The following is a 278,500-nucleotide window of genomic DNA, read 5'->3' on the forward strand; positions in this document are numbered from 1 at the left end:
TTTGAGCAGTGTATATACACGCACAGTTGAAATCGGAAGTTTACATACACTTAGGTTGGAGTCATTAAAATTGGTTTTCAACCACTCCACAAATACTTGTTAACAAACTACAGTTTTGGCAAGTCGGTTAGGACATCTACTTTGTGCATGACACAAGTAATTTTTCCAACAATTGTTTACAGACAGATTATTTCACTTACAATTCACTGTATCACAATTCCAGTGGGTCAGAAGTGTACATACACTAAGTTGACTGTGCATTTAAATGGCTTGGAAAATTCCAGAAAATTATGTCATGGCTTTAGAAGCTTCATTTGAGTTAATTGGAGGTGTACCTGTGGATGTTTTTCAAGGCCTACCTTCAAACTCAGTGCCTCTCTGCTCGACATCATGGGAAAATTAAAAGAAATCCGCCAAGACCTCAGAAAAAAATTGTAGACCTCCACAAGTCTAGTTCATCCTTGGGAGCAATTTCCAAGCGCCTTAAGGTACCATGTTCATCTCTATAAACACCATGGGACCACGCAGCCGTCATACCGCTCAGGAAGGAGACGGGTTCAGCGCTCCCCATTCAACCTGACAGAATTTGAGAGGATCTGCAGAAAAAAAATGAGAAAAACTCCCCAAATACAGGTGTGCCAAGCTTGTAACGTCATACCCAAGAAGACTCGAGGCTGTAATCGCTGCCAAAGGTGCTTCAACAAAGTACTGAGTCAAAGTCATGTATATTTACATTTTTTCTAAATGTGGATAAAGTCAAGGGGTCTGAATACTTTCTGAATGCATGACTTACTGACATTCTGGTAGCAGGCCTCAACCTGGATGCAGGAAAATGTCCTGCCTTGTAGTATGGTTGTATCCATCTCTACCAGGCTCTTAGAAATCAAACCTGCATAGATTAACAAAGTAAATTGGTGACTGTACAGTATTTAGTTAATTGAAGTCATGACAGCCATATATTCTTTATACAGGAGTGTAAAGGTTTTTGTTCCAGCACTTCACTAACACCACATTCAATTAATTGTAGTCTAAATTTAACAAATACATACACACAGTTTAGTCCCCTGGGACAGAAATCCCCAAATCTGTATTATTGAATGAGCTTCCCAAGTTACAAGCTTAACTACAATTCTGCATGATATAAACATATCCACACGTTATTCTCTATCTAACATTGAGAATAAACTCAGAGAACAAGATGATGGCTGGGAGTTTCCCAAGTTCTTTAAATCTGTCTAGGTGTTAGGAATGTGCTTCTACCTGAGGAAAAGTGCAGAGGACTATGTAATAACATTTGTAGACACATTTTGAGAGAAATAATGTTTTTGTTTATTTGGAAAATTTGGGGGATTTTGTTTTATTTCAGCTCATGAAAAATTTGACTCTAGGGTGTGAACAAATATAATTAAAAGTTTACCCTATTCATCTATGGCAAAGATACTTATATGTTTGCCCTTTCATTGGTGTCTGGTGTTAGCTAGATACTGGCTATCTAGGTCTTCAGCCAGCATGGAACAAAAGGGGGGGGGGGGGTCGTTCAAAACTCAACACATCGTTTGTGCTGCTGTAAACTGCATCACTAAGAGTCATGCCAAACGGGGGATGTAAAATATTTTTGACGTCATTGGTGCAATTTCAATGTTATTTTGAGTTGCTTTGTGTATCAGTACATTTGCTTGATGTTTTTACTGCAACACTGCTCACTGTATCCGCGTTGCTTGACATAGGCGTTTCAAAGAGCTGTCAGTCAACGCGAGCTCATGAATATAATATTATGGGTGATATTTTAGTAACGCAAAATACTGTTTTACATGGGAATCAGAATGACTGTTAGGGACCTTTTAAATCATATCTAGCACACTTTTAGGACATTGGATCGAACATTGGATCTATCTAGTTATCGAGTAGAAAGTAAATCTGTGACTAGTTGATCCTGAGGGCTGCACACATCTCATCTATATGTATTGCCTAAATGTGACGGCTCTCAGTGCTCTGGGGGTAAGCCCACCTGCTGTCATTCAGCACAACACACTCCAGTTCCTGCTAATACAGTAACACCCTGCTGCGTCTGCCTTGGGTCCATGTTACCATATTTACCTCTGCAGGCAGATAACACTCTTTCAGTGGCCAGAATCCCAGCAGACTAACGGCTCCAGGAGGCTTGGGTGTGTGTGTGTGTGTGTGTGTGCGCGTCTCCCTTAAACTCATGATATCTTTGGCATTAAATGCATGTCAACAGTGCAGATACAACAGTGCCACATCAAAGGACAGTTTTGTTTTATGTTGCCGTCATCTGGCCTTGAACTCAAACGGACAATTTTGTTGCTTATTTGTATCACAAATAATGTTCCATGTTTCAATCACAGTTATTATAAGGCCATGGTCAAATTGGTCCCTTTGGAATGGCTGTTTCTAGTATGAACAGTTGCTGGTAGCTTACCTGTTATTGCCATTAAGAATGTACTGAGCTGCCATGGAAATATGTTGTTGTCTATAACAATTACATGTATATTACTTAGTTCAAGTAATACTGTACATGTTCTCTTGGGTTCTGCCCAGTGACCTATTGTGAAAAGGACTTGGCTAAATCTGTCTAGTTGTATTACTCTAGGCCAGTCAGAATCCCCATTCTGGACATCCTGTTTAACTTGGGAAAATAGCAAACATTTGTAGAACCATTTGCAATCAAATCTAGGAAATTGAGTATGAACATGAATGAATGCACTCAAGCAGCACACATACATACATACAACACACACACAAAAAAAAAAGAAAGGATAAACAGAAGAAATACACTGTCAGAAGAGGAAATGGAATCACTATGGTCGGGGTACAATGTTCCGTCAATAACAGGCAGACTATATGAATCGATATATAGGCCAAATAGAATAATAGCTACCGAGTGCTGCAGACAAAATACACAGGGAATTATCTTGAATTTACTTCAAAAGACTGTTCTGACTTCCTGATGAATACCTAACAGAGATAAGAATTGATGTCATCTTTCACAATGACATGTGCAGTCAGTCATATAACACCACATGTTATTCTCACAGAGGGACCACCCTGTAGCATTCAGTAGCGTGCTATTCAACAGGAACGATTCACCAATGTATTGCTGTTTGATTGTCATGTTATGCCTACACACTATATCAGAATAACCCTGATATATCATAATCTATAAGCATAACGCATTGCACAATATCTATTCCCTAGGCTTTTATAAAGTCATATTATAATGGACAGGCTATTGTCATGTCATCTTAGGTATAGATGGGAAGAAGCACTGAAGGACGGTGGCTTAGACAAGAGGCTACGGACAACAGGCAGGGGAGGAAACATTTCCATCTCATAAATGCAAGCACATAGAGATAACCACAACAATTGGTTAGCGGGTAATTGACATCTTGGTGGCCTTCCATTCAACACTCCTAAGCTCACTCGCTCTCTCTCTCTCATTGCAGTTACCATGACGACCAAGGCCTTCCCTTGATTCTAACCTAAGGAGATTCTCCCCCCCCTCCCCCTCCCCCCTTTCTCTCTATGGTGACCGACACAATATACAGGTCTGGGAGATAGCGTAGGCACACACACACACACACACACACACACACACACACACACACACACACACACACACACACACACACACACACACACACACACACACACACACACACACACACACACACACACACACACACACACACACACACACACACACACACACACACACACATCATGCCCAAGAGTGGGAGGATCTTATCATATGAAACAAGGACCCCTGTGAGGCTGTGACGCATGTTCAGACCTGGAGGGGAAAGTGTGGTTAGAGACTTGGATGGAAGGGACAAGACTGGCATCTATACAGAGCTCACAGGTGGGTTCACTAAAATTCCTTCCTTTGGAATGGTACAGAGGAATGTTTTGTTCTCCTACTCCCACTCTCTACTTTATAATGTAATTGAGCAGATTCTGAATGAACAATCAGCATATGTAACATTAAGTGGGAGTTTTGGATAACTGCACATTGCAGTGGATCATTTCCAAATATCAATTAATTCAGATAGGATATATGAATCACTATTAACTTCACTGAGACCTGAAAAATAACAATCCTGAATAGCTGCCGTGCAATCCATGATCATGAAAAGCTAGAAAGTTGAATACAAAAAGTACTTAGTCCTTGTAAATTTAAGTTGACAGCGTGTTGGAAGTACTCTGGTTGTAAATGTAGGTTTGGACTACCTTGTAAATGTAGGTTTGGATTGGTTTGTTGAGGAGCAGTGCCTTCTACTGACAGACTAAAATCAATGCAAGCACACTTTCTTTCCTGTAGATTTTTACTTTCTTTCCTGTAGATTTTTAGATAGATAGTAGATACTCAATCTGCTGTTTTCTGGTAGTTTCCAGAGAAAATGATCATATTAGTTTCCACTAAAGCAAGTCAAATCTATTTATACTGAAAATATGTTTATTATTTTAATGGGAAAGTCAACCAGTCCATGTGTGTCTCACTGAGGGCCATTGGGGCCAGACGCAGTGCGCAGTGGCAGATGGGTGACTACTGTAAATAGACTCCCTGAAGTATGCAAGTGCAAGACCACGCTGGCCCAGCACAGTGATAATCATCATAGATCTAGATAGATAGTAGATACTCAGTCTGCTCTGTTTTCTAGTGGTTTCCAGAGAAAAGAGAGGGATGGAATGTAGAGGAGGCAGGTGGGAGGAGCTATGAGAGGACAGTCTCATTGTAATGGTTTGAATGGAATGGTATCAAACATCAAGCATATGGAAACCACATACTGTATTTGACTCCATTCCATCCAGGTCACTTAAAATAAGGTTTCCCAAACTCAGTCTTGCACCCCCCCATCTTTTGGCCAAAGTACAGATGCTGCCTTCATTAGTGCAGGATTTAGAACCTGGAGAAAAGCCATTGTAAAATTCATAGCACAACTGCCAAACCCACCGTAACTAACAGCACACCAGCTAAATCCAATCAGTGCCCAGTTATCCAGCGCGTGGGGGAAACAGCGGCAAGGCATTGCTTGATGAAAATTGTTAGTTCGGTGCGACATGTAGCAAGACAGGAACAAGTCTTTAGAGGCCACACGGATGACAATGGGAATTGCAACTGATGTATTGTTGAGGCTCAATTTGCCCATGTCTGGCTTACGTGGGCAGAGTCACTATGGTGCCTCAAACATGGCAGGAAAATACACAGGTGCACAGGCAATTGTGAGGAGGCAGCAGCCATTAGCCCTCCATGTGCATTGTTGAGCACACCTTGTAAATCTGACAACACAGGCTGGCTGCTCAGCCTCCCCACTGATCCGGGATTCCCTTTCCTGGGTCCATCAGTTAGGTGACCTCTATAGCCAGTCAGGAAAGTTTAAGAGCATTTTTGAATCAATTGCCACGTCCGAAGATACACATCTGACTACCCTGAAACCCCTATGTCCAACAAGGTGCTGTGCAGAATACTGCTATTAGAGCTGTGCTAGGGCAGTACGAACGGGTGCTAAGCAACCTAGAGGAGATGGAAAAGACTGCATCCAAGACAGCTTCAACTGCCAGTGGCTTATTTGAGCACTTCAGCAAAGGCAAGACTGTGTTGGGCCTCACACTTGCCTTTGCTGTTCTTGGAGAGCTTGAATGCCTAAACATTTCACTGCAGAAGAAAACTCAGGCTGTCTCTGGTATGCAGGCTGCAGTCGAGTGTGCGGTCATGGCTTAGGGCGCATCTCACAGGTGAGTTGGACGAGTCTCTCGATCAGTACCCTGAGCTAAACATAGATTATCTTTCAGTGCAGTTGCCCCTCATTTGCAACAAATACCCCTGTAGCAGCAGTGGAGAGGTAGCAGAGGTCCTCAGGAGGCTTCCAGTGGAGGTAGGGGGTTGTTTGACCAAGTTGAGGAGCTGATCAGAATTTTGTTTGTGGTGCCAGTGTCTTCATGTAAGGCTGAGAGGCGTTTCAGTGCACTCCACAGGTTGAAGACTTGGCTACGGGCCAGCATGGGCCAAGAGAGACTGAACGGCGTAGTTGTCTGTAATGTACATAAAGACAGGCTGGACAGTCTCAAGAGGGAAAATATCTGCTAGCAATTTGTTTGATCCATTGAAACCCGCAAACATATGTTCGGTTCTTTTGTTCATTAGTTCAGTAGTGTGTATAGCAGTGGTTCTCAACCTTTTTAGGGTACTGGAAGCCCTGCATATTTTGAGGCAAGGCAGGCAAGGTTTTAAGCGGTCCTCAGGGACCCCCACCCCCTCTATAATATATGTAAAGTTACTGGAAACCTTGTCGTACTGAATACGTTCATTACCCTTTTTTATTTCACGGACCCCTTGCAATTACACCAGGGACCCGTAGGGGTCCACGGACCCCTGTTTAAGAACCCCTGATGTATAGTATGATATTTGTTCTTTCTCTTATACCTCTTCCGGTTCCGGTTGGAGCGAGTGGTCGCATCTGCACTTCGCTCCCGCGGGTAGTATAACTTTTTCATTATATTTCATTATAGCACAACGGTTTGATTTGTCTAATCTTAGCAATTTCTTCTCAGCTAGCTACATAGCCGTCTTTGTATCAAAGATAATTGCGTAATTATCGTATTTCGCCGTCCTAACGTAGTCTTCACTAGCCAGCTAGCTAACGTCCACTGATTAGCTGCACTGGAGAAACTATTACACTCAACTGAACGACTTGATTAGTGTAGTGTTAGCTAGCTACATAGCTGTCTTTGCTGTCTTCGTATCATCGTATCCAAGATAATTGTGTTGTTTAGGTTTAGAGTGTGTAGTCTTAGAGTGATTATCTTAATTTACCGAGGTTAGCTAGCCAGCTATTTGTCGTCCTTAACGTAGGTGACTCTGCTAGCTAGCCAACGCTAGCCAACGTCTTCTGTATAGAACTCAACAACCCGGTCGCATTCACAGGTAGTATCACATTTTCACTTCATTTCATTACAGTACAACGGTTTGATTTGTTTGATCGTAGCTAGCTACATAGCTAGCTACATAGCCGTCTTTGTATCAAAGATAATTGTGTAGTCTAGAGCGATTTTCTAGGTTCGCTAGCCAGCTATTGTCGTTCTTTTAACGCAACGTAACGTAAACAACACTGCTAGCTAGCCAGCTAGCCCCCGAATAGCAACACTGCAGAAACTATTACACTCAACGGAACGACTTGATTAGTGTAGTGTCAACAACGCACCCACTGCCAGCTGGCCTACTTCAGCAGTACTGTATCATTTTAATCATTTTAGTCAATAAGATTCTTGCTACGTAGCTTAACTTTCTGAACATTCGAGACGTGTAGTCCACTTGTCATTCCAATCTCCTTTGCATTAGCGTAGCCTCTTCTGTAGCCTGTCAACTATGTGTCTGTTTATCCCTGTTCTCTCCTCTCTGCACAGACCATACAAACGCTCCACACCGCGTGGCCGCGGCCACCCTACTCTGGTGGTCCCAGCGCGCACGACCCACGTGGAGTTCCAGGTCTCCGGTAGCCTCTGGAACTGCCAATCTGCGGTCAACAAGGCAGAGTTCCTCTCAGCCTATGCCTCCCTCCAGTCCCTCGACTTCTTGGCACTGACGGAAACATGGATCACCACAGACAACACTGCTACTCCTACTGCTCTCTCTTCGTCCGCCGACTTTAACCTCCCCACGTCTACCTTTGACTCTTTCCTCTCTGCCTCCTTCTTTCCACTCCTCTCCTCTTTTGACCTCACCCTCTCACCTTCCCCCCCTACTCACAAGGCAGGCAATGCGCTCGACCTCATCTTTACTAGATGCTGTTCTTCCACTAACCTCATTGCAACTCCCCTCCAAGTCTCCGACCACTACCTTGTATCCTTTTCCCTCTCGCTCTCATCCCAACACCTCCCACACTGCCCCTACTCGGATGGTATCGCGCCGTCCCAACCTTCGCTCTCTCTCCCCCGCTACTCTCTCCTCTTCCATCCTATCATCTCTTCCCTCCGCTCAAACCTTCTCCCACCTATCTCCTGATTCTGCCTCCTCAACCCTCCTCTCCTCCCTCTCTGCATCCCTTGACTCTCTATGTCCCCTATCCTCCAGGCCGGCTCGGTCCTCCCCTCCCGCTCTGTGGCTCGATGACTCATTGCGAGCTCACAGAACAGGGCTCCGGGCAGCCGAGCGGAAATGGAGGAAAACTCGCCTCCCTGCGGACCTGGCATCCTTTCACTCCCTCCTCTCTACATTTTCCTCCTCTGTCTCTGCTGCTAAAGCCACTTTCTACCACGCTAAATTCCAAGCATCTGCCTCTAACCCTAGGAAGCTCTTTGCCACCTTCTCCTCCCTCCTGAATCCTCCTCCCCCTCCCCCCTCCCTCTCTGCAGATGACTTCGTCAACCATTTTGAAAAGAAGGTCGACGACATCCGATCCTCGTTTGCTAAGTCAAACGACACCGCTGGTTCTGCTCACACTGCCCTACCCTGTGCTCTGACCTCTTTCTCCCCTCTCTCTCCAGATGAAATCTCGCGTCTTGTGACGGCCCCTCCTCTCTTCTCCAAACCATTTCCGGAGACCTTCTCCCTTACCTCACCTCGCTCATCAACTCATCCCTGACCGCTGGCTACGTCCCTTCCGTCTTCAAGAGAGCGAGAGTTGCACCCCTTCTGAAAAAACCTACACTCGATCCCTCCGATGTCAACAATTACAGACCAGTATCCCTTCTTTCTTTTCTCTCCAAAACTCTTGAACGTGCCGTCCTTGGCCAGCTCTCCCGCTATCTCTCTCTGAATGACCTTCTTGATCCAAATCAGTCAGGTTTCAAGACTAGTCATTCAACTGAGACTGCTCTCCTCTGTATCACGGAGGCGCTCCGCACTGCTAAAGCTAACTCTCTCTCCTCTGCTCTCATCCTTCTAGATCTATCGGCTGCCTTCGATACTGTGAACCATCAGATCCTCCTCTCCACCCTCTCCGAGTTGGGCATCTCCGGCGCGGCCCACGCTTGGATTGCGTCCTACCTGACAGGTCGCTCCTACCAGGTGGCGTGGCGAGAATCTGTCTCCTCACCACGCGCTCTCACCACTGGTGTCCCCCAGGGCTCTGTTCTTGGCCCTCTCCTATTCTCGCTATACACCAAGTCACTTGGCTCTGTCATAACCTCACATGGTCTCTCTTATCATTGCTATGCAGACGACACACAATTAATCTTCTCCTTTCCCCCTTCTGATGACCAGGTGGCGAATCGCATCTCTGCATGTCTGGCAGACATATCAGTGTGGATGACGGATCACCACCTCAAGCTGAACCTCGGCAAGACGGAGCTGCTCTTCCTCCCGGGGAAGGACTGCCCGTTCCATGATCTCGCCATCACGGTTGACAACTCCATTGTGTCCTCCTCCCAGAGCGCCAAGAACCTTGGCGTGATCCTGGACAACACCCTGTCGTTCTCAACCAACATCAAGGCGGTGGCCCGTTCCTGTAGGTTCATGCTCTACAACATCCGCAGAGTACGACCCTGCCTCACACAGGAAGCGGCGCAGGTCCTAATCCAGGCACTTGTCATCTCCCGTCTGGATTACTGCAACTCGCTGTTGGCTGGGCTCCCTGCCTGTGCCATTAAACCCCTTCAACTCATCCAGAACGCCGCAGCCCGTCTGGTGTTCAACCTTCCCAAGTTCTCTCACGTCACCCCGCTCCTCCGTTCTCTCCACTGGCTTCCAGTTGAAGCTCGCATCCGCTACAAGACCATGGTGCTTGCCTACGGAGCTGTGAGGGGAACGGCACCTCAGTACCTCCAGGCTCTGATCAGGCCCTACACCCAAACAAGGGCACTGCGTTCATCCACCTCTGGCCTGCTCGCCTCCCTACCACTGAGGAAGTACAGCTCCCGCTCAGCCCAGTCAAAACTGTTCGCTGCCCTGGCCCCCCCAATGGTGGAACAAACTCCCTCACGACGCCAGGACAGCGGAGTCAATCACCACCTTCCGGAGACACCTGAAACCCCACCTCTTTAAGGAATACCTAGGATAGGATAAGTAATCCCTCTCACCCCCCCCTTAAGTTTTAGATGCACTATTGTAAAGTGACTGTTCCACTGGATGTCATAAGGTGAATGCACCAATTTGTAAGTCGCTCTGGATAAGAGCGTCTGCTAAATGACTTAAATGTAAATGTAAATGTTTTGTTTAGTAGTTTTCAGTACATGAGAGTACACTTACTAATGATTTATTTTATGCCATTTTATTTCAAATGACATACTTTGTGTCACATGCTTGTCTATAGCTGTTTGGAGAGTTGAGGCACTGACTGAACAACAAACACGTATTTTTGAAGGATATTTTGGTTGATTTGTTTGGGTTATTCATTGAAGTAGTTCTTTCGCTTTTAGAACTGTACTTATTTTGAGCGTTTTTTGTTCTTGTAAAGCTATTGTAGTAGACTCATGACTATATAAATGTATCAGAAAAAGTGAAATAAAAAGGTAAATTCAATACGGAGACCAACTTTGTGATGGTTCTCAATGGAGATGATTTGAGATGAGATCGCACCATTGTATTTACCAAAACTGCACCCATACAGTGTACAGTACCATTGTCACCTACTGGCCTTTCTTGGTCTTACTGGTTGTAAATACAACTACCTGCATACATACTGGACTGATAAGGAACACTGCTATAACTTATTATTATTAGTAGTAGTAGTAGTAGTAGAGGTAGTAGTAGAATGATTTAAATATTTAAACAAGTTGGGACAACCCCTCAGTTAACTACCTATCAATTATCCAGTAGTAGTAATTATGGTTCCTCAATATACATTTAACATATTACAACGTAGGCTGTGTGTTACAGCACTACTTTTGGTGTCCACCTCTTGAGAAAATGTCATGTAAATGTCCCCTCCAAAGTTGATATCAGATTTTCGCCCCTGGTAAATTGTATTGTACCTGTGAGGCACGTTCTCAATAAGCAAGGCACTAAAGCCTACCATTGACACGGCGTTACAGGACTGAATCATTTGAATATGTTTGGTGAAGCGCGTCTTTGGTAACCGGACAAGAGGTGCACTTTGGATATTGGGATGGATACAAGCCGAATGCAGTTTGCACTGTAGGTAGGACTATGTGAATTGTGAATATTGCAAAAGCCTCACGAGTAGACCATTTAGAAACATTTTATGCATAGGCTCCTTGTCTCACCCTGCCCATGGTTTGCGTTTTATGTTTCTATGTTTTGTTTGGTCAGGGTGTGATCTGAGTGGGCATTCTATGTTACAGGTCTAGTTTGTCTATTTCTATGTTTGGCCTGATATGGTTCTCAATCAGAGGCAGGTGTTAGTCATTGTCTCTGATTGGGAACCATATTTAGGTAGCCTGTTTGGTGTTGGGTTTTGTGGGTGATTGTTCCTGTCTCTGGGTTTGCACCAGATAGGTCTGTTTTCCACATTTCTTGTTTTGTTAGTTTGTTCATGTGTAGTTGCTTTATTAAAGAACCATGAATAGTAACCACGCTGCATTTTGGTCCTCTCCTTCAGCGCAAGAAAACCGTTACACTCCTTGGCTAATGAATGGCCAGGATAATAAATACACCTGATGCATTGCTGTCGAAACAAATTTAGTTTTCCCACTGAGGGCTTGTTATTTAATCACATGAAACGGATAACAAGCTATTGTTAAAAGGAAAATAACTTCAATGTTTCTCAAATATGGTCTCTGGCATCAGCTAATCTCTCGTCCATATGCCCATTATGGTATATATAACGTACATGAGGCTTTTACGCACATCCAAAATAATAACAGGAGTTGGCTAAAATAATTTAGCTCCGGTAATTAAGATTTCAAAGCGGTTTCATGAGCCAAACCCTTTGTTTAATATGATTAAAAACCAAGCATCCCCTCATTTCAATGAAGCCTGTTTTTTTTGGCCCTGCCAAATGCATTCGCCAATTAGTCAAGGCTATTGTGGAAAAAGTGGAAAAACAGTTTGTGTTTCTAAATACGTGGTTTAGGGCATACAAAAAGCACATCTATATAGTTCCATGTGCATATGGGCACTGTGTGTCACTGCTGGATAGGCGGCGCTTCAGCTGTCAAAATCCATGCCTTAATTAACGGGATACTTTGGGGTTTTGACAACGATACCCTTTATCTACTTCAGAGTCAGTTGAACGCTTGGATACCATTCATATGTCTCTGTGTCCAGAATGAGCCTGGTTCCTCTCGCTTTCTTCCTAGGTTCCTGCCTTTCCAGGAAGATTTCCTAGCCACCATGCCTCTACATCTGCATTACTTGCTGTTTGGGGTTTTAGGCTGGGTTTCTGTATATGCACGTTGTGACATCTGCTGATGTAAAAAGGGCTTTATAAATAAATAAATACATTTGACATTTGAGTTGCAGAGCTGCTGGATAAAACAGAAGATGGAGAACCATTGCAGCATGAAATGTGGGAGGATGATGGCATGGAGGCAATGAATGAGGTGGAAGAAGACTGGAGTTTCTTCAGGAATTGGTGGACACAATCTATGACACTGAGGGGAGCAAACAGCATGGGTTACATAGTAAGTATTGCACAATATAATAACACATTATCAATGTTCCCTCTAAACTGCGCGCAACTCCCCTTCGACTGTCATGCATAAGACATATCAGCGAATGCAGAGAAACAGGAGATTGAACTTGGGCTAAACAGGTTAATGTCGAGCCCTGCATGTTTTTTCAAAAGTCTCATGGAATGTAGGCCTACATTGAACAACACATTTGCTGCTACTGCAGGTTGAACGATCTACTTCCATGTTAAAATGTTCTGGAATGCATTTTTCTATATTGTTTTTGGTGGTCTACTCTGGTAAACGCACATTATGATACAATAGCCACAGTAGCCTAATTCACCATTGTTAAAACTAACAAAGCGGGTACAGCAATTCACAGGGAACATTACACATAACATAAACTTGATGCTAAGATTCAAAGATGGATCAATAAAAACATTGCAAAATACTGTATTTTGTATAATATAAATGCAACAGGCAACAATTTCAAAGGTTTTACAGTTCATATAAAAGGAAATGAGTCATCTTAAATAAAATGATTAGGCCCTAATCTATGAATTTCACATGACTGGAGACCCCAAACGTGCTCAATGGATGACCTGTATGCAGGCCATGGAAGAACTGGGACATTTTCAGCTTCCAGGAATTGTGTACAGATCCTTCCCGAAATGAGGCCGTGCATTATCATGTTGAAACAAAGTGATGGCAGGGGATGAATGTCACGAGAATGAGCCTCAGGATCTCGTCATGGTATCGCTGTGAATTCACATTTTTGAATGCGAAAACCTGAACATGTTGTTGCTGCTGTGGTATCATTTTGGTATCAAGTATTGTTTTTTTCAAATTCTGCCCTCTAGAGGAAACACATGGCACTTCGAAATCGGCAATAAATACACTTTGCACTTTAAAGATTTTTCTTTTCTCTTACAGTTAATTTAACCAAATCCATGTAAGGACGCAAGGGCATGCTACTTCAAAATATGGCTAGTTATTATTAGCCTGGTTCTGTATGGAATGCAGGCACATTATGGAACACAGGCCAGGTCATTATCAATTATTTGGAAAACTATCTAAATTTAAAAAATTGGTGTGACCCAATTGTATGCTGGTGCCACCACTGAAAGAGTTGGTAGCAGTACCAGTGCCACTAGTGGAAAAGTGTAGAACCCTGCACACAGCTATTAATATAACGCATTGTCATCCCTACTGCCTCTGATCAGACGGGCTAACTAAACACAAATACTGTGTTTGTAAACTGTCTGAATGTTGGCGTTTTCCCCTGACTGTCCGTAAATTAAAAACAAGAACATCGTGCGGTCTGCTTTGCTTAATATAAGGAATTTGATTTATAGCATTTACTTCAAGTATGAGTTGAGTATTTTTCAACCACTGTACTTAAGTACATTTAAAACCATATACTTTGACTTTTCCACAAGATGTGTTTTACTAGGTAGCTTTCACTTGAGTAATTTTCTATTAGTATAAGTAACGTTTCTTTACTGTTACTCAAGTATGACAATTGAGTACATTTTTCACCACTGCTTTTACACAAGGGTGAAACTGAAATGTTAGTTTAATGTTGCAGGTGAATAAATAATTACAAGTATTATGTAACAAATCAGGAAATACAGAATATGCCTAGTCTGTGAATTCTACAATATTTTTTCATTACAGGTGAATGCAAAAATCAACATTCCATCAGAGGTATTTTATGAAGAATACTATATACACCTTTAAATATCACTTGCAGAGGCCAGTCAAATAACTCTGTGGCCTTATGTCATCACCTTTAATGACGATGTACTTATGCGTGACATGCACAGGCAGTCCCTTTGTCTACACCCTGGCACCCTAAAACTCAGAATTGGACAGTGAGGATACAGTTATAATTTCTACACATTCCACAACTATGAGGGTGAAACCATGGTATGGGTTCTTTCAGCACCTATATTCATATATGACACCTCACACTAGTCACCTGCACCTGAGGGGCAAGAGGTCATTTTCATTTATGGAGTTTACTGAAATGAGTGCTTTGACTAAAAGGAAAACTCCTTAGAGACAGGCCCTATGTGTAATGTTACTCAGCTGATATGTACATATATGCAAGTTTTTAAACCCGATTTTAATCCTCGTCTTAAATTAACCAAGAGGTCAAAGGAATACTCACCTGAGACTAAATTTAAACACTCACTTACTCACTTCTCAACAGTCCAGATCATAGCAAAGTAAGGAATTCAGAAAACTATTTGTTCTCAAATGGGCCCAGGCCATTGCCAATCTCCTACTCCAGGGATAGGCAACACTGGTCCTGGAGTGCCACAGGCACTATATTTTGTATTTATTTATCCGACCTGGAAACCTAGGCGGGTTTTAATTTAGGCAAATTCTGAACTGGGCCCAGTTTCCCAAAAGCATCTTAAAGCTAAATTCTTTGTTAGAACCATAGGATCAATAAGTAGCTAAGTGCCTAATTGGGATTAAATTTACATTTACATTTAAGTCATTTAGCAGACGCTCTTATCCAGAGCGACTTACAAATTGGTGCATTCACCTTATGACATCCAGTGGGACAGTCACTTAACAATAGTGCATCTAAAACTTAGGGGGGGGGTGGGGTGAGAGGGATTACTTAACCTATCCTAGGTATTCCTTAAAGAGGTGGGGTTTCAGGTGTCTCCGGAAGGTGGTGATTGACTCCGCTGTCCTGGCGTCGTGAGGGAGTTTGTTCCACCATTGGGGGGGCCAGGGCAGCGAACAGTTTTGACTGGGCTGAGCGGGAGCTGTACTTCCTCAGTGGTAGGGAGGCGAGCAGGCCAGAGGTGGATGAACGCAGTGCCCTTGTTTGGGTGTAGGGCCTGATCAGAGCCTGGAGGTACTGAGGTGCCGTTCCCCTCACAGCTCCGTAGGCAAGCACCATGGTCTTGTAGCGGATGCGAGCTTCAACTGGAAGCCAGTGGAGAGAACGGAGGAGCGGGGTGACGTGAGAGAACTTGGGAAGGTTGAACACCAGACGGGCTGCGGCGTTCTGGATGAGTTGAAGGGGTTTAATGGCACAGGCAGGGAGCCCAGCCAACAGCGAGTTGCAGTAATCCAGACGGGAGATGACAAGTGCCTGGATTAGGACCTGCGCCGCTTCCTGTGTGAGGCAGGGTCGTACTCTGCGGATGTTGTAGAGCATGAACCTACAGGAACGGGCCACCGCCTTGATGTTAGTAGAGAACGACAGGGTGTTGTCCAGGATCACGCCAAGGTTCTTGGCGCTCTGGGAGGAGGACACAATGGAGTTGTCGACCGTGATGGCGAGATCATGGAACGGGCAGTCCTTCCCCGGGAGGAAGAGCAGCTCAGTCTTGCCGAGGTTCAGCTTGAGGTGGTGATCCGTCATCCACACTGATATGTCTGCCAGACATGCAGAGATGCGATTCGCCACCTGGTCATCAGAAGGGGGAAAGGAGAAGATTAATTGTGTGTCGTCTGCATAGCAATGATAAGAGAGACCATGTGAGGTTATGACAGAGCCAAGTGACTTGGTGTATAGCGAGAATAGGAGAGGGCCAAGAACAGAGCCCTGGGGGACACCAGTGGTGAGAGCGCGTGGTGAGGAGACAGATTCTCGCCACGCCACCTGGTAGGAGCGACCTGTCAGGTAGGACGCAATCCAAGCGTGGGCCGCGCCGGAGATGCCCAACTCGGAGAGGGTGGAGAGGAGGATCTGATGGTTCACAGTATCGAAGGCAGCCGATAGATCTAGAAGGATGAGAGCAGAGGAGAGAGAGTTAGCTTTAGCAGTGCGGAGCGCCTCCGTGATACAGAGGAGAGCAGTCTCAGTTGAATGACTAGTCTTGAAACCTGACTGATTTGGATCAAGAAGGTCATTCAGAGAGAGATAGCGGGAGAGCTGGCCAAGGACGGCACGTTCAAGAGTTTTGGAGAGAAAAGAAAGAAGGGATACTGGTCTGTAATTGTTGACATCGGAGGGATCGAGTGTAGGTTTTTTCAGAAGGGGTGCAACTCTCGCTCTCTTGAAGACGGAAGGGACGTAGCCAACGGTCAGGGATGAGTTGATGAGCGAGGTGAGGTAAGGGAGAAGGTCTCCGGAAATGGTCTGGAGCACTCAGGAACAGTTTCCTACCCCTGCCCAACTCCTAGACCCAGACCTCACGCCAACTCAAATAAATAACGAATCTGAGTCTAAGGAATTTTGGGATTATCAATAAATATCCTGACAGTTGTGTGCTTTCAAGAGAAGTCAGAGGACTCACTAACAGCCTTAAATGGAGAAGACTTGTCTGTGATCGGACACTCACACTGAAATCTGGGACTTCAGAAACAGAAAGTGGGTTGGTGGTAGTTAACCACACTGCACACTGCCCTAACCCACCTGGACAAGAGGAATACCTATGTGAGAATGCTGTTCATCGACTACAGCTCGGCATTCAACACCATAGTACCCTCCAAGCTCGTCATCAAGCTCGAGACCCTGGGTCTCGACCCCGCCCTGTGCAACTGGGTACTGGACTTCCTGACGGGCCGCCCCCAGGTGGTGAGGGTAGGCAACAACATCTCCTCCCCGCTGATCCTCAACACGGGGGCCCCACAAGGGTGCGTTCTGAGCCCTCTCCTGTACTCCCTGTTCACCCACGACTGCGTGGCCACGCACGCCTCCAACTCAATCATCAAGTTTGCGGACGACACAACAGTGGTAGGCTTGATTACCAACAACGACGAGACGGCCTACAGGGAGGAGGTGAGGGCCCTCGGAGTGTGGTGTCAGGAAAATAACCTCACACTCAACGTCAACAAAACTAAGGAGATGATTGTGGACTTCAGGAAACAGCAGAGGGAACATCCCCTATCCACATCGATGGAACAGTAGTGGAGAGGGTAGCTAGTTTTAAGTTCCTCGGCATACACATCACAGACAAACTGAATTGGTCCACTCACACTGACAGCGTCGTGAAGAAGGCGCAGCAGCGCCTATTCAACCTCAGGAGGCTGAAGAAATTCGGCTTGTCACCAAAAGCACTCACAAACTTCTACAGATGCACAATCGAGAGCATCCTGGCGGGCTGTATCACCGCCTGGTACGGCAACTGCTCCGCCCTCAACCGTAAGGCTCTCCAGAGGGTAGTGAGGACTGCACAACGCATCACCGGGGCAAACTACCTGCCCTCCAGGACACCTACACCACCCGTTGTTACAGGAAGGCCATAAAGATCATCAAGGACATCAACCACCCGAACCACTGCCTGTTCACCCCGCTATCATCCAGAAGGCGAGGTCAGTACAGGTGCATCAAAGCTGGGACCGAGAGACTGAAAAACAGCTTCTATCTCAAGGCCATCAGACTGTTAAACAGCCACCACTAACATTGAGTGGCTGCTGCCAACACACTGTCATTGACACTGACCCAACTCCAGCCATTTTAATAATGGGAATTGATGGGAAATGTAAATATATCACTAGCCACTTTAAACAATGCTACCTTATATAATGTTACTTACCCTACATTATTCATCTCATATGCATATGTATATACTGTACTCTACATCATCGACTGCATCCTTATGTAACACATGTATCACTAGCCACTTTAACTATGCCACTTTGTTTACTTTGTCTACACACTCATCTCATATGTATATACTGTACTCGATACCATCTACTGTATGCTGCTCTGTACCATCACTCATTCATATATCCTTATGTACATGTTCCTTATCCCCTTACACTGTGTATAAGACAGTAGTTTTGGAATTGTTAGTTAGATTACTTGTTGGTTATCACTGCATTGTCGGAACTAGAAGCACAAGCATTGCGCTACACTCGCATTAACATCTGCTAACCATGTGTATGTGACAAATAAAATTAGATTTGATTTGAGTTAATAAAGTTGTATGCTTTAAATGCAAAGTGAGAGACAGTCAGAGAAAATGGAAAGTGCTGATAATTCCAATGTTGCCGTAAATTGATTTGTAGGTACTCGCCTTGTAAATCCTCGGTGTTCTATGAGTTTCACGCCCTAAAGATCCCGTGTCTGGTTATTCCTTATGACAAAGACAACGGGGACATGATGCTATGCATTCTACAGTACCTGAGATGGAGAATGGGATATTACATGGTTGTATAACAATGCTTTGTCAATACGAAAAATAAAAAGACTTACCACTAAGTGTAATAAAATATGTCACTTTTAATAAAAACTGAACAAAATAACAAAACAATGTTAAAATAACTTGCATCTATAACACTACCACACATTATGCATCACACACTTCATACAGTATAAGCAGCCAGACAACAGCAACTATTTACATGACAATATTGTTACACCAGAGGCACACCAGGGGTCAGTTTTCATGCCACACGTATATCAGTAACACACAGGGGGGCACACAATGCCTTCCAGCAGATGCTCATCACAAGAGGATATGTGACAGTAGGTTCTGTTAGATCAGAAAATAAGAGATGAGGACGGCTATTCAACGCTGGTGTAGATGACTTCTGAGCATCTGTGGAATGGCATAGGGCAACCTTTAATAAGCATACATTTTTTAAGGGCTATTGCCGTTAGTTCTCCATTGCAATGACATGTAAATGTAAATCATGATATGAAAACCATGTCATATTCATTTAGTTATTGACCGTAGATAGACTCATTTATGGGTCTATTGCCTTTTACTTACAGGAAATAACTACTTGAGTGACAGTACATCAAATTTACTGTATGAACATTAGGATTAAAATTGTAGGATTACATGCAGACATACAGATTAGGTCAAGTGAAAGCCATTTGTTTTTTTTTTGTCTTAATTCCACCCACTTCAGAGTATTAGTGGTAACTACTATTAGCAGCACAGCTTGCTGGAATTGAGGTAGTTACTAGATGACCTCACCACTCAATTCTGAATTTCTTCAGTGTCTTTAACATTATTTGCTTACTGAAAATGGTCAATTAACAAATGACTAAATAAATCACTATGGATGTGTGGCATTCACAAGCTTACAGCATTATACCTATGTACACCATAAATCAACAATCGTAAAAGCAAAATGATTGAATCGTTAGAAGCGTAACTAACACTCACAGTGATAACGAGTAAACAAAAAAAAACAGATTTTCAGTAAATCATTGTTTTGTTATGGCTTTTCATAGTAGTCGGTACTTTGAATTGTAGAAGCATTTCACATTCAACAGACAAAATAAATCAAACACACAGGTTTTACAATACAAACATATCATTTGGTCCATTTTGATAATAATACCTTACTATGATTGGCATATATGTTTAGGACAATAAATAGTTTGAAAGTGAAAATACAATCTTAACTGTTTAAAAATGCATTTAAATCAAGATGGAGAGAGTTTCATTTCACCCATATTGCTGATCGTGCGACTTGAAGTGCAATTACTAAAGAAAGTATGGGGACAATAATATTCAATCCATGAAATAGAATTGGCATTTTTCATACCAGTCAAAAATGTTACCCTAAAGAACAAACAATCCAGTCATGTGATTGGTCTGTCCTTCTCTATTATAATGAGATGGGGAGGTGGGATAATATGGACACTCAGCTATCAGATAGTGTCGTTAGCGTAGATAGCTACCACATATGCACATATTCTGAGTATTACAAGACGACTGTCTTTTCCTGAAGTGGATACAAGCTATAGACATACCAACACATTGCAAATCATGTCTATTCTTAGGTCGACAACGCTTCAAAACCCAAGGATCAGAAGTAAATGTAATTCTCCCAGGAGTATTTGCAACCTTACGGTATGTACAGAATTAAAAGGTAACTGATCTTATAACCATTGAAGCAAAGACGTCAGCTCTTCTTCTCTGTGTTATGTACATAATTCCCACCTTTCAATACACAGCAAGGGAATAGTAGTGAATCAAATGCCCAATAATAATAATAAATAAAATGTTCATAGTGCTATTTACACTGGATAGTTCATAAATGCTTAGAACTTAGGGAAGAATTGTCTGTGATGGAAGACTTAAGATAATATTTCCACCTCGTATAATTGCAAATTGACAGGTACAGTATATAGCCTAAACTATCTTGACCTAATGCAAGGAATTTTAAATCAAAAATACTTTGTTACTCAAAGGCCAAAGCAAAATCGCAAATCATTATATTGTAATATCAGCCAATCAATATGTATGGGTCTACAAGACATGGCAATCGTATTTCTATGAAATGACACTGGCAAAATGCTAAGCATTGCTGGTAAACCTGGCTCATACACTATTATTGGTCATTTATAAATACTGTAATATTGCCTTTATCTCCCAAAGTATATCAAGATCCTTGAAGTTGATAAAACACAAATATGACCAAAAGAATTAATCAGATGAACAAATTGAATGCAAACCTACATCTCAACTACACCAACCAAGCAGTACTAGATGAACTATAGCCTAATGTAGTATTAAAAAAAAGAAAAAAAAAGACGGATGATTCTGAGAGGTGGACGCTCTCAACCTGCCATTTATGGGTAAGAACAGGAAGTAGGAAGTGGTGGACAGGAAGATCCCGCTCTGTGGGTTGACTGAGCGCGCGCCCTGTAAAATAATGGTATCTTGGACTTCTTCTGGAGGCCAATGGCTGACAGTAGGCGGATGGATATGGGGAGCCTTGAAGTTAGTCGGAGAAGAGGCTGGCGAAGGACTGGCGCAGGCTGCGGATGGTCTCTGCCTTGGCCTCATCGTCCGTGGCGTTCCCCTTCAGGGTCTCAGTGAAGGTGTTGGTGAGCGACTGTGATTTGCTGCAAGGAGCGAAAGTGAGAGTGAGGCTGAGGCCTGAGGGACATGCAACATGGAGAAGGTGGATGTATGTGCGTGCATTCATGCATGCACATGTGTGAAGAGGGTGCGAGGGCATCGTATTCTGCCAACTTCGCCACTGCACAGTTTGATCAACAGAGGCTGGCCAACGACACACACAATAGGGAATAAACTAGTGCACTTTGCTCTCTAAGGCCAACAACATTTTTACAAAGGAGCTTATTAATCTTAGAAGACACATGTTAATGTTTATTATAGCAAAGCCAACGACATGGACAGAAATACAGTCAAACTTTAGAAGTGTATCCGAGCCAGGAGGCAAACTGAGGAATGGTTGTGGAGAAATCTAGTTGCAAATTGCCCAACCGACAACCCCTTTGCCATGTACAGCCAATCCATGTTGAACTAGGGAGGAGTTACGAGAGAATCAAAACTAGAGGTAGTTTCACTCTTATCACATATTATTTTCTGAAGAGGTGTCTGGAGCTGAGCATCCTGGAAATGCAGGCCATTATTAACAGCCATTAAACAGGAACAAAAGTTGGCATGTCAAGAGATTATAGTAGAGTATTTTTGTAAACAAGAAGAGTCGAGCTACAGGAGCATGTTCGGTAAAATCTTTATACAATGTCTCCATCTAGCAGCCGTTTGTGGCATCTGCACAGATCTGCTCTGCAAGTAGATATATTCCTAGTACTCACAGAGAAGGTTTTAATGATCAGACAGTTTAAGGTTTTCACAGAACTTTCACTAGAGATCCTAAGCAATAAGGCCCGAGGAGGTGTGGTATATGGCCAATATAAGACATTATAAACTGGATGGTTCGAGCCCTGAATGCTGATTGGCTGAAAGATGTGGTACATCACATTGTATACCATGAGTATGACAAAATATGAATTTTTACTGTTGTAATTATGTTGGTAACCAGTTTATAATAGTAAAAAGGCACTTTGGGGGTTGATGGTATATGGCCAACATACCACAGCTAAGGGCTGTATCCAGGCACTCCGCGTTGAGTCGTGCGTAAGAACAGGCAGTCATGGTATATTGGCCATATAACACACCCCCTTATGCCATAATTATATTCTTCTGTTGAGTTAGTATTAGTATTACACACCCGTGTAAACATCAGCCTTGATCATGGAAATGAGATTTGAGGCATTTGATCACTTACTTCAGTTGAGGTGGTTGTTTCTGGGAGCCAGGGCCGGTGGCGGCGGGAGGTGGGATGGGTCCTGGCTGGAAGGCCTGGCTGGGAGAGGTGTTAGCTGAGCGGGCTCGCTGAGGAGAACCCTGAGCTGACTGGGAGGGAGAACCAGAGCCAGAGCGATGCCCACCTGCAGTGCGAACACACACTCATGTTTCGTCTGAGACACTCAAGGCACTACTATGTGTATTTCTCAACACATATCATAATATTCATATTCACCACAACAGCAATCAATTGTTGTAGTAATCAAACTGGTGATAAGATGTCGATGGAGGTCTCTTTACCTTGGGCCCTTCTTGGCTGGGTAGTCTGTGGCTGTGAAATGAAAAGCATTGAAAATGGACAGTAATAGTGCATGATGCATGGTTGGTTTGATATACTCCATACACAAGGGCTTATTTGAAGCAATTATTCATTACTTCTGAGATCGAATCTACATAATCAATTCAAATACAAATCCATAGTGTTACACTCTGGAGAAGAGGTGAAAGAGATTTACCTTCACAGCACTGGGCTGTGGTGTGTTGATACCGAGCAGCACGCTACACATCTTATTGATCACTAGATCAGTGATCAGCTGCCTGTCCTCCTCCACGTGCTCACCAATCAGAGGCATGGAACTGTCCATCACCTAGATGACACAGGAGAGGTACAGCAATCAGAATGAAGAACAACACGGACAGTTTAAGCAGGGATTCTGGACTGAGTCAATGCAAGTAAATGGGAAATTCACTGTAAATCCATTTAACATGATTGACTTCATTCTTGCCACTAGAGAGCAGTATTGTACATCTTATTTGAGTAGCTAGGCCTAATGAAGATGATGGTGAGGGGGTGAAACCATTACAGTTTTGATGTTGGAGCACAATGATTAAAGGAGTCTATTGACCGCTGAAATGTGTATACAGTACTATAGGCATAAACATGAGACTTGTGACTTCCCCCATATTATTACGGTCATTATTTTAGTACATTTAGTACTTATTTCATAACTTATGGGTGGACACTGGATGTCAGGACATGACACGGCCACATAGATAATTGACTCAACACCGTAGCATTTCAACTCACAATACATGTGCTTTGTTTGAAACCATCTCCGCAAAGCAGGTGGCTCTCCATCGATCCAACAGCCATGCTTTCCTCCGCATGAGAGGGTTGTGCCAATGCCGCACCAAATGAGAACCAAAACAGACGAAAGTGTGTCTCACAGGCTGAGGGAGAGAACGGAGGGAACACTTTGCCAGCAGAATGCATGTGTTGTGTCCCCAGAGCGGTATCAGGCCGCTGCACGCATTGTGGCCAGAGCACACTGTAAACAGACAGAAGTCCTTTCATCCATGTGCCCCTTGTACACAGGCAAGTGTCTGTGTGTGTGTGTGTGTGTGTGTGTGTGTGTGTGTGTGTGTGTGTGTGTGTGTGTGTGTGTGTGGCTGGGAGATGGGTAGAAGGAAGAGAACTGGGCGGGTGATGTGTCTGTTGGGGTTGCCCCTTTTTCATAACCAGTGGTGTAAACCAGTGGTACTTAAGTAAAAATATTTGAAAGTACTACTTAAGTATTTTTTGAGGTTATCTGTAATTTACTTTACTAATTATATTTTTTACAACTTTTACTTCACCACATTCCTAAAGAAAATTATGTACTTTTTACTCCATACATTTTCCCTGTCACCCAAAAGTATTTGTTACATTTTGGATGCTTAGCGGAATAGGAAAATGGTCTAATTCCCACACTTATCAAGAGAACATCCCTGGTCATCCCCACTGCCTCTGATCTGACAGACTAAACACATGCTTTGTGTGTAAATTATGTCTAAGTGTTGGAGTGTGCCCTTGGCTATCTGTAAACAAAACAAAAACAAGACAATTACGAGGTCTGGTTTACTTTTGATACTTAAGTATATTTAAAACCAAATACTTTTAGACTTTTACTCAAGTATGACAATTGGGTACTTTTTCCACCTCTGGACATAACCATAAGGGACTGGGACTGGGACTGATTGAGCCCTGGAGGACTGGCAGCTGCAGCCGGGACCCACTGCAAGCCAGGAGCCACTTCAAACGTGGTGCAGTGGCAGCCAGAGTACCGGTTACACCCTGGTGATTTATTGGGATATAGACTCATCTAGCAGACGACAAGGCTGCAGTTAGTTGCCCTTTAGTATTAGAACATGGAGAGGTGTTGTTTTTCTCCTCTTTTATTGGGCTGCACAATGTTCTTTCCTGCTGCTGGTCTGGACGCTGTGTTCTGGAATGGAAAGATTAAGGGTTGGAAATGGTGAACTCTTTACTCGGCCGGACAATACAGAAACTCCAAAGAGGCCATTGTTGTTTGTTTACGTTAGCTAAGAGATTTCTATGATAGAGTGCAACATTTTTTTATGTGAAATGGCAAGTGCCAGATGTACACCTAAGTATGTGTGCCAAAATTCTCACACAGATGTTGTTGAACTATCCATGCAAACGATTTTCCGTTGAATACAGCTAGTAATACATGGAACGTATATAGCACGTTAAGGACCCAAAGTCGCTTTACAATTATAAAAACGAAAAACAACAACAAAACAGGAGTCAAATCAAAACATCAGACTAAACATTAATAAATGGATCAGTGTATGAGGAGGGTTGGGATCTGGATATGAAGCAGGTTTGGGTAAGTGGTAGGGTAAGGCCTAGGTACTGCGCAGAATGGTGAAGAGAGGAGTGTCTTAGTAGTGTATTTCTTTGCTTGTATATGTGCTGGGGGGGGGGTCTTAAGGGTAGGCCTTGCCAAAGAGGTGAGGCTTTAGGAGGGCCTGAAAGATAGTGATGGACTCCGAGTCACAGATGGCTGGAGAAGCCCCTGTCGCCAAAGTGCTGTCAGGACTTAGTGTTGGTGAGGAGATGGGCTGCAGAGTTTTTGAACCATTTAGATCTTATGGAGGGAGCTTGATTTGATGCCGGAGGGTAGTGAGATGCAGTAGTTAAGAAGGGAGGAGATGAATGCATGTATGAGGGTTTCAGTGGCAGGACGGGAGAAGAACGACCTGACCGTGGCAATGTTTCAGAGGTGGAAGAATGAGGTCTAAACAGTCTGTCTTATGTGGTATTCAAATGAAAGGGTGGAGTCCAGGATGACGCCAAGGTTTTGTGCATGGAGGGAGAGAGAGACAGTGGTGTCGTCAATGGTGAGGGTGAGGTTGCCAGCTTTGGTGAGGGTGGAGAAGTTCTGTTTTATCACTGTTGAGCCTAAGGAAGTTTTGTTTTTATTGTAGAGAGGCAGGATTCAATGTTCGTCAGAGGTGGGTTGAGGAGGGATTTGGTGCCGAGGTACATCTGGGTGTCATCGGCATAGAAGTGGAAGTCAAGGTTGATGTCACGGTGGATCTGACCATGAGGGAGGATGTAGATGAGGAAGGTACCCAGCACAGAGCCCTTGGGAACACCCTGTATAACTGCAGCTGAGTCTGAGGTGTGGCCATTGAGGGAGATGTTGTAGGTCCGGTTTGCGAGGCATGATTGTAGCCAGGCCCTCCAGCATGGTGAGGAGGATCTGATGGCTCACCGTGTCAAAAGCAGCACTCCAGTCAAGGAGAATCAGGATGTTGAGGGCACCAGCATCAGCAGAGATGAGGTCATTGATAACTTTGAGGAGTGCAGTTTCAATACTGTGGAGGGGCGGAAACCAGACTAGAGAGACTCAAACAGGTTGTTGATTAGCAGGTGGGTTTGTAATTGGGAGGCAACTGTATGTTCTGGAGTCTTGGCAAGAAAGGGGAGGTTGGAAATGGGGTGGAAGCATTTGAGGAGGGTAGTGTCCAGTCCTGGCTTTTTTAAGATTGGGGTGACTGCAGATGTTTTGTAGTTGTAGGGGACAGTTCTGTTAGCGAGGGAGAGGTTGACAATGTGTGTGATATATGGACAGACAACAGGAAGGCAGGATTTGATGAGAACAGTGGGGAGATGATCCATGGAGCAAGTTGTACACTTGGAATACATGAGTTTTGACATGTTTTTAGATATAAGGAGTCAAATAGGGCCAATTTGGAGAGCCAGGTTTCAGGTGTGACTGTTGGGAGGTTGACAGGGAGAGGGGTGGCTGAGGGAGATTGATCAGTCAGTAATGAGTTGATTTTGGTGATCTTGTCCTTGAAAACCTGAAAGAAGGAGTTGCAGAGTTCAGTGGAAGGAGTAGAGAAGGTGTCATCACAGGGCTGAAGTAGTTTGAGAAGTAGATGGCCCTGGCATCACGGAGGGCATCTCTGTAGGTGGAGAGGTGTAGTTTGTAGGCTTCAGCGTGGACAGTGAGGCCAGACTTCCTGCTCAGGCACTCCAGACAGCAGCCAGCTTGCTTGACAGGGCATGAACCTCAGGGGTAAACCAAGGGGAAGAGGAGACCGGTTTAGTTTGGAGGGGGGCCAGAGAGTTGAGGGAGTCAGATAGAGTAGTATTGAATTGGGCAGCTAGTTCATTAGGTGAGTTGGGGGTGTGGTCAAGGGGCAGGGCAGGGCAGATGGCATCAGAGTTGGAGGGGGTCAACAACTTTGATGTTCAGTGTTGTGAGTATGAGGTAAGTGAGAAATTAAGGATTGTGTGGTCAGACAGTGGGAACAGGGAGGGCGAAATAGGAGTTAGGTTGAGGCCAACAGAGCAGACGAGGTCAAGTATGTGTCCATTGATGTGAGTTGGAAAATGTACTTCTTGGATAATATTGAAACAGTCCAGAACAGCAATGAAAACAGAGGCAGGTTTTTAGTTTGATGAGTCCACATGAATATTCATATCACTAAGCAACATTAAGTGTGGGTGGGGGGGGGGTGTAAGCAATGTATTCAAATGAGAGACCGTAGGGCGAGACAGTTCAGTCCTTTACAGATAGTAGGGCGAGACAGTTCAGTCCTTTACAGACAGTAGGGCGAGACAGTTCAGTCCTTTACATACCTTAAGGAAACATTTTGACATTCGCCATATGGTTAGTGAGAAAGTCCACATTGCAAATGTACGGTCCCTTCCTAGACGTCCGACAACGTTTCTAAAGTTCGAGGACGGCGTCGGGCCATGCAGCAGGGCCGGGTCTTCCAGGAAGTCATCAAACGAACTCTCGGACATCCGGTTTCCGTTTTATAACATTTTCCAATTTTGGTCATTTTTCCGCTCTCCCGGTAAATCCCACAAGAGGGCAAATGGAATCATATTGCAAACGTACAACACATCACCAATCACGACGTGTCCTTCTCTCCTAAACGGAAAAGATTTCAAAGACGAAACTTGGTGAGCATAGGTTTGGCATAATGGGCAGTTGGCCCCGAACAAGATGGCGTCTAGGCCTCAACGGTTTTTGAGTTATGGCCATTTTTCTGGGATTAAAGGTAAAAATGTTTCCGCTTCACGTCCAAGTAAATGAACCTATGGTGTCAATAAAAAAGAACCAGCCATTTATCTATCGTAATTTAAGAGAAATCGTACAATGTCAAATTTTTTAAGTTACAGATCCAGTTGCAGCGTGTTCAGACAAATCTTTTTGAATTGTGTTTCCGAGCAATGCAAGATTTCTGTGATTCTGAAATAACACACACTCATTCAACCCTCTGCAAATAAGTCAGTTCTTAACATAAAGACTTAAAACTCGATATTCTATAAGTGCCTACCCCAAGGAGGATATGTGTTCACTTTCAGCTTCCTGTGTAATGGACGGTGACTTGCTGGTTGACTTTTGTCCATTTGAAATATGTTTAAACAGTGAGGTACCATCACCAAAATGACATTCTGAAATCAACACCAATGAGCGATGGAGAGGAACCAGAAACACTGCCCGGCCATCCCGAGTTCATCGGGCCAGTTAATTTCACATTTCTGCATTATTTTTGAGCATGACAAATTCTTGATGATAAATGCCCATTGAAACATGTGGCAAACGCACAGTGCATTTGCCATATGATTCAACAGTGAAAAACATCACCAAATTATGTTTTTCAAAAACTTATCACCCCCTTAAAGTGCTTTCTGGACCGTTTTTTGAAATTCTTTCGATTTCATTTTTAAAATCTTGGGTCTTGACTTGTGTTACATTTGCAATATGAAAAATCACGGTGGAACGCACTCGCCATCTGTTGGATTTTTGGAGTCTACACTTGGCATTTGCCATATGGCATTTGCAATCAACTTTGAATGAAACGACGCTGAATTGAGTGGTATTGGACACCGTGTATGTTTCGTACGGTGCAAATGACTTCCCATTCATTTTTGTCCATTTCAGAGGGGTGTTCCCTTACAGACGAGACAGGGGCGAGACAGTTCAGTCCTTTACAGACAGTAGGGAGAGACAGTTCAGTCCTTTACAGACAGTAGGGAGAGACAGTTCAGTCCTTTACAGACAGTAGGGAGAGACAGTTCAGTCCTTTACAGACAGTAGGGAGAGACAGTTCAGTCCTTTACAGACAGTAGGGAGAGACAGTTCAGTCATTTAGAGACGTTAGGTTATTTCGATTTTAGAGTTGTACAGTACAGCGAGGCCACCACCACGGCCAGTGGAGCGGAGGTGACACAGGTAACCATAACCAGCGGGAGTAGCTTGGTTAAGAGAAAATAAATCACCAGTGTGTTGCCAAGTTTCAGTTAGGAGGAGCTTGTTGTCAGATATAAGTTCACGGAGCAAGGGGACTTTCATTGTTCATTGATCAAGTGTTGAGGAGAGCAAAGTTAGTATTGTTAGGTGAGTTTCTGGATAGTGGTAGGCAGTCATGGTTTACAGTGGCAGATGATGGATTGAAATTCAAATGCTCCCTCAATCTTCTTTTCTTTTTGCATGAAAAGCATAATAACCCATGGTTCCATATGACTCCTATACATTACAGTCAACCGGTCTTCCCAAAGACATCACAATCTAATCTCATACAAAACATATCTGCTATCTGATGTCTGTAATATCACAACACAGGCCAACATAAAGATATGCTATATGGGTCATTCCATAAACAAACAAAAAAAAGAGTGCCGTTTGCGTCCCTTTGATATTTTCAGTAGAAATTTTGTACCAATATTTAAAAGTCTTATATTAAATGAAGTGCCTTTTAATATAAACCACATGGAGAACTCAATAAATCCAATATTTTAATAAAAACTAGTTAAAGTGCCAAAATTTAGTCTTGTCCCTTCGTGCATCCTGTGATTCTAGGAATATTTTAACCCAAAGTATTTACCATTATTGTAAAGCCCTCGTTATTTTGTGGCTTTGACAAAGTCATTTCTGATGATTCATTTAATGTGATTACCGATTAATTTTACGACCATCCCTTATTTTAAGGTCAACCCTGTTACGTGAACTAAACTCTCGCTTTAATATGGTGAAACTATTCCTATTGAAATATTTTTCAAAAGAAACATTTCATATCTAACAGTCAAATCATACTGTAAAAGAAAGTGAGCTGGTTCTACTCTTTTTGGACATTTCTGGTGGAAAACCAGTTAACTATTATTACCCATAGATTAGTCTTGTGTTGTCATACTTCCAAAATCATGTCGTTGTCACCCCTCCCTTGGGAGGTCTGGAGAATTTTCTATTGCAAAAACAGGTTTCAAGAACCCTCCCCCACACGTGCGTAGAAGGGGTGCTGTGTGTTATGTGCATCACTGTTTTCCATCCGGGTAGTTGTTGCCTATGCTAGTTTTAAGTGCTCGTTTTGAAGTTATCAAGTGTGGATTATGATGGTAAAGTCAAACATCACAACACGTTCAAAACCACTCTGGTGACAAACACACTTTTATTCTCGTCTTCATTCGTCCACATGGTTGCGCTTTGCTACCACCGACAATATCGTGAAGGTCGCCTATTATTTTGTAAGGACCCAAAAAACAGAGGCAGTGTGAACTGTATTATTAGCTAGCTTTTGTAAGATTACTAAAAAACTAAATAGAGGTGCTAGCTAACTTTACACACTATTTAGCTAAGTTAGCTAGCTGATGACATTTAATTAACTTTCTAATTGCTAGCTATCTTGATGTAATCATTGTAAATTAAAAACAGTCTCCAAATGCATTAGTAGATAACATCCATGGAAGAGCATGAAGTTGCTGCTCCAGCTATCAGTAAAAGGAGAGTCAGTGTAAGCTGCTGGATAGGGCAGGTCATTTTGTGGGAGGACGTTTAAAGCATTTAAAAAATGTTGGTGAAAATGTATTAAAAATAAAATATACCTTATTTACATAAGTATTCGGACCCTTTGCTATGAGACTCAAAATTCAGCTTAGGTGCATCCTGTTTTCATTGATCATCCTTGAGATGATTCTACAACTTGATTGGAGTCCACCGGTGGTAAATTCAATTGATTGGACATGATTTGGAAAGGTAAACAGCTGTCTATATAAGGTCCCACAGTTGACAGTGCATGTCAGAGCAAAAACAGAGCCATGATGTCGAAGGAATTGTCCCTAGAGCACCGAGGCAGGATTGTGTCAAGGCACAGATATGGGGAAGGGTACCAAAACATTTCTGCAACATTGAAGGCCCCCAAGACCTCCATCATTCTTAAATGGAAGAAGTTTGGAACCACCAAGTCTCTTCCTAGATAGCTGGCCGCCAGGCCAAACTAAACAATCGGGGGAGAAGGGCCTTGGTCAGGGAGGTGTCCAAGAACCCGATGATCACTCTGACAAAGCTCCAGAGTTCCTCTGTGGAAATAGGAGAACCTTCCAGAAGGACAACCATCTCTGCAGTACTACACCAATCAGGACTTTATGGTAGTGGCCAGACAGAAGACACTTCTCAATGAAAGGCACATGTCAGCCCACTTGGAGTTTGCCAAAAGGCACCTAAAGGACTCTCAGACCATGAGAAACAAGATTCTCTGGTCCGATGAAACTAAGATTGAACTTTTTGGCCTGAATGCCAAGCGTCACATTTGGAGGAAACCTGGCACCATTCCTACGGTGAAGCATGGTGGTGGCAGCATCATGCCGTAGGGATGTTTTTCAGCAGCAGGAACTGGGAGACTAGTCAGGATTGAGGGAAAGATGAACGGACCTCAGACTGGGGCGAAGGTTCACCTTCCAACAGGACAACGAACCTAAGCACACAGCCAAGAAAACACAGGAGTGGCCTTGGGACAAGTCTCTGAATGTCCTTGAGCAGGCCCAGCCAGAGTCCGGACTTGAACCCGATCGAACATCTCTGGAGACCTGAAAATAGCTGTGCGGCGACGCTCCCCATCCAACCTGAAAGAGCTTGAGAGGATCTGCAGAGAAGAATGGGAAAAACTCCCCAAATACAGGTGTGCCAAGCTTGTACCGTCATACACACGAATATGCTGTAATCGCTGCCAAAGGTGCTTCAAAATAGTACTGAGTAAAGGGTCTGAATACAGATGTAAATGTGATATACAGTTGAAGTCGGAAGTTTACATACACCTTACACAAATCCATTTAAACTCAGTTTTTCACAATTCCTGACATTTAATCCTAGTAAAAATTCCGTGTCTTAGGATCACCACTTTATTTTAAGAATGTGAAATGTCAGGATAATAGTAGAGAGAATGATTTATTTCAGCTTTTATTTCTTTCATCAGTGGGTCAGAAGTTAAGACACTCAATTAGTATTTTGGTAGCATTGCCTTTAAATTGTTTAACTTGGGTTAAACGTTTTGGGTAGCCTTCCACAAGCCTCCCACAATGAATTGGGTGAATTTTGGCCCATTCCTCCTGACAAAGCTGGTGGAACTGAGTCAGGTTTGTACGCCTCCTTGCTCGCACACGCTTTTTCAGTTCTGCCCACAAATGTTCTATAGGATTGAGGTCAGGGCTTTGTGATGGCCACTCCAATACCTTGACTTTGTTGCCCTTAAGCCATTTTGCCACAACTTTGGAAGTATGCTTGGGGTCATGGTCCATTTGGAAGACCCATTTGCGACCAAGCTTTAACTGACTGATGTCATGAGATTAAATGCTTAAATGTATCCACATAACTTTCCTGCCTCATGATGCCATCTATTTTGTGAAGTGCACCAGTCCCTCCTGCAGCAAAGCATCCCCACAACATGATGCTGCCACCCCCGTGCTTCACGATTGGGACTTTGACTTGCAAGCCTTCCCCTTTTGACAATGGTCATTATGGCCAAACAGTTATATTTTTGTTTCATCAGACCACAGAACATTTCTCCAAAAAGTACCATCTTTGTCCCCATGTGAAGTTGCAAACCACTGTCTGGCTTTTTTATGGTGGTTTTGGAGCAGTGGCTTCTTCCTTGCTGAGCGGCCTTTAAGGTTATGTCCATATAGGACTCGTTTTACTATGGATATAGATACTTTTGTACCCGTTTCCTCCAGCATCTTCAGAAGGTCCTTTGCTGTTGTTCTGGGATTGATTTGCACTTTTCGCACCAAAGTACGTCCATCTCTAGGAGACAGGCTGCGTGGTCCCATGGTGTTCATACTTGCGTACTATTGTTTGTACAGATGAACGTGGTACCTTCAGGCGTTTGGAAATTTCTCCCAAGGATGAACCAGAATTGTGGAGGTCTACAATTTATTTTCTGAAGTCTTGGCTGATTTCTTTTGATTATCCCATAATGTCAAGCAAAGAGGCAAAGAGTTTGAAGGTAGGCCTTGAAATACATCCACAGGTACACATCCAAATGACTCAAATAATGTCAATTAGCCTATCAGAAGCTTCTAAAGCCATGACAATTTTCTGGAATTTTCCAAGTCAACTTACTGTATGTAAACTTCTGACCCACTGGAATTGTGATACAATGAATGATAAGTGAAATAATCTGCCTGTCAACAATTATTGGAAAAATTACTTGTGTCATGCACAAAGTAGATGTCCTAACCAACTTGCCAAAACTATAGTTTGTTAACAAGACATTTGTGGAGTGGTTGAAAAACAAGTTGTAATGACTCCCACATAAGTGTAAACTTCTGACATCAACTATATATATATATATAATAATAATAATAAATGCCATTTAGCAGACGCTTTTATCCAAAGCGACTTACAGTCATGTGTGCATACATTCTACGTATGGGTGGTCCCGGGGATCGAACCCACTACCCTGGCATTACAAGCGCCATGCTCTACCAACTGAGCTACAGAAGGACCATATGTCTTTATACATTTACTAAAATGTCTAATATTCCGTCATTGCTTTGTTATTATGGGGCATTGTGTGTAGATTGAGGGGAAAAACACTGTTTAATACAAAATTTGGAAAAAGTCAAGGGTCTGAATACTTTCCGAATGCACTGTATGTTAGCAAATGTTGTATACAAAAAATACAGTTAAACATCATAGTGTATAAACCTATTACAATTGGATCAGGCCAACCCTGCTGGAGGTCTGCTGGGTGTCCAGGGTTCCGTTTTAGTCCATCAATAACACACCCAATTCAACTTATCAAATCTAATGAGTTGATAATCAAGTGTGCTATTGCTGGGCTGGAATAGACGTCTGCTCACCCAGTAGATCAGAGACCAGTGGTGCAAGGTTGGCCACCGCTGGTATGGAGTTTTTTTTGTTTACCTGATTTGGTAATAATAGCCTACTTGTTACTACTCAATTAAACATACAAGTTAGCTTATTTGTACATTTTGAAGTGATGATTCTTGTTAGTACCCTTCACCATATCTGTGCCTTGACACAATCCTGTCTCAGTGCTCTACGGATAATTCCTTCAACATCATGGCTCTGGTTTCTTTCTGAGCGACTAACAAGAGGGGGTTAATTGCCTTGCTCAAGGGCATAAACAGATTTTTCACCTAGGAGGCTCAGGGATTCAAACAAGCAACCTTTGGGTTACTGGCACAACGCTCTTAACCGTTAGCCTACCTGCCACGGTGTAGTGTTTAAACTTGTTTTAATCATTCAAAATGAATTAGTATCTCTGCTGATTAATCACATTTTACACGCCAGGAATAAAGAGGGGAAGTGGTTCTGTCTCTAATGTGTCTGTTGTAATTCTCAAATGAACATTTCCTTTTTGTCTAATGGTTAGATCGCCAATCTGTTTTATTTGATTGTCACTCTCAGTATATCAGCCATGGAGATAACAAGTAGGTTCCAGGAGATGAGCATTACAGGTAACATTTTATGATATTAATTTTAGCAATGTTGCTTGCAAAATGATTGCAATTGTTCCCATAGCTTTATGTACAGTATCGTTGACCCTGGATAAGCTACAGTAGGGACTGGGCCAACACAGCTAACCTTTCAGGTCAATAATATGCTGTTTTTAGTAACATTTTGTTGGCTTTATAATTGAGAAAGAAAGTGAATTAGATAGTAGCTATCTAGTTAGTTATACCTACGTAGCTTTCAAGGTTAGTTGACTTTTCTCAAAACAAAACCTCATTGTGGCAAGCTACTTCGTGTCCCTCACGCTAGCCTTCAAGGCCAAATACAGTTCAGAAACATCAATATTAAAAATATTGATATGGTCAGCATTGTAGGCCATTTCTCCCATCTTGCTGTAGCTTTAGCTCATCTCAAAATAAGAGAAATACTGTGAAAACCAGTGTGCCACAAATGTTCTAAAATGTTTTGTCACCAGTGGTGGTTTTAATTGGTTTTTGTCCTCGCACACTGTTGCTCCAACGGCACTAATCTGGTGAGCTTCATTGGAGCTCCGCCCAAGCAAGGCATTTGATTGGTTTGATGTGTTACGAGGCATCACTGATTTACAATGGGTTCTGACCTCTCTTTAGCAGGTTTCTGCCATGGAACCTCCCCAGGCTTCCTGGAATACCCATAGATGCAGACTAGAAATATTTTCTTGCCATTCCCTGCCATTCCCTCTTGCACACAACAAGCTTCCATTCCCGTCACAAGGGGATTTATGGCTGATTTAAGATTAAATTGTCAACCCTGTGACTTTATTTGGTACTTAATAGGCTCTTACTATAGTAATTTCTGTATTTAACCTCGAGATCTGAATGCATGTCTTTATGAAATTGTTCTTGCTCCGAGACAAAATGTTAAAAACATGTTTTACACAACTCAAAAGGCACCAAATTAGTGAAATGACCCACATGTTGAGATCAATACCAGTGGATTCTATATGAAGCGAATGTAAACAGCCATTACTTTTCATTAATGGGAGGTGTCACCATGTGTAATGTCTGTCTGGAACATGAACAAGTTTCCACTGCCAGGGACATGCAATATTACTATGTTCCCATTCACACTAATTAAATTCCACCAAGTGGAGGGGTGTGTGTAATTTGGAGGAATTTAATTTGGTGCCATTATCAACAGTGACTGGTGGTTAAGGACCTTGTTCAAGGGCACAGAGAGATTTCACTTTTTTTTGCCTCTGGGATTCAAACTAACTACCTTTCAGTTACTGGCAAAACGCTCTAACCGCCAGGTTACCTGCCGCCACAGTGTGTGTGTGTGTGTGTGTGTGTGTGTGTGTGTGTGTGTGTGTGTGTGTGTGTGTGTGTGTGTGTGTGTGTGTGTGTGTGTGTGTGTGTGTGTGTGTGTGTGTGTGTGTGTGTGTGTGTGTGTGTGAACTCTCCTTGTCAACATCATTACGTGACTGTGTCACTGCTGCGGTCCCTGTCTGTCTCAGACCTTGTGGGCGGTTCAAATAAGAATGCTGTGTCACACACACACAGTCTCAGGAGAGCCTGTGGAGATAGCCACACTGGTTATAAGCCCTTCCTACAATGGGAAGAGAGAAAGAGGATGACAGATTGGTAGGTGGGAGGCTGGCCTCCACCCTAGAAACATCAGGTTAAGAGAGAATGTTGACGCATGTTAGAGAGCAGGCTAAATATGGACATCTCAGAGCACTGGGCCGTATGCGTCAGTATGGATCAAAGACAATGGGATGAGAGGAATTTTAAATCAAACTTCCCACGAGGGGATTGCACATAAACACATCACATTGAAGAGTGCTGTGTGGGATCTGTGATGAGCATGCAGATCGGAGATACAGTTTTCAAAATGGTTGAGAAGGGTATGTGCATGAGTAAAAGCTAAAATGTCAGTAATCTCAAGGTTTAAAAGGTAATTGAAAGCAAAACTGGTTTCGGTATGAAAACATTCCTGTGTCTCATTTTAGCTAACATTCATGAGTGTTCCTAACTTCCATTGCTGCATTAGTACATGGTAATGTGTTTAGAGGAAAAGCACAGAGGAGTCCATTGTATGCGTGTCCTTAATTTCCTCCTTTCAGTGGTACAGTGAGTTTAATGACATATTTAATATGGACCGTTGAAGAATGCCAGAAAATGTGTTTTGGACAAAGTTATACTGTGGTAGATACATAAACAGAACAGCCTATAGTTCACCATATCACAAACAGGCTAGCACTGAAATGATGTCTAATCACCCTCTGCAACTGGAAAAGTCTAATGATTTATGGAATGCTACCAAGAAAAATAATAGGTTAAATTGGCGTTGTATTTTCCATAAGATCAAAAGTATAGGTAACACCTGATATATGAAATAAATTAACACTGGGAACAGAACTATTCATCAAAAACAGTGGCTTACAAACAGGTTCAGCTTGGCCTGCTGCACCAGGGACAGTTACTCACAACAGCTGCCAGTTGCACTGTAAATCAACTGTGCACCACACACACACACACACACACACACACAGGTGCGAGCGAGCACACATACATATATGCACACAGACACATGCGCGAGCGCACACACACCCCTCTGAATTGTCTCTGTTGTCCAATCCACAGCACTGACATACATAAACACATGCCATATGGACACACTCACACAACCAGCTCTTTCCTCTTCCTCCCATCCCTTCCCACCGGTCGTCCATAAGCTGCCCTGTGAGAGGAGATAAACCAGGCTTGTCTGGAGGAAACGATAGTCTGGGCTGGTTGTGCGAGATGGGGCTACCGAAGCACTGAGACGGTTGCACTACGTCATTTTTTTACCAGTCCCAATACAGTACGTCAGGTCACGAACATGCATGTATCTCCGTCTGCTGAAGCTTATTTTTACCCTCTGTGTATGTGTGTGCCTGCGTTTCTTTGCTTGACCAATAACGTCAGGTTAGGACAAAGCAGTTCTCTGTGTGTGTGGCATATGTATTGTGCATGTGTGTAGCTATAGGCCTGGTCTGGAGTCAATGTGAGCTAAGTGGAACAACAGGAAGTGCCTGGTCGGTGTAACGGTGCATCTGCTCCTTTTAAACAGATGTGTTCTACAGCAACAAGTGCTCACCATGCCGTGCTGCCCAGCAGCCCAAAATAAACCCAGACAGAGGTTGTTATGGGGTGATAGGCTGTGATAATGTCTGTTGAACAGATGCACTTACTGGACCACTCTCACTGGGTGGTTCTCCCAAGTCAGTGGCTTGGTAGTGATCGAATTGCAGGTGCTTTAACCCTTGACAATCAAGTGTAAAAAGTTTAAAGTACAACATAGTTCTACTAGCTCCAAAACACAAATGCCTCAAAAGGGTTGAATTTTAATATGATCTATTCATCTATTAAGACATTAAATCAACCTAGCGTTCCTCTTCTCCAAATTATCTTTTAACTAGAAAACACAAAGACTGATGATAATTTGTGACACTTCAGGAAACTAGGCATATATTGCATGTCACTATTTCAAAGGAGAAGCATTTTCATGTAAACATTTATAAATGCCTCCTGGTACGTGAACTTTCATGTGCCTTAATAACAAACGTGTATACAATTGTTAAAATTATGAACCTTGTAGGTTTAGCCACGGAAAAAAGACCGGAACCATCCCGCTAGCCATGATTGGCTGAGATAATGGATGGGCTGGACATGCCGAGATGAGTTTGGATTGGTCTACCATGTAGCACGCTTCGGTCTATAACATGAGCTGCTTAGTACTGTATGTGTAGGTAATCCTTTCTAATGCAGCTAGATATCACCAAGAACTGCAAAAGTGTTGCCCTCCACTTTCTGGAAGACAGAGTTTTGAAATAAGTGGAATGCCCGGTGGAAACAGTGTATGATAGCTAAGGAGATGGAGAAAATTCTGGCCTTTGATTGCAAATATGCAGAGGGAGTCGAAAAGAGAACACGCAGAAGGCTGTTGTATAGAACAACTGTCTCCGGATTACATCTTCAAACAATGGGCAACCATGGCAGAGAGGGAGAAGTGTTCATCCATGGTAAGATTGTCTAGCTACATTTTCAGAAAGTTGTTTTCATTGCAAGTTATAGCGTACTGTTAGCTAGCTAACGTTAGCTGACTGGCTCACTAGATTCATGCACGGTATTAAGGTTATGAGTTGGGATTATGGGTCATTGTTTAGCTAGCTAGCTACATGTCTAATCAAAAGACTCCACTATGCAAGTAATCATTTCACTGTACCGTTTACACCTTCTGTACCCTGTGCATGTGACAAATAAAATTTTATTTTATTTGATATAGTCTGTGTCTACCAGAGACTAATGTGAAAAACAACATGACCTGCACCAAAGTCAATTTAGGATATTATGTTAGGCCAACAAGAAAGTGTCCAAGTTAAAAATGATATGGTAGAATGCCCTGCTTTTATTTGGTCACACTATTTTCTGTAATTAGCTCTCCATTAACTTGTAAATAATGATCTTGACAGTTTATTTTCCTGTAATAATGAACACAAATTAGTTAAAGTTAAGACGTTGTCAGCTATATAATATGTACATTATTTGAACTGGCTAGCTAGCTAACTTAATGTTAGCTAGCTGGCTAACAAGCTAGAAATGAACAAAAACATTGTTTAACAAAGTTTCTTTTAGTTGACTGGTTTGCTAGATTGACATATAGTAAATACATTTTTAAACGGAAGGGTTTATTGGTGTTAAAATACACCAGTTATACTATTTTGGACCACCAGGCATTTTTCATAACGACAAGGACAAGTTGTCGGACGACAATAGAATATTCATGATGTCACTGCGACAACGGTCTACAGACGTGTCGATAGACGTAGAATAAACCAGCCTTTAGTCTTGAAATCTTTGGTTGTTTAGTGCACTACCATACTCACTCTGTTTAGCACATGGCCTCACATGTGAGTCCTTAAAGAGATGGGTGGGGCTAAGGCTGTAGAGGGTGTCAATGATGCTGAATGGGTGTAGACAAAGAAGAGCTCTCCAGTAGGTGGACCAAAACATTCAAGGGCCATTTTTTTTAAAGTGAGTTTGCAAGTTTATCAACTTTCAAAGCAAAATTACTTTCCCCATTGTACCTCAACTGTAGTGTATGATTTACCATTTTCTAGCTCTGAGTCTCTACTTTTATCCAATGTAAAAAATAACATGATTTCATAATTTCACTACATAAGACCAAATCAGTCTGGTCGGTCACATTTAAATACAGTGCCTGTAGAAAGTCCACAAGCCTTTGAAATGTTTCACATTGTGTTGTGTTACAAAGTGGAATGGAAATAGATTTAACTGTAAATGTTGTAATGTCAAAGTGAAAAGAAAATTCTACACATTTTTACAAATTAATAAAAATTCAGTAACTAAAATAGTTGTTGCATAAGTATTCACCCCTTTGTTTAGGAAATAATAAATTAGTGTAGATGTTGCATTTGGCTTAACAAATCACATAGTTATATGTTATATGGACACAAACTGTGAAATATTTTTTTCATGACTACCCTTGTCCTCCATACAGTACATACAATATCTGTAAGTTCCATCAGTCAGTATTGAATTTCAAGCTCTACAAATAACAGGAGCTTTTAGAAAGCCTCATAAAGAAGAGCAGTGATTGGAAGATAGGTAACAATAACAAATCAGACATGGAATATATCTTTAAGCATACAGACATCAAAGATGCAGTCATCCTTCTGAAATGAGCTGCAGGAAGGAAACTGCTTAGGGATGTCACCATGACTCCACAATAATGACATAAATGACAGAGTGAAAGAATAAAAATACTGAATAAAAATATTGGAAAAATATTTCAAAATATGCATATGTATGTGGTAGCAATTTATGTTACAATAACAAACCCCAAAGCAAATCAGGGGGAGGAAAATAGCTTTACTCGCAGAGGACAAATCATACGGGGAGGTAGATTGTCATTCTCCCCTGTCCTCAGTGATGTTCTCTCCAGTGGTTCTCTCTCCCCAGAACAAAGGAACAGCATGTAGTTTTATTACCCAGCGCTAGCCTGTGGTTGACCAATTAGAATTCCTTGCAATAAAACTAGCCAATGGCCAAATAACAAGTATCCTATTTCAGAAGACATATTCCTCTCATATCTCTGAACCATTAATCAATAATTCCCTATTACAGAAAAAAAAACATTTTCATTGATCATTAGTACTCTATTGACTCTCGTCCTCTTGACCGCTCGTACTCTGTCTCTGCGTTGTGTATTTATCTTCGACCTATTCTTACATATGCAACAAGGCACTAAAGTAATACTGCAGAAATATACGGTAAAGGAAATCACTTTTTGGTCTAAATGCATAAGCCTTATGTTTGGGGCAAATCCAACAACACATCACTGGGTAAGTACCTTCTTATTTTCAAGCATGGTGGTTGTTGCATCATGGTATGTGTGTACTTGACATTGGCAAAGACTGGGGAGTTTTTCAGGCTGAAAAGAAAACGCGATGGAGCTAAGAACAAGCAAAATCCTAGAGGAAAACCTGCTTCAGTCTGCTTTCCACCAGACACTGGGAGAGGAATTCACCTTTCATAGGGACAACAACCTACAACATAAAAGCCAAATCTACACTGGAGTTGTTTACCAAGACAACAGTGAATGTGGTCCAGTTACAGTCTTGACTTAAATCTATTGAAAATGTATGGCAAGACTTGAAAATTGCTGAAAAGCCATGATCCCAAAAACAAAACACCGACAGAGCTTGAATAATTTTGAAAAGAATGGGCAAATATTGCAGAATACAGGTGTGCAGAGCTCTTACTAGACATACCCAAAAAGACTCACCAGCTGTAATCATTCGGAAAAGGTGTTTCTAACATGTATTGACTTAGAGGGTGAATACTTATCTAGTCAAGATACATTAGTGTTATTTTTCAATCATCTTTAAAAAACATTTTGTTCTTACTTTGACAGAGTATTTTGTGTAGATCGTTGACGAAAAATAACAATTAAATCAATTCTAGACTCGCACTTTAACACAAAATGTGAAGAAATCCAAGGGGGGTGTAGACTTTCTATAGGCACTGTAAGTGTACCACAACTCATTCCAACGATCTCTGTTTTTCAGTATGTCGGTGTCTGAGCCATCTTGAGTTTCAGGTTTGAATACACACAGTCCTCCCCACAGAATAGAACACTATATTTCATCTCTATGGTCCTCCTTTATATCCTCTCCTCTGTTCTGCCATTTGAACCAGCTGAGGAAATGTTACGAACTTGAGGAAAGCGGTGTTCCTCAAGTATCTATTACTTCATACAAACAGACAGCGTAGGCAGCCAGCTAGCCATGCCTTTGTTTGAATTCAGATCGTTGTGTTTGGCCTAAAGCGTAATTATTCTTTCATTGCTCCGACTCAGACTGATCATGCCTGATCTATCCTCGGCTGCGCCCTCTTTCTCCACCATCGCCCGCCAACTCATCTGTCAATGCAATCTATTACTTGATGACTTTGAAATGTTATCGCCCACCTCAGAAATCTGATTTAAAATCAACATATTTCTGGAATTTACATGATCTTTCATCATCACCCATTGTTACTCACACCCAGTTCAAAGAGTGTATTATAACTCATGCAATTCAAACTGGGTTAGCATACACATTGAACACCACGTTGCCTGAGCATCCTTCAGAATACTACAATGTACTTCTAGCTGTATGTAGGTTGGGACATATTTATTAGGCACACGTACACTGAGCATGATATGGGCTGTTTGTTAGAGATATATATATATATATTTTTTTTTTTACCCTGAAGGAGAAGGCCTAGAGTTAATGTCCCATTTGCTTATACAGTACACAGTGGTGACCCTGTTTTGAGCCCCACATTGGGGGGGGGGGGCATGTTATTTTGGCATTCATACATGTCACATATCAATTTGCAAACAATGTAAAAAAATATATATTTATCATCGAGTTAATAAAGCTGCATACAAACATGTTCTATTTGTTTTGTTGGCCTGTTGGGGGATTTTTATGACCCCCATAAATTACCTTTCCCCTTTTCTCTCTCTACTATATAGAGTTGACACTTGTAAAGCCTTTGTAACAGAGAGTCTGGTAACATCGAAAGGTGGGAAACGGAATCATATTTCGGTAATCCAACCAGTTGAAAATATGCGTTGGTACTTAATGAATGTGATCCCAGATCATTTGTCGTCTGAGACATTACTACTAATGACAGGATGACAACCTATCTTGGAAAGTCGACACATTCTAGTTATCAGATTCACATGGAATTGTTGCACAATTTAAATGTTAAAATATGAAACTATTTGTGAAACAATGAAATGTAATTTTAGCTTCTTAAATGAGAGAACGGTTTGTCATAGAGAAACTCCGCTCACTACCAGGCCCCGCCCAAGTGAACAGACTTTCGTTGTAAACTATGAAACACGTCCTTCTTTCACCACTATATAAACCAGTTGTTGAAAATTAAAAACTTTCTGTTCCGAGGCCGTGAGGACGACGGTCCTACATTAAAAGGGCTCAGAACGAAATTAGCATCATGTTCAATGTGAAGGTGATGATCGACACGCCGAAAGCATGAATTTCGACTATACCAGCCAGAATATAGCACAAGCTTAAAAGTATGGCAACTTGGTATGAACTTTGAACTCTTATTCTTTCCAGAAGTGATACCTCCTCGCTGTTGAGTTACCAGCAGCCGCTGTAAACGTGGGGTAGGAAAGTCTAACACACACAACGATACTACAACGTATCCAGTTTAGCATATCTGCCTATGGCCTGATAGAGACAAAACCCTTTGTTCCTCAATCTTCCCACTATTTCACTCAAACCCCTTGTCTTTGTGTAACCAGCCGTCATATCGGTTCCGTCAGCTAGGGACGTTTTCCTTTATGACAATTTGTAATCAATGTATGATCCATCCTGTGTAGATGTAATTCTGTGTGATTATTTAGGTATTTAGTAAATAAATAAACCACATTTTGTATTGCTGATTCAACTTGTTAGCCAGGGTTCGTGTAGATAACCAAGAATTTACAACTTTCAGATGAGACTGAATAAATTGACGATTAAATATTGACTGCTACTGATGTAAAAGATTACTAGGTCTTTAAGAGTTTATTCGGAAGATAACAACTCTATAAAGATTATTATGTGGTGCCCCAATTTTCTAGTTAATTACATTTACCTGATTAGCTTAATCAGGTAATATTAATTACAGAGAAATGATTTAATAGAATAGCATGTCATATCATATTAATCCGGCATAGCCAAAGACACGACACAGCCTAGCTCGGCACTTTATGTGGTGGTGGGGAAAGTCAGCAGAAAATACGGAGCATTGCACCGTGATTGGCTTAGTGTTCTGTCACTCATGGGGACACTACGTCACCGACAAGTCTAAGGGTAGAGCTAGAAAATTCAAGCCTCTTGGGTGCTGCCATCGGGTTACATTAGAAGTGCCCATCCAAGGTTGCTCAAGGTCATTGTCCACAGATAAAATTACGTCAAATCACATATCTACAGTAGTGTTCAAAATCTTAGCCAGCAGTCATCATCATGAATCAAGTTGACAATTTCCTTGCAAATCCTTTTTAATCCTTGTCATATGAAGAGAAGTAATGAAGAGAAAATATAGATAAAATGTATCGGTGCTAGTCGACCATTAAACAACAAATTGGAAATTGAAAATTCAACAATGAGGGGTTTGGAAAGAATCAGTGGCTAACTGCAAGCATTGCAAAGCAATCATTAGCCTGCTATTTAGTGGCTTGGCTGTGTGGTCCCAAATCTAAGATTAAGGGTCTCTTTCTTTTAAGGGTCTCTTGTTTAAAATGATAAACATTCAATTGGCCATTGCTGACAATGAAGCATGGTTCATCAATCAACAACTCTGAACTGCAAAATATGACTTTAGTGAGTTCAAGACAACTGGGGACTGGAAAAACGAGCTACTTTCATCCAACGCGAAATTGTAAATCTGGAACTCGGGCCATTTTCTAGAGCTACTACCTGAAGATCACTGACCTCATCATGACTCAAACTTTTTTTTCTTTCTCTCGAGTTCCTAGTTATCTTGAAAGCACCATAAATCCAGAGAATGCCAGACTTTTATGACAAAATTTGCCCACGAAGGACTGCCGCGCCACCTTCCTGTTCAAATGAGCAAAGCACAACAAGTTAAGTCCAAAAAAATGTTGGGACTCACCTTGTGCTCACTTGAACAGGTGGGCACATTTAGTCTTGTATGCTGCTGCATAAATGATGTAATATGCCAGGCAGACATGTATACTGTAGCTAAGAAAGTAATACTAAGTGTGTTGTGTTGGTTAGTTAGCTAGCTGTTAGTAGCCCATGTGCCTCACTCCAATAATTTTATATATTTTCACCTCTTAATTTCGCCAACTGTTCTGACTTGTGCATATGTAACCTATAACCTGTTTTTGAGAAATATAATCATTTAATATTGTAAGAGCTTTCATTGTCTGCTTATATACCCCCTTTATTTATCCTACGGCTTTGACTTGGTGTACAGGGAGAACACTGTAAGAAAGGCCCATGTTCTGAATTCTGTTGCTGTACATTTCAAGTGCTGAACAAATAGTTAGACTACATCCGTCCTAGCTCTCTCATTAATGTCTTAATAGAAATTACGCAATGCCTCTCCTCTGCTTGTCATGCCCTTATGCCATAGTTTGTACATCTCAATTGTCAGTAGAAACCACATTTGTTTAAGCAAGTCAGCCATATCAGCTATATATTTTTTATAGTCAGTAAATGAGGCTGAATAAACTTCCGCTGCCAGACAAGGCTCCGCTGATAGCCAGGTGTAGCAGTGGTAAGGTGTTGGGACTGCTGTTGAGACTGCTGTTGGGACAGCTTTATGTAGACCCTAACAGTTTGTGGGCACTGTTTGTCACCATTATAGTACAATTAATGTATTGTTTAGTGTTGTGTAGTGGCTTTGCTGCAATGCATCCCACAATCTTTGGGGGGACTCATTAAGATTTACATGCTAAAATCGCCACTGACAGTACATGCTAAGAATAAACTAACCTCGATAATGTAGTCATTGCCATCTTTTCCGTGGACGGCTTTCACGGCACAGATATCAAGTCCCCCGAACATCTCGGCACAGGAGTCCACCCACAGACGATATCTGGAACACAGCGACATCCACAACTGATCGTCATTGTCAATTACAAAACAGACCGTGGCAGTGAAAAACTAATTCTGGTAACACTTTACTTAAAGCCTGCAGGTATAATGCTTTATAACTTGTTTAACTGTTTGACACATCAGGATATCATTTCCTGTTTGTTTTGTTCTATACATATTTGAAAGGGGGAGGTGTCATACAAGCCCCTCAGGTTTGTTAGTTTTCACCTCTCCTGCACATACACTTTTCGCTCGTCTTCTAAACTCTCATCACATTGTCTTTTATTTACTTGTGTACAAATTAATGAACACAATAATACATCTATAAGCGTTCAGAATTTATAATAATGAAGCTTATCTGTTATATTATGTCTAACAAAGTGTCTATAGGCCAGCTTACCTGTCCGTCATAGCGATCTGTTCCAACATGGCTGAGCCTGTGTTAGCCTTCCAGTTGCCGGAGATGGACGTCCTCCTAGAAAAGGTGAAAATCAAGGAAATTAAATCAGGCATTCAGCTATTCTCTGGACTGGAATGGAAAGCAATGGTCAGCTAGCTTAGTCATTGTGTTTTGTTTTTGTACAGTAGTTCTACAGAAGACCCTGGGGGGGGGGAATGCTATCGCTGAATTCTACATTGATGATTGCAATGTACGCCTACATTATGTTTGTGTCAAGGTCAATTGGAGACGTGCTTTCATGACTGGTGCCGAGAAAATAAATTGAGATAAGGAAGTAAATTCCACTCCTCTTAGTCAAGCAATAATTGTTCGGATTGAGAGACATGAAAGTAGAAAGGGCGTAGATTCACTTTCATTGTTACTGTACATGGTGTTTTACATTTACTGCACGAGGTCTGCTGTATTCAAGAGGGTGCTGTTGAGCATTTGAAATTGAAGTGGCTGGTTACTCAGAAGATTATTTTAGTTCAAGCTAAGCTTGAGACTAAGGCTGAATTTGGCCTGTGGTCACGGTCACGTTGGCCGATGCTGTCACTTCCCTCTGGGAGACAACCTTAGTCGTTTTCCCTTGGTAGAGAAGGAAGTGCTGTGGTGTGGGTGAGCCCTGCACGCCTCCACTGACTGGGAAGGGTGTACCATGGGCCTCTTCCCACACACATTGGCGTGCAGGCTGGACTATTCTAGGGTCTCTCTCTCTATCCATCTCTTTTTTTGTTTCCCTTCATTCATCCATCTCTGTTTCCATGTCTTTCTCCCCCCCCCCTCTCTCTCTCTCTGGTAAAGTCATTCACATGCAAGCCATATAGTTTCATTCTAGTCACAATCATTGCTGACATGTCCAAGTCACAGACAAAACCCAGTGTACACAGCATAGAGACAACATCATACTTACATGTAGGCCTTGTAGTTGTTGCCGATTTTCTGGATCCTGATGTCGTACTTGGACAGGACATATGGCTCAGAGGTGGCATAGGTTCTGGCCAGCGCCACCACACTGGTAATATCCTGGAAGTCAAGTTCGTTCTCCACTTTGATCTGAAACAGGAAGACACCACTAATTAGTTAAATCAGCAGGAAGATATGCATAATTGGTAGTTTGTGATGGTTAATTACCAAACATGCTATAAAAGCTATGAGACAGGAGCTGAAGTAGACCGATAGAATCCCAAAGGAATGTAAATCCAACACAGACAGGATAATGAAAAGCTTCGTCTCTGGAAAATGTTAGAATTTTTGGAGCTGCACGTTTCTCACACCCATGTGAGTTCATCAGGTACGCAGTGACTTTATATACAGACAGTACAGTAATAATTGACTGCATTTATATTACGCATTTCCACTTACAGTAGGTGCTCAAAAGCGCATTACATATTAAGGGAGTAAACTCACCTCTTCCACCACTAATATGCTAGACAACATTTTGATGGAGATGACAAACAATAGCTAAATTCAATCGACCCACAACTTATCCAAAGAGAACAATTCTGTAGATTCCTTTTTGAACAGTAAATGCTAATCTGCTGTATCTTTTATATGTAAACAGGTTTGATTAAATGAAATTCACAGGCACACTAAGCCGAAGACACCCAATTACCAATCAGATATGTGTGTATTGATAAAAAGAGGGAAACTGAAACTGTCTTAGACCATGGGAAAAGGGGTAAAGGAGTAGTAGAAAGCCAAACAGCAACAGCCTGTAATGTATAGCTATCTGAATGTATATCACCCATATGATGTATGATGATAGCAACCAGAGTCCTAGACATTCCCTTCATATTCCCTCCATTGACTCTCATCATCATCCCCTCTGGCTGTTATCGTTGGCACTATGATTCATCCACCATGCGGTGAAAAGTCAGTGGGAACAGTGAGGGGCTGTCGTGGACAGGGACGGACTTTCCCACCCCCACCTCTCTCTCCTTTCAGCTCATCTCTTCTTCTCAAGTGAGATGGAAAAGATCTGGGGGAGGAGTTTGCCCACTTTTTGGATCAGGCATTTCATTCGCTGTCATAACTACTCTTTAAGATAGCATCTTGAGTATGTTTGACAGAGGTGGAGGTAGCTAGACAAGGGGGAAATTGTTATCCTTTGTTCACGAGGAAAGTATTTGTGTACTTGGCTACCCACTGTGGTTCCAAAAGGTGTAACCCAATACCTCTGGAGAGCCAGAGAAAAAGGAGCCAAACCATGGTGTAAATATGAGAAGCCATGCAGAGAATAAGATGAACCATTGAGTAAATAAAGTCAACTATAATACTGGAAGCAGAAACCATAAGGGTAATTAAGAGGGTATGTACTGGCAGTTGTATCAAGAGCTGGGTGAGGTGGAAAGCAATGTGATTCTGGACACTGGCCAGTTTCAAATGGTTGAGAAATATTCTCCAGTGTCAGTTAAATCAGTCTACCCTTTAGTGAGCCATTCGTAACTTCCCCAACCAGGATTAACAATTACATGCAATGGTCAGGCTGTGATGGTCTCTTTCGGAGATCTGATATCATAAAAAAACAAAATGGATTAACGTTAGAAGTAACCAATCATTCACTTGTTTTGCTGTATTCACTTGTTTAAAATATTTTGCTGTAACATTTAATTTAGGCTACAGATCATGAAGAACTGTTTAAGTGAAAACACTGCGCTTTATTACATGTAATCTAATAAGGGCATTAGGTTAAACAAACATAGGATTTTCAGTTGTTTTAACACCATCACTAGCCATCGTCCTAGTCCCAATTTCCACAACTCCAGATACTTGAATTTTAACCAAATGTCTTTTGTCAAGAGTCTCTCAGCTCAACTTAAAAGCCATGTGGAGCACTTGAATGGCCTACATCCAGGCCCTCTTCTACCCCCAGTTCTCAGTCCTCTAAGGTCAGGGGGGTTAAGTGAGGTCCTGGTCTACAATGGGCCTATGCTAAGTGATCCAGAGGACATGTGGGAACATGAGGAAACCCAACCCAGCCCTTTATATGGAAAGGGGGATGAAGTTATAGGAAGTGCTTCCCCGTGTAAACACACTGACTTGGCTCGGGAGGTCCTGTATTATATGTGAGGAGGGCTCCATTTGGGCTAGTAATCACTCGCTTTGGTTGGCTGTTCACTGAACTGCATTGCTGTTGAAATTGTGTGTGTGTGTTTATATATGTATACGTATATACACACACACGCACATATACAGTTGAAGTCATTAAAACGTGTTTTTCAACCACTCCACAAATGTCTTGTTATTAGCAAACTATAGTTTTGACAAGTCAGTTTTGACATCTACTTTGTGCATGACAAGTAATTTTTCCAACAATTTTTAAAGAGATTATTTCACTTAATCACAATTCCAGTGGGTCAGAAGTTTACCTACACTAAATTGACTGTGCCTTTTAACAGCTTGGAAAAATAATCAAAATTAAATCATGGCTTTAGAAGCTTCTGATAGGCTAACTGACATCATTTGAGTCAATTGGAGGTGTACCTGTGGATGTATTTGAAGGTCTACCTTCAAAATCAGTGCCTCTTTGCTTGACATCGTAGGAAACAGGCCAAACAGTAGCATATCCTGGCTTTTATGAGGTAACTAGGAGGTCTTCAGATCCTGACGCTGATCAGCTTGCCGATGCCCATGTCATTCCCACATCTCCCCCCTAACTCCTTATGAACATGTAAACCCCCTGAAAAAGCCCCCAAAGTCCCTTCCTATCAGACACACTGTGAAATCATGGCTTGCAGCTTCACACCCTTCTCCACCTCCTCTCCAAGACTGATAGCCTGCTTATGGAAGGGATGTCATGCCATCATCACACTCAGAGATACACTGAGAAGAGAGAAGAAGCCTGGTCTGTTATGTACAGCTCAACTCCTAACTGTACAGTATGTGATAGGTTAGCATAACAAAGACAAAACAAATCAAGACCAGACATGCAATGGTGAAGTGGAGAGATGGGCAGCCAGGGAGTGCCCAGACCTTAGTTGTGGTGGTGTGCGCGTGCGAATCAACGTCGCAGGGAGGCTTACCTTGCCAATGCCGGCGTGGGCATGACCCATCTTGACCACCACAGGGAACGTTGGTGTCGTCACCTGGGAAAGAATACAAAGTAGAGTGTTATCAAAGTCTGAAAAACCACTGGCAGAGGAGAGAACATGCAGTGTGCATTAATCCTAATACCAACTAAGTGGATGGAGGGTTTCTCTGAAGAGCAACCTTGATATCGTAAATGGGTAGCAGGTTAGGACTGTGAAGCAGGGAAAGCATTTTAGAGCTACACTGAGGTCCAAATAATTATTACATTTACATTTAAGTCATTTAGCAGATGCTCTTATCCAGAGCGACTTACAAATTGGTGCATTCATTGGTGTAATTATCTACCTATACCTAATTTGATTGACAAGGGCTCCAAGACTATGACTTGGCTATGATTGAACTGCGCTGTCCATGTGAGTGACTGACTACTAAAAGCAAAACACAAGTTCCTCCCTAAACGTAATTGCGAGGCATAGCTCAGACCTGACGTATGGTATAGAATCAAAACCTAATTTAAAGTGAAAGACTTCTCGAAGACCATTATCGAACTACCGCATTGAACTTAAAGCCACCCAATTTAGGGAAGCATGAGGTATTTTCTGAAAAATGTTGGTTTATTACACAAAAGAGAAGTTCTGGGAAACGAGAAAGAGCGAGACCAAAGCCAAAGCCAAAGCTTCTTGGGATGGGTTTGGACAACCCAGCCCCACCGCAGGCGTCATGGGCTCTCTCATAGCATGGTGTGCAATGTGAGAGGAGGAGGAAACGTCAACAGACGACTTCAAACGTGTTCTTTAAAAAACATTCTTGCCACTGATAGATCCCCCGATACCATTGTTAGATGGAAATGTAATCTAAAGAGAGGGCTTATCCAGTTTGAAAACTATTTCTAAATCTCCTATTGTTTGAAATGGCACACAGGGATGATATAGACTCACTGGAGAGTTTTAGAGTTTGAGTCTCAATGTAACAGCCCCCTTTAGTTAGATTAGACTGTATCAACGCAATCACATCAGTTACATGCATTCCGACAAACGTACAGTTGAAGTCGGAAGTTCACATACAGAGAATGATTCATTTCAGCTTTTATTTCTTTCATCACATTCCCAGTAGGTCAGACGTTTACATACACTCCATTAGTATTTGGTAGCATTTGCCTTTAAATAGTTTAACTTGGGTCAAACCTTTCAGGTAGCCATCCACAAGCTTCCCACAATAAGTTGGGTGAATTTTGGCCCATTCCTCCTGACAGAGCTCGTGTAATTGAGACAGATTTGTAGCCCTCCTTCCTCGCACACGCCTTTTGCCTCAAATGATGTCAATTAGCCTATCAGAAGCTTCTAAAGCCATGACATTTTCTGGAATTTTCCGAACTGTTTAAAGGCACAGTCAACTTAGTGTATGTAAACTTTTGACCCACTGGAATTGTGATAGTGAATTATAAAGTGAAATAATCTGTCTGTAAACAATTGTTGGAAAAATTACTTGTGTCGTGCACAAAGTAGATGTCCTAACCGACTTGCCAAAACTATAGTTTGTTAACAAGAAATTTGTGGAGTGGTTGAAAAACAAGTTTTAATGACTCCAACCTAAGTGTGTGTAAACTTCCGACTTCAACTGTATATTACACTAGGCAGACACTAGAGAAACCTGGTCAGTTAACAGTGTTATGGTGGTGTTAATAATATGGCATATCAAGTCGTGTTATGGTAAAAACAGTTCATTTGTCTACAGTATTCTTCTGAGTACATTACCTGAACAACACGAATGGGGTGTGTATGTAACATCACTTACATTTTTATTGCAATCTTACAGTACAATATAACATCAGCATTATACGGTGGGCCTGGGTATAAGAACACACTCTTCCTGGCACACTCCGAGAGAAAACATTTAGATAAGCAGATGAGAGATTTTCAGTCAGAGCAGAGGGCACACAGCCAGAGTACGCACACAGCTGTGAGCTCAGGCCTGACAGATCTGCTAGGGCAAAGGCAGCTGCTGCTATCTTTTTATCCACCCCACGTCTGGCTGTCAGTGGACAGGACAGGACTGAACAGAACAGAGAAGCCCCCCCCCCCCCCCCCCCGTCTGGATGTTGTCTGGTTAGTGTTAATCATCGACAGACACAAGGTTGCTAGGACATCAGTGCCAACCGTGTTGAGAGATCGTGAAACTACAGCCCCAAGCTGTACAAGATAACAATCTAACTTGCATCCATAATAGGCTGAAAACAACTTTGTGTGAGTTGGAAGTGTAATTGTGAATGTATAATCTACTTTCAAACTGTGCGTTTTAAATCATGATTACACAATCCATTTATACTAGTGAGTCAACCACTTGAAATCCCTAAAAATTGTACAAAGTGGCTCAGGACCCAGATAATAAGTATCCTCTGTTTAGGTGAAACACATTGGCTCATAGAAAGACAAATGGACTCCTCAATGTACCTCTCAATTCATCATTTAAATTCTGAAGAATAAGCTACCTACCGATCAACAGTTCTCCTGGCCATTTGTGGTTGGTATTTCCATTTTTTAAATGGAAATCTCCATCAATGCCAGAGAAAAGCACATTCACTACGCCTCAGACGCAAGCTGAATTATTTTGTATTCGGCACATGTGAGCTATGTAGCAGGGAGACACCTGATATAACATGTGTATGAGAATGACTGAGGACAGTGGTTTCCCTGTGGGGGCTTGTCCTAAAATGACAGAGGTGGTTTTGGGTGGGCAGATGTGGCCGCCAACTCTGTCTGGATGTGTAATCTGAAAATCTCCCAGTCATTCCCATCAATGTGGCAATGACGGGAGACACGGTGGAGGGAAGAGACCACATCCTATCTAATGAGGTTACACTGGCAGCACGGAACATCAGAAGGAAGATCAAATACGTCTGGGCACTAAACCTGGCACAAAACAGACTGAGACGTGCTTATGAGCTTTCAGACGTGTACATTTTGATTTGTCTCGGCTTTTGTTTTCTTACAGCTGCATGAATTACTGTACTTGCCTTTCCTGTTCCCACCCGAAAACCATTAACAATGGTGTTCAGTATGGTCAAGTAATTGAGAAAACACACACACAATCTAATTATACGGCCAGTGATTTCACCAGTCTAGGTTTGGTTTCACAACATGAGGTTGCCGTCATTTACAGTAACGCACCAGACGACCAGGTCTGGCACATACTTCAGGGAAGCCCATCCTTCAGACCAAAACACTCAGTCATATATATATATATATAAAATAATTTATTTTTTTGTGTGTGAAAGTCAGACAAGTGAATCATTTAGGGCCGAGGGCTGTCATGAATCACACTTCCCTAACCTCCAAACACCTCCATCACATTCTTAAATCCCCCCACCTCACTCAATTATAAAGTTGAGCTCAGTGGAACGTTGGGTCGTCGGCATGTAGACAAAATAGATAAAACATTGAATAATTTGGTTTGCACCAGTCTGTTGGACCCATGGAATTTCCCACAAACTAAAGGGCAGCACGTTGAACAGAGGGGACATCATGTTGGACGAGGCTAATTGTCACGTAACTTTTGTGCCCAAATAACCATCCTTAGTGAATCACCACATTTATAATGGAGGGACCTAAAAAGTTATTTGACCATTATAATTGCCCAAGGATCCTTGTGAAGTCGAGGTCTGGGTCTAATATAATGTACAATGTAACAGTGGTACTGTAAAACATTTATCGTAAAACTTCAGATGTTGGTTGGCAATTAATAAAACAATGAGCGGCTAGACAAAAAGGAGATCTAAGAGGGCAGGTGAAAGGTCAAACAAAACACATTCTCCACCACATTAGCCCATTAGCTAGGAGAGTGGCCAGATGGATAAGTACTTAGATGTACAATTGTAAATAGGTACTTATCAAGCTCTGATTCGAGGGGGTAGAGTCATTCTAAGGGGGCGCATCAATTATCCAACGCAACACATGGTGCATCCATCCCCGCATATGTATGATCTCTTCATTTTTATGATGGCCATTCAAAGCTGCCACATCAAGGAAGCGGACAGCAGTGAAAAGACTTAAGCAGACGAGGAGAGGAGGAGAGCAGGGGGACCCTGACCCAGGCCGCTGTTCAAAAAGATCTCCTGGCATCAAAACCAAAAGACAGCCTGTTCACATAAAACCCCGCTCAAAGATGAACTTGGCCTTCAGAGACGAATGAAGAACACACTAATAACTGACTGTAATCACACACCTGGCCTGAGTGGATTTGATCTGCCCGTTTGAAATCGGCATTGCAAAACCTCAGAACTATTCCCGTACTATATATGTATGTGCCGTAGTAACTTGACACGGTGTTCGGCGGATTGATGAAACTTCTACAAAATCTAGATTAAACCTGGAAGTTGAGGATTAATATTTTCCATAGAAATTTTAACGGGTAAGTGAATGGATGGTTAACTACAGATTCCATACCAGACTGTCAGAACATCCTCTTGTTCATCAGGTTATTCAGTGGTTTCTCTGAGGTCTTTGATTGTGCTTGGTGTGGTAAATGCACAAGAGTTTGGGCATCAAGAAAACACTTAACCTAGAGCCAACCATCTATCATCGCCATCTTCAGACCCACATGTACACTGTGAACTTTTGTAAGCAAACCACTACACTTCATCATAGCCAAGTCACGACACGAGATAAACGTGCCACGGCCTTTGGAGTTGTACTTCCAGAAAGGAACTGAATTAAGTCGTAGACATAACACACATTTCCCAACCAGACAACACACCGTTTAAGTTGCATTTACAGTAATGGTAAGCCTTGTGCTACAGATGAGCCCCCGCAAACTATACATCGGATGCTCAGTGTATGACATCGTAAGTCGTTAGACTGCTAATGGGGCATGATAATTCTTGTCATGGAATTCAGGGTCATCTGGCTTCCATTGGGATCCATCCTGATCGGAGTGCGTTTCCATGAGGGAAACATCTGTCTGGAAAACAGACAGACTTCCATCCCTATGTTCAGGGATGGAAGTTTCCAGAGTGGAAGTTTCCTGAGAATACCTAACACCAGGTTTGTGATGGAGATGCATTTGATGGTGAAGATTCTGAACACTTTGGCCAATGCACCTGCGAATGGTTCATGGGTTTGGAAGAGAGGCAAGGAAGAGGTTAGAAGTATGCAATGTCCATGGCACTTCATCTTCGCACATCTGCACAGTGTTCTGAGGAATACACTGACAAATGTTGAGAAAATATTGTGCAAATGGATATGATTCATACTAAGTCATGATTCAATATGATTTAATAACAGAACATGGCCACAACTTCACTCAGAGGTCATCTATTTTAGGTAAACACATATGCGTGTAGGTTATGTCATAACCCCAATGCATAGCCTAAGTAGAAGAATAGACACTACCACTACCAAAACAGTTGCTATTTCAATCCAACTTTGCTGTGGTGGTTCAGTAAGAGTCATGCAGCAGGGCTATTAGTGCTAATCAATTCACTAACCTAGCTACATTTCAGCTGGCTTCTACATTTGAAAAAAAGTGAGAACCAACATAATTGGGACAGACGGGGCCTTTGGCAGCACCAGTCTTGCAAAAACGATCAGTGCTGCAGGGCATTCCTCTCCATCTAAAAGGGAAAGAGATGTCACATTCCCATTTTCCAGGGTTAGGCTACAATACACTGGGTCTTTGGAACAGTGTCAGCAGAAGTAAGGAGGCAATGTATGCAATTACACCCAGCAAAGTCACTCGATCCTGGGATCAGGAAAGCTGTGAACCTCTGGTCATTGGCCTCTTAGTGGAGGCATACAGAGAAAACATTGTTTGATAGCAGAAGATGTCACTTTTATTGGCGTTCTAGTTCAAAACATTATGTTTCTGCCCGAAAGGTCTTCAACAGATAGTTTGGATGAGGAATTGGCATACAACCAGTTTTCGCATCAGTTTCATGTACACAACTTGACAGTTTATGTAATTACTCATGCCTCTTCTTGTGATGCAGTTGTTGATTTCTCATGTTGTGATTGATTTATGATGTTTAGAAATTGCAGTAAAAGTTTCGGGAAAGTAAAAGTAAAATGTGTTTATGAGCTTTGTCCAGAAGTTGAACAATTTGAACGACTTTCCCAATTTCACGCAAGCCCATAAACACATTACATGACAGATTGCTGGGTGTTTGTCTTTGCACAGCTCCGATGGGTTTTTCATTTATACAATATGCTAATGAGGCGATGGGTAAAAATAAACATTCCAAAAGTCAATTTGGCAACGGGAGTTTGGAGCAGATGGTCGAGGTCCTGGTTGCTGATAGAACAGACGACTGGTATCAAACTTAGTTTACACAATTTAAAGGGGGGGGGTTCAACAGGTAATTTGCACTGAGAGGGTTTAGAAAGTTTCATTGAAAGTCAGAAGTAGGCCTTCAAACAGTTGGTCACAGTAAATGATCCAATTTCGCAAACAGGTTTAAGATGTGATAGGACAGTCAAATTGAAATACTCAAGTATCCCTCCAAAACACTGACCAATGAGGGGACTCTACAGTCACACAACAACAAAACTATTTAGTTGTAGTGGAGCGTAAGAGAACTGGAAAGTGTGTTATAGTGAAGGCCTAAATGAGGAGCAAAGGAAATGGTTTTGAACCCCCCAGACCCTGCCCTTAAAAGCACCATTCCCTCTAGGACTAATACACTGTAAAAGTCAAATCCATATCCAGAGCCAAAGCCCTAAAGTGGCCCAATGGATTAACAAATAAGGAGAGAAGAAAGAAAGTGGGCTAAGCAAATGAAACAAGGCCGGGAACACAGAACAGGTGCTAATACTGTGGAGTTCTATAGGCCTCTGGTAAGTGACGGTTTCCTTCTCTATTAACATCTGTCTGGATGAGGAAGTACAGACCATAGAGTCAAGAATCCCCCAGCTAGAAGGGAAAGGAGAGAGTTGTTCTGACACAGTCAGGAGTCCCAGGACACACAGTGGATGTAGTAGGTCGGTGTTGTAGATCGGTGTTGCCCCAGGACATTTATTGAACAGGAAGAGAAGGGCTGTTGGGAAATCCACCGAGTGGCCACTCTGACGTAGCAGTCCGCCACTCAGAGATAAATGGGAAAGACGAGGACTGAAGACAGACAGTTTCCAGGTTGGGACTCTGCCCGTAGGTCCTCAACTTACTATAATTTAGTAAGTATTGTATTTGCGAGCATAACTACAGTATAAATGGTGTTGGGCTGAATGAAATGAGTTTAGATAATGTAAGACTGAATCGAAAAATAAACATTGTACCAATTGGGTGATTCATGGCATCAATCAACTGCCATAGATTCACTGAGCTGAAAATATTACTGTACATGCGTTGTTGATCATCACTTAAATGTTCAACCTACATTACAGTGTGAATAACATACCCAGCATGATGTAGCCTGATAACATGCAAGGCCCATTACAAGGTTATTAGCACCTAAGGTGGGGTGAGATAAGCCTAAAGGGAAGGGTGAGAGTACTCTCCTGAATTGATGTTGATGTTACCAATCGTGCTAATGCTCACTTTAGGAAGCGTGGGTCAAGTTTTAAAGCTTAAACAAGCATGAAAATATGATTGGATATACAGTGCCTTCAGAAAGTATTCAGACCCGTTGACATTTTCCACATTTTGTTACGCTACAGCCTTATTCTAAAATTTATTTAAATCGTTTTTACTCCTGATCAATCTACACACAATACCCCATAACGACAAAGCAAAATTTATGTAAGTATTCAGACCCTTTACTCAGCACTTTGTTGAAGAACCTTTTAGCAGTGATTACAGCTTAGTTTCTTCTTGGGTATGACACTACAAGCTTGGCACCTGTATTTGGGGAGTTTCTCCCTTTCTTCTCTGCAGATCCTCTCAAGCTCTGTCCGGTTGGATGGGGAGCGTCACTGCACAGCTATTGTCAGGTCTCTCCAGAGATATTCGATTCGGCTTCAAGTCCAGGGTCTTGCTGGGCCACTCAAGGACATTCAGAGTCTTGTCCCTGAAGCCACTCCTGCATTGTCTTGGTTGTATGCTTAGGCTCGTTGTCCTGTTGAAAGGTGAACCTTTGCCCCCAGTCTGATGTCCTGAGCGCTCTGGAACAGGATTTCATCAAGGATCTCTGTACTTTGCCCTGTTCATGTTTGCCTCGATCCTGACTAGTCTTCCAGTCCCTGCTGCTGAAAAACAGCCCATAGCATGATGCTGCCACCACCATGCTTCACCGTAGGGATGGTGCCAGGTTTCCTCCAGATGTAGCGCTTGGCATTCAGGGCAAAGAGTTCAATCTTGGTTTCATCAGACCAGAGAATCTCATTTCTCATGGTCTGGGAGTTTTTAGGTGCCTTTTGGCTAACTCCAAGCGGGCTGTCATGTGCCTTTTACTGAGGAGTGGTTTCTGTCTGGCCACTCTACCATAAAGGCCTGATTGGAAGAGTGCTGCAGAGATTTTAATTTGATTTAACTAGGCAAGTCAGTTCAAAACAAATTCTTATTTACAATGACGGCCTACACCCGCCAAACCCTAACGACGCTGGGCCAATTGTGCTCCGCCCTATGGGACCCTCAATCACGGCCAGTTGTGATACAGCCTGGAATCGAACCAGGGTCTGTAGTGACACCTCTAGCACTGAGATGCAGTGCATTAGACTTCTGCGCCACTTGGGAAACATGGTTGTCCTTCTGGAAGGTCAAGCCATTTCCAAGGAGGAATTCTAGAGCTCTGTCAGAGTGCCCATCAGGTTCTTGGTCACCTCCCTTGCCAAAGCCCTTCTCCCCCGATTGCTCACTGGAGCTTAATTTTGAGTCTCATAGCAAAAGGCTGAATACTTATGTAAATAAGGTATTTATGTTTTTTATTTCTAAAAACCTGTTTTCGCTTTGTCATTATGGAGTAATGTGTATAGATTGCAGAGGATTTTTTTAAATGTAATCCATTTTAGAATAAGGCTATAATGTAACAATGTGGAAAAAGTTGAGGGGTCTGAATACTTTCCAAAAACACTATACATAAGCCATAAAAGGTTGTCATTTCGTGCAATATTAGCTCTACTCTCTGACCTATACTGTATTTCACAAGATTTATTGCCAAGTACATGTGATCATACACAAGGGAGTGCATGCATGTAGTTGTTGGCTCTTACTCTACCGCACACCTGAGGAAAACAATATAGAAGGAACAGGCAGCTCCTTTTGGCAAAAGAGGGGAATCTTCTGCAGACTACACAAAGCCAGAGCCCAAATCTCATCACAGCCACTGCTTTCAATGAGGCCCCAGTACAGAGGAAGAAAGAGAGGGAAGGGAACATCAAGGGGGGGAAAAAATATTTTGGAACAGCTGGATGCGGCACACCCTGGCTCTATTTATACCGGCAGAAGGGAACGAGAGAGCCAACTTCTACCGTAGAACGAGTCCCGGGCAGCTGGCCGCCTCGCTTTTGATGTCTCACTCAAACCAAACCCTGGCCTGGCAGCTCCATCCTCATAGCCCAGGGCTGCTCCATCCTCATACCCCAGGGCTGCTCCACTTCCTCACCTGGAAAAGGGCTCCGTTTAGCATGACGAAGGAAACGGTTTGTCTAGAGAACAACATGAGTAGAAGAGTGGTAAGGGTTCGCCTGGCCTGACCTCTTTTTTTTACCCAGGATGGGCTGGATAGGGCACACTGTGTACGAAGAAGTGACAGGGAGTCACTCAGGGACAATGGGGCGCTACAAGGAATTGCAAGTGTGGCGTGAGGGTTTTGAGTGTGGTTTGAATATATTGCTACATGTCCAGTAAAGCAATAAATTGAGGGAGTCTTCTCAGTGTGCCTATACGCCCTGTCTCTAAAGACAACATTTATCATTATTGGGTTAGGCAAAAGCAATCTCAAGCTGCTTTCTCACGATCTGCACTTTGTATACTGTCCTTTATAGACAACCAAGTATAATACTTTGCTTTAAAACTGAATTTACAGCCACCAATTCCCCAAATATATACAACACTCACAGCCACTTTATGACCAGTTGAAGGAAAACACAAAAACACTGTTCCATTGTAATGGTGAGACAAAACATTTATTGAAACTCTAAAAAGGTCTATGACATATTCTCTTTCTAAAATGGCCTAGTCATCCTCAGTTGCCCAAACATCACTATCAATTTGAGGACATTAGTGTGAAACAGCACAATGTTCCCATGATGCTGTGAATAAATGTTTGTGCAGGTTCTCCTGTGGTGCTGTAAATCTGGATTTGGGATGAGCAGCGGTACCTCACACAGCAGTTTGTCCGGTAACACTGCGGTCCACACACACCCAACGGGCCATGGTCTGGCCTGGCTCACCACTACCAGAGGGGGAGTAGAGGATGAGCCAAGCACAATGACAGCATGCTGATGGATAAAAGGACAATACTCCATAACTCACAGGCCACAGTAAGCCCCACACCCGCTTTGGTTCAATGGTTCAACGCTACCGCAAAAATGAAGTCTGTGTGTTAGGGTTGCGGCATGTAAGCCATGGGTCCTTGTAAATGCAATACATAGAGGATATTGTACGCAATATCACAGACCCTATCTACGCAACATAATGCAGTGAACACATTCAGAGTAATTATAGTAGTGGGCAGATATTAATACCGGTAAGTCATACAGTGCGATATCATAGTGATTACATGCTATGGTATGCGTATATGGAAAACAGCAACTAATAGGGGTATTCCTGTGAAATCATGTCTATATTTAGGTTCCCACAATTCCCTAGGAACATATGGTTGCCTCCACGCAGTGTGACGTCTACATCCGGTGAATCCACGGCCCTCCAACCTCCCTACCCATGAATCACTGGTCTCCAGTCCATCCACCATCCTTCAGCCCCCTCCTCCCACTCACCTTCCTTAACTGTTTCTGGGAAAAACTGCTGGTTAAGTAAGAGGAAACACACGTACTGGCCCATTTTAAGCTGCCAGTGGAATCCTACTAGAACTAGATGCCAATGAATGCATAGGAGCTCAGTGCATTACCAGTACAATAACACACTGGTTGGAGATGGCAGGTAGCCTGGTGATTAAGAGCGTTAAGCCAGTAACCGAAAGGTTGCTGGTTCAAATCCCCATGCTGGCAAGGAGGGGGGGAATCTGCTTTTCTGCCCTTGAGCAAGGAAGTTAACCCACAACAACTGCTCCCCAGGCGCCGACGACGTGAACGTCGATTGAGGCAGCCCCCCCACCTCTCTGATTCAGAGGGTTTGTGTTAAATGCGGAACACACATTTTGGTTGAACGTATCCACTTGTGCAACTGACTAGGTATCCCCTTTAGTGTCCCTGGCATGTTGCAAGGTTAAGAAGGCTAGTCAACAATATAAAAACACCCAATGACAGCGATTCCAGTTACTCATAAAACAGTGTACACTGGGTTACTGGGTTTATCTTCTAGTTTGACAGCACATAGAAATTGGAATGGTAAACCTAAATAATGCCTAACAGCCCAGGCCTTTCAGTGGTCAGTCAATGAGACAGCCTTATATGACCAAAATAAATAGAAAAGTCATTTTTACTGTGCTCAGCATAGGACTGCCCGTTACCGTGACTACCCTGCATTCCCTCAGCCTCCTGGAATTCTAAGGAGCTATTTCCATACTGTCATGCGTCTTGGGTATCCCAACTGCTGTGCGGTGTCTCATGGCGTAAGGCAACAGTCATTTTGGGGGTTTCTCTGACTGATGGTTTGACAGTACACCAAATGTGTACTGTACAGTATGCAAGAGAGGGAAGAGGGACTCTGGCACAGAGCAGTGAAGCACTGTGGTTGTTACTTGGCCCTAATGTGTCGGAAGTCACTGACGGTTCATCATACTTTACCTGCTGGGAGCAGGAGTCCAATGAGTGAGATGGAGAGCACAGGTCAGGGACGCGTTTCCTAGTAGTCAAAGGTCTCCATTGAACATGAACTGATAGCCATAATCTCACTGTTAGCTAATGGGAACAGTGAATGGACAGTGGTTTCACCATAGAGATAGAATGGGTATCACCATCAAAAGCTAAGGAGCTGTCTGTGACATCTTGCTTTGATGATGAAATGTTTTAAAGAGCGGTGTAGATGAATGAGCTGCTGATAAATACGGAGATGAAAACATTTCCGGGTCACGATAATGCTTCCAGGTTTCCTAGTTGACCTCCTAGAGGATAGGAAGTAGATCCAAGGGTAGCTTCACAATCATCTAAACAATGGGCATCACACTGTGCTGACAGATCAGAGATAGAATGCTTTGACTTTATCGCACAAGAAGTGGCTTCCTTTTATACTGCAAAAAACTGATAACGACTCTACCATTTAAGATTATGTAGTCTCTCGTGGCATATCGAGAAGCCCGCCAGCATGACATTTGATTCTGGGTGACAAGATTAAAGATTGAAGCCCAACACCTATTATCTTCACTCACAAATGAAGTCCGATACCAGTTGACTGAATGGGGTGTTTGTTTGACCTGCAGGACCAGACGTCCAGGAAGTTTCAATTAAATCATCTCTCACTTACCCTCTATTAGTCTCACAGGCCTGTTTGGCACACAGTGGAAATGTCTACCAATGTCTAAAGCCACTGTATGTTTGGGTGAGTTAGCCTAAGTGAATTCACTCAGGCCATTGCGTTTGGTTAGGGGGATGGAATGTAGTGTAAACTTGAGCGTTGCCAACCTTCATTGGTTTTACTACCTTACACGATGTACATTGCTCATCTCATGTACTTAAGTATTTTACAGGTTCTTTTAAATTAAACAGCAGTAAAGCAAAAAAGGGGCCATGTCCCACTTAAGCACTATGGCATGTAGGAGAGGGAGTAGCGTAGGAGGACCAACAGGAAGGAACCCCAGTGAGTCATGCATGTTTGGATGTGATCCCCCGGAGATCCTCTCTCGGCGCTGCTATCTTTTCAACTTTCGCCTCTTCCTGTGTCTATTTAACGGCTTGTCAGTCGCATGAAAAGGTATTTCACCGCCTGGTCCCCTTTGTCATTACAGAACCACACAGAGCCTTCAAACACCTTTTAGCACACAATGCCTCCCCAGGCTCCCCGAAGGCTGGCTGGGCAGCTTGCACTAAATAACAGGCACTTTTTCTATACATAGATTTTTAGAGATGAGATTGTGCGCCTGTATTATGCTTACAGTATGTTGGCCTAATTAGGACAACATTTCCAGAAGGTCCAATGGCGTATTTTTGTGTAAAGGACAGATGGGGTCATAAGGAAACGTCATGAGTGATATCACAAAGAGAGCATGCAAGGCTGCGCCTCCCTCCCCATGCCATTATTCTCTTTTGTCACAATCTTTTTATATAAAGTGACTTCAGAAATGTTAGATAATAACTATAAAAAGTTACATTGACAAAGGCTTAAAATCGAGGTCATGGTGAAATAAGCAAAGACGTAATGTGGTTATTGGAGTATTTGTTTGAAGAATCCTCAGGGACATCAGATGGAAATGGTGGACACCACCCTGATAGAGTTGAGAAGCTCAGTTAAAAGAAAATGATAAACTAAACTGTCACCGCTAACTGCCCCCCACCAAGAAAAAACTAATAAGTCTCCAATGTCTGACCCGACAAGGAATGCAACAAATGATGACGACTCAGTCATGTTCCAACCGGACACAATGGCTCAGAGGTTATGTCATTAATGGTTAACAATGGCCTTGCATATCTCCTGTTTCCCTTGGATGCTCACCATGAAGTTCTGACATGCCATCCCATCTGTATATTTAAAAAAATGTATCTTATAGAAACTGGACTTTAGCTGTGGTCATCTGAATCTGTTCCAAAGTTAGTCATGCACTTGTTTATTTATGTCTAGAGCAGGGGTGGGCAAACATTTTGGCTCGAGGGCCATGTCGGGATTTAGAAATTCAATGGAGACACATTTTTGGGGGGCCCAATTGTTTGTTAAAATCAATTTGCGGGGGCCTCCCGAGTGACGCAGAGGTCTAAGGCACTACATTGCAGCGCTTGAGGCGTCACTACAGACACGGATTCAATCCCAGCTGGGAGATGACTGGGAGGCCCATGAGGTGGCGCACAATTGGCCCAGTGTCATCCGGGTTAAGAGAGGGTTTGGCAGGTCGAGATTTCCTTGTCCCATTGCGCTCTAGTGACTCCTGTGGCAGGCCAGGCAAATGCACGCTGACACGGTTGCCAGGTGTACGGTGTTTCCTCCAACACATTGGTGCAGGGGTCACATCAAATTTATCAGAAATATAGTGTAGGCCCATTATCAGCAACCATCACTCCTGTGATCCAATGGCACATTGTGTTAGCTAATCCAAGTTTATAATTTTAAAAGGCTAACTGATCATTAGAAAACCCTTTGGCAATTATGTTAGCACAGCTGAAAACTGTTGTCCTGATGAAAGAAGCAATACAACTGACCTTCTTTAGACTAGTTGAGTATCTGGAGCGTCAGCATTTGTGGGTTTGAATACAGGCTTAAAATGGCCAGAAACAAATAACTTTCTTCTGAAACTCATCACTCTATTCCATGCAACAAATTGCCAAGAAACTGAAGATCTCGTACAACGATATATACTACTCCCATCACAGAACAGCGCAAACTGGCACTAACCAGAATAGAAAGAGTGGGAGGCCCCGGTGCACAACTGAGCAAGAGGACAAGTACATTAGTGTTTAGTTTGAGAAACAGACGCCTCAAGTCCTCACCTGGCAGCTTCTTTAAATAGTACCAGTCTCAACGTCAACAGTGAAGAGGCGACTCTGGGATGCTGGCCTTTTAGGCAGAGTTCCTCTGTCCAGTGTGTGTTCTTTGCACATCTTAATTTTTCCTTTTTATTGGCCAGTCTGAGATATGGCTTTTTCTTTGCAACTCTGCCTAGAAGGCCAGCATCCCGGAGTCGCCTCATCACTGTTGACATTGAGACTGGTGTGTTTTTCTTTCAAAAACAAGGACATTTCTAAGTGACCACAAACTTTTGAACGGTAGTGCATATAGATATGTTTTTTTTTTAGTTAAAAGAAAATGTATGTCTCGCAGGCCAGATTGAAGTGCCCCACCTTGGTTTAGAGGAAGGATACCAAGAATGTCCAGGGTATACATACTGTACATGCCCTCCTGAACAAACACAGGTTGATTATATGGGAAATAGTGATCAGGAAACTGTATAATTCTGAAATAATAAATTAATAGAATATTTATTTGCAGTGTGCCCCTTATTGTACAGTCACAACATGATCTGCGTATGACAGACACACTTTGCCAACAATTACGTCCTTTATTGTTGTTACACGAAACAGACAGACAAAGGCCTACTGCATGCGATACACTGTTGCACACACCACTTGTATGTTTTTATGGGCCACATAAGAAAAACTAAAAAAAGAAACATACTTGACCAGTTCTGGGTTGTTAGCTTATTGTAATGATGTAATTTCCACCAGCTTGCCTGCTGGGCCTGTTCCTATTGAGGTTAACAGAGAGCGTTCTAAAAGGTGATCATGAGAGGGGCTATAGGGTCATAGTTCAGTAGCCTGGGATTACTCTGGCTTCGTTATATAAATCTCTCAACTCTCCACAGATCAGCCTCCACACACAGCGATATCTCCACTCAGGTTCCTGATCCCTTACATAAAAACAGAGGTGAGAAAAAAAACAGATTAAACTTAAATTTGTCTAATTCTAGAGATTGTAGCCAGCGTGAAGGATTTTACCAGCACTCACACTGGGTCACTTGAAAAACACTTCTCTGTCAACTTCAGCATGAGAAGCTTTTGAAAATGAGGCTGGTTGTGAGACTAATGCCAATACGCAGAAGTGATTTTTCAAAAGGTATAAAAAGAGTTCTGTGGTTCTCACAGAGGTGTATTCATAAGCATTCACAGTTTTATACAACAGGTGCAAAACTGTCTAGAGTTTTTTTGAACTACATGAAAAGGTATGGTGTAAACAAATTAAGTTCATTACTGCCTAGAATTGAGCTTTGATCACTGACCAGAAAATGCTACAGAAGTTCACCGAACATAAATGGACATTTAGTGGTGAGCCTGGATAAACCACAAAACCATGTCTTTCTGATACACCCAAAGGAAACCTAATTTGTACATGTTGCTGTTTCACTGTTAACATGAACAAAACATGGTGATAACAACATAAAAACAAGTGGCAAGTCTCCCATTAATTATGATAAATAAATGCTCCTTGTAGGTATGACACATTACACCAGGCTTATACGGGCATCACTACAGTCCCTGGTTCAAATCCAGGCTGTATCACATCCCACTGTGATTGGGAGTCCCATAGGGCGGCGCACAATTGTCCCAGCGTTGTCTGGGTTTGGCCATCATTGTAAATAAGAATTTGTTCTTAACTGACTTGCCTAGTTAAATAAAGTTAAATAAAATATGGTTTTCCATTCAATTAGCAATTTCCAGCGGTTTTTACTCAGACTGAATGTTTCAGGGCTGACAAACGTGAAAAGGGGGAAAATAATATTGTAAAGTCAATTCATTGTCAAGTCAATTCCAATATGTCATGCATCTGTTATTCTTTGCTGACATCATCGACGGCTCGAGTCGTGATTGGCTGTCGTGCCGCGAAATCTGGCGAGGTGGGTGGCGTTCCAGCGTCTCGCGCACTATATGTAATTTGTGACTCGCGCTCGGAGACCCAGTGACAGGCAATACCGGAGAGTACAGTTGGACATACCCACTGAAGCAGACAAGAGCTCAACTCCGGACAGACTTTGAATAACTATTCGGCGACATAACTTTTTTGTTGTAAAGTAAAGACAGCGAGGGAGATTTTACGCACTAAAAATGCAGTCCCTCTGTCACCAACTGCTCAGCTTGCTGTTCGTTTTCAGCAGCCTTCAGATTTATCAACTCACAGAGGCTTGCTCGTGTGCTCTGTCGCACCCGCAAGATGCGTACTGCAACTCTGACATAGGTAAGTCGTATGGTTTGTGGCCACATGTCTGTTATGCCAACTAAAATATTTTCTCTATTGAAATGTATGTTTGCAGTGGTTTTGTGATATTCTGCATACATGGACTATATTTGAATAAGAAACTTAGTATAATGCAACTTTGTGGGACCTACAGTAATGGGTAAATCTCTGCCAAACAAAGTTATGCATAAAATGGAACCATCACCTAAACCTAAACGCCCATTTAAAAACAGACTGTCAGAAAATTCCAGTTTGCAAGTATCAGATGGCTCGTAGGCTAACGGTTTACTACAACAGCACGCTTTCTGAGTAGTCTAAATAAATGCGTCATCTCTCAAATTAGTGAGTCAAGAGAGGCAGCGTTACTTTATTTCCCCTTGCTCCGATGAGAGGGAAGAGTTAAATGGGAACGGTATCCATGGAAACAGGTCCCACTGATCATGTCTTTCAGAGCTAAATGACCACTTGCTGAGCAATAAACCAAAACAGAACAGGCAGACAGTAGCCAGCCAAGGGGTTTTACTGCTGACTGAATATTGCACCCATGTGTGGAGATTACCAATGGCAGATTTGAAGTGGAGACTAGCTACTGTTCTTGGATGCTCTTCTGTTCAGTTGAGCTTTCCATAAGATGTAAGAGCCAAGACTTAGCTAGGAGTGTTAAGCAAGTGCTATTGCAATCAACTTGTTAATTCTACAGTCCCATTGGTATAGCATTGCCCTTCAAGTGTTTGTGCTCTTCTATGAAAGGGGGCTGATTCATTCCATTCACGCATTTGATATTGGTATAATAAGTATTGGTTATTGACTTAGGTGCACTGGTATTTTCTGTGTTGATACCAGGTATATTTTCTTTTGGGGCTGGTCCTCGGACCCACTTGTAGCAGAGATTTCTTTGGCCTCCTGCTCTGAGGGTGGCTTTGTAAAGCTTGTTGTACCTACCACTGGGTCATGCATGCACAGGCTATGCCAGAATAACATTAACTCAGCTGTTGTTATCGAGGAATGCCAGTCCAACCTGAGCAGTGTTATTGGATAACACTTGTTAAGACCAGGTGGGGCCTGGCGCTCCGTTGTTGCTGCAGGAGACTCATTCCTGAAAAGGAGTAAGGGATTATTTGATAAGCCTGAGCAATAATTAGTGTTGTGGGGGTCTAAAGCAGGAGGGAGAAGGTAGAGTTAAAGAGAGGAGTCCACTGCTATATATACGGTCTTAGGACAACTGTGTGCAGCTCTCTTGTATTGTGGAACAGAACTGCTGGCATCAGGCAGAGTGTGGGTTTGACCAGTCATCCACCACACACAAACACACCTTTGTCAGACACAGCCATCAAACGTTAGTTAGGGTAGCAAAGAGTGGTCCAATGCCTCGGGCGGAGGAGAAGTGGACATCAGAGCTGTTCCATGGGCGGAGTCTTCCAACTATGATGTCATGTTTTTTTCTGCAGTGATCCCTAGTCCAGCCAGTGAACTATAACTGAAGCCTAATGAGGACAAGGGGAGAGAAAGCGATGTGTACTTTTCACCATATGGCAACAGTTTTAAAATAATACCCACACACACACACACACACACACACACACACACACACACACACACACACACACGTGGCAGGTTGACCATTCATGTCAAACACCAACATATTTATGCAAACATTTCCTCAGCAATCGATGAGCATCGCCTCTTATTTAATTATAATTATTGTGGCTTATGCTAGTTAGTGACCTGGTTCCATTGTGTTGAAGATGGTATTACAAATGTTAGTGTCACCCTGTCATGTCCCCTAAATTGGCTCATCTCATTGGCAAGAAGTGGAGCCTAGTGGGCCAGAATCTAGGGCTGGCTTTAATGGCTGCAAGTGTTCCAAATTCCATTTCCAAGGTCTTGGTTCAGCCAGAAGTGCGCCACGAATGCCTGTAGCGTGCACAGAACTAGGGATGCCTCTTCCCTCTCATTGCAAGGGACATTTGTCACAGTAGTCCCGATAAAACATAACACTGTAAACATGCCATAATGCCAAAGCCAGGATCACATTTCATCATGTAGATGACAACTGTAGAGCTATTTTTCACAAGTGGGACAATTGGCCATGGAAAAAGCTTGAGATAATTCTATGGGAGTAACATGCACACTTACATTTATTTAACCTTATACCCATCTTCTGCTCATTGAGCAATAATGAAGGCTATTGCATTCAGTTAGACAGTAAATGAAGATAGTGTTGGACTTCTGTTAGGATAGAGCTTTAGTGCAGTTATCATGAACATGTAAGCTTATGACTATTGCATAATTATTATGCAACTGATGACATCTTTAGGCAAGATTTCACATGTAAAATTCCAATAACTCTTGTGTTGTAAGCCAACTGGAAATGGAGTTTGGCATGAACATTATGTTTTTGGATAGTGAAGGATAACAGTTATCTCCTGGCAACACCTAGAGTTAAGATGGATATTCTGATTTGTGTCCCCTGGGCATGTCCAAACAAACATGTGGTGCGGTCTTGTCCAAAAAAGCACAAGTCCATTTTCTGGGACCAAATGCACTTCCAAAAGCGTCATATGGCCTTGCATCAATGGGGTTTGATGAATGTTTTAAGAAAATGTCACCTTTGATAAACCTTAGTTTCAAAATACCCCTAAAACATACCGTATGCAGATCTATACCTACAAAATATTCCTTATGACAGATATGAGTTATAAAATGTGCATTTATACTAATCTTTTTTTATCCTCATCTTTCACCCCCATTTCATATGAATATTACTTTCAACAAAGGCTGTTTATTTCATCAACAACCCATTTTTCCTGACTAAAACTATGATAATGAGACGAGATGCCCTGGGAGGAAAAAACAAACTATTACAAATTACTTTTAATTTTAGTTGACAAATGTGATGAATTCCCTGTGACATTTAATTTGACATGGAGCAAATTTTCATCAGTTTTGTTCAATTCCAAGCATGCATGCAGAATATTTCATGCTATCCTCTCATTGGCAGAATTCACATATTTCAGTTGCGCAGTCTGATTGAGCTCTCCCACACAGCTCCAGGCAATCACTTCAGTCACTCGTCAATCTTCTGAACTGATGCGAATCCTAGACACTTGATTTGTAACTAACTTCAACTAGAAGGTCTGATTGGTGCTGCATAGATCCTTGTCCTTCTGGAAGGTTCTCCCATCTCTACAAAGGAACTCTGTAGCTCTGTCAGAGTGACCATCAGGTTCTTTGTAACCTCCCTGACCAATGCCCTTCTCCCCCGATTGCTCAGTTTGGCCAGGAGGCCATCTCTTGGTGGTTCCAAACTTCTTCAATTTAAGAATGGAGGCTAATGTGTTCTTGGGAACCTTCAATGCCTTCCCCAGATCTGTGCCTTGATACAATCCTGTCTCGGAGCTCTATGGACAATTCCATCGACCTCATTGCTTGATTTTTTTACTCTGACATGCACTGTCAACTGTGGGATTTTACATTGACAGGTGTGTGCCTTTCCAAATCATGTCCAGTGAATTGAATTTACCACAGTTGGACTCCAATCAAGTTGTAGAAACATCTCATGGCTGATCAATGGAAACAGTCTCATATCAAAGGTTCTGAATACTGGGGTATTGTGTGTAGATTGATTAAATAAATAAAAATCCTACATTTTAGAATAAGGCTGTAACGTAACAAAATGTGGAAAAGGTCAAGGGTCTGAGTACTTTCCGAATCCATTGTAAAGTTTGTATGTGAGAACTATTTAGATTTAAACTTTCAGTTTTTCTGAACTCACTTCAGTCGCATTAAAGGGAAGCTTGCACTACCTGGTGCAGGCACATGCACAGATCAAATACACCACTGGAACGCCGATTAAGCTGTTTACATGTCCTTATCATTCAAAATATTGCTCAGAAAACCAGGTGTTTTAATCAGTGTATGCCTACTTCAATTATGGCCTCATGCTGATTAAGACAAGGTGTTTACATGACTAATGCCACACTCAGCCTTTTACTATAATCAGTTTAAAATCAAATTAGTGTGAATGTAAACATACTCAATGTTTACTCTTTTATGTAGGCTATTTTTTTTTCTCTGACATCAGAAGCTCCATCTTCCCATGCGTGCTGTTATTCATTCATCTCTGTTGCCGCTCTCGCACAGTGGTCTGTAAAGGCGAGTTGCGATTGCTTCCCCCCCATGGTAAAAACAAATGCTATTCGTTGAATATTAGGAGTACAGTAATACATCTGGCATTTTTTTTAAAGCTCAAATTCTCCCCTTAAACCACTTATTTATCCCCTTTACGGTTGTGATGGGTAGAAAATCAGAGCTGTAAATTGTTTCACCTGTAGCCAAGGCTTTATTGCCTATATGGTTAATTATGTTCGGCATTGGATACAATCTACCACAATATCAACGTTGCCATCTAAGGTATACCAGGGGATAGAGGCCTAGTTGGCCAAGGCTGAATGTGCACATGATGGAAGTTAGGTAGCTTAAATATTCATTATTTAATAGAGAGAAAAAAAATGCACTGACCTAACTAGACTAAAATTGTCCTGAATTGTAAATCGACTGATAACTAACGAAGGACGAAATGACAAATGTGATTAAGACTTAAAAAGGTATTAAGGACTAAAGCTAAATCTAAAATAGCCCAAGGGTTTTTGGCAGCTAACTTATTTGAGGACTATGGTCAAACGGCTATGGTTAAAACACAGTGAATATCTAGATGTGGATTAAAACACAAATGATGACCTTAAGCTCCCCTCAGGTGTAACGCTGAGTGAGGAGAGGGACTCATTTCCACTATCAACTTCAAAAGGTGACACTGTAGAACATCAATCATCCCAATTTTAAGAGCCAGAGTTGAGTTCAAAGCCTCCCGTTGTTTCGTAGGCCCTGCTCCATAATAACTAGCAGCACCAGCTCTAATAGATGTATCAGATAGACGTTCTGAATTGAGGAAAATTAGGGTACAACAAAGTGGAAAAAACATGTCAAATACCAACTCCAAATAACCCGAGGGTGACTTTGCAATCAACGTAAGGAGTTGAATTAGGTCAGCTGATATACGTTCTCGCAATGAACCCTTCCTTGCATTTCTAGACAACAGTCAACCATTTCCTGACAATGCTTTTCTTGCTGCATACGGACAGAGACAGAGATTACTTTTGGTGCACAGCAGACCTACTGGGCTAAAACAGCCCATTCACATTGCAACAGGGGGAAGGCTGTTTTTCTAAAGCTTTTCATGCAGCAGATTAGCGTTTCGGTCGGCCCTAGCTACACTTTGGCCCTGGTGTTTAATATCCCAAGGAGCTGAGGTGTCAGGAGCAGACCTTTACAATCTCGTACCATGCACCGATTCAATATAGAAGATTACTGCTGTGGGTAAGTGTGACTTGGCCTGGGATAATAACCTTGGAGAAACATGTACAGTAGTTTAGCCTGGTGTAAGCTAGTTCTCAGAGTGGTGAGGAGGGAGGTCCTCAAGTTACCCTGTCCTTTCTCTTGGGAGACCCGGCGAAGGAAGCAATGAGCTACAGTTACTATAGGTTGCAATAATGCAAAAACCAATCTTATTCTCTACTATGCTCTTCCCAACTGGCAGAGGGCATAGATGGTCCCATATTATGATGAACATTACGTCACTTGGGATCAGCTCGGTGCATTCAAAGCAGCTTCATTCCATAAGGCCAGTGTTCCTTCCTGTTAAAACAGGTCAAGAGGTGCAAGATTCCCTGAATGTTTGACATGTACACCCTGTTAGACAGGCATAGAGCGTTTAAGACATCCCTTTTCTACAGACCGCTTAACTTTAAATAAAATCACCAGTGTAGTCAATGACTGCTTCTGAAATAGTACCCTGTTCCCCATATAGTGCATATCTTTTTAAAATCAGACCTACACACGTTGGTTAAGTTGCCTCCATCTCGTCGGTGGACTGGTGCAGACATGACTTTTCTATTCAGGTCAAGTGTAATCCCACTACGGGTGTGGTCAGCTCGAAAAAGAGGAAGAGCACTTGAGAGTGGTTTCTTTTTTGAGTGGAGCACTCAGTGAGTGTGTCATACTAAGTAGCATCGTTTCCCCCCCCACACACTCAGATCATGTTCAGAATCAGTCTCGCTCTCCCTCGCTTATCACCACACACACACTTCACAACTTTGGTTATACACAACCACATTATTTCCCTCGATTCTTCCCCTCTTCATATGACCATCTATTTCAACCTGGTCATGGTGACTTTTCCCTCATCGCGCAATCTGTTTGCTGCAATCACAATTTAGCCTGAGGTGCCTCACAAGATTCACAGGCAAAATGGAAAGCAGGAGGAGGCTTAAACTGCTTGATTGAATTACATTCCCACTCGTGTTGCAATTAGCATTTGAATGCATAGTTTAGTAATCCCATGCGTCGGGGAAGAGATACTGTGCTAAATTAATTCAATTACTTTCTGTCATACCCCAGTTACTTCTCCTTATTAAGAAAAATCCATTTACTTTCCACTGGGAATGTATGTCAAATCCACTGCAAAACATTAATATGCATGCGGCAGAAACAGGAGAATAGCACTCGCCTGTAATTGCTATGTGTGTGTTGCAGCACACACAGAGGGAGGACAGGGGGCACACACTCTAGAGCTGCAAGAGACGTCTAGCTGCAGTGCCGTTTACAGCTAAACAAACCAGTACTGATCAGGTGGATATCTTGTGCAGTGCTTGGGCTTAGAATTAGATTACATAAACACTCACAATTTGGTCATTTCTGACACTGGGGACCAGACCTAGCCTGAAGAGGCATATTGAAAGAACTCTGTGGTCAGGAGTAAATATAGCTAGCATTCTGAGATCTACTCAGGGCCCTTCCCATGGAGGTCAAAAGGGTCGCTGTAGGGAATAACATAAATCCTCGGTCTCACCAGCAGCTGCGGCCTATCACACATTCCACCAGGCAAGGACTTCAGCACCACCCAATTAGTGGTTGCCCGCCCAGTGGCGAGCGTATCCCGCCTCAAAGTGCGTTTGGTGTTACAGTTGGACTCTTGTTCAGCGATATGACCTATGACTCCTACACCTAATAACAGTTGAAGGCTCAACGCAAAGCTCTTTGGAGTTGGAGTCTTATCGTTTTGGGTGGGGAAAGCAGTCTTTGCAATGGAGTTTAGGTTTTAAGGGGAAGGCAGGTTTTTGGCAACTGGCTTCTGAAAACAGTTTGAGGGATCAGAGTAGCATAATGTTTCATATAACACAATCCACAGTAATAGTGCCTTTGCTCCATACAATTACATCAGTGAAAGTACCATCCATTTGACTCTGCATAGCAGAGACTGGTTCGGTAACAATGCTTTGAGGCTCATAATATGCGAGTTGATAGATTAATAGAGCAGATGTCCTTGGGTACATTGGCTCAAAAAAAGTCACCAAGAACACAAGGAGAATAGATAACCCGAATAGGTCAAACATAATCGATGCCTTTTCTACATGGATGTAGAAGCTATCACATTGGATGGCTGATGCTCTAGTCATTCTAAACTGGCAGGTGAAAATGTGAGCTCCATTGAAGGTGTTGATGTCACCTCACCGGCATCTTCTAGGATACTTTTCTATTCATAAACCACCACGATTACTGCTTGTCCTTTAGACTCCCTTTGTGTCTGGGACTTAAGTACATACTATGACGCTATAAGAGATGTTACAGTACATCCCTTCACTCTATCTAGAGTAGTGAGACACGCTTCCCTTTTCTCCCCCCTCACAGCCTCGAGAATGTGAACCTCAAAGGAATGTAGAAAGAACATTCCGGAGAGGAAAGATAAACATCCCCACCATTAGTTATGTCTGTGGCTGTCAGGCTGCGGGGAGCAGGTGAACTTGACTCAAGTCGACTGCGCCTGCATGTGGACTACCCTTTCACTACCCATTCTCCCCCGGGGGGCCCCAGAGCGCTGATACAAGTACTCTGGGGAGGACCCGATTCACTAGCCTAAATGAGGCCTCGCTCGTAAGCCGATTTCCCACTCACAATGGACCCCACTTACTTTAAAAGGAGCGAAAGCAAACAAGGTGATTCCACAGCCAAACTGTGTCCCCTAGCCGCTGTTTACATGAGGGTGAGCAGCACTGATAAGATCTTTTTCCACCCTGTGCTGAATGTAAAGAAAGGAGGTTGTATAAAACAGTGGAGACGCATGGTTTTACGATACAAGGATAAGGCAGAAGGGAGGTAGTAGTAAAGCTGTGGCCACATTTTCACTGTCCTGAAGAACTGCTTTGGCCTCAGTCAAATTCAAATGCTAGACCCTAGCCTTCCGTTTGGACTTGTTTGCCAAGCAGAAGCAATCCATAAAAATAAATTAATAGATTATAAACTGAGCCAAACCCTTCCAAAGTCTTCCATGGGTCTCTCTTCTAGGGGCTGGGTTTTAAATAGGCTTTGGAAAAGCAATGAGCAGCCCAATGCATTCTAGGGTCCTAATCGGGAGGTACTTCAAGCTAAAGCATCTGTAAGGGTGATATGTTGAACATATTGGACTTACTACTCTATTTAGGCTCCTCTTTTTGATGCTCACACAAACATCAGCCTGGCTCCAGGTGTCAGGGACAAGACTTGCTCCGATGTGACCTAATATGTTGGATTTGGCAGCTAGAGGATTTCCAATCTCTGTCCATTGCAAAATTGACTAATTCTGTTCTTCTGTCTACAGTGATCCGTGCCAAAGTGGTGGGCAAGAAGTTACTGAAGGACGGGCCTTTTGGCACCATGCGTTACACGGTCAAACAGATGAAGGTAAGCCGTCGTTGCATCATTCAGCCCGAGTTGTTCATAATCTGGCCCATACCTTGAAGAGCATAACCACACAAGGCTATAAGAATCACTAACAAGTTCATAGGCTTTGAAACTAGGAGACCAGTTTTAACACTGTAGGCCTACTAAAATGATAAGTGTATGACTAGGCAACTGCAGCAGTATCACTTAAGTTATAGTGCAATCCCTAATTCTTATAACCAAAACATGAGTTCACAGATGCTGTGAAATGGCCAAGCTTTTCCATTAAGTGCCACAGGAGTATGTTACAGAGGATTAGACATTGTTTTCAACATCACCTTTAAAGCTTGGCCCTGTGGCAAGAAGGTTTGGCTAATCCAAGTTAAGTGTGTTTGAATATTTGTTTGGCCAAAGGAATCCAACGTAGTCGTAATGGCCTAAAGACAATCGCCTCAGCAAATAAATCATGAAGAGTGGGCTTTGTTGCCCCTAGAAACATTTTCCCAGAAATCCCCCGTTTTAGGTCCCAATGGCTCGCCTCTTTCACGGCTTGTCCTGTTATTTCCAAGAATAGCAGTGTCTAAACAGGGATTTCCTGTTGTTCCCAGACAAATAAATCACGACGGACCAAACACAACAAATCCCAGGGCAAACATTTACTTTGTCCGGCAGCGTTTGTGTTCCCCGCACCTGAACTCAATGGGTGGACCCACGGTTCAACCCCAAAGTCACGTCTTCATTATGTCCTGTAATTATGTTCATTTTCATGTGGTTAAATGATAGCATCAGTGGCCTCTTCCTCTACTACACTGAAATATTGGAAGCAATATCATACTGCGCTTGTTTATTGTTGTGGAATCCTGACAACTTCGAGAACTCAATAAATCCAGTTGCGTCAGAAGCAAGAACAAGTGCCAGAGGAGTGCTCTTCATTCCAGATTATAATCGTTATGACATACTGTTTGTCATGGTCTGTTTTGCAGATGTACAAAGGATTCAACAAAATGCAGCACGTTCAGCACATCTACACAGATGCATCTGAGAGTTTGTGTGGAGTCAAGTTCGACATCAACAAGTACCAGTATCTGATCACAGGTGAGTCAATATGCCACCATACAGTACCACTGATCTGTACTTGGCGGGCTGCACAGTTGTCATGGTGGTGCCAGAAACAATGTCTTTCCATTAAGAGCTATTAATAAGCAATAAAAAACAGCCTCGCGAGCTGCCTCAGGACCACATTACCAAAAACAAATTAGCGAGGCAAGCAAGCACATCAGTGGAGTTGATGCCAGCTTCTTCTCCCAGGCCTATTTCCCTAACTCCCTCTCTGCAGCACGTCCCACAACAATGGCAGCGTTGCTAACAGCAGCCCCAGTTTTTTGTTTTGTTTAAATGCAACCCCCTCCTCCCTGAAGACTTCTTGACTGCTCTGACAAACTTTCCCACTATATATAACCTCGCGTCTGTGAGAGACGATAGAGGCGGGGGACTTATTTTTTGAAGCATTTCCTTCTCCTTCGGGGCGTAAACAGCAGAACTTTCTCTCCTCTCTTATAATGAACAGTTCTAGCGAGAAGGTCTGGCATTTCCAGTGCAGGAAGGCATTTATCAAGTTAAACTTCAATTCATTAGTTGTATGTACAGGTACATCAACGAAATGCTACCTTGCATGAATGCACAGTTGAAGTCGGAAGTTTACATACACTTAGGTTGCCTCATTAAAACCCGTTTTTCAACCACTCTACAAATGTATTGTTAACCAACTATAGGTTTGGCAAGTTGGTTAGGACATCTACTGTGTGCATGACAAGTAATTCTTCCAACAATTGTTTAGACAGATTATTTCACTTATAATTCTAGTGGGTCAGAAGTATACATACACTAAGTTGTCTGTGCCTTTAAATAGCTTGGAAAATTCCAGAAAAAGGTGTTCTGCTTTAGAAGCTAATTGACATTGTTTGAGTCAATTGGTGTACCTGTGGATGTATTTCAAGGCCTATCTTCAAACTCAGTGCCTCTTTGCTTGACATCATGGGAAAATCAAAAGAAATCAGTAAAGACCTCAGAAAAAGTCTGGTTCATCCTTGGGAGAAATTTCCAAACGCCTGAAGGTACCAAGTTCATCTGTACAAACAATAGTACGCAAGTATAAACTGCACGCAGCCTTCATACCGAAGGAGACGTGTTCTGTCTCCTAGAGATGAACGTACTTTGATGCGAAGTGTGCAAATCAATCCCAGAACAGCAGCAAAGGACCTTGAAGATGCTGGAGGAAACAGTTACAAAAGTATCTATATCCACAGTAAAACGAGTCCTATATCGATAACCTGAAAGGTCGCTCAGCAAGGAAGAAGCCACTGCTCCAAAACCTCTAAAAAAGCCAGACTACGGTTTGCAACTACACATGGGGACAAAGATCATACTTTTTGGAGAAATGTCCTCTGGTCTGATGAAACAAAAATATAACTGTTTGGCCATAATGACTATCATTATGTTTGGAAGAAAAAGGGGGAGGCATGCAAGCTGAAGAACACCATCCCAACCGTGAAGCACGGGGGTGGCAGCATCATATTGTGGGGGTGCTTTGCTGCAGGAGGGACTGGTGCAGTTCACAAAATAGATGGCATCACGAGAACAAAATATTAGTTGGTTAGATTGAAGCAACATCTCAAGACAGTCAGGAAGTTAAATCTTGGTCACAAATGGATCTTTACAAATAGACAATGACCCCAAGCATACTTTCAAAGTTGTGGCAACATGGCTAAAGGACAACAATGTCAAGGTATTGGAGTGGCCACCACAAAGCCCTGACCTCAATTCTATAGAAAATCTGTTGGCAGAACTGAAAAGGCGTGTGCGAGCAAGGAGGCCTACAAACCCGACTCAGTTACACCAGCTCTGTCAGGAGGAATGGGCCACAATTTATTGTGGTAAGCTCGTGGAAGGCTACCCAAAACGTTTGACTCAAGTTAAACAATTTAAAAGGCAATGCTACCAAATACTAATTGTGTATGTAAACTTCTGACCCACTGGGAATGTGATGAAAGAAACAAAAGCTGAAATAATTCATTCTCTCTACTATTGTTCTGACATTTCACATTCTTAAAATAAAGTGGTGATCCTAACTGACCTAAGACAGGGAATATTTACTAGGATTAAATGTCAGTAATTGTTAAAAACGGAGTTTAAATGTATGTGGCTAAGCTGTAAGTAAACTTCCGACTTCAATTGTGTGTGTGTGGAGTATGTCAGTGTGGGTGTGTGCTAAGGTGTGGAGAGTCAGCGCAAGTGGTCAGTCCAATTCAAGTGTTTGGCAGTCCGATGGCTTGTAGATAGAAACTGTCTCTGAGCCTATGAGTTGCTATGAAGTTGGAGAGCAGTTTAGTGAGACCTAAGGCCGCCATACTGTTCAGCTGTGTGTTGAATGTTTCCATCACTACGTCCCAAACCTGTAAACATGCCCTACGAAGCCAATGAAACATGAGGAAGGAAATCACCCCGGCAACACAAGTATGTTTATTGTGGCTGGGTGATGACATCACAGTCATCCAGGCCAGGCAGCAGCTCTAGCTCTGGTTTGGGGAGTGAGCCTGTAATTGGGTCTTGGGTCATACTGTATCAGGACTCAATTACAGCCATGTTAAATACGTCAAGGCCTAATAGATTAGCTCCACGGGTTGAGCTTTGATCAACCCAGAGTGAGAGCATGGCCACCTGATTAGCTTTGAAGAGGGATGCCGCACTAGCCTGTTCCCAGATCTGCTTATGCTGTCTTACCAACAATTTAGGAACAGGCTAATGCCACTCTCACCATTGTCTAATAACTTTGCCATAGACGCCAATAATCCATATGGAAGACGTTCTAAGAGTTGTGTGTTTGCCAGCTTTCAGCTCAGTGTGTGATGACAACAGGACAGTATAGCACTGGCAATGGATAGATACGCTGTTACAAACAACCATGCTGTTTGAGTGCTAGCTGGCGGGCTACAGTGTAGGGTGAACCTACCTAACCTAAAAATAGAAGCCTAATAGAAACATAAAAATAGAAGTTAGAAAACCTTTTAGGAATTCTGAAATAGGGGTGTTGGTTTAATATGGGACCTACTGTACAAGATGGTCTTACCATAGTTCAAACGCTTTGGACCACTTGCTTGACTGGTGTATTTATGCTAGGCGAGGTATGGCAATTATACAATTAGCCAAAAATAGGCTAAGAATGACATCTGACTCTTTGGACATCTGACTCTCTCCCATGGCATTTGGGAATATGACATGAATTGTTTTTCAGTCTGTTTTCATGGGGAAACAAACAAACCATTGTAATGAATGTTTTCTAAGTCATGAAAAAAAAAAATTCACGAATGATGTCATGCATAACAAAAGCTGATCTGTAACCAACCCTCTCTCCCCCTCAGGCCGCGTGTTTGACGGCAAGGTCTACACCGGGCTGTGTAATTTCAACCAGCCATGGGAGCGCCTCTCGCTGGCCCAGAAGAAGGGCATCAACCACCGCTACCAGCTGGGCTGCAACTGCAGGGTGAGTGGCAACAACTGCGCTCTCAGGGAGAATATGGATGAAGTGGCTCCCGGGGAGAATATGGATAAGATGGATATGTATAAGGAAGCTAAAGCAACCCAACAGCAGCAGAGCCAGGATGGAGGAGTAGGAGCCAAAAAGAGGGGCAGAGGCAGGCAGAACACCCTGCTTACTGCAAAGCATACCATCCTGCTCTGAGCATCTCGGTTCCTCCATCTAGAAGACATCTTACCACAGAAAATGACAAGGCACTTCATAATCTCCATATGTTATTAGATATCGGAAATTGGTTGTGTTCATTTTATGACCATAATAATTGCTTTAGTGGCCTTGCATATATTGGGTCAAATAGATTATGCTGATAAAACTGCAACCAATTATGAAATCATTGCCAAACCATTTAAAATGTTTCCCTCTATCCTTAAGTGTAGTACAATACAATAATGACTATCAAAATATATACCAAATCATTTCTGATTGTAGGGACATACTTTTAAATTCCTGACAGTGGCTGACTGATATAATGTAAGCTTTTAGCTGTCCCCTTTCCATTTTGGCATCAGAACGGATAATACACATCCATGAATGGAAGTGAAGAGAGAAGGAAAGACCAGGAGAGAAAAGAGATTTATAATCATCTTTGAGTTATTACATTTAACTACACCGGAATCACTTTCCCTGTTATTCCAAAGCCTGAATTCCGCACTGGGACGGATCCCCTTTATGTGGAACCTGCTCCTGTGCAGCTCCAATCCAGGCTCATAAATATCCTACTGTACTGCATGGCTCCAGACACACCATCTGGTCTGCCCATCACCGACTACTCCCGTCACCAGCAATAAGTGCATTGCCAGACAGGAGACCGGAGTAGCTACACAGTCCAAATGCCGGCTAACACCTTTCAAACTGCTCACACCTAAACTGCAAAAAGGGTTGTAATGTTAAGACACGTTAGACGTACAGTGAGTCTGAGGCCAACGCAGAACAGTGGAGGGGAATGTATGACCGTGACCAAACATGGCAAGTCAGCATCAGAAACAAACTTGGACAGAACTCGCCATGGTAGAAGCGTTTTTCTATTAGTTTATTGCCCATTTCAGTTCAACCGTAATCTTTAAAAATCGGGGGAAAAAACAAAAACACTTGTGTAGCAGCATCCTATAGCTAGAACACAACACCTCATTGTGTGAACCCCTATGAATCAGCATGCTTACTGTCTGAGAAGACAAGTCAGACACAGGCAGTGCAGACAGCCATCTGTGGTTTTATATCAAGTGCAAGAATCTCCTAGAGTGCGAACGTCACACTTCACCGACGCTCCCGCCAAAATCATTAAAACCAGTTTGTCATCCTTTGCATTCTTCAACAAAAGATGATTTACAGCTAAGGAATGCAGGAAGCATGTGAAAATACACTGCAGTGCATAAATAAACCATTGGCGTCAGTAAATGATTAAAAAGCCAACTGTCCATAACAGCCCTATGAACACCAGAACCAGATAAACTTCACAGAAAATGCTTGCACCATAAAGAATGCGTTCAGCCTCACCCATATTCCTCAAGCTCTCTGCTGTAGATCCCTCTGACTCATTCATTACAGTACACACAGCCTTTACTGAAACACCTCTTTGGATTTCTCTAAAACAGAGTATTGTCAGTTTCAAATTTTTCGCCTTTAAAGACATTTGGCAGGCTATACGGTGCACTCGGAAAGTATTCAGACCCCTTGACATTTTCCACGTTTTGTTATCTTAGAGGCTTATTTTAAAATGGATTACATGGTTTCCTCCCCCTTCATCAATCTACACACAATACTTGTCCTATCAAAGTTGCACAGAAATAGGTTGGGTAAGATAGTCAGGACTTGCAGAAAAATCATGGGGCAGCAACAGCAAGAACTCATCTCTCTACCTGGGCAGAGCCCTCCATAAGGCAAATAAAATTGCGGTTGACTCTTCCCATCCACTCCACCCTGAATTCCAGCTCCTTCCCTCTGGCCGCAGGTACAGACTAAGGTTAAAAAATAAAAATAGGGCCAAGTACTCTTATTCCGAATGCAATTCTGCAACTTAACATGTTGGACTAATTGCACTTTGACTATGAAACTGCACATACCCTGCCTATTTGTTTGTAAATATCCTTTGCTATTTATTTTACATTTTTGGCACACCTATACTTGGGGAGTTTCTCCCATTCTCTGCAGATCCTCTCAAGCGCTGTCAGGTTGGATGGAGAGTGTCACTGCACAGCTATTTTCAGGTCTCTCCAGAGATGGTCAATTGGGTTCAAGTCCAGGCTCTGGCTGGGCCACTCAAGGACATTGAGATTTGTCCCGAAGTCACTCCCATGTTGTCTTGGCTGTGTGCTTAGGTTTGATGTCCTGTCGGAAGGTGAACCTTCGTCCCCAGTCTGAGCGCTCTGGAGCAGGTTTTGATCTCTCTGTACCTTGCTCCATTCATCTTTCCCTCAATCCTGACTTCTCCCAGTCCCTGCTGCTGAAAAACATCCCCACAGCATGATGCTGCCACCACCATGCTTCACCGTAGGGATGGTGCCAGGTTTCCTCCAGACGTGACGCTTGGTACTCAGGCCAAAGTTTAATCTTGTTTTCAACACACCAGAGAATCTTGTTTCTCATAGTCAGAGTCCTTTAGGTTCCTTTTGGCAAACTCCAAGCGGGCTTTCATGTGCCTTTTACTGAGGAGTCGCTTTGATCTGGCCACTCTACTATAAAGGCCTAATTGGTGGAGTGCTGCAGAGATGCTCGTCTTTCTGGAAGATTCTCCCATCTCCACAGAGGAACGCTGGACCTCCGTCAGTGACCAATCAGGTTCTTGGTCACCTCCATGACCAATGCCCGATTTGCTCAGTTTGGCCGGCGGCCAGCTCTAAGAGGTTCCAAACATCTTTAAGAATAATGGAGACCACTATGTTCTTGGGGACCTTCAATGCTTCAATGTATTTTTAAAATCTATTTTAGATTAAGGCTGTAATGTGGAAAAAGTCCATTGGTCTAAATACTTTCCGAATGCACTATGTGAGAAGGAAATGAGAAGTTTAAAGGATGTTGACGGAATTGCAGTGCAATACAGATTTCTGCCCCTTTGGTTCTCTCCTCCATTCGCTTTGGGAAAACTACAAACTAAGTAGGGGACTTTCATTTCAGAGGCTAGCAATTAAATGAATATTTGAACTCCACTGGCTTATGTACAGGAAAGTATATTTGAATTGTAACCATTAATTTTCATTCATCCTGTAGAGCAAGGGTGGGAAATTCCAGTCAGAGGGCCTGATTGGTGTCAAACTTGTTCTCCATCCCTAGCAAACACAGCTGAATAATCAAATTGCATTCTAAACTGAAGATCATGATTAGGTGATTAATGGATTCAGGTGTGTTAGCTGGGGCAAAACTGTGAAACCAATCAGGCCCTCGGACAGGAATTGCCCACCCCTGCTATAGAGCAAGGAGTATAAAATGCATTAGTTTCTAAATTGTAATATAATCAATTACAAACTACAAAAATAACTTTACTCACTCACCCTTTGCTGAATCGACTCAATTATCTGGAGGGATTTATACTTAAATCACTTTTTCTCCTAATCAATATCTTATTCTCCACAAATGAAGTATTGTGTACAAGATTATGCATTTGCTTCACCTTTTCCTGAAATGCTAATTCTGTCTTGGCCTTGTTCATTTACTGCTGAATGTAGACTCACTGTGCTTTGAATTGGTCAATATTTAAAAACAATTCACAGAAAATGAAACATATCCTAAAATCTGTCACATAATCTAAATCAGAATTTTTGTTAATCAAAAAGGATACAATTGAACTTCATTCAAGACAAACTGTAAAACACAGTGAGCCTTCACCAGTATGCTGTAGCATTACTCGATAAAATGTTCCTGCTTTAAGGCTACATCTGTAGTTTCGCTTCTTCCCTCTGTAGATTAAGCCCTGCCACTACCTGCCCTGCTTTGTGACCTCAAAGAACGAGTGCCTGTGGACGGACATGCTGTCCCACTTCGGCTACCCCGGCTACCAGTCCCGGCACTACGCCTGTATCCAGCAGAAAGAGGGCTACTGCAGCTGGTACCGGGGGATGGCCGGCCGTGACAAAACCACCATCAACTCCACCGACCCCTGAGTGTAAACCACAACCAAGCCCCAAACCATAGCAACTGAGTTTCTTCTCATTCTCACTCTTCTACACCTTTCCCAAACTCCACAACTCCCCTCGTCAACAAGAGTATTACAGAACTCTTAAAACGTACAGTACTGGCCCTGAGCGACCACTCCCATGCCCTCTGACGAAATATACTACTAAAATAAATCAGTGCCTGGCTGTCTCATAGAAGTAGCACTTCTGATGTAAACAATACCTTTTTTGTTTCATGCTGTACATTTCAGTTTCTCCCACCTTCCTTTTCCTACATTTCGCGAGCTATCAATGAGCAGAAATGAGACTTCCTTCAGAATGCAATAACAATGGCCCTCTAAAAAGCAATACCCTTTTCAAACCATCCTAAGGCTTATATGGGTGGGATGGCATTTCAGCGCTGCAGTTTCAAGCAATCCATAATGGTTAAATGATCATAATATTAAAGTGTGGCGTGCAAACAGTATCAACAAAGCTCCTGCAACAATGTTATTCTCAACGCAAGTTATGCACAGTAACCAGACACATTGTCACTAGTACAAGGATAATGCCAACACGAGGTATGACCTCAGAAAAGCACTCTTCCTCCAGTCACACAATAGATATTTAACAATGATTTTGAAATCACACGAAAGTGTATATGTTCACAGTTTATACTGTCAACATGTCTATTTATATGAATGATGTAATCTTTGCCACCCTGACTGCTTGCACTGTAAAAGTTTATTCTTGGTTGTATTAAATTGCATTTACATTTTAGTCATTTAGCAGATCACACTATATGAATGCGTTGCTGATATTGGACAATGAGTTGAGCATAGCTATATTGGTCTCTAACCACAACTAAGAATGACCCTTACAGCTCAAGCACAGGGAATTCTTAAATCCTTCGCAGAGACATGAATGCAAGTTATTTAATTTTTTTGTTGCTGTATATGATAAGTTACAAAATAATGAACAGTTGACTCGACCGAAACCTCTGTAGTAGATGTATTTATCGGTGTTTGTCAAATCAGACAGTATCCATGCAAATACTACAAACATCCTACTACAATAGCAAATATAGATATACATCTTTGTATCTGGCCAAAACTGTATTTACCATCAATACCCTGTTTGGCTATCATAAAGGACCAGAATCCCAAATTGTGTTTGTAAAGCATGGACTTAATGTTAGTTCTGTGTTAGATCCGCCTTCAGCAGATTTTGAATGATGGTACTTTTGTCCAATCACAGTTCTCCTTCTGGTTCTCACGAGGTAAGGAACTTTTCACTGCATCAGAGTTTAAAGCAGATGTTTCAGACAAAGTGTTTTCAAAAATGTATACTCCATTTTTGTAAGTATTTTAACCATTTCAGATGAAACTGATGAATATAACACTATTGTCACTAAACTCTTCTACTTTGAGTTTTCCAGTTCAGTATCTTCAGTCCATTCCGTCAGAAACAGAGATGCCTCAGCAGGAGTTAGAAGTCTTTGCCCAGTCTCGCAGCTATGCCCACTTTTCCATTATGTTCAGAAAAGGCCATGCCAAGTTGGTGTTGAACAGAATAACAGCCCTGACATGCCAGGTTTAGAAGGAAATCCACTAAAATATAGTCAGTCAATTTATTATACATGTAATCTATTATAATGTGAGGAACTCAAATTAAATCTAAATCTTTCCTCCTCCACAAGGCACTTCTTACATGAAATGCAATTAAGGCACTATATTTACAGAAAGTCAGCGTTCTTTATATCATTCAACAATGTAGAACAGAAAATTATATCAAAACAATGCCGAATTCGACATTTGCGACCATTTCAAAAGGAGAGGAGGTACATCAGTCTCATCAGGTTTCCCCACTGCTGAGCTTCTGTTGACACCTCCTCCAGGCCTTAGCTGAGCTTGAAACGCAATCCAGAGGCAGATCCTCAGTAGTCTGATAGTGGTCCTATGCCACAGCAATATCACGAAAGCCTCAACGTTCCACATCAGCAGCACTGTTTTTGTTCACCTCAGACAGTTAAAAGTAGAACTGGTTTAGCATTGAGAGAATAATGGGCTCAATGAGTGTAGCCCGATAGTCCCGGACGATGTAGATCCATCCACTCCATCCTTTAGTAAGAATTACTGGGAAGGTTCCCTCTATGTTCAGCCTTCATTGACACACTTCTCTGGTTGTCAGTCTAGAGTTGTTTCCCTCTACCAAATCTCCCTCAACTGGTTTTGCAAGGTTCACTCTCTTTGGCCTTGGCATCTCTGCATCTGTATTTTTTTTGTGATTCATGTTTGTGTAAATATACTGTCTGCTTAACCCAGAAACACTTGGTCAAGTCGATCCAGAGAGCATGAAAAAGGAAGCTGGCAAAAGGCTGTGTACCATGTGTGTGTATACACTGATTCCTAAAAAAGGGGGGTGAGCGAACGTTTCCTTGTAGGGGTTGCAGAAACCTTTGACTTCATTTCTGTGTTTTATATTTTTATAATAAAAAGATTTAATGAAAAATGGACTATGAGTTTGCATCGATTCTTGTGCTGTCGATTTCTTGAACTGAAAGTAGCACACTAGGTCATGATTCAAGCTCAGTATTTTATCACAGTCACAAGGCAAATTTGGACCTGACCTTTTATAGCAATATCTTTGATATCATAAAACAAATCTGTCTCGTCAGGAGCTACACTACGTAATGGAATTACACAATTGTTCCAACTTGCACATTCAACTTTGCATCCGTTAGATTACACCAGTAAATAGTTAACACATTAAATATTGCTTTATAAATACCATAATAAATTGTTGATAACGTGGTAGCAAGCGCCAACAAGGCTCTCACTAAGACACTAATCAATCCCACCTGTTTGGCATTGGCCTAGAAAATATGTTAATAAAAAAATTGCCCAGCTGCTACACTTGATAGTTTGGAGCAACCTTAAGCCTACTGAACTGCCACTGTCTCTCTAAGATCTATGGGGTTTAGTGTTGTGATGCCCATAGTGTTGCACTGAGACATAACAAAATCATTGTTACGACTACTATGAGGACAACATTCTTTACGTGGTCTGTGTTTTCGCTGCTTTGAAGTACCATAAACTCAACTGACGGGGATTGGAAGCTACAACCAGAGAATATGAAGTTGGGCATTATGCAAACAGGAGTTGTTTGCCAGAACTCTGGCTGAGACATTCAGCGTGAATGTTTACACTTGACGCCAAAGGAAATATTTTGCCTCCCTCGCTTTTTCTACCCCAAATTAGACAAGTGTCACAAGGGCAATATCAAGATTACCTGAAAAACATACAGAGTTCATACATTCCCAGAGTGCTGTGTCAATATGAAGATGGTAATGCAGTAAAGAGGAACACACATTAGAAACAGTGTGTCAGGAAGGCGCTCACCATCTGTGTGTGGTTGGGGTAGAAGGTCTGTTCGTTCAGTGGGAACTTCTCTGGGCCCAGGGAGTGGTAGAGCTTAATCATGTGGGAAAACTGCAAGCAGAAACAAAACACGAGACGCCAAGCTATAGTAGTTACTGTATATAGAAGGCAGGATAGAAAGTGTCTTAGACTACATCTGTAGTTATCTGGAATTTATAGCACCAAAGAAAACACAATCATTGGACATTTGCACTGATTTCAGTCCTAGATTTTTAAAAAAATGTTTTTTTAAAATTAAACTGACACCTTGAAAGCTGAATGCAGCCCTATCCATTAAAAAGCTTTTTAGGTAGAAACTTTGACCTCAAACATTCAGAAATTGAGATTCAAAAAAAAAAAGGTAAGTTCCGGAATGTTTTGTCTACTACCACCAACATGTTTTGTCTGGGTTTTAAAGACTAGCCATGGTACAAATGTACCATGGCCCGGCTCCAGCGCACCTTGCCAGGTAACCTATGTCCTGTTAAAACAGGGTGAATAATAACATGTATTACTGGAGGACCCTGGTCAGAGACAGGCGTTATGGCTCCTTTTAATAGCCCAAATAAATCAGACTGCGGCTGCCGCTAAGGGCTTCTTCTTTATGGTTAAGATGTAGGGGGTGATGGAGGGAGGAAAGGAGGTAAGTAGGCAGGTTATGGATCACGCACCACCCAGGGTTTGCTGCAGAAGTTGTAGATGGAGAGCAGGGAGTTGATGCTGGCGACTCCCCCGTACTGAAGGCCAATCACCAGGCTCCTGAAGTCTTCACCCGGGGTCATGCTGTAGGCATGCTGGCGAATCAGGACAAAGTCTGGCTTGAAGGATCTGGAGAAAGACAAAACAAAGTGGGACACGAGATAACGGAAACCAAAAACATTCTTCGTTCCTGATGTCAAGGTAAAGTACAAGGGCACATTCTACCATCCTTTCACATAATCTGCTTCGCCAATTAACAAAACATTGATACAAACAGGAAGAATGCATTAATGTCAGCTAACATCTGTCCCACTGGGCACACGCTGGTTGAATCAAATTTTTCCACGTCATTTCAATGAAATTACATTGAACCTCCTTGGAATTGACGCCCAGTGGCGTGTGCCTGTGACTGCTGATGACACTTCATTACACTGTAAAGACAGCCAACCTGTTGTCAGTAGGGCATTTTAGAGACCTGGATAATGATACAAAGTTAGCTTTAGTATATACAGTAAATGACCAAGATTGGTGCATGCGTACTGTTCTTCATTACGGACTTCGTCACTCAAGTTCCAGACCTTAAGCAGTCGAACTATAACGACAGTAGCCATCTTAGAGCATTTCCAAAGTCCAACACAGCAGCTGTAACTGCTCAGAGCCCAGACCGATAGTATCTGTCACCGCATTAACGCGTTAAGATTACATGCAGCTCACTATTTACAAGTTGGAAAAAAGCTCCATTATTCAAAGGCCGTAGGAGGAGTGCAACAAAGGAACGCTGGTCAGAGAAGCTAATCTTCTTGACCATCTAGCCAATTAACGCAGCCTAATCCCTCTCATTACAAACTGTTCTGGGAACAGGGCCAAATAACCCATCAGGGACCAGAGAGGATTGTATCACATCTGGCTATGATTAAGATAAAGAGGGAGAAAATTCTTTAAGGCAGGTATACAGGGATGTTTTTTTTTTTTCTTCCCCAAAAGGCAAATTCAGCTTAGATTCAGGTAGGTGGGCTATCTTGGATGGATCTGTGCTGGCTGAGCTGAGGGATGTAAATTAAGTTCTGTCAGATGGCTGTCAACTGTTAGGAATGCTCGATTATTGTAATTTACAGTTTGGTGAATGGTACCATTTTGATGTATCCGTCTGAAGTCATTGCTTCGACTTGATAAGCTGTTGAAAGTTATTTCCAGTGGACTTTAGCTGTTCTCAATGAATCAATGTCTAGAAAGCTCTGGCAAAAGTACTTGGTGTTGATTGAGTTGAGATTGCTATATTTACATTTTTGTCATTTAGCAGACGCTCGTATCCAGAGCGACTCACAGGAATGCGTGCATACATTTTCGTACTGGTCCCCCGTGGGAATCGAAACCCACAACCCTGGTGTTGCAAGCGTCATGCTTTACCAACTGGGCTCACACACACGGAGCCATGGAAGTGTTGCTTATGTAAGACAGACAACTTGAGACAACTCAGGACTCAGCGGATCAGTGAGAGCTGTCGTGGTCACGGCGACACGAAGACTACAGCTGCTCTCTTTAAAATGTTGTGCTCACTGCTCAGCCAAGGTGGCACTGGACCAAGTGCTCACTGCACACTGCTCAGCCACAGTAGTGGCACTGAACCAAGGGCCGATCTATTTCTGCATCTTTATTAAGGGACAGACTGATACAAACCTTGTGCATACCATGCCCACATCACATGCACTGGTATCTGATGCACCAAGTTTGTCCTTTTAATATAACTTCACTTTCACTTACAATACTGGGATGCGGTAGGTAGATTGGATGGGCTATTTACAGCTGCAGTGATTGGTTAGCTGCTCAATTAGCTGATGTTTAAAGTTAGTGAGGGAAATACAAGTCTCCAGCTTAAGCGATTTTTGCAATTTGTTCCAGTCACTGGCAGCAGAGAACTGGAAGCCAAAGCTATTGTTGGCTTTGGTGATGACCAGTGAGATATACCTGCTGGAGCACGTGCTCCATGACCAGTGGCTGCTGTTATCATGACCAGTGAGGTGAGAAGGTGGAGGTTAGTTGAGCTTTACCTCGCATAAACTTAGATGACCTGGAGCCAGTGGGTCTGGCGATGAGTATGTAGCGAGGGCCAGCCGACTAGAGTATACAGGTCGCAGTGGTATAAGGGGCTTTGGTGACAAAACGGATGGCACTGTGATAGACGGCTAATAGCGGCTTATGTGAGCAGCCAAAGGCTTATACTGCATGTACCGATCTGTGCAACCTATTTACTGCTCATCATTAGCATAGAAGTGCAGGTTGTGATCATGCGATTGTTTTTAGCCAGGCTACAGCGAATAGCAGCATTGCCCTATAAAGCTACAGCATTAACACACTTATTCTAGTCATTAACTTTGTTATCAGTCCTTCTGCCCGAGTAATGCTCCCTGCGGGTTGTGAATCACATCAAAGCTGTGTATTAAATGTATTTTGTGCTTTACGATCCCAAATCGCTCAGGCCCAATGGTGATCACTTCATGGCCAATATGCTAATGCACCCTTTAAATTGTTCATCAGTGTTGCAATAAAGGAATGTTTAATGGGGACGGAGATGATGATGCCGAGATGTGAGGTAGGGATGCGCTGCATTTATGTGGAATTGAAGGTTCTGCTTTATTAGCCAAATGGAATTGGGTTCCTTAGGGAGAGGGGGTGAGCAGAGTGGGAGCTATAAACACAGCAGATCGGTCCCACACACACTAGTCCAGGCCATAGTCACTTCTACTGGGCGTCTTGCTGGTGCATGTTCGGCATGTGTTACAGGTCAGTTGGCTTTGATGGTAACCATGGCAACTGCTTTAAATTGCAGCAAACTGTGGGACAGGATTTATTGGAACATTTGCATTAATGAACTTGGCATTACCCTTTTACTCCTGTAATTTGGCTTTCAGTGTAGATGCCGTTTCTGTGTTGGTGCGGTGTTGAATCAGGGAGCAGATTGTCCCCATGTGTGAAGTCAGTGCTACTGGGGCAGGGAGGTAGGATATTACCATCGTGATAAACAATCACATTTGTGGCCATGGCTGTTTTCGTCAGACCTTGAAGCATGTCAGGGGAGGGGGAATACCAGTCAAACATGACAATCGCCTGCCATTCCATTCTTTAAGTAAATGCATCTTCCACATCTTTGACCTTTTCATCGACTCCTCTGGGAGATCTATTCGGAATTGCAATTTATTTACATTTATCCTTGTAATGCCCTCATGCCAGCCTCAAAAGGTCCACTGGTAGAGTAATCTCCCTCCAATCTGTCTGACTCAGGTTGATAAGGGTAATACGGCTCAACCTCACAAAGTGTTCCACAAAAGGTCACGCGTGTTGACTGCAGCGCATTGCTCAGAACAAGAGGACATTGTGTTATTGTGCACCCGTTAGGTCTACAGGGAGCGTCCGTAAGGGACAGTTATCGCCACACACCAAGCCCAGACCAGCTTTGAAGAATGGATGGAGAATGACGGGAGAGTGAAAGAGCAGGGGGTGTGCGAGGTACATACGTATGTGACATAGTACACCATTTTCAGGTACCACTTTTGGTTTGTGAGTGCTACTTTTAGAACTACTGGCTAAAAAGTAAATGGAGCATCACTCACTCTGAGCCGTTGCGCCCGCCCTGCCACGTCATTGGATAACGCTGGGCAGGTGTCTTGATAGCGGTCATTCAAATGCGAGGGCCTGAAGCTCATTGGCTAGAACTAGGGATTTCAAATCAAACTTTTTGTCACATGCGCCAAATACAACATGTAAACCTTACCGTGAAATGCTTACTTACAAGCCCTTAACCAACAATGGAGTTCAAGAAAGAGAGTTATATTTATTTTTTACATACATATATACGTGTATAAAGTAACAATAGAATGGCTATATACAGGGGGTACCGGTACCAAGTCAATGTGCAGTGGTACAGGTTAGTCTAGGTCATTTGTACATGTAGGTAGAAGTAAAGTGACTATGCATAGACAATAACAGCAAAAACAGTAGTCTGTGTGGCCAATTGATTAATTGTTCAGCAGTCTTATGACTTAGGGGCAGAAGCCGTTAAGGAGCCTTTTGGTCCTAGACTTGGCGCTCCGGTATCGCTTGCCATGCGGTAGCAGAGAGAACAATCTATGACTTGGTTGACTGGAGGCTTTGACAATTTTGGGGGCTTTCCTCTGACATGGCTAGTATATAGGTCCTGGATTTCATGGCAAATTGAGGTAAGGCATTCATTCTGCTCATAGACTATGCATGTATGAACTACACATTGACACATCTGCTCCCTGGGTGCCGAACACGTGGATGTCGATTAAGGCAGCCCTCTGCACCACTCTGATTCAGAGGGGTTGGATTAAATGTGGAAGAGACACTTCAGTTTAATGCATTCAGTTGTACAACTGACTAGGTGTCCCCCTTTCCTTTCCAAAGCGGTAGGTTTTAAAAAAAAATTTTTTTTTAAAGATACTTTGTCACCAAAGTACCGGAACATGTCTTTAACTACAAAGAAAAAGAGGGAAGTGAGAGAGAATGAGTACAGTAAAATATGCATTTGGGAGAGGAACATGTTCTGGACCATTTGGACTATTCGGAGCAGCAGTTGTACTGTCACGGTCACAGGCAGACCTGGCTGCAGCTCAGAACCATGATGGGCGGTGGCGCAGTCATGCAGTAGAGCCTGCCAGTAAAGACCACTGCTCTGGCCATGGTCCAGTGAGGAATGCATGCAGAGCTCCTATGGAGCACAGAGGGTCAGAGAAATGGTGAATACACCTCTTACCCTGGCAAGAAAACACAAGACATACACAGAGTGTATAAAACACTAGGAACACCTGCTCTTTCCAATCGGTGTAGGGAGGAGACAGGTTAAATAAGGATTTGTAAGCCTCGAGACAATTGAGCCATATATTCTGTATGCAACATTCAGAGGGTGAATGGGAAAGACAAAATATTTAAGTGCATTTGAACAGGGTATGGTAGCAGGTGCACCGGTTTGAGTGTGTCAAGAACTGCAACGCTGCTGGGTTTATCACTCAGCTTCCTGTGTGTATCAAGAATGGCACACCACCCAAAGGACATCCAGCCAACTTGACACAACTGTGGGAAGCATTGGAGTCAACCTGAGCCAGCATCCCTGTGGAACACTTGTCACCTTGTAGAGTCCATGCACCCAACGAATTTAGGCTGTTCAGATGGCAAAAAGGGGGTGCAACAACATTAGGAAGGTGTTGCTAATGTTTTGTACACTCAGTGTAGTGGGTAAGAGACCGTTAATTCCAGCAGAAAATGTGATCTTCGGTCTACATGACAGACAAATTAAGTTGCGCACTTCCACTGTTAATATGAAAAGCATCAGATGTGAATTGCGGTGCAGGAGCGAGTCAGAGATATAGCACTAGTAAATTACCTATAGCAGAAAGGGAAATTTGTGTTATGAGTTAGAGTGGTTTAGAGGGACCATTTTTATTCATGAAAACATTATAGAATTGGCATCAGGACTAATTCTGAGCTGTATAGTATTTGTATTAATGTCTGGTGGTGGTGCTTTTGGGGGAAATCATCCTGAGGTTTGTTAAGCACATGCCTAACTTCAGCGTGTCTGTCTGAGCTGGATTCATTTGCTATGTTATAAGACTACCGCATCTGAGGTATTAGAAGGTCTGATTGAAGTACAGTAGCAAGGGTCTTCAGTGGAAAAAAAGTGATTCAATTGTGTAGGTGCGCGCATGACACGTCGGTCTCAATTCTGGGGTCGATTTTGGTGTACATATGAGGTACACGCTACTTTACGTGTGTGAACCTGTGTATGTGTACAGAGTGAGTGTGTGTTTAGGTGACATGAAACGTCTGTGGTTGGTTTTGGTTCAGTAATCTACATCGCGGAGGTAATCTAAGGAGAGCCAGGCCCCGTCACACTGCGTCTGCCTCAGGACTCAAGAAGGTGTCTGGGTAGGGCTGGTTATGGTAGCTTACGGCACAGAGAATTAGAAAAAGAATAATATACAAGTATCTGCTGATGAAATATCCCTGCTCCATCTGAGAAACTGACCGCAGGTCTGGGGGGGGGGGGGGGGGGCAGCGAGGAATGCAGAGGGAGGACGGGCCCCTGCAGTCAACCATGACAGGGTTAGGAACTCCCACTGCCGGTCTGCTACAAAATAGTATGGCTCTGGATAAGCAAGGTGCATTGGCATTCAGTTTAGGTCTTGGTGCTACACAATGCATGAACATACAAATGTAAAAGCAGGTGAGCATGGTATGTTAATCAAAAACAAATCTACAGAGACAAATTTGTTCTCGTCTCTGGAAGTGTTCGAGGACAGTGAAATCCACACGTCTCCAGGTATGGAGGAACTTACTGTGTTCAATTGAAGAGTTTAAAATTCCAAAACGCTATATACACAAACATTTGTGAAAATGTAAATGAGCTTTTATTGTTTATAGAAATTATGAAATAGAACGGTGCGTTTCACCATCTAATCATGACATAGAGTTGTTCAATACAGTAATATGAGTTCTGTATGTAAAACATTTACACTTGACATTTTAGTATGAACGACAGCACAACGGTCAACCTGATCTAGTCCTGTGGTAGCTCTAAGACTCTACAGACTCTTATATACACTAGTAATCGCTTTGCCAAAACATGCCTGTTGTCCTTGGCATGCCTGAAAAGCACTTTGCCCTCTAAACACAGCTGAGTACTTACACCACCCTGAGGGACCCCAAGTCAGATAAGACAGGCATAGTGAGGTCTCTGGGAGCTGTCAAACAGTATAACCGATCCTGCCCTTCACCTAATTAATCCAGCACCTATAATGTGAGTGGGGGTGTTTTCATTGTACGTTGCATGCACATAACAGGTAAACAAGCGGCCATATTGAATCGCCCAGCCCAGTTCAGGCAGACAGGCATTTGCTCATTCACATCACAGCGTATTGCTGCCAGCATGGCTGGGCAGGATGCTGTTTCCCATTACCCTAATCACCTCCCTGATTGGATTTCAGTTCATTCGTCATAGGAGGAGCAGGACTGTGGAGAAGAAACCTTTGGCTGTGCTGATCGGAGACCTTTTGCTGTGGCTAATCATGCTCCATTGCTATAATCGTGAAACACTTTGCCAGACCAGTGTTTCTGCTTTAAGTTCAGCAGCTGGGCTGGAGGGGTTTGGCAGAAATAGCAAAAAAAAAGCACAAAGAAAAAAAAAAAAAAAAAAAACAGGTGACGGCACGTTTTGGACGCGCCTCTTGCACAAACGAGAACGCACCATATATGCTCAAAAACATGCCTACCTCTACGCCATGGCAGAAAATAACAAGGGCAGAACCACTTGAAGTCATCTGATAGCCAGTAACAGAAAGTCCTACTAATGTCATCATAAGAGTACAAAGTCATGTACAAAAGTGTGTATCTTCACATTATGCTTTAAAAAAAATCTAAATGTAAAAGCTGTTTGTGCTCCCATATAAGTGCATGTACAGTTACATTGGCATCGGCCGCATCAAAACCCACAGAGTAATAGTGCACTTGTTACGGTTGTAACGGCGTTCGTCTGTTGAAGAAGAGAGTCGGACCGAAATGCAGCGTGTTGGTTACTCATGCCTTTAATGAATGAAAACGCGGTACATGAAATAACTGAAACTAAATACAAAAACAACAGAACGGACCGTGAAACTAATTACAGTCTATCTGGTGACTACAACACAGAGACAGGAACAAACACCCACGAAATACAAAGCGAACTCCGGCTACCTAAATACGGTTCCCAATCAGAGACCACGATAAGCACCTGACTAATTGAGAATCGCCTCAGGCAGCCAAGCCTATACCACACCCCTAATCAGCCGCGATCCCAAATAATACAAACCCCAATACGAAACACAACATATAAACCCATGTCACACCCTGGCCTACCCAAACATATAACAAAAAACACAAAATACAATGACCAAGGCGTGACAACGGTTTAGTTGATATATGACAAACAAGCTAAAACCATGCACTTCTAAGAAGTTCCAATTGGATAAAAAAGTCTGAAACCACAGAACTGTGAGAAAGTGTGCTCCCTTGATAGGCCAGTAGAGGAGAGGTGGGGGAAGTGTTTAGGGAGCGCACCCGTAGCCAGATGTCAAGGGTCAGAATGCTGAACGGATCATGGCCCTTCTTTATGCAGCCCTGCACGGACGGAACAGCAGGAGCCCTATAAACCGACCAGGACACGCACGGACACAGAGAGCAGTTTGAGAGCCGTGCGAACCAACTACTCACATGTACAGTACATGTCACACACAATTTATGTTATAAAACATAATGCCTTTAATCTGAGGTCCTTAGGAAACATGCCGTTTATCCGATATGGTTATCTTCAGGAATGTGTCTCAAAGCATATAGGATTTTTAAGATTTGTTTTCAGTTAGTCTTCCGGCTAAGAATAAAATGGAACATTTTCACAAGTAGTCATTATTAGCCCAGCTTAGGCACCAATACAGAATTGCTTATAGACTGCACCAAATCCTGAGTAGGCAGTGATAAGCTATACTACTGTAGGACTTAGGGGAATGTGTGTCAAGCAAAGGACAACAGCCGTATCTTAATGAAGTTATCTACATTTTCCCCACCATTGGTTCTCACCACCCACATGAAAAAAATACTATGGAATAAAAACTGTAGTATTCACGGTAGTGTTTTTGTAGACTCAACTGCAGTATTTACAGTTAACTTTAGTATACAATGCATTTGGAAAGTATTCACATCTTGACTTTTCACATTTTGTTACTTATCCAAAAAAAAAAAAATGATTCCCCTCAATCTACACACAATACCCCATAATGACAAAGCAAAAATAGGTTTATAGAAATTGGTATTTACATTTTTTGTATTTAAAAACCTGAAATATACATTTACATAATTAAAATAAGACCCTTTACTCAGTACTTTGTTGAAGCAACTGTGGCAGCAATTACAGCCTTGGGTATGATGCTATGATCTTGGAACACCTGCATTTGGAGAGTTTCTTCCATTCTTCTCTACATATGCTCTCAAACTCTGTCAGATTGGATGGGGAACGTCGCTGCACAGCTATTTTCAGGTCTCTCCAGAGATGTTTGATCGGGTTCAAGTCCGGGCTCTGGCTGGGCCACTCAAGGACATTCAGAGACGTGTCCCGAAGCCACTCCTGTGTAGTCTTGGCTGCGTGCTTAGGGTGAGTGCAAAGGTGAACCTTCACACCAGTTGGAGGTCCTGAGCGCTCTGGAGATGGTTTTCATCAAGGATCTCTGTACCTTACTCCGTCCAGCTTTCCCTCAATCCTGACTAGTCTCGCAGTCCCTGCCTCTGAAAAACATCCCCACAGCATGATGCCAGGTTTCCTCCAGATGTGATGCTTGGCATTCAGGCCAAAGAGTTCAATCTTAGTTTCATCAAACCAGATAATCTAGTTTTTCATGGTCTGAGAGACCTAAAAATATCCACTCCCCATCCAACATGACAGAGCTTGAGAGGATCTGCAGAGATGAATGGGAGAAAGTCCCAAAATACAGGTGTGCCAAGCTTGTAGCATCATACCCAAGAAGACTCGAAGCTGTAATCACTACCAAAAGGTCAAAAAAGTATTGTGTAAAAGGTCTGAATACTTATGTAAAATGTGATTTCAGTTATTTATATTTTTATAAAATAGAATTTTATAGAATGTAAAAAAAAAAAAATGGAAACGTTTTTCTTTGTCATTATGGGGTAGTGTGTATGAGGAAAAACAATTTAATCCAGTTTAGAATAAATGTGGAAAAAGTCAAGGGGTCTGAATACTTTCTCAAGGCACTATACTGTAGACACACCTTGTGTCTTAATAAAATCAACTCTGCATTGATCTTAAAATGCTTTAATCTTACAGTTTGATGAACTAAGACAAATGCCTCAGGAGTGCGCCAGAGATCTATATAACCAGATGAAAAAATCCTTAACCTTATCCGAGCATCCTCCTCTCAGTCTTGCTGGCTTTTGCAGATTTAAAAAATATATATAATTTATTTAACTAGGCAAGTCAGTTAAGAACAAATTCTTATTTACAATGATTGCAACAACACATCATCAGTAGGGTAAAACTAACCTGTCTCACGACAGTCTAAACCCAGGTCACGTTCCCTGTTAGTGGGTGAACAATCCAACGCTTGGTGAATTCTGCTTCACAATGATAGGAAGAGCCGACATCAAAGGATCAAAAAGCGACGTCGCTATGAACACTTGGCCGCCACAAGCCACAATTGCCTTGTTCAGGGGCAGAATGACACATTTTTACCTTGTTGTTGTTGGATCAAATCCCCAAGCTGACCTTTCGGTTACTGGCCCCAAAACAGATTCTGCCATTCCTCTCATAAAGTTGCCGGTAATAAGCAACAGGAGGAGTTGGCAATTTATCTTACAATTTCTACCGTCTGTGTGCCAGCTATGGTTTTCATTTACAAATGTTGGTGATTTTTTAAATCATTTTTAATAACATAGCTCAAAATCATTGTCATATGGTTCATCAAAATTCTATCCAAATCTAAATGAAAATGATTTACAACCCCTAAAAAGTAACGTCTATTGTCAACTATGTCAAAATAGCCGACATAAAGCCAACGAATAAAAATATTGCAGCCTGCAGGTAGGAAATCTCCTGATAAAAATAAATGTCCTATAAAGTCACATTGGCTACACGTGGCCTGGCTGCAACTTTAAACATTTTACCAACCAACTTGTCTGCCCGAAGCTTGCAACATTGTATAAAATATTCAGTTTCTTGCAACAGTGAGCTCAGGACAGACAGCTGTAAGCTATTTGCGCAAGGGATAAGAAGCCGTGCTTAACTTGGGTAGGAGCTCACCAGAGCGGAGTACAGGCACCTCAAAATGTTCTACTGCTTGAGCCCCTGTTCCTCTTAAAGACAATTAGCTCAAAAGTATTGTGGAGCTCCTGCACCTAAACATGAAACAGTACTAGCACCCAAAATGAATACCCGGAACCTATTTCAGTCCAAGTCAAGTACTGACAAGTAAATCAGGCAGTCCTATTTCCACTGGACTAGAGCATGACATTTTACCCTTTCACACTGAGTGGTTATCAAAAGGGAGAGAGCTGGAAAGATTTTTCAAATACATTGCGGCACTACTGTTATTCTCAATGGACTTGGTTTGCTTGCTGTTTGAGGTGAAGAAAACAACTTCGAGAAGCTCCAAAGCTCATTAGTAGTGGTGCAGTAAGGCAAATCAGAAATACTATCAGATCCCCAAATAGGCACATTTATTTGCCTACGTTTGTGAACAGGCCAAGTAGCCTACTTCTACGAGAAGGGGAAGACTGGAATAATATTGAATACATTAAAATAAATTACCATAACCAAAGTAACAAACATTGTAGATTAGAAATTATATGAATTAAAGGTAAATGTATTACTGGTGATATATGTAAATGGGGACTTGATACACTAAAAAGTGTATAAAGTTATGAAACAAATGTGCATAAATTGGCGGGAGAGAGATGTGCATCTGGGCGCATGGTCAATCCGATGTCTGCATTGGCCATGCAGCATTTACGGTGATATCAGGTCATTCATACTTCACGGAGCAGTGCAGAGCTGTTGTCAAATAAGTGAGTTTGCGTTAATACAGGATGTACCACCAACATACCATCAACCAATCATGGCAATATGGAGCTATACAGAGCCCTCCGCGTTATTACAACATTTATGAGGCGCATGGCGATACGGAGATCGATTTGGCCTCTGCATGCTCCGCAATTGCGTTTCAAATCAAGCATATATTGGCTTTTAGTCTAGGCCTCCACAATTGATTAGTTCACTGATATGGGCATAAATAAATACATATTTTTTTAAAGAGTACAGGTCAAAAGTTGACACCTACTCATTCAAGGTTCTTTATTTTTACTATTTTCTACATTGTAGATTAATCATGAAGACACCAATACTATGAAATAACACATATGGAATCATGTAGTAACCAAAACAAAATATATTTTATAATTTGAGAATATTCAAAGGAGCCACCCTTTGCCTTGACAGCTTTGCACACTCTTGGCATTCTCTCAACCAGCTTCCCCTGGAATGCCTTTCCAACAGACTTGAAGCAGTTCTCACATATGCTGAGCACTCGTTGGCTGCTTTTCCTTCACTCTGCAGTCCAACTCATCCCAAACCATCTCAATTGGGTTGAGGTCAGGTGATTGTGGAGGTCAGGTCATCTGATGCAGCACTCAATTACTCTCCTTCTTGGTCAAATAGCCCTTATACAGCTTGGAGGTGTGTTGGGTCATTGTCCTGTTGAAAAATAAATTAGTCTCACTAAGCGCAAACCAGATGGGATGGCGTATCGCTGCAGAATGCTGTGGTAGCCATGCTTGTTAAGTGTGCCTTAAATTCTAAATAAATCCCTGACAGTGTCACCAGCAAAGCACCCCCACACCACCTCCTCCATGCTTCACGGTGGGAACCACACATGCGGAGATCATCAGTTCACCTACTCTGCGTCTCACAAAGACACGGCAGTTTGAATCCAAAAAGCTCAAATTTTGGACTCGTCAGACCAAAGGACAGATTTCCCCGGTCCTGATGTCCATCGCTTGTGTTTCTTTGGTTTGCAAAGGGACAGAAACTTTCCAGTAAATTTCCAGAATTTCTCTGGCATTTTTCCATGGGAAGTTAAGCTCGAGAATTGGGGGAATTTTGCTTAAATTCATCAAAACAAAGTTAGCTTATAACATGTGTAACCCACAATGGTTCATTAAGGCAATTCTAGGTCTTGTGGAATATTTTTGGTTAAACTATCCCCGATGCAATGGAATTGCAACCCTCTGCATGCACAGTGCACTCTTCCATCACATGTGCAGATAATTCTCAAGATCTTGCACACTAATGAGATGCTATTGAGCCCACACTACTACACTGTCTGAGCCAAGGACTACATGCATTCTGGTAAGTTTTGATTACAATACTGGGTGGGGTGAATATATTTTAAATTATGTTTTGTTAACTAGTAAATAGTAGCCTACAGCAGTGTGTTTAAATCATTTCTAACAAGTTAACCATTTCTGTTTGTTAGATTTTGCTACCATGTGGGTTTTAGCTTGCCAACTGAGTGTTAATTCACCTGTTTCCATACATGTTTAATTTTAAAACATGTATCTTACAAAGGAATTGTTTAATCTAACTGCTTAACTATTTATCTGTACATGGAATTGTATTTGGGTTAGTTTGACTAATTTTTTTCCAATCTTTACAAGAAAATGCCACAGGAAACATCTGATGTGTGGAGACATTTCACTGCAGCTAATGTAGAAGGAAAAGCTGTGTACATTTGCAAATATTGTGCCAAATCATATGTGAAGAACGCAACAAAAGATGGAGAATAATCTGGCCAAGTGCATAACGTTCCCTCAGCGCTCACAACAAGCAACCTTTGACAAAAGTCCCTCTACTTCTATTCGAGGTCAGACACTTTATCGATAGCAACAGCTCTTGGTCCTCCTGGAATCAGACATTTTTTAACTCAATGGAGGAACGTAGTCAGAGAAATGCTGATGAATGTCTTGCTCGAGCTGTGTATGCAACTGGTTCACATCTGATACTCACATGCAATGTGTATTGTAAGAGATTTCTGAACGTTCTTTGCCCAGCCTACACCCAACCAGACATGCTTTATCTATTAATTTACTGGATGCAAAGGTCAACATAGTTCAAGTGAAGGTCAAGCAAATAGAGAAAGCAGACTATATTGCAATCATCTCTGATGGGTGGTCGAATGTTCGTGGGGAAGGAATAATTAACTACATAATCTCAACCAGTATTCTACAGACACAAGGAATAGCAGACACACCGGTATCTACATTGCAGATGAGCTGAAGGCATCAATGGCCTTGGACCACAGAAGGCATTTGCACTGGTGACAGACAATGCAGCAAACATGAAGGCTGCTTGGTCTAAAGTGGAAGAGTCCTACCCTCACGTCAATTGGCTGTGCTGCTCATGCATTCAATCTGCTCCTCAAGAACATCATGGCACTGAAAACAATGGGTACACTCTACAAGAGAGCCAAAGAAATGGTTAGGTATGTGAAGCATCATCAAGTTATAGCAGCAAGCTACCTCACCGAGCAGTGAGAAGAATAATAGAACCACATTGAAGCTGCCCAGCAACACCCGTTGGGGTGGTGTTGACATCATGTTTGACAGTCTCCTGGAGAGGAAGGAGTCTCTCCAAGAAATGGCCATATCACAGTCTGCCGATATGGACAGCCCCATCCAGGATCCTCCTGGATTATGTATTTTCGGAGTGGTAAGCAGCATGAAACCTATAGCAGCAGCCATTACACAGATTGAGGGAGACAATGCCATCCTGTCTGATGTTCAGACTCTGCTTGCAGATGTAAAAGAAGAAATCCGTACTGCCCTGTCCACTTCACTGTTGCTCCAAGCAGAGGAAACTGCAGTTCTGAAATACAAAAAGCGTGAAGACCTCTGCCTGAAGCCCATACACACCGCAGCGTACATGTTGGACCCCAAGTATGCTGGCAAGAGCATCCTATGGTGTCATCACTACCGTGTCTCGCCACCTTGGCCTGGATGAGGGCAAGGTTCGTGGCAGTCTGGCATAGTACACTTCCAAGCAAGGGCTTTGGGATGGAGAAGCAATATGGCAGTCGTGCCAACATCTCATCAGCCACCTGGTGAAAGGGACTTTGTGGATCTGAGGCTCTTTCCTCTGTTGCCTCCATCCCCCTCCAAATCCCACAAATATCAGCTGCCTCAGAGCGCAACTAGTCCTCGTTTAGGAACACACAGGCTGACCAATACAAGGGTTGAAACATTGGTGGCCATCCGAGAAAATGTGAGGCTTTTTGAGCCTGACAAGCCATCCTCAACAAGGTTGGAAAGTGACAGCGAAGATGAGGCCTCAGAGTCTGACATTGAGGAGGTCCAAGGTGAAGAGATGGAAGCCTGAGAGGAAGACAACCAAAACTTTAGTTTCTAGACTATCATTTTACAGATGCATGTTGAAAGTTTTTGGGAGATGCGATCATTCAATATTCCCTTTTGATGTTCAGTGAAATCATCCCATGTGAAAAGTCAAAGCATTTACATTTCAATACGTAACTAAATTGTTTATTTTTTCCTATTGGAAGGCGTTAATCATTTGCAATTATGTCTACTTATGATAAGGTAAAAGGTTTATGTTTCTGTCTACATATATGGTAAATATATCCAATGTAAAAAACATCTACATTTAAATGGTATTAATATTAATTCCCATTTATTACCGTTAATTCCCACAGAAAGTTTCCACCTCTGAATATTCCCCAAAATGTGTAACCCGTCTCTTCTTCTTATTGGTTTCCTTTAGTAGTGGTTCCCTTGCAGCAATTCGACCATGAAGGCCTGATTCACACAGTCTCCTCTGAAGTTGATTTTTTTATATTTTTATTCTTTAACTAGGCAAGTCAGTTAAGAACAAATTCATATTTACAATGACGGCCTATGATGTTGAGATGTGTCTGTTACTTTAATGCTTGAGTTCATTTGAGCTGCAATTTCTGAGACTGGTAAGTCTAGTGACCTTATCTTCTGCAGCAGAGGTAACTCTGGGTCTTCCTTTCCTGTGGCATTCCTCATGGGAGCCAGTTTCATCATAGCGCTTGATGGTTTTTGCGACTGCCCTTAAAGAAACTTTCAACGTTCTTGAAATGTTCCGAATTGACGGACCTTCATGTCTGAAAGTAACGGACTGCAGTTTCTCTTCGCTTATTTGAGCTGTTCTTGGCATAATATGGACTTTGCCCTATTTTTTAAATACCATCTTTTGTATAAAACCCTTACCTTGTCAAAACACAACTGATTGGCTCAAACACATAAAGGAAAGCAATTCCACAAATTAACTTAACAAGGCTCACCTGTTAATTGAAATGCATTACAGGTGACCACCTCATGAAGCTGGTTCAGAGAATGCCAAGAGTGTGCAAAGCTGCCATCAAGGCAAAGGGTGGCTACTTTGAAAAGTCTCATATAAACAAATCAAAATATATTTTATAACCCTTTCTTGGTTACTTCATTCCATGTGTTATTTATGTATGTAGGAAACAGTTAAAATAAAGAAAAACCTTTGAATGAGCAGTTGTTTCCAAAAGCTCTACTAAAACAATCGAACAGTCGACTAATTGGGATTAGCCCTTATTGTGAAGTATAGTATTCTACAGAATTCTATAGTAATTACTGTAGTGTTTTTCATGTGGGCATTGACTCTTTATTGCAGTCAATCCATGGTAATTGACTACATAACACAGGCAAGCAATACAATAACCTCAGTGACAGACAGCCAGGCAGGCATCCACCTCCCAGACAAGCAACGACAGAAAGGCATGATACACAACCCTACAACCCGTCTAGTCTAGCCACGGTGTATCCTTGACTTAACTTCAAACTGCTTCAAACTACACAAGGCCAGAATGTTTCCTTAACATTTCCTGTACAACTGCCAGATCCAACCCAGTAGGTCATTTTTTCAGATGTGTAAAGAAGAAAAACATTCATTATCGAGATAAAGTATCGTAGCAATGCCAGCATAGAGCCGAGTAGTACATTACTAGCCTGGTCCCAGATCAATGTTATGCAGATGGCAAGACGGCACAAACAGATCTGGGACCAGGCTAGTGCATTCCCCAGAAGGCTGTGAAACAAGCAGTGGTCTGACACTCCATAGCAGCATGCACCTCATTAGCTGATCTAATTGATTAAATCAGGACCTTTAAACCCTGCTACATGAAGGAAGAGCGAGGCAGGCGGTGATGTCAACTCCCAAACTACCAGAAACACAGCTCCACTGCAGCCCACAGAGGAAGAAGTTGGTATGTAAAGAAGTTGTGTGAACACTATTCCATTTTGGAATCTTGCTGTAGTATGGAACACAGAGCAAAATTGAGAAGTCTGAGAAGTAGTGTTTGAGCTGAGAGGAAGGATACAGAGGTAAAAAGGTTGGGTGCTTTCGATACTGAACTTCTTTTCAGAGGTATTCACAGACATGTTTTGCATGACAGTAATAGCCAGTCCTTGTCATATAATTTCCCACCGGCTCCATCATCTATTGTGACATCCCTTTGACTGAAAGCAAATGCGCGCACACACACACAACTACAATGTAGCTGATGGCTGTTGAAGGGAATAACTGGAGCCATTGTCCGGACCCACTGAGGCAGACTGAAGATGCGTGGGCAAATGCGTCAGAACAGCGCTATTGACTGCCATACAGGGGCCGCTCTCTTTACCTCTCTCCATCTATTTGTTACCTTACCTGACCACTTTGGTTCCTCCTCTTATGGCCTGCATATCAATCATACACCCAGAGTTCATGTACGAAGCCAGGTTGATCTCGGAGAACTCCGCCTGTGAAACAAGGAGAAAAACGCCACGCTGAGTTATACACATTCACTGGGCGATAGAAGTATTAAATTACTGTAAAACACAATTTACATGTGTGTCTATAGGCCTGAAACATCAAAAAACAGTCCTAACTTTCAACATAAAAAGCCTTTCTGGCGTTCTGTAAAAAAAATACATCTTTGAACTATACGAGTAAAACATTCCACACACACACACACACACGCTTAGATATGAGTGGGAAACATCAAATTACTTTGCAACAGATAACACCCATCACTGATAACCTGTCGTCATGTGAGTGGTAGGCTCTACCACTTAAGCTCCAGTCACCCCTTCTCTAGGGGCATGAGGGACCATAGAAATAGAGTTACTATAACGAGAAACCCCAAGTCAATGAGGTCAATGGGTGGTAATACTATTTCTCTACTATATTATGGCAGACCAGCTACATCTACTGTCTACTATATTATGGCAGACCAGCTAGATATGTCTATTATATTATGGCAGACCAGCTAGCTATACTATTTCTCTGTGATGGGTGGGAGAGAGCGCTTCGTGCGAAAGAGAGACTAATCAAGTTATCCAGAGTCTGTCTGTGGCCTCCCAGAGAGGGCAGGGCAGCAGAGGCCTTGTGACAGGGAGGGAGGCTTGAGCCCAGGCAGCTACTTAATGACTTGATCAAACTCCCAGGCAGAGCAGAGATCCTCTCTGGAGGGGAAGGGACACTGCAGCTTGGCCTGTCTGGAAGAGAGCTCTGGGAACAGAGGGACTAGAATGGGGCATTAGGGGACAAGTGCCTCCATTGTCTCATGTAATTACAGGTTTGAAATAGATTTGCTCCAGAGATTTAGCTCCAATGAATCCGGTTTTAGTCTCACTTGCTGACCGTGTTCTCAGGACAGCACCTTGCAAGGGGACGTGTTAAACGCATATTGCACCCAAATTTAATAAATTCATAGTAGATTCCAAATCTACATACAGCCACTTCAACCCAGACACAGGTCACATACATTATTAGCCATTAGTACATTTTGCTGCAGGGTAAATAGTGCACAGTACATTCAGGAACATGCACAATGGGTGTGGCCCTTTGGGGAAACTTGGTATTGAGACACAGCCACTTTCCCCATCCATGGTGAACCCAAGAGCATAATATCCAAACGCATGACATTCTCCATGTATGGCATATCTGCTAAAGTCAGGGCTGATAAAATACACCATATTTATGATTGATAACCACAGAGAGACTGGCCAATAAATGATGCTGTCCTAAACCAGGAATCAGGAAGGAATTAAACTCTACATTTAAAAACTCATTTGACATATTTTTTAAAAATAAAATCCCTGCAGTTATTTCAGTTTGGGATTGTTTTTGATCATTTGCTGGGTTCATGCCTTTGTTTTTGGCCTTGGTGACCTTGTTTGGGTGTTGGTACCATAACAGCACCCTAGACCCACTCCGATTCGCATACCTTCCCAACAGATGATGCAATCTCAAATCGCACTCCACCCCACCCTTTTTCACTTGGACAAAAGGAACACCTATGTGAGAATGCTATTCATTGACTACAGCACAGCGTTCAACACCATAGTACCCCCAAAGCTCATCCTTAAGCTAAGGACTTGGACTAAACACCTCCCTCTGCAACTGGATCCTGGACTTCCTGACGAGCTGCTCCCAGGTGGTAAGAGTAGGCAACAATACATCTGCCAAACACGACTCCAACACCATCATTAAGTTTGCTGACGACACAACAGTGTTAGGCCTGAACACCGACAATGAGATGGCATATAGGGAGGTCAGAGAACTGGCAGTGTGGTGCCAGGACAACAACCTCTCCTTTAATGTGAGCAAGACAAAGGAGCTGATCGTGGACTACAGGAAAAGGCAGGCCGAAAAGGCCCCCATTAACATCGACGGGGCTGTAGGGAGCGGGTCGAGAGTGTCAAGTTCCTTGGTGTCTACATCACCAACGAACTACCATGGTCCAAACATACCAAGACCCCCCCCCCCCCCCAAGAGACTGAACAAATTTGCCATGGGTCCGCAGATCCTCAAAACGTTTTACAGCTGCACCAGAGAGCATCCTGACTTCTAGTGTTTGTCATTTGTGCACCAGCATTGCCAGCAAAAGCCCTTCAGCTATATGGGTCTCTGCAGAGTGGATACTTAGTAGGAAAGGATGCAGGCTAGGGCCTGCATTTATTTTAATAGAAAACAGTGTCTTCTGTACAGTTTGTTGCAACCAATATACTCCAGAATCCTAATCAAAATTGCTCAATAAAAAAATGCCTTCCTTTCAACTCTGTGGCCAGCACAAACAAAAACTATGGGAGTGCATGTCTTCCAGAACAATGTGCCAACTTAAGAAAACAGTATTTTATTTTCTGTGAACCCACCCTCTTTTTATTATTGTGTTGCGCTCACAGAGGAGTAGAGAGCAGGGGGCGAGCAGGGGTAAATGCCCTAATCTTATTTACAGGACAGCAAGGCGCCACTCCCAATGTGCCTCAAAGACACAACACACTGGAACCTGGCTCCCTTCCTCTCCTTAGCTCCTCTCCACTGATACCCGCCTCTCAACGAAACATCTGTGTGCTCGGCACAATGCTTTGCCGTCGCCAAGAAAGACTCTTAAAAGACATGACACACACACACAAATGCAGAGAAACACACAAACATCTACACACATGCCACACATTCCAGTACACAGATCTGCAATCTGGCAAATTGCAATCCCTAAAGAGGGGCAGACGTTGACATTTGCTGTGACCAGATAAAACCAGAAGTGTGGGCTAGTTTCTGGCAACAACCAAAAATGCTCCACAACTCCTGCTATTGGCTGGCTGAGTGAGGCCCTATGTCATGGGACAGTTATGGATGAGAAATTTGTGTGACTGGGGAGAGTGCCCGGGACACGGGCCGTTTGACAGTGCCATGGTTACCATCAGGGTAATAGATTCAGTTGTGTGTTAGAGCAGCTCTCACCCTGGGAAAGGAAAACAGGACAGGATACATGGGAACTGCCTTCTCTCCCCTTTAACTGCCCCCAGTGCACAAAATCTGCCTTCCTCTAAACGCCACTGCTATCGTCATTGATGTCATTTAAAGGTGGATCTCTGTTGGCAGAACAATTGCATTATTTCTAAAAATGTGCCAGGAGGCTGTAGTACAGTCGGATGCTGGTACCCAACATACCAATCACTCCGGCCAGAAAGCCATCTTTCTAGGACTCTTCTCACAGTGCCTAAATGTGACTCACACCAAATAATGGCAACAGTTGTCTACCACAACCTTTTAATAGTCGAGGAACAGGATCTAAAGTACTCCTGTCCTAAATGTTTGGTTGTTAAAAACCCTACCCTGGCCTCAAGAAGAGTGTTCCATGATTTAACTGATTAAAGTCTCTCGGGGCTCTGTAGTGTTCCATCCTTGTAGCGGTCTCGGGCAAATCTTATGCATGTGCACTCTAACTTGTGCACAAATTCCTCGACTAACCGGTGCCCCCACACATTGTACCAGTACCCCCTGATTATATAGCCTCACTATTGTTATTTTACTGCTGCTCTTTATCTGTGACTTATTTTTTAGGTATTTTTTCCATTGTTGGTTAAGGCTTGTAAGTAAGCATTTTATACCTGTTGTATTTGGGGCATGTGACAAGTACAATTTTATTTGAATTAGTGTATGAGAGTGTTTGTGTATTTTAAATTCTATTAGACCCTCTGAACAGCTGGTGGAGGGTATAAATCAGAATGCTGAGAGCACTCTGCCCAACTGTACCACACACACAGGGCCCCAGGACAAGTGGACAGCACATAACACACAGCAAGACTCCAAATATCCCCCTCATCTCCCCTTCTGGCCCTCACTAACATCACACAACACTAATCTGAAATCTTGGGAGTATTTTTAGAATTCTGCTAATGGGTGTCATTGAGGTTCAGGTGCACAAGATGCCTTTCGCTATGGTCAGGTGACAAACATGTAAACGATAACTTTGGTGGTCTGGAGTAAAACCACATGCAAATCTAAAGCATTATCCCAACATTCATAGGGTGATAAGTGATTTTACTCGAACTCCGCCAGCTTCTGCTGGCAAAAAGCCTGTGATTGATATTGACATCTGCAACAGTTCTAGAACAATTCAGTTCTGTATGAGGTGTCATGCTCTTAGTACACAGGGTACTGATAAACAAACTCCTAGAACTGTGGCAAACCCTCTTTCACAGAAAGGATTCTCTGCTGACCCCTTCATGTCTGAGCTGCATTTAGCCTTAACCACCTGCTCCTCCCCCCTACCATGCAATCATTAAAGGGCCCATTATATCTCCTGTAAAATAAACAGCCTGACCAGATCCCTCTCGATATATATACACACACACAAAAGCAACAGTCAGAGTGGGAAACCTAAAATAGCTCCTGGTGATAAAAATAGATGTGGGATAGGCAAAGGAAGGCACCCATCTTGTGGTTTCTTTTGGGTCCAAACACAGCCGTTTTTTCTACAGCAGAAATGACTTGTTTACTTGGACTAGACACACTTCACCTCATTTATCTGAACAAACGTGTGCAGCATAGTAAGCCAGGAGTCTGAGAGCAACAACCTTTCCATAATAGCGACCTTCGTATCGCCTATATAGGGCAGAGCTGCACTTGCTCAAGTTGGTCAAGAAAGGGCAGCAGGAGTCTTTGTACAGTTTGCCAGTGCTGAACATCAATCTTGTAACAACACAGATGCCCTGAACCTCTTGCCGGGGGGGGGGCGTGAGACTATTACTAAGGTTAAGGAAAAACAAGGTGGAGGGGAGCAGAGCAGGAATTCTGTCCTCACTGAGGTCATAGGCCTGGTGAGCAGATGTTTTCCCTTCTGACCCGTCTAGAACTCGTTGGACGGTGGATGGGAACCAAGAGAAACAGGCTTTTATACAGTCGCAATCGAACCTCCCGGACGTTCTAATCACGTAATTTGCCCAATTACGTAAAATGTAATACTCCCCTCCTCTACTCATGAACAAGGGTTGTCGAGTACCAACATGCACCCAGTAGACGGCTATTATTCCATTTGGAATCATGTCTGTGACGTTAGTGCCGCATTGACGCAGATGAAGCAAGCAAGCAGCCTTGGGAAAAAACATCACTCACAGGGGAAAGAAACTGAAAGTCATGATGGAGATCCTCAGCTTGGCACTGCGTAGCCCCCAAGCAGAGAAAGGCAGCACACATCCAATAGACTTCAAAAAGAGACAAACGGGCACTGTGGGAGATCGGGGAAAAAAAACACAAGCCCTGTGTATACCCCTTTAGAGCACATCAGCAAACTGAACACACAATATCTCCTAGCACAAGTGTGTAGAGGATAAGAGTGGGCACAGTCAAAAGGTGCTGGGTATCTTGGAGCACTTACTGAGATTGATAAGACTCCAAGAGGGTAAGTCAATGAGGATCTGGGCAGCAGCTCAAGGCAGATCTGTGCCAAATGAAAACCCTGGGAACGAGCTGTGTTGGATGTGCCTGGCACGAGGCAGGATACCTGTGGTACCTAGGGCAACATCTGGCCTCAAGAAGGTCTAGCAAATCAGACAACATCTTTTTACTTACTGAACTTGCAGCTTGGAAAACTGACATTGGGGGGGGGGGGGGATTTGTTCACACTTATCGTATACGCCTACTTGCAGACATGGATGAAGCTAGCTTCACGCTAGATGATAACGCTCATTCTTATGGAACTTGTGAAATTTAGGGAGCACAATGTTGCATTTGATTAATGTTAGGTGGGACCAAACTTGCAATAGATGCACTGCTCTCAGTTCCATTCATGCAACCCAGTGAAACATGAGCGTGAAGAGTATATGCAAGGACTATTCAGGCACAAGGTGACACCGATATAGAGCTTAGCTATAAGCTGAATATGAAAAAGGCCCAGAGCTCTGTAATCTGCATAGTGTAATGTAGTGTGTTGAAGACATTTTGTAATCTGTGTTTAAGTGTTTTATACATGTCAAGGCTTCAATAAAGTAAACCTTCAAAGCAGGGTCTCGGCCGTGTGGAGGATTGATTTATGACAACATGCTCACAACTGAAATATTTTAATGGGGTTGGGGAAAGGGACACACACACACACAAAATTTGTGCACACCCCTTCAAATGAGTGGATTCTGCTATTTCCGCCACACCCGTTGCTGACAAGTATAAAAATCGAGCACACAGCCATGTCATCTCCATAAACAAACATAGGCAGTAGAATGGCCTTTACTGACGAGCCCAATGACTTTCAACGTGGCACCGTCATAGGATGCAACCTTTTCAACAAATCAGTTAGTCAAATTTCTGCCCTGTTAGATCTGCCCCGGTCAACTGTAAGTGCTGTTATTGTGAAGTGGAAACATGCAGCTGAGCAGTTGTTCCTCCTACGAAGTGGTAGGCCACACAAGCTCACAGAATGGGACCACAGTGTGCTGAAGTGCGTAAAAATGTGTCTCTCAGTTGCAACAGTCACTACGGAGTTCCAAACTGCCTGTGGAAGCAATGTCAGCACAATAAAGCTCGCCGCAAATGGACTCTGGAGTAGTGGAAACGCGTTGTCTGGAGTATGAATCACACTTCACCATCTGGCAGTCCGACGGACGAATCTGGGTTTTGTGGATGCCAAAATAACACTACCTGCCCCAATGCATAGTGCCAACTGTAAAGTTTGGTGGAGGAGGAATAATGGTCTGGGGCAGTTAAGGTTTGGGTTGGACCCTTAGTTCCAGTGAAGGGAAATAAAGTTACAGCATACAATGCCATTCTAGACGATTCTGTGCTTCCAACTTTGCGGCAACAGTTCAGGGAAGGCCCTTTCCTGTTTCAGCATGACATTGCCCCAGTGCACAAAGAGAGGTCCATACAGAAATGGTTTGTCGAGATCGGTGTGGAAGAACCCTGACCTCAACTCCATCGAACACCTGCGGGATCAATTGGAAAGCCGACTGCAACATCAGTGCCCGACCTCACTAATGCTCGCGGCTGAACGGAAGAAAGTCCCCGCAGCAATGTTCCAACATCTAGTGGAAAGTCTTCCCAGAAGAGTGGAGGCTGTTATAGCAAAAGGTGGACAAACTCCATAGTAATGCCCATGAGTTTGGAATGAGATGTTCGACGAGCAGGTGTTCACATACTTTTGTTCATGTAGTGTACCAGACCTCAATAGGCCTCCTTCTCTCCCTCAGCTATCAGACGCTGCTATGGGTGGCCTGTACACTGCCTGTGCCTCAGACTGGCACCTTATATGGCAGCAGCTGGGTGAAGAGCAGGAGAGAGCTAGCTAAGGTTGGCGTTGGGCACAAGTTGAGTTCAGAGCAGAGTGAGAGACAGCACTGCAGAGCTAAGCTAAGGATGTAGGAAAGGGAGGAAAAGAGCGAGAGAGCAAGGTGGCTCTGTTTTTAACTGGAGTTTTCAAAAAAAAAAAAAAGGGCTCATCATCCCATCACATTGATCCAACTTTTCACACAGGGATTGGATTTCCTTCATGCTTGAGCTTTATGTTAGATGTACTACAAACAACCGGCGAGGGGTCCGGCTGGGCTGTGTAGGGCGGGAAGGTTGGAGGCAGTGGGCAAATAGCATCTGACTTGTTACCCTGCGAGGAGGACTTCTGGGAAACAGCAGAGGGTCTGGCAAAAAGAACAAGGGTTGTTGGGGCTGGGGGTGGGGGTTTAGGGGGCTTGAGGGTGCGCCCCCCATAGCGGTCCCGTCACTCTTGATTTAAGGGTCCTAATTAAGAGCCGCCACATGTTTTTATTTGGGTTTGCTCTCAGCAACGCCACAAACTGCTACAAAAAAGCAGAGCCCCCATATTTCACATCTCTTTTTAAAAAAAACATGATTTTAACTCAGAACTCCAAGCCCCACTCGCCCGGCTACAGTCTCAATATTACCCAGAATGAGATGTGAAAACAACAGAGTGTTGAGCAAACAGACAGCGTATAAAGTCCCTGGTCTGGTCTTTTGTAGTTCGCTTTTTCCTTCTTCAAATAAATCCACCACTTAATTTCAAAGACAACGACTCCGGTCTGCCCAATCGCTTGCGGATGTATGGCCAAAATTTTAAGAGGGAAATTAGATGTTATCTACCCACTGAAAATACTATGTCTAGACAGTTGCGTATTTTTGCATATACATTGGCACTGACGGCATATTTTCATATATATATATATATTTTTATACAAATGCCATTAAAAAACTGCCGTTTTTGTGCTACACGGTTATGAACTGGTTACTTCAGGGGATAGTTGGTCTGACAAAACTTTTGTAAAAGAGCTACCTGATGGGAGAATCAGAGAAACCATTAGGATGTGTTAAAGTGCAGAATGAAAATCAAAACTACGGTCATTACTAGCTTCTGATTAAAATAAAAAGCGTTGACTCAGAACTGTAAGGGACTGCTTCTGACACGAGTCCAATAAACATTTAAATCCTCCCTGCATGTAATCCAATGCTGAGAAGACGAGTACATAAAAATAAGTCCATTCCATCAGGCAGCCAAGCACATACTGTACACACACACACACACACACACACACACACACACACACACACACACACACACACACACACACACACACACACACACACACACACACACACACACGAGCATGCCAACATGATAACAGGCTAACTGGGGCATGGGAGTAAAAAGGCCTTGTACTTAGTGTCTAATAAGTATGTAATACCTGCTGCTACCCCAGCTGTTAAAGCTCTCACATGCTATCCTAATGGTTCTCGAATAAACAGCTTGGATTCCTAGTGGATGATGGGGTAAAAAAAAAAAGAATTGTGAAAGACGTGGGTCAAGTCAGTCACCCAGGGGAAAAAAAAATAAAAAATCAGCTGAGCTAACATAACCCAATCCCTCATCTGAGCCATCTCCAGCCACATGGAGAAGTCATCAGTCCCTGCAGCTCTAATGCCACCAACCTGCTCCACCCGGATGTCGTACTCCCCGTTCAACTTCTTCCCTCGGAAATACTTGGCCCTGTGAAGAAAGAAATGGGAAAGAGACTAATGAGACAAGATCACAACTTTCAGAGCTTAAAACCTTTCACCACACAGTAGCCTAGGTGAGTTTCTAGACAGGAAAAGATTCTCTACAGGCTTGATATGACCCGTGTAGAGACGACTAGAAAAATAGCTTCTCCAGTATCACCTAAATTCTGTATAATTAGAAGGTATCCGTTGTAGTGGCCACCTGTGTATACCATTACTTTTTTTCACCAACAGAGAAAAGTATGTAGTCACAACAGTATGCAGTCAAAACAACCTCAATAATCTGTTCATTTGAAGGTGAACGGAAAGGCTCTGGAGCAACGAACCGCCCTTGCTGTCTCTGCCTGGCCGGTTCCTCTCTTTCCACTGGGATTCTCTGCCTCTAACCCTATTACAGGGGCTGAGTCACTGGCTTACTGGTGCTCTTTCATGCCGTCCCTAGGAGGGGTGCGTCACTTGAGTGGGTTGAGTCACTGATGTGATCTTCCTGTCTGGGTTGGCGCCCGCCCCCCCCCCCCCCCTTGGGTTGTGCCGGAGATCTTTGTGGGCTATACCCGGCCTCGTCTCAGGATGGTAAGTTGGTGGTTGAAGATATCCCTCTAGTGGTGTGGGGTAGAGGTCGACCGATTATGATTTTTCGACGCCGATACCGATTATTGGAGGACCCAAAAAAAGCCGATACCGATTAAAAAAATAACAATAAAATAGTCCGGTTTATTTTTATTTTTAATTTAATTGTAATAATGACAATTACAACAATACTGAATTAACACTTATTTTAACTTAATATAAAACATCAATAAAATCTATTTTGCCTCAAATAAATAATTAAACGTTCAATTTGGTTTAAATTATTCTCCAACACTTTGTTTTTGCATTAAGTAATATGTGCCATGTAAAAAAGCTAACGTTTAAGTTCCTTGCACAGAACATGAGAACATATGAAAGGTGGTGGTTCCTTTTAACATGAGACTTCAATATTCCAAGGTAAGAGGTTTTAGGTTGTTAATATAGTATTTATAGGACTATTTCTCTATACCATTTGTATTTTATATATCTTTGACTATTGGATGTTCTTATAGGCACTATAGTATTGCCAGTGTAATTCCTGAGGTGCTGACTTGCTGCACCCTCGACAACTACTGTGATTATTATTATTTGACCATGCTGGTCATTTATGAACATTTGAACATCATGTCCATGTTCTGTTATAATCTCCACCCAGCACAGCCAGAAGCCTGGTTCCTCTAAGTTTCTTCCTAGGTTTTGGCCTTTCTAGGGAGTTTTTCCTAGCCACCGTGCTTCTACACCTACATTGCTTGCTGTTTGGGGTTTTAGGCTGGGTTTCTGTACAGCACTTTGAGATATCAGCTGATGTACAAAGGGCTATATAAATACATTTGATTTGATTGAGGAAGGCTGAAATGTCAAGTTTTCCAATATAGCTTGAGACCATTGACATATTTGTTTCCATGATTACAGCATTGTGGTCCTTGTATAGTACTATACAAGCAAACCTTCCCAGACTAAAAACCGGCTGAGCATCATAATCAGTCAGAACATCATATCTGCCACCTATTAGGCACCTCATCAAGAAACAGCGAGTGGGGAAAACGGAGGCGGATCTCAAATCAAAAGTATATTACAGATATAACTCAATGCCCCTGAATAGGACTCAATGTCCCTGTACACAAACAGTAACAGTGGTGCCCTTTTTCTGTCTGAAAACATAATTTCCTGTTCCTAACCGTGACATCCTTACAGGCCAGGCATCAGGCTTCACCGGCATCATCAAACACCATAGGCAGGAAACCTGATGACACTTTTAGACAGCCTTGAAACAAACACACACCCACCCACCCACAAAAACACAAGGAACAAACGAGGCAGAAACCGACGGGGATGGTGTCACTTTAAAAAGCGAAGGGGGTGGACATTCACATTAATCTGGACATTTCAGATATACTACCTCTCGTGCACACTTTCGGGCGTTAAGAGCTTTATGTTTATAGCTTGTGTCTTTGCCAACACTCTGTGGGTCCAGCCGGTGAACTCTCAACCCTAGCAGGCCTGGGCCAGTTATCAATCTGTCAAGGGCTACATGCTAGCTGTTGGTGTGTGTGTGTGTGTGTGTGTGTGTGTGTGTACGCGCGCTCAGGCTGTTAAGGATTTAGAGTAACTGCCTCTAAACTTCTTTGGGATTGCACATTTTCTGTTCTCACATTTTTGTCTTGGTGTCTTTTCAGTGACAGAAAAAAAAATCATCCAAGCTTCTCGCATTCGTTCTGGGCTCTTATTGCAACTTTCTACTAATCACTCCTTTCATGGCTGGCCCAAGAACAAATTACTTGGAAGGACATTTAATTCCCATGGTGGGGTTTAAAAAATACAAATCTATTAAAAATTGTTTTTTTAAAGGACCACCTGTGTGCACGCACGTTGCACAATAATAATTATTTTTTAAAATAAAATTAAAAATAGAACCTCTGGGCCTCGATAGACCCGCTTCAAGCTAATGAGCAGTCATTATGGCTGCAACATTTTAACAGTGTAATTAATACATTTTCTAAATGGAAAAATCACTTCTTGGGTAACAGAATACCATTTTTTTATTAGTTTGTTACTGTTGGACAGGTCTCAAACCTTTTCTTGCACAAGAGCTACTTTTAAAATTATGAAACATGTTCAGAGTAACTTTGAATATTTCATAAGCACTTTGTATTTTCCTGAATTCCATTTTCCTTGGTTTGGGATTTTTTTTCTCCAGATTTTCACTCTAATATTAACAATTATTTCTTAGAGAATCAATGAAATTGGAGCTTCAGAGTCCATTTCAATGCTTAAATTACAGAAGAAAAAATGTTAGGGCGGGAAAAAAAAGATTTTTTGTGTAACACCCCTTTGTTTGTGCATTTTGTGAGATGTTTGTGTTGCTGTATAGGTCATGACAGAACTCGCAAAACACCCATCCGATTGATACAAATAATCGTTATACAATTCTGCCAGGTAAATCTACGGCATCATTACCGCTAAGTGACTGAGACAAACACACACACACTCCACACCAGACACACAGGGACAACATTGCTGGAAATTAATTGTGTTATTGTTTAGTTCAAATTGCCTTAAACTAGGGATAATGTCAAAATGGATTAAATTGGATAGTAGCCAGGAGCTTAAAGGTGTCTGACACTCAGTTTGTGGTTGAGTTCTCATTCCCAGCCCAAATCAGAAGTGCCCTGACCGCAAGGCCTTCTACATGATAACAAAAACGCTTGATTGTATTTTTAAAAAGGCATGTAAGACTCCTATGCTGTGTAATGGTATGATATGAATGATTGTCGCAAATCAGCACGATGGCGCCGCTTTTTTCAGAAATATTTGGTGAGCTACTTATAGCTGGGCTAATAGCTATTGGGTGCTTGTGATGAACCCATTGGAGACCACTGCTATTTTTAAAAAAACATTCAAGGATACAATGTGTTGAACACTTGGACTGCATTTGTTACAACTAGGAAACAGAAAGCATGTGCTGGAACGTGGTAACAAGCTTCTTTCTATAACGAAATATCCCAACCACCAAGACGCTCAGTCAAATAATGAAAACATCAGTAGCCTAAACATGCGCCATGTGTGCTTGATAACTACTAAAAATCAGCACAAAAGCAATAATGGCATCATAATTAATATAAGGCTCGATATGACAGAAGTCAAAAACAGTAAATTGTCAGCTCATTAGAGCATGTCCATGTCACAAACAAAGAAAGCTGGCGAATGCGTTGCAAATGTTTTTTACTTGAGATGTAAGAGCCTGGTCTCTCAATGATGACATTTTGAGCTGATAAGTCGGCCAGTAGCATTGTCGTCTGCTTGTTCAAGCCAAACGAGGCCGTCCCTCCTCTCTCCTGTTTCACTTGTTGGTGGCGCAGGCATCTGCTCAGTGTGCACTGTTCTGGCTTTTTTTGCGCTTAGACCTCAGAGGTGCAGGTTCAGGCGGAGGCTCAGAATCAGAAGAATAATCAGAGATGCTGTGATTAATTTCTTCCCCGCCATCGGAGTCAGATTTTGTAGCAATGCTAACTAATGCAGCATGTGCATCCATTCATCATAGTCTTCTTGCCATTTGAAAATGACGCACGCTCTCACTGTGTACTCCAAGTAGGCCAGAGTAGACAGCTTGGATTCGGTGTACTGATATAGCGCACATACCATTTTGAGATTAGAATAGATCAAAACAATATGAATGCCCATCCCGTTCCTCATTTATAAATTGGTGATTACATAATTATCTTTCACTTCCCCTCACTCATCAACTCACCTCCCTGCCTTTCTCCCCCATGATCCTTTACTTCATTTATTTCATGTTGTTATATCGGTTCAATTGGTTGTTTCGGTATAGTTTAGGTTCAGTTGAGGCAATTATCGGGGTGATTATCAACTGGGCATGGCCCCTTCAACTATCAGGAGAAGAAACTCTCACCGGAGAAAGCATCCGAATGAGCTTAACAGCACCCCTCTGTCTTACTATATATAGCCCATGTATCCGATGCTGTCTGGATAAAAAGATGACATGCCATACTATTTTGTTTGTCCAGACAGCATCAGATACACAACGAGAAAGAGAGGAGCTGTTGTTTCGCTCACTCCGCTTATTTATACAAATCGGAGATTGAGTCTTTTGGTTAAGGAAAATACCTACAAAAATAAGAAATAAAAGTAACAAATAATTAAAGAGCAGCAGTAAAATAAAGATAGGAGGCTATATACAGGGGGTACCGGTTAGAATTCCCCATATCCCTGCTTTCCATATGCAGCTTTACAGTAACAGATGCAAATGGGGTTAATCATCACAGATCTTCTTAAGGTTTTCCAGCTGTTGACTAAGATCAATGGTTATATTTCCTTGTCATTTAGTTAGCGGTGAATCTTTGAAAAAGTCTGACTTGGATACAGTAAAGACCAATGCTCTGTCACCCAGGGCCACACTTACCTTCACCATGACAGAAGTAGAGCATGAGCAATTAAGCAAGACCAGGAGGCTTGCGTATGTACTAAAAATTACATGTTTTCAAGCCAAGGAATTCATTGCGCAACTTGTCATCACTTCAATTGATCAATTAAATGTACAGTCAGTTGGACTTTAAAAAGTTGTGAGGTGAGCAGCCCGTCGCATGGTTCCAAGAGTAGACACCCAGACAGGATTTGGCCCATGTTCTCCCCAAACACTTACTCTTACAGTCACACACCCATTGTAAAAACATCATGCAGAGGAATCCAGAATCTTTACCATGACACTTTTCCCCTCATTGCATTAGTCTCCCATAAAGCCAAAGTGAGTAATGTACACTGCTCAAAAAAATAAAGGGAACACTTACATTTACATTTACATTTAAGTCATTTAGCAGACGCTCTTATCCAGAGCGACTTACAAATTGGTGCATTCACCTTATGACGTCCAGTGGAACAGCCACTTTACAATAGTGCATCTAAATATTTTAAGGGGGGGGGGTGAGAAGGATTACTTTATCCTATCCTAGGTATTCCTTAAAGAGGTGGGGTTTCAGGTGTCTCCGGAAGGTGGTGATTGACTCCGCTGTCCTGGCGTCGTGAGGGAGTTTGTTCCACCATTGGGGGGCCAGAGCTGCGAACAGTTTTGACTGGGCTGAGCGGGAACTGTACTTCCTCAGTGGTAGGGAGGCGAGCAGGCCAGAGGTGGATGAACGCAGTGCCCTTGTTTGGGTGTAGGGCCTGATCAGAGCCTGGAGGTACTGAGGTGCCGTTCCCCTCACAGCTCCGTAGGCAAGCACCATGGTCTTGTAGCGGATGCGAGCTTCAACTGGAAGCCAGTGGAGAGAGCGGAGGAGCGGGGTGACGTGAGAGAACTTGGGAAGGTTGAACACCAGACGGGCTGCGGCGTTCTGTGAAATCAAACTGTCCACTTAGGAAGCAACACTGAGTGACAATAAATTTCACATGCTGTTGTGCAAATGGAATAGACAACAGGTGGAAATTATAGGCAATTAGCAAGACACCCCCAATAAAGGAGTGGTTCTGCAGGTGGCAACCACAGACCACTTCTCAGTTCTTATGCTTCCTGGCTGATGTTCTGGTCACTTTTGAATGCTGGCGGTGCTTTCACTCTAGTGGTAGCATGAGACGGAGTCTACAACCCACACAAGTGGTCAGGTAGTGCAAGCTCATCCAGGATGGCACATCAATGCGAGCTGTGGCAAGAAGGTTTGCTGTGTCTGTCAGCGTAGTGTCCAGAGCATGGAGGCGCTACCAGGAGACAGGACAGTACATCAGGAGACGTGGAGGAGGCCATAGGAGGGCAACAACCCAGCAGCAGGACCGCTACCTCCACCTTTGTGCAAGGAGGAGCAGGAGGAGCACTGCCAGAGCCCTGCAAGATGACCTCCAGCCGGCCACAAATGTGCATGTATCTGCTCAAACGGTCAGAAACAGACTCCATGAGGGTGGTATGAGACACCATGAGGGTGGTATGAGACTCCATGAGGGTGGTATGAGGGCCTGACATCCACAGGTGGGGGTTGTGCTTACAGCCCAACACCGTGCAGGACGTTTGGCATTTGCCAGAGAACACCAAGACTGGCAAATTCGCCACTGGCGCCCTGTGCTCTTCACAGATGAAAGCAGGTTCACACTGAGCACAAGTGACAGACGTGACAAGAGTCTGGAGACGCCGTGGAGAACGTTCTGCTGCCTGCAACATCCTCCAGCATGACCGGTTTGGCGGTGGGTCAGTCATGGTGTGGGGTGGCATTTCTTTGGGGGGGGCCGTGCTCGCCAGAGGTAGCCTGACTGCCATTAGGTACAGAGATGAGATCCTCAGACCCTTTGTGAGACCATATGCTGGTGCGGTTGGCCCTGGGTTCCTCCTTATACAACCTCATGTGGCTGGAGTGTGTCAGCAGTTCCTGCAAGAGGAAAGCATTGATGCTATGGACTGGCCCGCCCGTTCCCCAGACCTGAATCCAATTGAGCACATCTGGGACATCATGTCTCGCTCCATCCACCAACGCCACGTTGCACCACAGACTGTCCAGGATTTGGCGGATGCTTTAGTCCAGGTCTGGGAGGAGATTTCTCAGGAGACCATCCGCCACCTCATCAGGAGCATGCCCAGGCGTTGTAGGGAGGTCATACAGGCACGTGGAGGCCACACACACACTACTGAGCCTCATTTTGACTTGTTTTAAGGACATTACATCAAAGTTGGATCAGCCTGTAGTGTGGTTTTCCACTTTAATTTTGTGTGATTCCAAATCCAGACCTCAATGGGTTGATAAATTTGATTTCCATTGATAATTTGTGTGAGATTCTGTTGTCAGCACCTACAAATATGTAAATAAAAAAGTATTTAATAAGAATATTTCATTCATTCAGAGCTAGGATGTGTTATTTTAGTGTTCCCTTCATTTTTTTGAGCAGTGTATTTTGACAGACGAAATCTGAAATTTGTCCTTCATTCTTACAAGTCAACATGGGTTACGCTATATGACAATAAGAACTCACAGCCAGATTTTTCCCACAGCCAACACAATTACCCTCACTTTGACAGCAGATATGACAATGACATCAGTGATTGTACTGCATTTACCAAAGAGTGGTTGGATAGAGTAATCTAATATAGGATCATTCAAGAGCCGGTACATTGTTCAGATTCAAACAACAAACTGACAGTTTCTTGGCTTGCAGAATGTCATGTGGCATGGCATTCTTAGAAGGGTGTGGCATGACAGGGAGCCAATGGCAAGTCCGATGAGGGCAATATGGTGAGAGAGGGGGACGAGGCGGTAAGCAAGAGAAAGGAGAGAGGGAATCCTGGAATGAGTGATTCCGAAAGACAGTGAGAGAAAAAAAGGCGAAAACAGGAGTGAGATCGAGAGCTTGCGAAAGATAGAATGAGAAGTGGAGAGAGAGAAAGAGGGAAAGGAAAGAGATGAGTGAGAAACAGAGAAAGTGATGAGGATGGTGATGTTGTGGGTGGTGAAAGCTGCTGTGTGTGTGTGCACCACCATTGTGCCCCAGTCAGAGTTGGAGGCCAGGCCTGTCAGGGGAGCCCAGCGTTTCCCCGGAGACCAGCAGCCTCTCCTCTGGTATGCTCTGGAGGAAATGTGGCCCCAATGCAGAGGGCAATGATGGATGGACATGGGACACCCTCACCAACACTAACCCTCACCCACAACTAAAGACACTAATAACTTGGATATAAAGCACTGAGCTACTAGTTCTAATCCAGCCGTCTGTGCAAACGACTCCCAAGAGGAGACACATATTACAGTCATGTTCTGTCAGCTATGAGATTATTAAATATGATAAAATGTCAATTCAGGGCACATACATAAGGACTGTGGCAAAGCTACCACAAATGTTGTAACAGTGATTGGTAATTAGTGTAATAGTGTAAATCAAACCCATTTCAGATAAGAGATCCTATCAGCCATTTAGAACCCATCCATCAGTGCATCATAAAATATAAAAATGCAATTCTCATACTTGGCTAAGATATTTGGGTAATCATGAATCACTAAAGCTTTGAAAAGTGTCATCGTCTGCATTACACCACATGATCCCAGGGCTTGGATGTTGGTCAAATGGTGTTACAATAACTTACCTTTAATACGGAATTAACCTGGTATTAAAGCACATCAAAACCAGATTAATGCACTGAGGTACAGACAGAGACAAAGAGAGAGAACTGACCAATTTCACTAGTCCCATTTAGTCTACAAATGAAACCTGGGCGTTTGAAACCAAACATCAGACAAACATTGATCCTGAATTACAAAATCTTTTTTTGGTTGCCTGGTGGGAATGGACGCCTGTAATCATAAGGTTTTATTGTGGTTATTTATCTCATGGCCGTTCGCCTGCGGTCCGGGGCAACCTTCTCCAAGCTATCAGTTTGGGTTTTTGCTCCAGATAAAATACTTGTGTTGGCAACCGTAGCAACAATAAAAGTGCCGGGAGATAGGATCAATGTTGATTTATGGAGATGCAGTAAAAACACAAAGGCATCTGAGGACTATCGGAGAGCTTAGGCAGCCACAAAGTGAACTTTTCATGAACTACTGTACCATTCAAATGGGAATCAGATTTAAAGCCCTAGATTTCACCTAAAACCATGATCTATTACCATACCTTAAGGGTTTTATAAAGCTTTCCATAGCATCCCTAGCACGTGTGCTACACTAAAATAAAGAGAAGTCAACTTTCTCATGTTGAATAAGACATCCATTTAATTTCAACCCTGTTTACCATCTGCACACCTACTGCTGCATATATTGTGGTAGTTGACAGAATGGTGTTGACACAATTCTACCAGTTAAATTTAGTGTCTGCAAAATGACTAAATCAGAAATGGAAAAGGAGGCCCATTTAAACACTTCTGGAGCTTTACATTTCCTCTACAACGCCAGCCAAGTACATGGAATAGAATGGAGACAGACAGACAGACAGAAGCAGGAGGGTTCACAGAGAACTGACATCTGTAGTAGCACTACACTGCAATCAATTCATCCGCACGTTAAACTGAAGAGAGAAAACTAGCATGCCTAAATGTACGTTTGTTTCACATCGTCTTAAACAAATAGTGAGGAGGGGGAAGAAGAGGCACCATGATCCATACACGTTGCCAAAGCAGCAGCCAAATATTTAGCATTTAAAGGCTCTTACTAGTTGTACTCCTCTCTCAGGGGTATTGCTCAATGTTATTCTCCACTCCGACGCCACCTAGATATGATAGCCTGGTCCCAAATGGGTTTGCGCGGTCTTGCCAACTCTACCACATCTGGGACCAGGCTATTGAAGTAGGTTTAGATTCAATATGGCAAGGCAAGTCTATTGTACTGAATTACAGTGATATAAAGAGATGATAAAAAGAGAAGAACCTCAAGGGACAAATTACACCAAGTGTGTAAGTCTACATGAAGATGGGCCACGCTGCTACTACAAAGCTCAATCTTTGATGGTACACTGCTCACTCTATTCTGAGTAAACAAGTTCATCCCCATGTGTTCGAAATAGAACGATTACAAAATAATTATTTATTTGACCTTTATTTAACTAGGCAAATCAGTTATTAACAAATTCTTATTTTCAATGTCGGCCTAGGAACAGTGGGTTAACTGCCTGTTCAGGGGCAGAACGACAGCCTCCAGTATTTATGCTGCAGTAGTTTATGTATCGGGGGGCTAGGGTCAGTTTGTTATATCTGGAGTACTTCTCCTGTCCTATTCAGTGTCCTGTGTGAATCTAAGTGTGCGTTCTCTAATTCTCTCCTCTCTTTCTTTCTCTCGGAAGACCTGAGCCCTAGGACCATGCCCCAGGACTACCTGACATGATGACTCCTTGCTCTCCCCAGTCCACCTGGCCGTGCTGCTGCTCCAGTTTCAACTGTTCTGCCTTAATAATAATAATAATAATAATAAGCGACCATGCTGGTCATTTATGAACATTTGAACATCTTGGCCATGTTCTGTTATAATCTCCACCCGGCACAGCCAGAAGAGGACTGGCCACCCCACATAGCCTGGTTCCTCTCTAGGTTTCTTCCTAGGTTTTGGCCTTTCTAGGGAGTTTTTCCTAGCCACCGTGCTTCTACACCTGCATTGCTTGCTGTTTGGGGTTTTAGGCTGGGTTTCTGTACAGCACTTTGAGATATCAGCTGATGTACGAAGGGCTATATAAATAAATTTGATTTGATTTGATAGATTTGTACCTTGTCAGCTCAGGGATTTGAACTTGCAACCTTCCGGCTACTAGTCCAACACTAACCACTAGGCTACCCTGCCGAATAAGACCATGTATGTGCCACTTCAACAGATCTGCAATCCTGCAACCCGCATCACCAATTTATATTTATAAATAAGTATTATTTACCTCAAATCTGCAATCCTCCAAGAAGCTAGCCAGAAGCTAGCTAGAAGCTAATCAGAAGCTAGTTCAGAAGCTATTAGCTTCTTTACTGGCAAATCGTTAGTATTCAGCTAACCACGGTTTGTGGTCATCAGCTATCCTTTAGCTTGAAAATCTATCGCCAGTTTTGTACGGCGCAGCGCGGCTCGGAACGGAACATACCGGACCAATTTCTCTCTCCATGTCCTTGGATTTCAACTGCTCTCTGGACATTCATTCCCAGATCTCACAGCTAGCCAGCTGCTATCCGTGTGTCTATCTGCTCTCGTCGATTCCGGAGCAAACATCAATTACTCCGGAGCTAGCCAGCTCCGTAAATCACTCTTGAGCTCCGTCAATCACTCCTGGGCTGCAGTCACCTATCCGGACCCGTTTTACTGCCTACGCGGAGCCCCACCGGGCCTTCACAACTGGACTGCCGACGTTGTCTACCCGAAGGAGATCCGGCTGGCTCCTCCGTCTCGACGTTACCTGAACGCCCATCTGCGGCCTGCTAACCGTTAGCTGTCTTACCGGCAGCTCTCAGAATAGACAATCGGACAATTTATTTATTTTTATTATTATTATTATTATTATTATGTTTATTCTTGGGCCTCTATATTTTAAGAAGATTGGGCCTCTATATTTTATTTTTGTTGTTGTGTGATTTGGACTAATTCCCTCTACCACACGGAACCCCACTAATCTACTGACGGAATGCAAGAGGTGGCTAACAACAGACCCCCTTCCTATGCTAGCTTGCTACCGATGTCCTGGCTAGCTGTCTAAATCGCCTTGACCCCGAAACCAACCACTCCACTCTCTGGACTCTTTTGATCACTCGACTAAGGATGCCTCTCCTTAATGTCAATATGACTTGTCCATTGCTGTTCTGGTTAGTGTTTATTGGCTTATTTCACTGTAGAGCCTCTAGTCCTGCTCAATATACATTATCCAATTTATTAGTTCCACCACCCACACATGCAATGACATCTCCTAGTTTCAATGATGTTTCTAGAGACAATATCTCTCTCTTCATCACTCAATACCTAGGTCTACCTCCACTGTATTCACATCCTACCATACCTTTGTCTGTACATTATACCTTGATGCTATTTTATCGCCCCCAGAAACCTCCTTTTACTCTCTGTTCCAGACGTTATAGACGACCAATTCTTATTGTTTTTAGCCATACCCTTATTCTTCTCCTCCTATGTTCCTCTGGCGATGTAGAGGTGAATCCAGGCAATGCCTAGCTCCACTCCTATTCCCCAGGCGCTCTCTTTTGATGACTTCTGTAACCGTAATAGCCTTGGTTTCATGCATGTTAACATTAGAAGCCTCCTCCCTAAGTGTGTTCTATTCACTGCTTTAGCACACTCTGCCAACCCGGATGTTCTAGCTGTGTCTGAATCCTGGTTTAGGAAGACCACCAAAAATTCTGAAATTTTAATTCCAAATTACAACATTTTCAGACAAGATAGAACTGCCAAAGGGGGCGGTGTTGCAATCTACTGCAAAGATAGCCTGCAGAGTTCTGTCCTACTATCCAGGTCTGTACCCAAACAATTTGAACTTCTACTTCTAAAAATCCACCTCTAAAAACAAGTCTCTCACCGTTGCCGCCTGCTATAGACCACCCTCTGCCCCCAGCTGTGCTCTGGACACCATATGTGAACTGATTGCCCCCCATCTATCTTCAGAGCTCGTGCTGCTAGGCGACCTAAACTGGAACATGCTTAACACCCCAGCCATCCTACAATCTAAACTTGATGCCCTCAATCTCACTCAAATTATCAATGAACCTACCAGGTACCCCCCCAAAGCCTTAAACACGGGCACCCTCATAGATATCATCCTAACCAACTTCCCCTCTAAATACACCTCTGCTGTCTTCAACCAAGATCTCAGCGATCACTGCCTCATTGCCTGCATCCGTAATGGGTCAGCGGTCAAACGACCTCCACTCATCACTGTAAAACGCTCCCTGAAACACTTCAGCGAGCAGGCCTTTCTAATCGACCTGGCCGGGGTATCCTGGAAGGATATTGATCTCATCCCGTCAGTAGAGGATGCCTGGATATTTTTTTTAAATGCCTTCCTAACCATCTTAAATAAACATGCCCCATTCAAGAAATTTAGAACCAGGAACAGATATAGCCCTTGGTTCTCCCCAGACCTGACTGCCCTTAACCAACACAAAAACATCCTATGGCGTTCTGCATTAGCATCGAACAGCCCCCGTGATATGCAGCTATTCAGGGAAGCTAGAAACCATTATACACAGGCAGTTAGAAAAGCCAAGGCTAGCTTTTTCAAGCAGAAATTTGCTTCCTGCAACACTAACTCAAAAAAGTTCTGGGACACTGTAAAGTCCATGGAGAATAAGAACACCTCCTCCCAGCTGCCCACTGCACTGAAGATAGGAAACACTGTCACAACTGATGAATCCACCATAATTGAGAATTTCAATAAGCATTTTTCTACGGCTGGCCATGCTTTCCACCTGGCTACTCCTACCCCGGTCAACAGCACTGCACCCCCAACAGCAACTCGCCCAAGCCTTCCCCATTTCTCCTTCTCCCAAATCCATTCAGCTGATGTTCTGAAAGAGCTGAAAAATCTGGACCCCTACAAATCAGCCGGGCTAGACAATCTGGACCCTTTCTTTCTAAAATTATCTGCCGAAATTGTTGCCACCCCTATTACTAGCCTGCTCAACCTCTCTTTCGTGTCGTCTGAGATTCCCAAAGATTGGAAAGCAGCTGCGGTCATCCCCCTCTTCAAAGGGGGGGACACTCTTGACCCAAACTGCTACAGACCTATATCTATCCTACCATGCCTTTCTAAGGTCTTCGAAAGCCAAGTCAACAAACAGATTACCGACCATTTCAAATCTAACCATACCTTCTCTGCTATGCAATCTGGTTTCAGAGCTGGTCATGGGTGCACCTCAGCCACGCTCAAGGTCCTAAATGATATCTTAACCGCCATCGATAAGAAACATTACTGTGCAGCCGTATTCATTGATCTGGCCAAGGCTTTCGATTCTGTCAACCACCACATCCTCATCGGCAGACTCGACAGCCTTGGTTTCTCAAATGATTGCCTCACCTGGTTCACCAACTACTTCTCTGATAGAGTTCAGTGTGTCAAATCGGAGGGTCTGCTGTCCGGACCTCTGGCAGTCTCTATGGGGATGCCACAGGGTTCAATTCTTGGACCGACTCTCTTCTCTGTATACATCAATGAGGTCGCTCTTGCTGCTGGTGAGTCCCTGATCCACCTCTACGCAGACGACACCATTCTGTATACTTCCGGCCCTTCTTTGGACACTGTGTTAACAACCCTCCAGGCAAGCTTCAATGCCATACAACTCTCCTTCCGTGGCCTCCAATTGCTCTTAAATTACAAGTAAAACTAAATCCATGCTCTTCAACCGATCGCTACCTGCACCTACCCGCCTGTCCAACATCACTACTCTGGACGGCTCTGACTTAGAATACGTGGACAACTACAAATACTTAGGTGTCTGGTTAGACTGTAAACTCTCCTTCCAGACCCATATCAAACATCTCCAATCCAAAGTTAAATCTAGAATTGGCTTCCTATTTCGCAACAAAGCATCCTTCACTCATGCTGCCAAACATACCCTTGTAAAACTGACCATCCTACCAATCCTCGACTTTGGCGATGTCATTTACAAAATAGCCTCCAATACCCTACTCAACAAATTGGATGCAGTCTATCACAGTGCAATCCGTTTTGTCACCAAAGCCCCATATACTACCCACCATTGCGACCTGTACGCTCTCGTTGGCTGGCCCTCGCTTCATACTCGTCGCCAAACCCACTGGCTCCATGTCATCTACAAGACCCTGCTAGGTAAAGTCCCCCCTTATCTCAGCTCGCTGGTCACCATAGCATCTCCCACCTGTAGCACACGCTCCAGCAGGTATATCTCTCTGGTCACCCCCAAAACCAATTATTTCTTTGGCCGTCTCTCCTTCCAGTTCTCTGCTGCCAGTGACTGGAACGAACTGCAAAAATCTCTGAAACTGGAAACACTTATCTCCCTCACTAGCTTTAAGCACCAACTGTCAGAGCATCTTACAGATTACTGCACCTGTACATAGCCCACCTATAATTTAGCCCAAACAACTACCTCTTTCCCAACTGTATTTAATTTATTTATTTATTTTGCTCCTTTGCACCCCATTATTTTTATGTCTACTTTGCACATTCTTCCATTGCAAAACTACCATTCCAGTGTTTTACTTGCTATATTGTATTTACTTTGCCACCATGGCCTTTTTTGCCTTTTCCTCCCTTCTCACCTCATTTGCTCACATTGTATATAGACTTGTTTATACTGTATTATTGACTGTATGTTTGTTTTACTCCATGTGTAACTCTGTGTCGTTGTATCTGTCGAACTGCTTTGCTTTATCTTGGCCAGGTCGCAATTGTAAATGAGAACTTGTTCTCAACTTGCCTACCTGGTTAAATAAAGGTGAAAAATCTGTATTGTGGTGGCAGATCACGCGTGTTCACAGGTAGTATTAAATGGTTAGAGGTAACCAGGGAGCAATGCTCAGCACAGGTACATATTCTCTTGAGTTCTCCAATAGGTTATCAGCTAGCGCCACCTGCTGTTCATAACTCAGTGTTACTCCACACAGGGATGCAGGGAATGTGGAGAAACACACCAGCACTCATGTAGGTTGTGATCTTGCGGCAGGTGGACTACAGTGCCTCAGTGTGGCCAAAAATGAAACACCTTAGTTTTCATATCGTAATATGCCAATGCTGTTTATATGAAACGTCAAGACCGATATTTATTACAGCCTTTTACCAGCCATTTCCACACGTCGCCAAATGATAAAGAGAAGAACGCAAGGTTGATACCATACACACAAGCATAATGCATAATGGTGAGCACCTTGGTAAAGTCATTTAGAGACGCTTTATCCACTTACAAATTTGCATTCACTGACAGCCAGTGGAACAACCACCAATAGTGCATCTAAATATTTTAAGGGGGGGGGGTGAGAAGGATTACTTTATCCTATCCTAGGTATTCCTTAAAGAGGTACTCCGGATGCACTGTCCTGGCGTCGTGAATATGTTCACTTATAGACCTAAGCTTAAAATGGACATGGTGCCTGGGCAAACAGATATGAACACAAAGGCCCACTACACTGTCCAAACAAGGGACGTCTGCTATACTGTGTAAAATAAGGTCAAGGCCAAGTTTAATTGAGACGCTTAAATCACAATTCTTTTGATATTGTATCCAGTATGTTTGTATTTAATGTTAGGTCCTCTGTGCAGACATGGGACCAATGAAACATTCATACTATTATACCATTAACAAATGCATTTTTAAAATTATTTTTCATCCTTCAGTCTGGTTGCAACTCAAAAGCTCTATAATACATCCTCAGTAACATGTATCAGTCATCTCATCTCCTACAAATAATGAGACAGTGAACAAAATAAAATACAAATTAAAACACTGCAGAGTTATCACAGGCAGAGTGTAATGTATAAAGCTGCAGTGAGCTCCTTAGAGAACAGAGTGATTGACTCAGCCTAGAGAATCTACAGTAGATAATGAAGGGCTTCTTCTGCACGGCTTAATTACAGAGTACGCGATAAGATGAAAGGGAATGAGACATTTTAGGATCCCAGATGGGCTTTAAAAAGGAGTAGATTTAAGAAGGAGAAGATTTAAGTCCTGCACACGGACAGCATAGTCTGCTGGGACATAACTTAGTAATAATTCCAAGACCAGTCAGGCCTCCCCGTAGTGTAGAACCTTAATGGAGAGCAGCGGCCAAGTTCAGAGGGAGAGATATTCTAGTCAGACTTAACCCATAAGAGTCTAAGCCCACGGAGGATGGTTCTACTAACCTATATGGAATTGTTTTAAGAAGATCATAACAAGGACAATTTTGCTATTTGATTTGAAATCTTAAGATCCCTTGAAGTATCCCCCCAAAATATTTTGGGGTCTTACTGCTATTAGCCAATACAAACGCATTAAACAACAGATTCACTACATGGAACAGATCCCCCCCCCCCCCCCCCCCAGAAAAATATCTGCGAGATATAAGAAAGATCAGGAAACATATTTGTGAAACTTTTTTTTTTTTTACACGTATTTAACTTCTCCATATATACTCCCATACATTTTCTTCAACTGGTACCGGGGGACAAGTCTTGAAAGGCCTGTGGGCATCCTAGAGCAAAACAACCTGCATGTACATGTTTGTAAGAGTCTCACCTTTCCACCCGTTTCATATTAGTGTGTAGCCCAATCTGTTTGGAAGCTACAGACAGAAGTTGGCATATCGGTTGTACAGACTTCCATCCCAAAACGCTTGTGGGGGTCATAGAGGAAAATAATAATAGTTTGTAGGTAAAACCGGTCAGACGCTACAGAAGATTTGATGAGAAAACCGATTTTCGGGATGTCTCATGGACTGAGAAACACAGCTCTAGAGCTGTTACCTTTCAACGCAGATAAGGAAGTACACAGGATGCGGTGGATTTAGAAGAGGTCGACCGATTCGGATTTTTCAACGCCGATACTGATAATTGGAGGACAAAAAAAGCCGGTACATTTTTTTTTTTAATCTGCCGATTTAGGTTGGTATTTGTAATGATGACAATTACAACACTGAATGAACACTTATTTTAATATAATACATCAATAAAATCAATTTAGCCTGAAATAAATAATTAAACATGTTCAATTTGGTTTACATAATGCAAAAACAAAGTGTTGGAGAAGAAAGTAAAAGTGCAATATGTGCCATGTAAGAAAAGCTAACGTTTAAGTTCCTTGCTCAGAACATGATATGAAAGCTGGTGGTTCCTTTTAACACGAGTCTTCAATATTCCCAGTTAAGAAGTTTTAGGTTGTAGTTATTATACGAATTACTGGACTATTTCCCTCTATACCATTTGTGTTTTATTAACCTTTGACTATTGATGTTCTTATAGGCGCTTTAGTATTGCCAGTGTAACAGTATAGCTCCATCCCTCTCCTCGCTCCTCCCTGGGCTCGAACCAGGACCACAACGACAACAGTCACCCTCGAAGCAGCGTTACCCATGCAGAGCAAGGGGAACAACCACTCCAAGTCTCAGAGCTGTAAATTAGCGCACATCCTGCTAACTAGCTAGCCATTTCACATCGGTTACACCAGCATCATCTCGGGAGTTGATAGCCTTGAAGTCATAAACAGGGCAATGCTTGACGCACAATGAAGATCTGCTGGCAAAACGCACAAAAGTGCTGTTTGAATGAATGCTTACAAGCCTGCTGCTGCCTACCACCGCTTAGTCAGATACTTGTTGCATAGAATCTGACTGAGTATACGCAGGACACGCTAGATAAACTAGTAATATCATCAACCATGTGTAGTTAACTAGTGATTATGATCGATTTATTGTTTTTTATAAGATAAGTTTAATGTTAGCTAGCAACATACCTTGGCTTACTGCATTCGCATAACAGGCAGTCTCCTTGTGGAGTGCAACGAGAGGCAGGTGGTTATAGCGTTGGATTAGTTAACAGTAAGGTTGCAAGATTGGATCCCCCGAGCTGACAAGGTGAAAATCTGTCCTTCTGCCCCTGAACGAGGCAGTTAACCCACCGTTCCTAGGCAGTGATTGAAAATAAGAATGTGTTCTTAACTGACTTGCCTAGTTAAATAAAGATTAAATAAAGGTGTAAAATAAAAAATAATTTTGTCCAAAAATACCGATTTCTGAATTTTATTAAAACTTGAAATCTGCCCCAATTAAATCGGCCATTCCGATTAAATCGGTGAACCTCCAATTTAGACGCATCAAAACAGATATCTCTAGCTTACACTTAATGGGGATGTTTTTATTAGGCTAATTTGACAGACATCGACTCTAGGGGGTTAAATAGACCACCAGTGCAATGCATGATTGTTACTAGCATCTAACTGGTGCCATATCAGCCGTTCCCTTTCTGAACTGGTTTAATTTTATTAATATGACTAATGCTGCATACAAGAATAGACTTTAGCTATTTGATGGCAAATTCCATGTGCTGTCCAAGTGGGCAGAGGGTATGTGAAACACTTTAAGCACAGTGCTTTTAATGCCAATTCAAATAAGTTGTAATATCAAATAACACTTGCAATAGAGCCTAGGCTTGTGTAATATACTGATTTAGTGGTCACTTCTATGGGAGAGAAACATACCAGTCTGTGTGCAGGTCGTCGATGACCAATAGAATCTTGGGCTTCCGTATGACAGGTTTGGCAGCTTCCGCCGCCGCCGCAGAAGCCTTGGCTGCTGCTGCAGCGTTCTGTGCCAACTGGGCGGTCTTCACCACACTGGAGAAGGAGCTCAGGAAACCCCCGGGGGTCGGGGTCGGGGCCGGGGCCGAGCCCGAGGCCGGGACCTGTGGTGGCAGGCTGGGGGGCGTTCGCCTCTCTGTGGCTGGGGAGGCGGGATTGGAGGTGGAAGAGGGCGGGGTGGGGCGAGGCCCACTCTGCAGGTCCATCATGTAGCCGTTGGGGAGGTTGGCCACAAAGCTGCTGTCGGACAGACGCCTGCGTAGGTAGTTCATGGTAACTGGTGGGTCGTTCGTTGAGGCCAGCTGGACAAGGGTAGACAGTGGGATCCGAGAGAGAGAGACAGAGGAAGGAAGAGAGATATTATTGTGACAAATATATAATAATGAACAATAAATTTGTTTTCCCTCTGGCACAACACACAAATTCTATATTCTCCTGTAACATTTCCCGTATAAAATGCATTTGGAACAGGAGTATGGAGCAGAAGGCAGCGTCACTCATGTCAGCTAAGCTCTCAAAGGAACACACTGTTCCATAAAACACAGCCAGCCAGCGACCAATCATTGATGAAGAACTAAAGTAGGACCCTGTTGGAACCACAGTGACGGCCTCAGACACATACATGAGCTACTGCCTTAGGTGTGGGGGGGGGGCTTTGTTCAATGGCTTTGCATATTGAACAGAGATACTACTAATAGGCTCATGTTAAAGGGGGGATTATAGGTGGGATGGACTTGAGGGCCTTTATACAAGCCTACTTAGAGTCCCCGAATCACCTCATGCATTTTAAATCTAACCATCGACTATCTGCATATTAAACAGTTGGTACAGTACTAGGATAGGGAGTAGCCTCATGTCATGAAGGATGTAGGGAGGGGAGGATGCACAATTCAAACCTTTTTGAGGAGACTGTAGTGGCCTTAATGCATTTTTGATTCCAACCATCAAAGTGCTAACAATCCGAGTTGCATACAGAGTGGAGGTCGTGAGATACTGGGCTTGATCCAAAAGAACGTCACTCAGATCGGCTACAATTACTAAGGGGACGATGTAGAGGCGTGCTGATTCGAGTGAGAGCTTGCGTTATGACACTGAGTAAGCGCCTCATGAATATATATTCATCTATAGTCAAAGAAGGGGGCTGTATGGGGGAGATAAGGCGTGTTATGGGGTGCGGACTCAGACACTGATGGATACAGAATTGGATTGTGTGGGAGTAAAATAGGAGTGAGGAAAGGATATGACAAGGCACTGTGGGAAATCAAAACATCAATTTTCTAAAAGGCACTAGCTCAGACCACAGACAACCCTCCAGACTGCATAGCACACCCAGGGGCATAAAATACATTACAAACAATTACATACGAAATGTTCAATGGCAACTTGTCTGCACACGACATGTAGAATATGTTGCTATAGCAGAATACTGCATAGAACATGCCCCTCAAAGGACATATGTTTGTTCATTTTTCAAACCGTGTCAAAGAACATGTTTAGCTCGGCATTAATGCCATTGGCTTTTCAGGTACATAAAAGAAAAGATTGAATACAATTAATACGGAAGCAAATAGGGGCATTGAAAGGTGACAGAGATTACTCTGGGAGCTGTCCACTCTCGGTGGTGCTGAAACCATTAGAGCCCATCCTCAGAGATCCATCAATCCCCTTCTTTACACCACTACTGGTGCATTCCCCCACTTTCTCACCAGCCTTACAGCAACTTTCCTCTCATCCCTCTGCACATACAGTATACCTGCACCAAGGCAGGCAGCAATGGTTTGCATTGCGCTAGGGAAGGCAGTTACGGTAGTCTCTCCTCTCTAATTAATAGATACAGCAGGATAATGCTAGACTAAGGCAATGTTAAAGACCGTGGGGGGGGGGGGGTCTGTGTTGATGCATGGTGACGATAATAGGGTTGATGGCATCAGGGTCAGGCGATGGGCAGACCAAGAGGACCACAGGCCATGGGTGAAAGGGGTACCTGGGGTGGATTAGAAGCTCTGACCTTTTGAGTGAGTATCATAGAAGAATGATGTGTAGCACTGCTGAAGAGGAATGGTGGCCTCATACCCTCCACACAAGGTAAAGGTGACTCACAGAAATAGTCCTGAGGTGTTCTGGCAGAATTCGTATGTGAAGGGATGGGGATATGAACCTAGAAAAGTCCCATCTTGCTTCCAAGTGGGTGGTAGAGCATATTTTCCATATTAAAAGCACATGCAGTGAGCAGAGGGAGCTTGAGCGTCTTCCCTTCCGTGCATCTAGCATGTTAGCGGCATTACAGAGCTTGTATTATTCATGGCGGTCAATGTGTCGGAGATCAGGGATATGGAGCGTTATATATTGGGTCATTACTTAAAATGAGGGGAAATCACGATGGTGGGTAGGAAGGAGTACAGCTGACTGGGACTTGAAAGACCCTAAGCACTGTGGAGGATAACAGTTGTATGGGAATTGCATTGCCTGTAACAATATGTGAAAAATACCATTAATAACGAATTAACAGGAGCACATCTAAAAGCAATCTAAAAAGCAAGAGCATAACGATACAATGGGGTTTGGGCCTCCCTCTAACAATTCAGCTTTATATTAATAGCTCATCCAACTTTAAAATTACACATGCACACACTCTTAACCGACCCGTACGTAGCACACGTTCCTGGTCCCCTAGTACTTAGTGAGATAACTGGCACAGCAGTCACTTAGCAACCAGTTGATTTTTTTATGACTAGTCTAAAAGGAACTTGGCACAGGATCAGAAGAGTGTGATGACATACAGTATTTGAGAGTCATCACGATACGTCAACCACATGGAATGCTATAGGGTTACCAACGAAGAGTCAGCTGTTTTATTCTCACTAGTGCCATCTTCACCGAATACCTTTACCACCTTATTATTAGTCATCATGAAAATAAGGAAACAGAGGATAAAGTGCATTCCGGAAAGTATTCAGACCCCTTGACTTCTTCCACATTTTGTTACATTACAGCCTTATTCTAAAATTTATTAAATAAATAAAAAATTCCTCAGTATACACACAATACCCCATAATGACAAAGCAAAAATAGGATCCTAAAATTTTTGGCAAATTTATAACTAAGAAAATACCTTATTTACATAATTATTCAGACCCTTTGTTCAGAGACTTGAAATTGAGTTCAGGTGCATCCTGTTTCAATTGATCATCCTTGAGATGTTTCTACAACTTGGAGTCCACTTGTGGTAAATTCTATTGATTGGACATGATTTGGAAAGGCACACACACCTGTCTATATAAAGGTCCCACAGTTGACAGTGCACGTCAGCGCAAAAACCAAGCCATGTGGTTGAAGGAATTGTCCGTAGAGCTCCGAGACAGGATTGTGTCGAGGCACAGATCTGTGGAAGGGGACCAAAACATTTATGCAGCTTTGGAGGTTCACCAGAACACAGTGGCCTCCATCATTCTTAAAATGGAAGAAGTTTGGAACCACCAAGAACATTTTAATCCATTTTAGAATAAGGCTGTCAATGTAACAAAATGTGGAAGTCAAGGGGTCGGAATACTTTCCAAATGCACTGTACTTTTGTTTTGATACAGACATTTGAATGAACAAATGTATTAAATTGACTGGGTTTCCTATGTGTTTAAAATGTAACTGGTGTTAAGACTGCACTTACACAGGTAGCCCAATGCTGATATTTTGCCCAATTATTGTCAAAAGAGGTGATCAGATTGGCCAAATCCAATTAGTGGAAAATATACTTCTTGGGCTGCCTGTGTGAACGCAGTCTTAAACATAAATCATAGTCCACACAGTAGGGGTGTGAACATTTAAACGTTTGAAGGAAATTGGAATCGTTAATGTGAAGCAAAAATTCCTTACTGAAAAACAATGTTTATTTCTACAAAAGACATGCAGAGAAAGTCAAGCGATGGAAGCTAAATCCTGTATGGCAATACTTTGAGAAGTTCAATTAGAAGAGAGGTGGAATTGAGGTACAGTAATGGAAGTACAGGTGCAATGCTTAACCATCTGAAAGGGACCCAAAACGTTGCAGGCAGCACAGCTTCATTGTGAATTCAAGTGGAATTGTATTAATTTCTTAACGTTTAAAAAGGGGGAAGAGAAGGCAGTAAGAAAATGTTTACATTCGTCACATCCCTAGTCCACAGATGCTGACATGAGATAGTCCAGCTTCCCAGTGTGACCTACAGTAACTGCATGCCTGAGACCATCATACCAACTTCCTAAATAACGCAGCACCATGAATGTGCTGACAGTTGGAGAAATTGCTTGAGTAGTGCTGAGAATTTGAAAAGTATGAAAGCCAACGGTCCAATACTGTAATAACCTGCTGTCCGTAAGCGTACACGTTTAGACTATGATAGATGCTTTCGTCCTTGATGGTAATGGATAAAGTCAGTAACAGCTCAAGATTCCCTGCTCAATTTCTGAAGGTCTTATCACACAGCATGTTTGGGCCGGGCTGGGCCTTTCTCTGTATGCAGCCCTTGGCTTGGCAGCAATGAGGCACAAGCTCTACAAGACATGAGGGTCACTACCACTGAGAAGCATTGAGGGAGTGTGATTTAGTGCACCGGAATATGGCCCATGACGTCAACGTGCAAAAGCAGTGAGGGAGGAGCGCCCTTCACAAATTGAACACTAATCTACACCGCTCGGTCATATTGTCAACTGGCAGCATGATGCATCATTCAGAAGCATACATCTCATTGGGAAGGCTGATAAAAATACAAATAAAATTAAAACGCTTTATCTAAAGCTACCAATTTTACATGTGGAAACACAGATAAGAGTTGTAACACCCATTATTGCAGATTGTTCTGAATGGTTTCTGTAGTTAGAAACAGATAAGACACGAATTCCTGCAACATTATTTAGTTGAAAGGCAATTTGAACTCAAATTGATTGCACCCAAAATTAGCCATTTCAATTTCTAGGATTCATATAATATTCATTAAATATAATATCAAACATCCAATTTCTTTTTGGGTGTAGTTACCCTTTAATGCAAGTCTGCACCAGCAATAGACAGTTGTTTGGTTAGCAATGTTTTTGTAGAGCTCATCTGATTGCAGAATACGCAAAACAAATCGCCACTGAATTAATGCAAACAATCATGATATCATTCTGACAGGTAGGCATAAGCTACTTTGCAGTTAACATTTAATTTTTAAAAGGTTTTTGGGAAAGCCTTTCCATCTCTACCAGAATAAAGTTATCAATCATTAGCATCAATGCTACACTAAGGGCAGACATACGCGTGCACCGCAAACACACAAGTGCATTCCTGTGCCATTTCAGAAAGTTGCATGAAAATCTGAAATCACTGATGCATGTTGTTCATGTCTTATGATTAACTTGTTCAAATGAATACATTTCTAATAGTTTTCATTTTAAATGATTCCATTCGCCACTACACAGATTTTATTGGGCCCTATGTATAGTGTTTTGCAATGGTATTGATTTGGGTTTAATAACAAATGTCACTAATCAAACATAGATATTTCCTAATAATTTCATTGATAAACATGTGACTGGCATGTAATGGTTTATAATTGTATTCATTTATTAGGATTGTCGAAACATTGAAGTCACTTGCCCATTTTCCATCACATTTTTGGGCTTGTAGGAAAAGTCTTCATATGAGAATTGCACCATAAGGACAGCCCTCTTAGACAGCTGCCATTTGCTGGACTATTAGGAAACAGTTGGGTTAAAGCAATAGGTTGCTAAGAGGACAAACTGAATTGGTTTCATGGAGGACTGGCTTGACTTGAGGATGACCACACTATTTTCATCATGCGCAAAAGCCATTGGTTTTCTACCCAAATTTGCATTTTCAAAAAGTTTGATCCATTTAATAAACTCAAGAGAACTAAAATGATGAAAGGGCGTAGCAGTAACAGCAGTATCTAGTTGGCAAAACCTAGTACCTTCACAGTAATTTATAGGGGGAAATGCAAACAACTTTAATGGCTAATTTCTCTGAAGGGGGGGAAACCCAATCACCAAATTCAGTGAGAATACATTACGTAGTATGAATAAACAATACTCCAAGCCACAGAGTCATACTACTTGTTAAACACAGAGAACTTGCCTTTGGTGTAAGATTTGGGAAGTCTGTGGGTGGATTTTTATGTATTCCCACATCTTAAATCATTACTAAAAAGATCACCAAATCGGATGTTGGGCATTATATTTATTGAATATTATATGAATCCTATAAATGTAAATAGCCAATTTTGGTACAATCAATTAGCTTAATTTGTCAGAGTTCAAATAATATTTCAACAAAATAATGTATTCTCTTATGTTTCTAACCACAGAAACAATTTCAGAAATCCTCTTGTGCTTTGAGGTAGATCCACATTTCTCATTACCACACGTGCTTAACCTACATCACTTCGCCATCAGTCAAAACTGGGAACCTGGCTCATGCCCGGGAAGCAGCCCGCTTCCAAAATGAATGCAAACGACGCTAACCCGATTCACCCAGGGTAGGCCCGGGGCATTAATCAAATCCCCTCATTGTATCATCACCTCTCAGCCACCTAGAGAACACAGAGGGTTTTGACCTTAGATGGCCTATCAGCCTGTCACTAGTGCCAGGGCTACACAACCATAGGCACAAACCACTTAACCAATCCCTCACCACTTCATCATAAGCGACGAGTCCTACAGTTAGGAGGCAGAAGAGGATACATAAATATACCTAAATGCACATCAACAGTTCTCTCCTTAACTTAACCATTCGTTTTTCATGGACTGCGATGTATTTGTTGTGTGTGTGTGTGTGTGTGTGTGTGTGTGTGTGTGTGTGTGTGTGTGTGTGTGTGTGTGTGTGTGTGTGTGTGTGTGTGTGTGTGTGTGTGTGTGTGTGTGTAAAATACATAGACATGGATGATGTCATTAAAAGCTTAATATTCCCTGCTCAATGTCTTATCCATGGAGGGGTTTACACAGCATGTTTGGGGCTGGGATGGGCTGGACTGTGCCTTTCCCTACATGCAGCCTTGGCCTGGTAGCAGTGAATGAGGCAGTGGCTCAAGAGGGTCAATCAGAGGCATGGCATCATCATCACCTCACAGCCACAGAAAGACATAACAGGTGTCAACCTCAGATCGCCACTTACTGCAGATGGCCCATCAGCAGGCAAGTACACAAAAGGTTTGTTTATTGTACTTTCATTTGCAACATGGACTAGCCATCAGCATTTCTAGATTTCCTGCAAAAACAGCTAAATTGGGCAAATATCCAGATCAGCTCTTCATTAGACTGAACACTCAGAACACTCCCAGCTACCTCAAGGAGAAGCTATTCAATATTGAATGGTGTTTATTCACCAGATTATGGCTTCCTGTTGAGATTGTCAAGAATCCCAGATCAGAGCCTAAAGAAAGACTCACTAGTACCGATTTTGTCTGAGGTACATAGAAAATAAATTCAATTGAACATTTTGGATTCTCAGACGGACTAAAGAATCAAGGAGAAACACTGCCAGAGAGGATCCAGGCTACAGCTCACTAGCCATCTACTCAGTCACAGGCTGACAGCACATGCACAACGTTGAGTTACATCAGCAATGACAACATCTATAGACATGGATAGGATTCTATAGATAAAATATATAAGCATGTTCATACAGCCTTCAGTAGCTTAATAGACAAACTGCATGATCAGTCTAGTTTCCTATCAACTTGGAATGAAAAAGAAAACAGGAACCGTGACATTTTCAACAAGTGCGTTCACTCGCTCGGCATAAAAACAGCATTATTTTGGTATTTCATATCATTTTTCTATACATAATTGTATAAAACATGCCAAATATGTTGATGCAGAGGGTTGGGATTCACTAAATACAAAGAAAATCTGATTGATAAGACCAATTAGGAACGCAGGTGCGTGTAACAATGTCCTAGCTGCATGCTGGAATTCCCTTTTCAACCCAAACCAATCAATAAATCACAAGATATTAATGAAGAAATTATTGCCGCACACAGTTACCGACTACCCGGTACCCCGTGTACTGTCGCAAGCAAACAGCCCTGACTGCAACGCGCTAATTAGCCTGCGCAAATAAATATAACCAGCCGCTGAAATACGCTAACGTACTCGAAGTAACCGTTTCGTTAGTATGGTGAATGACCCATTTCAGCTGAGAGCGGTGGACCGAGAATTAAAAATTACATGCACAGAGGCACCACATTGAATTACGTGCCGAATCAATGTTTCTGTAATGGTTTACCTGGGTATCTGGTAACACAAAGTGTTTGGATGATGCTCCCCTTGCGCTCGTGTCACAATCCTCACCAGCTCGCGCTTCAGAATCCACCAGTCTCCTTTGTATCCCACAATGCATGCTGGGAGCTGCAAAATGCATCCATTCCTGAGATCCCCTGGTTATCTCATTGGTCAATTAATTTGTGGTATTTAATAGCATCCCTCATAATTTCTTTGACTTGTGGAATATTAATATTTAATATTTCAAGGATGTGGCAGCATTGAATTTTCAGTTCAGACAAATCCAGTGCTGAGAGATAAGAGAGACTCCAGGTAGGTGTTTTATGGGCTACTGATTTCCAGGGAAGCCCTACTTCCTTGAAAACACACACACATACACACACACACCACAGAAAAAACACAGAAAATATTTATATTAATTTGGAATCATATATCTTGTATAGGCTTAATAATGATTTGGATCTCAGACAGAAGTAATACTTTCTGTTATGTATATTCTTGGGACACGATGTGTTTTAGCCTATCCAGAGTCAGACCATCTCTTTATGGCAAATATTAATTCAATTACCTTTGCAAAATGATGCCCTCCACAATTGTAACATACTTGTTTACTGTCTCAATGCTCCCTATCCCAGACACTCTTAGATAAAAAGGCTTCCAAAAGTCTTCTGCAGCTGTCCCCATAGGATAACCTTTTTTTTGGTTCCAGGTAGAACTCTTTTGGGGTTCCATGTCAAACCCTCTGTGAAAAGGGTTATACATGGAACCCAAAAGGGTTCTACCTGGAACCAAAATGGTTCTACCTGGAACCAAAAGGGTTTTTCAAAGGGTTCTCCCATGTGGACAGCCACAGAACCCTTTTTGATTCTAGATAGCACCTTTTTTTCTAAGCGTGTAGTGCCAGAAAACCTGTCACACAAGAGTACACTTCACCACTACTTTCAATGGTCATTCCGGGATTGAATGAGTCAAAGCTCTAACTCTCAAACTTAATGCCCTTGCTTAGTGCTGTGTAATAACTAATAATGACCCAAATTCCTGATTGTTATAATAAACATTTACATGTTTTATTTGTATCGGGGAAACACCTCTTCTAGTAGACTATATGAAAAGACGTTGCCTCATATTGGAAACTTTCCAGGGTGACTGGATTGGAAACTTTCTTAATGAATTAAAACAATGACTTAACTAAAGCCTATATATTGGAAAGTGTATATGCTAATTCGAATTTAGTGAGCAGTTCCTTGCTCATCCTTCCAGGGAAAAACACAGTACATTCACAGATGCTGACTCCCATTGATTCCCTTAGTAAAAGAGATCATTGTCCCGATAAGCAGACTAATTCATTTCAGGCATAATACAAATATCAATTGCTTGTTGGGTTGATAAGAGGCATTAGAATTTAACTATTAAACATTCAAAGAGTTTCAATGTCTATTGCATTTGAGCTTCATAGCAAGTCAGTGGTTTGAAACGTTTCAAGATCATAGTATTAGTATGATGCAAGAGGCACAGTGTGACTTACTCCCTTTATCAAAGTCACGGCTTGATCCGAGGGGTTGTCATTTCTTTGTGAGTGAGCGTTCAGAAGTTCAGTGACAACAACAACAAACACTAAATTGATTCTGAATATTTCAAATGCAACAACGATTTGATTTAATACCCAGACTGCAACGTTGGAGCTTCTGCCAAAGTTCAACTTTTGATTTCAAAGCCCTTTTGACACCCAGCCCACTTATCATTTTTTTGTAGCTGTTGTTGTTGTGTCCACTGAAATTTACCACATCAATCAATAGTAGACCACTGCCAGAGGAGACTCTTTAATAATGAGCATATTAGTTTAAATGATTCACTGCAGAGGGAAACCACACTTTTTTAGGAGTCTCTCTATATCCGGTAATTGATAGTTGAATGTTTTAGCACCTTGTACATTCCAGTATTGAGTCAAATTGTGTATGATGGCTAGCTCTGACGCAGAAAATACGTGTGTTCTGCACAGTGTCCAATGATTTTAATCAACAATGCCATCCCACGTTTAAATCAGAAGACACCTACCTATGTCATGAGAAACTACAGCGGATCCTCATAGGAAAGTGTCGTCCATGCCATAGACCTTAATCATAAAGAAACAGTGACCTGACTGACTTCCAAGCCCTCTCCAACTTTCCTCTGCAACAACCTGCCTTGTCGTTGGAGCAGACTGGGTTACTGGGAAGAACTTTGTGACAAATATTTTTTTTTCTTCAAAAGTCCTAATTAAATCAAATGTTTATTTGATTGATTGATTGATTCTCTCTCCCTTTCTCCCTCTAACTTGCTCTCCCTACCTCTCTCTCTCTCCCTCTCTCTCTCTCTCTCTCCTCTCTGCAGCCCTTCTATGGTCTGGCGGCTGCTCTAAAATGCTTCCTCACCATCTTCCTGCTGTAAGTGTACCAGAGAGATCAGAGCAGCGTCATCGGCAGTACAATGACTCAGCACAAAGTAAGGTAAACACATCTCAGACCCCAGTGGGAATGGGCCAAGGAGAGAGAGGAAGGAGTCATATTTAATTAATATCTCATCAATTCAGGAAAACCACGCTCTACCACACTTGCTGATATTGAGAAGTGCCCCGTGACCAGCTACATGGGAACCACATCATTCTCCTATCTGCCCGGCAGCTGTAGCCGTCTCAAGGCCAAGTGGCTGCTAATCAAATGGTCCAAACAGGAAGGTGATGTTAGGGCCGGTTAAGGTCAATGGCTGTTTACTGTCGTACGATGGATGGGCTGACCAGCCTGCAAGGCACAACTGTGTTTTTTTTACAGGATAGCTCTATTTAGCTGATCTGCAAATGGATGATGAGGTTAGGCATGGTATAAGGTTTTCGGAGAGTCATCCATGCTAGCTGATGAAAAAATATGTGTCTAGAATGAGGCATTGCACTGCAGGATGACTTTTGTGATGTATTAAAAATGATATAATTGTACAAGCATTCACATCATGCAGTCAAACCACTGTACCATAAATACTGTACACAGGGGAAGGGACTGGCTGAACCACTTTCGAAAGCAATTTATCTCACAGATATGCTGGAGTGGGGTTAATATGTAAGGGAAAACAGTGATGCCTGACTGATTTGCAGCACTAAATGGAAAGAGCTAATTTCAGAGGGAGGGAAGGCCGCCATATTGATTGCTTCCTGCCAAATCTCATTTGATGAAGAGGTCCAGGCGGAACACTGCTGGTGCCATTTGTATCTCATTTGCTCAGAGCAAGTCTGAGTCACTGGGTGGAGACACAGTGTGATGGTCACAGAGGAGGAAACCCTCCGGAGAGGAAGGAGGGATTCATGGGAGGATGAGAGAGATGTTCATTATGCATGCTCAACAGGATCAGCCTGAGGAGAGAACTGTTCAGAATCACTGATCTACAAATCACCTTGCATCAATAATGCGAGAGAGAGAGAGAGAGAGAGAGAGAGAGAGAGAGAGAGAGAGAGAGAGAGAGAGAGAGGGGGGGGGGCAGAGACACTGAGGGTGTAAGAGAAAAGGCAGGAGAAAGACAAGCAGAACTCTAACTGCACAAATTGATAAGAAGGTAGGCTATATTTTCAAATGTAGAAAATGGATTGTCTAGTTAAGCCTACAATGACAGTGAATGAGTAAGGTTGATTCAGTTGGCAGAGTGTATAGCATGTTATTACAGTTAAACGTGATGGAAGTACATTTGCCTGTAATTGAATTGGACTCCATAACGGAAAACTAAACTGAAATTGTGTATGTGCTTGCTACTCCCTAGAGATTATGAAAATGTAGCAGAAAGAGGGTATATTTTTTTTTCAGATTGCCACTAGGGGAAAGCAAACACCAAATACTGTACATTTCAAAAGTATCTCATTTTAGGTAGAGGTGAACTAGGCAATGTTGACTAGGCATTTTTTGCAAAAAAATGTTTAATGCAGTTATTACTTTATATTAAAAAGTTAAATTACAGCAATAGGTTGATGGGTACAAATTGTATCATACAATTGAATAGGCTCTCGTATGCTTCGGTCCAGACACATTTTAATATCTTTACAGACACGATTATAAAAAATATTTCCATAGAATCTAAAATCATGAAATCTATGTGCACTCTTATGGTTAAAACGTGTATTACTTGTGATACTAGCTTATATGGCTTAGAGACCCGTTTCATACAGAAACAGTTTTTTTTATGGAATACTTGGTTCTTAGTGGTAAAATACTGCTTTTGGTCTTTGGACTCTCCTGAGTGATTGTCATATTATCTTTTTGGCACTAAAGAAGACATCGTCATAATCTCTGGTATGACATCCGGGCAGACATTGCCAGGGATGCTGTTGGCATGGTTACCCTAAGAACAGGTGCTGTAGACCATTACTTTCTGGCTGATGTCATTGAGCAGCTGGCGTGCCGTTTTCTCCAGCCCGGCCAGCTGAACTGTCTTGGCCTCCAGAGTACGCTGGTTGGCCGCATACGACCTCTCCAACTCTGGAAACACACAGTGATGTCATTAGAGAGTAGGTGTGTGTGTGCACGCGTGTGTGCATGTGTGCATGTGCATATGCATGCATGCGTGAATTTACACTTGTGCGTGCATGCTTGTGTCGTGTGTTAGCACACGTGTGTGTGTTGTGTGTGTGTGTCTGTGTGTGTGTATGCATATGTGTGCGTGTGTGTGTGGGTGTGCGTGTGTGTGTTACCTCTGAATCTCTGTAGTTTTACACTGGACTGGGTGAGCAGCTCCTTGGCCTCCTGCTGCAGTAGCTCCGCCCTCTTCCTGGCGTCAGACACGCCCTCTGCCTTCGTCACTACCAAGCCCTCCACAACATTGTATTTACCCTTCACCTCCAAGTCAAACTCCTACACGCAATAAACACACACACACACACACACACACACACACACACACACACACACACACACACACACACACACACACACACACACACACACACACACACACACACACACACACACACACACACGAAGCAGAAAGCACATTGAGAATGAGTTGGCAGGTAAAATTCTTGGCTGTGTGTGTGCGTGTGTGTGCGTGCGTGCGTGCGTGTGTGTGTGTACCTGCAGGGCCTGCTCTGCGTCCTGCCTAGCGGTCTCAGACAGTCTCTCAGTGTGCTGTGTGTGGTGGCTGGTGCCCAGGCTGCTCTCTCTCAGCAGAGTCACGTCTCTCTCCAGCTGCAGCAGACGCAGTGTGGCGTTACTCAGACACAGCTCCGACTCCGCCGTCTCCGACTCCACCTGTAAACACACAAACACATGTTAAAATGTATTCAAGCACAGGCGCAAACACACACACATGTATTGGTCTTCTATCCTCGTGAGGACCTAAAATTCAAAATCCTATTTTCCCTAAACCTATTTCCCCTAACCCTAATCTTACGCCTAACACTAACCTTAACCTGTAACCCTAACTCTTAAGCTTAAAATAGCCTTTGCTCTCATGGGGACATGGGGAATTTTTGGTCCCAACAAGGAGTCACCAGCCCACACACACACACACACACACACACACACACACACACACACACACACACACACACACACACACACACACACACACACACACACACACACACACACACACACACACACACACACACACACACACACACACACACACACACACACACACACACACACTTTTAGAGATCTTGTATGGAATGTGTATTTCTACAAAACTCCCACATATCTCTCAATGCATAGCCTGAAAACTCTAAAAACATGAGCCTAATATAATAAAACCACAATCAAGAGAAGTGCCCCTGTGTGCTTAGACACAACTGAAGCCCTGGTCATAGGTGACTTACAGATGTGATGAGGTCAAGTGTTCCCCTGGTGTTGTTGTGGGCCTGTTTGACGGCATCGATGGCAGCATTCTGAGCACGCTCAGTCGTTTCCAGAGCTTCCTTCACCAGGGCAGCTGTCTCCTTCATCTCAGACACCTCCTGACTGAGAGGAGATTGTATGTGAATTTGTCAATGTGGTTCTGTGTACATTTATTAGGGAAAGGGGAAAGTCAGTTGTGCAACTGAATGCCTTCAACTGAAATGTGTCTTCCACATTTAACCCAACCCCTCTGAATCAGAGCAGCGCGGAGGGCTGCCTTTATCAACATCCACGTCTTCAGCGCCCAGGGAACAGCAGGTTGACTGCCTTGCTCAGGGGCAGAACGACAGTTTTTTACCTTGTCAGCTTGGGGAGTGTGTGTGTTAGCCTGTGTGTGGGTCTGTATGTGTTTGTGTCTGCCTGCGTTCGTGCATGCTATGTGTGTGCATTTGTGTGTACGTGTTTGTGTGTGTGTGTGTATGCATTTGTGTGTACGTGTGTGTGTGTGCATGCGTGCATCTTACCTGGCGGTGCGGGCCTGCTCCAGCAGCCTCTCTGCAGTGTGTATGTCGTTGGCACTCTGACTGAGGATGTCCTCCACGCTGGTGAGGGTTCCCACCCTGTCTCTGATCTCCTTGGTCAGGGCCTCCAGCTGCTCGGGCGATGTGGGCATCTCCAGTGCCAACACCTCATTTGAAACCGCTTCAATAACCTCCACCTTGGCACGGTCGTCTGTCACCGTGGAAACAGAGCTAATTAGACTCAAAGAGCCATACACAGGGGATCTACCACAATCAATTACAATCAGTTCTAATCACAAGCATAACCAATCATGAGGAAAGAAGAGCTGGAGCCCTGATTGTCTATGAATCAGTGATCATTTAGTTAGTCTGTACAGTACACTGAAAGATTGAGGCCTGCTCTTTGAAAAATGTGTGTATACTCACTAGTGAGTAGGCCTCGTATCTCCTTGATGAGGCTGCGGAGCTGCTCGTTGCTCTGTTCCACTCTATCTCGACTCTGGTTGGACTTCAGCAGCACCTCTTGAGCATTCAGCTTGGCCTCGTCCGCACGCACCTTGCCCTCCCACACCTAGAGGGCGCCACAGGACTTAACTTAAGGTAAACACTCCTCAACAGACCAATGCTTGTGCTGGAGCAAGCAGATATCCTATGCTCTAGTTACTATGATAATCATGTAAGATGACCTGACTATATTCATGTAGGGCTGAATCATAACCAAACATCAGCTGTATTACACAAAGTTATATGCGTGAATCTCAAGTTAGGATTCGGCCTGGAGTGTAAAAAACTACAGTTCCCACCATCCTAGAGAGCTTGTCCACTTCCTGCAGGGTGGAGAGGATTTCCTGGTCGAAGTCCTTGGCTGTTTTCAGAGTGCTTTGTGTCTGTGTGAATAAACCGTCACACCCCTCCCCACCACAGCGAAGGATGCCGTCCTCCGACACACACCCCACCCCTCCACAGGGGGACGCAGCACACCCCTCCTCCCCCCCAGCTGCTCCACATGTCTGCACAGAGAGAACACACACCAATCAGGTAAGAGCACTGTACAACCAGGGACCAATCAAAAATCAGTATGGTGAAGAAGTGCGATGATAATTGGCTACTGATAGATCAGACTTACCTGCTTGCTGAGCTCTGATAGGTCAAGAGTGTTGAGCTCTGTGGCGAGCCTCTCCAGTCTCTCTGTGTGTTTCTGTTGTCTCAGGTCAAACTCCGCCTGGTTCTGGCTCAGTCTGGCCTCCGCTTCACGCCGTACTGTAGCCGACTGCTCCAAAGTGTTGTCGGGGTAACTGGTGGTCTGATTGACACGGATCTCCGCCCTCTTAGACTCCAAGTGGGCCTTGGTGATGGTGTCCATCGCTCCTGCCATACACAAATAAAACACACACACACACAGGACACAGGGGTGTGTCAGAACTAGTAATGATATCATGCATACTGTACACCCTCTCTTTTCTCCCTCCTCTCTCACCCTCTATGTTAGAGTTCTTCACAGTCTTTATGTGGTCTTGAATGTCTGTGACTGTTCTCTCTAGCTCTTGGGCCTGCTTTCTCAGTGCGTCCAGACTGGCCTCGGTGTAGTTGGCATTGACAACGAGACGGGACAGGGAATCCTCAGAGACGTTCAGCCTCTCGTTCAGGTCTGCCACCAGCTCACTGTCACACACACACACACACACACACACACACACACACACACACACACACACACACACACACACACACACACACACACACACACACACACACACACACACACACACACACACACACACACACACACACACACACAGAATAGTATTTTCATTAGAGTTGACATGGACTGACCATAACATCAAGCATCCGAACAGATCATTTCAACGTGTAAATGTGGTGTATGCAGGTGAGTGTTTGTGTGTACATACGTGGCCTGCTGCATCATCTGTTGTACATCTACCATCTTCTGTATAGCGGGGTTGTTCTCTACTATCGCACTGATAGCATTAGCACTAATCTCCAGACTGCTAACGGTGTCTTTGTACGGGCCGTCACCCCACTGGTCTGGAGCTCTGTCACATGATCCTTCAAACGCTGAGTCTGATTGGACAGTTCCCCTACCACGCGGTCCCACTCGGCAAAGCACTGGTGGCATCGTTCGCAGGCGGGGAACGTCCCATGGTACCCTCTGGCACACTGGTTACACCTGGGCCCAGACACACCCTCCACACACACACACTGGCCGGACGAACGGTGGCACTGCTCGCTGGCGATGCCACGCAGGTCACAGTCACACGCTGGAAGGAGAGAAAGCGGAAAGAGGTGAAGAGAGAAAAGGGTTAAGCACACACACATACCTATAGTTGTCTTGAGGTGAAAACAGTTGTGATAGTGGAAAGGAAATGAGGGTACAAGGAAAGGAACTCATAGTAATATGATAACAGGTCTGTGCCCTTTAAAAGCCCCCCCCCTAGGGAAACAGAGGTATTGAAAAACTATATTATTAACGTCTCAACAGTCCTGCGTTGCGAGTAAATAAACCCACACACTCCCTTGTGGCTGAGCCCTGCTTATATGGTCACCATGACCCCAGAGTGCTTAGGCTTAGGACTGCAACCGCTATTGTTACACTGTAAACACAACCACATACTACTGATACCTACTGTGACGGTAGTGAACCTAAACATGACTTGAACGGCTGACAGTAACATGAGTGACCACACCACTATACACAAAGGCGGTCATGAACAGATAACACGATAATCACAGCCACACACATGTGGTTGAGCCTGTACCAACGGCCGTGACATCTTAATTCACACACACACACACACACACACACACACACACACACACACACACACACACACACACAGACGCCGTCGTCAAGCCTGTCACTTTAACCTCTGACCTCTTAAATCAGACCATGGCATGACCCTCTTATTAAGAGGGTCATGTGTCAATCATCAAAAGTGTCTCTCTTTATCTCTCTCTCTCTATGTCAAACACACACACACACACTCATACACACACATGCATGCAGTATACACACAGAGCGATGATAGGGCGAGGACAGGGCCAGGAGGCCAGACTAACTTTACAGGCAGTTTGGGAATGCTGCAGGAATTCCTAAGCCACAGGAATAAGACCACGACAGGATTTCTCTGATCGCTGGGAACATCTGCCTCTGATTCTCACATGAGCCAAGGAGTTATTCCCAGAATTTCACTCTCAAAATCCCCCCTCTCTCTCCCTCCCTCTCTCCTCTCTCTCTCTTTCACTGTCTCTCTGAGGGTGTGCCAACTTCTATAAGACCTACATTTCTCCAGATGCGGTGATTGATTGAAACTGGCCTGTTTGTCAGTCAGTTGTTCAGCAGGCAATAGACCATGTAGAGATATAGACAGGGAGGAGTAATTTAGAGCCAACTAGCACCACACTGGTGACACACATGCACACACTGATACAAGGACAGACATACGCACGAATGCACACACACACACAAACACACAGAGACAGACTCATGCATTACACACAATGTTAAAACAACACGGAAGCATGAACGCCACTTCAGTATCTCCAGAGACATCCACACACACACACAGACTCATGCATTACACACAATGTTAAAACAACACGGAAGCATGAACGCCACTTCAGTATCTCCAGAGACATCCACTCCGCTGAAGTCTGATAACACACACACACACACACACACACACACACACACACACACACACACACACACACACACACACACACACACACACACACACACACACACACATGAGAAAACTGTAACGCAAAAAAAAACATATAAAACCCAGCTTCCAGCCCAGTCACTCATGGGAACCACCGGTCATGAGAACGAGACCGTGAGAGACTGTTTACTCAAAGAGACCGATGCAAAACACACAGAACCCCTCTCTAAGAGTGTTTCTCCAGACCCCAGTAAATTCAGAGAGAGACCCACTTGGAGAGGAAGCAATGGCGCTCTTCGATACCCTGTTGCACATGTTTCAGCTTCATGATGTTTAAGGCAGTCATGGGAAGGAATCCACACACATACTTTCTACTTTCTACTGCTACTCAAAATCCCAGCCAGAGTTACTTACCTTGACATTTGACCTCAGGGTCTCCCCAGAACTTATCTCGGCACTCGTTGCACTTTCGTCCCCCGAAACCTGACTTGCACGAGCACTGCCCTGACAGCTAGAAAACACACAAGGCAATACAACATGTCAGCATTATGAACATGCAATGTACACTGAGTGTACAAAACATTAAGAACACCTTCCTAATTTTGAGTTGCCCCCCCACCCCCCACCACACATCCTTCTTTAACCTTTAACCTCCTCCCTTTCATCTACACTGATGGATATGCCTTTATTAATACAATTTTCATGTTCAAAATTGTGCACTCTCCTCAAACAATAGCATGGTATTCTTTCACTGTAATAGCTACTGTAAATTGGACAGTGCAGCTAGATGAACAAGAATGTAAGCGTTCTGCCCATATCAGATATGTCAGATATGTCAGATATGTCAGATATGTCAGATATGTCCTGGGAAATGGTCTAGTTACTTACAACCTCATTTTAATCGCATTATAGCCTACGTGAGCTCAACTGTCCCGTGGAAGGGACAGCGATCCCGAAGAGGTTTCAACAAGTCACAACAATAAAGGATTATAGCTTTCGCCTGGATTCACCTGGTCAGCCGATGTCATGGAGAGAGCATCATGTTTCGTGCACTCGGTGTACCATCTCCAGGTTAGAGGAGGGTATTCGTGCTACACACTGTACAAAGGACAGTGGCCTGTATTGTATACAGAGATTCAGAGTAGGAGTGCTGACCTAGGATAAGATCCCAGGTCAAGATAAGTGTTTACGTTAATACAGCGTATTGAAACTCGTGGTATACAGACCACATCAGGCCTGCAAGTCACATTGTGCTGGCTGGTAAAGTGTTGTGTAATTCCTATTGGAATCCAGCCTGAGTGGGGATATCCAGCATTTGGAATTTGTATTCATCCGTAACCTGCACTCAGGATAACTGCCAGGGTTGGGAAGACTAAGACATGAGACGACATAAAGCAGGGTTCCCCAACTGGCGGCCCAGGTTTGGCCCACCTAGTTTTCTGATTGTTGTTGAACATAAAATATTGTAAAAACACCAGTAAATCAGCTCAAAGTGATTATTATTTTGGAAATCTTATTTTGGAAATTCATAATAAAGAGATATTTGTGATTGTACACAAACATAAGCAAGCTTTGAAATTCTTCTGTTTTAGTCAAATATTATTGCAAATGATTTGTCATTATGTTCCCGGCCCCTGGCCATCCACTTCAGAAGAAAAACATCCAACGGCTAAACATCGTCGATGATCCCTGAGCTAAAGCATCTAAACTGGAGAAACCTTTTCAGTAACGGGTTAAATAAATCCAAGTAACAGATTGGATTCGGTTAGAAAATGTATATTATTTATATTCGTGTAGCATCAATTGACATGCAAAAACATAGATATTGAAACAAACAATTCTAAAAATCTCCCTGTAATAGAGCATGCTGGGAAATATGATAAAGATGGGGCGTGGTTTTGATTAAACTTACACCAACACTGGGTTTCTTTTACACCACTGAGTGTAAAAATGTTTCATTGAAAATCAACACCAGGTAACACTGGCCAAATGTGTGTGTGCTGTGTGTAGTTGAGTTGGGTGACAACATGGGGTGTGGGAGTTGCTTTGGAAGGATGGGGTATTTTATTTGATTTAACCTTCATTTAACTAGGCAAGTCAGTTAACAACAAATTCTTATTTACAATGACTGCCTACCGAAAGGCAAAAGACCTCCTGTGGGGATGGGGGATAAAAATATATATATAGATATAGGACAAAACACACATCACGGCAAGAGAGACAACACAACACTACAAAATGAGAGACCTAAGACAACAACATAGCAAGGCAGCAACACATGACAACACAACATGACAACAACATGGCAGCAACACAACATGGTAGCAGCACAAAACATGGTACAAACATTATTGGGCACAGACAACAGCACAAAGGGCAAGTAGGTAGAGACAACAATATATCACGCAAAGCAGCCACAAACGTTAGTAAGAGTGTCCATGATTGAGTCTTTGAATGAAGAGAATGAGATAAAACTGTCCAGTTTGAGTGTTTGTTGCAGCTCGTTCCAGGCGCTAGCTGAAGCGAACTGAAAAGACGAGCGACCCAGGGATGTGTGTGCTCTGGGGACCTTTAACAGAATGTGACTGGCAGAACGGGTAAGGGTGAGGACAGTTGTGGCTCTCACCTCGTTGCACGACGTCCCAAAGGAGTGGGTTGGGTCACAGTCACAGGTCTGGCAGCCCTTTCCGCTTCCAATGTTGAACGTATCAAGGGCACAGCGGTCGCAGTTCTGGCCAATCACGTTAGGCCGGCAGGGACACTGGCCAGTCTGCAGGTCACAGTGACACTCCCCCGGAGACGGACACGCCTCCGACATTGTGCCCACTGAATAACACATACACCCTACAGAGAGCGAATGACAGTTACACACACACACACACACAACATATATACACACACTGTCTAACTGTACTCACTCCTGCAGCTCTGGCTGGTGGCGTCGCCGTAGTAACCCAGCTTGCAGCGCTGGCAACCATAGCCCTCGGTATGGTGCAGGCATTTGAGGCAGACACCTGTGCGAGCGTCGCAGGACCCCGGGTCCAGCTGGTCGATGTTGTCGTTACACTGGCAGGGCAGACAGCGCCCGCTGGGCACCTGGGGGTTACCATAGTGACCTGGGGCACACTCGTCACACCTGGCTCCTACGGAAGAGAGGGAAAGGTGATTTCCGAACTGTTTACACACACAGACACACACAGACACACACACCTACAGTTATTAATCGGTAACGAAGCAGAACTGTCCATTGGCTGCAGTGAGTAGTACATTGCAGTCATGGCAAGGTTGTAAACACTCATCAAACAGTCATAGAACAATTATAAACAGTCGTAAACAGTTACAGGCAGTGGACTGGCCTGTGGGATCTGTGGGATCTCTCACAGACACTCACTGTCCCTGTAGTTACTACCTGCCCATTATGACTAGGAGCAGAGGGTATTCTGCTAGCTCTGTTTCAGGGAAAATGCGTACTAGAACTGGGAGAACAATATATGGCGTTTTGTGTGTGATGTGGTGTGTGTGGGTGCATGCGTGCGTGTCCGTGTGTGTGTGTGTCTAACCTCTGTATCCAGGGCTGCAGGCACAGACCAGCTGGTAGTTGTCGGCGGTCTGGTAGCAGCTGTCTGCGTACTGGCGCCCGCTCCCCGGCCCGTCGGGACACATGCAGGGGCGGCAGTGACCCCCCAAACCCAACACGGGGTCGCCATGGTAACCATCCAGACACCTGTAAGAGGCAAGGTAAACACTCACATACACACACACACACGCGCTTGGTACTGATAAAGAGGAAGCATGACAGTGAAATATGCAGCTGTGCCCTGCACTGTGGTTTGGTGTGTGGTATATTAGCTGGCTCTAATTTTAAGATGGTATATGGTATAATTTCACACAGTACCTTTCACACATGTGCCCGGTGGTGAAGGCGCGGCAGCCCTGGCACTCCCCGGTCTGAGGGTGGCAGTAGTCGCTGTTGCCGTTGCACTGACAGGGCTGGCATTGAGGGAAGCCCCAGTAGCCTGGCAGGCAGTGGACACACTGACGCCCTGACGCCCCTGGAACACACTCACACTGACCTGTGGCCTCGTGGCAGAAAGTGTTCACAGAGCCCGTAGGACTACACTCACAGCCTGGGGAGAGAGGAGGGAGAGGTGGGAGGGAAGGGAGGGCGTAATAGGGAGAGGGGAAGGAGGGGTGGAGCAAAGAGGAAGATAAGAGGGGAAAAGAGAGTGGGAAAGGGATCAACAAAAAAAAAAACACACTTTTGAAGTTGGAATTTCAACCGCAGGCTCAAAATAACCCTCTGCCTGACATTTAACCTCTAACCCCTGACCCAATGCTTGTCTGTCACTCACGTCTGCATCCTAATGGGCTGAACAGGAAGGTGGCGGGGGCACAGCGGTCACAGTTCCTGCCTGCCACATTGGGCCGACACTGGCACTGCCCGCCGCTGGGGTCGCACACTGCACTAAGAGAGCCCTGGGAGTCACACTGGCACGCTATAGAGCAGGGAGAGGGAGAAAGTAAAAGAGGGGGGAAAGATAGGGGAGGGGAGAAGAGGGAGGAGGGAAGATGTGTGTGAGAGAGAGAGAGAGGAGGGAAGATGTGTGTGAGAGAGAGAGAGGGGAGGGAAGATGTGTGTGAGAGAGAGAGAGAGGAGGGAAGATGTGTGTGAGAGAGAGAGAGAGGAGGGAAGATGTGTGTGAGAGAGAGAGAGAGGGAAGATGTGTGAGAGAGAGAGAAGAGGAGGGAAGATGTGTGTGAGAGAGAGAGAGAAGAGGGAGGAGGGAAGATTGTGTGAGAGAGAGAGAGAAAGAGGGAGGAGGGAAGATGTGTGTGAGAGAGAGAGAGAAAGAGGGAGGAGGGAAGATGTGTGTGAGAGAGAGAGAGGGAAGGGAAGAGGGAGGAGGGAAGAGGGAAGATGTGTGTGAGAGAGAGAGAAAAGAGGGAGGAGGGAAGATGTGTGTGAGAGAGAGAGAGAAAGAGGGAGGAGGGAAGATGTGTGTGAGAGAGAGAGAGAAAGAGGGAGGAGGGAAGATGTGTGTGAGAGAGAGAGAGAAAGAGGGAGGAGGGAAGATGTGTGTGAGAGAGAGAGAGAAAGAGGGAGGAGGGAAGATGTGTGTGTGTGTGTGAGTGAGTGAGTGAGTGAGTGAGTGAGTGAGTGAGTGAGTGAGTGAGTGAGTGAGTGAGTGAGTGAGTGAGTGAGTGAGAGAGAGAGAGAGGAATGCAGAAATGAGAGTTGTTGCTGTTGTTGCTGTTTGAGTATTAGGAATGCTTCAGGAAGCAAATGATTGTTTATTAATGATAAACAGACAGACTCACGGAAAACATGCACTCATAGACATGCACCCCCCCCCCCCCCCACACAGCCCCGTCTCCTACCCATAGCCCCGTTTCCTACCCATAGCCCCGTCTCCTACCCATAGCCCCGTCTCCTACCCATAGCCCCGTCTCCTACCCATAGCCCCGTCTCCTACCCATAGCCCCGTCTCCTACCCATAGCCCCGTCTCCTACCCATAGCCCCGTCTCCTACCCATAGCCCCCTGGTGTAGCAGGGCAGACACACTGAAGATGTAGTTGTTGCAGATGTCCGTCATGGGGCTCTTGATGACGCTTTGGCTGCTCTCCAGACAGCGGTACCTCTGGAACGTATCCCACGCCCCCTCACCCTGAGAACCCTCAAACAACAGCAGCTCACGCACCCGTGGAATCAACACCAACTACAGGGAGAGAGAGGGTGGAGGAAGAGAGAAGGGGAGGGAAGGGTAGGACGAGAGCAAGGAAGAGACAGATAAAGACCGAGGGCTCATCTTAGAGATAGGACACGTCTGTTATTCCACACTCCATTGACTATAACATGACTACTGTAGGGATGTTTTCCATAATGACTCGTGTGCTAGTGGAAACTACAGTTTATCAGACTGTATGGAGCGTGGTTTGTGACTGTTACTTACGGAGTCGATGAGCGTGTAGGGGCTTTGGACGTCACTGAGAGAGGAGTAAAGAGGCAGGCCGAGACGCACAGTGTAGTTCTGCCCCTTCTCCAGACACACAGGCCTCAGGAGCAGCACATGTCTGAAACACACACGCAGAGGAGAGTACGGTTGAAACGGTAGAGGTGGTGTGTCGGTGTGTGTATGTGTGTTTGTGTGCATGTGTGTGAAGATGGTATATGAAGGTGGAGGCAAGGGTGTATTGTAGGGACCAGGGAGATGTGTGTCACTTGGGTACCTACCTGGATCCTGGAAGAAGAGACACCAACTGCTGATCTCCTCCTTGAAGCGTGTTTTCACATGGACTGGCTGGTTGCCCCACTCTCATTGAGTACGGACGTATCACTCTGATCTCCACCTGCTCCCACTGATCCGGCAACTACAGCAACACAGGGTTAAGTTTAGATTTAGTGTCAGGGTTAGAATTAGGTGAAGGGTTAAGGTTAGGAGATAGGGTACATTCCAGGTTAAGGGTTAGGAGCTAGGGTTAGGGTTAGGTTTAGCTGTACAAGACAAGTGTGTGTGTGTGTACATGTGTGTGTGTGCATGTGTGTGTGTGTGTGTGTGTGTGTGTGTGTGTGTGTGTGTGTGTGTGTGTGTGTGTGTTCGTGTGTGTGTTCGTGTGTGTGTTCGTGTGTGTGTTCGTGTGTGTGTGTGTGTGTGTGTGTGTGTGTGTGTGTGTGTGTGTGTGTGTGTGTGTGTGTGTGTGTGTGTGTGTGTGTGTGTGTGTGTGTGTGTGTGTGTGTGTGTGTGTGTGTGTGTGTGTGTGTGTGTGTGTGCGTGCGTGTTTTACCTGTGGTTCGTAGCGAATCAGCATGTCGTAGTCCATGGAGTCAGGTAAGTTGTTGATGTGGAACTCCAGGTGGGCTCCCTCAGGTACCTTGACAAACCCTGCCCCTGTCCAGGTAGGACTACGGTTCAGAGGATAGGGCCTGGGAACAACCGTCACACCCTGAGAGAGAGGGAGGGAGAGAGAGATATGACACATTTAGAAAGACAAAGGCAGAGAGATTGAAAGCGAGAGGTCAACACACACACACACTCACAGGGCCGTGCTTGGCTTCCTCAGCCTCGTAGGTGTAGTGGTCCAAGGCGATGAAGTAGTATCCTGACTCCACCTGGTCACAACGCCTCCCATACATGTGTTCTCGACACTGACACTGGCCTGATATCGGAGAACAACTAGAGATGGAGGGAGAGAGAGGGGGGACAATAGGGAAAGAGATAAATAGGGAGAGCAACAGAATGCGAAAAACTGACTGTTAGTGAATATCCAAGACCTTCAAATACATTTCCGCAACCATGCATTTTTGGGCGGGGTGGAATTATGAAGAGTAGTTGTGCTGTGATTGGATCATATGAGTAGAGGCGTGCTGTGATTGGATCATATGAGTAGAGGCATGATGTGATCGGTTAAAACGTACTCATTGTTGAGGGCTCCGCCCTGGTCGCAGTCACATGGTCTGCAGCCGTCCATGTCATTACTCAGGCCCCAGTGTTGCGGCTGCAGGAACAAAATAATAGAGTTATAAATAAACACACACACACACACACACACACACACACACACACACACACACACACACACACACACACACACACACACACACACACACACACACACACACACACACACACACACACACACACACACACACACACACACACACACACACACACACACACACACTGCAGACACACAGTGATGTGGTCGGTAAGTCCCTCACCAGACACCGGTCACAGTTCCTGCCGGTGACAAGGCGTTTGCAGAAGCAGTTTCCTGTGTCCATGTCACATGGGCTTCCTCCAGGCAGTGTGCCCAGGGGATTACAGGTACACTCTGCCAAAAACACACACACACACACGTCAAATAAACAATGAGAGACAAAAATATAGGAATGTGTGCGTGTGTGTGTGTGTAGACTCACGCAGGCAGCCGTTTGGTCCCTGTCCCAGGCCGTAGTGTCCCTGTCTACAGTGGTCGCAGCGCTCTCCCTCCACACTGGTCTTACAGCGACACTGTCCTGCTATCAGACCAGCGGACACGTCTGTCCTGCCGTCACACACACCACCCTGCAGGGAGCCCGTCGGGTCACAGCTACACGCTACAGACAGGGGGAGAGGGAGGGAGGGAGAAAAATACAGGAAGGAATGTGAGGGGACAGGGAGGGTAGGAGGGAGAGTGATGAGGCACTTGAAGGAGACAGAAACAGAAAGAGTTTGGGGGGGGGGTATTGGAGAGGGAGAGACGAAGGGGAGAAAAAGAAGAGAACAGAGGCTCCAACAGTACATTAAGAGTGTTACGTTCAGAGACAGAGATCAAAGGGAGAGTTGAGAGTATGACCTCTGACCTTGATAGGTCAGAGGTCATAGGTGAGGCCAGCAAACTCTTGGCCCTTGTCATAGGTCACAGAGAGACGGTGACGTACGTTCACAGATGTTGGGGTCTCTCAGGTGTCTTTCAGGGTGCTGGTAGTAGAAGGGTCTGCACTGTTCACACTGACGCCCCATGGTGTTGTGTTGACACTCATCACACACTCCTCCACTCACGTTCCCCGTAGACAGATACACAGCCATGTCAAAGTGACATGACCTGGAGTGGTGGTTACACTCGCACACTGGGAGAAGGAGAGAGACAGAGGGAGATGGTGAAGGGAGAGGGGGGCAGAGAGAGAGAAAGAGAGAGAGAGAGAGAGAGAGAGAGAGAGAGAGAGAGAGAGAGAGAGAGAGAGAGAGAGAGAGAGAGAGAGAGAGAGAGAGAGAGAGAGAGAGAGAGAGAGAGAAATAGAGAGAATATTTTGTTTAAACATATTTCGCACTTCAAAAGACACTACCGACAGGATGGAATTAGGGAGATTCCCCCTGTTGAATATATTTGACATATCTGGAACAGTGTGATCAGTGTGTGTTTGTGTGTGTGCGTGCGTGCGTGCGTGCGTGCGTGTGTGTGTGTGTGCGCGTGTGTGTGAGTGTCTCACTCTTGCAGGCATTGGTGTTGCGTCCCTCTGCAGGCCTCCAGGGCAGGTCGTTGTAGAAGTCCTTACAGTGCTCACAGTTCAGACCCTCTGTGTTGTGGTTACACATACAGTGACCATGGACCTGGATACACACAGGCACGCACGCATTCACACACACATGCGCACGCACAGAAAGAGCGCGCGCGCGTGCGAGAGAGAGAAACACTCGTGTTAGAGGTGCTAGTCCCAAAGACAATAGAAAAAGCAACTACTCGAGTCATCTCCCTCTTACCGGTCACACAACCTATTAGGGGAATGTGTGCATGTCGCGTGTGTGTGTATGTTGTTTCGTGTGTGTGAGTGTGTGTCTGCGTGTGTGCTTCACTCACCATGCCCTCTGTGCCTACGTGTATCCCATCAACAGGGGCGCATTTGGAGGCATGTCCGTAGCAGAAGCAGTTGCCGCGGACGACCATGTCGAAGAGGGCATAGTAGTATTTCTCTGTGACCTCGTCTCTGGAGTCCAGCAGGTTGTCACCCAGTGTGTGGAGCTTAGTGAACTGGACACGCAGGTTAGTGATCTTCAGCATGTCTACACACACATATGGAGACACACACACACACACACAATCAGGATAAAGGCACACTTACCCGTCCTAATGTAATGGCCCATCTAAAACAGCAGTGGTACGTTATAGGAATGTTTCTGTAGGTCACTGTGTCTTTATATTAGGTTCTGGATCTTCTCCAAGCTCATCTCTATGACCTCTGACCCTAAAGATGTGGGATCCTCCTTCTGAAGGCTCCCTACACCCTACACACACATTCACTACATACTTAACATGAGGGGCCCTCTGTGTGTGTGTGTGTGTGTAGCTTCTACATGTGAAATTCCATAAGATGTGCCAGGATAACCTGACCTCTAACCCCTGCCCTGCAGTGTTGCCTTGACTACCGCCACTGCTCAGACTTCGGTTATTACACTTAGAGAATTATTTGTTGCAGTACTAACTGGATCATATGTAGCTAATGAGATATACCACCTCTGGCCTGGTGTTGTACTGTAGTTACTTACTCTGTATCCTGGGACTGTAAGGGTCTTCAATCTCAAACGCCGGGTCCAGCACCCTGAATATCACCTGATAGAGAGGGGGAGTGAGGGATGAAGAGAAGGATTATAAAAATAAACGTTTAATGGGTTATAATTCAATGAGAGACTAACTCTGAATCATTCTGGAGCCACAGCTTCTACCCCCACCCCTTGCAAAAGCTCAAAGGCCACACAGATGCACACCTCTCCCTCTGCGGACGGCTCTATGTCAGAGTAGCGAGAGTCACAGATGATGTCGTCCACTTTGACCATGGGTCCCACAGATATCCCAGGGAAGGCGGACTCACAGTTATAGCTATAGTAACGGTACACCTGCCACTTCTCCCCAAAATCCATGGAACGCTCGATCACCATGGTAGCCGGACGGAACGTCTATCAATCAAAGAGATCATTCTAATTTGTAAACACAGAAATACAACAAATATAAAGGACTAGCTTCTTGACCACGTGACCCGACCAGGAATAACTCTGGGTCCTAATATTATAACACAGAAAGAAAGAAAAAAGAGCAAATGAGAACAAGAATGAATGAGAGAGGAGAGTCCAGACCAGATCAGAGACAGAAACAGAGATACAGTGCCTTGCGAAAGTATTCGGCCCCCTTGAACTTTGCGACCTTTTGCCACATTTCAGGCTTCAAACATAAAGATATAAAACTGTATTTTTTGGTGAAGAATCAACAACAAGTGGGACACAATCATGAAGTGGAATGACATTTATTGGATATTTCAAACTTTTTTAACAAATCAAAAACTGAAAAATTGGGCGTGCAAAATTATTCAGCCCCCTTAAGTTAATACTTTGTAGCGCCACCTTTTGCTGCGATTACAGCTGTAAGTCGCTTGGGGTATGTCTATCAGTTTTGCACATCGAGAGACTGAATTTTTTTCCCATTCCTCCTTGCAAAACAGCTCGAGCTCAGTGAGGTTGGATGGAGAGCATTTGTGAACAGCAGTTTTCAGTTCTTTCCACAGATTCTCGATTGGATTCAGGTCTGGACTTTGACTTGGCCATTCTAACACCTGGATATGTTTATTTTTGAACCATTCCATTGTAGATTTTGCTTTATGTTTTGGATCATTGTCTTGTTGGAAGACAAATCTCCGTCCCAGTCTCAGGCCTTTTGCAGACTCCATCAGGTTTTCTTCCAGAATGGTCCTGTATTTGGCTCCAACCATCTTCCCTGTTCCTGCTGAAGAAAAGCAGGCCCAAACCATGATGTTGCCACCACCATGTTTGACAGTGGGGATGGTGTGTTCAGGGTGATGAGCAATGTTGCCTTTACACCAAACATAACGTTTTGCATTGTTGCCAAAAAGTTCAATTTTGGTTTCATCTGACCAGCGCACCTTCTTCCACATGTTTGGTGTGTCTCCCAGGTGGCTTGTGGCAAACTTTAAACGACACTTTTTATGGATATCTTTAAGAAATGGCTTTCTTCTTGCCACTCTTCCATAAAGGCCAGATTTGTGCAATATACGACTGATTGTTGTCCTATGGACAGAGTCTCCCACCTCAGCTGTAGATCTCTGCAGTTCATCCAGAGTGATCATGGGCCTCTTGGCTGCATCTCTGATCAGTCTTCTCCTTGTATGAGCTGAAAGTTTAGTGGGACGGCCAGGTCTTGGTAGATTTGCAGTGGTCTGATACTCCTTCCATTTCAATATTATTGCTTGCCCAGTGCTCCTTAGGATGTTTAAAGCTTGGGAAATATTTTTGTATCCAAATCCGGCTTTAAACTTCTTCACAACAGTATCTCGGACCTGCCTGGTGTGTTCCTTGTTCTTCATGATGCTCTATGCGCTTTTAACGGACCTCTGAGACTATCACAGTGCAGGTGCATTTATACAGAGACTTGATTACACACAGGTGGATTGTATTTATCATCATTAGTCATTTAGGTCAACATTGGATCATTCAGAGATCCTCACTGAACTTCTGGAGAGAGTTTGCTGCACTGAAAGTAAAGGGGCTGAATAATTTTGCACGCCCAATTTTTCAGTTTTTGATTTGTTAAAAAAGTTTGAAATATCCAATAAATGTCGTTCCACTTCATGATTGTGTCCCACTTGTTGTTGATTCCTCACAAAAAATACAGTTTTATATCTTTATGTTTGAAGCCTGAAATGTAGCAAAAGGTCGCAAAGTTCAAGGGGGCCGAATACTTTCGCAAGGCACTGTACATGGAAGGCTCTAAAGGAAGCTGGATAGACTCAATACACTGATGCCAGCAGTACTGAGTATAGTGTTTTACAAGGGCCCTCTCTCCCATCCATCTCAAGAGACTAGGGTGATTTTCCACATACCTTAAACACAGCTGTGTGTGTGTGTGTGTGTGTGTGTGTGTGTGTGTGTGTGTGTGTGTGTGTGTGTGTGTGTGTGTGTGTGTGTGTGTGTGTGTGTGTGTGTGTGTGTGTGTGTGTGTGTGTGTGTGTGTGTGTGTGTGTGTTGTGTGTGTGTGTGTGTGTGTGTGTGTGTGTGTGCGTGCGTGCGTGCGTGCGTGCGTGCGTGCGTGCGTGTGGCCACCTTAAAAGTCATGATGAGATGTGTGAAGTGGAACTCAGCTTCCAGGTTCAGTTGAATGGTCACATTCTCCACCCCTGCAGCACAGGGAAACAAACACACAACACACACACTGAGAAAGACATCCCATGACAGACATATCCCTTAAGTCAAGGAGTTAGGAGTTACAGACCCATAAAAACACACTAGTGAGTCTGCCAAAATCTCTGCTAACACACACACACACACACATACACAGGAGATGGGCTGATTGGCCGTGTCAATTGGTCTTTCTGCCACACCCATGTGACGAATTGATCCGTTGCTGTGGTAACATGTGCGTAGTGGGATCTCATAGGGACTAATGCACCGGAATAAGGAACCCCTGCTTTTCCATGTTTTGTCCTTCCTGGTATTCCCAGATCATCTGGACATCTGGCTGTGGCCCCTTCCATGACTTAACTTCAAATGGACACTTTATCCTCCCCATCTGTCAGAAGACTCAGCAATGAATAAACAAACCCACTGTGTGTGTGTTCGTGTGTGCATGGGCTATGTGAGTCTGTGTTAGTGTTACGACTGTGTGTGTGTGTGTGTGTGTGTGTGTGTGTGTGTGTGTGTGTGTGTGTGTGTGTGTGTGTGTGTGTGTGTGTGTGTGTGTGTGTGTGTGTGTGTGTGTGTGTGTGTGTGTGTGTGTGTGTGTGTGTGTGTGTGTGTGTGTGTGTGTGTGTGTGTGTGTGGGAAAGACAGTCCGGTTCCCATGCTCTCAGACAAGAATACCTCTTATTATGTTGCCCAGTTGCAAGTATGTGTGCGAGGGAGTGTGTGTGCATGATTGTATTACAGGGAACAGTGCGGTCATGTGGTGTCAGCAGTGTTGATTTACAGCTGTTTCTAACACCTGTTCACGTGAGCATACCTGTAAATCCTCTGCCCTGAAGCCTGCTCTGATTAGCTGAGCTGTGTTACTCTGTGATCTGCTCTACTCTCCGTACCGCCCCCCTGTTCCCATGAGATCACATTTAGAACACACTGACCATTCTCTCACAGCTGGACCATCTCTCACAGCTGGACCATGACACACACACGTACAAATATGTTTGTATTACTATCCTTGTGGGGACCGAACAATTGATTTCATTCAAAATCCTATTTTCCATAACCCTAAACCTAACCTTTAACCTAACCCTAAACCTAACCCTAACCCTAAACCTAACCTTTAACCTAACCCTAAACCTAACCTTTAACCTAACCCTATACCTAACCTTTAACCTAACCCTAAACCTAACCCTAAACCTAACATTTAACCTAACCCTAAACCTAACCCTAAACCTAACCCTAACCCTAAACCTAACCCTAAACCTAACCCTAACCCTAAACCTAACCCTAAACCTAACCCTAAACCTAACCCTAACCCTTAACCTAACCCTAACCCTAACACTAAACCTAACCCTAAACCTAACCCTAACCCTAAACCTAAACCTAACCCTAAACCTAACCCTAAACCTAAACCTAACCCTAACCCTATTTGTTTATTTGGATTCCTATTAGCTTTTGCAGAAGCAGCAGTTACTCTTCCTGGGGTCCACAAAAAAAACATGACAAGTAACAAAACACTGATACACTGATAGACAAGGACAGTAACACAAATGTAAAATACAATGATATACAAACAATACAACAAAGACATAATAGAAACAACACAACTAAAAAAGTGTGTGTGCATTAGAGTGTGTCTATGTGGTTGTGTGTTTGTCCCCTCACAGTACCATGAGTTGTTGTTTAATCCACTTTTGAAAGATCATTTTGATGTTTGCCTGAGTAATTGGAGACGGAAGGGAGTTTCATGCGATCATGGCTCTGGGTAAAACCGTGTGTTTGCCGTCAATTTGTTTTGGACTTGGGGACTGTGAAGAGACCCGTGGTGGCATGTCTTGTGGGGTATGTATGGGGGTTTGATTATGCCGACAATCTGGAATTTAAAAATATAGAAGTGATACAGTTAATCTCTTGTCAACCCTGAACCAGGAAAGACTGCCATGCATGTTGTTGATGTTAGATCTATGTGTGCAGTTTTCTGCTTTGTTTTGAGCCAGCTGCCGCTTGTTAGGTCTTTCTTTGGGACACGACCAGAGCCTGAACAACTAGTACAGCTAATTTGTGTCAAAAAATTGCAGAACATTATTTTAAAACAGATATACTCCTCCTTGTCTTCACAGCAACTTTGTCAATATGACTTGACCATGATAAATTACCATCCAATGTTATACCTAGGAGTTTAGCTTCCTCGACTTGCCTCTACAGCCACAACCTTTATGTACAACTCCAGTTGAGGTTTAGGTCTTAGAGAATGTTTTGAACAAAATACAATACCTTTAGTTTGAGATGTATTTAAGACCCATTTATTGTTAATCACCCATTCTGGTGATTAACCCTCACTGGCTTTGGGTGCTGACATGTAAAGTGTGGGATCATCCGTATACTTAGTTATTCTAGCTTTGTGTAAGACCTGTGGCAAATCCTTTGTTAAAATAGAGAATAGTAACGGCCCAAGGCAACTGCCCTGAGGGACACTGCACTGTACATATCTGATGTTAGAGAAGATTCTATCGAAGAACACACTCTGGGTTCTATTGGATAAATAACTCTCCAACCATGTGAAGGCAGGTGGTGTTTTTTCAATAACTTTTATGATCAATAACATCAAAGACTGCACTGAAATCTAACAACACAGTTCCAACTATCATCTTATTATCAATTTATTTGAACCAACCAAACCATCTGAGTCAGGGCTGTACAAGTTGAGTGCCCTTCTCTATATGCATGCTGAAAAATAGCATTGTATTTGGTCAAACACAACCCTCTCCATCAGTTTACTAAGAACAGGCAGCAAACTGATTGGGCGGCTGTTAGGAAAGGCACCTTTGCTGGTTCTATTTTTAGGCAGTGGAATTACTTTAACTTCCTTCCACGCCTGTGGACACACACACTCCCTTTCATCTTTGGTTAAAGATATAGAAAATAGGGGTTGCAATATAGGGTGTGTTTGTAAATTCAATCTGGAGCGCCAAAGCACAGAGTGCGCTCTGGGCGTTCGTAAATTCAGAGTGTTGTCAGATTGTCCATTCGGAAGTTCAGAGCGTTTCGCTCTCGGAGTGTTCAGAGAACATACTGGACGCTCTGGCCGAGGCGTAGGGTTGATCCGAGGGTTCAGAGAACATACTGGACGCTCTGGCCGAGGAGTAGGGTTGATCCGAGGGTTCTGACCTCACAACGGCAGTCAAGCACCTAAGCTAACTGGCAAACGTTGAATGTATACTGGCTCTGAACATAAAGTATACAGCAACACCTCCCCCATTGGCATTCACGTATTTTTCGTAATTACAGTATATGCATACATTGCTACTGCTGTATCATCAGTATTAGCTAAGTGAGTTTCAGAGATGGCCAGTATATGAATGTTATCCGATGTTAGCAAGTTACTGAGTGAATCCAGGTGAAGGCCATGATCCCTTATTGATGTCACTTGTTAAATCCACTTTAATCAGTGTAGATGAAGGGTAGGATACAGGTTAAAGAAGGATTTTAAAGCCTTGTGTCACGAATATTACCGAAGGTGGCTCCCCTTCCTGTTCCTGACGCTCGGCGGTCGTCGTCGCTGGTCTATTAGATGCCACCGATCCCTTTTTCCTTTACGTTTGTTTTGGTCTAATTGTTTTCACCTGTTCCTTGTTGGAGTTTTGGGATGGGTGTTAGTTAAGTTTGTTTCGCCCGCTGGTGTTTGTGCGGGCTTGTTGTTATTGTACGTTAGTGGTGTATTGTTGATTTTGGGTTTTCGCTGTCCGGTGTTTGTAACAGTGGGTTGTTGTTGTTGTTTGTGCCTGTGTTTTGGGCCTCACCCTATTTTGTACCTGTTCCTGTTACGGAGGACATGAAAACGTTTTTCCCGTTTACCTTCTGCTCTCTAAGTCTGACTCCACACCCATCACACTTTGAGACAATTGCGACACGGATTGTGTATGTGTGCCATTCAGAGGGTGAATGGGTAGGACAAAATATTTAAGTGCCTTTGAACGAGGTATGATAGTAGGTGCCAGGCGCACCGGTTTGAATGTGTCAAGAACTGCAGCGCTGCTGGGTTTTTCAAGCTCAAAAGTTTCCCGTGTGTCAAGAATGGTCCCCCACCAAAAGGACATCCAGCCAACTTGACACAACTTTTTGAAGCATTGGAGTCAAAATGGGCCATCATCCCTGTGGAATGCTTTCACCACCTTGTATAGTCCATACCCCAACGAATTAAAGCTGTTCTGAGGGCAAAACGTGGTGCAACCAAATGTTTTGTAAACTCAGTATATTAATATTGTCTATTCTTAGCCATTTCCTTGATAGCTTTTCTGAGAATAAATATATACACTGTATATATGTGTGTGATGTTGGGCTGAAGCTACTACCCCTGAGGCTTGGCTTGCTCATTTCTCCCAAGCTTTTGGGAGGGAGGGAGGACAATGAGCCTGTTGTAGCAGATGTAAGAAATGTTCCCCTGCGCACTGTCAGCTTTCATAGCTGTGATCAGCTCTTTTCCCGCCTCTGGCGCACAGCTTCAGAGAAGTCCTCTTTGAGAAAGATGTTGGTTCCTCTCGTGTTCTTGGCTCTCTCCAGAACAGCCATCTTGTCCTCAAACCTCAGGAGCTTGACCACTATCGGCCTGGGTCTGTCACCTGGGCTGGTTACATGTTTTCCAGACCTGTGGGCGCGCTCCACCTCAGTCTTTGTGTGATCCATCGGCAGCTTTTCAGTGATCATTTTCCATACTTTCTCCTCAGACTCGGCCCAGTTCTCATGTGAAGACTCTGGTATGCCTTCCCCAACCATGATTGTCCCCCTGGACCTGTTTTCCCAGTCATTGCTAACAAGGATTCATGCTGATGTCATCTTGAGAGGACTTACAGTTTGTTGTCATCTTGCTGCAAGTCTCTTTCAGGACATACACATCTCCCTGGGAGAACTGCAAACTGTTCTTACAGTTCTGAACCTCCCCCCGTCAGATCGTCCATTCTTTCGTTAGTTGAGTCCATCAGTATCTGGACAAAGCTCATGAAGCGATTATCCTGTTGTTGTAACAACTGCTTGTAAAATCCTTTTTGTTCATTTAAAAGATCATTGACCTGTGATAGAGAAACACTGTCCTCTCCATTACTTCCACCTTTGGCTTTGGACGCCATGGTAGCAATGTAGGCTAACGCTGGTACTACATGCAGTTCCAGACAGGTCAGGTCACAGGGCAGGTCACAGGGCAGATTTAAACAGCAACAAACAGCAGGGATTTAGACAGCCACAATCCCGGGACAATCCACAGTCCCAGCCAGAAGGGCTGGAAACCTTGCTACGCCAAGCAGCTCTTCAAACTTTTGGTTGGCAGGATCCCTGGACAGATATAGTGGTACCAGCAACCGAGGCTAAAGGCGTCGCGGGACCCAAATTCAAAAGGTAGCTAGTAACCAAACTTTTTCAATAGAATTATTTTTCAGAGACTTTCAAAACAACAAACCGAGCAATTCCTCGTTCCGCCCTCATTCAACATGTGATGTCCATTCTGTAACCATAATTGTAACACTAACCCTAAACCTTAAGACTAAAATAGCCTTTTTTCCTTGTGGGGACCGAAGAAATGTCCCAACTTGCCTGAATATTCCTTATTTTACTAGTAAAACCAAAAACATGCGTACAAACAACCCACCCACCCACACACACACACATATTCTCACCATTCTCAGACTGCCACCAGGTCTTGAGGCGGTTAGGGGCGAAGGTGGTGACCAAGTTTTCGATGCTGTGGCTGGTGGTGTGGTTCATCCTCTCATCATACTTCTCCCTGGAGTCACACACAAAACACTTCTTCTCCTCCTACAGAGAGCGAGGGAGGAGAGAGAGAGTGTCTCAGTACTGTGAAAAACGTGCTCATTCACCTAATTATAGAGCTAGCACTCAGTCTGTCATCACACACAGTATGGGTAGGAATGGGGCCCTAAAATTTGTGTGTGTGTGTGTGTGTGTGTGTGTGTGTGTGTGTGTGTGTGTGTGTGTGTGTGTGTGTGTGTGTGTGTGTGTGTGTGTGTGTGTGTGTGTGTGTGTGTGTGTGTGTGTGTGTGTGTGTGTGTGTGTGTGTGTGTGTGTGTGTGTGTGTGTGTGTGTGCATGACTAACTCCATGAGGTCAAATGCTATTCCTAGGGGGTTTAGGGTTAAGGATAGAATTAGTGTAAGGGTTAGAATTACATTAAGGGTTAGGGTTAGGAGCTAGGGTTCATTTTAGGGTTAGGAGCTAGGGTTAATTTTAGAGTTAGGAGCTAGGCTTAGGGTTAAGGTTAAGGTTAGATTTTTGGCTTAAGGTTAAGGTTAGGGTTAAGGTTTTGGGCTCCCGAGTGGCGCAGCGGTCTAAGGCACTGCATCTCATTGCTAGAGGCGTCACTACAGACCCTGGTTAGATTCCAGGCTGTATCACAACCGGCTATGATTGGGAGTCCCATAGGGCGGCACACATTTGGCCCAGCGTCGTCTGGGTTAGGGTTTGGCCGGGGTAGGCCGTCATTGTAAATAAGAATTTGTTCTGAACTGACTTGCCTAGTTAAATAAAGGTACAATTTAAAAAAAGGTTAGGGTAAGAGTATGGGTTAGAGAAAATAGGATGTTGAATTGTGTATTCCCACAAGGTTAGCTGTACAAGACTGTGTGTGTGTGTGTGTGTGTGTGTGTGTGTGTGTGTGTGTGTGTGTGTGTGTGTGTGTGTGTGTGTGTGTGTGTGTGTGTGTGTGTGTGTGTGTGTGTGTGTGTGTGTGTGTGTGTGTGTGTGTGTGTGCGTGCGTGCGTGTATATCCTGTAGCGTAGATAATAGTTTATTCTACTCTCTAGGTTCACTGCCCCCCTTAGCAGCAGAAGGTTTGTTTGCTCTCCAGATGGTTTTGCCTACACACACAGATTCTGGATTGTCACACACACACACACACACACACACACACACACACACACACACACACACACACACACACACACACACACACACACACACACACACACACACACACACACACACACACACACACACACACACACCCTACTCTTTGCACTGTATCTTCCTAACAAGTGTGGGAGTGAGGATTTCACAGCCTTCTAATTTCATCCAAGCAGTTGCTTTCCAATCTATCTGCACACCCAAGTTTTAACTGTGTTGAAATGTGACCACTTGTAACTGCTAAGTGGTCCAGCTTCCACTCCCCTGTTAGGCAAAGTCTGCTCCCAGAATTCTTTGCACTAGACCCTCGGGCTCTTCTCCTCATCCCCCGTTCTCCTCCTCATTACGATGACTCATCCTAGAATGTTCCAATGTTTCATTAATCGTCCCACAGCCCTTGGGTAGATAACACCCCCTTCACATGGACACATTCTGTAGGCGTTCACCCCCGAGGGGATTCTGGAATAACGGAATAACCCCGATCATGCACTCTCCCCTCCACACCCCCATGATAAGCACACAGGGTGGTGATTGTGTGGCACACAATGCTTATTGTGGAGGGAAAATGCCAAGACTCCCACGCAGCACAATACCGTAGAGTCTCTTTCGTCCACTCAAATATTACATTGTACTGCACTACACCATTACGTTACAACACCATTTTTGGAAACACAATGAAGTGTTAAATCATACACCTGCTGGACAGGTGTAATATAATAATAATCATCATTTAGCAGACGCTTTCATCCAAAGCGACTTACAGTCATGCGTGCACACGTTTTACTTATGGGTGGTCCCATCCAGGGAATCAAACCCACCATCTTTGCGTTGCAAGTGAGTGTATCGATCATATGTGGCCCAGCCCTATTAGCTGCAAATGTAATGGTCATATTGTATCCCATTACCTACAGGAGGTGTAATTCCCCTATCCGAACCCCTGGGACGTACATTTTTAGACATTATAGCAGTTTTTAAGCTAATTTCTAGAAACTCTACACATTTTGTGATGTTAATATGATATCCGTGAGATATCATAATCAATGGGGGGAGTTCAGGGCCCTTGGGCACGGCCCTTCATCCATGGTCAGTAATTCGCCCATGATTTGGGGGGAACCGTGATGAAAGTATAACGTTTTTATTTGATTTGTATTACATTTAGATTTTGTGTCACTGGCCTACACACAGTACCCAATCATTTCAAAGTGGAATTATGGTTCTATACATTTTTACAAATGAATGAAAAATGGAAAAAAATTTAATGTCTTAAATCAATAAGGAAAACTGCTGATGTACAACCGAATTTCGAAATTGCACCTTATGTATTCTACTTTTCAAACTCAGTTGAGAGCAAACGCTTATCTCGGCACCTAGCGGCTGCTTACGCCCACTGTCGGCCCTGTCTTGGTGTAGTGCACCGATAGTATCTGTGCCCCAGGTGTGAGGTGTCTTACCTCCAAGTGACCAACGATGCAAAAGCGCTCAGGCTTCTCAATGCCGCAGGTGGAGGAGGCGGTGAGTTTGTGCGCACGGCCGATCAGAAGGTCCCCGGTGGCGGGGTAGCAGCTCCCCTCAGTGCACACATCCCCAAACTCCGGCAGCTGGGCAAAGGAGCGCCACCCGAGGGCTGAGCGACAGAAACAGCGGTGAGAGTAGCTGATGATGCCGCACGGGCGAGCAAAACATGCCTGGAGTATAACTCCCCATGCAACTATTATGCTATGGAACTCAACTATCCCACAGTTAAACATCTGTACAAATGTTTCTATTTTAGACGTAAGAGACGTGTCTCTGCATTGCTATCACAGATGCCCTTTAGTCTATTTCATCACTGGGTATAAAAACATAATGGTCACAAGATATGCCTCTCTTCGGTTAATTTAATTGAAATCACATGGATTCGCTTTCCTATCGATCCCCGTGGGGTGACTGTTTATGAAAACAGGCTGCTATTTTCTAGAACAACATCGACAGTTATTGACTGTACAAAATAGCTTCTGTAAACGAAAGCTAGTTGCAAATAATGTGCACAAAACATCTAAACGTGCACTGTGGACTGAGACATCTATGTATAAACTGTTGAACGAACACATTTGAGATGTTTAAATAATGGCTTACAGATGTTCCTCATTAAATGTCCCCATGGTCCTGGATAAGTGAAAGTGAAAAGGAACACTGGAATTAAACTCCTCTATTGGATATCTTCACGTTTTACCTTTCCTCTTAAGACAATACTTGGCTTTAGGCAACTCCTCAAAGGAATAGAACATACTTCAGCTAGCTACCTGCGCAGTAGGAAATTCACTATATAAAACGATACAATTCCATGTAAAAACAATACTTACACAAAAGTGATGCGATGTGCAATATCAGCATTTTCGAGCATGGAACATTGATAATTATCCCTCGGGTTGTTGTCAGCAAGACCTGAAGCAGTTGTGTACGTGAGTGTCTCTGTGTGTGTGTGTGTTTGTGAACGAGTGGTCTCTGTAACTCTGTTCTAGGAGTTCGTGGCGAGCCCCAAACTGTGCATCCCACGCGCTCCCGAGTCTCAACCCTCCTGGCAGGCTATGCAGCGCAGCGTGCTAACGAAGATAAGCGCGCCCATTTGGCGCACCACATTCAGCCCGGAATTTCTTTAATTACATCATATAAGTAAATTACTTGTAAAGTTAATAGACTGATCTAGGTGTGTCAAATCAAAGTTGTGGTTAATGTGCTTAGGCTACTGAGATCATAAGAACATATACAAAGGAGATAATTGTGGACTACAGGAAAAGGAGTACCAAGCATGCTCGCATTCTCATCCACAGGGCTGTAGTGGAGCAGATTGAGAGTTTCAAGTTCCTTGGTGTCCACATCACCAACAAATTAACATGGTCCAAGCACACACCAAGACAGTCGTGAAGAGGGCACGACAAAACCTATTCCCCCTCAGGAGACTGAAAATATTTAGCATAGGTCCTCAAATCCTCAAAAGGTTTTATAGCTGCACCATCTAGAGCATCCCTCCAACCGCAAGTCACTACAGAGGGTAGTGCGTGTGGCCCAGTGCGTCACTGGGGCCAAGCTTCCTGCCATCCAGGACCTCTATACCAGACGGTGTCAGAGGAAGGCCCTAAAAATTGTCAGACTCCAGCCACCTTAGTCATAGACTGTTCTCTCTGCTAACTGAGCTCCAAGTTTAGGTCCAAGAGGCTTCTAAATAGCTTCTAACCCCAAGCCTTAAGATTCCTGAACAGCTAATCAAATGGCTACCCAGACTATTTGCATTGCCCCCCCCCTCTACACTGCTGCTACTCTCTGTTATTATCTATGCATAGTTATTTTAATAACTCTACCTACATGTACATATTACCTCAATTACCTCGACACCGATGCCCCGTGCTCTTTAATTATTTGTTATTCTTATCTCTTACTTTTTTTAGGCATTTTCTTAAAACGGCATTGTTGGTTAAGGGCTTGTCAAACATTGTTGGTTAAGGGCTTGTAAGTAAGCATTTAACTGTAAGTTCTATACCTGTTGTATTCGGCGCATGTGACAAAATAAAATGTGATTTGATTTGATATCAGTCGGTCATAGTGTAGTTCTGGAAGGCATGGCTGCACATACAGTACCTGCCATGTTACACAAGACCAACTTCACTGTTCTTCTGACTGACCTCAGAAGGAGAGTTTCCCAGCTAGCAATGAGGAATCAGCCCAGAAGTGGCCCTCTTCTGCGGGGCCGGAACTGATTGAATCGGCTCGGAATTTAAACAAATGACTGCCCAGAATCGGCCCAAGTACATCGGGTCGTTTCCGAGTACCGGAATTCAGCCGACTTTGCCAGCATCTTCCCAGAATCCACCCCAGAAGCGGCTAATGCAAATTTAAATGAATGTATCCAAAATCACCAGATTTAGTCGTTTAAAATATTACTATTATACATTTTATACATACAAATTATATCCATCTACACAAAAACATTTTGTGTTGGGGGAAACCCCATATAACGGGTGACCGTGTCAGCCTGCATGCGCTTAGCCTGCCACAGGAGTCACTACAGCGCGATGGGACAAGGACATCCCAACTAGCCAAACTCTCCCCTAACTCACACAATTTATGCGTCTCACGGGTCTCGAACCAGCATCTGTAGCAACGCAGTTTGTACTGCGATGCATTGTCTTAGGCCGCTGCGCCATTCGGGAGGCTCGTCCACAAAGTTTTTCATGCTTATCACCTCGCACAAAGAATCAAAATACTAAAATATTACACCGGAGTCTTAAGTATTTTCATTTAAATGTTCATTCTATTTTTTTGATCACAGAAACAGTGAGGAAAATATGTAAAATAAATAAATAATGAAATGTTAATTATATAAAGCAGCTTGGCCGAGTTCCAAGTAATGCATTTGGGCTAGATAACTCACCGGAATCGGCCCGAGCTCAATCCCTGCACCCTAGCCATAAGTAATACTGCCGAAAGTGGCCCAGACATTGGCCGTGTCTGACTCTCAACCGAGTGCCCCGACTCTCAGCCGGAATCGGCCCAGATCCACTGTGCTAATTGAATGGGTACTTTACCACGTCAAGCATAGAACTCCACATTATCCGTCTCTGGCGGACAGAGGGACACACACAGGGGCCATTTTCTGTGTTTGTAGTAGACTGCTTATTTAGCAGGTGGGCACAGATGGGTGAAAAATCATATTCTGGCACAATCAGTCCCCTATTGGGCTAAACCCTGGACATGCCTGTCATTGAGTTAGACAATGGACACAGTTATGACAAATGGCAAAGAGGCAGGTGCCCATAGTTACCCCTAGGTAAATAGACATAGCATCTCCCTGAACACCGAAAGTTAAAAATTATTCCCTTCTCAGTGTGTGTGTGTGCACAGGCTATGTGAGTTAAAGATGATTCCCTCCTCGGTGCTGAATTAATCTGCCTGGATTGTGAACTGTAAAATTAAGACATGTTTATGAGTTTTCTAAACACTCTATCCATCAAGTTCAATGGGGTTTATTTAAACATGTAGACCAGGATTTCTTAAACTTGGCCGTGGGGCCCCACCTGGGTGCACGTTTTGGTTTTTACCCTAGCACTACACAGCTGATTCAAATAATCTAAACTTGATGATGAAGTGGTTATTTGAATCAGCTGTGTGGTGTAGGTCAAAAACCAAAACATGCACGGGGGGGGGGGCTAGGGCCAAGTTTTGGAAACAATAGTTTAGACTGCAACCTATGTATGAAACATCTCAGAGCAGGAGTGCTGATCTAGGATCAGTTCTGGCTTTCAGATCATAATGAAATAGATTAAATATGACAGGGGGATCCTTACACTCGATCAACACTCCTACTCTGAGACGTTTGGAATACAGCCCCAGGACTCATCCATTGACCACCACTACATATGTGCATACATTACCCTCGTGTGGTATTATGAAGAACTGCAAGAGACATACCAAATAGCTCTCATGCTCTCAATAGCAACAGATATTGCTCAAATTCTTCCTCTGATTTATTATAAACATCATAGACAATACATTTCCTAATGTTTCCTCGTGAATCAAAAAAAATAATATCGGTCAACTGTGTACTATGGCAGTTAGGTTATAGTCACAGGTGTTAACACTATGGGAAGGTTGAAACTCAGACAGTACAGTGAATGAGAGACTCGTTCATACTAGGTCCTGGAGGCTTCTCGGGTGTGACATCACAGCTTGACCTTAGGGACAGAGTCATGTCTGGGTTACAGGTGTTGCCTTAGAAAGGCTCTTTTCCCAGGAGTCTTCTTGAGCATTGATGTGCTGCTTTGGGTACCCTTCCCACACAACATGATCACTGCAACATGTCTAAGAATTGGTTATACATATCTTGGTTCCGGTGTGTATACGGTGTGTATACTGTAGGTGTGAGCTTTGTGTGTGTACAGTGCCTTTCTGTCGTGTTTGAGGCACTATGAAGTTGCTGGATCTGAAGTGGCTCTGAAGTGGGGTGTGTAGGGCAGCTTAATGAGGTGTCCAGCATCAGGGTATTGTAGAATGGTCAGTAGGTGCTTGTTACCCGCTGCACGCATCATCTGGGCTATCTGCAGGTCAGAGGTCACATTCAGCGTCAATCACAATTATTGATTTCATAGGAAGCTTGTTTGTGTGTGTGTACTCACGTCCTTGACAGACTCCACTGTGGCCTAGTTCTGATCATCCTCCCTGACAACCAACATCAATGGACACTTTATCCTCACCATCTGTCAGAAGACACTATAATGAGTAAACAAACTCACTGTGTGTGTTTTAACTTACATCCACCTTCTCTCCAAGATTGATTGGGATAGGCAGAATAATGTCTCTCCAGACCACATGGCCCTCTTCATCAAATTGGGTCTTATACCCGTCCCTGGCAAGAAAAACAATTATGTTTTTAGTCTATATTTCTTAAATTGGGCTGTATGTCACAGGCTTCAAAATCTCGATACTTTACAGCTTCACTTCGAACAAATGTGTTTATTTTTCATTCACAAATGGTGGTTGTCACTCACTCGTTCATCTTCGTGAACACTTCGTGGATGAACTTGTTGACCGGCTAGACGTGACTCCCGCTGATACACGCCCAGCATCTGGGCTGGAATACACACAGTATTTATTGTTTACACACTAAACAAACTCATAAGCTTATACACATGGCCAGTCTTGGGACAATAAAGCTTTCTGAATCTGGATTCACACTATATACAGTGCCTTCGGAAAGTATTCAGATCACTTGACTTTTTCCACATTTTGTTAGGTTACAGCCTTGTTTTAAAACTGATTAAATAGTTTTTTCCCCCTCAGGAATCTACACACATTACCCCATAATCACAAAGCAAAAACAGGCTAAGACATTTTTGCTCATTTACTAAAAATAAAAACGGAAAAATCACATTTATGTAAGTATTCAGATCATTTACTCAGTACTTTGTTGAAGCCCCTTTGGCAGCGATTACAGCCCTGTGTATTCTTGGGTATGATGCTACAAGCTTGACACACCTGTATTTGGGGAGTTTCTCCATTCTTCTCTACAGATCCTCTCAAACTCTGTCAGGTTGGATGGAGAGAGTCGCTGCACAGCTATTTTCAGGTCTCTTCAGAGATGTTCGATGGGGTTCAAGTCCAGGCTCTGGCTGGGCCATATAAAGAAATCAATCAATTTTAAGCCCTAATCTATGGATTTCACATGACTGGGAATACAGGTATGCATCTGTCAGTCACAGATACACTGTATATACACAAGTATGTGGACACCCCTTCAAATGAGTGGTTTCGGATATTTCAGCTACACCTGTTGTTACAGGTGTACAAAATCGGGCCCACCGCCATGCAATCTCCATAGACAAACATTGTCAGGAGAATGGCCATCACTGAAGAGCTCAGTGACGTGGCACTGTCATAGGATGCCACCTTTCCAACGAATCAGTTGGTCAAATTTCTGCCCTGCTAGAGCTGCTCCTGAGTGGCGCTGCAGTTTAAGGCACTGCATCAGAGTGCTAGAGGCGTCACTACAGACCCTGGTTCGATCCTGGGCAGTATCATAACGGGCCTTGATTGAGAGTCCCATAGGGCGGCGCACAATTGGCCCAGCGTCACTCGGGTTAGTTAGGGTAGGGTTTGGCAGGCCGTCATTGTAAATAAGAAATTGTTCTTAACTGACTTGCCTAGTTAAATAAAATAAAATGTAAGTGTTCTTAATGTGAAGTGGAAATGTCTAGGAGCAACAACGGCTCAGCCGCGAAGTGGTACGCCACACAAGCTCACAGAACAGGACTGCCGAGTATTGAAGCGTGTGGCACGTAAAAATCCTCTGTCCTCAGTTGCAACATTCACTACCAAGTTCCAAGCTGCCTCTGGAAGCAACGTCAGCACAATAACTGGTCTTAGGGAGCTTCCTGAAATCGGTTTCCATGGCCGAGCAGCCGCATGCACACAAGCCTAAAATCACCATGGACAATGCCAAGCGTTAGCTGGAGCTCGCAGCCATTGGACTCTGGAGCAGTGGAAACATGTTCTTTGTAGTGATGAATCACACTTTACCATCTGGAAGTTCGACGAACAAATCTGGGTTTGGCAGATGCCAGGAGAACACTACCTGCCCCAATGCATAGAGCCAACTGTAAAGTTCTGGTGGAGGAGGAATAATGGTCTGGGACTGTTTTTCACAGTTCGGGCTCGGCCCCTTAGTTCCAGTGAAGCGACATCTTAAAACTACAGGATACAATTACATTCTATATGATTCTGTGCATCCAACTTTGTAGCAACAGTTTTGGGAAGGCCCTTTCCTTTTAAAGTAATAATAATAATAATATATGCCATTTAGCAGACGCTTTTATCCAAAGCGACTTACAGTCATGTGTGCATACATTCTAGCATGACAATAAGCCTGTGCACAAAGCGAGGTCCATACAGAAATGGTTTGTCGAGATTGATGCAGAAGAAATTGACTGGCCTGCACAGAGCCCTGACCTCAACCCCATCGAACACCTGAATTGGAATGCCAACTGCGAGGCCAGGCCTAATCGCCCAACATCAGTGCCCAACCTTACTAATGGCTGAGTGAAAGCAAGTCCCCAAAGCCTTCCCAGATAAGTGGAAGCTGTTATAGCAGCAAAGGGGGGACTATATTATATTATGGCCAATCCATATTAATGCCCCCAAATTTTGAAATTACATTTTTTGACGAGCAGGTGTCCACATACTTCTGGCCATGTAGTGTACCTTTAAAAAAAAGATGGATCAGAAAACCAGTCAGTATCTGGTGTGACCATCATTTGTCTCGTGCAGCACAACACATCTCCTTGGCATAGAGTTGTTAGGTTCTACATTTAACAGAGAAAAACAACAGACAGATGCTTAGTAAAACTCAAACCAAGTTTATTCACCCACTGGGTCATACAGCTGCATAACACAAAGCACATACTCACACAAGCGCTAGTATTTAACCCTTTCTCCTATGCTGAGTTTCCTCCTACACATCTGAGCAGCCAATACATCTCTGTTGCTAGACAGACCCTTCATGATATCTGTCTTCCTCACCTCATCTGACCTGATTTCTGCCCAAATCCACCGCTGTCATATTGACCTGTACCAGACTGTGTCTCTTCTCCCACAGGATCTCTGATGACTAACAATAACATATACTGACAGAATGTAAACGTTATACATTCCCCTCTCTCCCTCAGTGACATAAATAATTATATTTCATATTTCAAGTTAAGAACTTAGAACCCAACTGAGTTGATCAGGCTGTTGATTGTGACCTGTGGAATGTTGTCCCTCTTCCTCTGTGCGATGTTGCTGGATGTTTGTTGGGAACTGGAACACGCGGTCACACATGTCGATCTGGTGAGAATGCAGGCCATGGAAGAGCTGGGACATTTTCAACTTCCAGGAATTATGTACAGATCACACAAAGTTAGTGGCACCTTAATTGGGGAGAACGGGCACATGGTAATGAGTGGAAGGTATAAAATACATAAAACACGTGGTTTCCAGGTGTTTAATGCCATCTTATTTGTTCCATTGCGGCCATTATTATGAGCTGCTCTCCCCTCAGCGGTCGTCTGTGGTACAGATCCTTGTGACATGGGGAAGTGTATTATCATGCTGAAACGTGAGGTGATGGCGGAAGATGAAAAGGCACGACAATGGACCTCAGGATCTGGTCACGGTACCTCTCTGCATTCAAATTGCCATCGATAAAATGCAATTGTGTTCGTTGTCCGTAGCTTATGCCTGCCCATACCATAACCCCACCGCTACCATGGGGCACCCTGTTCACACGACTCCACACACGTGGAACTGCGGATGTGAGGTCGGTTGGACGTACTGCCAATTTCTCAAAAACGATGTTGCAGGTGACTTATGGTACATAAATTAACGTTAAATTATCTGGACATTCCTGCAGTCAGCGTGCCAAATGCACCCTCCCTCAAAACTTGAGACATCTGTGGCATTGTGTTGTGTGACAAAACCGCACATTTTAGAATGGCCTTTCATTGTCCCCAGCTCAAGGTGCACCTGCTTCTTGATATGCCACACCTGTCAGGTGGATGGATTATCTTGGCAAAGGAGAAATGCTCGCTAACAGGCATGTAAACAAATTTGTGCGCAACTAATTACAGATGCACTGCATCATTACCACTCATGGTTACAAGTGCAACAGACCTGCGAGAGCAAACCCTAATTCCCAGTTGTGGACACAGGGAAAAACATTGCAGGCAGAAGACAAGCTAAATAAAAATATCAGAATATAATTAACGACAAAGGATATTCAACATCGCAAGGAAGGTAAACAAAACGAGTGATCTTTAAAACAGTAAACATTTTAAAAGGGGGAAGGGGGGGGACATTTGATTAGCTGTTCAGCAGTCTTATGGCTTGGGGGTAGAAGCTGTTAAGATGCCTTTTGGACCTAGACTTGGTGCTCCGGTACCGCTTGCCGTGCAGTAGCAGAGAGAACAGTCTATGACTAGGGTGGCTGGAGTCTTTGACAATTTTTGGGGCCTTCCTCTGACACCACCTGGTATAGAGGTCCTAGATGGCAGGAAGCTTGGCCCCAGTGATACACTGGGCCATACGCATTACCCTCTGTATTGCCTTGCGGTTGGAGGCCGAGCAGTTGCCACACCAGGCAGTGATGCTACCAGTCACGATGCTCTCGAATGTGCAGCTGAATAACTTTTTGAGGATCTGAGGACCCATGCCAAATCTTTTCAGTCTCCTGAGGGGGAATAGGCTTTGTCGTCCCTTCACAACTGTCTTGGTGTGTTTGGACCATGATAGTTTGTTGGTGATGTGGACACCAAGGAACTTGAAGCTCTCAATCTACTCCACTACAGCCCCATCGATGAGAATGGGGGTGTGCTCAGTCCTCCTTTTCCTGTATATATCTGTATCTGTATCATTTGTCATGATCACGTTGAGTGAGAGGTTGTTATCCTGGCATCACACGGCCAGGTCTCTGACTTCCTCCCTATAGGCTGTCTCATCGTTGTCGGAGATCAGGCCTGTTGACACTATTGTGTCATCAGAAAACTTAATGACAGTGTTGGAGTCGTGCCTGGCCATGCAATCATGAGTGAACAGGGAGTACAGGAGGGGACTGAGCACGCACCCCTAAGGGGCCCTCGTGTTGAGGATCAGCGTGGCAGATGTGTACATTCTTTTGATGTCCTGCTTGCATAGTTTAGTTTTCATTTCCGGTCACAACTTGCAGACTTGTTTAACTGCTGCTGTGCGTTTTGTTGCTAACCTTACTTTGCTACCTGACAACTTTGCGGTTTTTACTTTTTAATTACGGTTTATATTTTTAGTTTTTCCCTCACTCAACTTTTTCGCTCCGGACGCTTTATCTGGACATGGTTCGTCAGGACCTCCAACAGCCGAAGCTAAGTAGTAACATTAACATGATGCCTTCTAATTGCAGTCGCTGTACTCATAATATACAGGAGAATGACCGCCTGTACGATCGCCTTATGTGCTGCAAGCCCAGCTTCAGACGCAATTATTAGGCAAGGGTAATTTCAGTGTAGGAAAGGATGAAACAGCATCCGTGCCACCAGTAAGTACAGATAGTAGTATAAATCCCTTTGCACGGTCCCTACAGCCGGACAATTTTCTCATGGCTTCTGGAAGGAAATACTGTAAGAATGCTCAACCGGTGTCGCTCATTCAGCCGACAGAAACTTTCAACTGGTTCTCCCCATTAAGTAGCGAGTCGGAGTCAGAGGCCGAGCCTTCTCTGGTCTCTACTCCTCCCGTTACGGGGTCTGAGACGCCGAAGCCTCCCACCATTAGCTCTGACAAATTGAAAACCCTAGTCATTGGTGACTCCATTACCCGCAGTATTAGACTTAAAACGAATCATCCAGCGATCATACACTGTTTACCAGGGGGCAGGGCTACCGACGTTAAGGCTAATCTGAAGATGGTGCTGGCTAAAGCTAAAACTGGCGAGTGTAGAGAGTATAGGGATATTGTTACCCACGTCGGCACCGACGATGTTAGGATGAAACAATCTGAGGTCACCAAGCGCAACATAGCTTCAGTGTGTAAATCAGCCAGAAAGATGTGTCGGCATCGAGTAATTGTCTCTGGCCCCCTCCCAGTTAGGGGGAGTGATGAGCTCTACAGCAGAGTCTCACAACTCAATCGCTGGTTTAAAACTGTTTTCTGCCCCTCCCAAAAGATAGAATTTGTAGATAATTGGCCCTCTTTCTGGGACTCACCCACAAACCGTATCAGGCCTGGCCTGCTGAGGAGTGACGGACTCCATCCTAGCTGGAGGGGTGCTCTCATCTTATCTACGAACATAGACAGGGCTCTAACTCCCCAAGCTCCAAAATGAAATAGGGTGAAGGCCAGGCAGCAGGCTGTTAGCCAGCCTGCCAGCTTAGTGGAGCCTGCCACTAGTACAGTCAGTGTAGTTAGCTCAGCTATCCCCTTTGAGACCTTGCATGTGCCTCGATCTATGTTAGGCAAAAATAAACATAGCGGTGTTTGCCTTAGCAATCTCACTAGAATAAAGAGCTCCTCCATTCCTGCCATTATTGAAAGAGATCGTGATACCTCACATCTCAAAATAGGGCTACTTAATGTTAGATCCCTCACTTCCAAGGCAGTTATAGTCAATGAACTGATTCACTGATCATAATCTTGATGTGATTGGCCTGCCTGAAACATGGCTTAAGCCTGATGAATTTACTGTGTTAAATGAGGCCTCACCTCCTGGTTACAATAGTGACCATATCCCCCGCGCATCCCGCAAAGGCGGAGATGCTGCTCACATTTACGATAGCAAATTTCAAATTTGTTTTCGTCTTTTGTGCTTCTAGTCATGAAATCTATGCAGCCTACTCAATCACTTTTATAGCTACTGTTTACAGGCCTCCTGGGCCATATACAGCGTTCCTCACTGAGTTCCCTGAATTCCTATCGGACGTTGTAGTCATAGCAGATAATATTCTAATTTTTGGTGACTTTAATATTCACATGGAAATGTCCACAGACCCACTCCAAAAGGCTTTCGGAGCCTTCATCGTGGGTTTTGTCCAACATATCTCCGGACCTACTCACTGACACAGTCATACTCTGGACCTAGTTTTGTCCCAGGGAATTTATGTTGTGGATCTTAATGTTTTTCCTCATAATCCTGGACTATCGGACCACCATTTTATTACGTTTGCAATCGCAATAAATAATATGCTCAGACCCCAACCAAGGAGCATCAAAAGTCTCAGACAACCCAAAGATTCCTTGATGCCCTTCCAGACTCCCTCTGCCTACCCAAGGACATCAGAGGATAAAAATCAGTTAACCACCTAACTGAGGAACTCAATTTAATTAACCTTGCACAATACCCTAGATGCAGTTGCACCCCTAAAAACTAAAAACATTTGTCATAGGAAACTAGCTCCCTGGTATACAGAAAATACCCGAGCTCTGAAGCAAGCTTCCAGAAAATTGGTACGGAAATGGCGCCACACCAAACTGGAAGTTTTCCGACTAGCTTGGAAAGACAGTACCGTGCAGTATTGAAGAGCACTCACTGCTGCTTGATCATCCTATTTTTCCAACTTAATTGAGGAAAATAAGAACAACCCAAAATGTATTTTTGATACTGTCACAAAGCTAACTAAAAAGCAGCATTCCCCAAGAGAGAATGGCTTTCACTTCAGCAGTAATAGATTTATGAACTTCTTGAGGAAAAGCAAATTACGGACTCCTCCATAAATCTGCGTATTCCTCCAAAGCTCAGTCCTGAGTCTGCACAACTCTGCCAGGACCTAGGATCAAGGGAGACACTCAAGTGTTTTAGTACTATATCTCTTGACACAATGACAATGAGTCACTAACGTGGTCTTCCTGTCTGGGTTGCCCCCCTCCTCCTTGGTTCGTGCCGTGGATGAGATCTTTGTGGGCTATACTCGGCCTTGTCTCAGGATGGTAAGTTGGTGGTTGAAGATATCCCTCTAGTGGTGTGGGGGCTGTGCTTCAGCAAAGTGTTCCTCTCTAGGTTTCTTCCCTGGTTCCTCACTAGGCTTCTTCTCAGGTTTTGGCCTTTCTAGGGAGTTTTTCCTAGCCACCGTGCTTCTCCAACTGCATTCAATGCTGTTTGGGATTTTAGGCTGGGTTTCTGTACAGCACTTTGATATATCAACTGATGTAAGAAGGGCTATATAAATACATTTGATTTAATTTGTTGTTACCTACCCTTACCACCTGGGGGCGTCCCGTCAGGAAGTCCAGGATCCAGTTGCAGAGGGAGGTGTTTAGTCCCAGGGTCCTTAGCTTAGTGATGAGCTTTGAGGGCACTATGGTGTTGAATGCTGAGCTGTAGTCAATGAATAGCACTCTCACATAGGTGTTCCTTTTGTCTATTTGTGAAAGGGCAGTGTGGAGTGCAATAGAGATTGCATCATCTGTGGATCTGTTGGGGCAGTATGCAAATTGGAGTGGGTCTAAGGTTTCTGGGATAATGGTGTTGATGTGAGCCATGACCAGCCCTTCAAAGCACTTCATGGCTACAGATGTGAGTGCTACTCGTCTGTAGTCATTTAGGCAGGTTACCTTGGTGTTCTTGGGCACAGGGACTATGGTGGTCTGCTTGAAACATGTCGGTATTACAGACTCAGTCGTGGACAGGTTGAAAATGTCAGTGACGACTCTTGCGAGTTGGTCAGCGCATGCACAGAGTACACGTCCTGGTAATCCGTCTAGCTCTGCAGCCTTGTGAATGTTGACCTGTTTAAAGGTCTTACTCATATCGGCTACGGAGAGCATGATCACACAGTCATCCGGAACAGCTGATGCTCTCATGCATGCTTCAGTGTTGCTTGCCTCGAAGCGAGCATTGAAGTATTTTAGCTTGTCTGGTAGGCTCGTGTCACTGGGCAGCTCACGGCTGGGCTTCTCACAGAAGAAGGGACACAGAAGACAATTTCTTCAGCGCATTACAGCTGGGTTGGTACTGCACTGTTGACATCTGGGTGATGATCCTCTTCTGCCAGCCAGTTATCAATGAGATATGGTCTTGCCTCCTTCCACCTTTTTGAGGACATTTTCTGTCTTGCAACTTCGATCGAAGATCTAAACTCATGCCTGACAATATCACAACGGTATCCAAATATAGTGTGGATACTGTAGTAGACTATTCTACAACAATGTAACTCTATGTGCTAGTATTATTTTATAATTGATCAATTAAATTGCAAATGTGGACGGGTACACTATTTCATTCAATGGTTATGTTACTGTACAAGGTAAATACAGGAGTAATCTATACTTTCCAATAATAATGTAATTAAATGTGCTATAGTATAATTTATTTAATTGATGAATATATTTGTAAATGGGGATGGGTAGGCTACTTCATTCAGTGAATACTGAATATATTGCTGTCTCTGGGAGTATGTTAATGACGGCTTTTGAGCTGTTGAACTATGACAATGTCGAACTAATTTCTAAATCTCTTTCTTTTAGTCAAGATGTGATGAGCCAGAGCAACCAATCAGCTTCACTGCAGCTTCTCAACCCACCACCCTCACTGTTCTCCCTCCACAAGTAACCACATCCTCTTCTCCTGTTCAACTACTTTGCCACCACTCTAAAAATGACTGTACATATACCCCTGTGCCCATCTGTGTAACATGATCCATACAAGACCTCAGCTGGATGCCTAAAATGTAAGAAATGTAAGCAAGATGCTATAGTGTGTGTGTGTGTGTGTGTGTGTGTGTGTGTGTGTGTGTGTGTGTGTGTGTGTGTGTGTGTGTGTGTGTGTGTGTGTGTGTGTGTGTGTGTGTGTGTGTGTGTGTGTGTGTGTGTGTGTGTGTGTGTGTGTGTGTGTGTGTGTGTGTGTATGTGTATGGATGGAGTTCCAATTAAAGACTTGAGAAGATGGCAAAGGAGATAGTGATGAGAGTGAGATTATACAGTATGAAAATAAAGACCCCTTGGGATCTAAAATGAGTGTGGGGTGCCTCGTGTCTCCTTTTTGTCCATTTGAGGATACTAGTCACCCCTAGTGGAGGTTCTTGGAACACCGCGATTTAAGTCTGAGCAGACGTTGATGAAAACCTTCAAAGGTGGTGGTGCTATGTTGCTTATTATGTTGAATACCAGGCAGATGTTTGAGTACAGAATCAAATGGTGTAAACATGGAGACCTAACATAAACATGGTGACCTAACATAATAATTTGCGGTGCTTTCCCCGTAAATACTATTTGAAATCGGACACTGGTGGGATTAACAACAAGAATACCTTTAAAACGATATAAGATGTATGTTTGAGGAATTTTAATTATGAGATTTCTGTTCTTTTGAATATGGCGCCCTGTACTATCACTGGTTGTTGTTATATCGCTCCCGGTAACGGGATCTCAGCCATAAGAAGACCCATTTGCTTTAACTTCCAGTCTGATGTCTTGAGATGTTGCTTCAATATATCCACATCATTTTCCCTTCTAATGATGCCATCTATTTTGTGAAGTGCACCAGTCCCTCCAGCAGCAAAGCATCCCCACAACATGATGCTGGGTTGGTGTTCTTCGTCTTGCAAGCGTCCCCCTTTTTCCTCCAAACATAACGATGGTCATTATGGCCAAACAGTTATATTTTTGTTTCATCAGACCAGAGGACATTTCTCCAAAAAGTACGATCTTTGTCCCCATGTGCAGTTGGAAACCGCAATCTGGCTTTTTTATGGCGGTTTTGGAGCAGTGGCTTCTTCCTTGCTGAGCGGCCTTTCAGGTTATGTCGATATAGGACTTGTTTTACTGTGGATATAGATACTTTTGTACCTGTTTCCTCCAGCATCTTCACAAGGTCCTTTGCTGTTCTTCTGGGATTGATTTGCACTTTTCGCACCAAAGTACATTCATCTCTAGGAGACAGAACGCGTCTCCTTCCTGAGCGGTATGAAGACTGCGTTGTCCCATGGTGTTTATACATGCGTACTATTGTTTGTACAGATGAACGTGGTACCTTCAGGCATTTGGAAATTGCTCCCAAGGATGAACCATACTTGTGGAGGTCTACAATTTGTTTTCTGAGGTCTTGGCTGATTTCTTTAAATTTCCCCATGATGTCAAGCAAAGAGGCACTGAGTTTGAAGGTTGGCCTTGAAATACATCCACAGATACACCTCCAATTGACTCAAATGATGTCAATTAGCCTATCCAAAGTTTCTAAACCCATGACATAATTTTCTGGAATTTTCCAAGCTGTTTAAAGGCACAGTCAACTTAGTGTATGTAAACTTCTGACCCACTGGAATTGTAATACAGTAAATTACAAGTTAAATAATCTGTCTGTAAACAATTGTTGGAAAAATTACTTGTGTCATGCATAATGTAGATGTCCTAACCAACCCTCCAAAACTATAGTTTGTTAACAAGACATTTGTGGAGTGGTTGAAAAACTCATTTTAATGACTCCAACCTAAGTGTATGTAAACTTCCCACTTCAACTGTTTTTATAATGTGAATGTGTGGTGACTCCATGTTGGGTGAATGGACCAATGGGACTGCCATGAACAAGTCCCATGATGGGTACCAGGAATGGTGGAAGGACAATCTGAAAGTAATAATCTTTGCACAACACACAGCATTGTCCAGGCCTCCAGAGTATTCACTCTATCGCCTGCTATATGGAGGGGAGCCGCAAAAGTTAACTGAGAAGGATGTGGAGGTTTTTGACCCTGTAAAAATTATTGTTCACTGTTCATTTATTTTCTGGCCTTCCAAGAGATATATAAGAGATTTATTTGTAGTATTATAACATATAATTGCATGTATTTATATTTCTATCAAGGTGAGGCTGAACATGGACAGGGCACATGAGAAGGAGAGCCACCTGAGAAGAATCAAGGGAACCAAATGCTTCGACATCTGGGTGAATGACTTAGCTTGGAAGAAGGACGAAAGGAAGGCGAGACCCCGGAAAGCTTGGTGCTCTATCGCTCCTAGCTGGGGTCAACATCCGTTAAGGTGAATATAAAAATCTCAGATAACCATTTGCTGCCTCGTGGTTGGCGGCATCTCCATGCTGTCTGCAGTACCAACACTGCAGTACCAACACCAATACTGTTAAGGTGTATGACTCCAGTGGTCATGACACCACCCTGGAGTTTCTCTCACAACTCATCTCTCTATCTTTTCCAAGGAACATCCCTTACCAACCCCACTGACATCAAAAATTAGACAGGTATCCTTTCATTTCTGTCTGCCATTAACATTATTGCACATCTAATCAAACATTTAAATTAAATCATTCAATAACTGTATTTTTACATACCTGATAATCATTTAACCTGTGTTTGCTTGTTTACGTCTGTCTCCTAACCTGTTCCATTTACTCTGCTCATGTTCTCCCAATCAATATCAACACTGCTAGATTGGTTTTCACAGCTGTTTCATAAGGTGTTTGTTATTGTAAATTGTAATGTATCACTTGATGCTATTTGTTAGTTCAACATTATTAATTGAATCATAAGACATACAATAGATATATATTCAACCACAAGGGTGTACTAATGAGCTATGATTGTATTAATCATAATTGAGGACGAAAATGAATTCAGTGTAGATAAGGGAATGCCTGTTTAAAATGAAAACATGCGAGCCAGACAATCCAGTGTATGAATCAAATATATATGTGCATATGAATGGAGTGGAAATTAGCTCACTTTGTGATCTTTAAGGTAAGTAACAATGTGTGTGCGAGGGGCATTGAAATATTCATATAAAGTAGAAGATGTAAAAATTACATTAATCACAATGGTTAGCCTATGCAAATGAATAGTAACACATTTAGCTTAATTGGTAATAAATATGACGTGGGGGAAAGCCAATTCCAGATTAAATATAGGTCTTCATGTGTATCAAAACTGTCGGCAAATGAGGGCTATATCGATGACAAACAGCTTAAATGTTCAGGCTTCATCATGATTTGTGATCAAAACAGACTGGGGTGTTTTAATTTGCGTTTAGTCTAAGGATATGCGTAAGAACGCAACTGCACTGAAATGAACAATTGAATTCTCCTGAATAATACATTATTTTATCTGTTAAGCTGTTTGGTCAATGCATAGACCCATACTGATTATAACTTTTTGGTATTTTGCATTAGGCAAAGCTCTACATTGCAGAGCATTTAATAAATCAACCACTTTTCCTGTGATGTTTAGGCTGCACAAGACCGTCGATAGGCTAGTAGACAGAGGAAATAATCATGGCGTTTATCAATGTTATAGCCTAGATCGCTTTAGAAAATCTGGACCGTTGCTTTTCCTATGGCTAAGCAAAGAAGTGGTAGCACATGCTTTTTGCACGTCTCTATAACAAGGCCTATATCCTCACATAACCCCTCAATTCAAAACCCTGCTTTTAACTATAAGACATCTCCACAGAAATGTATCAACGAAGGATTGTGTCTGTTAATATCATAAAGTGTGAGTGGGGGGGAGGTCAAATCATGACATCAGTGTTGTTCAGGTCAGAGAAAAATGCCAGAGATTCCGAGTTAAATGTCTGTTCAAAACAAATAAAAATACCAGTATGAGCTCGTCCCCCCCCCCTCCCCCCCGAGAGTTCCCAGTTGTCTTGAACGCACTGAAGTCAGAGATTGCTGACTTCCGAGTTGTTTTGAATGTGCCACTAGAGACCTAGGCTACCTCCAACAAAGAAAAGGAAAGTCAGTTGTACAACTGAATGCATTCAACTGAAATGTGTCTTCCGCATTTAACCCAACCCCTCTGAATCAGAGAGATGCGGAGGCAGCCTTAATCAAAATCCACACATTCGTCACCCAGGAAACAGTGGGTTAACTGCCTTGCTCGGGAAAAATTACAAAAAAAAGTTCATCTTGTCAGCTTTGGGATTCAATCTAACAATCTTTTGGTTACTGGCCCAATGCTCTAACCACTAGGCTACCAAGAAGCCCTTGTGTTTGTATTGATGCGAGAAATAGGCATATCTACACAGTAATGGTGGCTGCAATATCAACTAGCCCAAATCATTTTTGCATTGAGGTGATAAGCCTGTTTGAGCTAAATCGACAAATGAAATTGATCAACTAAACAGACACTTAAACTAACACGTAATGTGTAACACGTGTAGACGTTTTGAGGGCATTCATGGTAAGATCCTTCATAATAAACTTACACGCAAACACCACGTGAACACTACGTCTACATGACGTGTAAGTGTCACTTGAACGTGTCAGCAGTTTGACACCTTAGAAAGAAACTTGTCTCCATTGGCTGTCCACGTTAATTAATGGCGTTATTTTAAGGCACTACGAAGACGTTATATTTATACTTATTTCCCTCGCTGACTTTAAACATCAGCTGCCTGAGCAGCTAACTGACCACTGCAGTTGTACATAATCCATCTGTAAATAGCCCACCCGATCTACCTACCTCATCCCCAAATAGTTTTTATTTGCACACACTATATGTAGACTTTCTTTTCTTCTATTGTGTTATTGACTGTACGCTTGTTTATTCCATGTGCAACTGTAATGTAAATGTTGTTGTTTTTGTCGCACTGTTTTGCTTTATCTTGGCCAGGTCACAGTTGTAAATGAGAACTTGTTCTCAACTAGCTTACCTGGTTAAATAAAGGTGAAACAAAAATAAAACATTAGGTGACTTGGTGAGCGGTATCAGTAGCTTCACGAGGCTTAATTCTGGCATGAATCACCCCCCATACACATACACAAATCGCCCACTACCCGCGCCGTCATCAGCTACTTTAACAATGTGGGTCAACAATTGTAGGTCGACACACAAGTTAACTTTGCTATCTTAGTACATACATTGCACACTTTATTCTTACCTCCCATCAGTAACAGTTTGTTATGGTATAAAGAATATACAGACAAGAGTTCATGTTTAATGCAACGTTTGTTGTACTTATCAATGTCATGGATGAGCGCACTGTTTGTTTGTTTCTGTTCCTCTCTCCCCGTCTCTGTAGCTTCCGGGTATGCTGGGATTAGGACCAGAGCTACTGCAATCTGTCTGGCTTTGTAGTGCCTGTCCCGAATGGCTCGTTCATGGGAATGGATGTATTGGAAGACAGCCGTAATGGGTTTTGTAAATATGTTATATTGTATCATGATAAATGAATTGCAAAGGTGCAAAGATATAATTCATGATATGTTTATCCGAGTGAAAAATATAGGCTGGGATGTTGGTAATTGCTTAATAAATTAGTGTTTGGTATGTTTTGATGGAAGGGGCTTCCCCTACAAAAGGAGCCTCTTTATCAGTTCAAGGGGGGGACATTTTGATTGAGCTGTTGATGCATTTATTATAATTTTTTTAATACATTTTTTTATTCTATTTAAACTGCCCCATAAAGTATACTTTTGGTGGCAGTACTGGTTTTCTTCTGGAATCACTATGTAAATAAACACCCTTGCACAGAAGTACTTTTGCGGCTTCGCCATCGTTTTCTTTGATGTAGTTTAGGTTTTTCAGTTTATCCTTCTGGCCTACTCTACGCCATAGCGGGTCTCTCATGTCGGGGGAGGATTCACAAGGTATTCTAAGGTGGGGCAATGGCCTTGTTGTCTTTACTCAGATAGGGTTACATCTCTTTTCCATTCACAATAGGACAAAACTTGGTTTCGCTATTTCCTACCAACAGCCTAGCCTACTTATCGGGGCATTACTAACATAGTCAGTGACCATTTATTTGCATACAAGAGCTGAGCAGGTTTGTCTCTTTTGGCTTCGTGCATTTAGTAAGGTCCGACATTACTCAATCTCGCATTATTTTGGGTACTTTTTTAAATTTCGTTTTCTATATGTAACTTAATGTATTTTCTGTCTAAACTGTATTTTGAAGGCATTCTCACCTTGACGTTTAATGCTAGTATCTGACTGAAATGTATCCCACTGACTTCATCTGACTTGGGATATAAGACAACTGGGTGACAGGTTCTCTTCTTGCTCCAGAGATTTTGCACTGTTAACTCCAAGTATGTTCTGTTATGAGCAATGCTCATTCTATCAAATCCTGTAGCCAGTTAGTAGTTACATACCAGTGGTTGACCTTGTTCCGGTAGGTCTGCAGAGACGCAACATACATATGTGACCCCTTCGTGAACATACATACAACATACATATGTGACCCCTTTGTGAACATACATACAACATACATATGTGACCCCTTTGGGGTGTTGGTGGCAGGTTACATGTGTTCATTCTTAGGACATTGTTTGGAGATGGCTTGTATCCTTCCAGGACCCTCTCTGAGTTGAAGTCCATTAGTGAACAGGTGAGAGGAAACCTGTATGATGATGCCTCATTGGCAGCCTCATTTGATGTTGATTGACACCCACACACGAAGCAATCAGTCTGAACCGTCACTGGTCTGATCAGATTACGTGGGCTTCTCTCTTTTGTACTCTTGTAATAGGTTGTGCAGGTTGTTAGTAATTCGTTTTCTATCAGCTCTCAATGTCCTTGGGAGAGGATAAATAGGTTGTTGTTGAAGATGAGAATGTGTTTTATGTCAACTCTATATAAGCTGTGTACTATATGTGATATGATAGGTACTGTTTGTTCTCAGGAGAGGATGAAGAGCTTCTGTGGGACTGAGAAGCCAAAGGCAGCACTGGATCTGATTAGCCCTCCTCTTCTTTGCCATTCAGGCTGTATCACAACTGGCCGTGATTGGAAGTCCCATAGGGCGGCGCACAATTGGTCCCGCGTCGTCCAGGTTTGGCCGTTGTAGGCCGTCATTGTAGATAAGAATTTGTTCTTAACTGGCTTGCCTAGTTAAATCAGTTGTCCTAAAGTACTAGTGTTTTCCTAGAGACGTGCAGATGAAAACCTCTCTCTCGCACACGCGTACACACGCGTACACACACACACACACACACACACACACACACACACACACACACACACACACACACACACACACACACACACACACACACACACACACACACACACACACACACACACACACACACACACACACACACACTTACACTCCCCAATATGTCTACCATGTGTGACTCTTACCTAATCTCCGCTCTACTGTATGCTCTACTATATGTTCTACTGTATGCTCTACTGCCAAAAGCTCCAGCTTCTTATAAGACAGAAAATAGTTTCCTAAACATGTCATATAAGTCATTTCTGTTATCTAAGATTTCACTAAATCTTCCTTCCTTCATATACCCTTCATATAAGACTACCTTTAAACTCTTATCACTAATATATAATCTATAGCCCTGTAATAACAAGAACAACCCCCGTAATAACACTAATGTCACTAATCTAGAGCTCTCTTAGCCGCATGTGCACACGTGAGTCTTTTTTTTTTTTTTACTCACGTCTGTTCAATGGATCCACTGCCTGCCTGTGTTAAAGATCTTCATGCATAACACAGTTACACTCTTTGCTCTCCCCTCATTACAGGAGGCTAATGGGATATTAACAGGGTAGTAAGTTATATAAGGTGTGCCCTGTGTATGCTGTAAGTGCCCCCCCCCCCTATGTTCAATGTTTTTTTTAAAGGTATTTGCTTTGTCCATAGCTTGTTCCTAATCAATGCAATGCCCGGTGCTGACTGATTTATAGGGCTTCCTTATCCAAAACAACAATAACTGAGGGAAGAAGAAACGGAGGAAAAGAGAAGAAAACGTCTGGAATGGTAACAAAATAAGGCAAACTGTACAGAGAAGGGGGGAAAAGGGTTAGAGCAAAAGAGAGAGCGAGAGAGATTGACAGAACTATACGATACGGACTGAGTGCATATAGTATAGTTTAGATATATGCCACTTTGGTCTTAGGCAGGATGTGACTCCACCCTAACGTCTTTACAATGAAAGTGTTTCCTTTTTAAAGTCATGGGGATATTATTCCATCTCCACTGCAGTCTGCACTTCCTGCCTCCAAAACAATGTACTTACTCTTCCTGTCCTGTTCTGTTTGGCCTCCTAGTGGGATGTAGCGTCCATTCCCAGGAGACCACCCGCCTGCCTGGCCGCTGTACACCCTTGACCCCAGGGACTGGGTTAGCCTCTCTATATCTCTCTCGCTCTCTCTGATAAGCGTTTATGAGCATTAATTAATTTCAAGCACAGATTCAACCACAAAGAGCAGGGAGGTTTTTCAATGCTCGCAAAGAAGGGCACCGATTGGTATGAATAATACAACAATTTAAAAAAAGAACAGACTGTGAATATCTATTTGAGCATGGTGAAGTTATTAATTAGGCTTTAGATGGTGTATCAATAAACACACCCAGTCACTACAAAGATACAGGTGTGCTTTCTAACTCAGTTGCCGGAGAGGAAGGAAACTGCTCAGGGATTTCACCATGAGGCGAATGATGATTTTAAAACATGGTTGTGATATGAGAAAACTGAAAATGGATCAATAACATTGTAGTTACCCCACAATACTATGGTGAATGATAGAGTGACAAGAAGGAAACCTCTACAGCAGGGTTCCCCAACTGGCGGCCCGCGGGCCAAATGTAGTTTTAAAACTTTGCACTTCCCCCCGTCAAGTTTTTTATTTAAATAACTAGCTTTGTGGAATTTTCATTCTTATACATAAAAAAACTGTGAAAACACCAGGATATCAGCTCCAAGTGATTTGAATTTAGGAAATATGTTACCAAGAATTCCCACTTATAGTGGAGAGAAACATGTGACAGTATAGAAATAACAATAATTAATAATAATGGATTGGATTTACATAGAGCTTTTCTATCAACTGGGGTACTTTAACCTCTTTACGTAGCTGGAGGAAGTTCACCTCATCCACCATCAATGTGTAGCACCCACCTCAGTGATGCACAGCGACAAATTTTGTACCAGAACGCTCACTCATCAGCTATCAGGTGGAGAGGTGAGGAGTGATATATGCCAATTAGGAATGAGGGGGATGATTCGGTGGCAATGATGGAATGTGGCCAGGTTGGGAATTTTAGCCATGTCACAGGGATAAACACCTCTAATCTTACAATAAGTGCCATGGGATTTTGAATGACCAAAGAGAGTCAGGACACTCGTTTTAACGTCCCATCCGAAAGACGGGCACCCTACGCAGATCTCCAAATGTAATCAACGTTTGAAATTATATTTTAGTCAAATATTATTTCTGTTTAGGCTTCTTGTGGTCAAGATGCAGTCTACAAATATTTGTTTTATTATGTTCTGGCCCTCCTGACCATCCCCTCTAGAAAAAATGTACCTCTGCTGAATCTAGTTGATGATCCCTGCTGTACAGAATAAAAAATATTCCTAAACATGTGTCCTGTTTGCAACAAGGCACTTAACTAATACAGCAAAGAATGTGGCAAAGAATTGAACTTATTTTCCTGCAAATGAAGTGTTATGTTTGGGGCAAATCCAATACAACACATCACTGAGAACCACTCTTCATATTCTCAAGCGTGGTGGTGGCTGTATCCCGTTATGTGCATGCTTGTCATCGGTAAGGGCTAGGGAGATTTTAGGAGGTTCATAAGAAAGGGAATACAGCTAAGCACAGGCAAAATCCTAGAGGAAAACCTGGTTTAGTCTTTCCAACAGACACTGGGAGACAAATTCACATTTCAGGAGGACAATGACCTCAAACATAAGGCCAAATATACACTGGCGTTGTTTACTAAGACAACATTAAATGTTCCCGAGTGGCCTAGTTACAGTTTTGACTTAAATCGGCTTGGAAATCTACGGCAAGACTTGAAAATGGCTTTCTAGCAATGATCAACAACCAACTTGACAGCACTTGAATACTTTTTTAAAAGAATAATGGGCAAATATTGTACAATCCAGCTGTGCAAGGCTCTTACAGACTTAACCACAAAAGACTCGTAGTTGTAATCGCTGCCAAATATGTTTCTAACATGCATTGTCACCGGTGATGAATACTTATCTAATCAATTTTTATGTATCTTCAATTAGAATTTAATTAGAATGTATCTTCTACTTTGACATTACAGAGAATCTGTGTAGACTGTTGACCAAAAATGACATTTAAATCCATTTGAATCCCACTTTGTAACACGGCAAAATCTTCATAAACGTAAGCAAAGAATCTGTATAAATGAATAAAATCAATACTGAGCTCAAAAAAAATGGGAAGTTATTTTATACTAATACAATTGCTCAGAGAAATAAATGTCATTTAACAAGCAATACCAAGAATCTAAAAAGATAGAGGTCAAAATTATTGTCACACCCATTTTCAAAACTCTACCACCCTCCACTTGCGAGGATAACGACACTGAGACTTTTGCTCAAATGTTTTATAAGTTTGAAGAACACGTTGGGAGGGATGTTAGCCCTTTCCTCCATGCAGAATCTTTCCAGATCCTTGATATCCTCCGTCTGCTCTTATTGACCAAACAGGCCCCCATTAACATCGATGGGGCTGTAGTGGAGCGGGTCGAGAGTTTCAAGTTCCTTGGTGTCCACATCACCAACAAACTATCATGGTCTAAGCACACCAAGATAGTCAAGAAGAGCAACGACAAAACCTTTTCCCCCTCAAGAGACTGAAAAGATTTGGCATGGGTCCCCACATCCCCAAAAGGTTCTACAGCTGCACCATTGAGAGCATCCCGACTGGTTGCATCACCGCCTGGTATGGCAACTGCTCGGCATCTGACCGTATGACACTACAGAGGGTAGTGCGAACTGCCCAGTACATCACTGGGGCCAAGCTTCCTGCCATCCAGGACCTATATAAGAGGAAAGCCCATAACATTGTCAGAATCCAATAACCCAAGTTATATACTGTTTTCTCTACTACCGCACGGTAAGCAGTATCGGAGCGCCAAGTTTAGGACCAAACGGCTTCTTCCCCAAGCCAATAAGACTGCTGAACAATTCATAAAATCGCCACCTGACAATTTACATTGACACCCTCCCTTTTGTACACTGCTGCTACTCACTGTTTGTCTGTTACCTATGCACTTCGTCCCCACCTACATGTACAGATGATCTCAGCTAGCCCGCACACTGACTCGGTACCGGTGTCCCCTGTATAAAGCCTTGTTATTGCTATTGTGTTACTTTTATTATTACTTTTTATTTTTGTCGTCTTGGTAAATATTTTCTTCTTCTTGAGCTGCACTGTTGGTTAAGGGCTTTTAAGTAAGCATTTCACGGTAAAGTCAACACTTGTTGTATTCGATGCAATAGACAACGTTTGATTTGGTTCGATTTGACTTTTACAGCACCAGTCAAAAGTTTGGACACCTACTAATTTCAGGGTTTTTCTTTACTTTTATTATTTTATACACTGAAGGATAATAGTGAAGACATCAAAATTATGAAATAACACGGAATCATGCAGTAACCAAAAAAGTGTTAAACAAATCAAAATATGTTTTATATTTGAGATTCTTCAAAGTAGCCACCCTTTGCCTTGATTACAGCTTTGCATACTCTTGGCATTCTCTCAACCAGCTTCATGAGGTAGTCGCCTGGAATGCATTTCAATTAACAGGTGAACCTTGTTAAAAGTTATTTTGTGGAATTTCTTTCCTTCTTAATGTGTTTGAGCCAATAAGTTATGTTGTGTATACAGAAGATAGCCCTATTTGGTGAAATACCAAGTCCATATTATGGCAAGCACAGCTCAAATACGCAAAGAGAAACGACAGTCCATCATTACTTTAAGACAAGAACTTTGAAAGGTTCTTCAAGTGCAGTCGCAAAAAACATCAAGCATAATGATGAAACTGGCACTCACGAGGACCGCCACAGGATTGGACGACCCAGAGTTACCTCTGCTGCAGAGGACAAGTTCATTAGAGTTACCATCTTCAGATTGCAACCCAAATAAATGCTTCAGAGAGCTCAAATAACAGAAACATCTCAACATCAACTGTTCAGAGGAGACTACGTGAATCAGGCCATCATGGTCAAATTGCTGCAAAGAAACCATTACTAAAGGACACCAATAAGAAGAAGAGACTTGCTTGGGCAAGAAACACGAGCAATGGACATTAGACCGGTGGAAATATGTCCTTTGGTCTAATGAGTCCAAATTTGAGATTTTTGGTTCCAACCGGCAATGTCTTTGTGAGACGCAGAGTAGGTGATCGGACGATCTCTGCATGTGTGGTTTCCCACATGAAGCATGGAGGATGAAGTGTGATGGTGTGGAGGAGCTTTGCTGGTGACACTGTCTGGGATTTATTTAGAAAGCAAGGCACATTTTTTGTTTATTTTTAACTGTTTATTAAGTTTTACACACACACACACACACACACACACACACACACACACACACACACACACACACACACACACACACACACACACACACACACACACACACACACACACACACACACACACACACACACACACACACACACACACACACACGACAACACAAAGCAATATAAATAATATACTCAACTAGAAAAAAATACAAATAATACATTCTAAAAAATTGCTTTAAAGATACCATACTTTAGACAAGTTAAACACACCAGGCAGAAGGCTACAAAGGTTAAAGGGCAATCTATAGTACAGGGACAGAGCAAACACCTCACCATTGTTGTTGTAAACAGTCATGGGATAAGGGTGGAGAAATACAACCACTCCCAGACAGTCACGGCCACAGATCGACCATCCACTGGACCAAAAATAAAAAGTTTACAATGCTTTAAAATTAAAAAATGAATAATAATCATTTTATGTAGGCATGAACAAAATGTAAAAATAAAAATAAATGGGAAAAACAAGCTCACACTTGCTCACACTTGCCCGGGCAAGATGAACAAGGCATCCGCAGGTCACAATCAATAAACACATCAAACTTAATGCCCCCCCAGACAAAACACAAAGAAAAGCTCATCCAACCCTTAAGTCACAGGGGGGTCAAATACAGACTTATTTTAGTTTTAATTGGAATGCCATCAGAGGATGGACTGTTTAAAGTAAGACCGAAATGGAGCCCAAGCCTCATTAAACAGTTTGGGGTTCCCCCGTGAATTGAATTGAAAATTTTCTAGTTTCAGAGAGCACAACACATCTTTTACCCAATATTTATAAGATGGGGGAGCTGCCATCTTCCAGTTCTGTAGTATTAGCCGTCTAGCTAAAAGAGTTGTTTAAGCAACAGTGTCCGACTGGATTCTTGACAGGGGGGTACCTATGGGCAGTACTCCAAAAAGGGCTGTAAGGGGAGACGGATCTATAACAGTGTCATATATATCAGAGAAACATTAAAATATGAATTCCCAGAAACCTGACAGTTTATGACAGCCCCAAAACATATGCAACAGTGTGGCTGGCTCCACTTTACATCTGACACAGGTAGGATCAAAATCAGAGAATATTCTTCCAAGTTTGGCCCCCGACCAGTGGATACGGTGAACCACCTTGAATTGAATGAGGCTGTGTCTAGTGCTAAACGAGGACGAGTGCACCCTGTGCAGCACAGATTCCCAGGCGTCTTCCCCAAGTTCCTCCCCCAAATCCTTTTCCCATTGAGTCTTTAAAGGTACCAAAGAAGGGTTCTGTAAGTCCTGAATGATTGCATATACATCTGAAATTGCGCCCCTAGGAAACTTGTTCAGCTCCAAGATGCTCTCTTTAGCTGTCTTCACAGGCCTATGGGGAAACGCAGGTGTGTTAGCTCTGACAAAGTTCCTAGTCTGGATATAGCAGAAAAAGTGGGATTGGGGGAGGTTGAACTTTTCCTGCAGCTGAGCAAAAGAGGCAAATGTATCATCAAAGAATAATTGGGCTAGTGAGGAGAGGCCTAGTCAGTGCCAGATGCCAAAAGCCCCATCATTCAAAGATGGAGGAAATAAAATGTTCTGATTGATTGGGCCTGATAGAGAAAAGCCTCGGAGACTCAAGGCTAAACGGAACTGATTCCAAATTTTAAGGGACTGCTTTACAATTGGGTTGACACACCTTTTGCCTAGGGACACTGGGAGAGACGAGCACAACACAGAGGAAAGTGCTGCAGGTTTACACGATTCAGACTCCATCTGGACCCAGAGTGGTCTAGGGCCAGTAGGATCAGTATGCAGCCAGTACAGAAGGGCTCTGAAATTTGCAACCCAAATTTGTATAAATTATGTATGTATAAATTTGGTAGAGCTAAATGTTTGATCCAGTGAAATAAAAAAAGATTTTGGAATAAAAATGGGTAAACATTGAAATAAATATACAAATTTGGGCAACACACTCATTTTAATGACATTAATCCTTCCGATAAGAGAAAGAGGTAGCGAATTCCAAAAAGTAAAAGATTGTTTCAAACTGTCTGCAAGAGCAACAAAGTTTCCCTGAAACAAATTTTAATATTTCCTTGTCACTTTAACTCCCAAGTAGGTGAATTGATCCCGGACAATCCTAAACTGAGAACTTGTAAAAGAGCACTTTGAGGCAGCTTTGTTTACAAGAAAAAGCTCACTCTTGTCTAGATTCAGCTTGTACCCTGAGATTGATCCAAACTTTTTAAGAACAGATAAGGCACATGGCAATGAGCTATCAGGGTTAGAGATAAACAAAAGGAGGTCGTCGGCATATAGTGAGACTTTCTGCTCTAAGCCTGTCCTGGTTATACCTTGAATGTCATCATTAGAGTGTAGTGCAATGGCGAGAGGCTCGATTGCCAAAGCAAACAACAAGGGGGAGATTGGACAACCCTGTCTGGATCCGCGGTGCAAGAGAAAATAGTCATAGGACAAGTTGTTAGTCCGTACCGAAGCCATGGGAGAAAAATAAAGAATCTTTATCCACGCTGTCACGCCTTGGTCATTGTATTTTGTGTTTTTGTTATATGTTTGGGTAGGCCAGGGTGTGACATGGGTTTATATGTTGTGATTCGTATTGGGGTTTTATTAGCATTGGGATTGTGTATGATTAGGGGTGTGTCTAGTTAGGCTTGGCTGCCTGAGGCGGTTCTCAATTGGAGTCAGGTGCTTGTCGTTGTCTCTGATTGGGAACCGTATTTAGGTAGCCTGAGTTCGCTTTGTATTTTGTGGGTGTTTGTTCCTGTCTCTGTGTAGTGTTCACCAGATAGGCTGTAATAGGTTTCACATTTACATTTACATTTACGTCATTTAGCAGACGCTCTTATCCAGAGCGACTTACAAATTGGTGCATTCACCTTATGACATCCAGTGGAACAGCCACTTTACAATAGTGCATCTAAATCTTTTAAGGGGGGGGGTGAGAAGGATTACTTTATCCTATCCTAGGTATTCCTTAAAGAGGTGGGGTTTCAGGTGTCTCCGGAAGGTGGTGATTGACTCCGCTGTCCTGGCGTCGTGAGGGTGTTTGTTCCACCATTGGGGGGCCAGAGCAGCGAACAGTTTTGACTGGGATGAGCGGAAACTGTACTTCCTCAGTGGTAGGGAGGCGAGCAGGCCAGAGGTGGATGAACGCAGTGCCCTTGTTTGGGTGTAGGTCCTGATCAGAGCCTGGAGGTACTGAGGTGCCGTTCCCCTCACAGCTCCGTAGGCAAGCACCATGGTCTTGTAGCGGATGCGAGCTTCAACTGGAAGCCAGTGGAGAGAGCGGAGGAGCGGGGTGACGTGAGAGAACTTGGGAAGGTTGAACACCAGACGGGCTGCGGCGTTCTGGATGAGTTGTAGGGGTTTAATGGCACAGGCAGGGAGCCCAGCCAACAGCGAGTTGCAGTAATCCAGACGGGAGATGACAAGTGCCTGGATTAGGACCTGCGCCGCTTCCTGTGTGAGGCAGGGTCGTACTCTGCGGATGTTGTAGAGCATGAACCTACAGGAACGGGCCACCGCCTTGATGTTAGTTGAGAACGACAGGGTGTTGTTCAGGATCACACCAAGGTTCTTAGCGCTCTGGGAGGAGGACACAATGGAGTTGTCAACCGTGATGGCGAGATCATGGAACGGGCAGTCCTTCCCCGGGAGGAAGAGCAGCTCCGTCTTGCCGAGGTTCAGCTTGAGGTGGTGATCCGTCATCCACACTGATATGTCTGCCAGACATACAGAGATGCGATTTGCCACCTGGTCATCAGAAGGGGGAAAGGAGAAGATTAATTGTGTGTCGTCTGCATAGCAATGATAGGAGAGACCATGTGAGGTTATGACAGAGCCAAGTGACTTGGTGTATAGCGAGAATAGGAGAGGGCCTAGAACAGAGCCCTGGGGGACACCAGTGGTGAGATTGCGTGGTGAGGAGACAGATTCTCGCCACGCCACCTGGTAGGAGCGACCTGCAGGTAGGACGCAATCCAAGCGTGGGCCGCGCCGGAGATGCCCAACTCGGAGAGGGTGGAGAGGAGGATCTGATGGTTCACAGTATCGAAGGCAGCCGATAGGTCTAGAAGGATGAGAGCAGAGGAGAGAGAGTTAGCTTTAGCAGTGCGGAGCGTCTCCGTGATACAGAGAAGAGCAGTCTCAGTTGAATGGCTAGTCTTGAAACCTGACTGATTTGGATCAAGAAGGTCATTCTGAGAGAGATAGCGGGAGAGCTGGCCAAGGACGGCACGTTCAAGAGTTTTGGAGAGAAAAGAAAGAAGGGACACTGGTCTGTAGTTGTTGACATCGGAGGGATCGAGTGTAGGTTTTTTCAGAAGGGGTGCAACTCTCGCTCTCTTGAAGACGGAAGGGACGTAGCCAGCGGTCAGGGATGAGTTGATGAGCGAGGTGAGGGAGAAGGTCTCCGGAAATGGTCTGGAGAAGAGAGGAGGGGATAGGGTCAAGCGGGCAGGTTGTTGGGCGGCCGGCCGTCACAAGACGCGAGATTTCATCTGGAGAGAGAGGGGAGAAAGAGGTCAGAGCACAGGGTAGGGCAGTGTGAGCAGAACCAGCGGTGTCGTTTGACTTAGCAAACGAGGATCGGATGTCGTCGACCTTCTTTTCAAAATGGTTGACGAAGTCATCTGCAGAGAGGGAGGAGGGGGGGGGAGGATCCAGGAGGGAGGAGAAGGTGGCAAAGAGCTTCCTAGGGTTAGAGGCAGATGCTTGGAATTTAGAGTAGTAGAAAGTGGCTTTAGCAGCAGAGACAGAGGAGGAAAATGTAGAGAGGAGGGAGTGAAAGGATGCCAGGTCCGCAGGGAGGCGAGATTTCCTCCATTTCCGCTCGGCTGCCCGGAGACCTGTTTCACGTTCCGTTTGTTGTTTTTGTATTTATGAGTTATTTTCATGTACCGCGATACTTTCATTAAAGTCATGAGTAACCTACACGCTGCATTTCGGTCTGACTCTCTTCATTCAACAGACGAACGCCGTTACACACGCAATGAATTTGGGGCCAAAGCCAAATCTATAAAGGGCAGCTGTTAGGTAATCCCACTCAACGCGGTCAAACGCTTTTTCCGCATCAAGTGAGACCACCACCTCTGGGTCCTCCGACGCTGGGGTGTACAGTATATTCATAAGGCGCCTAATATTGAAAAACAAATGCCTATTTCTCACAAAACCATTCTGATCAGAGTGTATTACTTGGTGCAGCGAGCCTTCCATACGAATGCCTAAAAGCTTGGCTAGGATTTTGTAATCACAGTTTAAAAGCGAGATTGGGCGATAGGATCCATATTCCAGGGGGTCTTTGTTTTTCTTTAATAGTACTGAAATTGAAGCCTTATAAAGACTAGGCGGTAGCTTTGAGGTATTAAGGCACTCTGCAAATAGTCGAGACAAGAATGGGCAAGGCAGACCAGAAAACGTCCTGTAAAATTTGGTTGGAAAACCGTCCAGACCCGGTGATTTACCACTTTTCATTGAGGACACTGCTGTTGCAATCTCCTCAGCTGTAAATTCTTCTTCTAGACAGTCATGGGAGTCTGTATCAATTGAAGGCATATTCAAGGCATTAAAGAAGGAATCAATCAGCAAAGGGTCTTGAGCTGTATAGAGCTGTATAGCGCAGAGTAAAATTGTTTGAATTGATCATTGATCTCTTTATGTATAACTGTGGTGGCACCAGACGGGTTCCTTATCTGTGGGATTAAACGTGAGGCCTCAGATTTACAGATCTGATGCGCAAGGAGTTTACTGGCCATGTCGCGTTGTTCATACACTTTGTATCGAGCTCGCAAGAGTAAATGTTCAGCTTGCCTGGTAGAAAGCTCATCAAATTCAGATTGGAGTAGTAGGCGCTCTTTATGCAGATCAGAGGAAGGATCCGTAGCATACTTCTCATCCAATGTGGCTATGGACTCGCTCAGGTCCCGAAGTCGCTGAGAGCGAACTCTGTTTTGGTTGGCTGTATAAGAAATAATTTGGCCTCGTAGGTATGCTTTGAGAGACTCCCATATGGTAGAGCAGGACATACCTGGTGTTGAATTAGTTTCTAGGAATAAGGTGATTTCAGAAGAAATGAAATTGACAAACTCCTTATCTGAGAGTAAAATGGGGTTGAGACGCCATTGATAATACATAGGAGGTCGCTGGGGAAACTCTAGTTCAAGCACTAATGGTGAATGGTCAGAGATAACAATACTCTCGTAAGTACACTGCCGAAGGTTAGGCAGACGTTTTTGGCCAAAAAGAAGTAATCAATCCGAGAGTATGTTTGATGAACATGAGAATAAAAGGAATACTGTCTATCTGTAGGATGTAGGAAACGCCAGGCCTCAAACATAGCATATTTCTGAAGAAAGGATTGAATAAAGGGGGGCACATTTAGATGGGCCTGTAGTTGTTTGTGAGGACTTGTCAAGAACTGGGGACATTTTACAGTTGAAATCCCCCCCTAAAATCCATTACATTTACATTACATTTAAGTCATTTAGCAGACGCTCTTATCCAGAGCGACTTACAAATTGGTGCATTCACCTTATGACATCCACAAATGAGAATCTAAATTCAGTATAGCATACAAAAAGGAAGAAATGAAAGTTGTGTCATCCCAATTGGGAGCATAAACACGAGCTAAAACAAGAGGGGTAGAAAACAGTTCACCGGTTACTATGACGTATCGTCCCTTAGGATCAGCAATAAACCCAGAAGCTACAAAGGGAGTAGCTTTATCAACCAAAATGGCAGCACCTCTTGATTTAGTATGAAAGTTAGAGTGGTACACTTGACCAACCCAGTCCTTACGCATCCTAAAATGCTCACCAGTCCTCAAGTGAGTCTATGGTAGAAATGCAACATTTGCATTCAAACCCTTTAAGTGTGTCAACACCCTCTTACGCTTCACCGGGTTATTAGCCCCTTTGATGTTCCATGAAATGTACTTGATGGCATTATTTCGGCCCATCTGGGCATTCCCGTTATTCAACCCTGTCATTAGAGCATAGAATGGAAAAGCAATGAGCACCCAAAACCCCCAGAATAACTTGTCTCAGAGTAATAATGTACAGTGGTAGATGTTTGGAAAAGTACAGAAAAAATAACAAAAAAGACAGAATGACAACATTAGAACTGAACAATTCAAACTGCCCCCTCACCCCCCCCCCATCCCAGACAATAACTCCCCAAACGAGGTACAAGCCTAAATAGAACATGTTCTCTTCGCACAATATGTCTGTGAGAGTGCGGCCTTAAACCTAAACCCACAGTCCCGCTCTTTAAAGTCGTGTTTTGTTAGTGGATCAAACAGCAAAAAGAGAGATTTTTAAATTTAAAAAAATAAAAGTGAATCCCTTGTGTAAACAAAATTACAAAAGCACCAATTATATTCCCAGTCTTATAACAACTCTCATTGAGAGAGAAAATAAATCAAATGTATAAAGGCTCTCAGCCAAAAATTCTAATTTGAAGTAAGGAAATCGTAGTAACACAATCAAAAATAATAGTAATTATCATAGTAGTCTAGTTGACGCTGAGACAGCTTACAACCAATACCAAAAAACTAAGTGTGCGCAATGTTGAACGGGGTTGAGGCGCCATTGATAAACACATAGGAGGTCGCTGGGGAAACTCTAGTTCAAGCACTAATGGTGAATGGTCAGAGATAACAATACTCTCGTAAGTACACTGCCGGAGGTTAGGCAGAAGTTTTTTGTCCAAAAATAAGTAATCAATCCGGGAGTATGTTTGATGAACATGAGAATAAAAGGAATACTGTCTATCTGCTGGGTATAAATGATGCTCAAAACTTTTAAAATTGAAGTGAGACCCCAAAAAACGTGTAGCCTCGGGAAGCATTTACTGTGCAGTAAACAAATAACCAAAAATATTTTGAGTCACTGAGACACTATGTAAGCAAACTGAGACAGCCTAGAAACACAGGAGTTTAGTAAAATCTTAATAAAATAAAATTAAAATGACTGAATGCTTGTAAAGCAAGCACACTAGATGATCAAAACATTAAATCATATCAAATAAGCCTGAATGGGTTCGCCAACTATACAAGACTAGCCTGTTATAAGTAAACATAATTGTACCACAGGTGGGTTACTTACTATCCACAGTTCGCACGCAACTGTTGCTGAACTGTAAGCAATTTCAAGACTTCTTGATGTGACATTGAATGTGAGCCATAGCCTCATCTGGAGACTCAAATGTGTAGTCTTTACCATCATGAGATAGCCATAAACGGGCCTGGAATCGCAGTCCATACTTCACACCTGGATGGTCCAGTAGTAGTCGTTTGGCCTGTCCGAAAGCTGCGCGCTGTTTCGTCCTGGTAGATGGAGAAGCTCTGTCCTTGAAAGCTCAGAGTGGTATTGCGGGCTCATCGAATCTCCATCTTCTCATGAAAAAAGTGCACTCGAAGAATTATGTCATGGGGCCTCTCCCCATCCGGGGGCTTTGGGCGCAGCGACCGGTGGGCACAATCAATCAGGGGCTTTTCATCTAAGGCAAGAACATCCTTCAGCAGCCCTGAAACTAAATCCGTGCTGCGAGGCATTTCCGCTGACTCTGGGACCGATACAAGTCTCAGGTTATTGCGGTGAGAGAATCCCTCTAAACTCACACAGCTCTCCTTCACCTTTTTCAAGTCGGAGACATTGGTAGCGGAGGTCTCTAGTGCTGCGATGATGCGATGATCGTTGTAGTGTGCGACTCAGTTGTTGCTGAGTGATGTGATTGCTGGCACTGTCTTTCGGGCCTCAATCATAGCAACCACCTCCGTTTTCATTTCAACTATCTCAGAGCGTAGTAGTTTGATGGCCTCGAGAATGTTCATTTCAGCGCCACCAGGCAAGGCCGCACCCCCAGTTAAAGTGTGAGTCCCCGGATCCTCAGACTCAGGAGAGGGCGGTGATGAGAGTGGGTCTTGTAGGCCGGGTTTTCTCAAAGTCATGCTTTTGGCCTTGTGTTTCGTCGACATGCTGACTTTCGGAAGCAATGTCGTGTTGGTTTTTACGGAAAGGGATCAACAAACTAATATTTGAAAATAAATATGGTTCTGCTGCAAAATTCACATAAACTTTAAGAATACCACGGGAACACGTCAGACGCACAAGGCGTTCCTCCAATTCCCTCAAGGCACATTTAACCAGCATGGCTATCACAGCATTCTGCAGCGATACACCATCGCATCTGGTTCGCACTTAGTGTAACTATTGTTTCTCAACATGACAATTACCCCTATACACACCTCTAAGCTGTGTAAGGGCTATTTGAACTAGAAAGATAGTGATGGAGTGCTGCATCAGATGACCTGGCCTCCACAATCACCCAACATCATCCCAATTATTTTATTTATCTTAATTTGACTAGGCAAGTCAGTTAAACAACTAGTTAGGGATAGGCGGGACGCAAATGTCTCAACTGGCCAATTGCCAGGGAAAATGCAGAGCGCCAGATTCAAATAAAATACTATAAAATTCAAACTTTCATTAAATCACACATGTAAGATACTCAAGTAAAGCTACACTCGTTGCGAATCCAGCCAACATGTCAGATATTAAAAATGCTTTTTGGTGAAAGCATAAGAAGCTGTTATCTGATAGCCTGCACCATCTGCACCAGCAGTAAACAAAAAAGTTAGCATATTTCAACCCTGCAGGCGCTACACAAAATGCTGAAATAAAATATAAAACATGCATTACCTTTGACAAGCTTCTTTTGTTGGCACTCCAATATGTCCCATAAATATCACAATTGGTCCTTTTGTTCGATTAATTCCGTCCATAAATATCTAAAATGTCCATTTATAAAGCGCGTTTGATCCAGAAAAAAACAGCTTACAAAAAACGCAACGTCACTACAAAATATTTGTCATGTTTTGTCATTAATTATCATGTCTTGTCCCTGTGCTTCCCCTTCTATTCGTTTCCCTCTGCTGGTCTTATTAGGTTCTTTCCCTCTTTCTATCCCTCTCTCTCCCCCTCCCTCTCTCACTCTCTCGCTCTCTCTTCTCTCTATCGTTCCGTTCCTGCTCCCAGCTGTTCCTATTCCCCTAATCAATCATTTAGTCTTCCCACACCTGTTCCCGATCCTTTTCCCTGATTAGAGTCCCTATTTCTCTCCTTGTTTTCCGTACCTGCCCTGTCGGATCCTTGTCTATATTCACCGTGCTGTGTCTATGTTTTGCCCTGTCGTGTCGTGTTTCCCTCAGATGCTGCGTGGTGAGCAGGTGTCTGAGTCTGCTAGGTTCAAGTGCCTTCCCGAGGCAACCTGCAGTTCTTGATCAAGTCTCCAGTCTGTTCTCGTCTTTACGAGTAGTAAACTCTGTTTTCGCCAAGTCGCTTTTGGGTCCTCATTCACCTGCACAACAATATTTAAAAAATTGCCTCTAAACTTTGCCAAAATATTTCAAACTACTTTTGTAATACAACTTTAGTTTTTTAAACGTTAATAATCGATCAAATTGTAGACAGGGCAATCTGTGTTCAATACAGGAATGAAAACAAACCAGCACCACTTTTCACGTCTTGCGCAACTCACAAAAGTGTACCAAGTCCCTAGTTGGCCTACTTCTTTATTGCACAAAGGAATAACCTCAACCAAATTCCAAAGCCTGGTTACATCCAGTGGAAGCGGTAGGAACTGAAAACAGGTCCCTAAGAAATATTCATTGGTAATAACAAGTTATGGAACAGAGAGAGGAAAAAATAAAATTCTGAACAGTTAGTCCTCGGGGTTTTGCCTGCTACATAAGTTCTGTTATACTCACAGACATGATTCAAACAGTTTTAGAGTGTTTTCTATCCAAATCTATGAATACTATGCATATCTTATATTCTTGGCATGAGTAGCAGGAAGTTGAAATTGGGCACGCTATTTATCCAAAAGTGAAAATTCTGCCCCCTAGCCCCAAGAGGGGGGCAAATTCTTATTTAAAAAAATTGGGCAACTTCATTTTTCAGGGGCAGAATGACAGATATTTACCTTGTCAGCTAGGGGATTCAATCTAGCAACCTTTCAGTTACTGGCCTAATGCTCTAACCACTCGGCTACCTGTCACCCCAAATGAGATGGGTTGGGTTGAGTTGGACCGCAGAGTGAAGGAAAAGCAGCCAACAAGTGCTCAGCATATGTGTGAACTCCTTCAAGACTGTTGGAAAAGCATTCCTCAAGAAGCTGATTGAGAGAATGCCAAGAGTGTGCAAAGCTGTCATCAAGACAAAGGGTGGGTACTTTGAAGAATCTAAAATCTCAAATGTATTTTGATTTGTTTAACACTTTTTTGGTTACTACATGATTCCATATGTGTTATTTTATAGTTTGATGTCTTCACTGGTATTCTACAATGTAGAAAATAGTAAAAATAAAGAAAAACCCTTGAATGAGTAGGTGTTTACACTCTACATTTTAGTAATTTAGCAGACGTTCTTATCCAGAGCGACTTACAGGAGCAATTAGGGTAAAGTGCCTTGCTCATCTAGTAGTTCGGTGATTCGAACCAGCGACTTTTCAGTTACTGACCCAATGCCCCTAACCTCTAGGCTACTGGTAATGATAATAACAATTTGGTGTGTGCTTATGTTTGTCCTATTTCAGTTATTGAAGTAGAAGTATCAATTATATGCATGTTTGAATTGGAAATGTGTTGTTTGGATATCCCAACTCCTCCTGAGACAACCTCTGACAGTGGGGTCACGGCCAAGGTCTGCCACTTTCAACAGCAACCCTGGAGAAATTAGGGTTATGTGCCTTGCTCAAGGGCACAGACATATTTTTCACCTTGTTGGCTCGGGAATAAAAAAATGCAACCTTTCGGTTACTGGCTCAATGCTCTAACTGCTAGACTACCTGCCACCCTGGCTCGTGTGGGTGGGTGTGTGATTTTTTTTAGAGAACACAGACACAGCAGCACATTTTGGGAACGTGAACTTGACCCTAGAAAGGGAGTAGGCAGACACACAGTCTTACACACACACACACACACACCTGAGGGCACAGGGCATCATGGGGACAGGGAGAACTCAGTGAACCTTAGTGAATCACTGGCCAAACTAATCAGATCACCCCAGGGGAAATGAGAGCCCCCTCTGCATCCTTGCCCCCACCCTACCATACCCCACCCATCACACACCTTCTGACTGAATTTGGATATGCGCCCCCCTGCTATAGAGTTCTGTGTGTGTTTGGCCTTCTCCTTGGGTACCACTCAGTGCTAGATGACTTCAGGGCCTTTTAGAACTTTTAGAGCTCCACTCTCAGCACTGATAGGCTGTGCTATATGCCTGTACCCCTAGTCCCGCCTCCCCTGCCTAGCTTATCCGTTATGCTAGGTTGTGATTACGGTTTGATCCAAACTCTCATTTCAGCCAGATCAGGATGAGCTTGTGGAAATCTCTCAATCCTCACCAGAAATGAGAGGGACGGCATCCCAAACCCGGCATACTGCATCCGGATGAGAGGGATCCTGTGGGGGAGCCTTGATATCCAAGTGTTAACTGAGAGGAGTAGCGTGTTGTAACACCGCATGTGGCTGTGGCTTGGGATGAGGAGAGAACTGGGTGACGTTCAGTGGTGCCCGCTGAGCCCCAGCTGACCTGTTTTCCATACCGCAAGAGAGAAGGGTAGAGTACAGTGCACAGTGCAGGACAACTTGATCACTATCACTAACTGCATTCACTATAAGCTGAGTGCACTGTATGTGATATCAATACATAGTCAGCCTGGTTCTGTAACATAGCTGTGTATGGTTTGTATCTGCTCTTAATGTCACACAAGCATATAGACACACACACACACTCTCGCTCCCTCTCTGTTGAATGTGTACTTGATATGTAATATGTAAAGTCTAATAATATAAACATATGTTATGGATGAACTCTTTCTGTGTATGTACATGCTTAGAATAACTGGTTTAAGCCTAGGTTTAGGTGTGGAACTCTTGTATCATATGAAAACATACAGTCCCATGCCAGATCGCATTATATATTCCATATCTTTACAGCATAATGTCCTACAATGAAAGAGGTCACATTGAGATGGCAAATAGGGATATTTGTTTTGGTACACACTGTACATTTCAAATATGTCATAAATGATTACAATAACGTCAAACATCAATGCATGGCTTTTATCTAAATGTATTTAGAATGGAATGTATTCAAAATGGATCACACCTCAACACTCCCCACAGAATACTCAACAACGAACTGACCAATTTCAGGCTTATTAACTCTCACAGACTGAAAACCCCCGAGGGATGATGGAGAGTCAATGAAAGAAACAACACCATACTTCACAAAGATGGAGTGAAGGGCTTGATGGGGAGAGGGGAGGAGAGCGGTCCGTTGGGGGAGATGAAGGGAGAGAGAGTGATGTGTGCCAATACATTTTGTTCTTATTAAACCTTTAAAAAAATGCTATAACCATTTAAAGGGACAATGGACGATAAACATAACCAAACATTCAAGTCACAGTCAACCTGTCATATAAAAACTGCATTTACTCTATATTTGAGTCATTATGCATAATGAGTTCTTGAACAACATACTGACAGCCCTGACCTCTTGATTAATTTGAATGACTTGTTCTGGAACCTTTGGCACGTCGGTGCATGAGTCTGGGCCCATAAGAGCATAAATATTAGCACTGTCTGGGTTTTAGATGCTTCTTGACTGTGTCAGTTCCCATTTGGCAAGAAGAGACAGGATAGTTATAGCTAGTTATAGCCTAGGTATTCCTATAGCCTACCACATTTCCACTTACAGATTGATGTGTGTTGAACACCTCTCTGAGCAGAAACACAAGTTCCAGGAGAGATGGATGCACTGACTCTGTTCTGACTCTGTTCACATTGTTTCCATTAAGCCTCCCCCTAAACTTACAACAGCCGTTTTCGCTGTGGTGTGGTGGGTAAAAGCAACCTTACGCACAAAAATTATATATAAACTCGTCCCTTTTTCAGGACCCTGTATTTCAAAGATAATTCATAAAAATCAAAATACATTCACAGATCTTCGTTGTAAACTGTTTAAACACTGTTTCCTATGCTTGTTCAATGAACCATAAACAATTCATGAACATGCACCTGTGGAACGGTCGATAAGACACTAACAGCTTACAGGCGGTAGGAAATTAAGGTCACAGTTATGAAAACTTAGGACACTAAAGAGGCCTTTCTACTGACTCTGAAAAATACCAAAAGAAATATGCCCAGGGTCCCTGCTCATCTGTGTGAACGTGCCTTAAAGATGCTGCAAGGAGGCATGAGGACTGCAGATGTGGCCAGAGCAATAAATTGCCATGTCCGTACTGTCAGACGCCTAAGACAGCTGATCGTCCTTGTGTAAACAATGTGAAATGGCTAGCTAGTTGGCGGGGTGAGCGCTAATAGCATTTCAATCGGTGACGTCACTCGCACTGAGACCTTGAAGTAGTTGTTCCCCTTGCTCTGCAAAGGCTGCAGCGTTTGTGGTGCGATGGGTAACGATGCTTCTATAGGAGGCAGGTGTAGATGTGTGCAGAGGGTCCCTGGTTCGAGCCCAGGTAGGGGCGAGGAGAGGGATGGAAGCTATACTGTTAAACTCTCGGTGGCAGACCAGGTGTAACAACACGAGCACAGGATCAGTACATCCGAACATCACACCTGCGGGACAGGTACAGAATGGCAACAACAACTGGCCTAGTTACCCCAGGAATGCACAATCCTCCATCAGTGTTCAGACTGTCCACGACGATAGGCTGAGAGAGGCTAGACTGAGGGCTTGTAGGCCTGTTGTAAGGCACAAACCCACCGTCGCTGGACCAGACAGAACTGGCAAAAAGTGCTCTTCACTGACGAGTCGCCATTTTGTATCACCAGGGGTGATGGTCGCATTTATCATCGAAGGGATGAGCGTTACACCGAGGTCTGTACTCTGGAGCTGGATCAATTTGGAGGTGGAGGGTCCGTCATGGTCTGGGGCGGTGTGTCACAGCATCATCGGACTGAGCTTGTTGTTATTGCAGGCAATCTCAACGCTGTGAGTTACAGGGAAGATCCATCATGTGGTACCCTTCCTGCAGGCTCATCCTGACATGACTCTACCGCATGACAATGCCACCTGACATTCTGCTTGTTCTGTGCATGATTTCCTGTAAGACAGGAATGTCAGTGTTCTGCCATGACCAGAGAAGGGCCCGGATCTCAATCCCATTGAGCACTTATAATAATAATAATAATATATGCCCATTGAGCACTTCTCATGGGATCTGGGACCTGTTGGATCAGAGGGTGAGAGCTAGGGCCATTCCCCCAGAAATGTCCGGGAACTTGCAGATGCCTTGGTGGAAGAATGGGGTAACATTTCACAGCAACTGGTAAATCTGGTGCAGTCCATGAGGAGGAGATGCACTGCAGTACTTAATGTAGCTGGTGGCCACACCAGATACAGACTGTTACTTTTGATTTTGACCCCCCTTTGTTCAGGGACACATTATTCAATTTATTTTAGTCACATGTCTGTGGAACCTGTTCAGTTTATGTCTCAGTTGTGGAGTCTTGTTATCTTCATACTAATATTTACACATGTTAAGTTTGCTGAAAATAAACTCATTTATTTTTTTGCTGAGTTTATTATTACATTTCTTATCCAGCAGGGGCAACCTTCTAACATAGGTTGTACATCCATCTTGACATGTTCTCCAAAACACAAATGAGATTTCATTTACATTTACATTTAAGTCATTTAGCAGACATTGAGTCCTGAAGGTATTGCTTTGCATATAGAATAGAATTCTGGGAAGTCATATGTTTCTAAGAACTTCATATAAGAGAGTATATTTCCTTCTTTATCAAATAAATCAAGGCCAAATATGTTTCTTTCAAGATATGGTTTTGAACTCAATTTGGCATCTGTGTGCAAAATTTAAATAGAAAATAAAAAACTGTGTCCATTCTGAATCACCACCAGAGGGTGCTGTGAAACTGATGTGATGCCGTTAGGACCACAGGGGTACACACCGCAGCTCTCGATACATGAATGTTTTATAAATATGCAGCACATTCCTTTCAGTAACACACGTAATTGTTTAGAGAAAGTATCTGCATACCTATATTTTAGCACCATTTTATTTATAGGTGCATGGAATTAAAAAAAGTGTGCAATAAGGTGTATTTGTGAAACATTTAAATGTGACCTTAGGGTTTTTCACATAATTGTATGAATTTTCTTGTTGAAAGATGAGAGGGAGACTTCAGGAGACGGGTAGACCTTCCAATGCCATGTCGGTGGACGGCGCGGAGGAATGGGTTGCTCGTACCCCCTTTACATTACTCCGATTCAACCCTTTATCTTCTGCGTCGTGTCGTTCAGACGGGACCGCTAGGCTAAAGTTGAGGCTGGCCCGTTTGGAAATTGAGCTAAAAGATAAGACAGCTGGAGTGTAATTTATTTAGAAATTAGCAAAATGTAAATAGAAACCGACAAGGCGGTGAGGATCCGACACATGGAGCTAGACGCTAGCTCCAGTGTGACTCCACAACCTGCCCATTTCGCAGTGAGTAATAATATTGAATTAGTCATTCCATTTCGGGAGTCGGAAGTTGATTCCTATTTGCTCTGCGTTTGAGCGTGTGGCCGCTCCTGTTGCAATGTAAATTATCTGGGAAAGCCCAGGAATTATTTATTTGCATTCGTTTTACCTTAATTTAACTAGGCAAGTCAGTTAAGAAAAAATCGTATTTTCAATGACAGCCTAGGAACAGTGGGTTAACTGCTAGTCCAATGCTCTAACCACTAGGCTACCTTCCTAGTATATGCTCTCTCCCTGGGAGACAGTTTACTGTGCTATACATTTAAAACAACCGTGTTGCGGGCTTTCGAGTTGGTACCTGAAGCTTATAGGCAGCGCTTCAGGAACCACAAAAAAAAAATCATACTTTTGAGTTTACTGTGTTGCCTAATAAACTTCCACTCAGAAGTTCCTGGAAGGAAATATGCCATCTCCAAACCATGTCCTAAGAATGAACTCATGTAACCTGCCACCAACACCTCGAGGGGGGGGTCACATAGGTTTGAGTTGTGTCTCATAGGTTTGAGTTGTGTCTCTGCAGACCAACCGGACCAAAATTAACCACCGTGTAAACATGTAGTAACGGTCTACGGGATTCAATAGGATGCTCATGGCTCATAACAGAACATACTTGGAGAAACAGTGCACCATCTCTAGAGTAAGAAGAGAACCTGTCACCCAGTTGTCTTATATCCCAGGGCAGGTGAATAGTGGGATACATTTCAGTCAGATACTCGCATGCCTTCCTCATATGTGAGAACACCTACAGCAACGTTATTTACCAGCACACACTGTGCTGCAGGGCCCCCCAACTGGTTTCCCTCAACGTAATGGACATCTAGATGATCCCTGCTCTACTGCAGCCTTCCCTTGTAATCAGGTTTGAAGGTAAGACCCAAGTGCAGGCAGCGTCGAAGTAACAAAAGCATATTACAATCAAACACAGGCAGGCAATCAGACAGGTGAGACACTTCACAGGGTGTGACACCTTATGAAATATGATCTTTATACTACCTCCAGGTGTGCGTCTGAGCTTTTCCCAACGTGTTCTTCCATTATAAAAAGTGTAAAGTCACAAATTAATAGAAGATTTCCTTGCACTTACATAATAGAAAGAAAGTGTCTGAACTGAAAGCTATGAGAGAGTCATAGGACATGAATTGCAGTTTTGGCAGAATAAAAAAATAAATAAAAAAGTCAGAAGAAACAATGGGGAATGTACATTTTCCCACTAAACCCTCCAACTAGCACCAAAAGCTCAGCCTTTAGGGCTTTCTCAGGGACGAAGGGTCCATAATGGTCAGCTATGGTCTACTTTACGCAACCCCTCCAACCGATCAACAGAGGGCGCTTCAATAAAATTGGAGATGGCTGAGGCAGCCATTTTGTAAACTTCAGTCACCCAAACTCACAACCTTACCACCACACCAATCACAGAGTTCAGAGCAGCGTGGTCCTGTGGATTTAATAATCCCCGATGAGCCCCCATTGTGTTACATACGCCTCTTGGAGGGAACGCAACACCCTGCTACATCTCAACTCCCTGTGGAGTGAGAAAGTAAGTGATCGTAGGTGCAGGGGAAGGACGACAGGCAGAGAAAGTTAACATTTACAGGGAATTTATTCTTCCTTAACATGATAATGTGAGGAAAAGGGGCTGGACAGAACCAAAACAAAGTAAAAATTAAAGAGTCCCCTCGCCTACCTTCCCACTTCTTACCTAACATTTAGTAACACCTGGCACGCAAACCAAAATACAGGGGCTGGTCCGCCCAGGTTTTACCTAGTCTGCATAGACAGATTAAATACGACGGGTTATGTATGACCGCAGGTCTGTTGGCTAAACACTCCCAAGGTACGTTCCTCCTCCCCCCTGGGAACAAATGAAACAGAACAATTTCAATAACCAAAAACACTAAGTCCTAATGGCATAACTCTGAAGGAGCGGCTACAAAATAATATCAACAAAACTTTCACTAACCAACAACCAACACAGGACATGAAAAGAAGCTCTTTTCTCATGAAGGAACACTGGCTTTTATCAAGCTGGAGAAGGAGTTGGTAATTGAAGAGACAGCTGTTTCCCCTGACGAGAGGGATGGGTCAGAGCTCCAATCAGCGATGGGGCCGACCAATCAGCTGCTTTAGGATTTCAGGAAGCCATTTCCTGAAATACACACACATACAAACCCACAACAACGCAGAAACTGGGGAACGTAGCACCTATGATAATGCCTCTTTGGCAGCCTCATCTGATGGTGATTGACACCCACACAAGGAAGCAATCAGTCTGGTCCAACACTAGTCTGATCAGATTACGTGGGCATCTCTCCCTTGTACTCTTGTAATAGGTTGTACAGCTGTTGATAATTAGTTTCCTAGCAGCTCTCAATAATCAGATGACATGCATTTCCTTGGTAGAGGATAAATAGGTTGCTGTTGAAGATTATGGGTTTGATCTCAACTCGATAATCTGATGTTCTATGAAATGATGTCAGAATAGTTTTCTTGAGTTATTGTGGAAGATGAGAATATGGTTGATGTCAACTCTACGTACATAATTTGATACTGTATGTGATTTGATAGCTACTGTTTGTTCTCAGGAGAGGATGAAGAGCTTCTGTGGGACTGGGAAGCCAAAGGCAGCACTGGATCTGATTAACCCTCCTCTTCTTTCCATTCCTCCTAAAGCACCAGTGTTTACTCAGAGATGCCCAGATGAAAACCTCCCTCTCTCTCACACACATGACCTTACTCACACGCACCATTACACTCTGCAATATGTCTACCACGTGTGAGACTCTGACCCAATCTCCGCTATACTCCTGCCAAATGCTCCATCTTCTTATAAGGCAGGAAATACTTGACTAAATACGTCATATAGAAGTAATTTTGGTTATCTAAGATTTCACAAAATCACGTGTGTGCAACGGATCCACTGCGTGTCTTTGTCTGTGTGAAAGATCTTTGTGCATAACTCTGTTACTCTTTGCTCTCCCGTTATTATAGGAGGCTAATAGGATATTAACAGGGTTTTAGTAAGTTATATAAGGTATGCTGTAAGAGCCCCCCCCCCCCCTCCCCCAGTACACCAGTCGATCTAAAACGACCAGACCAACTGACGAGCGATAATGGCCTTGTGATGGTAGATTTGCAATGTTTTTTTAAAAGGTATTTGTTTTGGCCATAGCTTGATCCTAAACATTGCAGTGCTAGGTGCTGACTGATTTACAGGCCTCCTTATCCAAAACCACAATGAGTGAGGAGAAAAGGAGGAAAATAGAAAAACTGTACACAGAGGGGGAGGAGGGTAAGAGGGAAAATGAGCGAAAGAGATTAGGGTAAACTGAAAGAGACAAATAGAGGGGTATGGAGAGAGCGAGAGAGATTGATGGACCTATACAATATGGACTGAGTGCCATGTATAGTTTAGATATATGCCACGTTGGTCTTAGGCAGGATGTGACTCCACCCTAACGTCTTTACAATGAAAGTCTTGGGGCAATTACATTTCCACTGCCATCTGCTCTTCCTGCCTCCAAAACAATGTATGTCCTTTTCCTGTCCTGATCTGTTTGGCCTCCTAGTGGGACGTAGCGTCCATTCCCAGGAGACCACCCGCCTGCCAGGAGACACCCTCGACCCCAAATACTGGGTCAGCTCTCTCGCTCGCTCTCTCTCTCTCTCTCTCTCTCTCTCTCTCTCTCTCTCTCTCTCTCTCTCTCTCTCTGCGTGTTGTGTTTGTTGAGTAACTTTTACGACAGAAAATAACCAAGCGGGATGCAGGAGTACCATTTCAATAGGTTTACTGAAAGTCAAGCTCGAGACGTCATCAGTGTGGTCACTCAATGTTTACCACAGAGTTCTTATTCTATGCCCGTGCATTCACTATGCAGAACACTACACCGTCTCTCTCTTCTTCTCTCCATCAATCTCTCCCCTCTCTCTCTTTACATGTGGTCTCAACCTGTCTCTCTGAGAGACTACAGTCATTTTCAAGAACCAGTGTGCTGACCTCTGACCCCTGCAGGATAAGGCCCTGACATGCAAGTGATGATGATCATCTTTGGAGTGTTGTGACATTGTGGTAAAGTAAGTCAGTATACCCTTCTTCTTTACCCCACTTAGCTTTTTCACATCAGTCCCTGAGAGACACCCCAAGTCTCCCTGCAATTCCCCAAGACCAAAGAACAGACCCCCTCCCCCTTTTGACCCCTTCCGTCTACACATCCTGATACATTGTTTAAAAACATTTTAGTCATTTAGCAGATGCTCTTATCCAGAGCAACTTACAGGAGCAATTAGGGTAAAGTGCTTTGCTCAAGGGCACATCAACAGATTTTTCACCTAGTCGGCTCATTGATTCGAACCAGCAACCTTTTGGTTACTGGCCCAATGCTTTTAACCGCTAGACTACTGATAATGATAATAATAGTTAGGTGGGTGCTTATATTTGTCCTATTTCATACATGTACAAGTGTGTATTATATGCATGTGTGAATTGGAAATGTGTTGTTTGGATATCCCAACCCTGAGACACCATCTGACAGTGGGGTCACGGCCAGGGTCTGCCACTATCAACAGCAACCCTGGAGAAATTAGGGTTGCGTGCCTTGGTCAAGGGAACAACGATAGATTTTTCACTTTGTTGATTCGGGAATTCAAAAAGCAACCTTTCGGTTCCTGGCTCAATGCTCTATCCTATAGGCTACCTGCAGCCCTGGGTCGTGTGTGTGTGTTTGTTTTTAGAAAACACAGACACAGCAGCACATTTTGGGAACGTGAACTTGACCCAAGAAAGGGAGTAGGCAGACACACACACAGTCTTACACACACACACCTGAAGGCACAGGGCAACATGAGGACAGGGAGAACTCAGTGAACCTTAGTGAATCACTGGCCAAACTAATCAGATCACCCCAGGGGAAATGAGAGCCCCCTCTGCATCCTTGCCCCCACTCTACCATACCCCACCCATCACACACCTTCTGACTAAATTTGGATATGCCCCCACCCCCCTATAGATCAGTGTTTCCCAAACTGTGGGACACACAAGGGATTGGCAGGGGGTCCCTCGCCCCCCAAACATTTTTTTTGTTGGAAGGGGGTATTGTTGTGTTTTTGGGGGGATGTCAGTCCGGCTTTCAACTTACTCTTGAAAGTTGTAATAATAGAATGCACAAGGTGTAATTTCGAAATTGGGTAGTGCATCATCAGTTTTCCTCTTGTCAGTTGCATTGCATACCGTAGAGAGCTATTTATATCTTGCCAGAAATGTCCAGATCAACTTGCCCATGTCAGCTCGTGTTTTTTTAGCTAGGTTTTTACCCATAGATTTTGTTGTAATGTTCGAGTCAATCAAATATCACATGAATACACAAGAAAATGAGCTTTAAAATCACAAAATATTCTCTGCACCCCAAGACAAAATGTGTAGAGTCGCAGGAAATAGGTATTAAACTTGCAAAACCTTAAAACCCAACAAGAGGACACTGTTTGTGTCATGAACAGTGCTTGTGCTCATAGAAATACTGTAGACGTAAGTGGCTTGCACCCAGGCGAAATGTTCCCCCCGATGAAAAAGTTTGGGAACCCCTGCATAGAGTAGTGTGTGTGTGTGTGTGTGTGTGTGTGTGTGTGTGTGTGTGTGTGTGTGTGTGTGTGTGTGTGTGTGTGTGTGTGTGTGTGTGTGTGTGTGCGTGTGCGTGTGTGTGTGGTCGTCACCTTCGTCTTTTAGAACTTTTATAGCTCCACCATCAACACTGATAGGCTGTGCTATATACCTGTACCCCTAGTCCCGCCTCCCCTGCCTAGCTTATCCGTTATGTTCGGTTGTGATTACGGTTTGATCCAAACTCTCATTTCAGCCAGATCAGGATGAGCTTGTGGAAATCTCTCAATCCTCACCAGAAATGAGAGGGACGGCATCCCAAACCCGGCATACTGCATCCGGATGAGAGGGATCCTGTGGGGGAGCCTTGATATCCAAGTGTTAACTGAGAGGAGTAGCGTGTTGTAACACCGCATGTGGCTGTGGCTTGGGATGAGGAGAGAACTGGGTGACGTTCAGTGGTGCCCGCTGAGCCCCAGCTGACCTGTTTTCCATACCGCAAGAGAGAAGGGTAGAGTACAGTGCACTCTGATGATAGTGATTACATCTGAGCAGGACAACTTCCTCTGTCACACCCTGATCTGTATCACCTGTCTTTGTGCTTGTCTCCACCCCCCTCCAGGTGTCACCCATCTTCTTCATTATCCCCAGTGTATTTATATTTGTGTTCTCTGTTTGTCTGTTGCCAGTTCGTTTTGTCTTGTCAGATCTTACCAGCGTGTTTTCCCATCTCCCTGCTTTCTCAAGTTCTGTTTCCTAGTTTCCCCAGTTCTGACCATTCTGCCTGCCCTGACCCTGCCTGATGTTCTGTACCAGCCTGACTCTGACCTTGATTACAGACCTCTGCCTGCTATTGACCTGTCTTTTGCCTGCCTCCTGTTTTGGTCAATAAACATCTGTGACTCTAGCTGTCTGCATCTGGGTTTATCCTGAGTTCTGATATCACTGAATTCACTATAAGCTGAGTGCACTGTATGTGATATCAATACATAGTCAGCCTGGTTCTGTAACATGGCTGTGTATGGTTTGTATCAGCTCTTAATGTCACACAAGCATATAGACACACACACACACTCTCTCTCTCTCTCTCTCTCTCTCTCTGTTGAATATGTACTTGATATGTAAGATGTAAAATAAAATAAACATCTGTTAAGAATTGACTCCGTCTGTGTATGTACATGTTTAGTATAACTGGTATAAGCCTAGGTTTAGGTGTGGAGCTCTTGTGACATATGAAAACATACAGTCTCATGCCAGATCACATATTCCATATATTTTTATTTAACTAGGCAAGTCAGTTAACAACAAACTCTTATTTACAATGATGGCTGCCTTGTTCAGGAGTAGAACACCAGATTTTTACCTCGTCAGTTTGGGGATTCGATCCAGCAACCTTTCAGTTACGGGTCCAATACTCTAACCACTAGGCTACCTGCCACCCTTCACAGCATAACGTCCTACAATCTCAGACGCAATATGTACAGGTGAAAGAGGTCACATTGAGATGACGCCATGAAATACCTAAAGTACAAAGGAAATAGTGATATTTGTTTTGGGACACACTGTGCATTTCAAATCAATCACATATGTTTACAACAACATCAAACATCAATGCATGGCTCTTATCTAAATGTATTTTGAATGGAATGTATTTCAAATGGAATGGAACCCAGGGTCCAGTGTCACTCCTCGACACTCCCCACAGAACACTCAACAACGAACTGACCAATTTCAAGCGTATTAACTCTCACAGACTGAAAACCCCTGAGGGATGATGGAGAGTCAATGAAAGAAACACCACCATACTTCACAACGATGGAGTGAAGGGCTTGATGGGGAGAGGGGAGGAGAGCGGTCCGTTGGGGGAGATGAAGGGAGAGAGAAGAGTGATGTGTGCCAGTGTATTATTGTTTTTTTGTTAAACCTTTTATAAACCTTTTATAACCATTTAATGGGACAATGTATTGTAAACCTAAACATAACCAAACAATCATCAAGTCACAGTCAACCTGTCAAAAAGTGCAATTACCATATACTACCTTCAAAAGTTTGGGGTCACTTAGAAATGTCCTTGTTTTTGAAAGGAAAGCAACATTTTTGCCCATTAAAATAACATCAAATTGATTAGAAATACAGTGTAAACATTGTTAATATTGTAAATGACTATTGTTGCTGGAAACTGCACCATTTTTATGGAAATCTACATAGGCATACAGAGGCAAGTTATCAGCAACCAACAATAATGTGTTCCAATGGCACATTGTGTTAGCTAATCCAAGTTTATCATTTTAAAAGGCTAATTGACCATTAGAAAACCATTTTGCAATTATGTTAGCACAGCTGAAAACTGTTGTCCTGATTAAAGAACCAATAAGACTGGGCCTCCCGGGTGGCCCAGTGATCTAAGGCACTGCATCGCAGTGCTTGCTGTGCCACCAGAGATTCTGGGTTTGAGCCCAGACTCTGTCACAGGAGGCCCATGGGGCGGCACACAATTGGCCCAGCATCGTCCGGGTTAAGGAGGGTTTGGCCGGTAGGGATATCCTTGTCTCATTGCACACTAGCGACTCGTGTGGCGGGCCGGGCGCAGTGCACTCTGACCAGGTCGCTAGGTATACGTGTTTCCTCCGACACATTGGTGCGGCTGGCTTCTGGGTTGGATGTGCAGTGTGGCTTGGTTGGGTGTGGCTTGGTTGGGATGCATGGCTCTCGACTTTCGCCTCTCCCGAGTCCGTACGGGAGTTGCAGCGACAAGACAGTAACTACTACAAATGGGATACCACGAAAAAGGGGATATAATAAATAAATAAAATATTATTTTAAAAAGAAGCAATAGACTAGTGGAGTATCTGGAGCAACAGCATTTGTGGGTTCGATTATAGGATCATAATGGCCAGAAACAAATAACTTTATTCTGAAACTCATCAGTCTATTCTTGTTATGAGAAATGACGGCTATTCCATGCAACAAATTGACATGAAACTGAAGATCTCGTACAACGCTGTGTACTACCTCCTTCACAGAACAGCGCAAACTGGCTATAACCAGAATAGAAAGAGGAGTGGGAGGCCCCGGTGCACAATTGAGCAAGAGGACAAGTACATTAGAGCGTCTAGTTTGAGAAACAGATGCATCACAAGTCCTCAACTGGCAGCTTCATTAAATAGTATGTTGACACCAGTCTCAACGTCAACAGTGAAGAGGCAACTCCGGGATGCTGGCCTTCTAGTCAGAGCTGCAAAGAAAAAGCCATATCTCTGTCCAGTGTCTGTTCTTTTGCCCATCTTAATATTTTATTTTTATTGGCCAGTCTGAGATATGGCTTTTTCTTTGCTAATCGTGAAGGCCAGCATCCCGGAGTCGCTTCTTCACTGTTGACGTTGAGACTGATGTTTTGCAGGTACTATTTAATGAAGCTGCAATTTGAGGACTTATGATGTGTCTGTTTCTCAAGTTAAACACTCTAATGCACTTGTCCTCTTGCTCAGTTGTTCCCCGGGTCCATCCACTACTCTTTCTGGGGCGGCAGCGTAGCCTAGTGGTTAGAGCGTTGGACTAGTAACCGGAAGGTTGCGAGTTCAAACCCCCAAGCTGACAGGTACAAATCTGTCGTTCTGCCCCTGAACAGACAGTTAACCCACTGTTCCCAGGCCGTCATTGAAAATAATAATGTGTTCTTAACTGACTTGCCTGGTTAAATAAAGGTAAAATAAAAAATATATATTCTGGTTAGAGCCAGTTTGCACTGTTCTGTGAAGGGGCGTTGTACGAGATCTTCAGTTTCTTGGCAATTTCTCGCGGTGCCTTCATTTCTCATAACAAGAATAGACTGACGAGTTTCAGAAGTGCTTTGTTTCTGGCCATTTTGAGCCTATAATCGAACCCACTCTTGCTGATGCTCCACATACTCAACTAGTCTAAAGAAGGCAGATTTTATTGCTTCTTTAATCAGGACAACAGTTTTCAGCTGTGCTAACATAATTGCAAAGGGGTTTTCTAATGATCAATTCGCCTTTTAAAATGATAAACTTGGATTAGCTAACACAACGTGCCATTGAAACACAGGAGTGATGGTTGCTGATAATGGGCCTCTGTACCCCAACGTAGCTATTCCATAAAAAATCTGCTGTTTCCAGCTACAATAGTAATTTACAACATTAACAATGTCTACAGTGTAGTTCTGATCAATTTTATGTTATTTTAATGGACAAAATAAATATGCTTTTCTTTCAAAAACAAGGACATTTCTAAATGACCCCAAACCTTTAACGGTTGTGTATATTAGGCATATTAGGCATATGATTAGTTATTGAACAACACATACAATGACAGACCACTCGGTTAATTTGGAATGACCGGTTAATGGCAACGATTCTGATCGCTGCATGAGTGTGGGCCCATAAGAGCTTGTAAGAGCATAAATATTAGCACTGTCTGCGTTTTAGATGCCTCCTGACAGTCAGTTCACATTTAGCAAGAAGAGACAGGATAACCTAGTTATAGCCTAGGTATTCCTATAGCCTACCACATTTCCACTTACGGATTGATGTGTGTTGAACACCTCTCTGAGCAGAAACACAAGCTCCAGGAGAGATGGATGCACTGACTCTGTTCTGACTCTGTTTCCATTAAGCTTCCCGCTAAACTTATGATAGCCTTCATCACTGTGGCGTTGCGCAAGAACCACATGCACAATGTATATATATATATATATATATATATGGACAGTGTGAGCACCCGGTTAAGACACCGGGATTGATTGACAGTTCCTGTGGGAGTTGTGGAAGCAATCTTTGCAAGAGCTTCTCTCTGAGCTCTGATGGGGTAGGGCCGGGGGCGGTACCCGGGTCAGGAGTGTGTTGCGGCGGATGCTGCTGTTCGAGTCTTGATGGCCGAATTTGTGGAGCAGCCCCCGGCAGCACGGCAGACAGTGGACCATGTCAGAGAGGAGGTGGCCGCTGAAGATCATGTAGATCCACGGGTTACAGCAGCTATTCAGACTGGCCAGCAGAGCCGAGAGGGTGACTGCGGTGTTCTCGGAGTCTGGAGAGAGAGAAACGGGGAAGAGGGGGTGTCGGCCAGTCAGGGAAGAAGAAAACATTCAAGCGTGTTCTGTTTTATCTACTAGCAGTGGCACACTATTTATGCCAGGGCTGTCCAACCCTGTTCCTGAGGAGCTACCTTGTAACTAACCTGATTCAGATTTTCAAGCAGCTAATTATTAGAATCGGGTGCGCTAGATGAGGGTTGGAGTGAAAACCTACAGGATGGTATCTCTCCAGGAACAGGGTTGGACAGCCCTGATTTATGCGTATTCTCGAAGGAATCTCGGCAAGCCACTGGGTCTGACCGGTCCCTGACTCGCCAGCAAAATATTTTATTAACTTTTGGAGACCGATGGTCGTTTTCATAACTATCTGTCACACCTACACAACGGTTGCGTTATATGGAACGTGTCTAACACTTATGTATGCCCTTTAGGTGATTCTCCTGTTTTTCTACATTGCGCACTGTCCGATAATTCAAGCTACAGCAAAAGGCATAACATCAGCTACATTCACACCTCATCAAGGCCACGAATTATGAGCTAACTCACATGCACAGAACATATAATCAAATTACTCCCAGTAAGATTTTGTTCGCGGTTATTCCATTGTGGTCACAAGAATGTACCCCAGGTCTCCAGTTTGCACAGCCTATAGCCTAAGTATGTATAGCCTACTGTATGTATAGCCTATTTGTTTCAGTTTGGTCTATGTATCTGAGGAGGAGTTATACAGTTGTTGTCTCACTATGTCCGTGGTAAACTGAAGAACATTTTGGAGAGCAGTGAATCAGCTTTTAGGGAACCCCTGGGGTAATGCATAAAATATGTGCTGAAGCTGTGCACTATTACCAACGTATTGAGTAAATAGGCCTAAGCAATAATGTAATGTTTTAAAACACTTAACGTGCACACAATGAATGGAGACATGGCACCAGCGCGCGCTGCCAATGACTCACCGCACAGAGCCCAAATATAACACTTACCTACCCACGAGAAGCTCTCATCCCACACCGACCACATCTGCACGGTGAAAAACGGAGCCCAGCACACCACGTACGCCAGCACGATCACGAAAGTCATTTTCACTGTGCGCAGCTTGGCGCGCGAGATGGTGGTGACGCTGCTGACTGAACTCGTCCCAATCAGCCCATTCTTGGTCGCAAGTGCCATCACGCTAGTGCCCTTCTGGGTCTTGTACTTTATGTTCCGCCAGATGGACCGGCAGATGAAGCCGTAGCAGAGCATGAGCACGGCCACGGGCACGAGGAAGATGCCCACGGTGATCCAGGTGATGTAGGCGCGCACGCCCCACGGCTGGATGAAGTGTCCCCAGCAGTCATACACGGCCGAGCCCGGGTGGACCTCGCTCAGGGAAAATATAAAATACTGGGGCATGCTCAGGGCAAGACTACACACCCAGGTGGCCCCGATCATCATATAGGCGCGCTGCGTGGGCTGGTGAAGGGTCTGCATCGGGTGACAGATGGCGATGTAGCGGTCCAGCGTCATCATCACCATCATGTAGGTGGACGCGAACATCCCTAGCACCTGCAGGTGCTTGACGATGCGGCACAGGAAGTCGGGCCCGTAGAAGCGGAAGGTGATCTCCCAACAGAGCTGCGGTAGCACCTGGAAAAAGGCCACTACCAAGTCCGCGAGGCTCAGATGCTTCATGAACAGGTGCATGCGCGAGGGCTTCCGTCGGCTCATGTACATGGCCAGCAGCACGCTCAGGTTCCCCACCACAGCCACGACGAATGTCACGCTAAGCATTGTGATCTCGATCTTGGCGACCTCCTCGTTCCGGCCAAACGGGTCGCTGGAGTTCCCAAGAGCGCCAGTGTCGTTCCTTTTATCCTCCATCAACACCGGCTTGCTCGTGGGGTCGAAGCCTATCTTCAAAATGTCATCCATGAGGTTGAGTGAGCTCTGTGACTGGAAAAGTGCGCCTCCGGAGATGCTTCTGGCTGTCCTGAACACATCCGCGCGCACGATCACCCGCTGCCACCTGCCTGCATTGAGAACGTGTGAGTTTTAAATTTAAGCAATTACTTAGAGTCTATCGTCTACGAAGACTCGCTCATTGCGCACAGACCGACATATGTGTTGGCTTGCCAAAGATTTGAAGCACATGGTGTGAAACTGTATCTGTGCGTAGTCGCCACCAACCCGTTTGAAATCCTTTTATACCAATGAGACCACCCCCACATATCCAACCTCCGCTAAACAGCCTTGGATACAGAAACAACAGCAGGGAGAAACAGAATATATGGAAAACATAATAGTTTGCATGGGTGGAATTTCTCTGAAAGACTCGTTACCACTCACAAGTAAATAGGGAACACACTGAGGGTTTCCCACGTATATGTCTCCAGATGCTGTACTGCAAACCCCAATAACCAATGGTGCAATTTGTGCGTAAATATTCACAATGCGCGCTACTGGTCAGTATTCCATATCCATTTACTTATCATGTCTCTAGGAATCCTTATTGAAAAGGTATCAAGAAACATTTAAAAACTTGTAAGGTGACACATTTTTGTCTTTGAGGTGATCTTGATGATGATGTTCAAATCACATACACATAGTTAGCAGATGTTAATGGGATTGCAGCGAAATGCTTGTGATGTCACATAATGTTGTTTTTCTGTGATGTTTATCATATTACTGTGAAGCCAGAGGGACTTTTCCCAATTGTGTGGACAATAAAAGGTTTTCTATTATATTGCATTCTGACATATGACATCACTCGTTCATGTTCTATGCACAGTCGATTCAGAGCACTCTTTCTCTTTCTCCGTCTCCCCCTCTGTCTCTGTATGTGAGCATGCGTGTTTGTGAAGATTAGTTAGAGATTACTTACAACTGTAATAGAGGGTTTAGAAATGTGCAAAAACGGGCTAGCTCAGGGTTTTAGTCCTCTCCTCCAGTACCCCATTCAGTTCAACTTATTTGTTCTATTCTAGTAAGCACACCTGATTAAGCAGATCTACTAATCATCAAGTTCATGATTAGTTGAAAAGGGTGTGAGAATACTGGAATAGATCCAGTAATTAAGAAGTATGGAAGGACAGTTCACAAAATGATTTGAACAAACACTCACACTTGACTTTTCCCCCCACCTTAGTAGCTCAGACTTTGCTGATACCTACTTTATTGAGTAAAAAATGTACTTACTAGGACTGTGACATGATGTTGTCCCACCTAGCTATCTTAAAGCAGCAATCAGGATATGAAACAATAACAAAGGCAATTCCCCACCAATGTTTGGGTAAAAAGCTGGGGGGAAGGGGCTGGAGAAATGTAACAAATTTCAAATTCAAAGACAGAGCTATAGATGCAAGGACTGACCATACATACATATCAAACCCATACAGTGCCTTCAGAAAATATTCAGACCTCTTGACTTTATCCACATTTTGTTACATTGCAGCCTTATTCTAAAATAGATTGAATATGTTATCCCCCTCATCAATCTACACACGATACCCAATAATGACAAAGCAAAAACAGGTTTTTAGAAATGTTTTCTCATTTATGAAAAATAAACAACTGAAATATCACATTTACATAAGTATTCAGACCCTTTAGTCAGTACTTTGTTGAAGCACCTTTAGCATCGAGTCTTCTTGGGTATGACGCTACAAGCTTGGCACACCTCTATTTGGGGAGTTTCTCCCTTATTCAGGTCTCTCCAGAAATGTTTGATCGGGTTGAAGTCTGGGCTCTGGCTGCGCCGCTCAACGACATTCAGAGACTTGTCCCAAAGCCACTCCTGCGTTGTCTTGGCTGTGTGCTTAGGGTTGTTGTCCTGTTGGAACGTGAACCTTCGCCCAGTCTGAGGTCCTGAGAGCTCTGGAGCGGGTTTTCATCAAAGATCTCTCTGTACATTGCTCAGTTCATCTTTCCCTCAATCCTGGCTAGTCTCCCAGTTCCTGCCGCTGAATAACATCCCCACAGCATGATACTGCCATCACCATACTTCACCATAGGGATGGTGCCAGGTTTCCTCCAGACGTGATGCTTGGTATTCAGGCCAAAGATTTCAGTCTTGTTTTAATCAGACCAGAGAGTCTGAGAGTCTTTAGGTGCCTTTAGGAAAACTCCAAGCGGGCTGTCATGTGCCTTTTACTGAGGAGTGGCTTCCGTCTGGCCACTTAACCATAAAGGCTTGATTGGTGGAATGCTGCAGATTTGGTTGTCCTTCTGGAAGGTTCTCCCATCTCCACAGAGGAACTCTAGAGCTCTATCAGAGCTCATCGAGTTTTTGGTCACCTTCCTATCCAAGGTCCTTCTCTCCCAATTGCTCTATTTGGCCAGCTCTAGGAAGAGTATTGGTGGTTCCAAACTTATTAAATTTAAGAATGATGGAGGCCACTGTGTTCTTGGGGACATTCAATGCTGCAGACATTTTTTGGTACCCTTCCCCAGAACCGTGCCTCGACACAATCCTGTCTCGGAGCTCTATGGACAATTTCTTCGACCTCATTGCTTGGTTTTTGCTCTGACATGCACTGTCAACTGTGGGACCTTATATAGACAGGTGTGTGCCTTTCCAAATAAGGCAACAGGCTGCACCGCAGCTCAACATCGAGTCTCAAAGCAAAGGGTCTGAATACTTATATAAATAAGGTATTTTTTTATATATTTTTGTATACATTTGCAAAGATTTCTAAAAACCTGTTTCCACTTTGCCGTTATGGGGTATTGTTTGTAGATTGCTGAGGAAAAACATTTATTTAATCCATTTTAGAATAAGGCTGTAATGTGACAAAATGTGGAAAAAGTCAAGGGGTCTGAATACTTTCTAAACGCACTGTTGTTTTAACCATGTTTTTAGGCTATAAAGTGTTTACATTTACTGTGTCTACCAACATCGGAGTAAAAAAAAGTGTATATTTTGGGTTCTGAAGTGGTACGGCAGTTGAGTTATGTTCTTCAAGAATCAATGGGTACACCTTCTTCATGTGTAAGTCCAAAAATGGGTTTAGCAATTGCTGATTGCCTCTTTAAGATGAACGCACTAAACTGTACATCGCTCTGGATAAGAGCGTCTGCTAAATGACTACAATGCAAATGTAATTCATCCAATTTTGTGGAGCAAAAGAAGAGCGTCTTTTCCACGTTGCAGTAGAGACGCACAAGGCACATGAGATTGGGTCATCTTATCTCCTCTCAAGTATTGAGATGTCTATCTTTCTACCTGCCCACCTCATGGCACTGCCTCCCTCTGACTGCTGAAAATGATCCCTGGTCAGGTCATCCACCTCTCTTGTCTACTAACGTAAGATACAACATGTGTTTGTTGTGTGAAAAACTCCTTTCCTTACATAGCTCTTCTCATCTGAATTACAACATTGTCCCTGTAGCCTTATAAGGTCCTTGGAACCCTTCCATCAGACAGCGAAGGAAGGTCCTTACAACAATTCTAATGTTTAATCTATATGCAGAGAGTGAAAACCAGCAGAGAGGGATGCGATGCGGCTCTCACGGAAGAACGTGTTTCTCATTTCAAAACGTCGGAACCTGAGAGAGAAGGCCAGATTGCAGATGGTGAGTTACGTAACATATTGTTAGAGTAATGGGAAAGTCAGAGTATATGGATTTATGAAGCTGGCCAGTCATTAGGCATGTCAGACTCTCACTGCAAGCAGTGGACAAATCCTTCAAATCAAAATGTTATTTTCGCATACACATATTTAGCAGATGTTATTGTGGGTGTAGTGAAATGCTTGTGTTCCTAGCTTCCAACAGTGCAGTAATGTCTAACAATACACACATCTAAAAGTAAAATAACGGAATTAAGAAATATAGAAATATTAGGACACGCAATGTCTAAGAGTATAAATATTTACTGAACAAAAATATAAATGCAACATGAAACAATTTCAACGATTTTACTGAGTTCAAATCAGATCAAATAAAATTGTATTTGTCACATAAGCCGAATATAACAGGTCTATTGAAATGCTTACTTACAAGCCCTTAACCAAAAAAGTAAGAAATAAGAATAACAAATCATTAAAGAGCATCAGTAAATAACAATAGCAGGGGGAACCGGTACAGAGTCAATGTCAATGTGCAGGGCCACCGGTGTCGAGGTAATTGAGGTAATATGTACGTGTAAGTAGAATTATTAAAGAGACTATGCATGGATAATAACAGAGCCAGCATTCCGGGGGGGGGGGGTGTTCAAGAGTCTTATGGCTTGGGGGTACAAGCTATTTAGGAGCCTCTTGGACCGAGACTTGGCGCTCCGGTACCACTTGCCATGCGGTAGCAGAGAGCACAGTCTATGACTAGGGCAGAGTGGTCAGGCGGGCGGGTACAGGGTCAGGACAGGCAAGGGTCAAAGACCAGGAGGACGAGAAAAAGGGAGACTGGGAAAAGACAGGAGCTGACAGGACAACTGCTGGTAAGCTTGACAAACAAGACAATTATCTTTAAGACCCACGAGTGTACTCACTCCAACGAATAAGCTAGGTCTCTTGAAGGGACAGGTAGACACAAAATGACCGGAAGTACCGCAATACAGACAACTCTGGGTCTCAAGTCTGCTTACACAGTCAGCTGGAGACAGCCTAGCCCTGCCGAGCTACATCGGCTCGGGAAGAGGTGAGTCGGCAGTCTCCGGAAGCTCTTGGAGGGACTTGGGTAAGCTCGGATCCTCTCGGGGACGTAGACACCGGAGACCTCCGGAGTGCATCAGCTGCAAGGTGTGATCCCTGAGTGAGCGATTGGGACTGCAATCAAACCTCTTCTCCCTCCTACGTTCTGGTCCAAGTCTGCTGGGTCAGTCATGGCCAGTTCGTACTATCAGGTATCAAGGTAAGACCCAAGTGCAGACTGTGTGAAGTAACTGTGTTTATTGTAACAACAGGGGCAGGCAAACGACAGGCAAGGGTCGATATTTCGGAGTAGTAGCAAAGGTATAGGACGGCAGGCAGGCTCAGCGACAGGCAAAGTTCACTAATCCAGAGGTGGAGCAAAGGTACAGGACGGTAAGCAGGGTCAGGCAGAGGGGTCAGGCGGCCGGGTACAGGGTCAGGACAGGCAAGGGTCAAAAAGCAGGAGGACGAGAAAAAGAGAGGCTGGGAAAAGACAGGAGCTGACAGGACAACTGCTGGTAAGCTTGACAAACAAGATGAACTGGTATAGACAGACAGAAAACACAGGTATAAATGCCCTGAGGTTAAGGGTGGAAGATGGGCAACACCTGGAGGGGATGGAGACAAGCACAAGGAAAGGTGAAACAGATCAGGGAATGACATGGTGATGTCAAGGCAAAGGGTGGCTACTTTGAATAATCTCAGATATAAAATATATTTTGGATTTGTTTATCACTTTCTTGGCTAATACATGATTCCATATGTGTTATTTCATATATTCATATTCATATTGATCTGCAATGTAAAAAAAAATAGTACAAATAAAGAAAGCCCCTGGAATGAGTAGGTGTGTCCAAACTTTTACTGTATATTTACACACTATGAGGTTGTAATAAAACTGTGAAAATTATGAGAATACCCTTTTATTGTAAGGGCTGTTCGAAAAGACCACCTGAAATGTTTTGGTGGGATGGAGTTTTGGCCTTCCATGGTGACATCACCATGTGCTAAATTCGTTAATAGACCAATAAGTGCGACATGGTGAGGATGGATCCAGGTGCAGAGAAGAGACCAGGAATCCGCGGTTAAGGATAATACTGAGAAATGGTAACGGAAGGATCACAGTAACACAAAACACAAAATCTCAAAAACTCACTCAGGAGACAAACGCACACAGCACATAAATCAAGATTCAGCAAAGGACAACAGAAAACACACCTGTTTTAACAGGGAAATCATAATGAGTAAATAGGACACACCTTAGTGTCGTTAATGTCTCTAGGATGGTCTCTGTCGCCCTCTCCCCACTCAGACCACTCCCAGACAGTCCTCACAAAGTTCTTACTCAATAAAAATTGCCCTTTGCTAAGAATCTATTTTTGTTTCTCCATTACAGTTTTAGTTGAAAACAAATCACAGTCAGGTACTTAAATGTTACGCAGAAATTATTTGATATTGAGATACAAACGTCTCTATTGGCCCTTTTTAAAATATCCCTCTGGTGGCAAGGGTTGACTTATTTTAAGGACTACGATTGGTTGGTGGATATGAAGTTTAAGATCTTTGATAGGCAGATGTGGAATTTTGTTCAAGGGTTTAGCATAGGGCTAACGTGTGCCAAGTTATCGGATGGGACCAGATAAATGTAGCGTTCTATCATGTGCAAGAAAATCAAAGATTTTAATTGGCTGATTCACATTTTGAGACAGAGAAACTGTTTCAACTGTTTCTAATGTTCGCAAGTATGGCCCCAATTAAGTTTATCATCGTAATGATGCCACCGTCTATGTAATAATAATAATAATAATATATGCCATTTAGCAGACGCTTTTATCCAAAGCGACTTACAGTCATGTGTGCATACATTCTACGTCCGTGCATGTGTGTGTATGTGTGTATGTGTGTGTGTGTGTGTGTGTGTGTGTGTGTGTGTGTGTGTGTGTGTGTGTGTGTGTGTGTGTGTGTGTGTGTGTGTGTGTGTGTGTGTGTGTGTGTGCACGTGCGCATGTACGCTTGTGTGTGCTTTACTGCATGGTATTTCACAGTGACTTTTGAAATTAGAACGAGATTGCATTAGCTCATGGAAATGAACTGGTAGCTGTTAGTCAGTTGAGCTGTTAAGCACTAAATCTGTGCTAACAGATTGGCACTGCTCTCAGCCAAATCATCTTTATGGACTGGCACACACACACACACACACACACACACAAGTAACCCACTGTAATATTACCACATATGTCATTACAATTTTAAATTGATACACAGTGAAGGGAATATAGGTCTGAGGTCAGCATTGAACCTCCCTATTTCCTATTCCCCCTTGGTGTCTAACCCTTTGATCCTGAAGAAACTGAAGGGTCAAAGGGTTGAGCAGTGAAGAGCAAAACATTCCACAGATGATGAACAAACCCTTCACCCTATCCCTCTCTCCTTCCATCCCTACTCCTGCCTCCCTTCATATTGTGAAGATGAGTCTTGTGCGGTAATATAACCCAGTAATATAACAGTCCCTAAGTGGGATTGATTAAATAGAATCAAATTGGATTTATATAGCAAACACATATTCATTGATTGCAGGTTGCATCACAATATTGTTTTGTTCTATGTTTGATGCTCAACTAATCATTCTACTCAATGCATCCTCACATTGGGCCCTGATGAAAATTTGGTCTAAAGTGCATTACTGTAGCTTGAAAACATGACATTTCTAAAGAATATAATTAGTAGGAAAACCTTATGTTTCCAGATTGACTTTAGTTACAGTATAACGTTAGCTAGCTAGCTAAGATTGAGGGGAGACCTCCAGATTTTAGCTAGCCAATGTTAGCATTTGGTTAGCTATTTGTGAAGATCTTTGCTAGCTAATGACAATAATTATGACAATAAATACATTTGTCAACATAATGATGGCAACGTTGTTTCCTACTAAATATGTGCCTGCTTTAACAATGTCATTGTATTCACAAGTCCCTATAGTGTAATTTAGACAAAACAGTCATTAGCCCTGGTTTAAAGTCATTACTCCCCGCCCTAGTTGAGCATCAATATGGTTATGGCGTCTGTAGAACGTTGATAACAATGGCAACAACGTGACCGAGTGAAGGAAGTGCAACCCATGAATACTTCTATAGATGTACAATACATTTTCACAAAGTTCTATATAGCACTCCAGACCTAAACCCCACAAGAACCAGCTGCGGAAATGGTGGTAAGGGAAAACTGCCTAGTTAGGAAAAAGTCCAAAGAAATATGAGTCAAGAGATGCTTGATTCCAACTGAGTCATTGTTATATTTCCCTCATCACGCTGTCCTGGTCTGTGATAAAATGTTACGACTTGTATGGAAAGTGTGGTGGCTCTGCTAAGCGCGATAATTCTAGAATAAATAATTTATTAGTGTTCTGTTCCAGAGTGGAATGTACATGGTATGATCAATCAACTCTCGTCTCAGGTAATAGTGGTACATCTGTGTGTGTGTATTTGATACCCCATCCTCATCCTTTCACCCTACTGTAGTTTGTCATTACATCTTGGACCTACGTACAGTATTTGTTTTAATGTTACAGGTGGTCAGAGCTCTTCTCTCTTCATCCTCTTATGATTCACACTTATACATCCGTTTTCACCTTTCTCACTCTTCCACATGGTTTTAGGGGGGCTTTGAGACCCTTCCATAAATCTGCAGATTACTGCCAAGAGGCACTTAACCCTCCTGGATTTACCACTTCCCTTTTCTTCTGTTCTTCATCTCATCTGTCTCTACTGCTTCTCTTCTCATGTCTCCTCTGTTTTTCAATCTCTGCCCCCCGACACACTGACCAGCCCGGGCCCTCTTAATGTCATAAAGATGTCAGGCACTTTGTGATAATGGTACTAGAACGATGTTACAGCGTTAAGGGATAATTTCTTTAAGTCTAATACCTACATGTTATCAAGCAGACCACCATAGTCCTTGTGCCCAAGGAAGCGAAGGTAACCTGCGTAAATAATTACCGACCCGGTGGCACTCACGTCGGTAGTCATGAAGTGCTTTGAAAGGCTGGTCATGGCTCACATCAACAGCCTCTTCCCAGACACTCTAGACCACTCCAATTCGCATACTGCCCCAACAGATCCACAGATGATGCAATCTCAATCACACTCCACAACTGCCCTTTCTCACCTGGACAAAAGGAACACCTATGTGAGAATGCTGTTCATTGACTACAGCTCAGCGTTCAATACCATAGTGCCCACAAAGCTCATCACTAAGCTAAGGACTCTGCGACTAAACACCTCCCTCTGCAACTAGATCCTGGACTTCCTGACGGCCCGCCTCCAGGTGGTAAAAGTAGGCAACAACACGTCTGCCATGCTGCTCCTTAACAATGGGGCCCCTCAGGGGTGTGTACTTAGTCCCCTCCTGTATTCCCTGTTCATCCACGACAGTGTGACCAAACATGACTCCAACACCATCATTAAGTTTGTTGAAGACAACAGTGGTAGGCCTGATTTCCGACAATGATGAGACAGCCTATAGGGAGGAGGTCAGAGAACTGGCAGTGTGGTGCCAGGACAACAACCTCTCCCTTAATGTGAGCAAAACTAAGAAGCTGATCGTGGACTACAGGAAAAGGCAGGGCGAACAGGCCTCCATTAACATCAACTGGGCTGTAGTGGAGCGGGTCGAGAGTGTCAAATTCCTTGGTGTCCACATCACCAACAAACTATCATGGTCCAAACATACCAAAACAGTCATGAAGAGAGCATGACAAAACATTTTCCCCTCAGGGGACTGAAAAGATTTGGCATGGGTCCCCAGATCCTCAAAAGGATATACAGCTGCACCATCGAGAGCATCCTGACCGGTTGCATCACGGCCAGGTTTGGCAACTGCTCGGCATCTAACCGTAATGCGCTACAGAGGGTAGTGTGAAAGGCCCAAAACATCACTGGGGCCAAGCTTCCTGCCATCCAGGACCGATATAATAGGCGGTGTCAGAGGAAAGCCCATAAAATTGTCAGAGACTCCAGTCACCCAAGTTATAGACTGTTTTCCCTGCTACCACACAACAAGCGGTACCGGAGCGCCAAGTCTAGGACCAAAAGGCTCCTCAACAGCTTCTACCCCCAAGCCATAAGACTGTTTAACAATTCATAAAATCGCCACTTGACAATTTACATTGACCACCCCTCCCTTTTGTACACTCACTGTTTGTTTGTTACCTATGCATAGTCACTTCGCCCCTACCTACATGTACAGATTACCTCAACCTGGTCAATATTTTCTTCTTCTTGAACTGCACTGTTGGTTAAGGGCTTGTAAGTAAGCATTTCACGGTAAAGTCTACACTTGCTGTATTCGGCGCATGTGACAAATAAAATTTAATCTGATTTGATTTCTCTGGTTTAGCCTTTATGACCTAGATAAGATGTGTGGGTCAATGTGTGCAAATGTGTCAGAGAGCCTGTGTTACTATGAACCCTTCAGGCCGGCTACTGTTTTATGCTCAATAGTCCACAGCTGCAAATACGTGATAGTCGGCAGGCTCATTATGACACACTTACTAACCTAATTTCATTGGGCACACATGGACGTATGTCAAATTTACCACGCAGCTCGGCGGCTTTGTGGCTTTGAACTCAGTAGCACACTCTGCTGTGCTCCTCTGAACCCAGTCCTCTGTGTTAATGACTGTCAATCATTGCAAACTAATGTAGAGGTAAACTAATACATCTGGAAACATTTGATAAAATCATTACATTGGTGTTGGTGACTGGTAATGCACCCCAGGCTAATCACAACAGACTGATCACCAAGGGAGAAAGAGAGACCGTGAAGAAGACTGAGGGAGGCAGAGAGAGGTAGAGAAGAAGAGAAAGACAGAGACTTAGGAGGGAGAGAAGGAACCAATTGCCAACCATAGTTTGTCCTGTGTAACTAGGCCTTTACAACAACAAAAAATTGTGTCTGTTACAGGCTTTGGTTTTCCCCATTTATGTTTTGAGGTTGGATATTAGCACGTGGAGTGCACCGATTGGCGTCACCTCGTTAGTCAGTGCTCCAGTTGTCTTGAGAAATGTGGAGGGTTGACACCTTTAGTTGGCTAGACAAAATCCTTTATCTCATCTTCCCTGTTTTGCGCCACTTTTTGGTTTGCCTCCTGTCTTTAAGTTTGGTGTGGGTTTTTCTTTCATTTGCCTCTTCTTGGGCAGATTTAGTGGGTGCTCATGATGGATGTCTTTTAGGTCCCAATTGTAGTTGCTGGTCAACTTTCTGTTCCCCTTTCTGTCTGAGTGAAAAATGTCTTTCACTACCCAAAATAGTGTACATCATGAACATGACAGGGACGAAGCCCAACGCGAACACGTGTGTATATATATATATATATATATATATATATATATACACACACACACACATTTTAAAAATATATATATATAAAACACAGGGCTGTAACCCAAACAAAGAGCGAGGTGTAAACCTCTAATAAATATACAGGACGAGACCCGTAACAACAGTAGATGGGACGAGACCACGGTAACACGCAAGCCGATACAACAGAGCACAGGTACTCACAAGACCAACGGACATGGAACAATAATCAACTAGGACAATGGGGAACAGAGGGCACATATATACACATACTAATCAGGGGGAATGGGAACCAGGTGTGCGTAATGAGACAAGACAGTCCGGGGTTGGTGGTAATGATCCAGTTCAGTGACGCCTAAAAGGCAGGTGACGTAGACCTCCGGAGCTGGTGAACAGAATGAGCAGCAGTACGGGGGGCATCTGTGACAGAATGGCCTTTAAAGGCATCCCATGCGATAAGTGGGTCTGCTGAACATGTATTGTGCAAGAAAATGTATTTTTATAAATTCCTTTGTTTGTATTAAGAAAGTACTGTCAGTCAATAAACCCTGGTTCAATTTACAATGTCCCCGCCCTCGTGGAAATTCTATCATAGTTGTATGGAGGGATATAAGTTGAATTCTGATTGAAGGACAGCTACTTAACTTGGCATACTTCAGTAGCTGTGCTAATTTATACACACTCCTGTGAATCTCAAATGGCTGCAAATCAATCAGGGAGACAACATTGTGCAAACTGTCCCTGTGGCCTACAGGGCCAAACGTGGGTCTCTGTCTCTCAATGCAATCAAATTCAAACACGCTTTAATATATTGGAAATTATGAATTATAATAACTGATGAATCCAATTAAAGGCCCAATGCAGTCATTTTGACAGAAAGGGTTGGAACTCATTGTTATTGGTTTATTGGCATTGTGATGTCACTATGGAAAGTGGAAACTCCCACCCATGCAAACCTGCTGAAAAGAAGGTCCTGTGTAGATTATATTTTCAACCAGCAACTATAAGGAAACACTCTTAGAAAAAAGGGTTAAGAAAAGGTTATTCAGCTTTCCCCGTAGGAGAACCCTTTGGAAAACCTGTTTTGGTTCCAGGCTGAACCCTTTTGGGTTTTGGGCTCTACATGGAACCCAAAAGAGTTCTACCTGGAACCAAAATGGTTTCTTCAAAGGGTTCCCCTATGGGGACAGCAGAATAACACCTTTAGGTCCTAGATAGGACTTTTTTCAATTGTAGCTATGTTTCCATCCAATTGCCGATAGATTTTCAATGCAAATATTCTAAAATATGCATAAAGGAAATATGGTCATTTTCCAGGGGTGTGTTTCCACCAAACAAATAAAAAACATTGCGTGCTGACGTGGTGCACACAAAAATGTACTTTTTTGCATAAGTTTTCATGAACTGAATACAAATCTAAAGTTCAATGTGTTTATATCGCATTTTCAACTCTACTGATTCATTTGTCACAGAAACGGTTGAGTAAATGTGCCTACTCTGGTCCAACAGCCCACAGATACAGTGCGGGCAGGCTATGCGGGTAGGCTAGTCTACATTCATTGATTATTATGGATAGAGTAGTATCCCTGCTAACAATAAAAGTTACCACAACTTTAGAGAATGTTCCCTTAAGAGTCTCATTAGGTCATTACCTAATATTTTCATAGTTATGTTCCATTGATTAGCAAGGACTCTTTCAAGAGACCATTCCCTTCGTGTCAGACAGAATTTACCCAGAATGTGGTTGCCATGTTCTCAGAATATCCAATATTAATGTTGGAACATTACAAGAATTTTCCAGTGTCCAGTTTTCTGAGGGTTAGGAGAATATTTTATCCCTTGGAAATGTTTGTGTAGTTCCCAGCTTGTTCCGGGGACGTCCCTGAAGACGTTTTTAAGACGTCGCCTGATGGTCCCAAAGAAACACTCTCCATAAAAACAACAGGTTTCTTTACACACCACCCCTTGTTACTATTGCAGAGTCCATCTAGGACCTGATTGGTGAACCACTGATGTACACTGAGTGTACAAAACTTTAAGAACGCCTTCCCCATTTTACTCTAAGAACAGCCTCAATTCATCGGGGCATAGACTCAGTGGAGGCTCCTCAGAGGAGAAAGGGGAGGACCATCCTCCTCATTGACTTTCATAAAAATAAACATTTAAATTGTTATAATTTTCAGATAAAACTATACAAAATTTCACTAAATAAGTGATTAAAACACACTGTTTTGTAATGAAGCCTCAACGGCACTCTGTCGCGTAGCACCATAGTATAGCTGGAGAACAGCTAGCTTCCGTATTCCTCTTGGTGCATTGACTTCAATACAAAGTCTAGAAGGCTCATGGATCTCACACCCTTCCATAGACTTACACAGTAATTATGACAATTTACAGATTACATTCTTCAACCTAGTGCTCATGCAGCATAAACTGACATGTTGTCCACCCAATCAAAGGACCAGAGAATGAATCTAGTACTGAAAGCAGACCGTGCATTCAGAAAGTATTCAGACCCCTTGACTTTTTTCACATCTTGTTATGTTATAGCCTCATTCTAAAATTGATTAAATAAAACATCTCATCAATCTACACAAAATATTTACAAATGTATTGAAGATAAAACACAGAAATACCTTATCTACATAAGTAATTCAGACCCTTTGCTATGAGACTCGAAATTGAGCTCAGGTGCATCCTATTTCCATTGATCATCCTTAAGATGTTTCTACAACTTGATTAAGGTCCACCTGTGGTAAATTCAATTGACTGGACATGATTTGGAAAGTCACACACCTGTCTATACAAGGTCTCACAGTTGACAGTGCATGTCAGAGAAAAAAACAAAACATGAGGTCGAAGGAATTGCCAGTAGAGCTCCGAGACAGGATTGTATAGATCTGGAAAAGGGTACCAAAACAGCATTGAATGTCCAAAAGAACACAGTGGCCTTCATTATTATTAAATGGAAGAAGTTTAAAGTGCCAAACGGAGCATTCGGGAGAGAAGGGCCTTGGTCAGGGTGGTGAACAAGAACTTGATGGTCACTCTGACAGGGCTCCAGAATTCCTCTGTGGAGATGGGAGAACCTTCCAGAAGGACAACCATCTCTGCAGCACTCCACCAATCTGTTCTTTATGGCCAGACGGAAGCCACTCCGCAGTAAAAAGGCACATGACAGACCGCTTGGAGTTTGCCAAAATGCACCTAAAGGACTTTCAGACCATGAGAAACAAGATTCTCTGATCTGATGAAACCAAGATTGAACTCTTTGGCCTGAATGCCAAGCGTCACATCTTGAGGAATCCTGGCACCATCCCTACTGTGAAGCGTGGTTGTGGCATCATGCTGAGGGGATGTTTTTCAGCGGCATGGACTGGGAGACTAGTCAGGATCGAGGGAAAGAGGAACAGATCAAAGTAGAGAGAGAACCTTGATGAAAACCTGCTCCAAATCGCTCAGGACTTCAGACTGGGGCGAAGGTTCCCCTTCCAACAGGCAAACAACCCTAAGCAAACAGCCAAGACAACGCAGGATTGGCTTTGGGACAAGTCTCTGAATGTCCTTGAGTGGCCCAGCCAGAGCCTGGATCTGAACCTGATTGAACATCTCTGGAGAGACCTGAAAATAGCTGTGCAGTGACGCTCCCCATCCAACCTGACAGAGCTTGAGAGGATATGCAGAGAAGAATGAGAGAAACTCCCAAGTACAGGTGTACCAAGCTTGTACCGCCATACCCAAGAAGATTTGAGGCTGTAATCAACAAAGTACTGAGTAAAGGGTCTGAATACTTATGTAAATGTAATATTTCAGTTTTATTATTTTTTATAAATAAGCAAGAAATGCGAGAAAAAAAATCTTTGTCGTTATGGGGTTGTGTGTGTAGATTGATGAGGAAAAAAACACAATTGAATACATTTTTGAATAAGGCTGTAACAGTAATGTGGAAAAAGTCAAGGGGTCTGAATACTTAACGAATTAACTGTAAGCTACAGCTAGATAGCACCGCAGTGCATAAGGGGTAGTGAGTAGTTGACTCAAAGAGAGAGAAAGACAATAGTTGAACAGTTTTGAACAAATGAATTTCTTCAAGAATGAAAGAGGAGCAAGAGAGAGAGAGAGAGAGCTATATTATTTTTTAAACTTTCACTTATTTAGGTAGCAAATGCAGCTAGCTAGGCCTACTCAAACACCTGGCTAAAACAGAGGAATGCTATGTTAGCTAGCTGGCTATGACTATCCAACACTCCAACTCTTCCAAGTCAAGGTAAGCTTTTGGTTTGACAAATGTATTGCCACTGGGACCCGCTGGTCTAACTGCTAAAGTGCTTACTGACAGTACACTGAACTGCATGATTGCAGCGAGTTTACTAATGCGTTAGTTCTATTAGCTATGTTGACTATGACATTACCTTAGCTAATATGGTGACCACGATGTAGGCTGTGTGTAGCGGTTATGATAAGAAGGTTTGACTTGGAAAAGGTTTTTTCACCTGGTCAAGATAGCTGATGTGTTTTGCACAGTCCACAAGCGAAGGGAAAAGTGAGAGGAGAAGAGAACATAGATGCGAGAAGGAATACAACCAATGCTTGACATGGGCAGAAGCTCACTGGAGCTGAGTATCGGCAACTCAAATGTTCTACTGCTTGATCTCCTGTTGCTCTTATAGAGTAGTATATGTTCAAAGGTAGTGTAGCTCCTACACCTAAATACAAACAGTACCGGCACCTATTTCAGTCAAAGTCAAGCACTGAATACAATGAGCTGTTTGAATGTGGCTATGAAAGTGAACTGTTTGCGTGTAATCAGGGGTGTATTCATTCCGCCGATTCTGTTGAAAAACGTTTCCTAAACGGTAGCAAACAGAAGAAAACAGGGATTAATATACCTGAATTTGTCCAATAGAAACTCTCCTTTGCAACTGGTGGAATAATGATGACACCCTAGATCGGCTAGATGCAGTCAAGGGTGTGCGAGGTGCTATTGAATGTGTCACTGTCTGTCCATGTGTCACTGTCTGTCACCTCAAGTCTTTCTCTCGACCTGTGTGCACCTACGTTGTAAACTTTCATTCATAGGCAAGGTTGTAGCAATCTCATGATGGGTATAGGGACATTTTTAGTATCAAGTAGTAGCCTAAACCTATTGATTTTACATTGAACTGGGTGAATGGACAACAAATGAATGACAGTCACCCAATATGATGTAACAGAAATAAGGCCAAAAATATTGTCGTCCCTCATCTTAAACGGCACAGACCGCCACTGCATGGACTCTACAAGGTGTCAAAAGCTTTCCACAGAGATGCTGGTCCATGTTAACTCAAATGCTTCCCAGAGTTGTGTAAAGTTGGCTGGATGTCCTTTGGGTGGTGGACCATTCTTGATACACCGGTGTGCCTGGAATCTACTACCATACCCTGTTCAAAGGCATTTAAAATCTTCTATCATGCCAAATTACCCAATTCACCCTCTGAATCCATGTCTCAATTGACTTAAGGCTTAAAAATCCTTCTTTAAACGGTCTCCTCCCCTTCATCTACACTGATTGAACTGGATTTAACAATTGACATTAGTGGCCATTTGCAGCTCAGTGGGTATAGCATGGTACTTCTAGTGCCAGGGTAGTGGGTTTGATTCCCGGGACCACGCATACATAAAATGAATGACTGTAAGTTGCTATGGATAAAAGCGTCTGCTAAATGGCATACAGTTGGAAGTCGGTAGTTTACATACACTTAGGTTGGAGACATCTACTTTGTGCATGACACAAGTAATTTTTCCAACAACTGCTTACAGACAGATTATTTCACTTATAATTCACTGTATCACAATTCCAGTGGATCAGAAGTTTACATACACTAAGTTGACTGTGCCTTTAAACAGATTATGGCTTTAGAAGCTTCTGATAGGCTTATTGGAGGTGTACCTGTGGATGTATTTCAAGGCCTACCTTCAAATGTAGTGCCTCTGCTTGACATCATGGGAAAATCAAAAGAAAACAGCCAAGACCTCCACAAGTCTGGTTCATCCTTGGGAGCAATTTCCAAATGCCTGAAGGTACCACGTTCATCTGTACAAACAATAGTACGCAAGTATAAACACCGTGAGACCACGCAACCGTCATACTGCTCAGGAAGGAGACGCATTCTGTCTCCTAGAGATTAACTTACTTTGGTACGAAAAGTGCAAATCAATCCCAGAACAACAAAAAAACCTGTGAAGTTGCTGGAGGAAACAGGTACAAAATTATCTATATCCACAGTAAAACGAGTCCTGTATGGACATAACCTGAAAGGCCGCTCAGCAAGGAAGAAGCCACTGCTCCAAAACCGCCATAAATAAGCCAGACTACGGTTTGCAACTGCACATGGGGACAAAGATCGTACTTTTTGGAGAAATGTCCAACAAAAATAGAACTGTTTGGCCATAATGACCATCGTTATGTTTGGAGGAAAAAGGGGGAGAATTGCAAGCCAAAGAACACCATCCCAACCGTGAAGCACAGGGGTGGCAACATCATGTTGTGGAGGTGCTTTGCTGCAGGAGGGACTGGTGCACTTCACAAAATAGATGACATCATGAGAAAGGAAAACGATGTGGATATATTGAAGCAACATCTCAAGACCTCAGTCAGGAAGTTAAAGCTTAGTCACAAATGCGTCTTCCAAATGGACAATGATCCCATGCAAACTTCCAAGGTTGTGGCAAAATGGCTTAAGGACAACAAAGTCAAGGTATTGGAGTGGCCATCACAAAGCCCTGACCTCAACCCTATATAGTTTTTTGGGGCAGAACTGAAAAAGCGTGTGCTAGCAAGGAGGCCTACAAACCTGAATCAGTTACACCAGCTCTGTCAGGAGGAATGGGCCAAAATTCACCCAACTTATTGTGGGAAGCTTGTGAAAGGCTACCCAAAACGTTTTACCCAAGTTAAACATTTTAAAAATAATGCTACCAAATACTAATTGAGCGTATGTAAACTTCTGACCCACTGGGAATGTGGTGAAAGAAATAAAAGCTGAAATAAACAATTCTCTCTACTATTATTCTGACATTTCACTTTCTTAAAATAAAGTGGTGATCCTAACTGACCTAAGACAGGGAATTTTTACTCTGATTAAATGTCAGGAATTGTGAAAAACTGGGTTTATATGTATTTGGATAAGGTGTATGTAAACTTCTGACTTCAACTGTATACATTTCCTCAATAAGGGATCATAGCTTTCACCTGGTCAGTCTGTCATGGAAAGAGCAGGTGTTCAAAATTGTTTTGTGCAGTCTGTATATTTATAGCTCTTTGTGTGTTGGCACAGTTAGGGATACCCACACAGACAAGCTTTTAACATACAATCTTGTCATCTCACATATTTAACACGCATGATTACATTGTGTATTTTCATTTGTACATTAAATATTATTAAACACTATTCAAACGTGATTTGAACTTCATGGTATTCCGATCTTCCTGCCTTCAGAAAGCATTTACACCCCTTTACTTATTCACATTTTGTTGTGTTACAGCCTGAATATAAAATTAATCAAATTGCGAATTTGTGTAACTGGCCTACCCACAATGCCCAATAATGTCAAAGTGAAATTGTGTTTTTAGACATTTTTACAAATTAGTTAAAAATTAAGAGCTGAAATGTATTCAATCCCTTTGATATGGCAAGCCTAAATAAGTTCAGGAATAAAAATTATACAAAAATTAAACAAAATGTCTGTAACATTAATATCTTATATTCTGAGAACATGGAATATTCTATTAACGACTAGAAAACGTCATGTTTTTGAAACTTGTCTAGAAACTTGTCTAGAACATTATATTGTATTTTCTGAGGACCAGAGGAGGCTGGTGGGAGGAGCTATTCCATCCATTACAATGAGCCCGACCTCCTATAGCTCCTCTCACCAGCCTTCTCTTCTGAAAACATGGTAACCACATTCTGGGTAAGTTCTGTTTGATATTAAGAGAATGTTCTCCTAATTCTAACGCCAAAACATGCTAAATAGGTTCTCATTAGTTTTTCTTCCAACATACACATGTTCCCGTAACTAACGGAAAACTGGACAGTCAAATATCAGGTGAACATTATGGGTAACATTACAAAATTGTTCTCTCTCTATAGAATTGTTAGCTGGGATGGGAGAGGGAGATTGTAATTGGGTAAAGAATAATTGATAGCTATATACTGTAGCTCAGCACTGTCTCTGGACCCCTAAAACGGGGCTTCTTTTGATTTTGTAAATATAGCGCGCACACACACACACACACACACACACACACACACACACACACACACACACACACACACACACACACACACACACACACACACACACACACACACACACACACACACACACACACACACACACACACACACTCCCACAAACACTGGGTTCCATATGGTTAGTAAACATAGCACACAGCACGCAAACACACATGGTCTGGGAGAGCTTATGAGTGTGAAATGAGCGGGATATTTGGAGCAATGCTTTCTTTATCCAACATTACAGAAGCCATTGATGTTTAACAGTAGGGTTACAGTAGTGGCAGCCTACTTAATCTCTGTGTCTGATCTTCAGAGAGAGGGGCCCAACTGACTTACATTAACAATATCATATGATGGGAACTGGGTTTGATGGAGCCTTGGCGTTATGTGTGTGTGTGTGTGTGTGTGTATGTGTGTGCGTGCGTGCGTGTGCGTATGCCTGTGTGTGTCTATGTTTATGTGTGGTATGAAAGGGGTGCTGGCTGAGGGAGTGAGATGTTGGGATGTTAAGGACTGGGGTCAGCAGGGAGCGAGTGCAGACTGTGGGACAGGAAGAGAGCGAGGGGACACGAAGAGAGTGTGTGTGCACTGGACAGCTCACCCATAACTAACTACCCAGTCCTACTGTAAAAACTGTCTTCCTGTTTATTAGTTGCAACATGCATGCGCATGGTGCTAGCAACCCAGCTCATCTGGAGGTGATATATTATACACATTATCCACACCTGGCAACCCTGGTCCTGTGGATGTTGGATGTTGTGTAACTTGTCTCCGTTCCCTTCACACCCTTCAATCTTTCTTCTTTTATCTCTCTCTCTGTTTTTCTATGCCTCAGATCCGCTCTCTCTCGCACCCTCTTTCTCTGTCTGTCTCTCTCTCTCCTTCCCTCCCCTCTCTCTCTCTCTCTGTCTCACTTCTTCATGCTCAGACAAACTTTCATTATCCTACTCCATAGACACTTAAATACCTCTGCCTGTTAGTGAAAGAGCATCCGTACATGCTTGAGTGCTTGTGTATGTGGTCGGACTGTGCAGATTAGGTCAGTGTAGTTTTATTGTAGTAGTGTGGTGAAGTGTCAGTAACAGTCTGTTGTCAAAACCCAGAAACAAAGTTTATTGGTGCTCGGTGTTGACTGGGTCATATCAGATGACTAAACTGAACGAGCCCCACCCTCTCTGGGGATGTGCCTCCATTGCTATGCCAACTCTGGGCAGGTTGAACCGCTCAGATCCAGAACCATGAGACAGGTTTACGGTCAATGATGACCATTCACCCAAGGGTTTATGTAGAGCAGATGGACTTTTTTGGAGAGGGATATGTTTTTATCTCAGTTTCACATGCATTGAGAGCTGTGACCTAAAAATACTACAGTCATGCATCTTGGGGCTAATTCAGACCCGGCCTCGCTTCCTCTCGCTTTCTTTTCACCTCGCTGTCTCTCTCAATCTCTTGACCTCGGTCTTTCTCTCTCCCTTTTTCCAGCTCTCTTACTCCATCTCCGACACACACATTAAAACTAATAGATTAAGTGCAGTAAAGCTCTAGGTTAAACATTTGCCAAACAGCTCCCAGATGGCTTGAGCAGAGCAATGAACATAAACACAAACACACAGCCAACACTGACTTTGACTGTGTGATTTAATCTTGACACAAATCAGCGGATAGATGAGAGAGAACACTGAGACCGACACCTACAGTCCGCACTCTGCTCTGATACACACACATGCATGCGTTCATATTCACACACACACACACACACACACACACACACACACACACACACACACACACACACACACACACTGATAACGATCTGGAAGGGATACATATCAACACCTGGCATATCTGATCCTGTGTATCTAGTGTGTGATGTTGAGCTTTGGGGGACAACACAGAAGAGAACACTGATTATGTGTTGTGTCCATCGATCACAGGTGCAAGCGAGCTACTGTAGATCCCTCGCTGTACATGGTCCCTGTCAAATAAACAAATACAATTGTAAATGTGAAGTTGAGAAACTTTGCTTGCCTAGTTAAATAAAGGTTGAATAAAAAAGGACAAAAAAAACAGTAACCTATGAGCACTTTCTGTGCTGACACAAGCACTGACTTCCAGTTCATTGGGAGGAACAAGGTCAGGTCGCTCCATATGAGAAACGGTCATGGTCTTCTCTGATGTTCTCTGATGTGTCCTCCATTTGACCGTGTGTCTGTATTTTACATTTTGTGTTCTTACGCCAATGTTTCCCCAAAGATGGGAACTCTGTCCCTCTGTTATTGGTGATACCAGGCAGAATTCCAATGTATTCCGGTCTTATGAAGTCAGGGCTCTAAATCTTTTTGGAGTCTTTAATTGTTGCACATAGTCTTCTTTGTTCCACGGCTGGGGGAGTAAATCAAAGCCTTAGAAATACAGTTCAGAGACAGTTATTCTGTTATTACTGTGTGTTTGTGTATGTCTGCGTGTGCGTGCATGCATTTGTGTGTGCGTGTGTGTGTCTGACATGTCAGTGACGATGTGGCTGAGTAATTCTATTCAACTGTGAGTTTGATCAAATCCATGATTCTTTCCAGATTGAGTCAGTCAGTCAAGTCTCTCCCTGGTCAGTGTACCGGAGGAGCAGCAGTCAGGGAGAGGGAACACTCTGCACCTCCTAAGGTTTATTTAGCGGCACGGACCACAGCAAAATACATAAGTCATGTTTCAGTGCAATATAGTGTTATTGATAACTGGGTCTGAATCTGCATCTAGCAATTGACCTCAAGGGAAACTGGACACACAGAAATGTATATAAGACGTTACCTCCCACACTCTGGACATGACACTCCCTCAATTATGGGAGTTTATGATTTGTATATGCGTAAGGTACATTATATATACAAGAGTATCTGGACACCCCTTCAAATGAGTGAATTAGGCTATTTCAGCCAAACCATTGCTGACAGGTGTATAAAATTGAGCACACAGCCATGCAATCTCCATTGGTAAGCATTGGTAGTAGAATGGCCTTACTGAAGAGCTCAGTGACTTTCAACTTGGCACCGTTATAGGATGCCACCTTTCCAACAAGTCAGTTCGTCAAATTTCGACCCTGCTAGAGCTGCCTCGGTCAACTGTAAGTGTTGTTCTTGTGAAGTGTAAATGTCTAGGAGCAACAACGGCTCAGCCGCGACGTGGTTGGCCACACAAGCTCACAGAACGGGGTTGCCGAGTGCTGAAGAGCGTAGCGTGTAAAAAATCTTCTCTCCTAAGTTGCAACACTCACTACCGAGTTCCAAACTGCCTCATTGGGAGCAAAGTCAGCACAAGAACTGTTCATTGGTAGCTTCATGACATGGGTTTCCATAGCCGAGCAGCCGCACACAAGCCTAAAAGAATGGAGTGGCATAAAGCTCACCGCCATTGGACTCTGGAGCAGTGGAAACTCATTCTCTGGAGTGATGACTCAAGCAATGTTCCAACATCTATTGGAAAGTCTTCCCAGAAGAGTGGAGGCTTTTATAGCAGCAAAGGGGGGACCAACTTCATAATGATGCGGCATACAGTGTCCACATACTTTTGGTCAGGGTTAGTGTATTGTGTGTGTGTTGTATCAGGTTGCTGTTGCTCCTCTGTCTGTTCCACCATTCCTCTACCATAATATCTCTTATTACCAATAGGCTGTATGCCTTTACCCTGCTCCTATCCCCCTCACTCTCCCTTTTCCCCCCTCTCACCTCTGGAGTCTTTCTTTACTTTTTAAAATCCATTATCCCCATGTTTGTGAACTGTCCTCTCTCTCTCTCGCTCTCTCTGTGATTTAAATCTCTAACGGCCACTCGAGGAATTCTGGGATTTTGGGCGGATAAACGTTAATTCCCACAATCCTTTTCCTCATGGTTCCTGATTCCCAGTTCTGACATGATCCATGCTTCATCCGTGTTTTATTACAGCGGCATTCATCATGGAGACAAAGGCAGTGGCTTGAGAGAGAGATAACAGAGCCCGGGCCCCACCAACCATACTGCTCTGTGTGTGTACTGATTGTTCAGCCAGAAGAACCTCAACTCAGAAGTCAGAACGCTATGTATTCTATGGTTGTGACCATAATATAATATAACATACACACCCACATACATATATACACACACACACACACACACACACACACACACTCCCTACAGTGCTCCCTCAGAACAGGAAGGCATATCCCCGTGCTTCGACTTTCGATGGCCTCATGGCCGCCATCCCACTTCTGACACCAGCGTAGCAGGGAAGCGAACAAGGTCCACTTGGTGAGAATTGTAACGATTGCTACAATATAACTCACACACTCTCTCATAGACATACGCTAATGCACACACACTCCCTCCCTATCCTTTGAGAAGTGAAACCACAGAATGAAATAGAACACATCTCTATGGGTGACACACAGATTCATCCATAAAGATAATGAAGCCCTCTCCTCTATATATTATTCATATACCATCTAAGACATGTACAGTACATTAGGGTAGAAGAGTCATTATGATTGAACAGCTTCAGATAATGTTTGATGCTCATCTTAAATAAGTAATCTCATTGTCAAATGGTCTGTCATCTCCTAACTGGTCTCTTGGGGGTCGTGGCTCCTGGTGGTCATATGAAGTAATCATATCTGACAAAATACAGCTGGGTAAATCAGTCCTCCTCACCAGCCCAAGGTGAGGATGTGGTGGTTCTCTCCCTATCAGCAAAGAGAAACATTTTGATGGCTCAGAGTTCCATTTGGATAATGGCACAGTGTTGTCAAAGTGCAGGATGTGTGTGTGTGTGTGTGTATGTCTTTGTATTGTGTTTTTTTAGTGTGATGTTCTATGTGAGAGTTTAAGGGTTTGACTTTTCCAATCAAAATCAAATCAAATGTTATTTGTCACATGCGCCGAATACAACAGGTGTAGTAGACCTTACAGTTAAATGCAGCGTAAAAATGGGTGGGGGAGGACAATGCAAATAGTCCGGGTAGCCAATTGATTAGCTGTTCAGAAGTCTTATTACTTGGGAGTAATTGAGACCTGGCACTCCGGTACTACTTACCGTGAGATAGCATAGAGAACAGTTTATGACTAGGGTGGCTGGAGTTTTAGGCAATTTTTAGGGCCTTCCTCTGACACCGCCTGGTATAGAGGTCCTGGATGGCAGGAAGCTTGACCCCAGTGATGTACTGGCCCGTACGCACTTCCCTCTGTAGTGCATTGTGGTCGGAGGCCAAGCAGTTTCCATACCAGGCGGTGATGCAACCAGGATGCTCTCGATGGTGCAGCTGTAGAACTTTTTGAGGATCTGAGGACCCCCTTCCCGAATCTTTTCAGTCTCCTGAGGGGGAATAGGTGTTGTCATGCCCTCTTCACGACTGTCTTGATGTGTTTGGACCGTGATAGTTCATTGGTGATGTGGACACCAAGGAATATGAAGCTCGTTATAGTTTGCAAGCCCTGCCACAACACTCAGTTCACCAAACTGGATCGCTCCTACAGACAGTGAGTCAAGTGGCATTCAGTTACTGTTCGATTTAATGTTAGAATGGGCAAAACGAGATCCAGTATCTCAGAAACGGTCAACCTCCTGGACTTTTCACGCACGACAGTGTCTAGGATTTACTCGGAATGTTGCTACAAACAAAAAACATCCAGTCAGCAGCAGTCCCATGGGCCAAAACACCTCGTTGATGAGAAAGATCGAAGGAGAATGGCAAGAATCATGCAAGCTAACATGCAAGCCACAAACAGACAAATAATGGCGAAATACAAGAGTGGTGTGCAGAACGACATCTCGGAATTTGTCGATCCTTGTCACGGATGGGCTATTGCAGCAGACAACCACACCGGGTTCCACTTCTGTGGGGAATGTATTCCTGGCACACGTTAAGTCCATTGATACCAATTGAGCAACGATTGAACACCACAGCATATCGAAACATTGTTGCTGACCAAACCCAATTGAGAATCTTTGGGCTGTTTGCAGCATGAATGTACCACCGTCCAATCTGCAGCAACTGCGTGATGTCATCGCGTCAGCATGGACCAACATCCCTGTGGAACGTCTCTGGCACCTTGTAGAATCCATGCCCCGAATAATTCAGGCTGTTCTGGAGAACGGGGTCCGATCCGGTACTAGGTTGGTGTACCTAATAAACAGATCGGTGAGTATATAACTTAGGCATTCACATGGTAGAAAAGTTTCATCTTCGTCACTGTTTCCACTCAGATAATGGTCATGGGAAGATTTGATCTAATGTATGGTCTACCCACTCTAACCCCTGATTTCCATCTTTCTCTCTCCCTCAACCCCCTGCTCTCCCTCTGCTCTCCATCTCTTGCTCCCTCTCTCTCACTGCCCCCCCCCCTCTCTCCCCCTCAGGCCACAATATGACACTGTCAGCTCTCCCACACTCGCAGCTTAAGTGTGAAACCTGCATCTGCATAACGCTTCCTAACCTATACCAGAGCAGTGTGCGTTCAGTGTGCGATGTGTGTTTGTGTGTACGTGCTACAGCGCCTAGTGAAAGTCGACACACCCCTTCAGGTCTTTCCATTTTGCTGCATTAAAATTATATATATATATAAAAAAGAAGAGATTACATTAGTTTCGTCTTCCTGCAGATGTACACAACCAGCTCCTCATGTTCAAAGTAAAACAAAGTTCTAGAAAATGTTCCCAATACATTTTTCTAAAATAATTGTGTATGTCTTCACACCTCAGAGTTAATATTTAGTGGAAGCACCTTTGGCAGTCATTACAGCTGTGAATCATTTTAAATAATATTCTTTGCACAACTATTAGGGTGTGAATGGAATGTGTTTTATTATGCACTAATGGAATTTTAAAATATATAAATCAACAGTAATGTGATGGCTGGGGATTAATCAGTTGATACATTTTACTGTTTGGAGGTGGACTCATTCTCTTTCTTTATCTCTGTCTCTTTCCATCCCTTCCTCTCTCTCCCTCCCTTATATGGAACAGTTGGATGCGTGAGGTAAAGGAATGCACGGTAATCTAACTACATATAGAGGAGAGTGGAGTAAGTTTAGCATAAAAATAAAAAATAAAAATTACATTCGGCATTACTCTGTCAAGGGAATATAGTATTTTTTCTAACAAAGATATCGACATATAATTCAGGATGTTGTGTATCCCTGGCAATGATCATAATTCATGTAAATGTTAGTCTTGAAAAGTCCAAAAAAGGTGGTGTCTTGGCAAAACTTACCTAGCCTCGAACGAACCATCATGATGCTGCGTGCTCACATTCACTTTGTAGCGAAACAGAATGTGACCTTGCGAGATCCGGATGGTTCGTATGAGGCTACAACTTTACGGGGTAAATTGAGCTACGGTACAAGGTAAGTTAATTAATTTACAGATTTCTGAACTGAATGAACTATGACCACTACCTAAAACCATGTCTATCTTTATTTCCTAAACACAATTCAACAGAACCACAATCAATTTGTCTCTTAGCATTTTAAGCATCTTTTAAACACAGGCTTAACACATAACTTTTTGAAACACTTTTAACATAGGCCGGACCCCGTTGTTACCTCATATCCCAGCGACAATGCCTTCAATTACACCTGGGAAGAAAACACTTCAATTTAATCAACTTGCCATTGGCTCAACTTACCACAAGGCAAACATTTTGACTATATTAGCCCACACAGCTACATGGATATACTTTCATGCTAGGTTTAATACCTCATATTTAAGATTATAGAGACCCCAAATGATGTATAGAACAATCTTACAATGATTTAATTTAGGTAAAATACAAGCATCATGAAACCAAATAATAAATTAATTTGACTTGGTGAAAATCTGTTTTTTGGGGATGTGACTTGCTTACCACTTTTTGCATGTGGTTTCTTCCTTCACAGACTCCCGGAAATGATGACCTCTTCCTAAATATTTGGTAAAATTATACATTTTGTGTATGGTTTCCTAGAAACAAGGGTGGCTTAATTTACCCCTTTGGCTCAATTTACCAATCCCTCCCTTAGGCATTATAGTAGCACTCACGTCTGTAGCCATGAAGTGCTTTGAAAGGCTGGTAATGGTTCACATCAACACCACTATCCCAGAAACCTTAGACCCAGTCCAATTTGCATACCGCCCCAACAGATCCACAGATGACACAATTTCTATTGCACTCCACACTGCCCTTTCCCACCTGGACAAAAGGAACACCTATGTGAGAATGCTATTCATTGACTACAGCTCAGCATTAAACACCATAGTTCCCTCAAAGCTCATCACTAAGCTAAGGACCATGGGACTAAACACCTCCCTCTGCGACTGGATCCTAGATTTCCTGACGGGACGCCCCCTGGTGGTAATGGTAGATAACAACACATCTGCCACGCTGACCCTCAACACAGGGGCCCTTCAGGGTTGTGTGCTCAGTCCCATCCTGTACTCCCTGTTCACCATTGACTGCATGGTCGAGCACAACTCCAACAACATCATTAAGTTTGCCGATGACACAACAGTGGTAGATCTGATCACCGGCAACGACGAGACAGCCTATAGGGAGGAGGTCAGAGATCTGGCCGTGTGGTGCCAGGACAACAACCTCACCCTCAATGTGATCAAAACAAAGGAGATTATCATGGACTACAGGAAAAAGAGGGGCGAGCAAGCCCCCATTTTTATCGACACGGCTGGAGTGAAGCAGGTTGAGAGCTTCATGTTCCTTGGCGTCCACATTACCAATTAACTATCATGGCCCAAACACACCAAGACAGTCATGAAGAGTGCATGACAACACCTATTCCCCCTCATGACACTCAAAACATTTGGCATGGGTCCTCAGATCCTCAAAAAGTTCTACAGCTGCACCATCGAGAGCATGGTATTGCATCACCACCTGGTATGGCAACTGCTTGGCCTCCAACCGCAAGGCACTACAGAGGATAGTGCATACAACCCAGTACATCACCGGGGCCAAGCTTCCTGCCATCCAGGACCTCGATACCAGGCGGTGTCAGAGGAAGGCACTAAAAATTGCCTGACTCCAGGCACTCTAGTCATAAACTGTTCTCTCTGCTCTGCATGGCAAGCGGTACCAGAGCATAGTCACTTTACCTACATGTACACATCACCTCGACTAACTTGTGCCCCTGCACATTGACTCTGTATCGGTACCCCCTGTATATTACCTCGTTACTGTTATTTTATTGTTGCTCTTAATTTTTTTTGTATTTTGTATTTATTTATTTTTTACTTCAGTTTATTTTGGAAAATACTTTATCACTTATTTTTCTTAAAACGGCATTGTTGGTTAAGGTCTTGTAAGTAAGCATTTCACTTTAAGGTCTACATTTGTACTTGGCGCATGTGACAAATAAACTTTGATTTGATATAGGCACCCTTGTGAAAAGGGTCAGACAAGACAAAGCTCTGGTGTGACGCTGATATATGAGTTTGTTCGAAATGTGTGTGTGTGTGTGTATGTGTGAATGGAATGTGGTTATGGAGATGTGCAGTAATGGAATGTTTTAGATATAAATCAATGATAATGTGATGGCTGGGGATTAATCAGTCATTACATTACATTGTTTCGAGACGGACTCATTCGCTCTCTCTCCTTCTCTCACTTTCTCCATCGCTTTTTTATATGGAACAGTTGGGGAGTGGCGTGAGGTAAGGCAATGTATGGTAATCTAACTACATTTAGGCAATATAGGTGGACAAGAGACAAAATGTGTGTGTGTTTGCACATGTCTGTGTAGTCCAGCTTCCCTCTCAATCTTGTGAAAAGGGTCTGGTGGGACTCTGATATACACGTGTGTTTACAGAGAATCCCTCAATGCCCCTGGTGGCCTGAGAGCCAGTGATGACCCATGACTATGACTGGTGAGGGGGTTCAGGCTGAGCCTTCCATATCTGACCACCTCCTATCAGAGTTTACTAAGACAGGGCTGGGAGAGCGTGAGTTAGAGGACACGGGAAAGGCCTCTTATTGGGTCATCCACCTCAAAGAGAGTCTAAACATTGTCAATGGGGAACTCCCTATGAAAACAGACCGATTGCTCACCTCCTTCCCCCTCTGAACTCCATGCATCCATCCATCCATCTCTTGCTGATCTCCCTCCATCTTTCATTCACTTCCTCTTTAGTTTCCTATGGGCTTGTCTCCTGTAATAAGCTGTACTCGTTTATGTTTCCTTCATCTGATGTTGATGTACTCACTGTACTCATTTATTTTCTCACCTCTGTAAGGCTTGGGCATCAGCTTCTGTTTGTGTGTTGTGTGTGTGTGTGTGTAGTGTGTGTGTGTGCATCTGTGTACTGTGTGTTTTAAGGCTCTCTGCCATAGAACAACCGGTTTTCCAAGGCACGCAAGAGTGCAATCTATAGTCTGTATGGACTCAGGAGAGCGGAAAGGAGTGAATGAAAGAAAGAGAATGAGAAAGGGAGGTTGACATACACTGATAAAAGGAGAGAAAAAGGTGTGGGAGCGATAGTGAATGTCAAACAGAGAGAGGAAAGGACACCAGGCGTGAGAGAAAGAGCCAGAGAAAAGGAGAGAGAGTGAGGGAGCGAGAGCTTGTAGAAAGAGTGATGGATAGAGTGAGAGATTTGGTGAAGCAGCTTGGGAACATAAACAGAAGACTGAGGCTTGGAATGGAAGGAGGGGGAAAGTTAATGAGGTTACACACTGGAAACAGGAAACGAGCAGAATGGGCGAATGAGGGGTAGATGGGCCGTCTTTGATTTAATTCTGTTAGGACTGCTGTTAGCTCCAGGTGAAGCAAATGGCTCCAGACAATGGCTCTTCACTGAACTTTTTAAAAGGCAGAATGGATTCTCATTTCCCTTTTGTATTTATTTCCCTTTCGTTAACAAACACTGGAATCCAGTGGGGACATGGTGTGTGTGTGTGTGTGTGTGTGTGTGTGTGTGTGTGTGTGTGTGTGTGTGTGTGTGTGTGTGTGAATGGAATATGGTTATGTAGATGTGTAGTAATTAAATGTTTTAGATATACAGTGCCTTCGGAAAGTATTCAGACCCTTTGACTTTTTCCACATTTTCTTACGTTACAGCCTTATCCTAAAATGGATTAAATAAATAAAAAATCCTCAGCAGTCTACACACAATACCCCATAATGACAAAGCGAAAATAGGTTAAGAAATGTTTACACATCTATTAAAAAAATAAAAAACAGAAATACCTTTACACAAGAATTCAGACCCTTTGCTTTGAGACTCAACATTAAGCTCAGGTTCATGCCGTTTCCATTGATCATCCTAAAGATGTTTCTACAACTTGATTGAAGTCCACCTGTGGTAAATTCAATTGATTAGGACATGATTTGGATAGGCACATACAGTGGGGCAAAAAAGTATTTAGTCAGCCACCAATTGTGCAAGTTCTCTCACTTAAAAAAGATGAGAGAGGCCTGTAATTTTCATCATAGGTACACTTCAACTATGACAGAAAAAATGTAGGGAAAAAAATCCTGAAAATCACATTGTAGGATTTTTTATTAATTTATTTGCAAATTATGGTGGAAAATAAGTATTTGGTCAATAACAAAAGTTTATCTAAATACTTTGTTATATACCCTTTGTTGGCAATGACAGAGGTCAAACGTTTTCTGTAAGTCTTCACAAGGTTTTCACACACTGTTGCTGGTATTTTGACCCATTCCTCCATGCAGATCTCCTCTAGAGCAGTGATGTTTTGGGGCTGTTGCTGGGCAACACGGACTTTCAACTCCCCCCAAAGATTTTCTATGGGGTTGAGATCTGGAGACTGGCTAGGCCACTCCAGGACCATGAAATGCTTCTTACGAAGCCACTCCTTCGTTGCCCGGGCGGTGTGTTTGGGATCATTGTCATGTTGAAAGACCCAGCCACGTTTCATCTTCAATGCCCTTGCTGATGGAAGGAGGTTTTCACTCAAAATCTCACGATACATGGCCCCATTCATTCTTTCCTTTACGCGGATCAGTCGTTCTGGTCCCATTGCAGAAAAACATCCCCAAAGCATGATGTTTCCACCCCCATGCTTCACAGGTAGGTATGGCGTTCTTTGGATGCAACTCAGCATTCTTTGTCCTCCAAACACGACGAGTTGAGTTTCTACCAAAAAGTTATATTTTGGTTTCATCTGACCATATGACATTCTCCCAATCTTCTTCTGGATCATCCAAATGCTCTCTTGCAAACTTCAGACGGGCCTGGACATGTACTGGCTTAAGCAGGGGGACACGTCTGGCACTACATGATTTTTGTCCCTGGCGCCGTAGTGTGTTACTGATGGTAGGCTTTGTTACTTTGGTCCCAGCTCTCTGCAGGTCATTCACTAGGTCCCCCCGAGTGGTTCTGGGATTTTTGCTCACCGTTCTTGTGATCATTTTGACCCCACGGGGTGAGATCTTGCGTGGAGCCCCAGATCGAGGGAGATTATCAGTGGTCTTGTAAGTCTTCCATTTCCTAATAATTGCTCCCAAAGTTGATTTCTTCAAACCAAGATGCTTACCTATTGCAGATTCAGTCTTCCCAGCCTGGTGCAGGTCTACAATTTTGTTTCTGGTGTCCTTTGGCAGCTCTTTGGTCTTGGCCATAGTGGAGTTTGGAGTGTGACTGTTTGAGGTTGTGGACAGGTGTCTTTTATACTGATAACAAGTTCAAACAGGTGCCATTAATACAGGTAACGAGTGGAGGACAGAGGAGCCTCTTAAAGAAGAAGTTACTGGTCTGTGAGAGCCAGAAATCTTGCTTGTTTGTAGGTGACCAAATACTTATTTTCCACCATAATTTGCAAATAAATTAATTAAAAATCAATACAATGTGATTTTCTGGATTTTTCTTCTCATTTTGTCTGTCATAGTTGAAGTGTACCTATGATGAAAATTACAGACCTCTCATCCTTTTAAGTGGGAGAACTTGCACAATTGGTGGCTGACTAAATACTTTTTTGCCCCAATGGACCTGTGTATATAAGGTCCCACAGTTGACAGTGCATGTCAGAGCAAAACCAAGCCATGAGGTCCAAGGAATTGTCCGTAGAGCTCCGAGACAGGATTGTCTCAGAGCTCAAATCTGGCACAACTCTGGGGAAGGGTACCACAACATTTCTGCAGCATTGAAGGTCCCCCAAAACACAGTGGCCTCAATCATTCTTAAATGCAAGAAGTTTGGAACCACCAAGACTCTTCTTAGAACTGGCAAACTGAGAAATTGGGAGAGAAGGGCCTTGGTCAGGAAGGTGACCAAGAACCCGATGGTCACTGATAGAGCTCTAGGGTTCCTTTGTGGAAATAGGAGAACCTTCCAGAAGGACAACCATCTCTGCAGCACTCCACCAATCAGGACTTTATGATAAGGTGGCCAGATGGAAGCCACACCTCAGTAAAATCCACATGACAGCCCGCTTGGAGTTTGCCAAAAGGCACCTAAAGACTCTCAGACCATGAGAAACAAGATTCTCTGGTCTGATGAAACCAATATTGAACTCTTTGGTCTGAATGCCAAGTGTCACATCTGGAGGAACCAGCTACAGTGAAGCCTGGTGGTGGCAGCCTCATGCTATGGGGATTATTTCAGGGGCAGGGACTGGGAGACTAGACAGGATCGAGGCACAGATGAAGAGAGCAAAGCAGAGTGATCCTTGATGAAAACCTGCTCAGGACCTCAGACTGGGGCCAATGTTCACCTTCCAACAGGATAACAACCCTAAGTACACAGCCAAGACAACGCAGGAGTGGCTTTGGGACAAGTCTCTGAATGTCCTTGAGTGGCCCAGCTAGAGCCTGGACTTGAACCCGACCGAACATCTCTGGAGAGGTCTGAAAATAGCTGTGCAGCCAAGCTCCAGCTTCCCTCTCAACCTTGTGAAAAGGGTCTGGTGTGACTCTGATATAAGAGTGTGTTTACAGAGAATCCCTCAATGCCCCTGGTGACCTGAGAGCTAGTGATGACCCATGAACGTGAATGGTGAGGGGTTCAGGCTGACCCCTTTGTATCTGACCCCCTTATATCAGAGTTTACTAGGACAGGGCAGGGATAGCGTGAGTTAATGGACAATGGGAAGGCCCTCTCATTGGGTCCTCTACAGTACCTCAAAGAGAGTCTAAACATTGTCAATGGTAGGTCAATGGGGAACTCCCTATGAAGACAGATGGCTCATCTCTTTCCTTTTCTGAACTCCCTGCATCCATCTGTCCATCTCTCGCTGATCTCCCTCCATCACTCATTCTCTTCCTCTTTAACCTATTTAATCCCATCAGTCACAATAGTGACTGTAAAAAAACATTTTCAGTTATAAGGCTCACAAATGTTTACTGAATGATGTATCAATGCATTTCCAGCAAATATTGAAATAATAAAGGGTCTCAATGAAAGATGTGCAGTGTCACATGTTTAATGTAAATTGTCTCATGACCAGAGCTGTTCACTTCCTGGTTGCACCATGAGAAGACGGCGGCGGCATCAAAGCTCCCAAACAAGAGGTTAGTAAAGTATGCCAACATAAAGATAGGACATTGTTTTTGGAACACACCCTCTTTAAGGTGTCTAGTATTGATATATGCATTTGCAATTACTCAACTTTGTTCGGTGTGGTCATAGAATGTGTAAACACGTTGACGGCAACAACAGTGACCGGTGGGATAACACAGTGCATCTAGGCGTACACATATTTATACACATACATAGTTCTTGTTCTAACTTTCTACCCTGTTCTTTCTTTTAGTTTGACATTGAGTCAGGTTCTGGATATGTTGAATCTAGGTGACTGCCCAGACAAGGCATGCAACACTGCAGTTATCCCTCAAAATGAGAAAGATGCTGTCCCCAGTGATTGTGATACCGATGGGTCAGATGTGGACTATGGGGGGGGGGGAGACAGGCCATTTACCAGCCAGGCTGTTGAATGCATATACTGAACCTATGCAAACAGATCATGACAGGGACAACGTTATCAGTGATGATGACCAAACCCTCGCCACCCCCACCCCCCTCTCCCACCCACCACACGCCTCCACTGTTGATAATGAAGAGTCAAGGGCCTCTACCCGCTAGAGGATCCAGTCAGAAGAGCCAAGGGAAAAGCTGCAGGTGGTCATAAATAAAGATGGAGTGTACAAACGATCGAAGAGGCCTGCCACCGCTGTGATTCCAGAACACGTAGTATACAGCCCAAATTATGTGATTCCAAAACACGTAGTATACAGCCCCAATGCTGTGATTCCAAAACACATAGTATACAGCCCCAATGCTGTGATTCCAAAACACGTAGTATACAGCCCCAATGATGTGATTCCAAAACACATAGTATACAGCCCCAATGCTGTGATTCCAAAACACGTAGTATACAGCCCCAATGCTGTGATTCCAAAACACGTAGTATACAGCCCCAATGCTGTGATTCCAAAACACCTAGTATACAGCCCAAATGCTGTGATTCCAAAACACGTAGTATACAGCCCAAATGCTGTGATTCCAAAACACGTAGTATACAGCCCCAATGCTGTGATTCCAAAACACGTAGTATACAGCCCAAATGCTGTGATTCCAAAACACATAGTATACAGCCCAAATGCTGTGATTCCAAAACACGTAGTATACAGCCCCAATGCTGTGATTCCAAAACACGTAGTATACAGCCCAAATGCTGTGATTCCAAAACACGTAGTATACAGCCCAAATGCTGTGATTCCAAAACACATAGTATACAGCCCAAATGCTGCAGAATGTGTCAAACAAAGCTGACCTCAACCCAATGGGTGTTTTAGGACTAATGTATCCACCCACCCTAAGATAGATCACCATTGAAATGTCCAACCTCTATTCCACCCAAACCAAGGACAAGCAACTGTATTACAGTAGGTCTGACTGATCGTAGTTCAAAATTGTGATGCACAAACTAATCGTGCACTTGGTGCTGAAGCCTACCTCTATGGTATGTTCAGTGTAGGCCTCTACTTGAATGCATATTCTACAGGCTACCTCTATCCCAAATGTGACATTTTTGTTCAATCTGAATGAATCACACGACTGCTATACAATACAGTTGTTAGTGAATGTTGCACTAAAATGTCACAATGACTATGTTACAATGAATATTTGAACAAGTTCAAATAATTACAATATTAATGTTTCAAAAAAGTAACAATGTTGAAATAGGTTGATGGTTGTTGTTTTTTTGTCTTTGCTCTCAGTATTCATATTGGTGTTGTATAAGGGTTTTTGATATGTAAAATAGTCACACTAGAACATGATGAGGCATTCTAGTAGCAATGCTGGGGACCGCCAGTGACAGAGTTTTAAATGTGTTAATAACTGGGCTGGGATATAGAATCATTTTTATGACTGCATAGGAGAAATATGTTAATTCAGTGTACATCAAATTATCCCACCGGTCACAGTTGTGACCGAACATAAAACACACTTTTTCCACATACTTTTCCATGAAAATGTAAAAAAAAAAAAAAAAAAGATTGATTATTTCAAAGGGTTACTAATGACACATGATTTGGATATTTTAATGTCTGGGAAAAACGTGTGATTAAATGGGTTGATTTACTGTGGGGCTTGTCTCATGTAATTGACTGTACTCATTTATGTTTCCTTAATCTAATGTTGCTGTACTCTCTGGAGCTCAGACAGATTTATTCTCTCACCTCTAAGGCTTGGGAATCAGCTTCTGTGTGTGTGTGTGTCTGTGTCTGCGTGTGTCTGTGTATTTTTTTAAGGCTCTCTGCCACAGAACAACCTATTTTCCAAGGCATGCAAAAGTGCATCTATAGTCTGTATGAACTAGGAGAGCGGAAAGAAGTGACTGAAAGAGAGAGAATCAGAGAGGGAGATTGACAAAAGAAGGACAGGAAAAGATGAGAGAGAGAGATCAGGACTGCCGCTGTGGAAGACATTGACGGGAAAGAGGGGGACCATTAATGAGGTTACACACTGGAAACGGGAAACGAACAGACCAACTCCTTTTAATTCTGTTAGGACTGCTGTTAGCAGGTGAAAAAAAACGGTTCCCTGACAATAGCTCCTCACTGAACCATGTCTTTTTAAATGTAGAATTGGAATCTCATTCCTCTTTTGTGTTTCCCTTTCGGAATCTAACCCCAGACTCCGGTGAGTGGTTCTCTCTCACTTCATTTCAGGTAGCTCTATGCTTGTCTCCTTTAATCAAATCATCCCCTTTGGTCCTCCTTATCTTCATATTTCTTGGGTGGCCAACCCTTTTCTACCCCTGTGGATCCAGAGTAATGTCAGTCTAGTAGTTATACTGGAATGGGATTTCCTCAGAGAGGGAGAGAGAAGGCTGTTTATGTACTTTTCTTATTTACAAATGCACAGACAAGCTTCAAGCACAGATAAGCTTGGACAGGAAACTATAGATAAAAAACAGACCATCAAAGCTCAAAATGCCTCTAATCATCCACAACAGATCCACAACTCCATATGTTAGTCAAAAACATATATCCACTAATATGCTACTCTGTACACATATCTACAGACAGTGACAGACAGACACACTGCTTTAAGCTAAGCACACCAAAAACACAGGTTGTGATCCAAAAACGGTTACCCTATTCCCTATACAGTGCACTACTTTTGGCCAGGGCCCAAGTGCACTATAATAGGGAATAGGGTGCTGTTTGGGACTGAACTGCAGTCTATCTATCATTCAGATCTGGTAAATGACGGTTGTGTAACATGGACATGGTCCTCTCCTCTCCCTGTCCCTGGCCAACCTAATAGAGCTGGGCCTGTGGCTGGCTTAAGTGATGTGATGAGGGCACTTATTGCCTGGTTAGTCTGAACGGTCCTCAGGGGCTTCGACTAGCCTCATGGGGAGAGATACAGGGCGTTTCTAGGATTTGTTTAATTGGGTGGCCAAGGGAGGGACCCAGAACCAGTCATGGGTGGCCATGGGAAATCAGCTAATTATATCACAAATAACATTAAAAGAATTTGCTTAAACAATGATGCATAATATTGAATAACTTTTTCAACTCTTTATTTGTGTCTGCCTTTTTACTGCTAGGCTACCTGTTAACCGTTTCATTGGATTTTCAATCTTGCAGAACCAATTTTATTTTTTGTAAACCAACATTTACAATTGTTATTTCCGAAAAATAAATGTTAAAGAATGAAAGCAGTTTGCTGCTCAATAGTGGGCCAAATTGCCAGTAGAAAGGTGCCGCAAGCTCTTTGATAGAAAGGTGCCGCAAGCTCTTTGATAGAAAGGTGCCGCAAGCTCTTTGATGGCTGCAAGAAGCATTTGTCGGCAGTTATCTTGGCCAAAGACCCAAGTAGTAGTTTTGGGTTGGAAATCATTTTTGTGGTCTTTATTTTCTAAATAACATTTAAAATAAGATAAGATGTTGAATAAGATGTTGAAAATCCAAGAACAAGGTTTTAGTAATTTCAACATATTTTAGAAGAAATAGGGAATTATTTAAGAAAAATGCAAGGATGCCAATACAACTGTACATAACACACTAGCTCAGTACAGGGATTGAAAACTCTGGTTTAGTTTCCTGTTACGCCAAACAGCAGTTATCTAGCCATCTTCCACCTTAGCTATAGAATTCTAAGGTGATATGTGAATGCTCCATACTGGTTAGGGGAGAGTTGGGTAAGTTGAGCCATTTTTTATAATCAACATCACTATGTCAAGGGAAATATAGTATTCTTTCTAACAAAGATATCCACATATATTTCAGGATGTTGTGTATCCCTGGAAATAATCAGAATTAAATGTACAAATAACAGTTTTGAAAACATTGCTTGTCAAAAAAAAGTGTTCTCTAAGCAAAACTTACCTAGCCTCGTACGAACCATCATGATCCTGCGAGCTCATATTTTACAGCTTTATTCTAAAATGTATTAAATAGTTTTTTCCCTCTTCAATCAAAAACATACAAAAATGTAAACATTGAAACACATTTACATAAAGTATTCAGACCCATTATGCAGTACTTTGTTGAATTACCTTTGGCAGTGATTACAGCCTCAAGTCTTTTTGGGTATGACGCTATAAGCTTGGCACACCTGTATTTGGGGAGTTTCTCCCACTCTTCTCTGCAGATCCTCTCAAGCTCTAAATTCATTAAAAATACTACAATGTGATTTTCTGGATTTTTTTTCTCATTTTGTCCGTCACAGTTGAAGTGTACCTATGATGAAAATTACAAGCCTCTCATCGTTTTAAGGGTGAGAACTTGCACAATTGGTGGCTGACTAAATAATTTTTTGCACCACTGTATGTAAATAAGGTATTTCTGTTTTTTGTAAACATTTCTAAAAAACTGTTTTCACTTTAATGACATAATGACAGGGGTGTGTCATTGTGGGGTATTGTGTGTAGATTGATGAGGAAAAAAAGTAATTTAATACATTTTAGAATAAAACTAATGTAACAAAATGTTGAAAAAGTCAAGGGGTCTGAATAAATTCCAAATACACTATATGCCTACATTCAGATCATTGGAGGTCGGTGACCTAACATAATCAGCAGAATGAATGTGTTGAAAATCCTAAATTGTTTGCATAGTCAATTTACACACAGCTCTGACACACACACTTATCCCACCAGACATGCCACCAGGGTGTTTTCACAGTCTCCAAATCCAGAACAAATTCAAGAATGCGTACAGTATTATAAGGAGAGATAATTGCATGGAACTCTATTCTGTCTCATATTGACAAATAAACAGCAAAGCTGGTTTCAAAAAACAGATAAAGCAACACCTCACGGCCTAACGCCTCTCCCCTATTTGACCTAGGGGAGAGGCGTTGTCCTGGAGCTGTTCTTGTCTATTAATGTTCTGTATTATGTGAAGTTTCATGTTTTTTGTGGACCCAAGGAAGAGTAGCTGCTTATTTTGCAACAGCTAATAGGGATCCTAATAAAATACCAAATACATCAGCTGTTTGTAACCAGGCAAGAAAAAAAAATCTTCATATCATAACTGCTACACACAGCCTACATTATTGTTACCATATTAGCTAAAGTACCGTCATAGTCAACATAGCTAATAGAAGTTACTCATTATTAAACTCGCTACAAGCATACAGTACAGTGTACAGTCAGTAAGCAGTTTAATCGGCAGGCCCCGTTGGCAATACATTAGAAAAAGCAAAAGCTTACCTTGACTTGGAAAAGTTCCAGTGTTGGATAGCCATAGCCAGCTAGCTAACATTGCATCCCTCTGTTTGAGCAAGGTGTTTGAGTAGGCAAAACGAGCTAGCTGCATTTGCTAGCTATGTAAGTGAAAAGAAGATGATGAAATATAGCTAGCTCTCTCTCTCTCCTCCAACAAGTATCGTTCTCTCTCTTTGCACTGCACTGCAGTGCTAGCTAGCTGTAGTTCGGTACTAGATTAATTATCTGATCCTTTGATTGGGTGGACACAACATGTCAGTTCATGCTGGAAGAGCTCTGCAGGATGTCCTCTGAAAGTTGCCATAATTACTGTGTAAGTCTATGGGAAGGGGGTGAGAACCATGAGCCTCCTGGGTTTTGTATTCAAGTCAAAGTACCCAGAGGACGGAAGCTAGCTGTCCTCCGGCTACACTATGGTGCTACCCTACAGAGTGCTGTTGAGGCTACTGTAGACCTTCAATGCAAAACAGTGTGTTTTAATCAATTATTTAGTGACATGTTAATATATTTTGTATATTTTTTATCTAAAAAGGATAACTTTGTAAAATGTTTCACTATTTTTTATGAAATTCACTCAGTAGGATGGTCCTCCTCTGAGGAGCCTCCACTAATTCAGATATAGATCTTTCTGTTCAATATCACTTACCCTTCCAATGCTTGACCAGTTGTCTGGGACTGGGATGTTGTTTCTAAGTGTCCGTTTGTAAGAAAGTTCTCTGCATTTTGAAGCCCATGAAACTCGACTCCATGTCCAGACTTATACACAGATACATTTAATTTTGGTTTTGTACCTCTTCAGTGTCATTCAGTCTATTATTTCATATCTTGCTGCTGCTCTAATGGACTTCCCTCATCTTACTTCCTTGGCTGCACTCTCAAGAACCAAAAGTGGGGCCAGACTCCTGCTTGTTTTATGTTTGTGTGACGCACACAAGTGTATAGTGCTGCTTGAAAGTATGTGAACCCCTTATGCAATTACAGATTTTGTTTGGTTGTTTAAAAAAAAAAAAAGTTTTCATCCCCTTTTTCTCCCCAATTTCATGGTATCCAATTGTTAGTAGCTACCATCTTGTCTCATTGCTATAACTCCCGTACGGGCTCGGGAGAGACGAAGGTTGAAAGTCATGCTTCCTTCGATACACAACCCAACCAAGCCGCAATGCTTCTTAACACAGCGCGCATCCAACCCGGAAGCCCGCCGCACCAATGTGTCGGAGGAAACACCTTGCACCTGGCAACCTTGGTTAGCGTGCACTGCGCCCGGCCCGCCACAGGAGTCGCTGGTGCGCGATGAGACAAGGATATCCCTACCGGCCAAACCCTCCCTAACCCGGACGACGCTAGGCCAATTGTGTGTCGCCCCACGGACCTCCCGATCACGGCCGGTTATGACAGAGCACAAACCCAGAGTCTCTGGTGGCACAACTGGTGCTGCAGTACAGCGCCCTTAACCACTGCGCCACTTGGGAGGCCCTGTTTGGTTGTTTTTACCATGAAATCAGAACCAGTCTTTTTGATCTGATATAACAGGTTCATATTTACCAATACCATATCATGCGTGTAGAATTTTTTTTTTTAAAGGAATTTCATGCAGGTGCAAAAATAAGTGAACCCCAAGTTGCATTGGTTAAATCAAGTAGGTAAGTAGAATCAGGTGGGTAAATAATTGGGTACCAAATGAACCAATCAAATGAGAGATCGTTAGGAAAGAGTTTGGGCGGGACTCTGATAAATAGAGATAAGAAACCTGGTTAGTTGTGTTACCCATCCACGTGAATGCAAAGCACGCCACGCTGGGAGGAAAGGAGATGTCAGAGGACATCAGGACGAGGGTAGTGAGAGCACATCAGTCTGTGGAAGGCTATAAAATCATAAAAAAAAGATTTGAACTCCATCAGTCCACTGTGAGGCAAATAATTTACCAATGGAGAGCATGACAGCAACTCGGCTTAGAAGTGAACGCCCTTCCAAAATATCCCCAAGAGCCACAAGAACAATAATAATTCAGGTCAAATCCAACCCAAACATAACATTAGAGATTTTCAGACTTCCCTTGCTGCATCTCAGGTAACTGTGCATGCTTCAACAATAAGAATACTGAATTGAAATGCCATTCATGGGAGAGTTGCTAGGAAGAAGCCTCTGCTGTCAAAAAAAGAACCAAACTGCCCGTCTTAACTTTGCCAGAGACCACCTGGAGAAATCTGAAAGTCTGAAAGTCAATGCTCTTGACCGATGAGTCCAAAATTGATGTTTTTGGTCACAATCAACACAGCTGTGTTCTGATGAAAACCCAACACTGCCTACTCCCAAAATAACCTTATTCCAACAGTCAAGCATGGTGGTGGGAATGTCAAGATCTGTAGCTGCATTTCCTCCTCTGGACCTGGATGACTCCACATCATTAAGGAAACCAGGAATTCTGAGGTATTACCAGGAGATTCTTGAACAGAACGCAAGGGCATCAGTCAAGGAGCTAAAGTTGGCTGAAAATGTGTCTTCCAACAAGACAGCGACCCAAAGCATTCAAGCACATGTAACAGTATAGCTTCCATCCCTCTCCTCGCCCCAACCTGGGCTCGAAACAGAGACCCTCTGCACACATCAACAGTCACCCTCAAAGCATTGTTACCCATCGCTCCACAAAAGCCATGGCCCTTTCAGAGCAAGGGGAACCATTGCTTCAAGGTCTCAAAGCGAGTGACGTCACTGTTTGAAACGCTAATAGTGCGTACCACCGCTAACTAGCTAGCCATTTCACATCGGTTACACACATCTACCAAAGAATGGCTCAGGAGAAAGATGTGTTTTTGATTGGTCAAAGTCCTGACCTAAATCCAATCAAGATGCTGTGGGAGGACCTGAAGTGGGCAGTTCATGCCAGACACCCCTCAAACCTCACTCAATTGGCTGAGTTCTATAAGGAGGAGTGGGCAAAAATCCCTCAAAACAGATTTCAGAGACTGATTACTGGCTATTGGTGACGTTTACTCCAAGTTATCACTGCTAATGGAGGTGCCATAAGCTGTTGACTGAAGAGGTTCACATATTTTGCACACATCAAATCTGAATGTCTGTTAAATAAACAATGAACATATATTTTTTTTGTTTCTGTCATTTAATTGGGGTTTAGATAAGGATTGTATATATTCATTTTAATTTATAGCAAAATAATGACCAGCCCTATAGGGTTCATAATTTCAAGCAGCACTGTGTGTGTGTGTGTGTGTATACACACACACACATATATAAATAATAGCAAGTGTGCAAATATAAAATATATATTTTGATTTAACACTTTTGGTTACTACATGATTCCATATGTTATTTCATAGTTTTGATGTCTTCACTATTATAAAATTGAGAAAATAGTAAAAAATAAAAACCCTTGAATGAGTAGCTGTGTCCAAACATTTGACTGCTAATGTATATGGTTTATTTTAATGGAGCCATCCCGTTGATCATTTTCTGGGCCTCCCGGGTATTTGCATTTAAAGTAACGTTTACTGCCGCTAAAGAGAGCTGTGACATCAATGGGGAACGTTAGTGAGATGAGGTTTTGTATTTCTTCAATCTTGGGAACGCCTACTACTGAACACTAAAGTATCGCCGTCTCATCATTTTACCCTGTTAATTCAGGTATGTAAAGTGCAAAATGAGACTTAAAATATTGCGATAACATGGTTAACTACATAGTCCATGAGTTTGAAGGCAATTGAAAAGAGTTTAAACCTGGTTGGTATTTTCCCCATTGTAAGGAATGGATGTTGGCTAGGTTGCTAATGGTTTACGTGTAAAAGAAGGGATTAAGATGGCGTTGTGTGCATATGGAGGGAATTCCGACCGAGTTATGCATGCGTAAATTGAACTTAATTCCCTATGCATGTTCTGGCCTTGACTTGAAGCATGAGAATATTACGCTATTCACCAGCTATTCCTTTGGGATGGTGTTACGTGCCTCCGAAGAAGAGGTAGGTGCAGGAGATCAAGGAAGTCCCAGTAGCACAATGTTTATTTCAAAGTCCCAACACAACAGGTGGGGAAACACACCCAACGAAGTCGCCACACACAGGGAAATAACGTAACACACGGAGGAGAAACCTCTACTCCTAATTACAGTCCAAACGGTCCAACAACCGTGAGAGAAATGAAAAAAAAAACGCACTCCTAACAGAGCAAACAGCAAATAATCCCGCACAATGTATAGCAGGCTGCGGAGGTTAATATACGCACAGAAATTAACTAATAGGACACAGGTGTAAACAAAACAGACAGACACAAACGAAAAACAAAAATGAATCGGGGACAGCTAGTAGGCCAGCGACGACGACCGCCGAGCACTGCCCGAACAGGAGCCATCTTCGGTGGAAGTCGTGACAGGTGGAGATCAAATGAAGTTGTGGTGGAGGGGTGTCTATAGATACTCCATATTCTGACCTTGATTTAATTCTACCACCTTTACGCGCAAGAAATCCATGAAAAATGTTGAGCGAACGAGGTTCCAAGTGGAAGAACCATCTATTTTTTTCTGATGGAGAATGCTGTTATTTCTATGCACTGTAATGTATAAATTGATATAAAGCTATTGACAATAGCTAGGTAAATGAGGAATCCGTTTGGAGAACGGGATTGTAAATACAAAGAGCAATTGTTTTATATTTTTTCCCTGGAGAATAATGTGAAACCAGTTATATGGAAGCAAACTGAAAATCATATCAACATGACATGCATTTCGGCTATAAATAGCTATGCTATAATTCGACATTTTTATTGTAAACCCTCATAATTTGCAGGGTTGAAATTTGGAGACCCAAGGGAAGAGAAGGGAAGGGAAGGGAAAGAGGATACCTAGTCAGTTGCACAGCATAATGCATTCAACCCAAATATATCTTCTGGATTTAACCCAACCCCTCTGAATCAGAGAGGTGCAGGGCTGCCTTCATCAGCGCCCTGGAAGTTGTTGTTGGGGGTTAACTGCCTTGCTCAAGGGCAGAACAGCAGATTTTTCCACCTTGCCGGCTCAGGGATTTGAACGAACCACCTTTCGGCTACTGGCTCAACGCTCTTAAACGCTGGACAACCAGCTAACCAAGCTATCGGCTTTTGTAGCACCGAACCTATATCAAATAGATTTATGCGCTTTATAATATTTTAATTATATTCCCTGGCATTCCTCCATTTTATTTGGCAATTTGTACCATGTTAAATATTAGCCACTCTATGTAATACCCACATACTTGTAGTGTTAGTTTCCTTAAATTTGTAGCCTACATTTCGCATCATTCCATTCTGTTTACCTTTCCCTGTCACGACCGTGTAGTTGTTCCTGAGGGTTGCTAGCAATAGTATATCGTATTAAGCTATAATTTGGGATATGTAGCCTATTTGAATCATTATGTAACGCGGACCATACGTAGCCGCTTAAACCTGGAGCCTGGCTCACGATGACTGACCTTTGTCATTACAGTTCCATGATTAGGATAGATTTATAGGACTAGCCCATTGTTCAACTCCTATTGTACATTTTTTTTCACCTTCCAATATTTATTTCGATGTATTCTAGTGAGTCTGTCGAAAAATTGGAAAGGTACACCGTATTTAAAGGGATAGCTTAAGATAAATCTACTGAAAATCTACTGAAAACTCCTATTAAATAAAAACTATACAAGAAAATGTTGGAAAATCTGTTGGCCAGCAAGTGGGAGGGTTTTCAGCGGTTGAATAACATTTATTCAGACTGTGGAAGGGAACCTTGCCTGCAAAGCCAGTTACAAGCCTGCACAAGGTAAATCTGAATACCAACTACTGAGAAGTGCAAGGTAAGTGCATGCGTTGGAAAAGCGTTCCTAAGTCTAAATCTACTCCATTATGCATAAAACGGACAGCATACCCCATGGACATTGGCTCAAGGTTACCCCAAGGCAAACATTTTGACTATATTAGTCCACACAGCTACAAGGATGCACTTTCATGCTAGGTTTAGGACCTCTTCCTAAATATTTAGTCACATGATTCATTTTGTGTGTGGTTCAACGAACCCTTTGGCTCAACTTCACCTACTATCCCCTACAGTTTAGCTAACATAAAGCCTGGGCAGTAATTTTTCAACTAACCTTTACCTTCAACTAACATTACTTCCTCTCAACCTGGAAGTTACCGGTGTCTTCATCTCCCATCGATAGTTACAAGTGGAAAGTAATCATTTGGAAAATGATCTTAATAAATTAAATCAATTTTTGCTCCATGAGGAAATCCAATTAATGTAAATAAATTATAGTGAGTGAGAAGCGGAAACTCTGATTGGATGAGATGTCTGCCGATGTCATCAGTGCGGGTTTGTTTGCATGAACACCATGGTAACAGCATACAGTAACATTTCTCATAGCCTATATGACTTGACTATGCACCGATTTCTGCAGATGAGCATATGCTCTTAACCAGGCCCCACATGATTGATTGTTCTCTATCCGCAAAGGGCCTGTGTGGTTGCAAGCTTTTATTCCATCCCAGTAGCATGACGAGTCTGAAGGACTTTGAACATGATCATGTAGACCCCTCCCACAGTATCATATCCTACATTCACTCTATCCCTAATTTATCAAGCTAGAAATGGGAGACCACTACGGCCAACACAACAGCATGCCTGCCAGTGGTGTTCTGACATATTATTTAAAGGGTAATTCTACCACTTTTCAACCTCATATTCATTATCTCCACCAATAAACCATGTATTATTGTCAATATATAAGAAATAAAATCATATTCGATAAAGAGCTAGGCACAGAGGATGTATGCGTGGAGTGACTAGCAGGACTCTACTGCCATCTGGTGGCAGCATGCTGCAGGGCCATAGAACCCTCTTCAGGATGCAGTCTTGTCTGTCGAATGCATAGTGTCACGAGATGGCAGACCAGTCTGCATCAACACACAGCGGAATGAGCAGGTCCTGGGGGCAGTGGCAATGTCAATCTTGGTGGGGCAAATTCCCCCCCCCCCAAAAAAAAATGTTGATGCATGCCAGCAAAGCCACTACACAACACTAAACAATACATTCATGGCACTAGAATGGTGACAAACAGTGCCCACAAACCTGTAGAGTCTACATAAAGCTGTCCCAACAGCAGAGCTTTCTTTTCAGAACCATGGAGTGAATCCTTACCACTGCTACACCTGGCTATCAGCAGAGCCTTGTCTGGCAGCGAAACAGTTCATTCAGCCTAATTTCCTTCCTTTAAAAATACATAGCTGATATGGCTGACTTGCTTAAACAAATGTGGTTTCTACTGACAATTGAGATGTACAAACTATGGCATAAGGGAACGATGAGTGGATCAGATGCAATCTGTAATTTCAATGAAGACAATGAGAGAGCTAAGACGGATGTAGGCAATATCACTATTTGTTCAGCACTTTTGAAATGAGCAACGACAGAATTCAGAACATGGGCCGTTCTTACAGTATTCTCCCTGTACACCAAGTCAGAATCATATGTATAATAAAGGGGGCATATACGCAGACAATAAAAGCTCTTACAATATTCAATAATTACATTTCTCTAAAACAGGCTACATGTGCACCACCAAGTCAGAACAGTAGGCTAAGTTATGAGAGGGGAAGGGACCAAATTATTAGGGTGAGGCACATACACTTAGTATTGCTTTCTTAGCTACAGCATAAAATACATTTTTGGACTCACCTTGATGTGCTGTGCTCACTTGAACAAGAAGGTGGAGCGGCAGTCCTTCTTGTGGGCAAACTTTATCACCAAAGTCTGCCATTCTCTGGATTTATGGTGCTTTCAAGACAACTGGGAACTCGGAAAAACTTGTTTACATGCTGCTGTGTGGTTTGTTGCTAACCTTACTTTAATACCTGCCAACTTTACGGTTTTTACTTTTTAATTACCGTTTATATTTTTAGTTTATCCCTCGCTCAACTTTTTTCATTCCATTTTTTCACCCCGGACGCTTTATCTGGACGTGGTTCGTCAGGACCTCCACCAGTCGAAGCTAAGTAGTAACATTAACATGATGCCTTCTAATTGCAGTCGCTGTACTCATATTATACAGGAGAACAATCGCCTGTATATAGGATATAGGATAGCTGTGCTGCAAGCCCAGCTTCAGACGCAATCGTTAGGCAAGGGTAATTTATGTGTAGGAAAGGATGAAACAGTGTCTGTGCCACCAGTAAGTACAGGTAGTAGTATAAATCCACTCGCACAGTCCCCGCAGCAGGACAATTTTCTCATGGCTTCTGGAAGGAAATACTGTAGGAATGCTCAACCGGTGTCGCTCATTCAGCCAACAGAATCTTTCAATCGGTTCTCTCCATTAAGCAACGGGTCGGAGTCAGAGGCAGAGCCTTCTCTGGTCTCTACTCCTCCCGTTACGGGGTCTGAAACGCCGAAGCCTCCCACCATTAGCTCTGACAGATTGAAAATCCTAGTCATTGGTGACTCCATTACCCGCAGTATTAGACTTAAAACGAATCATCCAGCGATCATACACTGTTTACCAGTGGGCAGGGCTACCGACATTAAGGTTAATCTGAAGATAGTGCTGGATAAAGCTAAAACTGGTGAGTGTAGAGAGTATAGGGATATTGTTATCCACGTCGGCACAACCGATGTTAGGAGGAAATAGTCAGAGGTCACCAAGCACAACATAGCTTCAGCGTGTAAATCAACTAGGAAGATGTGTCGGCATTGAGTAATTGTCTCTGGCCCCCTCCCAGTTAGGGGGAGTGATGAGCTGTTAGCCAGCCTGCCAGCTTAGTGGAGCCTGCCACTAGCACACAGTCAGTGTAGTTAGCTCAGCTATCCCCATTGAGGCCATGTCTGTGCCTCGATCTAGATTGGGCAAAACTAAACATGGCGGTGTTCGCCTTAACAATCTCACTGGAATAAAGACCTCCTCCATTCCTGCCATGATTGAAAGAGATTGTGATATCTCAAAATAGGGCTACTTAATGTACGGCTACTTAACTTATAACTGATCATAATGTTGATGTGATTGGCCTGACTGAAACATGGCTTAAGCCTGATGAATTTACTGTGTTAAATGAGGCCTCACTTCCTGGTTACACTCGTGACCATATCCCCCACGCATCCCGCAAAGGCTCCGTGTTGCTAACATTTACGATAGCAAATTTAAATTTACAAAAAAATAATGACGTTTTTGTCTTTTGAGCGTCTAGTCATGAAATCTATGCAGCCTACTCACTTTTTATAGCTACTGTTTACAGGCCTCCTGGGCCATATATAGCGTTCCTGACCGAGTTCCCTGAATTCCTATCGGACCTTGTAGTCATGGCAGATAATATTGACATTTTTGGTGACTTTAATATTCACATGGAAAAGTCCACAGG

At 43.2% G+C, this 278,500-nt stretch overlaps 4 protein-coding genes and 1 long non-coding RNA gene across 6 annotated transcripts; 1 reads left to right on the top strand and 4 right to left on the bottom strand.

The window, feature by feature from the left end:
- Window positions 1–18,707: 18,707 nt before the first annotated feature.
- On the bottom strand, window positions 18,708–142,783 carry LOC124013805 (synapsin-3-like). Its single transcript, XM_046328342.1, has 14 exons — window positions 142,656–142,783; window positions 134,300–134,700; window positions 115,066–115,123; window positions 106,018–106,109; window positions 88,670–88,826; window positions 87,981–88,070; window positions 50,220–50,282; window positions 47,108–47,250; window positions 46,156–46,230; window positions 45,654–45,756; window positions 23,042–23,173; window positions 22,827–22,857; window positions 22,507–22,669; window positions 18,708–21,313 (listed from the first exon to the last, which is right to left on the bottom strand). Exons 1-14 carry the CDS (start codon window positions 142,767–142,769, stop codon window positions 21,190–21,192), a joined length of 1,746 nt encoding a protein of 581 aa, XP_046184298.1. The 5' UTR covers window positions 142,770–142,783; the 3' UTR covers window positions 18,708–21,189.
- LOC124013806 (metalloproteinase inhibitor 3-like) lies at window positions 66,859–87,094 on the top strand. Its single transcript, XM_046328343.1, has 5 exons — window positions 66,859–67,146; window positions 75,839–75,921; window positions 76,884–76,995; window positions 80,319–80,440; window positions 84,391–87,094. The coding sequence occupies exons 1-5, from the start codon at window positions 67,017–67,019 to the stop codon at window positions 84,586–84,588; spliced, it is 645 nt and encodes a 214-aa protein (XP_046184299.1). The 5' UTR covers window positions 66,859–67,016; the 3' UTR covers window positions 84,589–87,094.
- A 3,897-nt stretch (window positions 142,784–146,680) lies between the features above and the next one.
- LOC124014269 (laminin subunit beta-1-like) lies at window positions 146,681–174,806 on the bottom strand. Its single transcript, XM_046329079.1, is given in 34 exon segments — window positions 146,681–147,144; window positions 147,357–147,516; window positions 147,736–147,912; window positions 148,482–148,623; window positions 149,025–149,232; window positions 149,448–149,592; window positions 149,825–150,031; window positions 150,148–150,389; window positions 150,499–150,683; window positions 150,932–151,055; window positions 151,058–151,300; window positions 153,119–153,215; window positions 155,331–155,548; window positions 155,623–155,847; window positions 156,265–156,428; window positions 156,600–156,831; window positions 157,057–157,200; window positions 158,236–158,422; window positions 158,657–158,777; window positions 158,938–159,074; window positions 159,489–159,647; window positions 159,742–159,877; window positions 160,120–160,199; window positions 160,423–160,535; window positions 160,624–160,800; window positions 161,125–161,313; window positions 161,674–161,794; window positions 162,042–162,244; window positions 162,728–162,791; window positions 162,947–163,135; window positions 165,290–165,363; window positions 171,031–171,169; window positions 173,724–173,896; window positions 174,615–174,806. Coding segments are annotated over 34 exon segments (5,343 nt in total). The 5' UTR covers window positions 174,646–174,806; the 3' UTR covers window positions 146,681–147,007.
- A 3,013-nt stretch (window positions 174,807–177,819) lies between these two features.
- On the bottom strand, window positions 177,820–178,878 carry LOC124013733. Its single transcript, XR_006834919.1, has 3 exons — window positions 178,794–178,878; window positions 178,422–178,502; window positions 177,820–178,343 (listed from the first exon to the last, which is right to left on the bottom strand). It is a non-coding gene; the product is annotated as an uncharacterized LOC124013733 (long non-coding RNA).
- Window positions 178,879–226,854: 47,976 nt separating this feature from the next.
- LOC124014162 (arg8-vasotocin receptor-like) lies at window positions 226,855–229,964 on the bottom strand. 2 transcript variants are annotated; one of them, XM_046328917.1, is made up of 2 exons: window positions 228,722–229,964; window positions 226,855–227,734 (listed from the first exon to the last, which is right to left on the bottom strand). In XM_046328917.1, the coding sequence occupies exons 1-2, from the start codon at window positions 229,650–229,652 to the stop codon at window positions 227,433–227,435; spliced, it is 1,233 nt and encodes a 410-aa protein (XP_046184873.1). In that variant the 5' UTR covers window positions 229,653–229,964; the 3' UTR covers window positions 226,855–227,432. The 2 variants fall into 2 exon arrangements, with proteins under 2 accessions (XP_046184873.1, XP_046184874.1); XM_046328918.1 differs by having other exon boundaries at window positions 227,560–227,734; window positions 228,726–229,964.
- Window positions 229,965–278,500: the final 48,536 nt, after the last annotated feature.

The sequence above is a fragment of the Oncorhynchus gorbuscha genome, linkage group LG25 (assembly GCF_021184085.1).
Source record: "Oncorhynchus gorbuscha isolate QuinsamMale2020 ecotype Even-year linkage group LG25, OgorEven_v1.0, whole genome shotgun sequence".
Classification (NCBI taxonomy): domain Eukaryota; kingdom Metazoa; phylum Chordata; class Actinopteri; order Salmoniformes; family Salmonidae; genus Oncorhynchus; species Oncorhynchus gorbuscha.

What these genes read in the sequence shown, in the direction of transcription:
- LOC124014162 (XM_046328917.1), bottom strand. Translation starts at nt 229,652, where the DNA reads ATGGATGACATTTTGAAGATAGGCTTCGACCCCACGAGCAAGCCGGTG. An exon ending in TGAGAGCTTCTCGTGGGTAG is followed by an intron (nt 227,735 to 228,721) that starts GTAAGTGTTATA and finishes CTCTCTCTCCAG; the next exon opens with ACTCCGAGAACACCGCAGTC.
- LOC124013805 (XM_046328342.1), bottom strand. Translation starts at nt 142,769, where the DNA reads ATGCATTGTGGGATACAAAGGAGACTGGTGGATTCTGAAGCGCGAGCT. An exon ending in ACCCCAACCACACACAGATG is followed by an intron (nt 50,283 to 87,980) that starts GTGAGCGCCTTC and finishes ATTCTTTCCCAG; the next exon opens with GTGACGACACCAACGTTCCC. An exon ending in GCAATGACTACATTATCGAG is followed by an intron (nt 23,174 to 45,653) that starts GTTAGTTTATTC and finishes TGTGTCATCTAG; the next exon opens with GTGATGGACAGTTCCATGCC.
- LOC124013806 (XM_046328343.1), top strand. Translation starts at nt 67,017, where the DNA reads ATGCAGTCCCTCTGTCACCAACTGCTCAGCTTGCTGTTCGTTTTCAGC. An exon ending in GTACTGCAACTCTGACATAG is followed by an intron (nt 67,147 to 75,838) that starts GTAAGTCGTATG and finishes TTCTGTCTACAG; the next exon opens with TGATCCGTGCCAAAGTGGTG. An exon ending in AGCTGGGCTGCAACTGCAGG is followed by an intron (nt 80,441 to 84,390) that starts GTGAGTGGCAAC and finishes TTCCCTCTGTAG; the next exon opens with ATTAAGCCCTGCCACTACCT.